Raw genomic sequence first — 235,402 nt, 5'->3', positions numbered from 1 at the left:
GTTCAGAGGAAAGGAGTGAGTGACTTCAGCACCAGCTCACTTAAACCCAGCACCCATTTTCAAATACTTGGCCACACTGCTAACTGCTTAAGTACTGCACACTTCTAACTGCTAAATTCTCGGATCCAATAAAGTAGGTTTATGTTCATTCTTCTGGTCCTTTTACAGATAAGGAAACTGAGGCACAGAGAGGGTAACCAGACCAGGACTGTGCAATTAGGAAGGGGCAGAGCTGAGATTGGAAGCCAGCACCCTGGCACCAAGGCTACCCTGTGCGCAGGGCGGGAAACGCCGCCCACCTGGGAGACACAGATGAACTGGCACCCACACCCACGGGGCGGGGGGCACCTCTCACCCGGGGGACCCCAGGATGGGCTAGTGGCTCGGTGGGCACAGGCCCTAGATTTGGGGCCAGCTAGACCTGGACTCTGTTTCCAGCTCTGCTACTCCCTGACTGCTGGCCCTGCACAGTGGACTCTGTCTGCGCCTCCGTCTGTTTCCTTACCGTGCTCTCTCACATGGTTGGGAAGAACAAACGTCTGGAAAGCCCTTCACGATGCTCGACTGCAGGGCTGGTTTTACATCCTGGAGAGCCCTTCGCTTCCAAGCCCTGGAACATCCTAACAGCTCAATAAGCACAAGCACTTAGAAATTTTTTTTCTTTTGTATGTAAATTTTAATGTGGTAACATTATAACACAGAATTTGCTGTTTTAATCATTTCTAAATATACAATTCAGTGGTATGAATTACATTTACAACGTGCCGCTGTCATCACCATCCTTTACTAACATTTTTCCATCACCCCAAATAGAAAAAAGGCAAATTTTTGAATTGCTTATTTTTTTTGTTGTGAAGTCGCTTCATGGGCGGGCTCAGAACCCTTCTGACGGTTTCCCCCACCAGCCGCAAGAACACAGGCTGCTGCTAATGAAGGCGGGGCCACCTGAACCCTTTTTGATTTCCAGAGTGCCTGGTGCTCAGTGGCTGCCTCTTCCAGCTTCCCCAGAGCCCCCACGCCCACCCCACCCCCGCACAAACCCCCCACGCATGTGCACAGATGCAAGGCCTCTTGAGAGGTCTTTTCGGGCTTCGTTTGTCCTTCTTCCCCCTCAGTAAAGGGGTGCTCAGATGTTTTCAGTTTGAAATTCTAAAAATACAGACCCAGCTCAATCTGGCCACGAGCTGTGATTTTTGGGTGGTTTGCATGGAGGGATGAGTCGTTTGAGGTAGAATCAAGTAAAGAAAGGAAGTAAGAGGCAGAGAGAGAGACAAGAGGGAAACCTAAAGCCCAAGCCCCAGTCTATTCATCCATTCCGGCATCCAACCAGCCAGCAAGTCTGTGCCAGGCCGTTCCCAAGGTGCTGGGGACAGACTCTGATCCTTTTGCTGTGAAGCTTACAGTTTAGCGGAGGTGACAGAAGTAGTTGCAGCTAAAAAATTAATCATTAAATAAAAACCAAAACGTTATTAATTATAACCCAAATATCTGCCAACAGAGGAATGGATAAACAAAATGTGCTATTTTCATACAATGGAATATTATCCATCCACAGAAGGAATGAAGTACTGATACATCCGACAACATAGGTGAATGTTGTAGACCTTATACGTAGTGAGAGAAGTCTGACACCAAAAGCCACAATTGTAGGATTCTTTTTCTATTCAGGATAGGCAAATCCATATAGAGGCAGAAAGCAGATCAGAGGCTATCAGGTATTTTCCTGTCCTTGCCTGTCAAGACAAACACCAGGCGAACGGATGGCTGCGACAATGGGAATTTATTAGCTCATGGTTTTGAGGCTAAGATAGAAGCCAAGGCATCATCAAGGTGTACTTTCTCCCCAAAGACTGGTGTTCTGGGGAGAGCCTTCGTCCTTAGCCTGTCCCATGACGAGGTGTGTGGTGGTGACTTTTGGTCTTTCCCTTCTCTTCTCGGTTCCGTGGAGGTTCAGCTTCTGGGCGCTCCCTCTGTTACTTTCTCTTTCTGTCTGAATTTAATTCTCTTATCAAGGACTCCAGTGATAGGGTTAAGACCCAGCCTGATGGAGGTGGGCCACAGCTTACCTGAAGTAACCTCGTCCAAGTGTCTTACGATGGGTTCACACCCACAGGGAGGGAGGGAGTTTAGGAACATCCACCGCACCAGGGGAATCAGGAGGACAGAATGGACAGTGGTTACTTAATGGCTTATGAGATGTTTTATGCGGCGATGAAAAAGTTTGGAAACTAGAAAGAGCTGGTGGTTGCACCAGCCTTGTAAATACAGCAGATGCCGCTGGAGTGTATACTTTTAAAATGGTTATGTGTTATATAGATTTCACCTCAATTTGAAAAGTAATTATTAAAAAGCCACCTGAAAAAGCTGTGTGGCAATTGAGAAGAAAAAAAATAGTGTGTGATGAATAACCCATTAAAGTTTGTTTTTTTTTTTTAACTGGGTCAAAAAATGGTGCTGATTCCTAAAATGAAAGCTGTAATATGTCTGACCAAATAGAAGACCACTGTAGCTGGAGCATACACACCTCATGAGCTGGGCGATGGGGAGCGATGTGCTGGAACCAGCTCGTGAGAGCCCACTGTGACATTTTTACCCATTTCGCCAGCAGCTGTCATATCACTGGTAGCATGAGATCACCCTTTGTGGACGTATCTACAAGAGGAAAATTGGCAAAGGCCACAAACTAGGGGACTCCCTCCACCCTCACCCAGGAGAGCTGGTTGTTAAACATTCAGCAGCGTGGCTCCGAGTCCAGGGCTGGTTCTTCAGTGTGAAACATGGCCTGGAGGTTCTGGCGCTGGATCTGTGGACCCTGGGGGATGCTTCACCCTGCCTTAAAAGTCATCCAAAAGCCAAACAGGCCTCAGTCTGGAAAAAAACAGGGCTCTTTAGATGATACGAGCAAAGTCTCAGACCCAAACCAAACTACCGGGTAACACTGCAGAGTGAGCTGAGACTTCCTCATTAGACTCTGAAATACATACACATGACTGCTTGTATTTTAAAAGTAAAATAAGCACCTTCATCTGCAGTTAGTTCAGCACTCTCCTTCAGTAGTGAAAGTTTTTTTTTTCACCTTTAGGATGACATGCCAACCCTTTCACCAAAGCCAAGCTCCCTGAAAATGAAGGGAACCTCTGGCCACAGCCTGAGCCGTTGGCCCTGCTGACTCCCCACTTCTCCCACTCGGGGGTTCCAGCTCCAGGCACCTTGCCTGGCACCACCTTGGGTATAGAGTGGGACTTGGCAAAAAGCAATGGCTTTCCCCATCGCTGACTGCTCCCAGTGCCTCTGGGGAGGAATGTCCCTGGAGGTGTGATGTACTCCAGTGGGGAGGACACAGGTGGACCTGCTTTTCGGAAAAGCACCTTAGCGCCAGGCTTGCTTTTCTCTTCTGACCACGGTAAGTGCCCAAAGAAACGATGACTGGGAGAGGGGCCGTCTCACAACCCCATCTGTCGAGTGGGGCAGGAACCACCGCCTCTTAGGTAGATGGTGCAGGCAAAATAAGTTTTGTGTTGTTTTTCAAATAAAGAACTTGTTCACTACAAAACATAGTTGGCATTTAATAAGGGCTTACTAGATGTCAGTAATAGAAACGTTATATTTCTCATGTAGTTCTCAAAACAATCCAATGTTTTATTAACAAGGGCCCTGAGTCTCAGACATGAGAGATTGGAGCAGAGCCGGTTGGGGAGGTGAAAGCTGAACCCAGACTCGTCTGAGTCCAAAGTCGATGTTTGTAAATCTTCTTTCTACTCTGTCGCTCACACATACATAAAGAAAAAATATCAGTGCCTTATGTATCAAATATTAACCATGTTTACTTGAGGCTGGTGAGAATAAGGGCATTTTTTTTGTCTTCAAATTTTGCTACATTTTCTTAAGTTTCTATAAGTAACACATAAGAATCACTTTTGTAATTAGAAAAGAAAACAGTGGTTTATAATAATGAACACAGAATTGAATAGAAAACAAAGTTCTGACCTGCCTTGCTGCAAACAGCATCCTGGAGTTCCTTTCCTGAGGGCTGCCATCGCCGTGCCCCCTTCCTGCCTTGCCTTTCCTTACTGAATCATCTTTGAAAGAGAGATAAAACAGACCTTGAAGTTTGTAACCGAGAGGACATCCCCAAGGCTGGTCCTCCTCCTTTTTAATTATCAGAACCGCCTACTTTTCCCAGTCATTTGATTCCGTGTACCAGGTAAAGGGGCATTTCCAACAGCATCAGTTATTTCCTTAGTGCAGTCTGAGTGAAGATGTCACAGGTTGTGCCACATAGCAGCCATATGGAAAATGGATGGGAACAGAGCGGCCCCAGCCAGGTGTGCGAGGACTTGCCTTACGTACTGGGCACGGGTCAGCGTGGCCCTTGGCCACCCCAGAGCCTCAGGTGAGGGCTCAGAGCAGCGCCCTGCTGTTAGGTGGTGGCGAGTTGGGGAGTTGCTAAGGAAGAGCCCTCTGCTGTCTGAGCAGGCAGGAAATGGACTGCAGGGTCCCAGGAGGCAGTAATAACTGAGCTAAGGCATTTAAGTGGCACCATCGCTTGGGGAATGTTGAGTACAGCTTAGCCTTTGGAAGTCTTGGTTCCTACCCAGGCTACGTAGTATTGGAACCTTTCCAGGGGCCCCACAAACATGACATTGTGGACATAGCCGAGCTCAAGGGCCTCTTGCTTCTCCAGTGTGTCCTTCAGGGAGCTCTGCATAATAGCCCCCGCCTCCCCGGCTCTTCCCAGCCTCGGCCTGGCTTCCCCAGCCTAGGTCTGCCCTTCCTTCAGCCTAGAAGGCAGCATTTACATAAAATGCACAGAACCAAAAGCCCAAGATTTCGAGAAGCTTTAAGATTAACAAATAGATGGATGGCCCTATCCTTTTCTCTGCACAGAAATACAAAAGGATGGAGTAGGGTCTGAAATCCAAAAAAATACTTGAATTAGCAAAATATGGATAATTATTGAGGCTGGGTAATGGGAACGTGGGTGTTAATCATACTATTTTGTTTACTTCTGTATAGGTTGAAATCTTCCATACTCCCAATTGAACAAATACATAAATAAGAAAAGCCCCCCCCGACACAAAAGACAATAGGACATTTATACTTTTTAAGAGAATAAATAATGTATTTCTCTGTAGACTAAGAATGCCATAGTTCTCACGACGGGTGGATCCATCTGAGAAGCATTAGCTCCTGTCATTGTTTTCCCTTATGCCATTCCTTCCAGTGGTATTTTTCTAGGAAAGCGTGATCTAAAGTAATCAAGTTTTTAGTCCTAGAATGAGGACATTAAAATATCTGTATTTGGAGGGTAAATTAAAAGCACCAGAGAGGAGAGAAGAAAGGGATCTTTAAGGGATACTTAAAAGCCTCGGATCGCTTTTCATTCATCAGGCACACAGGGAGCACCCAGCAGGCTAGGCCCTGCAGCCCCTGCCCTCTGGAAACACTGAGCTGCCCCCACGAGGTGCTCCTCCAGCTGCAGAGGCCTGGGCATGGAGGGGGTTGGCCCAGCCAGCCTGGGGTCCTCCTGCATTCTGTATTCTCCTCTTGGTGAGCCTGGGCGAGGAGGGGTATGTGTGGGGTCTCCTCTGAAGAAATCAGGCATTGCAGTCTGTAGTCATCTGGGAGCAGGACCAGGCAACTGGAAATCTCTCTCTTCTGCCTCTAAAAAACAGCCTCACCAGGTCAAGCAATTCATCATGGTGAAGCAGGATAGGATATAACAACTGCAGGTCCCTGGTTTCCTATCCAGCTCTGAAAGAGTTAATGGGCAATTGCAGGTCCCTGGTTTCTTATCCAGCTCTTAAAAGAGTTAATGGACAACTGCAAGTCCCTAGTTTCTTATCTAGCTCCAAAGGAATTAATGCAAAGCTGCAAACTTTCAGCTGCAAAGTTTCATGGAAAAAGAATTTCCCCTATAGCTCAACACCATCGAAACCTCCCCAGACTTTAAAAGCTTGTAAAATCATGGGCCTGAAGTGAACTCTTAGTTAATGACAGAAAGTACGGGTTCATAAATGATTGTTAAATATCTGCCCAAATACAAATTTTGGGTCCACAAACATCAATAGTTATCTCTTCCTGAAACAGTGTTTAGCTCTGTAAGTTCCTGGTTAATACAAACCATATAAACCCCTAGTGTTCACAGGTTACTATAGAAACCTGCCACCTGTAAAACTTTCCTATAAAACAAGTTAACCCACTCCACTCCATGCATATTTCTCCCTTGAACACATCTGCATTAACTTCCTTAACATATACTCTCTCTCTCTTTAATAAACTTTAAATAACTTTACTACTTATTCCTACTATCCCTCTCGTTTATCTGAATTCTTTAAGCGACGAGGCTCCTGAACCTGGCACAGGGCTCAGCTGGCACCAGTGGCACCTTCCATCACTTGTAAGAAAACCATAGGCTCCCTTGATAAAATCGAATCCTGGGCCTCCAAGGCTGGTTGTGCTGGGGATGGTGCTGCACAAAGGGGAGTGCCAGGCCTGCTCACCCAGCTCTCTGCCCCTGGTCTCCTTCCTTCTGCGGCCTCCGTGCTGGCCTCTAGCACACTCCCCACCTCCAGCACCCACAGTTGTGTGGAGCCCAGGCTGGAGCTGATAACCCAGCCTGCACCCAAGACTCAAGGAGAGCAAAGAAACACCAACCTCAGAGTCATAAAAGTGATGTACATGGCCTATGAACTTACCTCCACCTTGCAGGGGTGGGTGGAGTCTCCCTGCCTGGCCCACCTGCCTCCTGGCCGGGCCCTGAAGCAGGACTGCACGACTGGAAGGAAGTCCAGAGTAACCAGCTCTCCTGCGGTCAGTGGCCATAATCTGAGTTCCAGTTTCTGCCTGACAACTAGTCCCTCCCCAGCTGAGGCATCCCAGGGGTGTTTATCTCTCTCAGAGAAGAGCCCAGCATAGCCACCTTCCCTAGGGTGTGATGCCTTATCCTAAAAGGTGGGCTACCTGCATTCGCAGGCCTGATAGTCACCAAAAGACAGGCACACTGGGGAATGGGGTGGGCGAGGGCATTTCTCCAGGGGAGAAAGGAAGGGAACGGGAAGGACTCAGGCACTTACCGGGAAAAGCCACTCACAAAAGCTCACCCTTACAACTTCTAGGCAAGGCCATTGTTCCCATTTTACAGAAAAGGAAACCAAATCTTAGATAGACAAGTAGCCTATCTTGGCTTCCCAGCCAGCAACAAAGTCAGAATTCAAACTGAAATCTAATCAAAGCTAAAGGCCTTCTTCTAAAAATTTTATTTTTAAGGACCAGGCTCACAATTAAGAATAAACACTGGACAGGGCATGGGGAACCGTTTATACCAGAGATATAAAGTGTTGGGTGAATCGGAGGAAGAAGAAACTGAATTTTTTCAGCTGGGGGCAAATCCAAGGAGTCTTCATGGAGGAGGTGTCCTTTGAGCTGGGACTTGAATGGGAGGATTGGGCATCCAGAGGGTGAAAGGGAGATGGCAGAGGGAACTGTTGAGAGCAAACACAAGGAGGGAGGGAAGTGCTGAGTTTAGTTCACTTTGGCAAGAGTTCACTTCTCCTGTGTTATCAGGAGAAGGATCTTCAAAGCAGGTGAAGGGTCTTAGAGGTGGGGTTCTGTGGGCTGTGGGGAGCTGTAACAAGTTTTGTGCAGGCGTGCAAACCCATTAGAGAAAGAGGCTTTCAGGGGCAGTGTGCAAGTCTGATGATGAAAGTGGCAGGGATCGGGTGATTTTAAATATTTATTTGTATGCTCCCCCTGCCCTGGAATTAATAGGGCAGGTTAGGCAGGGAGGTAGATCCACCAGTCCCAGAGGAAGGATGAGAACTGCCAGTGGGGAAGTTGTGGGGTGGAGAAGCCGGGGAGCACGTGCAGAGGCAGGGTGACCAGCTGGTGCTTCATGGGTCCTAGCTCTGCCCTTCCAGGCTGGGGCAGTCTGGGGTACGTGGCTGGACCATAAACCTCCTGAGAGCTGGAGCATGTCCGTTTCACCCCTGTATTCCAGGTGTGTGAGGATGGTACCAATTGTTGTGGCTGACCTGTCTGTAAAATGGGGATGATTTTATCCACATCAGGGATGTCATGGGAATGAAATGAGGTCAGGTTTTATGAACCTTGGCACACAGGATGTGCCCAGAAAGTGGTGAGAGCAGTAACTGGATGAATGAACAAAGCTCAGGGTTAGGGAGAGATGAAGGGGTATAAATGACAAGGAGAAAAGCCACAGTGGTCAAAACTGGCACAATGGTACTGGCACAAAGATAGAAGTATTGACCAGTGGAATTGAACTGAGAGTGAAGAAATAGACCAAATTGATCTACAGATTCAATGCACTACCAATCAAAATTCCAACAACCTACTTTGAAGTCTTGGAAAAGCTAGTTACCAAATTCATCTGGAAGGGATAGAGGCCCCAAATAGCTAAAAGCATCTGAAAGAAGAACAAAGTGGGAGAATTATTACTTCCTGACTTTAAAATTTATTATAAAGCCACAGTGGTCAAAACTGGCACAGTGGTACTGGCACAAAGATAGAAGCATTGACCAATGGAATTGAACTGAGAGTGAAGAAATAGACCACCAAATCTATGGTCAACTGATTTTTGACAAGGCCCCCAAATCCACTGAACTGGGACAGAGTAGTCTTTTCAACAAATGGGCATGGAAGAACTGGATACCAATAGCCAAAAGAATGAAAGAGGACCCTTACTTACACCCTACACAGAAATTAACTCAAAGTGGATCAAATACCTAAATATAAAACTAACACATATAGCTTCTAGAAGAAAATGTAGGGAAACATCTTCAGGACCTAGTAATAGGAGGTAGCTTCCTAAACTTTACACCCAAAGCAAAAGCAACAAAAGAAAAAATAGACAAATGGGAACTCCTCAAAATCAAATGCTTCTACATGTCAAAAAGGTGAACAGGCAGCCAAATCAATGGGAGAAAATATTTGGAAATCACACATCGGACAAAGGTTTGATATCCTGTGTATATAAAGAAATCATACAACTCAACAACAAAAGAACAAACAACCCAATTATAAAATGAGCTAAAGATATGAATAGACATTTTTCTGAAGAGCAAATACAGATGGCTCAAAAGCACAAGAAGGGATGCTTATTTTCATTAGCTACAAGGGAAATGCAGATCAAGACTACAATGCGATACCACATCACCTATAAGATGGTTGCTATTAAACAAACAGGAAGCTATAAATGTTGGAGAGGATGTGGAGAAGTTGGGACACCTATGCACTGCTAATGGAAATGTATAATGATACAGCTGCTATGGAAGACAGTTTGGCAGTTCCTCAGAAACCTAAATGTCGAGTTGCCCTATCACCTGGCAATACCACTACGAGTATGATTGCTGATTCATTGTATTGATATTTGCTTTAGTCTCCAGTATCTTACAGTAGCTAGGAATGAAAACCTAAATTGTGGAATTGTAATGCATCCAAACTCTGAAATCTGTTCTACAGCTAATTGTTGTGCTGTGCTTTGAAATTTATTGTTCTTTAGTATGTATATTATTTTTCACAAAAAAGGAAAAAGTGATGATAAAAATATATATATATATATATTCCTTCTAGCCTCCTATATTCTGGAGCAGCTAGAAGGAAAAATCTGAGAGGATCGTGTGGTAGTCCATGACAAACTCTGGAATCTGTCCTGTAACTACTTGTTGAAGAGTGCTTTGAAAACTATTGCCTTTTTCTGTCTTTGCTTTGTATGTATTATACAATTTAAAAAGTTTAAAAATCAATAAATAATATTCAGCATCACCATCATTGTAGTTACTATCTTCGGGAGTGGTCAAGCTTCTCTAGGGAAGACGTGTGCCTGGAGGGTGGGTGTCAGGGATTTGGGAGGGTCCAATCCAGAAGTGTCCACGGGAGCCTCAGGGACGGGGACGGTTTTGCGCAGAAACTGTCTGGGCAATGCCCAGGGGTGGCAATGGTTCAGTGCCAGCCCCCAGCAAGCACGAGCGGCCCCCTTTGTGTGCCCCAGCCTCGTGAGAAGGAACAGCTGCGGTGCCGTGGCCCGGTGCCTAAAAGCGGTGGCGGGAGGATCCTAATCCGGAGGAGATTGCGGTGCATAACAGAGCTCCCGGCTAGCTGGAGGGTGAGGGGAAGAGGAGCCTGACTTTTAGGGTCAAATCACCGAAGGCATCATTCGCTTGGATCCTTTAGTTCTGGGAGCGCCTAATGGTTCCTTCTCAGGAAGCAGGATTCCGGTCGATAATCAGTGGTGATAGACGAAATCATTAAGTGCCTTGCCTGCTTCCACTGCTGAATTATTTAATGCAATGGTTCTTCTTGGGTGGGGTGGGATGGGGTAGCTGGGAGGTGGCGTGCACTGACTCTAACGCGACCCGGAGCGCGACGCGTCGGGCTCTGCGGGATCTGGAGGGCTGCGGAGGTGGGCGGAGCTGATGCAAATGTGGCGGGTCCCGAGCCTTCCCCGCGGTTTCAGGCTATCCGAAACTGTTTGGGAGGCTGAGTCGCAGAGGTGGACCCGGGAGCTTGGTCCTACCCCTGGAACACCGAGGCCGTGGACAGCGGATGTCAGAGAAGCAGGGGTGGCCAGGCCACCCGACCGCTGCAGGCCAGGGGCGCAGGCGCAGCCCGGGGAAGCAGGGAGCAGCTTCAAAGGCAAAGGTGAGGTGTTGTCGGGGGCACCCGAGGGCCTATGCTCTTGCTTCTTAGGGATTCCTTCCTTCTTCCCTGAGAGAGGAGGCGCGCCCCTCTTTTCTTCTGGTCTACGTGCCCCGTGGCCAAGTTGGTCTTGGTAACGTGGATACCTCAGGTCTGTAAGGGTAGCGAGGTTCAAAGGCGGGATGGGAGGGCAGTGTTTTGTCCCTGGGGAGTCGTGTGCTGGAGTGGAGATGGCCACTGAATGTCTCCTTCCAGGTGGTCCGGGCAACTGCGGAGAAGGGAGAGAGATAAAAGGCTCCGGAAGAGATTTCCCATCTGCTGGTGTTTTCCTGAATTTTGGGGTCAGACCACATAAGACATCCTTCACCTGCTGCTTTTATTTCTGGGCGTGGGGTAGGGGACTAATGGTGTCTGCTTTGCAAGCAGTGCGCAAATCGAGATGAGAGATGGTATAACCTAAGTGCCCTGCTGATTTCCACTCTGATAAATTATTTAATTAAATGATTATATGTGGTGTGGGAGGGGCATTAAATATTCACATTTTCCTATGGTAAGGAGGAGTGCACTTGGCAGGGGCGTGTGATTGCATTAGAAAGGCTACTGTGAACAGAGCCCAGTTTTGCAGTAAGGAGGGGTGCCCGGCTGCCAGGCGCAGCCCACTGAACCTTATGTAGTGATTTCATTGCTCTGAGTTCTGCGACTCCCTGTAGTGGCATTTCTAAGTAGAGATTCCGGAGATGGCCTTACACCTTGGCAAATGATCAGCCTTCCCTGTCTTATGCTTTGAGGCATTTTAAGAGTTTTCCGACCCACAGATCCACCCCATCCCCAGCCCCAATCCTTAACCCCCCTATTCACTGACTCTAAAAGCCCAAGAACGAGGAGTCAGGATACCCAAGGGCTAGACCCGGTTGTGCTACAATCTGCCAGGTGATGGGCAAGCTGTGTACTGCATTCAGGTCCTCAGTTTCCTTCCTGCTCTAAAGGCTTTTTTCTTGACTGAGCTGTGGAGCGAGGCCACTCTCTCTTGCTGGTCATCATACTGGTGAACAGAAGAATACCCTGAGGGGCTTGGTGCAGCTTCCCAAGACCTAACCCAGAGAATCGATTAGGAAATTCTGATTGGTCTGGCCAGAGACCGGCTGAATCTATGAAGGTGTTCTGATGCCTACACTTGGAACAATACTGTGGAGGGGACTTGGTTTAAATACGGACCCCCTAGAAATTTGGCTGAACCCACTATTAATCATACTAAAGAAGATAAGAGATGATGGTGACTAATAAGAAGAAATGTAGTTTACTTAGAATGCTAGTGTGACTTTCAATGAAGAGGTAAAAGGGACAATAGCTACTGGAATCTTATGTAGGAAATCAGTAGTAGGGAGGCTGAAAAAGTGTTGGATGAAAATTGACACCTAGATAACACCCAGAGAAACTGATTATTGTGACTATGTTGAGTCTGAGCCCTTCTGGGAACTGACTGACAGCTAGTATAGCTCATCGACACAGGATCTTTTCATTACTATTACTATGAAACCCAAGACCAGTTTTCAAAGATATGCTGAGTAAATCCTGGTAAGCAGCTGGTCTGTAGGAATTTTTTTAGCTATTTTTCTGAACATCATTCATCCTCATCATTTACTTATCCAAGTACTCCAACTGACCAGAGAATTGTTTTTAGAAATCTGATCTTGTATGTGTTTTAGAAGGTTCTCATGGGCATGTGGGCAAGGAGCAGTCAGATTCTGAGTAGTTTGGGTCTGAGGTTTTCCACGTAAAGGTTGTGAGCTGCCAGCTAGGACTAGTGAGATGAATAAAACCAGAACAGCCCGGAGCCCACCTACACCCCTCCCTTTACCACCCGAGGCTAATACACCTCAGTAATACATAGTATGTTCAGGTTCTCAAAACTTGGAATTTAACCAGGGCAAATCTCTAATCCCTGAACACCTCCTCGGATATTTGCCTGAAGGCCTAGTGACTCCCAGTTTACAGGAGGTTTAGCTGAGGGAGGGTGGGGACCAGGCAGGGACAGGTGGGAGGGATCTAGCCTCTATGATTTCAGCATTTTATTTGAACACAGTCAGAGGCTTAAGGGTTTTGAAAGCTGCATTGTTATTGGGTTTCTTGGGTCTGGCAACAGAAGATCTAAAGACCTAAAGACACCACATAGCTGGGACTTGAGATTAGAAATTGTGAATTCTCTAGCCCTGTCTGTGATCCAGAACAATGGTGGCCTCAGTCTGTGTGCTATTATTAGTTGTTGAGCTGAGAAATCTCTTTGGCCAGGTGATCTTGTTTCTTTCTCCAGTGTCTATCTATCTCCTTTACTCCCTTTCTCCAAGAAGGAAAAGTGGTTTTATTGAGAAATGTCTGAATAATTATGTTGGGAAACTTTGGTAAGATAAAATAGGATCTGGATTTTAAAATGCTTGTACTTCATACAGATAATGCTTATGTTTCAAATGGGCACAATGGGATGTTATTTATTTCTAAAGACTGAAAATAGTAAATACAGACAGTATATATATATTGCTATTCAGCCCACATCATCCCATTTTCCAAAGACCATTATAAGACAAACTTGTTGGTGAGAGATTTAAATTGGATAGAGGAAGAAAAAGATTCTGGAATAAAGCCTGACTGAAGGAGACTTCAGTAACTCTCTTCTTGGATTTTTAAAAGTAAAATACAAATCTTTCCTAGCTAAGTTATGAAAGTGTGCTTGAAAGCAGAGTTTGGGTTCGTTTTAACTACAAGGGTCAACCAGCAAGTTTAAACAACATGCAGAGGGCCTCATTTGAAAATAAAATAGTTGAGAGAAGAGTGGGGAAGGGGTAAAAAGGAGCTAGTGGTCCCTCTAGTGGAGAGTTGTGGAGTGGCACTCAGAAATTCGTTCAAGAACTCTAGGCCCTTGGAGCTGTTCTCTGCTTATAAGTATCTAACTGCTGACTAGAGCATTCCAAATAACTCCCCATTGCACCCATCCTAAAGAGAGTTAGATGATCTAACATGAACCAGTCACACAAAATAATTACCATCTTTCTAAATCCAAAATCATTTTATCTGTAAGGTCCAAACTACTTAATTTCCTTGGAGCTATTAACAATAATTAGCTGGAAAATATTCTGGAAAAAAAAGGGATAATTTTTAAAGGGCCAGAGATTCAAATAATTGGTTTATCTAAATTTGAGATGTTCACACCTTAGGTCATTACATACTTGTTGTTATTAAAAACTTGGTGTATGTGGTGTCACAAGGTTTTCAAGTTTAGCTCATCCCCATTTTGGAAAAAAATTATCTCCAGATTTCAGTCTCTCGAAACTATCCTCCACTGAAATTCCACATGCTCATAAAGATCTTCCATAGCTAGCTCACAAACATTGCTATTTCCCATAAGTTTCAAGGCATTGATTCTTTTAGATATTGGAATTATAGTGAATAAAAATCAGTAAAATCTTGGTCATCTGACTAGGCTTTCCTAATAGCAGATAAAGGTTTAAAGTTCTCAGACCAGTTCCTTGCCCCTGTGCTCTTCTCCCTGTCCCTACTCAATGGCTCCTCTTCTTACATGGCTTCTTTGGACACGTGGTAGAGGTCTCAAGGACTCTCCCTTGGTCCTTTGTAACCCAAGCAGCTGTGTTAGTGGGTCACTCCTTCCCCTGGGCTAAAGCTGCCAGGCCCTAAACACAAAACTTGCAAAGAGTGGGAATATGCTGGGTAGCTGATGGCTGGGGTAAGCTGCCGTACTGAATCAGTCACACAGACACACAGCACACGACTCAGGAGACAACCCGCAGGGGTGAGTGGAAGGTGTCTGCTTTATTGAGGAAGTGCACAGGCTTATATAGGCTGGGAGCATGCAGGGACACGTGTCGGGCTGGGATTGGTTACCGTTGTTGCTAGGGTGGAGGGCAGATTTAAGGTTAGCATTTTTGGCACGAACTACCACCAGTTCCGGGAAGAAAGCCGGTCGCGGGCTAGGCCATTTTGTGTTGCCCTGCATCAGCCACGGCAGCCATGTTTGGCAAGATCTTATGATTTCTCCATCAATTCCTCCTTTTTTGTTTTTTAGCTTTCCGGGTAACTGTGCCTGTCTTAGGTTGCCCCCTCCGGAGGTCTTACCCGTCTTTGGCTACCAGCTAAGCCACTGGAAGCGAGGGGCAGCAGCACCTGTCTTAGGTTGCCTCCCCAAGAGATCTTACCCATCATTGGCTGCCTGCGGATCACCACACGGGAGGACTGAGATGCGCGGCTTAGGCTGGCTAGTATGGAGACCGTGGATATGCAGGCGATGCAACTTTATGACAAAGCCAAAGCCCAGACAACGGGAGTGTATGTGGGAGGGGGGTTGGACCAGAAACCACCAGTGTACCACCGCCAGTTCCGGGAAGAAAGCTGGTCGCGGGCTAGGCCATTTTGTGTTGCCCTGCATCAGCCACGGCAGCCATGTTTGGCAAGATCTTATGATTTCTTCATCAGGAATAAAGCCCTAACTGTGAACATTTACCATCTAGCAAGTATTTTTTTCTCTCTGTTCTTCAAAAGCATGGGCATGCCCACTGACTACAGTGTTTGCTGTGTTGGAACTGCTTGATTAAACATTTTTGATAGCATATTTTGGGTATAGGATTGGCTGTATTGTAACCTGTTTCTATGCCTCTCTTCCTCACTGGACTGTGAACAATTTTTTCTTCACTGGAGGATCTCTGACACTCAGTAGAATCTGTATAAAAGTTTGTTGAATGAATAGGGAAGTGAAATTAAGTCAAAGTTGTTCCCTCCCTCCTTTTCCTTTCCTCCTATTTCCCTACCACCACCATAGGCTGAACTAATTAGGGGAAAGGTGGGATATGGCAAATGTGATATTTCTCTATAAATAAGGATATTAGAAGATGAACATAACCGATGGTCCTTTCAATAAGTACCACACAACAAAAAGCAAGAAAACCACAATAAAAATGTAATTAGATTTTCAAAGAACAGAAGTTTACATGCATATATACCCACATATTTAATTTGAGAACCTCAGTGCTACTTACTTTTATTATAGCTAGACACAATTAAAAATGCCCAAAGATATTTAAAACAAACAACACAAATTTTAAACATGTTACAAAGGTGAAAATATAAAGAAATGCAGACTATCGATTTATGTTTGCAAACAATTTACTTTTAATCCTATCTGATGTTTAAACCTAGAGATTTATCAGAACTTGTATTTGATACCACTGTATATCAGAATTAGGCTGGATAAAATTGATGAACTAAAAAAAAACCATTAACAGACTATACCAAATAACTACTAAATTTAAAATTAATACAAACTTCAACTATTTTCCAACATACTTCTGCTGTAATTTTATAATCATTAAGACTTTTAGGGAACAAAACTGACCATGACACTACTTTAGGAAGAGAATCAGAGATATACAGTATAATATGACAAGTTCAGGGAACTTCCTAAATAAACATTAATTAAATCTTCAATTCCAATTTTTATAAGCTTAGAGTTAGTATTTCTAACTAATCTGAAACTAATTTTTGGTTTACTACTAATTTTTAAAATATCTTAAGACCACCAATGTGATTTAGTTATTTTTTTCTGGATGGTGGCTCAGATTTTTTGTCTTTTTACCAAAACAGTAAGGCAAGTAAGATTTTCCTTTTCCAAATCAGATAAAGAGAGAATATCCATTTTTTTTTTTAATATCCATTCATTTTCAAATGCAGGGACTAGAACCACTGCAGTTAATCCATCAATAGGAAATTAAGGCTGTTGTGGTTTTCCTTTATATTTAAGCCATCATATATGATTACCAGTGTTATTGCCTGCAAATGATAGATTTTGCAACCCTTAGTGCTTAAATCACAGAAAATGGGTATCGCCAGTTCTGTCTATACTTCAATTCCAGTTAATAAAACATTGTTTTCACAATCAATACTTAAAAACAGGGAAATCCTTTGTTGAGTATTAAGATAAACTTGGAGAAAGCTATACAAAGCTGAAACTATACGACTGCCCACAAAAATGAGGACTGCTTGTGGTATTGAGAGGGTTTCCGGTATTGGGTTCATGCTGGCGTACTCTGCCACAGCCCTGTACAAGACATGCAGGTCACACTCCAGCCAGCATGACAGGTGTGGGGGCCTTTCAATACTCTGGCTCCAAAGGGCTTGGCCCTCCAAGGCCAGCAGCAAGATGCATGATTTTCCAAGAGTCCCCAGGTACCAGAAAGAGTATATCTTGTCTGTTGCAACCTTCCAGGCAAGACCTTCAAGGTATGTGAAAAGAAATATCATATAACCCAACCTCCAAAATATTTCCTAAAATCATTCTCTAGCATGAATATGGACCAGGCTTTGCAGCTGTACGTGTACCAGTGTTAGCACTATATTTTAGCCTGAAGTGAGGTAAAAACAAACTTTTCAGATAGTTTTGGATACAAATTACAGTAGCAATCTCAAATGGGATGTCTATAGCAGTGTTTTTTCCTGATCATTAAAATAAGCTTTGAAGAGCAATTTGATGCCAAGTATTAAAAAGTAGCTTCACTTAAGCTGATCTTGTGAAAGGACAAACTTGTGTTTCCTTATAACTTGGGGAGATGCATGCAGAATAACAACCCAATGGTATCTTTACCACTAAAAATATGTATTGACTTTTATTCTTTTTTGCCATTCCTCATTCTAGTTAAAGATATCTAGCAGAACTGCAGAATATATTCTGGAGGTCTGAAAGAGAACCAACGTAAGTATCTGACTCTACTTAGGGATTAATTTAGGCATAAACTGATGCCAATAAATTACAAAGCTAAGAATAAAACGGGAAATAATACAGAAAAATAGAATTCACATTTCTGAAATTCAAACTATGTCATTTCTGGGCTAATGAAGTCAAAGATTTTGACAAAATACATTAAGCCATATCACAAGGTCAGCTTATCAAATGGCAATGCCCAGAAATTCTATTTTTCAGAGTATGGTCAAGTTTACAATGACCAATAGTTAGTCAGTATTTAGTTCCTACATTAATTAGATCAGTCTACTCTTTTCCTGCTCCTTACATATTCCATTTAATAAAAAAGGTGAATAGCCTCAGTCTTCACATATATTTTAATTTGTAGAGCGAAACATCTTTGGAGCTTATACTTATTTATATAAAAGAATGGAAAGGGAAAGATCCTAACATTTGGTTAGAAATGAAAACAGAATTTAGTTAAGAGATAACTGGATAAAATAAAGCAATTCTCTAGTTTCTATAAGCTGATAAGGTGAAACAATAATGTGTAAAACAAAGGACTTAAAACTTTTCAAGTTGCTTTTCCCCTCCTTTTAACATTACTTAACATATATAGAAGAGAGAATAAATCATAGATATAGCTAATTTTTCAGGGCATAACAGAACTAATTTTTCAAAGGAAAACAATTACTGTTATTCATTGAATAAAATATAACCTTGAAGTCTGACAGACACTGTTTACAATTCAGGCAGTGTCTAGTTGACTAGACTTGGTACTGAGACAGAAGTTTATCACTTACTTTGACCAAAATTCTTCAAAAGCACTCATCAGTGTTTTCATCTGATTTGGCGTTCAGACGAAAATAAGAGTAACTTTCCCTTACAGCCCATAGAAACCTTTTAGGGAAATAGTTTAAGGTTTGTACTTAAAAATCCCAAAATTCAACTGAATACTGCAGACCATTCTTCAGAAAACTCAGGTAAAGAGTCATTCTTCTTTTGTAAATCTGGTGCTAACTGCACCTAATTGGTAATCTACATAGAAGCACAGCCTATGTGTGCAAGAATGCAAATTATTATATAAGATCTTTCAGTTCCCTGTCAGTCAGTTCATTAACCTCCATTATCTTCTCCAAGTGTTCCATATATCGACTATGGTCCTGCAGGAAGTGAGGGACCCTCATGTTTTCAGTAACTGCCAATCCTTTTAAGCGATCCACATCTTCATAAGAAACCTAAAAAAACAAAAAGGAAGATGGGTTAATTTTAAACATAACTACTAGTTATATTTTGAAGAGGAAATCTCTTCCCTGGATTATAAAGGAAACTTTAAGTTTATGGACTGATTGCCAAATTACTTTAATACCTGAAAAATAACAAAAATCAGTGCTTAGTTTTATTTACTATGTTAAATAAGAATGTATTTAACTGTCCCTTCACACGTTGACTATATGTATATGAAAACATCACAAGCCACGGTATTTTGGACCAACTCAGTTTGTCTAGAAATTAAACAACTAAATTTAATATATGTGTGAGTATGAGAGAGAGTGAGAGAAAGAGTATCAGAGAGAATATCTAAATCTGAACAAGTCTACTGACTAAATCTAAATAAAAGAATTAAGAAAATAGTTGGAAATAGTAACCATACTATCAAATTAATGAGCTCAATTATATACTGGATTCCTGTTTTTGGTTCACTGGGAAATATAATCATTTGTGATGTGTTAAATTCTCCTGCTTTTACATAAATATGTTTTTTTTTAATTTCACATCTCTTTCATTCTCTTGTATAAAAAATTTATATTAGATTTGGGGGTGGAACTTTTTATGTTTTATAAATTATCCTTGCCTCTTTAAATTTCAAAACATGACTGAGTTTAAATACTCTTGTCTTCTGATCAACACTCTTCCCAGTTCAGCAGGATAAAATATATCATGTTTGTGCTATATCTGTATTTTATTAGGTGGTAATTAAGTACTATATACACTACTAAATAAAATGGAAATAAGTTTTTTGTTGATATCAGTATGTGTCACAGTCAGGTTCCTGTGTGAACTTAGCCAGGCAGTGGCGCCTGTTTGTCTGGTTGGGCAAGTACTGTCCTGTCTGTTGCTATGAGGACATTTCATAGAATTTAATCCTGATCAAGTCAGCTGCATCCACAGCTGATTCCATTTGTAATCAGCCAAGGGAAGTGTCTTCTGCAATGAGTGATGGTTTATCTAATCATTGGGAGGCTTTTAAGGAGGATTCAGAAGAGACAGATTTTAATTCCTGCTTCTACCAGAGAGCTCTCCTGTGGAATTCCTCCAGACCCTTCATTGGAATTGTCAGCTTCACAGTCTGCCCTATGGATTTGGACTCTACATTCCCATGGATATATGAGACACTTTTATAAATTTTATATCTATAGATACTTCCTGCTGATTCTGCTTCTCTAGAGAACCATAGCTAATGCAGTATGGTTTAGTAATTGCTAAAACATTCTGTGTTTACTATAAGCAAGAATGAGTACATCTATTGATATTATTGGGAAAGACGGTTTTTATTTTAGGAGAAGGGAAGGAGATGCAAATATGGAATAGGAACTGAAATTGTGGTATTGGATTTGAACTGGAATACCTTATGATTTTAGACAACTATATATGATTTGCTCATTGATAAGGTTTAGAAGCAAAAGTACCTCAAAAACAATGAATATACCTAATGTTCTGTTTTCTAAATACTATTTCCCGCTAAAAGGTATCAGGCGTCCTTGAAAAAAATGAGTGATCCTTAGATTCGGGTCGAAAAATTACAAGATGAGCCCAGAAATTTTATATGCCAGCAAACCGAGAGATGTGTTTAAAAAACACATAGGAGCACATTTGAAAAGACTGAATAAGAAAGAATAAGTCCATAATAATACTACAAAAAAGGGGGGGGGATGACAAAATAAATAACAGAATTAGAAATCTCAACTTTGCTACTACCAATGTAATAATTTTTCAGGCAAGATCATCAATGGATATAAAAACTCATCCTTGAAAGGTTGCTGGGGAATAGTATGATCTTACGGTATGACCCCACAGATCACTATCAATATGATGAAGCAAGGGTCTCTGCACAAGGGAGAGACTGGCAGTCACTAATGTAACCAGGTGATCAGATGCAGCAGCATCAGTAATGGGACATTATGTGCATTCTGATGTGATGGATGTCATGCAGTGGGAAGGACAACAACACGTATGCAGTATTCTTACCAGAAAGGTTTAATGTGACTCTAATGAGGAAACAATCTATCAATTTGGACTGTAGTAAATTCTTTTTTTTCTTCCCAATTTAAGAATTTATTATAAAGCTACAGTAAATGAAACAACAAGTTACAGAAGGACAGTCATATAGAAAAATGGAATGAAATTGAGATTTAAAAATAAACTCAAACATCAATAGCCAATTCTTTTTTTTTTGCATGGGCAGGCACCAGAAAACAAACCCGGGTCTCCGGCATGGCAGGTGAGAAGTCTGCCTGCTGAGCCACCATTGTCTGCCTCCAGTTCATTTTTATTTATTTATTTAAATTTTTTAAATTCATTTTTTAAACATTAACAACATAGAAACACAAACATTTGTACCATATGATCATTCCATTCTTGATATACAATCAAGTTAAGAAAACTGTCCTGTACTCTCCAATGTCATGGAAAACAAAACAAAAAAATGGAGTAGAGTAGGAGGACTAGGCTATATTTAGTAAAAGAGATTAGGGAGACAAAATAACCAAATGCAATGTGTGAATCTAGACTGGATCCTGGGTGATCAGAAAGAGCTATTAAAGGACATTATGAGGGCAATTTGGAAAATTTTATATGGACTGTATTTGTTATTATTATTGAATCAATAATAAATTTCTTAAATAAGAAAAGGGTATTAGGGTCATGTCAGAGAATGTCTTGCTCTCAGCAGATACATACTTAAGTTCTGAGGTGTGAAGTATATGCCTGCAGCTTATTTCCAAATTTCCTATTCTTTTCATCTCTTATTAATCACAAAGAAATTCTGAAATTTGATTCTGTGACAGAATCATATTTCTTCCCTCCTGATATCACGTAAAAGAAATTTACTCCAATAAGTAAAAACAGTTTGAATCTCAGTCTTATTTAAATATAATATGAAACCAGCAAAGAATGCTGACCTGGTGTGTCTGGTCACAGAGTACTTTTGGTTTCACTTACCTTTCCCAGGGCAGTTAGTAGGTGAAAATCAATGGTGTCTCTGTATCGGAGGATTTGAAGGATTCCATCCAAATATACTTGGTCTTTACTGAAACACCCTGGAGGAACCAGAATAGTGTTTATTTTCTGATGTTCAAAAAAATGACAGGCTCTGAAGATGGCAGGGTGAGAAGGCTTTGGGGCTCCATAACCCCAAAGAAGCTCTGAACAAGCAATAAGAACTGGCAGAAATATCTTTGTCAAAGCTCCATAAAACAGTTAACCGACTGTGATAACAGGTTGAGTGCTGAATCAAAAAAAGAACCACTTAAAAGGGGTAGGATCTCCTTATGCCTTGGCTGGTCCTTCCCCCACCCCATACCGGCTTGGTTTGGAGTTGGCTTCCAGTGCGGATCCCTGGCCCTGGTTCCAGAGGGAGCAGTGTAACCCTTGTGTATGTACTGGGAGCATGTATGCCTGGCCCAATCTGTCTGGTGGAGCCTGAGGAACCTGCTGTCGCAGAACCTGCCCTGTTCAGAGAGCTCTCCTGTAGACTACAGTGACAAAGCTATTTCCTACGCAAGACGGGACATTCAGACCCAGGTAAATGGGGAAATTCCTAGTGTCACACATGCATGCATGAGAGAGGATGCATGTGCAGAAAGGACCAGAGAGGGCCCTAAATTGTAGCCTAGAGCTATTTTTGAATTCTTTGTATGGATAAGCCCTGCAGGAAAGTACTCAGGCAGGTTAATCTGCAAAGATTGGGAAAGGTATTAAGTTTTCTTTTTTCCCTTCTTTCTTTTTTGGTGAGTTCCTAGCATTCAAGGAAAATTCTATTGTAATAATCGGTGGATACAATTGTTAAGGAACAGATGCCTCAGAATCTAGACTCCAGCAATAACACACTTAAAAATGTCAAAATGTCCAAGTTACAACAAAAGGTTACAAAACATTGAGGAAACAGGAAATGATGGGTCAGGCAAAGGAGAAGATTAAAGCATTAGAAACTATCATTGGGAAAGATTAGACCTGCGACATTCCAGACAAAGACTTTAAAAAATGGTCCTAAATATGCTCAAAGAACTAAGGGAAGACATAGACAAAGAACTAAAGGAAATGAGGAAAATGGAAAATGAACAGAAAGAGAATATAATAGGGAGATGGATATTAGGAAAAGGAATCAAACCGAGCTGAAGACAACAGTAACAGAGGTTAAAATTCTCTAGAGAGGATCAGCAGCATACTGGAGCTTATGGGAGGAAAAAATCAGTGAACCTGAAGATAAGAGAATTGAAATCATGCAGTCTGAGGAGTAGAAAGAAGAATGAAGAAAAGTTAACAGGGCCTGAGGAACCTCTGGAATACTATCAGGTGTACCAATATACACACTGGGTTTCCAGAAACAGAAGAGAGACAGGAGCAGAGAGAATATTCAGAGAACTAATGGCTGTTGTCATGGTCGGGTTCATGTGTCACCTTGGCCAGGTGGTTTGTCTGGTTGGGCAAGTGCTGGCCTGTCTGTTGCTATGTGGATATTTCATAGAATTAAATCATGATCATGTTAGCTGCATTCACATCTGACTGCATGTGTAATCAGCCAAGGGGAGTGTCTTCTGCAATAAGTGATGCTTAATCTACTCACTGGAAGCCTTTTAAGGGGGAATCAGAAGACACAGGCTCTCTTCCTACTTCAGCCGGCAAGCCTCTCCTGTGGAGTTTGTCCACACCCTCCATCGGTGTCTTCAGCTTCACAGCCTGCCCTACAGATTTTGGACTCTAAGTTCCCCTGGTTATGTGAGAAACTTTTAAAAATTTTATATCTACAGATACTTCCTGCTGATTCTGTTTCTTCAGAGAACCCTAGCTAATACAGCTTGGTACCCCGAGTGGTTCTTAAGAAACAGAATCTTAAAAATGGGTTTTTACAATTGGTTTTCTACTCTGATTGGACTCAAAGGCACTAAGGACTCTGATTCCCATAATCAGAATGGTACTGCCAATCCATTGGTTACTTGGCAAAAGACATAGTCAAAATATCATCATTTGATTCTTCTAATCCTTCACTTGTATGAAGTCAGGCTCTGGGGGATAATGTTTTTGAAACCTTTATGGAGTTTTGTGGAAATAGGAAGTATAGAGATATTGGCTGGTTGTTCTTAGATACACTGTATACATTAATAAGTGAAAGTGATGGGCTTAAGGTTTCAAATGAGAAGTTTAGGCACCATCTGATAGATGTAAATATTTCTATGAGTGTCCTTAAAGGAAAATCTTATTTCCTGTAACCACAGACTTGAGATCTTTGAAGATCAGACTCAGAATCTTATTGTTAGAGTAGCAACTTTACAATATAAACTGAAATCTCAATCTTGCATGGTGTCTGTTGTTAAAAGGAGGGCATTGATTGGAAAGGAATGGGACCCTGAAAAATGGATGGTGACATATGGATTGATAATAATGTCGGAGGTGAGGTTGAAACTGTAGGTCATGCTGAGTCTTCTCTAGATAACCCTGTAATAGTCTGCCCTGAGGATATAGCTGCCCCACCTCCAGACCACCCTGAGGAGTTGGCCACCCAACCTCTACCTGAAGGGATTAGCCCTAGAGTGATTAATCTTGTTTCACCAGAAGAAACTGCAAATGAATGCCCTGAAGCAAATGGCTTGGAAGATACTTCTAATTCCTTTCATGACCCACACCTACCAACCCTCATTTCTTCCAGACCTATAACTAAAGTCCCAACAGACCCCAGAAAGTGAGGTACAAAGTGTCACCCATGAGGAAGTATGTTATACTCCAAAAGAACTGTGTGAGTTTTCCAATTTACATAGACAGAAATCAGGGGACTATGTGTGGTAATGGATCTTAAGGGTGTGGGATAATGGTGGGAGGAATATAAAGCTGGATCAGGCTGAATTTATTGATATGGACCCACTAAGCAGAGATTCTGCATTCAATGTTATAGCTTGAGGGGTTAGAAAAGGCATTTAACAGTTTGTTTGGATGGTTGGCTGAAACATGGATCAAAAACTGGCTGACATTACCTGAGGTTGAAATGCCAGAACTGCCCTGGTATAATGTAGATGAAGGGATCCAGAGGCTTAGAGAGATTGGAATGTTAGAGTGGATTTATCATTTAAATACTGCTCTTACATCCCAGGAATGTCCAGAGGATGCATTTTTTTTTACCAGAACAATGAGAAATAAATTTGTGAGACTAGTGCCATCATCCCTGAAGAGCTCTGTAGTTGCACTTCTCTGTAGGTCAGCTATATTGTGGAAACTGCTGTCACTGAGCTGGAATTCTTAAACACAATGAGGATGACCAGATCCTGAGTTGGCAGAAGCCAGGTGGCAGCACTTAATCTGACTTCTGTGGAAGCCACCAGAACTGCCCCTACCTAGCAAAATACTAAATCAGAAGCAATACCAGATTCCTGGAGGGAATGCAGAGATTACTGCCATTCTTAAGGACTTGAAGGATGCAGGGGTGGTGATTCCCACCACATCCCCATTCAACTCTCCTATTTGGCCTGTGCAGAAAATTGATAGGTCTTGGAGGATGACAGCAGATTATCGTAAGCTCAACCAGGTTGTAACTCCAATTGAAGCTGCTGTTCTGGATGCGGTATCATTGCTTGAGAAAATCAATACATCCCCTGGTACCTGGTATGTAGCTATTGATCTGGCAAATTCTTTATTCACAATAGCTGTTAGTAAGGGCCACCAGAAACAGTTTGATCTTTCAGCAATATACTTTCACTGTCCTACCTCAGAGGTCTATAAACTCTCCAGCCCTGTCATAATCTTGTCTGCAGGGACCTTGATCATTTCTCCCTCCCACAAGACATCACATTGGTCCATTATATTGATGATATCATGTTGACCGGACCTAGTGAGCAAGAATTAGAAACTACTCTAGAATTATTGGTAAGGCATTTACATGTCAGAGGATGGGAAATAAATCCAACAAAAATACAGGGGCCTTCCACCTCAGTGAAATTTCTAGGTGTCCAGTGGTATGGGGCATGTCGAGAGATCCTTTCTAAGGTGAAGGATAAATTGCTGCATCTGGCCTCTCCTACAACCAAAAAAGAGGCACAACGCCTAGTTGGTCTCTGGATTTTAATAACAGCATCTTCCTCATTTGGGTGTGCTACTCCGGCCCATTTATTGAGTGACCAGAAAAGCTGCTAATTTTGAGAGGGGACCTGAACAACAGGAGGCTTTGCAACAGGTCCAGGCAGCTGTACAAGCTGTTCTACCACTTGGACCATATGATCCAGCAGATCCAATAGTGTTGGAAGTGTCAGTGGCAAACAGAGATGCTGTCTGGAGCCTCTGCCAGGCCCCTATAAGAGGATCACAGTGCAGACCGTAGGATTTTAGAGCAAAGCCTTACCATCTGCTGTTTCTGATCAAGGAACATACTTCACAGCAAATGAAGTGTAGGAATGGGCACATGCTCATGGAATTCTCTGGTCTTACCATGTTCCCCATCATCTAGAGGCAGCTGAAAGAGTGTTCCCTAATTCTTATCCTTTTTTCAAAGGCATTCTTGTGTTGCTTTATAATCAGCTTTTTATCTTGTAAAAATAAAAATGTTTGTGGGCAACATGAAGTCTAAAGCTGCTAATTTTTAAGCTTTCTACTAGAGAAGCATACTTACTTAGATTAGAACTAGCCTGCTTGTGAAGATCAACATACACTACTTTAACTCCCTGCCTCTATTTTCTTTAGACAAATAATAAAAATAATTTTTTAAATGGTGCTACAAATCCTCAATGAGATAACATATTCAGGCAAGAATCATCAACAGACACTAAATCCATTGGATGAAACTCTTTTGGGGAACAGGATATACACAAGAGTATCACCTCACAGATCAGTTATTTATAAAGAGGAAAATATACCTTGACAAAGGAAAGAGCTCATACCACTTTACATGACGAGCAAACTTAGTATCAACAATGGTGGGAATACCTGTCATTAGGTGGCTCCTGAGTATTCTTGCCAAAAATGTTTACCCTACATCTAATCACAACAATCAAACACATTCAGGTGTGGGCCATTCTATAAGAATTCTGGCCCAGATGTACCTAAAAAAGGTAGGATCATGTAAAACAAAAAAGGTGGGGAAGGCTGCTCCATATTGAGAGAGACTAAAGAGATACAACCACCAAAAACAACATGTGAACTCTGATTGGATCTGGATTTTTTAAAAAAAGCTATAAAGGACATTTTGGTATAGTTAGGGAAATTTAAATATGGTCTGTATATTAGTTGATACTACTGAATTAATGTTGATTCTATTAAGCATGATAATAATATTGTTTTAGGTAGGGAAATATCCTTATTCCCTACCTAAAGATGCATGGAGATGCATGGTTAAGCTTTTAGGAATGAAATGCCATATCCACAATTTACTTTCCACAAGTCAAAGAAAACATAATCAACAACATAAAAAGATAAACCACAGAATGGAAGAAAATATGTCTAAATCATGTATTTGACAAGAGACTTGTAGGTAGACTACATAAGAAATTCTTACAACCCCATAATAAAAGGACAAATAACCCAATTAAAATGGACAAAGGATCTGGATAGATCTCCAAAGAAGATATATAAATGGTCAATAATACATGAAAAGATGTGCAACATCATTAGCCATCAAGGAAATGCAGATCAAAACCACAATGTAGAGAAATCAGAACCCTCATACACTGCTGGTGGAAATGAAAAATGGTGTGCTATTTTAGAAAACCATCTTGGCAGTTACTCAAAATGTTAAAACAGATTTACCATAGGACCTAGCAATTCCATTCCTAGGTACCCAAGATAACTAGAAATATATGTTCAGTGGCTTGGAATTATATACCCCTGAAAAACATTTTCATAATTCCTGTGGGTGTGAAGCCATTGCAAATTGGCCTTTTGATGAAGTTACTTCAGTTAAGGTGTGGCCCAATTGATTCAGGATGGGTTTTAATCCTATTACTGAGAAGGCCAGATAGAATAAAGCCACAGAGAGCAGCCAAAAGCTGGAAGTCATGGAATCCAGAAGAGAAAGGAGAAGATGCTACCACGTACATTGCCAAGTGACAGAAAAGTGAAGGACCAAGGATTGCCACCAGCTAGCCCTAAAATGCCACAGTCTCCAGGGAGAAAGTATCTCCTTGCTGACATCTTGATTTTGGACTTCTCCTGGCATCAAAACTGTGGGCCAAAAAATTCCCATTGTTAAAGCTAAGTGACAAATGTCATTTCATGGTATTTGTCTTAGTAGCTAGGAAACAAAAGCAATCTGTCCAAACAAAAACTTGTACATTGTTCATAGCAGCATTAGTCACAACAGACAAAAAGTGGAAAGAACCCAACTATCCATCAACTGGTGAACAGATAAATAAAATGTGGTACATCCATGTAATGGAATATTTTTTGACACTAAAAAGGAACAAAGTACTGATGCCTACTACAATATGGATGAACCTTGAAAACATTACACAGTGAAAAAAGCCAGTCACAAATGACCACATATTATATGACTCCATTTATATGACATATCCAGAATAGGCAAATCTTTACACAGACCATTGATTGGTAGTTACCGAGGACTGGAAGTCTGGGGGAAAATGAGGAGTGATTGCTCATGGATACAGAGTTTCTTTTTGGTGTGACGCAAATGTTCTAAAATTGTGGTAATAGTTGCAAACCTCTGAATAATCCAAAAACCACTGAACTGTACATTTTAAATGGCTGAATTATATGATATAGAATTATATTTTAATAAAGCCTTCTTTATAAAGTCAAAGAGAAAGCAAAAATGGCAAAACGTTAACAACTGGTGAATCTAAGTGAAGGGAATGTGGATGTTGTAGAAAGAAAATTCTTTCTTCATTTCTGTAGCGTTCAGATTTTTCAAAATGAGTTGGGAAAAACAATACTATGAAAATGTAATTTGGAAAAACTAGCACATGTTAACAAAGGTTAATTTTTTTTTATAAGTGAGTGAATTCTCTGATTAGGAGTTAGGGAATAATCAAAATCACTAGACAAGTACTCAATAAGTTAGAGAACCTACAGTCATAGGACACTCACCTGGTTGGGAAGTATCAGTCCATCCCCTCTTGGCTCGTACACAATAATCCCATCTTGTATTGGGATCCTTGACAAACTTTCCAATATCTTTGAAGAGTTCGCAGAAAGACAGTTGACTAGCTTGATAAACAGTGTAATAGAGGAGGGCAGCCCTCCATAAAAAGGGGTCTTTTCTAAACAGGACACTGTGAATACTTGCCAGTCCTTCCTCTGTGGGATTGTTTGGCTTTAGCTCATGTTTTTTACGGCCAGTCCAACTGTTCCATGGCTGCTGGAGGTTGTTAATACCTCGAAAATAATGTGTGCCTATGGAGAGAAAACACACAAGATAACAAGAAATACCATTTTTTTTTTTTTTTTCTCATGGGCAGGGACTGGAAATCAAACCAGGTCTCCAGCATGGCAGGCCAGAATTCTGCCAACTGAGCCACCGTTGTACCGCCCAGAAATACCATTCTTGTTTTAATTCTTCTTCAAAAAACTACTCCTTCAACAGTTCTAAAACCAAATTGATATGTGCCTCCAAATCAAAATGAAGTAGCAAATGATTTGAAGTCAAAGCCTTTCAGGTTTGAAAGAGTACTCTGTCTTTAGAAGGATTGTATGCATCATTAGAGGAGGTATAACTATTTACTTTTTTAAAGGCAAGATTCATAAGACTTGAGATTTGTAAAGGATCCTAGAGATCACTTAATTCAAATCCTTCAGTTTAGGATGGGGGAACTGAAATCCAGAGGAATTAATTGGCTTTCCAAGCTTAATACCCCTCAACAGTGCCCTAAATCTAATTTGAAATGCAATATTAATAAATTAATTTTAGTCCAGGTGAAACTTACCAAACTCATGACTTTTTGCCAACTACTACTAAGAAAATATCCATTTTTAAAGAACATTTCTTGAAGCTAATTCCTGATATTACAAATGAACACATGGAAAAGGGTTGCACCTACCTATTTCATGCCTCAGCATTCCCTCCAGCCAATGCTCACGTGCAGTGGAAACATTGATGGTCAGAGTTGGACATCCATTTACTACTGTCATTGAAGCTCGGGAAAGCAGATCCTCAGTGAGATGAACTACAATCTAAGGAATAGAGGAAAACAATATATATTGGGCCCATAAATTCATACTTTTCTTTTTGTTTACAACTATGCTGGTTTAAAAGGATGTATGCCCCCTAGAAAAGCCATGTTTTAAATCAAAATCCCATTTCATAAAGGTAGAATAATCCCTATTCAATACTGTATTGTTTGAAATTGTGATCAGATCATCTCCCTGGATGATATGATTTAGTCAAGAGTGGTTGTTAAACTGGATTAGGTGATGACATGTCTCCACCCATTTGGGTGGGTCTTGATTGGTTTATTGGAGTCCTATAAAAGAGGAAACGTTTTGGACAATGGGAGATTGAGAGAGAGCAGAGAATACTGCAGCACCACGAAGCAGAGAGTCCACAACCTAGCAACCTTTGGAGATGAAGAAGGAAAATGCCTCCCAGGGAGTTTCATGAAACCGGAAGCCAGGAGAGAAAGCTAGCAGATGATGCCTTGCTTGCCATGTGCCCTTCCAGCCGAGAGAGAAACTGTGACTGTGTTGGCCATGTGCATTCTTACTTGAGAGAGAAACCCTGAACTTCATCAGCCCTCTTGAACTAAGGCATCTTTCCCTGGATACCTTTGATGGGACATTTCTATAGACTTGTTGTAATTGGGACGTTATCTCGGCCTTAGAACTGTAAACTAGCAATTTATTAAATTCCTCTTTTAAAAGCCATTCTATTTCTGGTATATTGAATTCTGGCAGCTAGCACTCTAGAACAACAACCCTCTTGAATCTCCTAGAAACCAACAAGATAGAGGGCCAATCCCCTTTGTCACTTCTCAATTTTGAGCCTTTGAAAACCCAAGAACCTTTATTGGGTTGTAAAGAAAATAGATGGCCGTGCTGAGGAAGATATGGAGGCCTAAAAATTGTATCTCTGATGTGCTCTGAAATACAGTCTCTGGTTAAAATGATGCAAAGTAAGGTTCAGGAGCCAGAGTCCTATTCATTAAAGATGCCAATGCTTATTTTCAGGCTACTAAGAACTGACTACAACGTAGGGAAGCCATTGGGGCAAATCTCTTCATTAATAATTCTCATAAACAATTCACATAATTCCACAAGCTATACAAAAATAGCAGTTAGAAAAGAAGAAAAATGGGAAGAAATTGGATGCAACAAAACAATTCTATGCAACAGGACCTTAGACTTCTAGTATTTAGTTGGGAATCAGGATGACAAATTCAATGCGTAAATTAGAGTTGGATAATGTTTGGTTTTATGTTATGAAGCTATACCCTCAATTTAAAAGAAAAAGGAGGAGGGAAAAAATAGGGTTGGGAAAACAAAACCTGCCAAAAAAAGCATATGGCACCAACTGATAGTTAAAATGCCTCAATCACTTCCTCCTGACACCTGTAATTCTTACCTCACCCAGGCAGCCTTCTTTCATCATGTACTTCCTGACATGACTCCAGATTCGAGTTTTAGATAGCAGGCTACCACCAGTAGCCTGTTCAAATTTTTCGTAACTTCCATATTTCTGTAAAGTCAGTTCCATAATATTGACAGACTGTAAAAGAAACAAAGATAATGAGAGTAAAAACCCTCATATTGAGATGAGTAACAAGCTAGTTATGTTCTTATTTATCAAGACCTGTTCTGTGTTTATTGAGATCCAAAGTAAACTGTGACTGAACTAACACATCCCTCAATCCTAAACAGCTTTTGTCCATTTTTATAAAAACCAATGTACTTAGAAATACTCTTTCCCTCTTCTGCTTTCTCCTTCACATGTGAAGGACAGATGGTTTCAAGTTCTGTATATACTATCAACATCTGAAAGGTTGAGAACTAGGGCAGAGAGGTTCCTTGGCTTCTTTAAAATCAGTTTGTGGATTGATTGGCAGGAGGATACTCACTAGATTACAACTACCACTTGGCTAAAAACAAAACAAAAGAATTTTTAAGAACACCTAAAAGCCATGTTCCTCAGCCTGTCTGGAAAGATCATTTAAACATTCCAAACACAGGGAGTTAAGAATAAGAATGAGAGCCTTTAATCCTGTATAGCTTAATGTAATGCCTGGATACATCCCAGAGTATATTAAGCAGATAATCAATAAGTATTGGCAAAGTACCTCGAGGGATGGGAGAAAAATTATGAAATTATTAAAATTTATCACCAGAAAAACCCCAGATACTGTGCCAAACATTAAGGACACCCAAATCAATAGGCCAAACTTTTGTGAGACTTGCTCTTGTGAAGCTTATGTACGTAGCAGAGAAGCTTAGCCTACCTATAGGTATGCCTAAGAGTCACCTCCAGAGGACCTCTTTTGTTGCTCAGATATATGGCCTCTCTTTCTCTAAGCCCAACTCTGCAAGTGAAACCATTGCCCTCCCCTTTACGTGAGACATTACGTCTGAGGTGAACGTCTCCCTGGCAGTGTGGGAAATGACTTCAGGGGATGAGCCTGGCCCTGGCACTGTGGGATCAACAATGTGATCCTGACAAAAAGGGGGAAAAGAAGTATAACAAATAAGATACCAGTGGTTGAGACAGTTCAAATAGAATTGAGAAGCTACACTGGAGGTCACTCTTACACATGCTTCAGGTAGCACACTGCTATCTACCATAACTTGCCAAGCCCCAACCAAAACCATTCTTGCCAATCCTAAAGAATACCTAGGACATTATATAAGATTCTACAAAGGTTCCATGTACTAGGGTAACTTTCCAAAACCTACCACATCCAGATGGGTCCCTGGACTAGATAAATACTGAAATGCAGAGGCCAGCCTTTTCAAATCATCAACTAGTTCCATCTCCCTATCCCATATTATCAACAGTCCCTTCCAATAGGAAAAAGTTGGAATGGGCACAACCCAAATATCCCTAAGAAGTGGGAGAAAGATGAAAGGTGATAGTGAAGTTATACAGAGAAAGTCAGGTTTAACAAATGAGTACGAGTGTCGAATCATTACACTGTTATTTCTTTTAGCCTCCAGTACCTTAAAGCAGCTAGAAATAAAAACCTAAAATTGTGGAATTGTAACCCGTACCAAGTTCTGAAATCTGTTCAACAACTAATTGTTGCGATGTACTTTGAAATTTCTTGCTTTTATCTATATTTGTTATTTAAAGAGAAGGAGGAGTATAACAGAGAAGATAGGATTTAACAAATGAGTATGACTGCAGAATCATTATATTGATATTTCTGTTGGTCTCCATTGTCTTGGAGCAGCTAGAAGAAAAAACAAAATATCATGGAACTGTAACCCATACCAAACTTTAAAATCTGTTTTATAACTACTTGTTAAAATGTACTTGGAAATTTATTGCTTTTTCGTATACATATTATATTTAACAATTAAAAAAAGTTAAAAAAAAAAAAGAATTAGTCAGCCTTTTATAACAATCCCACAAAATCTGATTTTTCCTGGGTTAGTCTTTGGCAGAAAAAAAAGTCTCAGCCTTACTAAGAATACTCTTATCTTTCATTCAAGGCAGCATTCTGTCTACCTTTCATTTATCATAAATATTCACATCAAAGGAATATGAAAGTTGAAATACTTTTCTCTAAACACACTTACGCAAAATGGAAAACAAACAAACAAAAAACTGGTAATGAATTAGAGATCATCAGTGTCTTTAAGAAGGAAAGCCCCTTTTGCCTAAAAGAAATGAAAACATAAGGAGAAGAAAATGCTCTTCAAAGACCTTTGGGGAAAGAAGCTAGAAAATTCATGTAGTAAAGAGATTAAAGGTACCAGCTCTGGAATTGGACTGCTTGAGTTGAAATCATAGCTCTATCACCTTCTAGTTGTGGAGCCATGAACAAATCACTAAACTTGCTACTCAGTCCCCTCTTTTAAATGGAGATATCAATAATAATGTCTATTACATGATTTTGTTGAGAAAATTTAGTCAACCTTCATAAAGCACAGTGTCCAGGACATATTAAATAGTCAATACATGTTAACAACTACTATTATTGCAATTACTCCTACATCATCATCATCATCATCAGTATGTTACCATTCCTTATAAATACCACCACTGTACAAAACATGCATGATACAACAGCTACAGAAATGCTCACATCCTGTAAGTTATAATTCAACATATATATCCTTCATTGGAAAAATATACATTACTAATAAAATAGGCATTTATCATAAAGTTATCACAACAAGAAAAGGCTTTGCCTAGCTTCTGTTCCCAAAATTGCTATTCTGGTCAGCGGCATTACCTGGGAGTTGGTTTCAAATGCAGAATTTTAGCCCCTGACCATCCCCGGGATAAATGAATTGATATCCATTTTAACAAGATCCCCAGTTGACTGTGATTCAATACTAAAATGCGAAAAGGATTCAAGAGAATGGCAAATATACACAAGTACATGAGAGGCTGATTATTTGTATGATGATTAGAATTAAAACACAGATTAGCACATAATTAAAAACCCATTTTAACAGATTAGAAAAATGTGTTGCATATGCCTCTCTAAGGGTCACTAGGCATCCATATATCAACACAGAGTGGGAAGAATATGAAGAATTTGGCCTTAAGAACTACAGAAGAAAGAGGAGTGGTACCTTCTACACTGAACTGATATTTAGACCTACAAAGTCTAGAGAAGTTTTCTTTTTATTGTAATATCTGCTATTAAGTTTTTTAAGTATGTACTTAATTTCAGATAAAATTAGCTTTTCCAGGCATATGCTTACTCAGTAGGAAAATGTAATTACCTGGTTACTATTTGTGATAAAACAAAATAGTAACCAGGTAAAACAAACAGTAAAACAGTCTAGAGAATTAAGGAAACTCAAATACAGGTAGTCCTTGTTATCAAAGATAATTGGGACTAGTAGAAGGCTATCAGAGTGCACATATTCACAATGGTAGACAAAAAAGATTTCATTGAGAATTTATGCTTAAAAAGTACCCTATAAACATAAAATCAAAACTTACTTTGCCAAGTTAACATTTAGGAAACATTTATGCCTATGCACTAATTATTACATCCATCAGAGAATGAATAAAAATATTGTTTTTGGGGGGGAGGGATGTAATTTTTTCCATTAAAGTGATAACAACATAGCACAACATCACTTCCTTCATATGGCTTGGTTTTCATGGTACCATCTTGGTGGTGACATTGTATGGGTGCTACACTGATATTCCCAAAGACTTATCTTAATAATGAACTTTAAATAGTGTGTTACGGTTGATCATTCTTCTCTGAAGTGCGTAATCTGTCATTATGTTTATTGAATTTTTTCTTCATCAATTTTTTAACTGGCCCAAATTGGATTTGTCAGTGATCACACAGATTTCCAATATTCTTCCTCGATCTCAAGAAATCACTTCACAATCTATTTGCATTATAATACCCCAAAGCATAGAGACAGAGACTGGGGTTGGATGAGTGAGGGGATAAATTCAAACATTAAGAGAGAAGGGATGTTGAGTGGTAATGAGTTAGTTACTTCGTCAGTGAATATTTCTGTGTTACAAATTCTACTTCCTTATGAAACCTCTTAACTGCAGGGACATGAATAGTGAACAATAAGATAATGAAAACTCCTATACTCCATCAGAAAAAAAAAAAAAGAAAAGGACAGAACAGGTAACTCACAGGGAAAAAAAAATATGAAAAAATTTAAAACTCCATATACCTCAGTAATTAAGAAATGCAAGTCCAACCCGAGACTCAGAGTTAGAGCTCTGAAGCTATGAAAGCTAGCAGTACCCCATACAGGAACTGTTTAAAAAGGGATCAGACTTCAAGTAGAGATATGAATGAAGCTAATCTGGATAGGAATAAATCAGAATATAGGGTAAAGGATGATATCGTTCATATTTTAAAACTTCAACCTCTGTGTGAGAACAAAGGGAGAGATGTTTATATGATGCAGAATTTACATTTTGGATAGTGTATTTCCTAATTTAACTTGTATGGACAATTTAGTTGAACACCATAAGTACATAGAATCTTGAAAGGGTATGAGATCTGGTCGGTTTGTTCAGGTTGGTGTGATACCCCAATAAATCTCAGAGTAATTTGGGCAGTGAATAAAGAAGTATTGGGGGAATTGGGAGAAAGGAGGAATTGTTCAATTTCCCCATTTGGAGAATTACTGATATTCTCACAAATAGTGGGGACAACCAAATCAATAGGCTGAGCCCTTAATTTTGGGGCTTGCTCCTATGAAACTTATTCCTACAAAGGACAGGCTAAGTATACTTAAAATTAGGCCTAAGAGGCATGCCCAAAGAACCTCTTTTGTTGTTCAGATGTGGCCTCTTTCTCTAAGTCAACTCAGCAGGTGAACTCACTGCCCTCCCTGCTACATGGGACATGACTCCCAGGGGTGTAAATCTCCCTGGCAAAGTGGGAAGAACTCCTGGGATGAGCCATGACCCAGCATCAAGGGATTGAGAAAGACTTCTTGACCAAAAGGGGGAGGAGAGAAATGAGACAAAATAAAATTTCAGTGGCTGAGAGATTTCAAACAGAGTCAAGAGGTTATCCTGGAGGTTATTCTTACGGGTTATATAGATATCCCTTTTCAGTTTATGGTGTATTGGAATGGCTGGAGGAAAGTACCTGAAATTGTTGAGCTGTGTTCCAGTAGCCTTGATTCTTGAAGACGATTGTGTAAAGATATAACTTTTACAATGTGACTGTGGGATTGTGAAAACATTGTGTCTGTTGCTTCTTTTATCCAGAGTATGGACAGATGAGTAAAAAAAATATGGATAAAGAATAAATAATAGCAGGGACAAAGGGTAAAATAAATTGGGTAGATTGGGTAGTGGTCAATGAGAGGGAGGGGTAAAGGGTTTGGTATGTATGAATTTTTTTTTCCTTTTTATTTCTTTTTCTGGAGTGATGCAAGTATTCTTAAAAAATGGTCGTGGTGATGAATATACAACTAAGTGATGATACTGTGAGCCACTGATTGTACACCATGTATGGAGTGTATGTGAGTGAAGATTTATCAATAAAAATATTAAAAAAAAGAAGAAATACAAGTCCTATTATAAGATTCTATCCTAAGGAAAATACTAGAAAACTAAGACAAAGATTTATATTTTACCATTTGATGGCAATATTGTTTACTATATTAAAACTTTGGCAGTAACTAATTGTCCAAGAATAGAACTGTTAAAGAAAGTAGGGTAAATTCATTTAATGTTATACTATACTGTCATTAAAAGTAGTGTGATGTTTTCCTTTTAAATATAAATTATTTTTTATCCTCTTATTTAAAAAGTAAAATCAAAAACATATATTAACAATATAAAGAAGAAAACTAAACTCAGCCATAATCTCACCACCCAGAGATAATCGTAACACATCTTGGTATAGAGTCTATTTGTGTGCACACAGATAAATTGTTTTTCCCTAAAAAAAATATCAAAAATTTGGGCGGGCCACGGTGGCTCAGCAGGCAGAGTTCTCGCCTGCCATGCCAGAGACCTGGGTTTGATTCCTGGTGCCTGCCCGTGCAAAAAAAAAAATCATAAATTCATTTTAATTTTTAATCTATTTGTCACTTAATCAATCCTGGATATTTTCCATATCAAATATGGAACTACATAATCATTTTAATAGAGACCTACTATTCTATTACATATGTATCAATATTTATTTACCCAACCCTTTTGATGGGCAACAATGTGTTTTCAAATAGCATATGAGATAAGAAAATGCTCATGATATAATGTTAAATTAAAAAACCCACAAAAAGTTTGAGTACAATCTCAATTTTAGAAAAAGGAAAATTAATTTAAAAAGGGATAGAGAAGCCTGTAAGGATATTCTAAAAGGCTAATATTCATGTTTTGAAAGGAGGTGATGATGGGTCACACTGAAGTTTATTATGTGTACTTTTCAGGAGTTTAAAATGCTTTACAATGTGTATAGATCAGAAGGAAAACGTTATTTAAAAAGGGAAAAAGGGAGTTAATCTGCTTCCCCTGGAATTCAGAGAATCAAAGTCTTCACCACTAGAAGAACCAAGCTTACACAACTCCAAAGAGATAATATTTTTAGAAGCAATAAATTTCATGTCAAGCCTCTCTTTTTCATTAATATTGTCATTTATGTTAATCAGAAAACTACATCTCCCAATACAGTATACAGCTCCAAAGGAAATACAGGGAATGCAGAGATGGGTAAGGAAGGAGGAGAGATGTGATGTTCTGTGTCCTGGGATACATGGCTCCCTTACTTGAAGCCCTAGGTCAAAAGCAGAGACAAAGAGTCCAGATTGTAGTATATGCTGGGAAATGTAGGTTTTTATGAACTGCATTTTCTGGGAAATGGCCAACAGTTTAGATTCCTTAAAAGAGTAATTTTCACTTTTGTTTTTAGCAGAACTTTTTTTTTTTTTTGCAGACAGAATCTTCCATTTTAAGTTTTTATTGTCTGCTGGAAAATACTTCAGTGTTTGTGGAAGCTCTAAAACATTTGATGTCTCAGTTGAGTGGTCTGCAAACCACGAAATAAGTCAGCTTTCTTTAGCCCTCATTCCACTAAAATGTTGTACAGCATCACTACATGAGCTTAGAAAGCTCCCTAAACTTAGGAACCTGGTAGACAGGAGGCACAACAAATCAACTCATATGACTGAATCTGAGAGGGTGAATCTGCTAGTCATCCAGCAGATGGTTACATAATCCCGTCTTCAGACCAGGTTAAGCCCAATGTAAGATTGCCTCTCAAATCACAGATGAGTAATGGAAAAAAGTTAACATAAGCCCCATGTTTAAACGTGACATGCCAAAGAAATGGGTGGGAGCACCACCCTGAAAACACAGATGGAGAATAAACTCTGAAAAAAGTATTAGGTCAAGTCAATATGAAATTGCCATTTTTGTAGGTTGAAAATAATGGACTACTAACAATTGGTTCAACCTAGTAAATTCTGCAGGAAACCCAATACAATTTTTTTTAATTTTTGTTTTTTTAAAACATTATTTATTGTGAAATATAACAAATACGAAGAAAAGAAAGAAAAAGTAATAATTTTCAAAGTATACTTCAACAAGTAGTAGAATTTGTTTCAGAAATTTCAGAATTGTTATGGGTTGCCTATGCACTACTTCAAATTTTCTGCTCTAGCTGCTCCAAACACTGCAGGCTAGAAGAAACACCAATATAGTGACTCAGCAGTCATACTCTGTTTTAGTTTGTAAGCTGTCAGAATGCAATATACCAGAAATGGAACACTTTTATTGAGATACACTCACACACCTTACAGAGCATCTGAAGTATACAAACACTGGCTCACAGTATAATCATGTAGTTGTGCATATATCCCCACGATCAATTTTGGAACATTTTCATTGCTCCAGAAAGGAAATAAAAATAAAAAATAAAACTCAAATCCTCCCATACTCTTTAACCCTCCCCACCCCCACTGACTGAAAGTATTGATGTGGTACATTTGTTAACTATTAATGAAAGAATATTAATATATTACTATTAACCAAGGTCCATAGTTTGCAATAGGTACAGCTCTCCCCATGTATCAATCTATTACTTTTTTTTTTAACATTTTTTCCCCTTATAATTTATTTATTTTTAATCCATATTTTTATACATCTATCCATACCATAGATAAAGGGGCATCAGACCCAAGGTTTTCAAATCATACAGTCACACTGCAAAAGCTATATCATTATATAATCATCTTCAAGAAACATGGCTACTGGAACACAGCTCTACAGTTTCACACACATCTCTCTAGCCTCTCTAATATACCTTAGACTAAAAATGGGATATCTATATAATGCTTAAGAATAACCTCCATGATAACCTCTCAACTCTGAAGTCTCTCAGCCACTGACACTTTATTTTGTCTCATTTCTCTCTTCCCTCTTTCGGTTGAGAAGGTTTTCTCAATCCGTTGATGCTGAGTCCCAGCTCATTCTACGATTTCTGTCCCACATTGCCAAGGAGGTTTACACCCCTGGTTTACACCCTTGGGAGTCATGTCCACAGACGGGGAGGACTGTGAGTTTGCTTGTCGTATTGGCTGAGAGAGAGAGGCCACATCTGAGCAACAAAAGAGGTTCTCTGGGGGTGACTCTTAGGCCTAATTTTAGGTAGGCTTAGCCTATCCTTTGTGGGGATAAGTTTATAGGGACAAACCCCAAGACTGAGGGCTCGGCCTATTGATTTGGTCGTCCCCACTGCTTGCAAGAATATCAGGATTTCTCCAAATGGGGAAGTTAGATTTCCCTCTTTCTCACCACTCCCCCAAGGGGACTTTGCAAATACTTTTTTATTCACTGTTCAAATCCTTCTGGGATTTATTGAGGCATCACTCTGGACAAACCTACAAAATCTCATGCCCTACTCAAGGTTCCATGAACTTATGGTGTTCAATTAAGCTGTCCACACAAGTTATACTAGGAAATGCACTAGCCAAAATATAAATTTTGCACCAAATAAATATTTTTTGCTTTAGTCTCACACATATGTTAAAGTTTTAAAATATGAATGACTATTTTCAACACCCTGCAATACTGACATTCCTTTGTTCTTCCTCAAGCTAAAACATTTTTTAATTTGTACATTTAGTCACTATCATTGTACACTCCAGGCATTTCTAGATTATACCAACACAACTTTATTGTCTGTCTTTCCTTTTGGTTTCATGTGTGCCCTCAGCTCTCCTCCCTCTATCCTTACATTCAGCTTCATTCAGTGTACTTACATTATTGTGCTACAGTCAGGTAGTACTGTGCTATCTATTTCTGAATTTTTACAATCAGTCCTGTGGCACAATCTGTATCACTTCAGCTCCAATTACTCAATATCTACCCTATTTCTATCTCCTCATGACTGAAATTAACCGTAATTCTCCAAGTTCATTCTTTAATATTAGTTCATATCAATGAGACCATACAGTATTTGTCCTTTTGTTTCTGGCTAATCTCACTCAGCATAATGTCCTCAAGGTCTATCCACATTGTTACATGCTTTCATCATTTTATTCTGTCTTACAGCTGCATAATATTCCATTGCAGGTATATACCATAGCTTGTTTAGCCACTCATCTGATGATGGACACTTGGACTGTCTCCATCTCTTGGTAATTGTAAATAATACTGCTATAAACATACATGTGCAAATGTCCGTTTGTATCCTCACCCTCATGTCCTCTGAACAGATACCTAGCAGTGGTACTGCCAGATCATATGACAATTCTATACTTAGCTTCCTAAGGAACTGTCAAACTGCCTTCCATAGAAGTTGTACCATTTTACATTCCCACCAACAATGGTTAAGTGTGCCTCTTTCTCCACATTCTCTCTAGCACTTGTTTCCTATTTTATTGATAATGGTCTTTCGGTGGGTGTCAGATGATATCTTATTGTGGTTTTGATTTGCATTTCTCTAATAGCCAGGGAAGCTGAGTATCTTTTCATGTGCCTTTTAGCCATTTGTATTTCCTCTTCTGAGAAATATATGTTCATGTATTTTGCCCATTTTGTAATTGGGTTGTCTTTTTGTTGAGTTGAACAATCTCTTTATATATTCTGGATACCAGACCCTTATCTGATACGTTGTTTTCCAAATATTGTCTCCCATTGTGTAGGCTGTCTTTTTACTTTCATGACAAAGTTCTCTGATGCACAAAAGTGCTTAATTTTGAGGAGTTTCCATTTATCTATTTCTTTCTTCAATGCTCATGCTCTGGGTGTTAAGATATAGAAAACCACCCTCCTATTACAAGTTTTGTGAGATATTTCCCTACATTTTCTTCTAAAAGTTTTATGGTCTTAGATCTAATGTTTAGGTCTTGGATCCATTTTGAGTTAATTTTTGTACAGGGTGTGAGATATGGATCCTCTTTCATTCTTTTGCATGTGGATATCCAGTTCTCCAAGCAACATTTATTGAAGAGACTGTTCTGCCCCAGGTGAATTGGCTTGACGGCCTTATTGAAGATCAACTGTCCATAGATGAGAGGGGGCTATATCTGAACTCTTTATTTGATTCCATTGGTCAGTATATCTATCTTTATGCCAGTATCATGCTATTCTGTTTTGTTTTTGTATGAGTAGGAACCAGGATTCGAACCAGGGTCTCTGGCATGGGAGGTGAGAACTCTGCCTGCTGAGCCACCGTGGCCTGCCCAGTACTATGCTGTTCTGATCACTGTAGCTTCATAATACACCTTAAAGTCAGGTAGTGTGAGATCTCCAACTTCATTTTTCTTTCTCAGGATATTTTTAGTTATTCAGGGCACCATGCCCTTCCAGAGGAATTTGGTTATTGCTTTTTCTATTTCTGCAAAGTAAATTTTTCGAATTTAATTGGTATTAAATTAAATTTAATTGGTATTTAGTGTGAGACTAAAGCAAAATTACATCAATTTAGGTAGAATTGTTATCTTAACTATATTTAGTCTTCCAATCCATGAAAACAGTATGCCCTTCCATTTATTTAGGTTTTCTATGATTCCTTTTAGCAATTTCTTGTAGTTTTCTTTGTATAGGTCTTTTGTATCCTTAGGTAAATTTATTCCTAAATATTTTATTCTTTTAGTTACAATTGTAAATGGAATTTTTTTCTTGATTCCCCTTCATATTGCTCTTTACTAGTGTACAGACATTCTACAGATTTCTGAGTTTGATCTTGTAATCTGCCACTCTGCTGTACTCATTTATTATCTGTAATAGTTTTGCTGTGGATTTTTGGAGGTTTTGGTCATATAGTATCATATCATCTGCAAACAGTGAGAGTTTTACTTCTTCCTTTCCAATTTTGATGCCTTATATATTTTTCTTGTCCAATTGCTCTGGTTAGAACTTCCCACACAATGTTGAATAATAGTGGTGACAGTGGGCATCCTTGTCTTGTTCCTGAACTTAGGGAGAAAGCTTTCAGTTTTTCCCCATTGAGGATGATGCTATTCCTATCTTCTGAAGTGTTTTCAACAAGAAAGGATGTTGAATTTTGTCAAGTGCCATTTCTGCATCAATTGAGATGATCATGTGGTTTTTCTGCTTTGATTTGTTGATATGGTTTATTATATTAATTGATTTTGTTATGTTGAACCATCCTTGCATACCTGGGATGAATCCTACTTGGTCATGGTGTATAACTCTTTTAATGTGCTGCTGGATACAATCTGCAAGAAATTTGTTGAGGATTTTTACATCTATATTTATTACAGAGATTGGTCTGTAATTTTCTTTTTTTTTTTTTTTTTTTGGTAGTATCTTTGTTTGGCTTTGGTATAAGGGTGGTGTTCACATCACAGAATAAGTTAGGTAGCTTTCCCTTCTCTGCAATTTTTTTGAAGAGTTTGAGCAGGATTGGCACTAATTCTTTCTTGAATGCTTGGCAGAATTCACATGTGAAGCTATCTAGTCCTGGACTTTACTTTTTTGGGAGCTTCTTAATGACTGATTCAATTTCTTTACTTGTGATTAGTTTGTTGAGATCATCTATTACTTCCCAAGTCAATGTTGGTTGTTCATGCCTTTCTATGAAGTTGTCCATTTCATCTACGTTGTCTAGTTTATTAGCATAAAGCTGTTCATAGTATCCTCTCATTACCTCCTTTATTTTTGTGGGGTCAGTGGTTATGTCTCCTCTTCCATTACTGATTTTATTTACTTGCATCCTCTCTCTTCTTTTTGTCAACTTTGCTAAGGGTCCATCAATTTTATTGTTTTTCTCATAGAACCAACTTCTGCTTTTGTTGATTTTCTCAATTGTTTTCATGTTCTCAGTTTCATTTATTCCTGCTTTAATTTTCATTATTTCTTTCCTTTTGCTTGCTTTCAGGTTAGTTTGCTGCTCTTTCTCTAGTTCTTCCAAGTGAACAGTTAATTCCTCAAGTTTTGCCCTTTCTTCTTTTTTGATATAAGCATTTAGGGCAATAAATTTCCCTCTTAGCATGGCCTTCATTGCATCCCATAAATTTTGATATGTTGTGTTTTCATTTTCATTTGCCTAGAGATATTTACTGATTTCTCTTGTAATTTCTTCCTTGACCCACTGGTTGTTTAAGAGTGTGTTGTTGAGCCCCCGTATATTTGTGAATTTTCTGACCCTCTTCCTGTTATTGATTTCCAAATTCATTCCTTTATGATCTGAGAAAGTGTTTTGTATGACTTCAATCCTTTCAAATTTATTGAAATTTTCTTTGTGACCCAGCATATTGTCTATCCTTGAGAATGATCCATGAGTACTTGAGAAAAAGGTATATCCTGCTGTTGTGGGGTGTAATGTTATATAAATGTCTGTTAAGTCTAGTTCATCAATGTATTATTTAAGTTCTGTTTCTTTATTGATCCTCTGTCTGGATGCTCGGTCCACAGATGACAGCAGGGAATTGAAGTCTCCAGCTATTATGGTAGATGTGTCTATTTCTCTTTTCAGTATTTGCCTCATGTATTTTGGAGCACTCTGGTTCAGTGCATAAATATTTATGATTGGTATGCCTTTTTGTTGAATTGTTCTTTTTATTAATACAGGGTGTCCTTCTTTGCCTCTTAATTGTTGAAGTCTCATTTGTTGGATATTAGTACAGCTATTCCTGCTCTTTTCTGGTTGTTGTTTGCATGAAATATCTTTTCCCAATCTTTCACTTTCAACCTATGTTTGTCCTTGGGTCTAAGATGCATCTCCTGTAGACAGCATATAGATGGGTCTTGTTTTTTAATCCATTCTACCAGTCTATGTCTTTTGATTGGGGAGCTTAATCCATTAATATTTAGTGTTATTACTGTAAGGGCAGTACTTTCTTCTACCGTTTTTCCTTTGGGATTTTATATGTCATATCTAATTTTTCCTCTTTTTACCTTTCTGATAGTCTTCATTTCTATATTCTTCTTCAAACCTCTCTCTCATGTCTTTTCCTATCTGTCTCTAGTGCTCCCTTTAGTGTGTCTTGCAGAGCTGGTCTCTTGGTCACAAATTCTCTGTGATTTTTTTTGTCTGAAAATATTTTAATTTCCCCCTCAGTTTTGAAGGACAGTTTTGCTGGATATAGAATTCATGGTTGGCAGTTTTTCTCTTTTAGAATTTTAAATATATCATACCACTATCTTCTTGCCTTCATGGTTTCTGCTGAGAAATCTATGCATAGTCTTATTGGGCTTCTCTTGTATGTGATGGATTGCTTTTCTATTGCTGCTTTCAAAATTCACTTTCTCTTTGACATATGACATTCTGATTAGTAAGTGTCTTGGAGTGTGTCTATTTGAGTCTATTCTGTTTGCAGTATGTTGCACTTCTTCGATCTGTAATTTTAAATCTTTTTTTATAAGAGTTGGGAAATTTTCAGTGATAATTTCCTCCATTAGTCTTTCTCCTTCTTTTCCTTTCTCTTCTCCTTCTGGGATACCCACAACATATATATTCATGTGCTTCATGTTGTCATTCAATTACCTGAGTCCTTGCTCATATTTTCCCATTCTTCTCCCTATATTTTCTTATGCTTGTCGGATTTCAAATGTCCTGTCTTCCAGTTCACTAATCCTATCTTCTGCCTCTTGAAATGTAACATTGTAGGTTTCCATTGTTTTTTTCATCTGTTCTTCTGTGCCTTTCATTCCCATAAGTTCTGTGATTTGATTTTTCAGACTTTCAATTTCTTCTTTTCGTTTGTCCCTTGGCTTCTTTATATCCTCCTTCAGTTTGTTGATTTGATTTTTGATGACAGTCTCCATGTCTGTTCGAACATCCTGAATTGTTTCAACTCTTGTATCTCATTTGAATTGTTGGTTTATTTCTTTGACTGGGCCATATCTTCAATTTTCTTAGTATGATTCGTTATTTTTTGCTGGCACCCAGGCATTTAATTTCCTTAATAAATTTATTCTGGAGACTGTTTTCACTCTTTTACTTAGGATTTTCTTGCTGGATGGGTTTGTTCTCTATCTGTTCTTTGACATTCAGTTCAGCTTATTCTGGACCTCTAGCATAGGTTTTGTTTAATGGATCAGAATTTTTAGTTCTTGTTTTCTTGTTTTTTGCCCTGCATGTATGATGCCTTTTTTTTTTTTTTTCCTTTCCTTAGGAAGGTCTACTTAGGTATTATAGACTCCAGTCAGATTTTCCCAGACCAGACTGGCCTCCTCTCAGGGGGAAAGAGTCACCTGCATCAGTTTTCCCTGAGGATGAGACCCAGCAGATTGACAGACTTTCCTATGAAGCCTCTTTGTGTTTTACCTATCCTGCCCAGTATGTGGCACTTGTCTGCCTGAGGGTCCCAGCAATATAAAGTGATGCAGTACCTTTAACTTCAGCCGATTCTCCCTTCTGGAGCTGTGGTTGAGACAGATGAGAGGTTGTATGCTAGCTTTAATCGCTTCGGTTTTCCAGTCCCTGGGGTCTGAATTTCTTGAGGGTAGGATTCCCCCTGAGCTGGGCCCCACTCCTCTCCTGGGAAAGGCACAGCCTCCACGGAATTACCTCCTTTCACACAGTCAGCCTCTTTATCTCTTGAACAAGCTTAATTCCACCCTTGCCTGGGGCAGTTAGAGCCTGAGAGCAGTTTTAAGCGGTAGAAACAGAAAAAAAAAATCCTTTTCAGAATAGGACCCCATTCCTCAGGTTTGTTAATCAGGAGCTTAAGTTGGTACATTGCTCTACATATCTCCTAGTCCTTCCTATGTGCCCCATCTTTTTTTTTAGGGTCCAGACCTCTTCAAGTATTTTGTGCTGTCCAATCCAAAAAACCTCTGTTTTTTTTTTTTTTTCCATTAGCTCAGCCCCCTCTCAGCTGGGGCAAAAACTAGTAACTTTTGCTTTAATTTGAGGTTTAGCTGGGCCTATTTTTAGTAGTCAGAATTTATGAATTAATTCCACATTTGGAGCTTGCTTGAGTTCAGCCCCTTGCTATTAGTAAAGTCTTTTTCCTTCCCCCTCCAGGAACCAGCCCGTGGGGGAGGGGTGCCAGCCTCCCCAGCTTGGGAGACTCATGATTTGGGGTGAGATCGCAGCTGGTCCAGCTGGTCCAGACTGGTATATGCTGTGTGTGTCACTGATGTGGCCCCAGCAGTTGTTCTGTACTGTTCCTGGCTATTTACTAGCTGCTCTGGAGGAGGGACTAAATCCCACACCTCGCTAAGCCACCATCTTGGATGCTCCAATACAATTTTATAAAGTACATGATTAGTTTTACATATTAAGGAGCCCAAGGGTAACCTTCAGAAACTCTCTAAGAAAAGGGGGGTGGGGAAGGTAAGGCACATGGAGAGCAGAGGAGTGATTATTAGGTCTATTAATTATAGGAATAATTAAAGAATGGTACAGAAGCAATATTCAAAGTTGAAGAAAACATTTCTTAGCTAGAAAAAGACCTAGGTAACTGATCAAAGAGTCAGTCACTTCAGATCATTGGTTGCTTGGGGATAGGGAAATGGGAATGTAGTAACCACAATATCTATCTGAAATGAGCACATTTTACTGTGTAAAGGGGAAATGCAGCAAGGCAAAAACAAAACAAAAATGGAAAAAAGTAAATAGTAGTGAACAAAAAAAAAGAAATGACAAAATTAAGGAGAAATATAGTGGTACTGCTCATTACGATATACATGAATAAGTTAAGCACCTATTAAAAGCAGGTTTTTAGATTGGGTCAGAAAACAAAGTCTAACTATGTAATATGTTTATTATTAACCATGCAAGAGTATAAATAAACTAAATAAACAAAGAAGGTGGAAAAAGAAGTAAACCTAAAGATAGTAAGAAGAAAAGTATTTATAATGAAGATAAATGCATAAATCAACAAATCAATTTTAAAAATTAACACTGATGAACAAATTAAAGAACTGATTCATCTCAAAGATAACCAACCATCTTCTAAGACTGAGCAAGGAAAAAAAAGGAAGAAAGCATAAATATATACTAATAGGAATGAGATGAGAGACAGAGATACAGAGAAGATTTACAAATGACTTCAAGAATGCAATGTATAGCTCTGTGCTAATAAATTTAAAATACGAAATAAGGATACTAATTATGAAGCAAGGAGAAGACACTTAATAGTACTGAACCAAAATAACTAGCATAAAATACATAATGTAAGAACTCAAAGAATGGTGGGATAAAATAAAAATAATTATTGGTAGAGACATTCATATACTACTCTTTTTTTTTTTAACAGTTTTATTCACACACCATATAATCCATCCAAAGTGTACAATCACAGACTTGTGCACTCACCACCACCATCAATTTGAAAATGTTCTCACTGCTCTGCTGCACAGTTAACTGAGTAGCCCCTTCCAGTAGTCTCTGATTCTAGCAGTTTCTTGGCAAGTAGCCTCTTAGGGTGGACTAGTAACAAAACTAGCTCTCTGAAATTAAGAAATGACTGGGAACAACCTAAAAACCTCGTTTAATTGCATTACTGTATACATATACAAAACATATAGTCACTGAAAGTAACGCTGGTTAAAAAGAAATAATACTGAGGATGCTCAGAGACTTCTGGAGAAGATGGTAGAATAATTAGCTCCAGGTTTCTATCCTTCCTCCAAAACATGTTAGTAAACTAACAGGAACTGTCGTAAACAATTGTTCTGGGGCCTGGAGGACAGAAGACAGCTTTACATCATTGAAGGAAGATCAAGGAGGAAGAGGCTGATAAACAGTTGTAAAGAACCCTGAGTGGCTCTTTGCATAGCACCTGCTGGTGTCCATCCCCCACTCTTGAGGTGTGGCTGCGGTGGGATCCTGTCCTTGGCTAGCTGCTGCTGACCACAAGGACATGAAAATCCTCTTCCCCAAGAACAGGGGTGGGCATGGCTGAGAACTTATCATGGCTTTCTTTTTTTCTGCATGGGTAGGCACTGAGAATCGAACCTGGGTCTTCCAGCATGGCAGATGAGAATTCTGCCACTGAGCCACCATAGCACTACTCCTTATCATGGCTTTTGATTTTTGCATTCTAGTTGTTGGGTCTCAGCACTGACCTACTGTTCTAACCGGCCCCAGAGAAAGGCAGCAGCAGCCATTGTTTCAACCTTACCCTCAACAAGGGCAGAGGCTGGGTACGTTTAAATACACAGTGCCTCCTCAGGGCTGCAGGGAACCACTTGCTGTAGGGTGCCATCTGCTGGGCAGGCCAGGAAATCATGGCTTCAGAAAGCCATGAGAGACTGGTATCTGTTCTGATCCCCCCCAGGGCACTTTGTTGCTGGTCTATGCCCCCTTTGTGGGTCCCTGGCTCTTATCTGAATAGGTAATACTGACTTGGGACAGTCCTCTCTGGGGTAACTATCCTCCCAGAATTTGTACTCCAGGCAAAAGCAGCTAGAAACAACAAAAGGAGTGTAAAAAAACTACAGAGGCAAAGCAAAAACAAACAGATCAAGATACCTGGAGATGGAACAGAGGAAAGGAAACTTTCACCTGGGGGTGAAACAAATTGCACAAAAAGCGCAATCCTAAAAACTGTGCCACATACCCAGAGCAAGAATCAGATGAAGAAGAGCTGAAAAAAATCCATCAGTTAGCAGGCTATTCTAAATGTCTAAAATAAGTGGAACTAAGCATCAAAGAACAACATTAACCAAAAGCCAATCAACAATAGATTCTAGGCAAGAGAGAGAAATGAACCTTCACAATAAACTCACTAAGACACCAGCAAAAAATTATAAGCCATACTAAGATATTGTTTAGTCAAGGGAACAAATTAGCCTTCAGAGGAGACAGAATTTGGAACAACTAATCAAAGATGTTCAAACATATCTTCTAAATAAATTCAAGGATATGAAGAACATATGGTTAAAGAGATAAAGGATATTTTGAAAATACTGTGTAAGCATAAAAAGTAAATTAAAAGTATAAAAAGAAATATAACAGAAATTATGGGAATGAAAGGCACAACAGAAGAGATGAAATATACGCTAGAAACATACAATAGCAGATTTGAATAGGGAAGAAGAAAGGATCAGTGAATTAGAAAAAAAGACAATCGAAATCTTATAGACAGAAGAAAAGATAGAGAAAAGAATGGAAAAAACTGAGCAGGATCTCAGAGATTTGAACGACAGCATAAAGCACACAAATGTGTTGTAGGTACCCTAAAAGGGAAGAAATTGGAGGATACACACTTCCTATCTTTAAAGCATTTTACAAAGCTACAATGGTCAAAAGAGCATACTACTGGCATAAAGAGATATATATCGACCAAAGGAACTGAATTGGGCATTTAGAAATAGACCCTCACTTCTATGGCCAATTGATTTTTTTTTGATAGTATGTTCTCTCATTTTTTTTGGCATTTTAAATAAAATATAATCATTGTAATGCCTATGTTTGTACTGTAAGTTTCATAAAGCAATTCAAAATTAGGGTGAACAAGGAAAAAATCTGGAGATACAGACATCATAGTTTCCTGAATTCTCTACATCAAATCCTAACTTAAATACCATTTGATTAGCTATCAAAACTGTGTACATTCTCAAAATATCAAGTAGAAAGTTATTAGAAACATTTCCTGAGTTTTTAGCTCAGGAAAATATAAAGATACAAATGTTTTTACAATAAACATGAAAATCTTATCTCATGATATAACATTATAAAATCTATTTTATCTGATATTACTATAGCTACTTGTACTTTCCTTTGATTACAGATTGCATAGAACATCTGTTTCCATCCTTTCACTTTCAATCTGTTTCTATCATCGTATCTAAGATAAGTCTCTTGTGAGTAGCATATAGATAGATCATATTTAATTCATTCTGTCAATCTGTTTGTTTTAATTAGTGAAGTTAGTCCATTAACATTCGAAATTATTACTGTAAAAGCAGTTCTTGGGTCTCATATCTTATCCTATATCTACAAATAAAGACATCAGAGTTTCTTAAATCCTAAATAATTTAAGAATTTAATTCTTAAATTCTGAATATAGCATCTTACTTTTTATTTGTCAGACCTATGTATTATTTTCCCTCTCTCACTTTTTATCCTTTAAGTTATCCTTGCTAAAAGTCTTCAATTCTGTACTCTCCTCCAGACCTTCCTCTCTAGTCTTTTTTCAATTGCCAGAGCTCTTTAGTATTTCTTGTAGGGTAGGTCTCTTGTTGGTAAATTCTCACAGCCATTCTTTATCTGTGAAGATTTTAATCTCTCCCTCAATTTTGCAAGACAGCTTGGCAGGATAAAGAATTCTTGGCCAAAGTCTTTCTCATTTAGAATCTTAAATATATCATACCACTGTCTTCTCACTTCCATGGTGTCTGTAGTCTGAGGTCAGTAATATATAAGTTTGAGTCATATAATATATATATGTGTGTGTGTGTGTGTGTGTTTCCCTTTTAGGTAATAAATCTCTTTTTTCTTGCTGTTTTCATGACTTTTTTATTCTCTTCAAGATTTGACATTCTGATAGGTGTATGTCTTGGAATAAGCCTATTTGGATTTATTCTATTTGAGATTCATTGGCTTGTTTGGTTTGGATATATATGTGTTTTATAAGGGTTGGGAAGTTTTCCCCACTCTATCTTCAAATTAGCCTTCCCATTTCTTTACTCTTCCCTTCTCGCTCTGGACACCAATAATTCTTAAATTTGTATACTTCATGTTTACTATTTCCCTGAAATGAGACTGCATTTTCTCCCTCTTTCTTGTCATTTGTTCTTTTGAATATTCAAGTTCATTTGTCGTGTCTTCTAACTGGCTTATTCTCTTTTCTGTCTCTTGAAATCTACTGTTATGAGTCTCTAATATGTTTTTAATTTGGTCTACAATTTCTTTCATCTCTGTGATGTCTGATATTTTTCTATTTATTCTTTCAAATTCTTCTTTATGCTCCTCTAGTGTCTTCTTGATATCTTTTATATCATTATGAACAACCTTAATTAGTTCCAAATTCTGAGTCCCCTTGGATGATTTAATTTGGTCACATGGCTGAGCCATATTTGTCTCTTCTTTATGCTCCTCCAGTTTTTTCTTGATATCTTTTACCTCATTCTGAACAAGCTTAATCAGCCATTCCAAATTCTGTGTCCCCTCAGGTGATTTAATTTGGTCATTTGGCTGAGCCATATTTGCCTGGTCCTTCACGTGCTTTATGATCTTCTGTTGTGGACAGGGAATTTTAATGTCTTAATAAGGTTATTCTGCAGATATATTTCCTTCCAATGTCATAAGATCTTTTATCTACTTGTATTAGCTTTGAAGGGCCCCTTTTGGATTTGTTTTGCCAGTCTTTCCCCTTGAGACCAAGACCCTAATCTCAAGGGGAGTTGGAATTCAAGTTAAGGCTTTGAGAGCTAGGCAAGTAGGCAATTTGTCAGACTGGAATATCGTCTTCTTCCCAGAGGATGGTGCTTTTAAGCCCTCTTGTTCCTTTAGGCCCACCTGGCCCGAAATGCAGGTGCTGCCTGAATCAAGTGAAAACCTGATGGGACTCCAACCAGGGCTGCCGACCCTGACACATTCCGAAATCTGCCAAACTGGGGGCTGGGGGATAAGCAGCATGCACCCAATGGAGACTTCTCCTGCGTGGCTAATGGATCTAGAGGCCCCCAGACTGTACCCTGGGATGACACTGGGCTGCAGGGCTGGGTATTTCAGCCTCACCTACCCACAGCTAGTCCAGAAAAGTCTGGAGGTCAGTCACTCAGCTTGGTGGGCTTTCTCAGACTCAACTTCCATCTGCACATATCTGCAGTCTTAAGGGCACCATGGAGGGAGGTGAGTGGCACCAGGACCCAAACAGGTCTCTTTTGCTGGTTGGATGTTAGACTGGCACAATCCATGTCTTTCCCTCCTCCCTTGGGAAGGGGGTCCCCAGTCCTTGCCCAAAAATAAAATCCAGGCAGCAGTGCATCACAAGGATGGGCAGTAAGCACTTTACCTTGACTAAGTAGAATCTGTTCACAAGAAAAGCACATCTGTGATCTTCCAAGTTCACCATGGGCACTCCCAGCTACGAAGCCAATGGGAAAATCTTCCCAAATCAGCCATGTGGAACACATTTCTCCTTTCTTCTTTTTTTTTCCTTTTTGCCCAGGTCTTCCCTATGTGTAGAAAACCCTCCATGATCACCTGCACCCTGATACCACTGTCCCAGTCATTTTTCTGTCACGTCTCTCATTGTTGCATGGGGCGGGGTGACCTCAGCCTCTCCTACTCCACCATCTTACCGGAAGTCCCAGCCAACTGACATGTGACAAGTATGCCAAGTCCACTCAAATGGGAAAGAACAGTCTCTTCAACACATAGTACCTGGAGAACTAGATATCCATATGCAAAAGAATGAAACAGGACCCCTCTCTCAAACTATATAAATGTCTCAAAGACCTAAATATAAGAACCAAGATTATAAAACTCCTAGGAGAAAATGTAGGAAAGCATCTTCAAGATCATGTGGTACGTAATGGTTTCTTAGACGTTACATCAAAGTACAAGCAATGAAAGAAAAAACTGATAAATGGGACCTTTGTCACGAAAGTGGACAGTCTACTCAATGGGAGAAAATATTTGGAAATCACATATCTGATAAGAATTTAATATCTAGAACATATAAAGAAATCCTACAACTCAACAATAAAAAAGATGAATTTTAAAAATGGGCAAAAGACTTGAATAGGACATCTCTCCAAAGAGGAAGTACAAATGGCTAAAAAGCACGAGATGATGCTCAACATCACTAGCTACTAAGGAAATGCAAATTAAAACCACAATGATTGTAATGGAGAGGCTGGAGGGAACTGCCTGAAAATGTAGAGCTGGGTTCCAGTAACCATGTTTCTTGAGGATGACTAAATAATGATATAGCTTTCACAATGTGACTGTGTGATTGTGAAAACCTTGTGTCTGATGCTCCTTTTATCTACCTTGTCAACAAATGAGTAGAACATATGAATAAAAATAAATAATAGGGGGGACAAATGCTAAAATAAATTTTGTTTGAAATGCTAGTGATCAATGAAAGTGAGGGGTAAGGGGTATGGTAGGTATAATTTTTTTTTTCTTTTCTGTGTTCATTTTATTTCTTTTTCTATTGTCTTTTTATTTCTTTTTCTGAATTAATGCCAGTGTTCTAAGAAATGATGAATATGCAACTAAGTGATGATATTGTGAATTACTGATTATATATGTTGATGTTTTATTTGGTTTGCTAATTTTTTTAATTAATAAATTTTAAAAAAAGATTAAAAAAACCCCACAATGATTTATCATTTCACATCTACTAGAATAGCCACTATAAAAAAAAACAGAAAACTACAAGTGTTGAAGAGATTGTGGAGAAATAGGAACACTCATTCATCACGGGTGGGAATGTACATTGGTGCAGCCACTGTGGAAAACAGTTTGGTAGTTCCTCAGGAATCTAAGTATAGAATTACTATATAATCCAGCAATCACATAGAGTTAGAATCTAGAATATAGGCTATCAGGAGATAAGTTGGGGTTAGAGAATGGGGAGTTGATACTTGTACAGATTTTCTATTTAGGCTGATGGCAAAGATTTGGAAACGGATGGTGGTGATGGTAGCATATTATCTTGAGGTAATCAACAGCACTGTATAGGTGAATGTGGTTAAAAGAGGAAACTTTAGGATATACATATTACTAGAGTAAAAATTAAAAGATACAACATAGGATTCTACAACACAGTAAACTCTAAAGTATATGGTGGATTATAGTTAATATTACAAGTATAAGAATGTACTTTTGTGTATTATAACAATGTACGATAGTAATACAAGGCGGTAATAATAGGGAGGTATATGGGAAAATACACCTAATGTAAATAAAGGATGATATAAATATTACTTCATTATATGAAATGATACTACATATTTCCATGTATTAGTTTTAAAACTACTAGAGCCAAAACATCTTAATATATGTATACACATTCCTATCATACAGGTCTCCATCCCCTAGTCTGCATGAATCTTTCTTCACATCTTTCATGTGTGTCTACCTTATTATTTGGCCAACAACTCCACCACCATGTTAGAAAATGGCATACAAAAATCTAATCTTAAATTTCACAAGATACAGTACCAGGTGAGATTATATTTCTTGCCTAAATGAATTGAAATAAGCCCCCAAATATACTTGTACCATTTTGAAAAAATGTTGGACCACAATATACATTTCTTGTTAAAGTATGAAACTGCACATTATCTCTCCTCACAGATCAATTCTGAATCTTTCCTCTTTATTGAAAAGAGGATAATATTTTTAATAAAGCTTTCTATATCTTATGGCATCAAAAAATTTATTTTCAGAGAGCTGGCACTTAGAACAAAGAGGAAATAAATGCAAAAGCAGCAACTATTCTTTTTGAAGAAAATGGTTCTATCTCTCTTCTGATCTAGCAATGTAATGCTATAAATAAAATGAAATACATTCTATTACAAAATAGAAAATTATTCATAATGTTATCTAGCACTTCCATTTCATGATCTTGAAGCACTCTTATTCTCCTTTACTAAAACAAGAAAAGTAATCAAAGTCTTTTCACAGATGTGCTGAAACAACTGGATATCCACATTCAAAAGAATTAAGTTGGATCTCTCCCTTACACCATATATAAAAATCCTTAGATATGGCACCAAAAACACAAACAACAAAAGGCAAAATAGGTAATGGTGGACTTCATCAAAATTAAAAACTTCTGTGCTTCTATGATGAATAAATAAATTGTGGTATATCCATAAAATTGAATATTATTCAGCCATAAGAAGAAAAGAAGTATTGATTCCTCCTATGACATGGATAAACCTTGAAAAATATTATGCCAACTGAAAGAAGCTAACCATAAAAGACCATATGTTATATGTTTCCATTTATAATAAATGTCCAGAATATGCATATTCATATAGAAAAAAAATAGATTAGTGGTGACCTAGGGCTGGGGGGTAAGAGGAAAATGGGATGTGACTGCTAATGGGTAGGTAGAGTTTCTTTTGGGGGTGATGAAAATGTTCAGTGGTGATGGCAGCATAATTCTAAATGTATTAAAAAACCACTGAACTGTACACTTTAAGTAGGTGAACTATATGATATGTGGATTATATCTAAATAAAGCTGTTTTTAAAAATAATCAAATAGAAAAATGTTATATTTAAACCATTAGTCCAGAAAAATGAAAACTTTCTTTATATTTAACTTACAGTATTGTCTTAGAGTACATAAAAAACTTTCTCAAAAATCTCAACATTCAGCTGAATGGTCTACTTTCTGTTACTTGCTGATCTTGTTTACTACTTAGCAATCTGGAAATCTGACCATCAATCCCAAGCCACTTCAACAGTCATGTGCTAAAAAACTATCTCCCTTCTCAACTGCAGTTTTCATTTAATGAAAAACTATACACAGTGGAGATACTAATACGATGCTGTTGTGGAAAGACTAGAAGTCAGGAGACCTGGCTTTACTGTAGGGCCCTAACATCTACTGACTATGTGATCTCAGTTACGTTATTTTATCTTTTTCAGTTTAGTTTCTTCATTGGCAAAATTGAGATGAAAATCCTTGTCCTACTTACCTCACAGGGTTGATAGAAGGAAAGGGAGAGAGAGAGAGAGAGAATCTGCAATCTATTTCCCACATATGTGTATACAGTCTTTAAGGTTTAGAAGAAAGTGCTGTTTTGTTTTGTTTTTTTAACACTGCTGGGTTTTAATTTTAAAAACTAAGGTAAATGACTTTTCCTCCAATTTTTTTACTCAAGGAAATGTTTTCCTGCCTTGTTAATATATAACCAATCCCAACCCTTCACTTTTCCCTTTTCAGAAAGCGCTAAAATCTTAACGTTTTCCTCCCAAATACTTCTAGTAGAACAGACAGTCCTTTTCTTTAAGCCCATATTTTTCTAAACTGTTTCTTGTGGAAAAATGGTCAGTGAGGTATATTTTTTAAAGGGTTCCATGGCCAAATAAGTTTGGAAAATACTGGATTAAACAAAGTTAATGAAAATACTTTTGAGCCTTTATTTTAGCACTATGTGTGGTGAAATCTAGGAGATGAATATAAAATGTTGTTTTCCAACTTATATTCCCATGCAGTGATCCTCAGAACAGTTTGAAAGTGCTTACTTCAGATAAACACATTATACACATATGCACCTGCACTTATAAGGATTTATTCTGGTACTTTGAGATTCTCAGAATGAAAAGCAAAACTCTAAATTCTGAATGGATTTTTCAACAGTGGCTATTTACTTCTTAGTAGCAAATTAGTTATATAAAGATGTGTGATTACTCAATCGATCATTAGGCCTCCATTTAGGGAACTGTAACACATCCTGATGGACACTGGCAGGGGTCACACACTCAAATACCTGCAGCTGGAAGCAGTAACCACTGTGTAAAACTGCTGGATATAAGACATCTGAGGGGAAAAAGAAGAACATCTTTATATTCCAAAGTTTTAAAAAAACAATGTGCTGGCCAAACAAAACCTATATGAATTTGGATCAGTTGTTTGTAAAGTAGTTCACTGAATTTCTAGCATATACCATAAAGAAGGACCATTCATTAATATAGCCATTTATAGTCATTGACTCATTCATTCATCTCCATGGTCATCCATTATTGTTACTTTTAATCATTTTCATATTTTAGACTCTAAGTCCCTGTCCTACCATTAGACTAGCAGAGATACCATATAACAAATATAATATAGTAATACTCTAATACTCTAATGGAAGCATGAATAAAGTGTTGTGAGATTAGAAAGAAAAGTTAACAAGTGAGAGGATTCTAGGAAATAGAGGGCAGTCTGAGCAAAAGAGAATATTATTAAAAGCATAGAAACCAAAGAAAGTGAAATATAGCTTGGTTTGACAAGATTACAGGGTTCCTGGGCTAGCCAGGCCCTAGGAGAATAATTTATTCAATTCTAAAAACTGTGCTAGATCCTGGGAACAGGTGAAATAAAGAAAATATTATTTTATTTAGAATCTCAGTCTAGTGAAGTCTAGTGAAGACAAACCAGGAACTTAAGGATAACAGCATGATGAATGCTCCGACAAATGTTTGCATAAGGTGCTACGGGAGTTTACAGTTGACTTTGGAAAAGTCAGCATGAGTCAGACTGTGAAAGACGAAAGGCTTTATAGGCCATGCTAAAGATTTTGGACTTAACTCTAAACTATGGGAAGCCCTGAAGTTTCTCAGGAAGGGAAGTGACATGATCAGATTTGAACCTTAGAAAGAGCCAATGATAGCAATGTGGAGAGCAGGGGAGAGAAGGAAGGCAACAAAAATGCTTTTGCCAATAATTCAGTTTCCTTTACAATGAACTGCATACTATGATCAGATGATAATAAAAACAAAAATATTTCAAAAAAGAATTTTCTACAAATATAGGACCCAGGAAATAAACAGAACTGAGACATGTGCCCACCTTTGATGAATAAACAAGTGAAAGAACGCAGTCAGGCAAAGGATTTCACCTGCAGCTTGCTCTCTCTGCCTTGGTTCTCCCCTTCCATACTTCTGTGTTGTCAGAGTTGGGGGTAGCTTAGGTGTATACATTGGTGAGTGGGAAAACAAGAGGATAATCACTACCAGGATAAGATATGTATAAACAGTTTAGGAAGGTAGACTTGCCTTTTCCCACCTACAATGGAAAAAGCTATTCAAGTTGTTTAGTGGGAAAGCCATTGTTGAGACAAGAACCTGGAAAGAACGTGTTAGGCAAGTTTTTAAAGGCAAATCAACAAAGCATTGTTTCAATGAGTCATCAAGGTATTCCTCTTCCAAGCACCTACAATCTGATTGGGATGTTTCCATCTCTGAGCTGAAAGAAAATCTTTCTTGCTATTAGGTTAAGAAACAACCCTACTTCTCTACCCTAATATACAAAGGTAGGAAGAACTTAATGCCAGGACACCCTGCTATCAGTGAAGGCATGTGATTTCCAATAAACATTTTCTATTGAAACAGAAAATGGACATCTGTCTTGCTTTAGAAAAAAATATGTGATTTCATGTGTTTATCTATTAAGCATGTGTTTTAATTTCAAAATGAATTAACTATTTCATTTATATTATAAACTCAAAGCAAGAGAATGTTTTCAGAGGACACACATTTAAAGTCTTTGTTATGCTAATCATTGGTCCCAATAAAATGGATTTGGTGAATATACATCAGAGGTAGCAAATAGGCAACCTGAGGATGAATGGCCCACAGACAAGTTTTCTTTTGGCCTGGACAGCCTCAGTTTGTTTAATTGGACTAGTTGTCAACTTTTACTAATTGGAAGACGATGTAAAATTCAGTTTTCTCAATGAAAATTGTCCAAAATTGAGAGTGCTGCTGATTGTACAACCAAACGATGATATTGTGAGACATAGTTTGTTGATTTTGGACATTTTTCATGATGTCTAATAGATGGAGGGAGCCATAAGATACAATGACTGAGAAGTACAATGGCAAACAGTGATACATTTATATGATGAAATTTGGTACGGTGACAAAAAGGAGGGACATCTAGGTGCACATGACGAACTGAATAAACCTTGGGGACAGTGGGCTATGCAGAATAAGCCAGAAAGAAAAGAAATATGCTAAGGTCTTTTTCAGAAAATATTAAAAAATGGGAGCCTAGATTGTGGGCCCTTACAGCAGCCACATTTGGTCTGAAGTTGTGGATGTATTTCTATGTTCTTAAACATTGAGCTACATGCGTATCAGCTGGCATTTCCCTGGACCTTTGAGTAGCTTTGTGACATTTCTAGGTCCCAGAAATGGAGTACTGCAGACCTGAAAGTTAGCATGGCTATATATAATAACAGTTAAAGTAGCTGAAAAAGAGATCAGGCCTCAATTAGAGTTTAAAACAAAGGCAATCTGGCTGGGTCTATGGCAAATTTGAATGCAGGGTAAAAGATGATGTATGTATGTAGTGTATATACTCTCGACCTTCAGCTACCTATGAGATCAAGGGCAGGGAGGTTTATTATGTCTAGAACCTAAAAATTTCTGTAACACATAATCTAAATCAACCTTTCTGGAAAGCTCATTTAAACAATCCAAACTCCTGGAGTCTAGAATAGGAATGAGGCCTTGTAATTCTCTATACTTAATATAATACCAGGGTACATCTCAGACTATGGCAGACTGATAATGAAAAAGTATTGGTATACTCCCTTGAGGATCTGAAGGGGGAAATATATATATATATGGAACTATTAAACTCTCCCATCTGGAAATCCCAGGTACCCTTCCTGGCCATTGGGGATGCCCAAGAAAATAGGCCAAACCTTGGATTTTGAAGTTTACACTTATGAAACTTATTTCTGTAGAGGAGAAGCTAAGGCTACCATAAGAAGACTTCCATTCTCCAGGAAGTCTCTTTGTTGCTCAGGTGTGGCCTCTCTCTGCAAGGAAAATCTTTGCCCTCCCCTCTATGTGGTACAAGCCATTCAGGGGTAAAAATCTCCCTGACAACGTGGGGCATGATTCCTGGGGATGAGTCTGGCTTTGACTCCATGGGATCAACAACGCTTTCCTGACCAAAAGGGGAAAAGAAGTGTAGTAAAATAAGGCATGAGTGGCCAAGAGAGATCAAATGGAGTCAAGAGGCTATTCTGGAGGCTGCTCTTATGCAAACTTCAGTTAGATAATGCTAATTGCCATGGTTTGCTAAACCCTAATCAATATCACTCCTGTTGACGCTTAAGAACATCTATGGCTCAGACTAAGACTCCATAAAGGTTTCATGCACTAGGTTTGCATTCCTTGAACATATAATTCCCAGAGGGTTCCTAGGTCAGATAAATCCTGAAACTCAGAGGGACCAGCCTCTGCAGGAGTATCAATTAATTACACCCCCCTATCCTTTATTGTTGACACCCCTTCACAACACAAAGAAGTCAGAACAGGCCTTCCCTAAGATTCCTATAGATTGGGAGAAGGATTAAAGGAGGAGGAGGAGGTATAACAGCAAGAATGGGATTTAACAAACAAGTGTGGCTGCTGAATCACTATATTAATATTCTTTCTAGTCTTCAGTGTTTTAGAGCAGCTAGAAGGGAAAATCTGAGATGATGGAAGTTGCCTATGACAAACTCTGGGATTGGTTCTGTAGCTGCTTGCTGAAATGTGCTTTGAAAATTATTACTTTTTTCTTTCTCTGCTTATACATGTTATATTATACAATAAAAATTTTTTTAAAAAATTCAAGTTTCTATTTTCTCTTGAAACCCTGAAGATGTGATAACTCTAGACCTAAACTCTGGCTTAAGCTAACTAACTACAGTCTAGCTTCCAATTTGCTACTGTGCCTGGCCAGTTACCTGCAATCATTTATGATAACTGCCCAGATCCTATGGGCATTTGAGTTTGCAACCCTTGATATACTTATTAAAAATGAAAACTTATTTCCTAACACAATGGAGTTTGTCCATCTAGATGCCTGCTTTGAATATATGCACTCTATAAATGCAAATGCACTGCTGTGCATTAGAATCTTGAAGATTGTGTTTTGGTAAGGAAAAACAAGAACGCTTTACTTTTCTCTATTTTAAATACCTCTGAAATTTTACAATAACTCTACCAAGTTACATTTCATAGCATGGATCCACAACTTTCATTAAAGAGAATTTTATATAATGACACAAGAAGAACAGTTTTTTACTTAAATAGACACAAAATATATTAATATCAAATTATATCCAAACTGTTGAATTATTTTTTTTTAATGGAGGTGACTTTTTTGAGAGACATTTACTTTAAAAAAAATGAACTGTTTCTTCTGCTCCAGCAATGCATGTGGATCCTACAAATTAGAGTGCCATCATTATTTTGCAATACTTGAAATCAAAGGGTTCATATGGATAAAAATTCACAGGACATTGCTATGTTACATTTGTTAATGAAAGTTACGAAAGAATTGTTAGAATCTTTAAATAAAGTTTCAATTGTAAATATTGAAAAAAGAAATGAACTGTTCTTGTAGAGGTCTCTCTCAACCCCTATCCACAACCACATAGTTTCCCCCAGGGACATATTTTCTTACAAGAAATGGAGAATATGCTATTCTTAATGTTTTATTATTAGTAAGTCAGTATGCTTGTATGAAACCCTCCTCACTCAGTGCTCTACAGTGCTCAGCTCATTCCTGGTGGTCACTCATCCTTCCCAAAAGATGCCTTATCTATACTTGCCCCTCAAGATGCTATAGCATTTTTGGTGACAAGGATTAATTTTACAAATAAATAATGTTAATCTGTAATCTCCTTGAGTGTAAACTGTTTGTTTAAACAGTCGTTTTTGTTTTTTTTTTTTTAAGACAATGCTTTAGTACTAAATTTCTGTTTCTCACACTGAGGGAGAATACAGGTTACCAGGGAGTCATGGAAAGATGTTCCTTGTTTATTCTGAAAGTGTCAATTTTACTTGAAGACAGGCAATTTAAATTTTTCTATATCAAAATAAAGATACAATAGGAAGTATAATGCAAAATTCACATAGATTTAAGATAAAACATAGATTTGCTTCCACCCTGATTTCCTTGGTTACTCTCCTTACAGCTCAACTATTATAGTACTTTCTTGGAAGAGTTTAAAACCTATTCTCCTAAATTGTCCAGCTGATATATACTATAGAAATAATTCCATTGAGGCCCAAACACCCCTAAAGCGAGGGATGGAAAGATCAAAGGGGATGGTGGAGTTATACAGAGAAGATAGGATGGAACAAATGAATATGAATGCTGAATCATTTAATTGACATCTCTTTTAGTCTCCAGTATTTTATAGCAGCTAGAAGTAAAAACCTAAAATCGCAGAATTGTAACCCATGTCAAACTCTGAAATATGTTGTACAACTAATAGTGCTGCTGTGCTTTGAAATTTATTGCTTTTTTGTATGTATACTATTTTTCACAAAAAAGAAAAACAAGTGTTGATAAAAAATATATACATTTCTTCTAGCTTCCAATGTTCTGGAACAGCTAGAAGGAAAAATATGATAGCCCATGACAAACTCTGGGATATGTCCTGTAATTACTTGTTGAAGAGTGCTTTGGAAACTATTGCTTTTTTCTATCTTTGCTTTGTGTATATGTTATATTATACAATAAAAAAAGTTAAAAAAAAAGAATTCCATTGAAATGGTTATTTTTTTTCATTAGGTTTTGTTGCTTACAGAAACAAATGTCACTTATTTGGAAAACTAAGAGCAAACCAAACTATTTGCCAATTACGTTGCACTGTCATCTGACGTGAAAGAATTTTCAGTTAACAAAGCTAGTGGAAACTCTTAACTTTTCTGTGATTGAAGTGTGTGGAAGAAGAACTAAGCATTTTTTACAAAATAAATCCATAACCTAACATATAATGTAAGACAGAACAGAATCTTGATTTGATTAGCCACAGTATTTTGGGACCAGAGATATGCGTGGCCCTTGAAGGGGCTCTTAAGGATCATTTAGTCTATTTCCCTCAATTTATTTATGAGGAAAATGAAGCACAGACCCTCTGCAACATTTACATGAGTATGTAGCAGGGGGGCAAAAATAAAAATGCAAATATTCATTCTGTACCAGGTTAGGGAAATTTCAGAGGTCAAGTCCATCACCCTCCTATAGGGAAAGACTTACAAATCAATCACAAATCAAAGCATATTTTTAAAGGAAGGCAACCCCCAAACTTCTTGCTTATATTTAATTATCTAACAAGCTCTCATTTAAGACAGTAATTCTTATAAACAGCTAAAATGCATTTTGCTACTGGTGAGAGGAGTATATCATATGATAGTGTAAAGATTAACAAGTACATCTTAATGAAGTGCTTTCGTAATGTGAAAAGATGATATTTTATTGTATATTTTTGACTATCAGGTTTTTTTTCAAACATTTCTGTACATTTCTCCAAATAATTATAACTCTTTAATTTTTCTTCTTCATTTATACTATCATTCTCCCATACCTAATCCCTCATCTTTCCTAACAGTATCTTTTTGCCTAGAAGTTACTATACATCAAACCATTCCTGTCTGTGGCTGGGCAACAGGTCTCAAGTTCGTTAACTCCGAAATGAAAGCCTGGAACCAGAATCTGTTTTTTTACCTAACATAATTGCTTCCTGCCACAATTCTATATAATAGATTCTTTTTAGATTATCATGAGTGCAAAGGGATTTACATACAGCTATGCCACTCATGAAAATTTCTTGTCACTTATCTGCATGTTCTGGATGGGAGTTAACTATAACATAAAAGATTGGAAGTTTTTAAATGAAATGTGTCTTTTTTTCTTACAAGATTGCAAATGATTGTTTTAACCACATAAAAGTGTAAAACCACTATTGAAATGGCATTTACCTGCTTAAGGAATCGGTCAGATGCGTGGCTGTGCTTGGCTAACACACTTGGCAGAGCAGGATTAGCATATTCGAATTGAGGATTGTAGGTATAGTCAGACTTGAAGAATCTCAGTTTTTCTTTCTCCAAGTTGGTGGGCTTTATAGCAGTTAAAATACAAAATTTCTTTCCAGAAAAGTCATCTCCTTTTTCAAAACTTCTAGACAGCTGAGGCTGCTGCTTTGGCTTTGGCAGGGTGGAGAAATGACGCCGCTTGACCTTGCTTTTGGGTTTAGGTGGCAATATTATGCCGTTCCCTGTAATAGAGATATCATGTGTAAACTTTACAGGACTTGATATTGAACTAGTGACAAAAACTGCAGGCTGCCTTTCTAGGCAGTACCAACTACCACTGCTCATCAAAGGCACTGGGACTTTCATCTTGCGAAGATCTTTACTACGACCAGAGTTAGGCGATTTTATGGGTTTCCTAGATCTTTTGTAGTAGGTGGAAGATGACTGTTTTTGTGAATGATGCTTTTTCTCCTCTTTGCTCTGTAGTAGGACATTGTAACTACTGGTTCCAGTTGTGAAAATGTCCTTTAGTATTCCAGGGGATAAATGTGGAATGCCTCTTTTGTTGCCAATGAACAGTGAATCTTCTGCATTTAGAACAGACTTCTTAGTAAATTCTTGCTCAGGCCAGTGAAGCTTTTCTGCGTTGATAAAACAAAATCAAAATGAAAAAATAAAGATACCAGATGAAGTAAATTGTTTATTATAAGAAATGTATTCTGAAGATTCAGTAAAATTCATCGTTTTGCAACAATCTTTAGAAAAGACATTTTAAATATTGAAGGATATATTACTAGACTTTGTTCATGCTAGATGCTGTCACTTCTCATATGAGTATATATATGCTGAATTATCTAGAAAAATCCTCAGCTTTAAACCATTTAGAGGACCAAAGTCTAATAAAGATGTGAGATAATATACAAACACAATCATATACACAAAAATAATTAGAACGGTCAAATCTACTAAAGAACATGAATTTCACAGAAAGGATATATTTTGTAAAAGTATTAACATCAAGGTAAAACTCCAAGGTATTGGGCGGGCAATGATAGCTCAGTGGCAGAGTTCTCACCTGCCATGCCAGAGACTCGGTTTTGATGCCCATGTTAAAAAAAAAAAAATCCAAGGCATTTCCATAGCCAATACAATCTTGAAATTCAGAACTATCCAAAAACGTAGCCATCAGTAAAAGAAGAATAATCAATAGCGCCTTATCTGTCTCAAAAACCACTTTTAAGATCAAATAGATGATACATGTATACTCAAGCATATTTCAGTAATGTCACTTAGCTGATTAATTTTCTTGATTATAGGCTATAGGTTAAGATTAAAGAAATATGAGATTTTTTTTCTTGACAAGTTTGAATAATAAATCTTCATTGCTATTACACAGATATGAGCATACTGAATGGCCAGTTAAGGAAAAGTCAGTTTTGCCTTTAGATCTTGCAAATGCTATAAACAGGTAAAAATGACATGATATTCTGTTGCTTATGCACTGCTTTAAAACAATGCTGCACTGTATTCATTCGTTCATTCAGCAGATATATGGAATCTATTTAATTAGGACCATGGATCCGAGAAGCATCTGTACAAATACATCGTTCCTGCCTTCAGCAGTTTCTAACCTGATTCTGAAGGTAAGACTTTCCTCTTAGAATACTAATACAAGGTAGTATATGATAAAATGTGAGAAAAAAAGAATCATCAAGAGTTCAGAGGAAGAAAAGAGGAATGTGAAGAAGAACAGATGAGATTTCAGGTACAGGTTTAAGAGTGTTCAGATTCCATTCTAATTCAGATTCCAAAGTGAGTTTCTCTTAAATCCTGCTCATCTGAATAGGACCCCACCACAAGTCCTATCAATAAATCTGAGCTCTGACCTAGTCAGCCTGCAAACCTTTTCTAAAACCTTTCTGCAATTGTGACATATTATGATTCTCCCAACTAGTTCTCTTTTTTAAGGCTCATAGAGCCTTATGCCTCTAGCCCTCAACCTGTGGCTCCTACTGTGGAGGAAGTTTTAGTATTAGATGATCTGAGCAGCTACCTGCCTTGTCAAGAGACATTTTATTTGATTTCAATTTCTTTGAAAACCGTTTATCCACATACATCAGTCATTCATTCATTCATTTAAAAAGGGACATTCAGGGATCCTTTCTATAATAAGCAGTAATAAGTAAAAACAAGCAGTAGTAGCAGCCATTAATTGTAAATACATTTATGCAAGTATATCACATCACTTAAGCCTCAAAGATGTTAATTCATTTGCTCAAGGTTATATGACAAGAAAGTAGTAAGTTAACTGTGATTTGAATGCAGGCATGTATGATTACAGAGTTCATGTTAATTCCTTATGTGTATATGGTCATTCATTCAGTTATTAGTAAACATTCAGTATTAAGTTGCTACATGCACAGCAATGTAACATTTCTTTCTGTACTGTTGCCCCAGTAATACATAGTCATATGAATAACTGAAGTACTAAGATAAGAACCAGAACCATGTTTTATTCATCTCTATCTTCCCAACATCTAGCATATTATCTGGAAGGCATTCAATAAATGTTCACTGAATGAATAAATGACTCTAAAGATGCCATTCTGCAACCATTCCGGATAAACCGGTATTTGTAGTTCTAGGACCATTCTGTTTTTCTGTGAGAAGCTCACTGAAGAAGTGGAAATATAACAGGAAAGATCCTAAACCAGTGATTCTCAACTGGGGGTGATTTTCCCTCAGGGGACATTTGGTAATGCCTGGAGATAATTTTGGTTGTCATGGCTGGGGGTAGACAGGCTTGCAATGCTCCTTGTATATTGTACTTAGAGGCCAGAAATGATGCTGAATACCCTTCAAAGCACAGGACAGCTCCAATGACAATGAAATGTCTGTCTCAACATGTTAATAGTGTTAAGTTGAGAAATCCTGCCCTATATGTTAGTTTTGTTGTTTTTTAAATTTAATATTTTTATTGACATTTCACACACATACACAGTGGACACATGGTTTACAATCAGTGGCTCACAATATCATCACTTAGTTGTGTATTCATTACCATAATAATTTTTAGAACATCTGTATCACTTCAGAAAAAGAAATAAAAAGAAAAAAGAAAAAGCTCACACATCTTGTACCCCTTATCCCTTCTCTCTCATTGACTACTAGTATTTCAATCTACCCAATTTTTTGGGTTTTTTTTTTTTTTGTATGCTGTGTGGTAGGGTCACATTTCATTCTTTTTCCATGTGAGTATCCTGTTACTGCAGAAGCTTTTGTTGAATTTTGATTGTTTGTTTGTTTTTGTTGGTTTCTTTCATTTGTTTGTTTTGGGAAGGCATGGGCTGGGAACAATCTACCCAATTTTAAATGTTAGTTTTTAAAGTCCAGAGATCAGTTTAGGGCGAAAAACAATACCAGGTCAAAAGTAATGAAAATAAACAATTCAAATATGTAAATTACTTAAAAGTCCATCTAGACCAGCATGTGAAATATTTATTTTGGTGACTACACAGAACATTAAAGATAATCTAAAAGTATGAAAAGAAAATGTATACTATAAGTACAAGTTTAGAGTTAGGAGCTAGATTTATAGGGTCATGATGACAAGTGGGTTGCACACAGAAGTCATTCAAATAAATGTTAAAGACACAATCAGCCAAAAATACAGGATAAATAAAACTTTTATTACTAGCTGGTGGATCCCACTTCCTCAGGGGTTTCTGACTTAAGTGTTGTCAACTGATAGTCAAAACTGGGCAGGCTGGACAAACACAGGCTAAGGAACACTAGGACAGAGCCAAAATGCTCACAAACAATGTCAGCTTCCCTAAAAGGATACCACATGCTTTGGAGAGGACAGGTGGTAATGAAAAGAAGACTGAAATAGACACTGAAACAGAAAGAGCAAGAGAACTGAGATAAGAAAAAGGTTATCAGAAGGATAGAGGAGCTGGGAGAGGGACTAGGTGCAGCCAGGAAGGTAAAGGGAGGTAACTGGGTTCTTCTCTCATTTGATCTTCATAATAAAAAGGAAAAAAGTTGCACTTATTTACAATCAATGAATAACACTACTCTGAAGAATTTCTATTTTGATGATTCATTACATGTATGTTATGCTAATTTAAAAAATGAATAAGCTTTTAAATTATTCTTTGGTTCCTAAGATTCAGTAGCTCTATATAGATAAAGCTGAGTTTGCAGAGTTCTTTCGTTTTGTCATAAAGCATCAATGACCTTCAAATTTGCAATATCTCAAACAACCTATATACTTCAAGATACTAAAAGAAAAAAAAAATTAAAGAAAGGCCTAAACAATTTGCCAGAATGCTTAAGGAGGAGAGGAGGGTGGAAAAGGAATGACTATGGGCATGACAGAACCCCTTTATTCCCAGGAGTTGCAGCATTTCAGTTCACTTGATAATTATCTACTTGGTAGGTTTACCATCAGTCCTTTTTAAGCTCCACCTGCTGCTAAGTAAAGTTATGGGAGTGCCAAATGAGCATTATGTAATAAACAACAATCCTGCCAAATGCTAGGCATCCCATGAACTTCATAAAGGTGGGGCATGTGGTCCTTCACACAATGTGTACAAGATGGATATAAATGTCTCACAGTCACTCTAATCTTATTTCAGTTGTATTAAAATGTATTAGAGAACCTAAAAATATTGCTGATGTAATTTTAAATGCTACTTTTACCTTATGATAAAATAACTTTTGAACATTATAACACCACCATAAAAGACTAACATAAAGAATTCCAGTTGTCCATACAAATTTTTTAAAGAACATCCTATTCCTCTAGCTCCTGTTTCCTGAAAAATTAATTTTTTAAAAGCATAAGCACATTTCTTTGAGGGAGTTGTAACTCATTTCCCCCACTCTGAATATCAGGAAGGTAATTAAAAATCCACCTTTCTCATGTTAATGGTAGTCGTTATGTAACATAGCATTTCATATGTAATATGGCATTTTAGCCATCAGCAATTTTAGTCACTAAAACCTTGGAATGAACAAACAATAAGTTAAGGTGATCAAAGAAATCATTATCCCCAAACCTGATTACCCATTTTGAGAGAAAAAAGGGAAATAACATTACGATGTCAAAACCGACAGTTTCACAAATAGGTGGATATACTGAAATTATCAACACAATGATAATTTAATATGTATCTAGTTCAGTAGAAAAGGATGCCAGGATTCCCAGCTTCCATTTCCAGTGCTTTCAATGACCTCTCTGTAATATCAGCCTAATCACTAAACCCATCAGTCCCTCACATTCTTCATCTAAAAAAGTTGGAGGAAAACACTGCTTTCTAAACTTTCAGTGTTTCATAACTGCAAGCAGGTGAGGCTTCTGGCTGAAAGGACGGTTAGACCACCAGAAATAAAGCCTGATAAAATACTATTCAATCAAGTTTAACCTACAAAATGGCAGTTTCTTATGGTTCACTAATATTTACGAAACCTGAGAACCTGGGATCATTTTAGATCATAAAACAACAGGCTGCTTGATTTCAGTTGTATTAAAAAAGGGAAAAAAAAGGCAAAACAAAACAATCCCTGAACAAAATAAAACAATTAAATTTTATCAAGTATTTTATTCTTAAAACTCAAAATAAATAATATCCATCAACAGTTGAATGGATGACTAAATTACGGTATAGAATACAACACAGAAATGAAAAAGAACACACTGAGGTTACAAGTCATCAATATGGATGACTTTCTCAGATACAAAGTTGAGCAAACAAAGCCCTATCATGAGTACATACTGTATAATTCCATTTATATGCAGTTCAAAACAGGCAAAATGAATCTATGGTTTTAGAAGTCCTCCTTTGGGGAGGGCAGTATTATCCAGAAAAGGTTGCCAGGCAGCCTACTGAGCACTGTAAATGTTCTGTATCTGTATCTTGTTCTCGGCAATAGCTACTTATAGTGAAATTCATATTTAAGATTTGTGCACGTTACTGTATATGTTACACCTTAATTTTAAAAACGGTACATAAAAATTAGTATCCTTAATGTATTTAACATCCTAATCCTTTGCATCATAATAGATACTTTATTAATTATAATAACTTTAAATTCAATAGCCCCAACATAGCTTAGCAATCGTAAGTGAGAAAAAATGAAAAGTCACTGCTAATGTTATGCAGGAATTGAGAAACTCCACTGTAGTTCAAGATTCTTAAGAAAAGGTCACAGCATAAGTACATGGAACCTTGACTAGGGCATGAGATTTTGATGGTTTGCCAGGTTAGTGTGATGCCCCAATAAATCCCAGGGTGATTTGAACGGTGAATAAAGAAGTATTTGCAAAGTCCCCTTGGGTGAATGGGGCGAAAGGGGGAAATATTTAACTTCCCTATCTGTCGAGTCCCTGATATTCTCACAAGCAATGGGGACAACCAAATCAATAGGCTGAGCCCTCAATCTTGGGGTTCACCTATATGAAACTTATTCCCACAAAGGAAAGGGTAAGCCTACCTAAAATTAGGCCTAAGAGTCACCCCCAGAGAACCTCTTTTGTTGTTCAGATGGGCCTCTCTCTCTAAGCTGACACAGCAAGTGAACTCACTGCCCTCTATGTGGGACTTGATTCCCAGGGGTGTAAATCTCCCTGGCAACATGGGACAGAAATCCCAGGATGAGATGGGACCTGGTATTAAGGGGTTGAGAAAACCTTCTTCACCAAAAGGGGGAAGAGAGAAATGAGAAAAAATAAAGTGCCAGTGGCTGAGAGATTTCAAACAGAATTGAGAGGTTATCCTGGAGGTTATTCTTATGCATTATATACCTATCCCCTTTTTAGTTTATGGTATATTGGAGTGGCTAGAGGGGAAGTATCTGAAACTGTAGAGCTGTGTTCCAGTAGCCATGTTTCTTGAAGCCGATTGTATAATGATATAACTTTTACAATGTGACTGTGTGATTAGGAAAACCTTGTGTCTGATACCTCTTTTGTCTACCGTATGGACAGATGAGTAAAAAATATGGATTAAAAAACAAATAATAGTGGGAGCAAAGGTCAAAATAAATCGAGTAGATTGAAATACTAGTGGTCAATGAGAGAGATGGGTAAGGGGTATAGTATATATGAGTTTTGTCTTTTTTATTTCTTTTGCTGGAGAGATGCAAATGTTCAAAAAAATGATTATGGTGATGAATACACACTCTGTGATGATATTGTGAGCCACTGACTGTACACCATTTATAGAATGCTTGTATGTCAAGAATGTTTGTATGTTTGTTAAGGGTCAATAATAAAAATATTTTTTTAAAAAAGCTCACAGCCCTAGTTAGGAGCACTTCAGTGTTACTTTGTTAGCAATGATGATTCTTATATGTGACTATTTTTTTTGTCTTTCATTTTTGGTCAGAAATTGTTTCAATTCATTTACTTATTCATTTTTTACTATCAGAAATATGCAGGGTATTCTAGAAAGCCAGGAAATGACAAAAAGAAACAGCATTAAGCATCATCTAAAATGACAGTAAGCAGACCAGCAAAAAACTTTCCCATGACTGTCTACTTAAGATGAAGACAAAACTCCTAACCATGGCATCTGGAGTCACACATCGTCAGATATTGTTGCCTCTTCAGCCTGAGCTTCTACAATGCTCCCCCTTTCAATCTCTCCACACTAACTTTTTTATATTTTGTCAATCCATCATACTCAATATTTTCTCTCTAATCACAACATCTCTTCACGTGCTCTTCCCTGTGTTTGGAGAGCCCTTCCATCCTCCTCTTTGTTGGATTAATTCCTACTCATCCTTCAGTTCAAATGTCACTTCTTCAGGGAGCCTTCTGTGATCTCCTCATTTCAGGCCCTCATAACACCTTATACCTCTCCTTCAAAGCACTTGTCATGGATGCAGTTTTACATTTTTACTGATTGATGGTCTATTGATGATGGTCTCCCCAACACTGAAGTTTTAAGTTTCATTATAGCAGATATCTTTGTTTTTGTTCAATTACTGCTCTGCATATGAAAGACTGGCCAGGGAGGTGGTCGAGGGAAGGGAATAGAAAGAGTAGAGGACTTGGAAGTCTGAAGGCTGAAGGAAAAAGTCGTGTCAGGGAGGTTAAAAAAATCAAACAATTAGTGATGGTGGAGACAAATTTTAATGATAGATGCCTCCTCCTGTAGGACAAATAGGAGTTGTGTGCCTAGGTATTTCATCCTTTATGGTCAAACACAGGTCTTATGAAAATTTTTGTTTCCAGTATTTTTAAACATTCACTTTTGTTACACAGGAGCTTCATTTCCAGATTAATTAATTAAGAAATCATAAATTAATATAATTTTGTATTTATGCCTTTCACAGCATTTTGTTACTCAGTGAATGAGATGGGTGTCTTCTTTTCTATTTTAAAAACAACTGTTTCACATTCAAGTAAAAATCTGCTTTTTACAGACAAAAGTTGTTTACAGACTTGCCTCTGAGTGAGTGAATTATCAGATAACATAACCTGGATGTTAAATGGGATCTTGATGTTGAATTTCCTGGCTTCAGTCAGCCTACATCCTGGTTAGGAACATGGGCTTTGGAATGGAGCTTCTCAAGTTTGAACCTTTGGCTCTGTTTTTTAGTAGCTGTATGATCTTGACCAAGTTACTTAACTTCTTTGTGCTTTGGTTTCCTTCTCTGTAAAATGGGATGCTAATACTACATATCTCATAGTATTGTTGTGAGGATTAAAAGTTAACAATAAGTAAGGTACTAAGAACATTACTGGTCTGAGCTAAGCAGCCCGTGTCAACTATTATTCAGTTTCTATAGAAACACTCCAGAGAATAATGTAAATAGGAAAATATCGAGAATCATTAAATTTGGATTTCCAAGTAAAGTTACTATGAACATAATTAATTCTACGTTTTAGATCTAATATTTTATTACCTTTAGTATAGCAAACAATCTTCTATAAAATGCTATGAGAAGGTAGAAAGATTTTCTAGTTTGTTCCATTTTCAAACAATATATAGCATACACATCTTATTTCATTTTCCTCCTCCAATCAACTGCCCCACCTGAACATTATGTTTAGATTATACTAAATCATGACTAAGAAATCAAAAGTAGGTAAGGCATTATATGGAAATGATTTCAGAAGTGCTGAAGTATAAAACAAACAGTTCAATATTTATAGATATTTTAAGCTGAAAAAGTAAACATTCCTGTCAGTGCTAATCAAAAGAATATGAGCTTCTTGGCTATCAATATAATGGTGAAGGAAGAAGGGGGTAGGGCAGTTTAAAACCATGTTTTCAGCTAAACTCTTTTCATAGTTTCTGGCTTTCCAAGTTGGGCTCTCTGGTATATCAGCGAAATGCTGGGTGTAGGGTTCTAGAACTATCATTTTAATTAGTCCAGTACTATATAAAAGAAATGGAGAAAATATTTTAAATAATGACCTGGGTCAGTTATTTTAAAGGAACCATAACTTTGAGGGCTGAGTTGTCTCAAAAGCCTAAAATTCTATTGTAATATAGAAATTCATCGCCAAATTTCCTGTCTCACGAAATGCAATGCACAGAGTAGTACTGGTAAATGTATTATGGAAAGGGAGTTGGGGCAAGCGGAAAGAATCTTCCTCAAACTTCCAACTCTGCACATTGAAATATCAGGAGACCTATGTATCGCCAATTAGCTAGCCAGTATACCCACTTTCAACTAATATTATAACTGTATTTTCTCTTTATTTTGATTGTTATGCTTTCAGAAAATGATTTCAATCTGAACCTTTATCAAATAAGCTGCATTGTGACAGGATCCAACTATATATTTCTCCAAGTCCAGTGGTTCTCAATCAGGGGTGATTTTGCCTACTCCCACCCTCCCAATCTTTGGACATCTGGCACTGACTAGAGTCATATTTCTTTGTCACACCTGTGGGGGTAGTACTACTGGCATCTAGTGGTTAGAGGCTAGGGATGCTACTAAACATTCTACAGTGCACAATGCAGTCTCTCATTGTCTAGGATTTAATTTTATCTGGTCCAAATTGCTAATAGTGGTGAGGCTGAGAAACCCTGCTCCAAAAATATAAAGAAGACATGGTATTTTTTTAAGTAACTTTAAACATTTTCATTGTATTATAAGATGAAAGAGTAGCATTTACTTCAAATCACTTTTAAAGCATCTAATGCCTTTAAGTTGCCTCTTAGATTTTATATCCTCTAACTGTCCAGGCTTTCTGTCAACATAAATGACAATATATTAATCACAGCAAAGTCATGATTGCACAAATTCAGCTTCATATTTTATAACACTGAACATGACATAAAATAGTACAAAATTAAGACTGTGTTATATATTTTTATTGAGAAGGAATTTAGTTTTACAATAAAAATCTCACAGAAAGATGGTTTATTAGGCATTGCAATTCCTTAAAGTTAACATGTTCTGGCCTTATTTTGACAGTCTGAGGATCAGACATTTCCTTTACTCTGTTCTTACTTGTTCTTTCTCATGATATTGGACCAACATGAATATTGCCTTGCAGAAATGTTACCATACAGAATTAAATGTTGGGGGAAAAATGGCCTAGGAAATTATTCTAATACTATGTAGGGTTTTTTTTTAATGGCTAATACACATAGTTATTTAAAAAATAAAACAGGCAAGTAAACTTTCAGCCCTGACGGCTAAATACACGTTTTAGGCTTGGTATAATACATACTAAAAGTGCGCTTAACGTTCTCACCGACTTTTAAGTAAAAGCCTACATAAAAAATACACACAGTTAAATAACGATCTACAGAGATGTGTCCATTGGCTTAGCTCTGATTTTTCTGAATAGTCTAGAAAATGAGATTCTAGTACTTTATAATATCCCCTTACATACTCCATATGCTCTGAAATAAAATTTATCAGCAGTTAGACTGTACATTTTCTGTACATTTATAGAAGCAGTAACCTCTACTTATAATTTACTCCACTAGATTCCATAGCAGGTGCTTACTGATAATAAGCGACAAAAGGAAAAGGGACTCTGTTCTGTCTTCCCTCCGCATGTTTTCCCGGGCGCCTCCTGCGCGCCTCGCACTGCCCTCGGCGCGGGACTGAGTCGGCGCCCGGCGCGCGGAGCCCACGTCCTGCGGTTAGTTCGGCACCAGGGCGGCCTGGCAAGCGGAGGGTGGGGACCCGCCCCACACACACCTGACGCGAGCGGCCCAGGCCGACGCTGGCCGCCCCCCGCACGGCGGGACCCCGGCGCCCCTCAGCCAGCCCCACGGCAGGACCTTCCCCTCACTCACCCGTCACTCGAATGGACTCGAGCATCGTCCCACTGAGGCCGGAGCGGCGTGCTGCGTGGGCACGAGGGCCGAGAGCCGGGTCGCTTCTAGCCTCTGGTCGGGCTCAGTAGCGGGTCGCGGCGGGAGGTGGCTCGCGGCAATCTGAAGCAGGATAGGAAAAGGTCGGACGAGAACCGGCGGGCACAGGCTAGGATCGTTCCCTCCAGTTCGCGGTGCTGGAAGGTGCAGAAGGCGGCTCTACAGTGGGCAAACGCTCTTAGATCCCGCTGCCGTGACGTGACAGTTCCCCCGTTGCTAGGAAACGCTTTTCCTGGTCCGCTTGCCCAGAGCTTCCCCCGGTCTGCGTGCCGCTTGGGGCGCTGCACTACAAGGCCGAGTCGCGGAGAAAGAAAGATAGCCGGCCGCCTACAACTCCCGGCGTGCACCGCGCGGGCCCGCACCTGGAGGCTCACGGGCTGTGCGCCGGGATCGCTCGGGACTGGGGCTGGTTGGTTGTAGGCGGTTTGACTGATTAGACCTCATAAGACGCACAGACGTCCTTCCAGGGGACTTGACTGTCTTCACAGAAAGAGAGGGGTGATAACGACAGTGACAACTGCAAATTACAAAGCTAGCCCGCCGCCCTTTAGTTAACTTATACAGTGCGGAAAATTTAAAACAACTTTTAGTTGTCTGAGGGCATCCCTCTCCTTGGATAAGGGAGCCGGACCATTGAGCTGGTAAGAATAAAGCTACAGGAGGCTGAATACATTAATATCCTTAATATCAAAATACAGATTAGCTTGTGGTTGTGCAATTGATAGGTGCTGAATGTTACTTTTCAGTTTATTAGTCATTTTCTCAGCGAATGTGGAAATTTAATATTTTACAATATCCGTGGGAAAATGTAGAGACTTTGTCATTCAACAAACATATTTTTGAGAGCCTTATGCGTGCAAGATTCAGGGCCAGTCCTTGAGGGCAAAGGGAAATGAAATAAGCCTCACGGAGCTTACAGTCCACGCGAAGCTGGTTATGAGAGAGTTGTGGCACTGTCAATCTTCAGAGTTAAATTTCTCTTCTTCGTCAGGGTTGACGCAGAACGCAGAAATAATGGGGATTTGTTTTCGAACTCAGGAACAAAAGAAAAGTTGATGTAGAAGCCTCCTACTCTGAGACTGATGAAGAGCCTGTGAGGATTTCTTTTTCATCAATTAGGAGGGAACAGGGGACATTTAACTACTCTAATCTTTCAGAAAATTTTGTCAATTCTATCTTCATAATATAGTCAGAATTCAGCCACTTCTCACCGTTGCTTTTGGTAACCATTCTGGCCCAAGCCACCACCTTCTGTTGTCGGGATTCTAGATACGACCTCCTAAGTGATCTCCCTATCTCCACTCTGTCCTTACTCTATTCACAAGATTTAGTGACCAAGAGGATCCTGTTAAAAAGTAATCATGTCAGTTCCCTGCTCAAAGCACTTCAGTGACTTCCTTATCAGGGAAGTCCTTTGTGACCTAGACTCCTTGTCATCTCTGATATCTCCCACTCCTCTTCCTCTGTGCTCTTATGGGGTGCGAAGAGCTTCAGTCACTGGCTTCTTTGATATCCTTGACTATGCTGGGCATTGTCTCACCTCAAGGCCTTTGTGCTTCTGATGCCCACTGCCTGGAATATTCTTTCCACAGATATCCACATGACTAACTCTTTCACTTCTTTCAGGACCTTATCCAAATGCCACCTCAGTGAGGCCTTTTCTGACCACCCTATTAAAAAATTCCATTCTTCTCCCTTATATCCTGTCTCAGTTCTGTTTTTTCCCCCCACAGGATTTATCATTATCTAACTTTTATATCTGTTACCTTATTTGCTTGTCTCCATTCCTAGAAAGAAATTTGTACAAGTGCAGTGATTTTTATTTGTTCACTGCTATATTCACAACCTTTAGAACAGTGCCTGGCTCAGAGTCGGCAGTAAATAAATGAATAACTAAAGAATAGGAAGTGTGTGCATTTTCAATGATGAATGAAAGAAAATAGAATGAAAATTTTGCCTGATTTTAAATGAGCCTGTAGATGAAGAATAAATTTGTTTTGGGCTAAAGCACCTGGCTTAGCAATAATCAGTGAATTTTTTACATTCATATGAGTGGTTATTCTTGCAACATATATCCTAAGGAAAAGGCTGTATATGAACCATGTTGTTTTCTTCTGTGCCTAAAACTCTGAAACCTGCTTTCCAATATTGCTATAAATGTATCAGTTACCTTCAGATTTCTTTTTAAAGTAATTGCCGTTTAAGAACTGCTCCAGTCTGCTATTGAACTCCACCAGGGAATTTTAAATTACTGTTACTGTTGTCTTCAGCTCAGTTTAGTTGTTTTTCATAATTTCCATTCTATGCTATTTTCTTTGTATTAACTGTCATTTTCCTGATTTGTTTTAGTTCCTTGTCCATGTTTTCCTTTAGCTCTTTGAACATGTTTAGGACCATTTTTAAAAAGTCTTTGTCTGGTATGTCCTTGTCCGTTCCTTCTCACTGATGATTTCTAATGTCTTAATCTCCTTTGCCTGAGCGATTGCTTCCTGATTCTTTGTATGGTTTATAACCTTTTGTTGAAACTTGGACATATTGATGTTTTAATGCTATCACTGGAATTTGGACACCAAGGCAGTTCCTTAAGCTTGCATCCAGCTAATATTATGACAGAGCTTTTCTTAGGGTGCCAGGAGCTAACTAAAACAAGAAAAAGAGGAAGGAAAAAAATAAAACACCTTTCCAGTCTTTGAAGATTGTCCTGCCTGTGGTTCTCTGTCAGGGCTTATCCATACAATAACTTTAGAAAGTAGCTTCATGCCAAAACACAAAGATCTCCCTGACCCTTTCTGCACAGGCATCTTGTCTTGGATGTGTGGCCCTAGGAATTCTCCCATTACATGGATACAAATGCCCCCTCTTTCCTAGGAAACAGTTTCCTCACGGTCCAGGGCATTGCTGTAGTAAACAGTACAGCCAGTAATGCCTTGTCCCAGGCAGCAGGATCTGTCTGCTTTCCCATAGCATTCTGTAGAAGAGCTCTGTGGACTGCCTTCTTTACTCAGGGCAAATTCTGGTATGACGAGTCCCTCAGGCCACCAGATTGGGCTAGATATACCTGTTCCCAGTACGTGCTCTAAGGTTACTTGAGCGTTTGCACCAGAACTGGGACCAGGCATCTGCACTGAGTGGGCTGGTGAGCTCCACATTAAGCCAGTAAGGGGAACAGGAAGGGCCAGCCAGAACACCAAGTGATTCTACTGCTTTTAAGTATCTTTTTCTTAATTCAGCACTCACTTTGATACTGCAGTCTTGTAACTGATTTCTGGAACTTTGAGGCAGATGTTTCTGTCAGATCTGGCAGGTTATTCAAAGCTTTGGTTGGGGGACGGAGCTCCGAAGCTTCCTTACTCACCATCTTGATCAAGACAGACTCATTTTCATTATATTTTCCAAGATGTGCATTATTTTATTCATTCCATGGGTATTTATTTATATTCAAGGCACTGGGCTCAATGCTTTTAAAATTCATTAAAAAATATAACATCTGTCCTCAAGAATTGTACTGACTAGTAGGGAAGATGACAGAGATACAGATACATGTATATATGCACATATATACACACATGCATACACAGTGCAAGTTAGGAAATGATGCCCATTAAAGGTATACCTCCCTCATAATATTTCATGAAACTTAAGAATTCCAACAATAAACAAATTTGATGCCACTAACCTCACATAGAATATTATTTCATTTTTTACTTTTATAATTTTATTTTCACTCTAATAATATTTTCTTGTGGATCATTTTGATTTCTAAATATATTTAATGATAAGTAAAACTATGTAAAGGTGCATATCAATTTAATCAAAATAGTTTTATTGGCTATTCTTCATGTTCTGTTAGGCTCTGAAATATTCTTACAAAAACTGGAACTGTTCCCAGCAACTTTTACTGTTCCTAGCCTATGCAATTATTCACCCTAATCAAGCTTTGTACATCTGCTTTGTTATTATTGATTCGTGCTACGCCTGCTTAGTATTTCCATTGGTTACAGCATCTGCAGCTGTACACTTGGCTGCCTGTGAGACAGCATTGTTTTTATATATCAACAGAACAATGAACAATTTCATGGTTCTGAGAAATTTTCCTTTCTACCTGCTTCTACATCAACCATTAATATTGAAATGAAAGGACTGAGCTATCAGTACTACGTTTTTAAAGCACTGACTGCAAAAATAAAGCCAAGTATTTATTAAAACTGATTTTAATAAATTATGCTTACTTTTAAGCATGTCCCCTCCTTAAGTTTATTAAACTTGTTTTCTAAAATAAATAAGAACTGTATTTTAGATACTTGTTGCCATTGTAATTATCCTACTAAAACGTTGCACTTTACTTTTATGGTCATTTTTATGTTCACTACCAGCATTATATTGTGGATCATTTTGATTTCTGAATGTCCTTAATAATAATTTCCATTTAATTTTAGATACTAAGATGATAGGATAATAGGTGTTTTGAAATAAATATTTTTTTTCTACATGTGTTGGGATTTTTATGTTATGGGTAAAAAGCTTACTTTTTTCTTATTTTGTCAGTAGCTTTTGTTTACCTACTAGTATGTTAATCTCCATACTCCTTTTATGTGCTACAGGATGGACATATGGTATATGTTGTTGGTAGGCATTTACTTTTTTCCTTATTCGTAAATTAGTTCATGGCATTTTAGAATTTAAAAATGGTTAAAACTTGCCCATAACAGGGGCAGATTCACTTTCTTTCGAAGAAAAAGATCAACAACTTCCCTTTAAAACTTCAGAAAACATTGGATCATTTACTTTGGGAGGGTGGGCAACAAAGGCCCAGAAAGAGAAAGAAAAAAATGGTGACGATTGGAGAAGGCTACTAATAAGTACTGCAAGTGGAGAGAGAAATAAGTATAAAAATTTACTGTGTACAGCAAAGGTTCATTTTGTTGCGAGAAGAACAAGTACATAGTATGCTTGAAACTGAGAAAAAGTTTAATTTCTTAAAGAGGTTATTATCTTAGTAACTAAAATGAATTAGAAAGCTTAAATATCTGTTCACTTTTAAATTTCAGATGACAGTTTCAAAGAATAGGAGGAGGAGAAGTTTCTATAAACACTTTTAACTTTCCTTCCTGTCCTACTAAAAAGCAATTGATAACAATTCTATTTTGTTGAAAATATGTGGATTGAGAAAAATTAATCTGCAGTCTGCCATTATTAAAGTGACAGAGCAACTCTAGTTGCAACACACCAAATTCTCACCAGTCTTAATGGAAGCCTCAGAGCAAACTGTAAACAATATTCCTTGACTCATAAAAGAGCAAAAGAAAAATCCAGAGAATAGGTAGAATTTATTTCCTTGGCTTTGTCTCTTTTTTTTTTTTTTTGGTCCCAGGAGAATTTTTTCAGTAAAGTTAGACTGCTTTTAGGATATCTGTATCAAGAGAATGGAATGTTTTCAGTATATCGATATCAGGAGAATGAAATGCATTAAGTGGAAGCCAAATAAAATAATGCTTTGTGAGACGGCCTCCACCTTTTAACTTCAATAAAAATGGCCAGAACAGTACAAAAATCCTGGGAATCACTGCAATTTTTTTGACAGGATGTTTTGTTGTAAATAATTGGAGGAGGCTGGATACTTTTTAGTCAGCCAGAAAAATAAAATACCGCCCATCTTGGTCAGCCTCTCCAGAACATCAACGTGTTCCATCCCCCTATCCCATATTATCCACAGTCCCTTCCAACATGAAAAAAGTTATAATGGGCATAGCCCAAATACCCCTAAAGAGTGGGAGAAAGATCAAAGGTGATTGTGAATCATTATACTGATATTTCTTTTAGTCTCTAGTATCTTAAAGCAGCTAGAAGTAGAAACCTAAAATTGTGGAATTGTAACTAACCCATACCAAACTCTGAAATCTGTTGTGCAACTAATTGTTGCTCTGTGCTTTGAAATGTGCTTTCTGTGTATATACGTTATTTTTCACATAATAAAAAAAAAAGTAATATTTTTTTCCAGCCTCCAATGATCTGGAGCAGCTAGTAAGAAGAATCTAAGATGATGGAATGGTAGCCCATGACAAACTCTGGGATCTGTCCTGTAACTCCCTGTTGAAGAATGCTTTGAAACTATTGCTTTTTTCTTTCTCTGGTTTGCATATATGTTATATTATACAATTAAAAAGTTTTTAAAATACTGTCCATAATTTTTATATTTTGAAGAGGCCAAGATGTGCATAATTTACTCCTTCCATAGATATTTATTGTGTCTACTGTAAATAAGGCAAAAAAGACGAAAAACACATACCTCCCCTCATAGAACTGACTGATAGTAAGTACATAGCATTTGTAAAATGATATATACACATCAAGCAGTCCTTAGGCACAAATGATAAGGATGCTGTGGTACATTAATCAGAGTTCCAGTCCTCTTAGAACTTGTTTGTGGTGGCAGAGACCAAAACAATCAAGTTAATGAATGATGTAATTTCAAATACAGATAGGTGCTACGAAGTACAGTAAGTCAGGGAAGTATGTTAGATGATGACCTGGAGTAATGATAGTTAGGCAAGTCTCTTTGAGGAAGTGACTTGAGCTGAGACTTGAAGGATAAGAAAAAGCAGCCATAGAAAATTCTGGGGAGCAAGTATGCTAGGCAAATGAAATAGCAAATGCAAAAGCCCTTGATCTTGTCATTTTTGAGGTACTCCACAAAGGTCAGAGTGGTTAAGAGTCCAGTGAATTCAGGGAGAGTGGTAGGAAATAAGAACTAAGAGGTAGGCAGGAGCCAGGGAAAGGAGTTTGGACATTATTCTAAGTGCAGTCAGAAGCCACTGGAGGATTTTACACAGGGGGGTGACAAAATGCAGTTAATCTTTTTAAACTAGCACATTGGCTCTCGGGGACAGTGGATTAGGGGGTAAAAATGGAAGCTGGGAGACTGGTCAGGAGGCTCTTATGGTGATAATGGCTTAGAATAGAATGGAACCTATAGAGAGCGAGAGAAGCAAAGAACCAGGATATATTTTAGAGGTAGAGGTGATCAATAGGTTGGATATTTGGAGTGGGGTAGGAGGAAAGGAAAAAGGAGTTAGAGATGACCCCTAGGTTTACAGGGGTCATCTTACAGGAAATATCTTACAGGATTTCCCAACTAACCCATAGGGAGGCAACACATCACCTTAGTACTGAATTTGCACTACTTGATTTTGATGTGATTTCAGACTTACAGAAAAGTTGCAAAAAATAGAACAAAGAATTCCCAGATGCCCTTCACCAAGGGCAAGGAGAAGTGGTGCCATTTACTGAAGTAGGAAAGTTTGGGAAAGAATAGGCTGAGTGGTGGAATTTTATTTTGGATAAGCTTAATATGTGAGTTAGAAATCCAAACGAAGATTTCAAGTAGACAGTTGGATATAAAAGTTCAGATCACGAAAGATATCAGGTTAGAGAAATAAATTTGGGCGCCATCAGTTTATGGGATAGAATTTTAAGGCAACAGGACTAGTGAGATCACCTAGAGAGTGTGTGTAGTAGGCCAGAGAACTCAGGGTAGAATTTAGAATTCTCAACCCTTCAGTCATGGGGCAAAGGAAGAGGAGCCAGTAAAGTTTTATACACACACAGAGAAATATAAATGTGTGTGTGTTTAAAACTTCAGATAAGATAGACATAGATAATAGAGATAAAAAATTTTTAATGAAATGTTTAAGAATAGCTTGTATACATGATGCTCCCTTATCCCTAAATATTTCAGAGAGAGAGAGAGAGAATGTGTATGTGTGTGTGAGAGAGAGAGACTATGAGGCTAACGTAATAAAATGTTAGCATCCAATGAATCTTGGTGAAGGGCATCTGGGAATTCTTTGTTCTATTTTTTGCAACTTTTCTGTAAGTCTGAAATCACATCAAAATCAAGTAGTGCAAATTCAGTACTAAGGTGATGTGTTGCCTCCCTATGGGTTAGTTGGGAAATCCTGTAAGATATAATATTGAGCTAACTCATATTTATATGTTAAAAAGTGGCAGGTTAGGGCATTCTGGTAGGAGGATCAGGATGAGAAAGTTATGGAGGTAGCAAAGAGCAGGGTATGTTTAGGGAATAAGGATTGGTTGAGTACTGTTCTTTGAGCTCATTTTTTGGCATTGGACACTAAACAAAGTGGGTGGTAAGGTCATTTGCAGAGGTTATAGGGGTGTGATGGGAAATGTGGTAGAGATTCAAATAGGTAAGAATGAAAAGATTCTGAGAAACATGAAAGGCCCAGTTGGTTGGGATAAATTTGAAATGGAATTGTCTTTCTCTGCCAATGCTTAGCAGACTAGGAAAACAAGTAAAAAAAGGTTAGAGTATGATAGGTCAGATGCAGCAAGGCTAAGGTAAATGGTATTGAAATGGTTTCCTTTGGGTTCTAGCTGGGTATGAAGCAAGTAAGGAATAAAGCTGACTGTGCAGTGTGGAATAAAGGAGACACCTGGGGAGGGCCAATAGCAGGCTCTGGAAATCGTAGACTAGTCACAGTCTTTGTGTCTCAGTTTCCTCATTATTATTTTAAGGGACTGGATTAGGTGATCTGTAAATTGCTCAACAGCTCTAACTTTTTTTTTAACTCCTTTTTTTCTTGGCCTCCTTTTCAGAATAGATTAAGCTACTTGCCATGTGGCCTCATAGAAAAGGGAAAGGTGGGTATCAGTGCTTATACCAGTGTATGACTACAAAGCACCGGGTATCACATTTTTGATATGGCCAAAGGTTGAGAAAGAGTAAGGGTCTGAAGGATAGATAGGGTGAGGGGGCTGGCAAGGTCAATAGGAGTAGCAATGTACAGAGGTAAGGATTTAAAATTAGAATCAGGAGGGCAGTTCTGGAGTTTGAAATCCTGAAGATAGAGCAATTCCACGTGTTGACTAGATTTCAGAAATGACCATACTTGTAGATGGATGAGTAGAAGAGAGGAGGAGGTCAGTATAGTTAGAAGATTTGAGAAAACATGAGGTCAGGATATAAAAGATTGGGGTCACTGAGAATTAACCAGCAAACATTTCTTAAGTATATGTCAGGCAAAGAATGGGATTGAGGAACAGTGGTATGAGGAAGACTGTGAGAAGCCGGGGAGAAAAGAATGAACGTATTTGTCATGAACTTCAAAATTTGGAAGAGTTAATCAGAGGAGAAGAATCATTATCTAGAAGCAGTGTAGAAGGAGAAATTTTTAGTGTTTAGAAGATCAAGCAAGTTTGTCGTGATGTCAGTGTACAGAGAACAGTGACTCTGGTACATTCTCTTGTATCAAATTTAAGAAGATTTTATCTTGCTGTTCAATAAAGGGACTTTGATGTTTAAAAAACACAGGCTGCTGCTTTTATATTGTCATATTTAAGAGCTACTTTTCTTTAATATGACATTACTGAAAAATTGGGTTCTGTAAATATAGTTTTCAGAAATCCAGGTATAAAAATATAAAGTTGTCAATACATAGATTACCATGTGATAAGTACATAAAATAATTCTTCCTTTTTATGGAAGGATTTAATGGGATCCTTTAGATATTAATTGCTTTAATGCCTTTATTAACCACCTGAGAAACTAAAATGAGATTAAAGCTGTATACATTTTAAGAATAGTCTATTGAATTGAATAACTACATAGCTTTTACAATGTAACCGTGTGATTGTAAAAACCTTGTGTCTTCTGATGCTCCTTTTATCAAGGGTATGGCCAGATAAGTAAAAAAATAAGGAAAAATAAATAAATAAATAATAGGGGGTGGGGATGAGGTGTAAAAAAATTGGTAGAGAGAAATACTAGTGGTCAATGAAAGGGAGTGGTAAGGGATATAGAAAAAAATAGGGGAAACAAAGGCTAAAATATATTGGGTAGATGGAAATACTAGCAGTCAATGAGAGGGAGGGGTAAGGGGTAGGTATGTATGAGTTTTTTTCTTTTTGTGAATTGATGCAAATGTTCTAAGAAATGATCATGGTGATGAATACAAAACTGTGTGATGATATTGTGAGTTACTGATTATATACCAAGAATGGAATGATCATATGATAAGAATGTTTGTATTTGTATGCTATTATGTTTTTAAAAAATTTAAAAAAAAGAACAGTCTATTGAATAAAGAGAGATATGCCTGTAGCTGCATTGATCTTTGGAAACAATTTAATATGTTAGAAAGCTCAGTCCATTTTTCTTCCTTGTGGAATCTGAAACATTTTCACTGATTGATTAAATTAGGAAAGAAATCTATATGATACTAAGAAACACCAACAGCAATGAGATTATGACAAATAAATCAGGCTTTTTCAGTAACATGTATATAACAGTTTCTGATGGTTCTTATTGCTTCATTATTTAAAAATGTATAAAAGAAGTGGCTCTTCAGCCAGATAACCTGAGGTAGAGAACTTGAGTTTAATCCTTCTTGCTACTGCCTTATGATTAGATCTTGGCCTTTTCTCTCCCTGTAAAAATAAAAATAATATTCATATCATTATATTATCTTTGGGAATAAAATGAGAATGTTTCTGGACATATTTTGAAAAATTCACTGTAAATTTATAGCATTTGGAGGATTCTTATTGAACTCAATAAGGATTTTGTGTTTTTCAGCCCTCCCTCAATTTTTATGAGCAAAAGACATAATTATTATTTCATTTGTTGAATAGGGAAGGTCTTAGAAGGAGTAAATATTCGTTTACTAGAGCCACCTTTAAAATTAAAAAATATAACTCACCAAGTATGGAATGTTCATATGTTAAGAATGTTTGTGTTTGTATATTGTTTGGTTTTATCAATTTAAAAAAAAGTGTGATAACTGGTGCTCTTTCACCATGCCCAGATCCCTGCCCTGCCCTTTTCTATGAGGCCACTTGAGAAGTAGCTCAACTTTAGTTATCTTTACTTCAGACCCTTCATTCCTAAATTAACACGGTAAGTTGTGGTTTTTATTTAAATCATTTGAGAATTCATGGTTTTTTTCACTTAAAAAACTAGAAAAGATGCTTTTGATAACTTGTAGCAGAACATTAACATTACTTAGGCCAAACTACAGAAAAGATTTATAGATACATGAGGAGTAATTGCTAATAATACTGTGATTTTTTTTCTTTCCAAACTTAGTGGTTTGTTTTGTTTTGATTTTAGATAGCAGTTCTATAGAAAAATATAGTTTCTATTTATTCAGTACTTCTATATATAGTTTAAGGGTGCATTTACATTAGTATTATGTCTTTGGTGACAAAAATAAACTGAAATGTCAAGAGTAGAAACATGCAAGGATTTAAAACCAGATAGATCTGGTTCAAATTATTAGGTAGGCTTAAGCCAGTTTTGTAGTCTCACCTCATCTCATTTTCCCCATCTCTAAAACAGGGATAATGGCTACTTTTGATTATTGAGACATGAAATATTAATTGTATTCATGTACCCAGCAGGTGCAGAGTTCTACCTACAAACAAGATCAAGTCCCTCCCCTTTTATAGCTACTGTTTTTAATAGGAAGAGCTAGATGATTAAACAAAAATTAAAATTAAAATAATTTCAGATAGTAGTAAATGCAATGAAGAAAATAAATCAGAGCAGTAGGATGAAAAGAGATTGCGGGGCAAGCAAGAGGCTGTGGCCTCCCAATCTGTGAAGTCCTCTTTAAGGAGATAGCACATGCGAAATTAGACCCAAATAATGAGGAGCCTGCCATGGATAGATCTAGGAGAGGAGTGAGTATCCAGGTAGTGGAAAGTCTTTGAAGAGCAAGGAATTTGACATTTTTTTTAATGACAAAAAGAGAGAAAGGTTTGTGTGGCTGAAGCCTAGTGAAAAAAAAATATTGTGATATATGTGATATTAGGTTGAGAGCAAGCCAACCAGATAGTGTAGGGTCTTGGAAGCATGATAAAGAATTTGGACTTTATTCTAATTGCGATGGGAAGACACAAACAGCCTCTAAAGAAGAAAGTGACATAGTATAGTTTACAATTTAGAAAGATCCCTCTTTATAAATAAATTACTAAAATTAAGAAGGTAGTTCAATAGATGTGCAGCAACCAATTATATTACTATATACCAGCAATAGTTTAAAAATATAAAAGATACAATTTACAAAAGAAGCAATAACAACAAAAAGATAAAATAGCAGTAAATTTAACCAGAGTTTAAAGCCCTTTTTGGAAGTACATTGTAAGTATAATTGTAAGACATTAAAGAAGGCCCATGGGGCGGGCTATGATGACTCAGCAGGCAGAGTTCTCGCCTGCCATGCCAGAGACCCAGGTTCGATTCCCAGTGCCTGCCCATGTAAAAAAAAAAGAAAGCCTATGTTTAAGAATGGAAAGGATTGGGCCACGGTGGCTCAGCAGGCAAGAACGCTTGCCTGCCATGCCAGAGGACCTGGGTTCAATTGATTCTTGGTTCCTGCCCATGTTAAAAAAAAAAAAGAATGGAAAGGATTGATCAATCTCTCCAAATTATGTTGTAAAAAAAATTCAGTGCAATTCCAATTAAAAATATTAAGCAGTTTTTTTTTTTTCCTTAAGGTAACAATCTTACCCCAAGTTCATTTGGAAGAACAACGGCAAAATTAGGCGATTCCGTTTTGAAAAGGTATAGGAATTTGTTCTACTAGATATCAAGATTTATAATTAAGATATTGTGATTTTGGAAGAGAAACAGGCATATGGACCAACAGAACAGAATAAAAAGTTCCAAAATATACCTATATAGACATGACAAGTTGATATGTTACAAAAGTGACATTATAAATCAGTTGGGAAAAGGATGGACAATTTAATTACTGTTGCTAGGCCATTTGGTTATCCATATGAAAAACAAAATCCAGGTGGTTTAAAGACAAAACCATGAAAGCTATACATTAAAATATTTAGAAGAAATTTAGGGGAACATATTTATGACCTCAGTGTAAGGAAGGATTCGTGGGACATAAAAAAGACAAACCCTAAAAGAAAATATAAATATATTTAATTACATTAACATTAAAAACTTCTGTACATCTAAGACATCAAAAACATAAAGACAGGTCACAAACCGGGAAAAGATATTTACAACTCCCCAAACCAACAAAGGTTTATTTTCCCATAAAATGGTAAACAAAAAAAGCCTATTAACCAATAAGATGACAACCACACAGAAAATACAAAGGATATGAGGTTGAAATTCACAAATAGAATATTCGGCAAAAACAAGGAAGTTGTAGAAAGTGAAACTAAAGTTTATATAAATCACTATATATTGTTTATAGATGTATATATGCAAAATGTTATATATGTTTACAGATGTACATATGTGGTATAGTAAAAGTATAGACACATCAAGGGAAATATTATCATCAAAGTCAGGGTAAACATAAAAATCAGGATAATTTTACCCTTGGTAAGTAGGTGAGTGAATGGAATCAGGAGGGACATACACGAGACTTCAATTTATTTGTTTGTTTTTTTAAACTAGGTGATGGGTATATTGTTATCTGTTTTATTATTCTCTACTTATTATTTTGTAAACCAGAGATATTTCATAATACCTTTTTTTAAAATGAGAAAGTCTAGACTGGAGAATGAACTACAGGGATTAAGAATAGAAAGAGAGTTTTCCCATCTTGCACGATAGCTGGTGAAAAGGTTGAGAAGCTGGCTACTATGGAGAAAAAATCTGAAGCCAAGAAGGCTGATGCCGGTGGCAAGGTTAAGAAGGGTAACCCCAAGAAGGTAACCCCAAAAAGCCCAAGAAGGGGAGCCTCAAACAGCCGAAACCCAGGCCCCATCAGAGGAATTGGGAGATATTCCTGATCTGCAGTGCATTCCAGAAAGACCATGTACAAGTATATTCAGCAAAGAAAACGGAGAAAGGTTCTTGCTACTGTCACAAAACCCATTGGTGGTGACAAAAATGGAGGTATCAGAATGGTTAAGGTTCGCAAAATGCCTAGATATTCTCCTCTTGAAGATGTGCCTAGGAAACTGTTGCACCATGGCAAGAAACCCTTCTGTCAGCATGTGAGAAAGCTGCGATCTAGCATCACTCCAGGATCGCTGATCATCCTCACTGGTCGCCACAGGGGCAATAGGGTGGTTTTCCTGAAGCATCTAAGCAGTGGCTTGCTGCTTGTAACTGGACCCTAGCCCTCAATCAAGTTCCTCTACGTAGGACACACCAGAAGTTTGTCTTGGCCACCTCCACCAAAATGGACGTAAGTGGTGTGAAAATCCCAAAACATCTCACTCATGCTTACTTCCAGGAAGAAGCAGCTGCATAAACCCAGACATCAGGAAGGTGAGATCTTTGACACAGAGAAAGAGGATTATGAGCTTACAGAGCAGCTCATGGTTGATCAAAAAATCAAAATCAAAACTGTTCCTCAGCTCCAAGGCTACCTGTCTTCTGTGTTCTCTTTCACAAATGGAGTTTATCCTCACTAAACTTGCAAAGAACCTAATTAAATAACTGATAAATTAAAAAAAAAAAGGAATGGAAGGAGACAGGAGGCAAATGCAGTCTTCCAGGAAAGCAACTTGAGTATCCAAGGCTGTTTCTGACACATAATAGATGTTCAAGCAATAGTAGCTATTTCTATTTTGGTGGTGGTGGTGGTTATTATTATTATTTATTATAATCAGGGTAAAGACTGAAGATATAGGAGGATGGTGAAGAAAGATAAACTCTGAAGATCAGAGTTTATCTGAAGATCAGGGTAAAGACCTAAGATACAGGAGGATGGTGAAGAAAGATAAACAGAAAGATTAACTGTTTTGACTGGCTTTCTGTACTAGGTGCTTTTTCTCATTTAGTCTTGTCTAGAACCTATGAGATAGTTATTATAAAGAAACTAAACTTCACAGAGGTGAAAGCCAGAAGACACAAGGGCTACATAAATTTCTAATGACTCATTTTCCCATGTTGTTTAAACCACATACACAGACACATACCCCTTTGATGTCTAGTACTTGAAGAAAATTCAGCTCTTCCCTTTGATTCATATGTGGCATATTTTGAATTAAATATTAATAATTCTATATCACTTATTATGAAATGCCTTTAGAGCTCTCTCAATTTTTCATCTGAATTTCCTAACAGCTCTAAGAAAGGTAGGGCAGTTGATGATTCCTGTTTACAGATGATTAAACTAAAATCCAAAGAGAACCCCCAGCAATGTCTTCCTATCCTACAGCCAGAATTTTTTTCTGTGATGGTTAGTTTTATATATTAATTTGTCTAGGCTAAAGTACTCAGTTATTCAATCAAACACTTATCTAGGTGTTGTTGTGAAGGTATTTTATAGATGAGGTTAATAGCTATAATCCATTGAGTTTAAATAAAAGATTTATTTGAGGTTGGTCTATGCAGGTTCTGGTGAGTAATGCTCAGAAAACTCCTTACTGATGTCAGTTTGGAATCAGACATGGCCATGGAAAAACTGGAGACACAATGAAAGCAAACTCAGAAGAAAGATAAAAAAGAGATGCCAAAATCTCATAAGACTGAAGGGTCAGTAGAAAAAAAGTAGGGGACTGTTTGTTCCAAAAATAAAAAAATAACAAGGTAGGACCTTATGAAGATGACATGAATTCTCCTAAATTAAAAAAAGTAAAAAAGAAAAAAGAGAATCCATCTCAAAAAGACATTATTTCTCCTAAAACTAACAACCTGAAAAAGAAAAAGGGAGGCACCTGAAAACAAAGTTATTTCTCCTAAAATCAAAAAAGTAATAAGTGAGGAACCTTCTGAAGAATAAATAGGTGTTCCTAAGACTAAGAGGATGAAAAAAGAAAAGGAAATGGAGAAATTGGGGAGAAAAATTCTAAGCTGAAAAATGGATTCCCCCATTCTGAGCCTGACTTGAACTCCAATTAACTGCAAGTGAAAAAAAGTAACAATGAGTTAGAATAGAAAATACTTTTCTCTTATTTTCCCACATTTGACGTGACTATTAAACTTTTCAAAGCTTGTGGGGTGACCTTCCTGTTTCCTAAACAAGCAAAGTTGTTTCACCCTATCTATAGTGGAAAGGATTTCATTGCACAGACATGAGCAGGAACTAGAAGACATTATTCTTTGCCATTCCCTGGATTGAGAAACTTCCTACAGTACAGAAAGAGAGGTCATTCCCCTCAGGTACTGGTTGTTGCATTACAAGGGAGTTGGCAAATCAAGTAAGCAGACACTTTAGTGACATGACAGAAGCTGGTAGTGACTTGTTTTTATGGTGAAATTCCCTTTGGAGGTCAAACTGAACACATGCAGAATGGGATTGATATCCTGGTTGGGATACCAGGTTGCATCAAAGACCACCTACAGAATGGCAAGCTAGATCTCACCTGGATGAAGTTGACCAGATGCTGGTTATGGGTTTTGCTGATCAAGTGGAAGAGATTTTAAGTGTGGCATACAAGAAAGACTCAGAATACAATCCCCAATCATTGCTTTTTTCTGCAGTTTGCCATCACTGGGTGTATAGGGTTGCTAAGAAATACATGAAATCTACATATGAACAAGTGGACCTGATTGGTAAAGACTCAGAAAACTGCAATAACTGTGGAGCACCTGGCTATCATATGCCACCAGATTCACAGGACAGCAGTCACTGGGGATGTGATCAGGGTATATAGTGGTTATCATGGGCATACTATCACCTTCTGTGAAACTAAGAAGCCCTGGAGCTGTCACAGAATGGCTCCATAAAGCAGTATGCCCAGTCATTGCATGTAGACATTCCACAGAAGCAAAGGGAAATCACTTTGAAAGGTTTTAGAAATGGTGATTTTGGAGTTTTGGTGACAACCAATGTTGCTTTGTATGGGTTAGACATTTTTAAAGTTAATCTGTACAAAGCTCTCCACCAAAGGATGTGGAATTCTATATTCATCATTCTAGGTGAACAAGTAGAGCTGGAAAGACGGGAATTTGCATCTGCTTTTATCAGCACAAGAAAGAATATCAGCACAAGTGAAGCAAAAAAGTAGGAATTAAATTTAAACAAATAGGTGTACCTTCTGCAACAGAAGTAATAAAAGCTTCTAGCTAAGTTGACGTCAAGTATTTGGATTCTGTGCCTTCTGATGCCATTCATTAGTTACTTCAAGCAGTCAGCTGAGAAACTGATAGTGGAGAAGAGAGCTGTGGAAGCTCTGGCAGCAGCACTGGCCTATATTTTAAGTGCCATATTGGTAGAACTCCTTGATCAACTTAGATGTGGGCTTTGTCAACATGATCTTGCAGTGCTCAACTGAAATGCCAAACATTAGCTATGCTTGGAATGAGCTTGAAGAGCAGCTGGGCAAGGATATTGATTCCAAAGTAAAGGGAATGGTCTTTCTCAAAGGAAAGCTTGGTGGTTGCTTTGATGTCCCCACTGCAGAAATAACAGGAAAAATGGCCTGATTAACACCACTGGCAGCTCTCTGTAGCCACAGAGCTAGGATGACCATGGGAAGGATTTCAAGGTTTCAGAGAACAGCAGGAAGGAGACAACTTTTAGAGGGCAACAATCAGGAGTTGGAAGAAGAATTAATAGATTCCAAAACAAAGGCCAGAAGTGGAGTTAAGCATATGGCCATTAATTTGAAGTACAGGATTTATATGGCAAAAACAGATTTGTGTTTGACAACATGGAACTGAACAGTATTTTTCATACAAAGTTAAAAGCACATTGTGAGGATGCATGGTGGTTCAGTTGTAGAATGCTCATGTTTCATGAGGGAGACCCAGGTTCAATTCCTGGATCATGCACCCCCCCCCCCAAAAAAAAAACCACATTGTGCTTCCTTTGGACCACTTGCCCAGTCCCCATCTCTCCCTGAGAAATAAATTTTATGTAAATTATTTCTTTTAACATTGCTACTTCTGTATCAGGTTTTCCTGAGACACCTAAAAAAGTGTATGAATTCTTTATATTTTATTTTTAATAGATCATCTGTAGATTACAAGATAAAATAAACTCTGCCTTTACTTTGTAACTTGAACTGTCTTTATACTCAAAAGTGTCTCTTGATAATGTCTTTCCCTAAAGTAAATACCTAAAGGAATGCAATATTCTATGAAGAACCTCTGAGCAGTCAAAGCTTTGTTCTACAATTGGCATTCCTAGGCCACCTGCTTAACAGTTACACATGTAATCCTATGTCTTCTGAATATTAATACTGAGCATTGTTTTGAAGCAAGATTTCATATTTAGCAGGATTATAATACAGTTTATGCTCTGTATGTTCTAAATTTGGAGGACCATTCAATGAGACAATACACAGATTAGCCATAGCTTTTATATGCATTTTGATAATTTTTAGCTTCTCAGTATAAGGTGATTTATGTTACTTCAGTCAATTCTTCTTCTACAATTCTTTACAATTCTTCTTTACAGATAAATATATCTGTAAATATATATATATATTATATATATTATATATATATAATATATATATATGTAAAGAAGTAAATTTTAATAAAAAGCAAGTATCTTTTAGGAACTTTAGATGTATAAGATGGCTCCATAACTTTTTTCATATGAAGGAGGCTGGATAGATGATGCGAGAATGGTAACGTAACCCACTTCTTCCAATTGGAATTTAATGTTGTTTACCAAGAAGGAATTAAGGAGGGAGGGCACACAGGTATGCATTGCTGCTGTTAGAGGCTTCCTTTTTAAAACAAATTGTATGGTTATTTCTAAATTGTTGATTTGAGGTAACTGAGACATTTAATATAGCCCCTGGCCAAATAACACTCTGATTCTTGCATATTATTTCTCTAGAAATATTTGTGTTCCATGGCCCAGGAATGCCATTTGTCTTCCTCGCTAATTCTTAGAATTCTGTAGTGGAGGACTCTCAGGGAACAAACTATAATGATAGAATTAAAAATATATGATTGGTTTCATTTTCATTTAATTATTTCAAACAAATGAAAACAACTAAAATACTTCTGGGCCTCTGTTTCTCTCACTTAATTGGGTCTTTATACCTAACTACCTCTTATTACCTTGCAATAAAGCCAACTTGATAGCCAACTTGACTCTTGATCCTTGAGATAGCGTTCTTTTTCTGTTTGAACTTGAGTTTTATCCTTGAATAGTGACTAATTGTTTCTTGCACTCTTTTCTCAAAAATTCTCTGCTTCTTTTTCTTGATCTACTTGTCAGTTTTATCATTTGTACTCCTATTCCTCATGGTCTCCCAATCAAACCACAGGGATTTAGAAGAAGATGTTTGATCAGTCCACATAAATGTGTCTTGTGGATTAAACCTTATTAGATTATGTTTTTACCCAAATATTGGGCATGCTTTAAGGACAACCAGAACATGTCATGACTTGGATAGGGATAGTTGCCTTACCAAGAGGGTATGGTACCTGCTCTTTAGGAAGGGGAGCTAAAATCTTGATGTGGATTATCAAATAATCAGACATAAATCAAGAAAGGGAAGATTAAAGTTTTTTTCTGGACCCTAGAACTCAAACCATGTTTATAAATGTATAATTTAATTACTATTTGGCTTAAATGGGCTTGTTGGGCTAGACTGGTGTGCCTGTTTGAAACTATTATGTACTCCAGAAAAGCTATGTTTTAATCTTGATCCTATCTTGTGAGATCAGCCATTTCTTTTAATTCTGATTCAATATTGTAGGGTGAAAACTGTTGGTTAGATTATTTCCATAGAGATGTGGCATGCCCAACTGTGGGTGTAGCCTTTTGATTACCTAGAGATGTGACTCCACCCATTCAAGGTGGGTTTTGATTAGTTTACTAGGGTCCTTTAAAAGGGGAAACATTTTAGAGAAACCTCAGATGCAGATGCTTGGAGAACAGTTGCTTTAGAGCTAACAGAGACATAGATGTCTAGAGATGCATGGAGTGCCAACAGAGAGAGCACATGCCTAGACATAGGCAGAGCCTAGCAGATGTTGCCATGTGTCTTCCCATGAGATCCTAAGCAAGCCAGAACCCAGAGTTGTGTCTCAGAGGAACTAGGTGAAGGCCCACAGCACAGGGGTTGTGGGTATTGGGGTGTGGAGTTTGGGGCACAGTGGGGGTGGGGCACAGGTGCACAGGGGTCAGGGGTGCTAGGGCTAGGTGGGCAGGGTGTGGGTGTGTGGGGGTGGGATATGTGTCTGCATGGGGCGGGTGGTAGGGCTCAGGGCAGAGGCCACACCCTACCCTCACACCCGCCCCTGCACACCCACACAGACGCCCCCCCCAATCTGCTTCCCACTGCACCCCCTCCTCTGAGTACCCCACAGTGAGACCTGTCCCTGTGCTCTGAGGCCTGCCCGAGCTGTACACTGCTCCCATGGCCCATGCACCGCCTCCCCACAACCCTAAACCCCATACTCCAAGCTCCTGGCACCAGCATAGTGCCCCCACCATGTGCCTAGCTCCGTTCCACAATCCACCACAGCACTGCTGTGCCCCACCCCATGCCCTACATCCTGCTGCACACCCATCATGCAAATACAAACTTTAGACTACTGAAGGAAATCACCTTCTAAGGTAACCCCATCAAATTAATTACAATCCTTGAAGGCAACAGAAAAATCATAAAGTATATGAAGATGCAGATGGATATAGCCCAGCCTAATGAGCATATTAAAACACCAGAGGAGACACAGTCTTTGGAACAACTAATCAAAGATGTTCAGACAACTCTACTAAATAAATTCAATGGCTTGGCTAATGACATAAAGGAGATCTAGAAGAAACTAGAGTTGCATAAAGAAGAATTTGAAAAAATAAATAGAAAAATAGCAGATATCACAGAAATGAAAGATGCTGTGAAAAAAAAGAAAAAAAACAAAAAAAAAAAAAGAAAAATAACAAAAGATGCTGTCGACCACATAAAAAATATACTAGAAACACACAACAGTAGAAGAGGCAGAAGGAAAAATAAGTGGACTAGAGGATGGGACAATTGATTTCAAATGCACAAAAGAACAAATGGCAAAGAAGATGGAAAAATTTGAATCAGATCTCAAGGAAATGATAGACAATACAAAGCACATGAATATAAGAATTATCAGTACCCCAGAAGGAGAAGAGAAGAGTAAAGGGCTAGGAAGATTAGTTGAGGAGATAATGGGGGAAACTTTCTAACCCTTATAAAAGATATAAATATGCAAATCGAAGAAGCCCAATGACCCCAAATAGAATAAATACAAATGGGCCTACTCCAACACACACTAATCAGTCTGTCAAAATGTTGATGAGAAGCAGAAAATCTGAAAGTGGAAGAGAAAAGCAATCTGCTGTATACAAGGGAAACCACATAAGACTGAATTCAGACTACTTAACAGGCACCATGATGTCAAGAAGGCAGTAGTATGATATATTTATTTAATATCCTGAAAAAGAAAGACTTCCAGCCAAGAATTGAGTAACCAGCCAAACTGTCCTTCAAAAATGAGGGTGAGATAAAATTTTCACAGACAAACAAATGCTGAGAGAATCTGTCAACAAGAGACTAGCCCTATAAGAAATACTAAGGGAGTCCTATTGGCTGAAAAAAACATCAGGAAATGGAGGTCTGGAGGGAGGCACAGAATTGAAGAATACCAGTAAGGGTAAGTTAAAGGATAAAAAAAGAAAGGGGAAAGAATATATAGATCTGAAAAATAAAATCCAAAGGATAAGATGGTAGATTCAAGAAATGCTTTTACAGTAATAACTTTGAATGTTAACAGACTAAACTTACCAATTAAAAGATACAGATTGGTAGAATGTATTAAGAAATATGACCCAGCTATATGCCGCTTAAAGAGATTCATCTTAGACCCAAGGATACAAACAGACTAAAAGTGAAAGGATAGAAAAAAATGTTCCATTCAAGGTGTAACCAAGAGACAGCAGGAGTAGCTATACTAATATCAGACAAAATAGATTTTAAATTTAAAGATATCATAAGAGACAAAGATGGACACTACATATTAATCAAATGGACAACTCAACAAAAAGAAATAACAATCATAAATGTTTAAACTCCCAATTAAGGAGTGCCAAAGTACATGAGGCACACATTGGGAAAACTGAAGGCAGCTATAGATGTTTCAATAATAATAGTGGTAGACTTCAGTACACCACTTTCCTTTATAGATAGAACAACCAGTCAGAGGATCAACAAGGAAACAGAAAACTTAGACAATTTGATAAATGAATTAGACTGAACAGACATATATTGATTGTTACACCTCAAAACACAGGATACACAATCTTCTCTAGTGCTCATGGAACGTTTTCCAGGATAGATCTTATGCTGGGACACAAAACAGGTCTTTAAAATTTAAAAAGACTAAAATTATTCAAAGCACTTTCTCTGATCAAAATGGGATGAGGCTAGAAATAAATAACCACCAAAGAACCAGAACTTTCAAAAATATATGGAGATTAAACAAAGTATTCTTAAACAATCAATGGGTCAAAGAAGAATTTGCTAGAGAAAATGGTAAATATCTGGAGACAAATGAAAATGAGAATATAGCATATCACAACATATGATATGCAGCAAAGAAGATGCTAAGGGAGATTATTGCCCTAAATACCTATATTAAAAAGAAGAAAAAGCAAAGATTGAGGACTTAACCGCTCACCTAGAGGAACTAGAGAAAGAACAGCAAACTAACCCCAAAGCAAACAGAAGAATATTAAAGCTATATTAAATGCACTGGAGAACAAAAAAACAATAGAAAGATGAAAGGTTGGTTCTTTGAGAAAAATCAATAAAATTGATGGACCTCTATTTGTGAAGCTTATCACAAAGAAGTCTAAGCAGAGAAGCTTAGTCTACCTATAGGTATGTGTAAGAGTTACTTCTTGAGGACCTCTTTTGTTGCTCAGATGTAGCCTTAGTCTCTCTAAGTCCAACTCTGCAGGTGAAATCATTGCCCTCCCCTCTCTGTGGGACATGACATCCAGGGGTGAAAGTCTCCCTGGCGATGTGGGGATGAATTCGGCCCTGGCACCGTGGGGTGAATAATCCCATCCTGGCCAAAACGGGGAAAAGAAGTGTAACTAATAAAATGTCAGTGGCAGAGAGAGTTCAAATAGAGTCAAGAGGCTACTCTGGAGGTTGCTGTAACGTAAGCTTCAGTTAGACATTGCTACCTATCATAACCTGCCAAACTCCAACCAGGACCATTCCAGCCAATCCTAAAGAACATCTAGAGCAATATATAAGATTCTACAAGGGTTCCATGCACTAGAGTAACTTTCCAGAAACCTACAACCTCCAGATGGGTCCCTGGACAAGATAAGTCCTGAAACCTAGAGGGCCCAGCCTCACGAGAACATCAGATAGTTCCATCTCCCTACCCTATATTAGTGACAAGACCCTTCCAGTATGAAAAAGTTAGAATGGCCATAGCCCAAACACCCCTAAAGAGAGGGATAGAAAGATCAAAGGTTATGGTGGATTATACAGTGAAGATAGGATTTAACAAATGAATATGATTGCTGAATCATTAAATTAATATCTCTTTTAGTCTCCAGTATCTTAGAGCAGCTAGAAGTAAAAACCTAAAATTGTGTAATTGTAACCCATGTCAAACTCTGAAATATGTTCTACAACTAATTGTGGTACTGAGCTTTGAAATTTAAAGCTTTTTTGTATATATGTTATTTTTCACAAGAAAAAGGATAAAAAGTCTATTGTGATGATAAAAAAAATATGTAAGCCTTCTAGCCTCCTATATCCTGGAGCAGCTAGAAGGAAAAATCTGAGAGGATAGTATGGTAGCCCATGACAAACTCTGAGATCTGTCCTGTAACTACTTGTTGAAGAGTGCTTTCAAACTATTGCTTTTATTTCTTTGCTTTATATATATGTTATACTATACAATAAAAAAGTTAAAAAAAATTGATGGACCTCTAGCTAGGCTGGCAAAGATAAAGAGGATGCAAGTAAACAAAATCAGAAAAGTGAGGGTGGTCATTACCATGGACCCAAAAGAAATAAAAAAAGTCATAAGAGAATACTATGAACAACTATATGCCAACAAATGAGATAAGTTCGATGAAATAGACAAATTCCTGAAACACATGACGAAGCTGCAGTGACTGAAGAAGAAATAGATTTCAACAAGACAATGACAAGTAAAGAGATTCAGTCAGTCATCAAAAATCTTCCTACAATGAAGAGCCCAGAGCCAGATGGCTTCATAGGGGCATTTTATCAAACATTCTAAAAAAAAAACTAATACCAATCCTGTTCACACTTTTCCAAAAAAACTGAGGAAAAAGGAACACTACCTAACTCATTTTATGAAGAACATCACTCTAATACCAAAAATGGGTAAAGATGCTACAAGAAAGGAAAACTATAGTCCAATCTTTCTAATAAATAATTTGCAAAAATCCTCAACAAGATTCCAGCAAATTGAATCCAACAACACATGTATAAAAGAATTATACATTATGATCAAGTGGGGTTTATTCCAGGCATGCAAGGGTGGCTCAAGAAAATCAATCACAATATAGTGCATTAACAAGTCAAAAGGGAAAACTCACATGATCATATCAATTGATGCTGAAAAAATATTTGACAAAATTCAGCATCCTTTTCTGATAAAAACATTTCAAAAGGTAGGAATCAAAGGAAATTTCCCCAATATCATAAAGGACATGTATGAAAAACCCATATCTAGCATCATACTTAATGGTGAGACACTGAAAGCATTCCCCTTAAGATCAGGACTGAGACAGGGATGCCCTCTGTCACTGCTATTATTCAACATTGTACGTGAAATTCTATCTAGAGCAATCAGGCAGGGAAAAGATATAAAAGGCATCCAAATTGGAAAGAAAGAGGTAAAACTTTTATTATTTGCTGATGACATGATACCAGAAAAATCCTGAGAACTCTATTATAAAGCTTATTGAGCTAAAAACCAAATTTAGAAGGTGGCAGGAAATAAGATATGCAAAAATCAGTTATGCTTCTATATACAAGCAATGATCTAACTGAAAAGTCAGTTAAGGAAAAAAAAAACCCATTAAAATAGCAACTGAAAGAATCAAGTATCTAGGAATAAACTTAACTAGAATATAAATGATATGTACAATGACAACTAGATAACATTGTTAAAAGAAATCAAAGAAGATCTAAATAGGTAGGAAGAAATTCCCTGTTCATGGATAGGAAGGTTAAATGTAGTTAAGATGTCAATTCTACCCAAATTATTCTACAGATTCAATGCAATAACAATAAAAATTCCAACAGCCTACTTTGAAGACCTGGAAAAACTAGTCATCAAATTCATTTAGAAGGGGAAGAGCCCTAGAATAACTAAAAATATCCTAAAAAAGAAGAACGAAGTGTGAGGATTAACACTTCCTGATTTCAAAGCTTATTATAAAGTTATAGTGGTCCAAAAAAGGATGGTACCAGTGCAAAGTAGAAGTATTGACCGATGGAATTGTATTGAGAATGTGGAAATAGACCACCAAATCTATGGTCAACTGACCTTCAACAAGGCCCCCAAATAGTCTTCTCAGTAAATGGGCATGGGAGAATGGGACATCGCTAGACAAAAGAATGAAAATGTACCTGTATCTTACACCCTCTACAAAAATTAACTCAAAGTGGATCAATGACCTAAATATAAGAACCAGTACTAGAAAACTCCTAGAAGAAAATATAGGGAAATATCTTCAAGACCTAGTAATAGGGGTAGCTTCTTATACTTTACACCCAAAGCACAAACAATGAAAGAGAAAAATAGATAAATGGAAGCTCCTCAAAATCAAATGCCTTTGTGCCTTAGAAGACTGTCAAAAGGGTGAAGAGGCAGCCAACTCAATGGGAGAAAATGTTTTGAAATCACCTATGGGATAAAGGTTTGATATCCTGTATACATTTAAAAAAATCATACAACTCAACAACAAAAGAACAAAAAATCTAATTATAAAATGGGCCAATGATACAAATAGGCATTTTTTCTAAAAAGCAAATGCACATGGCTAAAAAGCACATGAAGACAAAATATTTTCATTAGCTATGAGGGAAATGCAGATCAAGACTACAATAAGATACTACCTCACACGTATTAGAATGGCTTCTACTAAAAAAACAGGAAACTACAACTGTTGTAGAGGATGTCAAGAAATTGGGACACTTAAGCATGGCTGGTGGGAATGTATAATGGTACAGTCACTATGGAAAACTGTCTGGCAGTTCCTTAGAAAACTAAATATCATTTTGCCCCATCACCTGGCAATACCACTACTCGGTATATACCCAGAAGAGCTGAAAGCAGTGACACAGACACACGTTTGTACAAAGATGTTTGTTGTGAATTTGGCATTATTCACAATCGCCAAAAGATGGAAACAATCTGAGTGCCTATCATCAGATGACTAGATAAACAAAATGTATAAAGATTCGATGGAATATTATACAGCAGTAAGACACAATGACGTCCTGAAGCACATGACAAGATGGATGATCCTTGAGGACATAATCCTGAGTGGAATAAGCCAGACACAAAATGATAGATACTGTATGATTTTGCTTTTATGACCATGGTAAAGGGAAACTCAGAGGGTTATAATGTAGAATATAGGGAAGCTAGAGATGCACAGAAGCTAGAGATGGCTGAATGGTTAGGTAATGAGGTTGAACTTAAATGTAAAGGAATGAATAGAAGTGAAGGCAGTTCATTTGTGGGTCTGTAAGCAATATTGCCATATTGAAGGTAAACATGATTGAAAGGGGTCATATAGAGACATGTATCCCACTGATTAACACCACAAATATAAATAAATTCTTCATAAACTACTTCAAAGGTATGAATCTTGTCAAAAGGGTTTATAATATCAGGGTATGGGTGCAAAACTACTATTGTATGCTAGGGACTATATTTAATAGGAAGACATCAACAGTACCACAGCAATACCAGGTGTAAATAATGGGGGTGGGGTGGTATAAAACTTAAAGGGAGATGTGGATTTTCTATTTGGTGAGGGTGTATTTATCACTTATTTTCCTCCTGGGAGTAATGAAAATCATCTAAAATTCAGAGTGTTGATGGACCGTTGACTTTGGATATTATACATAATGCCCAATGGATGAAGGTGGCTGAAGGATATACTGAGAAATAGAATGGGGAACTGTAGTGTATAGGTATGATAGGATATTGTGCTGCTACAGAAATGAACGAAGTGAAGCATGCAATGTTGTGAAGGAACCCGTGGGGCATTATGTGATGCAAAATAAGGCAGAAACAAAAAAGCAAATATTATATGCTCTCATTTAGAAAACAGTTATAAGATATTTGGGACCTGGTAAGCTCTTATAGTCACATTTAGTCCAGAACAGTAAGAGTTATTTCTAGATATTGAGAGCTGTGCTTTATATGTATAACCTGGCATTTCCCTGGAACTTTGGGTACCTGTGTGACATCTAGACTCAAAGTAGGAGTCAGCATTGCCACATACAACAACTGTTAAATGGAAAAAGAGATCAGGCTTCAATTAGAGATAAGCATGAAGCTGAGCACGTCAGGACTAAAGTAAATCAAAATACAGGGGTGTGGGAGACATCGACTGTATTTTAGAACTCCACCTACTCTATGAGACCAAAAGAAGAGAGGTTTATTTTGCCCAGAACCTAAATTTTTGGTAGCACATAATCTAACTTAACCTGTACGGATAGATCATGTAATAACCCAAACACAGGGAGCCCAGAATGGGAATGAGGGCTTGTAATTCTGCATTAATGTAATGTTTGGATACATCCCAGGGTATGTTGAACATCCCCTTGAGAGATGACAGAAAAACATGGAAGTATAAAACTTTGCCAGTGGGGAAACCCCTGATACTGTCTCAAACATGAAGGACTCCCAAGTCTATAGGCCAAGCCCTTGAGGCTTACTCCTGTGAAATTTATTTATGTAGCAGAGAGGCTTAGTCTACTTATAGGTATGTTGAAGAGTTACTCCCAGAGAACTTTTGTTGTTTAAATCCAACTCTGCAAGTGAAATCATTACCGTCTCCCCTATATGGGACATGAGACCCAGTGGTGAAAGTCTCCCTGGCAATGTGGGATATAACTCGGAAGGGATGAGCCTGACCCTGGCACCCTGGGAATAATGCTTTCCTGACCAAAAGGGGGAAAAGAATTGTAACAAATAAGGTATCCTGTCAGTGGCTGAGAAAATCAGATAGAGTCAAGAGGCTACTCTGGTTGCTACTCTTATGCAGGCTTCAGCTAGACACTGCTACTTACGGTTTGGCAAACCCCAACCAAATCCATTCCTGCTGACCCTAAAGAACACGTAGGACTTTATCAGATTTTACAAAGGTCCCATGCACTATGATTACTTTCCAGAAACCTACAACCTCCAGTTGGTTCTTTGGCCACATAAGTCCTGAAACCTACAGGTTTCAGAACATCAACTAGTTCCATTCCCCTAATCCCATATTATCAACAGCCCTTTCCAAAATGAAAAATTTAGAATGAGCATAGCCCAAATATCCATAAGATTGTGAGAAAGACCAAAGTAGAAGGTGGAGTTATATTAGAGAAGATAGGATTTAACAAATGAGTATGATTGATGAATCATTATATTGATACTTCTTTTAGTCTCCAGTGTCTTGGAGCAGCTAGAAGTAAAAACCTAAAATTGTGGAACTGTAACCTGTACCAAACTCTGAAATCCGTTCTATAATTAATTGTTGCGGCATGCTTTGAAATTTATTGCTTCTTTTATATATTTTATTTTTTTACAATAAAAAATTGAAAAAAAATCGAGACCTAGAAAAATAAATAAATAAAAGCTGTTCCATTTCTGGTATATTGCAGTCCAGCAGCTTTACAAACTAAAATACCTGGGAAATGTTATTTTTACTATTTTCTACAGGGAAAATACTTTTCAATTTACTTATCAAACAATTCAATGGACTGTTAAATATTGGTAGAAGACAAGTTATAGGACTTTATGTTGGAGGCTATCTGTATAGTAGTTTCTCTAGTTATATAAAAAATATTTTAACTATGAAACTAAGTTAATGTATAAAATACAGCTTTACGCCATGATAAAAATATTGGTGCTAAATTTAAAAAGGTTTACTTGATATTGTGATGTAATCCAACCACCTGAAAGGCCTTAGGCACAAAACTGAAGATTCCCTGAGGAAAAAGAAATTCTGCCTCAATAACGCAGCATTAGCTCCTCCCCACAGGCTGCCCTAAATGTTTCTGACGGCCCTGAAAAAAATGCCCTCAATCACCCTTTATCCTACTGGTTGTTTCTTTGGAGAATCCTAACTGATACACAACGCATAGCATCAAAACTATGGTGAAATACCCTTTGTAATGTTGTATGTTAAAATGAAAAGGTTATTAAATCTATGGAAACTAAGATTTTACGGGGAACAAATGAGTTGTTCAAGTGGTGGACTGTTCACTCTAATCTACAAGGGTGTTACTTTTGCCCTAACAAGTCAAAAACTGCCGTCTTTACAACAATCTCTAGCACAGACTTGATAATCAAGAAATGAATCTGATGCACTAACTTTGGAATGTTTCGTAATTTTGAGCAATCTATCAAGAATCATGATATAGACATAGTTTGATGTAGTGGTGTAAAGCGGACCATGGGCTGCGAACAGGGCTTTTCAGTTTTCTTGGATCAGTTACCTAATGTCTCAGGGTCTCCCTTCTTTCAGCTGTTAAAAAGAAAGATAAAACTAGTCATGTTCTCAACATCTTTCCACCCCTTAACATCGAATGCAGCTGGGCGGAATTTAAAATAAGCACGGTGAGAGGGTTTTGAGTATAAACCCTTCACACACGTTGGCCTTATTTTTCAGATGAGAAAAGCTCCAGCGCCTAAGGAATATTACGGGTCTTTAGCTCCAAGTGTCCGGCCCCACCAGACGCCTGCTAAGAGGGATAAACCTGCAATCTCTCTTCTAGTGAAGTAGGGGCGGGGGTGGTGAGCGGGGAAAGATATGGAAAGCCAAAAGGCCAGCGGGACTTCAAGCACAAGGGAACTTAATCCCCTATTTAGGAATGAAGGAAGGTGGGAACGCCCAAGCGCAGACGGTACGAAGGGACCCGCTTAAACAGGTTTGGATGTGTGCACGCTGGGTGGGGTTTCGGGCCCTGAGTCGGTAGGCCCGCGTGGGCCGGTATCGGCGGATGACGGGCAGGAGGTCGCAAGGGTTTGGAGGTGACCGAAGGGAGGAAACGCAGCCCTTGAGACTACAACAGCTAATGCGCGATCACGTGACTGAGCATCGGGGCGGGGAGAGGCGCCCCGCCCTGCCCATTGCGCATGCGTGTGATTCCCGGCGCTGAAATTCAAATTTGAACGGCTGCGGGAGGCCGAGTCTGACACTGGAGGGTGAAGGGAAGAGGCGAGTTGGTTGAGAGGGTCTCCCCGCCTCGAGTTGCTTATTTTCTTCGAGACACACTGGGCTGAGACTCACTTCTATTCTTTTCCTGAACTTGAACCACCGTCTCCGTAGTATCGTAGCCGACACGCGGCGCCTTGGGCGATGGACCCGTTTACCGAGGTGAGAGAGCTTGGGGGTACAGCCAGCCATGACCGCTCTCAGCTCCTACCCTCCTCTTCCGCCTTCGGTCAACCTCTGGGACCACCGGCGGCAGAGCGCGTGCGCGCGCGTGCGCGGTGTGAGTGAGTGGGGGGCAGTGCGGCTTCTCAGGAAGCCCGGCGCGGGCAGGCTGTGGAAGCGGAGAGGGGCGCCAGGTTGCAGTATTCCCTGCTCCTGGAGTTTAGTCTGCGATTTGTTTGTTGTTATTCCTGTCCTGCAGGTGAAGCTCTGGGAAGGTTTTGAGTCTGTCCTAAAAGACGTAGTAAAAAAACTGTTAGCCCCAGTTATTATAACGTCCCTCTTAGAGTCCTGCCCGCGAGAGTGAGGCTTATAGCAGGACGCATCATGTCCTGCCTGAAGTAGAAGCTGGACTAACTTGTAGGGTGGAGTCGGGTTCCCGAGTGACTCAGACCCGTGTGAGCAACCGCCACCTGGAAATGGAATGGGATGTGATTTGCGGAATTGATGCGTCCCGCAGAGATTATGCCTCGCATTTAAGGCTGCTGTTAACGAAATGACAGCAAAACGTTAAAATAAGCTGGTGCTTGAAACCATTGCATAAAGCCGATAGTTCTTTCAGATCCCATTTGTCAGCTAACTAGCGAAGAAGTTACTTACGTACCTGGGATTGACCCTTTAATTGAAAGGAAACAGAGCTAGCCTAATAATGTTCAAACCAACAATATTTCCGCAGTTTAGAAAACCCGAGTAAAGGGATAAACTTTTTTCGGAAGTTTACCGGGCATATCATTATAGCAAAACTTAACTCATCTTTAGTTTTTGGAAATTGAATATGGATTACATGGTCATTGTGTGATTGCCTTGTTTTCTCTAGCTTTAGTTTCTCGTTGAGAATGTGGAGTTTCGTGTTGCCACTTGGCAACGCCCTTTAATTTCAAAACAGTTCCTCTTTCTTTAGTTATGCAAGTTCGAAGCTGTTATTTTTTGACTTTTTGCAAAGTGGGCCTTAAAGTTTCTCTACACTGTATTCAAAAACTTAAATGCTATGGAGAATAGTAAACTTTATTTTGAGAGGATGTAGTTACAATTTCATATGTCAAATCTAAGATATTAATGAAAGGTTTCACCAGTTAGAATTCATTTATATTGCAACACTACGGCATCCTTTTATTTTTCTGCTTCGAATTCTCAATCATCTAAGGGAAAACATCAATTTGTTTAACTTATAAAATGATTCTAACAGAAAATTCCAGAATGTATTTTTGTGTTAATATTAAAGAATAGGGCTGGTCAGGTACCATATCTTTCACTTAAAATAAGAGGACATCTTATTTTATGGAACTAACCTAGGATTCTTTAAAACATTAGCGCTAAGTGTTCTGACTATTCTATTATCTGAGTTCCCAACAGGAGCAAAGCTTTTTCAAAGTTGGCTGAAAATTGTACTTCATTTTCCTTAGAAATGTTATTCTGAAGCTAATACAAATCTCAGTGCAAAGAAACTTTTCCTGCTTAGAGTGTGTTCAGAAATATATATGGTATATATTATGAAAAATTAGATCAACTGCTGTTAGCAGAAGCAGATTTAACATATTTTCCTTAATTGGTAATGAGTGAACTATTTGAAATGGTTCCGCCTATTGGGTGCTTAGTGATCACATTCATAACATTTTTGCCCAGTGAAACAGAACTTTGGGACAGTCTCTTGCCTTGTTGGTTGGCAAACTACTTTTCATTTCTCTTGTCTAATGCTCTCTGAAAGCTTGGGAGATTTTTTCCTGCTTATGAATTTTGGTATCATAATCTTAGTGGTAAAATTTTGTGTAGTATAAAACTGTAAAAACTAAGTTATTAGGCTAAGTGTCAGTAGCAACTTAAAAATCTTTTTCTCTGATGGGTCAGTGTGAAACAACTTTCTCAAGTAGGTTTCCTTATCGGAACCATAGAATATAGAAAATGATTTGAGAGACTATTTTCTCAGTTCATTCAAGGGTGATTCATAACCAATGCCATTCTACAAAGCATAGGAAAGAAGTTGATTACGTTAATGGCAGAACATTAGTGCTTAATTTTCTTGGTATCAGTGAGAGTTAAGACTGCAACCATCCTAAACATCTCTCTTTTCCTCAAAAAAAGACTTCTGCGTTGGTTCTCTTCTTTGCTATCACCGATACAGTCTGGCACACACTGCCTCTTTCTGCCTCTTCTACTTGGCAAACTGTTATTTAACCTCCTGGTCACAGTTTGAGATCCCTTTTTCAGAGGCACCTTACCTGAGTAGATGGACAGGTATGGCTCCTGCTGTACCTCACCTTTTTTTTACAGTGCTCAGCTTACCTTTCACAGTGCTCAGCTACTCTTCAGAACTCAACTCACTTGCGCTTACCTGTTGAATGTCCATGTTTCCTGCTAGAATGTGAGCTACATGAAGGTAGGGACTGTTCTTTCCAGTTTAGAGATAGATGTTTTCTTCAGCCTCTAGGAAACCCAGTAACATTTTGCTGATTAGTATAGAAATACTACTTGCTTGGAAGAGAACTAATAAGTGCAAAGTATTTTACAAGTAAAACATAACAGTAACTGTTAGAATATTTTAGCAATGTTCTTCTTATTTAATTGCAGAAAATTTCAAGATATTCATAAGTAGAATAGTGTAATAATCCTTCCTACTTATCACACAGCTTTAGCAATTACAACACATCGTCATAATGTTTCACTGTAAACGCTTCTTACCAGTGACTTGTTTGAGGCAAATCGAAGACATGTAATTTCACGCATGAATACCTAGTATTTATCACTAGAAGGTAGACTTTAAAAAAAATATTGCCATTAACAAACCTAAAAATTGACAATAATTTCTTTTAACTTTTTAATTGTATAATATAACATACATACAAAGCAAAGAAAGAAAAAACCAATAGTTTTCAAAGCACTCTTCAACAAGTATTTACAGGACAGATCCCAGAGTTTGTCATGGGCTACCTTACTATCCTCTCAGATTTTTCCTTCTAGCTGCCCCGGAATATAGGAGGCTAGAAGCCTTACATATTTTTTTAATCATCACAATTGACTTTTTTTTCTTTTTTGTGAAAAATAGTATATATACAAAAAAACAATAAATTTCAAAGCATAGCACCACAATTCGTTGTGGAGCATAAGAGTTTGGCATGGGTTCAAATTCCCGAATTTTAGGTTTTTACCTCTATCTGCTGTAAGATACTGGAGATTGAAAAAGGTATCAATTTAATAATTCAGCATTCATATTCATTTGTTAAATCCTATCTTCACTGTATAACTCCACCATAACCTTTGCTCTTTCTATCCCTCTCTTTAGGGGTGTTTGGGCTATGGCCGTTCTAACTTTTTCATACTGGAAGGGTCTGTCACTAATACAGGGTAGGGAGATGGAACTATCTGATGTTCTCGTGAGGCTGGGCCCTCTAGGTTTCAGGACTTATCTTGTCCAGGGACCCATCTGGAGGTTGTAGGTTTCTGGAAAGTTACTCTAGTGCATTGAACCCTTATGGATTCTTATATATTGCCCTAGGTGTTCTTTAGGATTGGCTGGAATGGTCCTGGTTGGGGGTTGGCAGGTTATGATAGGTAGCAAGGTCTAACTGAAGCTTGCATAAGAGCAACCTCCAGAGTAGCCTCTTGACTCTATTTGAACTCTCTCTGCCACTGATACTTTACTAATTACACTTCTTTCCCCCCTTTTGGTCAGGATGGGATTGTTCACCCCGTGGTGCCAGGGCTGGGCTCATCCCTGGGAATTATCTCCCACATTGTCAGGGAACCTTTCACCCCTGGATGTCATGTCCCGCATAGTTGGGAGGGCAGTGATTTCACTTGCAGAGTTGGGCTTGAAGAGAGTGAGGCCACATGTCAGCAACAAAAGAGGTCCTCCAGAAGTAATTCTTAGGCATACTTATTGGTAGGCTAAGCTTCTCCACTACCTACATAAGCTTCACAAGAGTAAACCTTAAGATCAAGGTCTTGGCCTCTTCATTTGGGTGTCCCCAAAATTTGACACAGTATCAGGGCATTCCCTGATGGTAAGAATAGTTCCACAGCTTTTCCTCCCATCCCTCAAGGGACTTTGCCACTACTTTTAGATTATCTGCTTAATATACTCTAGGATGTATCCAGGCATTACATTAAGCTATGCAGGATCAAAGGGCCTCCTTATTCTGGGCTCCCTGTGTTTCAGTTGTTCAAACGAGCTATACAGATAGATTGAGTTAGATTAGGTACTACAGGAAATTTAGGCTCCAGAGCAAATAAACCTTTCTTTCTTTGGTCTCAAAGAAATATGTGTGGTTCTAAAATATATACAATGTCTTCCTTACTCCTGTGTTCTGAATTACTTTAACCCCGACCTGATTGGCTTTGTTCTTATCTCTAAATATCAGGTTATATGCATATATATATAAAACAGCCTCTCGAAATCCAGAAATAATAATTACCACTCTGGATCAAATGTGCCTGCTCTGAAAGTTTACATTTTAGACCCCTGTTTTCTTATGAGCATTTTCTAAAGGAGACCATACCATAATTGTTCTTTCATTTCTGGCTTATTTTGCTCACTGGATGTCCTTCACGTTCATTCACATCGTTGTATGCCTCATGATTGACAATGATTTCTTAATGTCACCAAATAGTCTGTCAGTGTTCAGGTTTCCCCATATATTTCATATTTTTTTGTTGATGGTTGTTTGTATCAGGATCCAAGGTATACAGGACAATGTCTTTCTAATGTCATTTGTGGATCATCCAGGAATAGAGAAAAGAGCCCATCTTCTGTTGATTCATAGTCCCATAACAAGTGCTATAGGTTTGGCAGAAGGTAAAGGCAGACTTCTATTATTATGAGAAGTTTGTTGATGATACTAAGATATGCTGAAAACAGGTCCTTAAAAAGAGCAACTGGATTTAGTCAAAAGATTTTATAACAAATTGGTTAGGAACCCAAAGAGCCTGGGTTTGAATCTTGCCTTGCCATGTCTTCGCTGTGTGATCTGTGGCTAGTTACTTAACCTCTGTCCCCATTTCTTCCTCTATAAAGCAGTGGTTAAAATGCAAATAAGGTTTTGAGGATGTAAGGAGTTAATATGTGCCAGACACAGAAATCATTTTATATTCAGTTCTGTGCAATTGTTGGTGATTGTCATTATTACCTGAATTTAAAATCTTAAGCTTGTAACTCATTGCATTGGTTTTAGCCTTTTAATTTAAAGATTTATTGGTAGATAATGGTCATCCCAGTCTAAGAATAGCACAGGGATGCCCAGAGCTAGGTGTAACAAGTCAGAACTTTCTATACAGTCATAGCCTTAAAAGAAAAAGCTGCAATTAAAATACTTTACTTTACAGTCATAGCTTTAAGAGAGAAAGCTACAATTAAAATATTTGACAATGTACAGAGTATCTTTTACTGTGTTACCTCAAATCCTTCTGTGCATGTAGGCTAGGCTGGTAGTGAACGAATGAATAATAAGCATGCTGCTACTATTTTGAATGGAGTATCTCTTATTTTCCAGAATGAAAAGAAAATCCCTGTATTGACCCGGGAAAGAATTCTGTTAGAACTGGCATATTGAAATAGCAATAAATTAATTTATGTTGCATGAAATTGGTAGCATAGCCTAGAAAATGTTGGCAGAAAGGATATGGGTGTGTGTGTGGTAGAAATTGTTTAGGGACTATAAGCTTCAGTTATCTGAAGAACATCTCAATTCCTACTTAATGTTCAAAAAGTACTCCTAAATTCCTAATATAAGGAAGGGCTGTTTCTACTTATTGAGCTGTTGAGTTTGTGTACTTTAGATGCATCATTTCTTTTAAATTAACTTTTTGGTGCTTATTATTTTTTACAGGTTAGGTAACTTTATTTTTGCTTATCTACTGCAATTTTTTTTAAATCTTGGAACTTTTGAATCTAAAGTAAACAATAGAACACTTGTCTATGTCTGAATGGCATAGCCACATTCTTTTGTAAGCCATTGCTCATAGTAACTGAAGATACATTGACTCACAAATATCTAACTGACCAGAATGGAATGTGGGCATGTCTATGAATGAAAATAATTGGACTAGTTTTATATCTGGGACTGGTATATTTTAGCAAAGGATAAATTATTGGACGTATGTGAAATTGTGTAACAAATATCACTTTTGAGTTTGTTGAAGCAGACTTATTTAGACAACGAATGTCTTTATATTATGAAAGACATTTGTTCATAAATAACTTCAGTGACACAACATTTAAATTTAGTGTCACAGGTACAACTCTCTACTCTTAAAAGTGATTTCTAATTTAAAGTTCATTGAAAGAGATGACACTAAATTTCTAATTGTAGGCAATACTTTTTCATACTAAGAGAAATTAAAAAAAATTATCCATTTTTACAAAATGTAGGTCTAATGCAGTAAATTCCTTAGTCTGTACTTTATTTGCAGGGGCAGTATATAAATTCCAACCAATAATCTATATCCTTCCCTTAGTTGCATACGTTTGAAAGAATAAATTGTTTTATAGTTCTTATGTTATGTTACCACACTGATTCAAATAGGGACATTCAGTTGATTCAGGCTAAGAAAAGAGGAGTATTTGTGATTTTAGGGAATGGTTAAGATTTCAACTTGAAAATTTTAATTTTGGTAATGAAATAAAACATAAGATTGTTAGCTTTTATTTTTCTCATAGGAAGTGTCTTATGTTTTCAAAGGACTAATATATCAGTTATCTTTTGCAGCTTACTACCACCCCAAATCTTAATGGCTGTATTAGTTTTGTCTTGTTGCTGTAACAAATTACAAATTTAGTGGCTTAAAACAACGCAAATTTATCATCTTAAAGTTCTATAGGTCAGAAATCTGAAATGGGTTTTACTGAGCTAAAATCAAAGTGTTGGCAGGATTGTATGCCTTCTGGAAGCTTTGGGGGAGATTCTATTTCCTTGTCTTTGCCAGCATCTACAGGCCCCTTCATTACTTGGCTGTGGCCCCTTCCTCAATCCTCAAAGACTCCAATCACATCACTCTAACCTTGGATTCTGTCACAGGTTCTCTGACTCCTGCCTTCCGCTTTTCCCTTATAGGGACAGTTATAATTATATTGGGCCCATCCAGATAAACCCATAGAATCCTCCCATCTCAGGATTCCTTACTTAATCACACCAGGAAAGTCCCTTTGGCCATGTAAGGTAATTTATTCACAGGTTCAAGGATTAGGACATGGATATCTTTGGGGGAATCATTATTCTGCTTCCCATAATGACTTAAGACAACAACCACTTTATTAGGTCATGATTCAGTAGGTCAGCAATTTGTGCTGGGCCTAGCTGGGCTGACCTTCTGTGGGGCCATGCAGGAGTGTGCCATGATCTGGCAGATTATCTGGGTCTGGATGGGCTAAGGTGGCCTTACTCACATGTTTGGTGGTTGATACTGTCAGCTGGTCCATGTGTCTCTAGAAGGCTAACCTGGGCTTCTTCACATGTTGGCATTATTCTAAGGGAAGGAGAGCAGGATGTGAAAGGCCTTTTGAGGTGAAGGAATGGGAGTCACAGTATCATTCCTGTCACACTTGATTGGTCAAAACCAATTACTTGGCCATTCCAGATTCAAGGGTGGGAAATAGATTCCAACTCTTGATGGGAGCAGAAAGAATTTGTGACCATTTTATAACTTACGCAACTAGCTTTACCCATTTTAGATCTTCTTTAATGTTCATATTGCATCTGATAATTTTGACATCGAAGTGCTCATTTGGTGTTGTATCATGACTTAATTAAATTACTTAGGATTTAACTTTTGAAATATATTTAATGCTTATCCTACGTGGCAATTGGTGATTTTAGAAGATATTTGGAATTCTTTGAACCTCTAACTAAACTTACTGTGTTTTATGCACTGGTATATTATATGTGTAGAAACTGCTTGAACGAACCCGTGCCAGGCGAGAGAATCTTCAGAGAAAAATGGCTGAGAGGCCCACAGCAGCAGCAAGGTCTGCGACTCATGCTAAACGAGCGAGAGAGCCACTTTCAGAAGCAAGTAACCAGCAGCCCCTATCTGGTGGTGAAGGTAAAAGACTTTGTGGGGAAAAGTAAAATTTGCGTTTTTTTAAAATGAGATAAGCCCCAAACATTTCATTATGCATACAGATATTGGAAGATAAATGTCATGGCTTCTAGAAGAAAAATGGGCCTTCTATTTCAGGGTTATTATATTAGGGCTAGAACCTGTAGGACTGTAACAATTTCTTTTAACAAATATTTTATATTAATTGATTGAACTTTATTTTTCTTCGTCCAGAATTATCCTTAAAACCCTCAAGGGTTAAAAATAAAGGAGCATGATAACACTTACGCTGGTGTTATGTTAATTCTTCTGGCCACAGTTGACCACCAAGTTCAGATGCTGTCTTCTGGCATCAGCAGTGCAACAAAAGGCAGGCTGCTTGCAAGTGCTTGAAATTTGATGAATCTTTTTCATGCTCTGTTTGCTGGGTCAACTCTCTAGGGTTGGGGTGATGTTTAAGTTTTAATTTACATTACTGGTAGAATTAACCAAATACAAACAAACATACACACATGCACAAACGCACTTAGAATCTAATCTTATTCTTTCCTAAATCCTGAAATCCCCAACTAACATTAGCCAGCTGCCTTATCCCTTTCTTGGAGTGCTGATTAATCTGTAGATAATAATTTTCTTTAGTACAAATTTAAAATACTTGTATATAGAAAAAGAAAGAGTATTACAGACAGCAAAACCAACATTATAGAAAAGCAGAGAAGTGGGCATGGGGATGACTCTCATTTACTTGGGGAGCTAACCATAGAAAGAGAATTTATTTTTGTATATTTATACATTTTAAAGGGAGAGAGAAAATATGTGACAAATATGTTATTCAACCAAGAAAACAGAGGCTTGACCCTAGACCAGGATCTTCTGCTTTCACTCTGACACATGTTTATACAATCAAATATTGAGTACAGTGTACTTGAAAAGTAGAGGTTGGAACTACATTATGATGCTTAAATGAAAGTATTTACTGTTTTCTATAGGAACTATAAACTTAAAGAATTTTGTAATTATGGTTGGTGCTGCATTGTTAAAATATGAACTGTTCTAAAAGTTGTTTACATAAGTTCATAGAAGTTAGATGCATGAATGAATTATGGAATATGAGAAAATTTTTATGTGTATTCAATCAGGACTTATGTTGATGAAGTCATTCGTTACTTTCTGCTAATATTTTTTCTGTCACTGCTAGAACAAGAGCACTTGGTTAGATAGCCAATGATGTGACCTGGAAATTTACATTCTTAATGTTTTTAATATTTATTTTCTAGGAGATACATTGAAATTCCTTCCTGATAGAAATACAATGTTTTATATTTGGATAGCTCCTTTTTAAAAAAAGTTTAAAAAACTTTTACTTATCATTTTATCAGTGTTCACAGAAGCTTAGAATATGAAATGTTCTTAATCATTTTTACTGATGAATTTGTTTGGTGTTGACTAGATAATTCAATCACAGTTTTTATATCCTGCCTCTCTCTTAGGCTAGGTGTTCTTCTATACTTGCTCAGTAGTTATTGTCCATGAAAGATTGTTTTAATACCAGAAAACCTGTTTTCTACCATTAGGTCAGCTGTGACATTAGGCAGGTAATTTACTTTCTCTGGGCCTGATTTTTCTTCTTTAAAAATAAAGTAATTGCGCTGTATGATTTTTTAAATCTCTTAGAATATTGGTTTATTCAATGTATGTATGCAATTTTTATTACCTTTTGTCTTATGATTACATATTGTGTGTACACCTTGGGAATGTTATGTAATTTGCCTTTTGGGCATTTTTAAAATCATAAATTACGTGTTTGCTTTAAATAGAAAACTCTTGTATTAGATTTCTGTGTTACTGAAAGAGTGGGATTTTGTATACTTGTTGTCACTAAAATCACTTAAAGAAATAGAGAAACATAATTATGATATTTGATTTATTTGTTAAATACCTACAGCAAGTTTTTCGTGCTATTAGAAATTACTGAATTTTGAGGCTTTTTTTTAAAATCTTTTTAATTTAGGGAAGTCTGGTACAAAACCATCACCATCCAAAAAACGCTGTTCTGACAACACTGAAGTCGCAGTTTCTAACTTGGAAAATAAACAACCAGCTGACTCAGTATCTGCAAAATCTTGTTCTCCACATCCTGTGTCTCCTCAGGCACAGCCACCAGCACTGGCTCCTGGCAATGATCCTATGGCTGTGTCCGGGTCTCTGCTGGGTGGGAAGAAAGGGCTGAACTCAAGACTAGAAGCAACTGCACCCTCCTCCGTTAAAACACGCATGCAAAAACTTGCAGATCAACGGCGTCATTGGGATAATAACAATGTGACAGGTATAAATTGTATGGATGCTATAGCAAAAATTGGTTTCATTAAGATTCAAATCAGTATGTTGAAAATTCTATTTATCATTAGTACATGAAATGTAAATTATTTTTATCTATAGACTGATATACAATAAATATTTATCTATAGACTGATAAACTACTGATACACATTTGCTTTGTATGTCAGTAGTTACAAGCTGGTTGTGTTCCCATTGAAATAGATGAGGTTCTCAGACTAGTTCACCAAACGCCTTATCTTATGAGTGAATTACCTTATGCTTACAATGACGAACAGTAGAGAACAAAATATACTCTTGGTATTGTTACCAGTAATGATCCTCAGCTTTATCTTCAAAAAATCCTATTTCATGGGTTAACTAATAAAACTTGAATGTCTAAAGGATGCAGTGCTGTTCAGTAGGGAGAGAGAAAACTTCAAAAAACATTTACTGGGAAAATGAAGTGAACTGATTCTTGCCTTTCTTGAGCCCATAATCTGATGGGGATCCTGAGAAGAAAATCAGTCATTATGCAACAGTTTTATTTGTCCTATGATAAATTTTATTTTTCTAATTTCCTTATTACAGAAAAGCTTTGAGATGAAACACTTCCAGTGGGTACAGAGTTTCTGTTTAAGGTGATGACAAGGTTTTAGTAATAGATGGTGGTGGTGATAGTTCAATATTGTGAATGTAATTAGTATCACTGAGTTGTACACATGAAGTGCTTAAAATTGGAAATTTTGTGTTGTGTATATGTTACCACAATAAAAATAATTTTAATCCCCTATATTACAAAATAAGAAAAATAAGAAAATCAGAGTAAAGAAAAAATATGGGGAGAAAAAGAAGCTAAGGATAAAATTAGTTCATTAAATACTGGCCTTAAGGTCCTACTTACTTGCTAGAGATAGTTCTGAACTTCTTAGCAGCCAGTGGATAAAGGTGAAACATTATTAGTTACATGATGACTGTTTATAACATAAAATCAGAACCATTTTTGGCATTAAGACCTAAAGAGAACTTTCTTCTCTGTGTCCCCAAAGATGAGTTTGTGAGTGTTAGTAAATCTATAAGGCTTAGATGGTTTGGTTCCAAACTTAGGTCATTAAAAGCCATTCTACGGTGGCCAGTTCAGTATAGGTAGACAGCTCTGTGATGACTGGGCCTTACTCAAAGAAGCCTTTCATAAGCTGTTTATTAAGCTGATGGCTGCTGTGTATCAGAATCACTTAGACCATCGGAATCTCAAGAATGCAGTAGAGCTCAAGGGTGTGTTTTTGCTTTATTTCTTTTAAAGCTCTGGGGTAATTCTGATGCATATCCAGAATTGAGAACCACTTATCTGAAAAAATGTATGGATTACATGCTCTTCAGGCAGTCTTCCATAAATATTAATTTTTTTAACTGAACTTTTGATGAATATTGGGCAATATTAAGATTATGCTTTCTGGCAGTGAAGACATTAACAATATCAAGAGCAAATACTTAGGGTATAATGCGCCAGGCATTCTAAGAGTCTTTGTTCTAATATAGTAAAACATTTAATTCTTATTACAATCCTTTGAGATATATACTACTATTATTTTCATTTTATAGAATCAAAAATTGAGGCTTAGAGAGGCTAAGAAACCTGTCCACATTCAGACAACTAAAATTCAGACCCCCCCCCCCCCCAGTAGTTTCATTCTAGGGCTCCTATTCCTTTTTTTCTTAAAAAATGTTTTTTTTATTGTTAAATATAACATATATACAAAGAAAATAAAGATAAAACAATAGTTTTCAAAGTACACTTCAACGAGTAGTTGCAGAACAGATTTCAGAGTTATTATGGGTTACCATTCCACTATTTCAGATTTTTTTCTTCTAGCTGCTCCAAAACACTGGAGGCTAGAAGAAATATTTTTTTTTCTTTTTTGTGAAAAATAACATATATATGAAAAAACCAATAAACTTCAAAGCACATCACAACACTTAGTTGTAGAACAGATTTCAGAGTTTGTATGGGTTACAATTCCACAATTTTAGGTTGTTCTAGTTGCTCTAAGATACTTGAGACTAAAAAAAATCAATATAATGATTCAGCAATCATATTCATTTGTCAAACCCTCCTTTCTCTGTACAACTGCACCATTACTTTTGATCTTTCTCCCATTCTTTAGGGATATTTGGACTATGCCCATTCTAACTTTTTCATGTTGGAAGAGACTGTCAATAATATGGGATAGGGAGATGAAACAAGCTGATATTCTAAAGAGGCTGGCCCCTTTGCATTTCAGGACTTGGTCCAGGGATCCACTGGTGGTATAGGTATCTGGAAAGTTATTCTAGTGTGTGGAACCTTTGTAGAATCTTTTATAATGCCCTAGGTGTTCTTTAGGATTGGTAGGAATGGTTTTGGTTGGGGTTTGGCAAATTAGAATAGATAGCGATATCTAACAGAAACTTGTTTAAGAGTGACCTCCAGAGTAACCTTGTGAACTGTCAGCCACTGATACCTTATTTGTTATACTTCTTTTCCCTCTTTTGGTCAGGATGGCATTGTGGATCCCGTGGTGCCAGGGCCAGACTCAACCCTGGAAGTCATCTCCCACGCCACCAGGGTGACTTTCATCCCTGGATGTCATGTCCCACGTCGTGGCGGGAGGAGGGCAATGATTACTGGCAGAGTTGGGTTTAGAGAGAGAGAGGCCACATCAGAGCAAAACAAAAGAGGTCCTCTGGAAGTAACTCTTAGGCATAACTATAGGTTGGCTGAGCTTTTCCACTACATGCATAAGCTTCACAAGAGCAAGCATCGAGATCAAGGGCTTATTGATTTGGCCTATTGATTTGGGTGCCTCTAATGTTGACACAGTATCCGGGGTTTCTCCAGTGGTAAAGTTTAGTAGTTCCATATTTTTTCTGCAGTCCCTCAAGGGACTTTGCCAATATTTTTTGATTATCTGCTTAATACACTCTGGGATTTACCCAGGCATTTCATTAAGCTATACAGGATTAAAGACCCTTGTTTTTATTCTGGGCTCCCTGTGTTTGGATTGTTTAAATGATCTGTTCAAACAGATTGAGTTAGATTATGTTACAGAAAATTTAGGTTCTGAACAAAATAAACCCTTCTTCCTTTGGTCTCAAAGAGTAGATGAGGTTCTAAAATAGGGTTCCTGTTCTTAACGTCTGTGACTTACCTGAAGCTTTTTAGACCTCTAACAGGGTGCAGATATTCCATGCTGTCAGTTGATACCTATTCATTTTAGTAGCAGATGGAGTTGACTATGTTTCTTTATAAAGCGTAAGTGACTAACCAAGAAATGTACCTGAGTAGTGGGATGTCCCATATCCAATTTGAAAATTTTACTTGAAGAAAAAAAAGGGTCCTGATTTAACACATGATCAAAAGAGCATCCAAGGCCCTAAACATTCTAGAACATAAAACATTGCAGCAGTGATTTTGAACATTTTGAAAGCAAATGTTAACAAATGTCTTTCTTAGCCTGAAAATGAATCTCATTAAGGCATTATAGCCTGTCTGATTTTAAGCAATGAAACTTGTGAATAAAGTGTTTATAATGAATGGTTCTGGGAATACTACACAGAGCTGTGGCTTTAAACCAGCTAAATATTTGAGGGCTTGTAATAAAATATATATCTGAAGCCATTCTTCCTGACAGAGAATAGTTAGAAAAGCTAGAGGTCTATTAAGACCATTCCTAGAACATGAAAACAAGTGTTCTGCTTAGAGAAGAGTACTTATTTTAAGGACAATGATGGAGGAATGCAAAAGGGTTTTGTGGGGAGGGTGGCAGTCAGGAAAGTTTTTCTGGAAGAGGTAGAAGCAATTAAGCTGGACAGCAGAGAAGTTCTAGGTAGAAGCAACTGTGTGTGTGTATATGTGTTTTTGTGTGTCTCAGGTAACAAGAACATGGTATGCAAATAAAGAGTCATTATTATGGTATATATTTGGGAGAAAAGCAAGAGCTAAATTTGAAGAAAGTGGCAGGGTCTAGATTGTTTGGAATTTAACCCAGTGATGGAGAGTACTGGGAGAGTTTAACCAGGCCAGTATTTTAGAAAGATCACTCTGGCATCAGAATTGAGGAGGGATTGGAGAAATTAGAAGTAGGAAAACCAGAAACATTAGGTGCATTAGCTAGTTTGAAGGCTAATGTTATTATAATCTTGGTGTATAATGATGAAGGCTTGTAGAAGTGATGAGGAAAAGCTGGATTTGCAAGATTTAGAAAAAAAGTATAGGGTTGATGACTACTAGGCAGAGAATGAAGGGGAAGGGAGGAAGAGGCCAGATTTCTGGCCTGAATGTCAGGGTTAGTTGGCGATGTCATTCACTAAGATGAGGAGGAATGTGTTTGGGAAGGTTTCAACTTCAGATGTGGTATTTGGGTGTTTGTTTGATAGTCAAATAGAGATTATTTAGTTAACAGTTGTAAGGAGACCACGAAGAATAGGCCATGTGGAAGCAGAAGAACTAGGAGAGAATGATGTCACAAATGCAAAGGGAGTGATATGTTTTAGAGAGGTCAAGAAAACAAGGCCTGGAGAGAATGTACTGGCACACAGTTGCTATAGTAAAGCCTACGCAGGGTGATGATGTAGGCAGAAGGTTGATTGCAGTGGATTGAGTGGTAAGTAAATATTGTGTAGAGAAAGAAAGGTAGCAGCTTTAGTGGATATATGTTGATGGGAGAATCTTTGATTTAAAGATGAGAGGGACTTGAGCGTATTTATGTGCAGAGTAAAAGAAGCTTGGAGAGAGTGAGAGGAGTTATCTAGAGCAAGATCCCTGAAAAGGTTTTGGAGGGAATAAATTAAAAAATTCAGGCAGAGGTATAATAAGCCTTGGACAGAAAGAGGCGTACTTTTTCCTTTGACTGAATTTGTAGAATAGAATGTGCTGTGAACTTTTAATTTTGTATATACTCATTATGCATACACAAGTAGACCCTTCATAAATTAAATATTGTTGTATAGGAATTTATCTCCAAATGAAGTAACTGCAGAAAAATGTTTGATTTAGTCTAGCTTTGTGCTGTTTAATGCAGTAGCCCCAAGCCATATGTGGTTATTTGAATTTAAATGAAAATGAAATGAAATTCAGTTCCTCAGTGCCACATGTGTCTAGTGGTTACTAAATTGGACAACAGATAGAAAACATTTCCATGTTGTGAAAATCTGTATTGTACAGCACTGCTGTTATCCATTCTTAAAACAAAATGTTCCTGTGGAATACATAATCTAAAATTGTGCAGTGTTATAACAGCATTAATTAATTCCAGAAAGATAACCTAAATATAATTCATCAAAAACATGGAAAAATTGATGTCATAAAGTATTTATTTTTTTAGATTTGGATTAAGTTTTATCTGCTTTGAAGAGATATTGTCAAATTTATATGTCTTAGTGCTTTCATGCATATTAAAACTTTGTACTAGTGCTTAAATTATAACCTTATTTTGGAACCCTTTGGAGTGATCCTGGTATTATCCCTAAGTATAATAACTCTTGAACAGGGCTTTTAACTCTTTTTCTGAAAACATTTTCAGATGATATGCCTGAAAGCTCACTCTTTTCACCAATGCCATCAGAGGAAAAGGTTCACTCCCCTCCCAAACCATCCCCTTCGGATGCTTCAGCAATACCCGTTGGGAGAAGAGGCCGTCTGGCCAACCTTGCTGCAGCAATTTGCTCTTGGGAAGATGATGTAAATTACTCATCTGCAAAGCAAAACAGTGTACAAGAACAGCCTGGTACCACTTGTTTATCCAAATTTTCCTCTGCAAGTGGAGCATCTGCTAGGATCAATAGCAGCAGTGTTAAGCAGGAAGCTACATGCTGTTCCCACAGGGATGGTGATGCCTCCTTGAATAAAGCCCCATCCTCCAGTCTTGCAGATGCATCTGCGATTAATTCCTCAATTTCCAACTCTGTGGTAAGTAAATGAAATTTCGATCTTTAGAAAGCTTTTTTTTTTTAATCAATGGTAATGTATTTATATGCGTACGTACAGAAATATATTTTATAATACATAACATGTCTATATGATTATTTTTAGTATATTGGTTCTACGAAAAGTAAAAATCTTAACTTGATACCCTATTCCAAGATAAATTAGCAGCTGAGATTTAGAATTACACTAATTTAATGCAAGTCAAAAGTATATAATAATAGAATAATGGACATCAGGGAGAACACTGAAAATTAATTGCTTCATTAGAATGCTTTATGTGGGTGTATAAATATATTGAATTCCTTAAAAGAAATATAACAATCAAAAAGAAAAAGTATTGATTGTGATGACAAATGCTCAGCTATATGATAATATTGTGAACCATTGATTGTATACATATGTATCAATTAAAGCCATTTTGTAATCTAGTAGCTATAGTTACTAGATAAATTGTCAAGCATAGGTAGAGCACTTTTCATTGTATATCCTTTTAAAGTGTTTGTAATACATGTATTACCTGAACAGTTTTAAAAACAATCTTCTTATTAAAAAAGAGAGAACAGTAAGGGACGGAAGCGAAAAAAAAAAGAGAGAGAGAGAGAAAGAATATTGTGGTCCTGAGCATTGTTTTTTAGAGAGTGCAGAGCTAGGCTTTGGGTTTCAGCAGACCTGTGTTCAGGTCCCAGCTCTGTTACATACTTGGAAAAAGTATGACTATGGACAAGGAACTTAGTCTTGCAAAGTCCTATTTTTACCATCTATAACATGGGAAGGCTAAATGAATTAAGTGCATAAGTTACTCAGGATAGTGCCTGAAACATAGTTAGTGTTTAATAATTTATTATTATTAGCCATCAAGTACATGATACTATTTTGACAAATTGATACTGACTTGAATTCAGTTAAGAATTTAATAAAGTGGAATAATAAGAAAATAATCATTTTTAAAATCAGGGATGAACTTGCCCCTCATACTAAATTACCCATCAATATATTATACCTACTAAGCCACATATTCTAACTGAAATAGTAGCATTTTCTAAGTTGATATTTTTCCAAACCTTTCAAATTTGTTTGATGACCTCTGTTAGAGAGAATTTTTTTCTAAATCAGCATAAGTCTACAGAGTAAGTTGAATTTGATTATTTTGCTATAGGAATACCTGAAGATATTGTAAATGTTGTTTACCATAATTATTATCATATTTTAGAAAGCTACTTCCTCTCCAGTGAAATCTACTACATCTATCACCAATACTAAAAAATGTGAGGTACAAGATTCTGAGCCTCTTCCAAAAAATCCTGCTAGTCCTCTGAAAACAGAAGCATTGAAACCAGTTGTGAAGTCAGCTTTGTCCCAAACCAATTGTGAAGTCAGCTTTGTTCAATCCAAGGAAGGACTAAGTGGAGAAGTTTATCTACAATCTCAATCTAAAGACAAATCTACAATAGCAGGTTATGTATTTTTAAAAAGTCTAAATATTCTGTTGACTGTTTTTAGAATATCTATTCTCAGCCTTTTAAATATCCAGTTGTGAATGGTACAATGTTGGTTTGCCAGGGCAAATGCACAAATGTTCCCAATGAAACTTCTTCAGTTTCAGCTTTACTGTACTGAATGAACATTCATCAGTATAGACTAGCCCATTTATTGGTCCAAGCATTTAACCTGTTACATTTTAACATGCTTTTTCTAGGATGACCATGCTAGATACTTTTCTCTATCCTCTTTGATACAGACAAAGCATATACAACTGGAAATCACATTTTAGGGACATAATGGAGAAGCGTTCTTGTAACTGGTATGCAGAGCAGTGCATCTCAAACTTCACTATAAGGACATCCCTCATAGCAAAGATTAGTGAATGCATGCACAAATGACTCCACTTCCAGTTATATTTATATATGTGTATATTGTTTGTATAAATGTATGTGTGTGTGTGTGTTTGTGTATACATATGAAAGTTCAAAATATTTTACCATAATAGATTGCTTCAGGATATACTATATTTATCTTGTGATAATTTTTATCTTTTGACGCATCCTCACTTACTATTGGTTGAGAAACACAAGACTAAAAAATATAGTTCAAACATATGGTAATAGAGTTTATTTTAAATTGTATTTTTTTTCTTTAGAATTGTTTTTGGAAATGTTGTTTAAATTCTAAGTTTCACCTTCTTGAAATTACAATTTCTCCAGAAACAATAGTTTATCATAAAGAGGAAGTAGAGAGATGGGAGTGGGGAAGGCAATATGGAGTGAGTAGAAATCAGCAGTCGGCTCCCAAATGAGCCAGCATGATAACTGGAGACAGTAGCAAGATCTCCACATGGAATAGGGCTAGTTACTTATAATTTTCTAAACATTTAAGACATACATAAGAATCATTCTTTTTTATTATTTTTGGCTAGGATCACTGACAGGTCCTCAGAGATACTTAGTTTAAATTCTTCTTTGTATTCTTAACAACCTTTAGTTTGGCATGCGAGATGAAGTGGTAATAAATGACAAGTAACATCTTCAAATTATGCCCAAGGATCAAATCTTGCCCTTTGCCTGTTTTTATAAATGAAGGTTTTTCTTTTGGCCCACAGCCATGTCCATTTATTTATGTATTGTCTGTGGTCACTTTTAACCTATAACACAGGGTTGTGTAGTTGCAACATAGTTTGTATGATCTACAAAGCCCAAATATTTATCATCTGAATTTTTACAGAAAAAAGAGCTCTTTTTACATTATACAACCACAGCATCTTAATGAGGGAGGTTACATAAATTTCATTTTTCTTACTTTATGTGTGTGTCATACTATTTCAAATGAATATTTTTTCAAGATTTTGTAAATCGAGATCTCTCTTTGATATAAAGTGAATAATCCTTCATTTTTCTTTTGAGAGAAATAAAATTTAAAAAAATCCCTGGATATTAGGAAGTTAAATTCCTAAATTTATGCTATCAAATTTTATTATATATTTGAATGTAGTTAAAAGAGGAAATTTCCGGTTGTGTATATGTCACCAGAATAAAAATTTAAAAAAATCAAATTATACAACACAAGCAATGAACCCTAATGCAAACTATGGATTATAGTTAATAGTATAATTATAGTAATATTGTTTTGTCAGTTGTAACCAAGCTAACACGCTAATGCAAAATGTTAATAATAGGGAAAACTGTGTATTTGTGTAAGGTGCTATATGAGAACTCTACTTCTGCATCATTGTTCTGTAAACCTACAAATTCTCTAATTAAAAAGAAATGCAATATAAAAGACCAGATAAAATAAATTGGGTGGTAGAAATATGTAGCTTGAAGTTATGGGCAGGATATTAGGTAGTTAGGGTAGATTTATTAATTCACATACAGTCAGTTTCTGATCATTTGGACTTTGTTTATTCAATTTGAGGGTTATCTAATCTCCATTGCCATCTCACCCTACCTTTTCTAAACTTTAAAAAAAAATCTCTAAATTTTAGGTTGTGGCATTAAATGGGATAGTATTGTATCAAAATGTTTTTGCTTTTGAGCGGTTTTCATACTGCTAACTTTCTGAATGAATATTCCTAGTATGAGTATCTTTAAAATTTCCCCAAATCAAAGCATTTTAGGGCTGTATTTCAGAATTTTCTTCTTAGAATTTAGAATTTTCTTCTTAGAATTTAGAGCTGGATTTCAGAATTTTCTTCTTAGAAATCATAATTAAGAGTGTGAATGACCTCCAAAAAAGTATGTGTATTTTCTGTAGGAGGAGCAGGAATTAAGCCTTTCCTGGAACGCTTTGGAGAGCATTGTCAAGAACGCAGCAAAGAAAGTCCAGCTCGTGGCACACCCCATAAAACCCCCATTATCACTCCAAATACTAAGGCCATCCGGGAAAGATTGTTCAAGCAAAACACATCTTCATCTACTACCCATTTAGCTCAACAGCTCAAGCAGGTATGCATACTGCAATTAACATATTCATTACATGGTTTCAACACAGAACCTAAAAATCAAAATGTGAATTTTGATACCAGTCTTTTTGATTGAGAAAAATAGCATCTTGATTCTCTGTATCACTTATTTCAATTTGGAAATATTATTGACCTTTATTCTACATGTATTTGAACTTTACCTTAAAATTGAAGATAAGCACTGTTTTAGTAGTGTTTGGATAATATTCTAAAACATACAACTGGCTCTTGTATAAAACACAGCTTTTGATGGGTTTAGGAACGTGAAAAAGAACTAGCATGTCTCCGTGGGCGATTTGACAAGGGCAATTTATGGAGTGCAGAAAAAGGCGAAAACTCAAGAAGCAAACAACCAGAAAACAAAAAGGTAAAATAAACAAGAAAAACAGAAGTCAGTTTGGCATCAAATAGTGGTGAGATCTAACTTGTAGATCTGTATTGTAAATAATTCTTTATGCAGTTTCTGTTCCAATTGATATGCTTCTTTGCATGCACATAAACTCCTTTGTTTGCACCATTTCTGCTTTTCCCTTGTGATACGTTCATTTCAATGGACTGTGTTCATTTATGGCATTCTTAAAGTCAAATTTTAAAGAATTATTCCCATCATTCAATTGAGATGCTAGTTCTAAAATATTTCTCAGAATCCACTTTGCTCATTGATGATTGGATACCTCTTCCCACATCCCATACATTTAGACTATCCGTATTCCTTTCAGTCACCAAGTACCTCCCACATTTCTCTTCACCTGTGTAATATTTCCTGTCAAATTTCACTCATCAGCCTTCAACAGGATCCCTACTTGTAACTGTAAATTATGTTTTATTTATTTAGCAAATAGTTATTTGCCTACTGTGTACAAAGTATGGGTTAGGATGGTTGTTAAGCTAAATAATAGAATTACATTCATAGTGGATATGTAGAAAGTAGTTGAACCATCAATTTAACTGGTATTCTTTGAGAAAAACCTACTTGATTTGTTTGTTTAAATTAATTCTCTTGTCTGCCTCTTAACAAACTTAGGTTTCCTAGTGTTTTGACCTCAACCATTTTTACTTCCACTTGCCCTGGAATATCTCTCTCCTCCCCATATCTCTAGATTTAGCCAAGATGAGAAATGCTAGTGGTGTGCAGATCTGCTGTGCAGATCTCTTTCCTGAACTGGAGGCTTGGTTGGCTAAAGCACTGTTTGCTTTACTGTAACTTCCCCTGTGGTCTCTATCTCTGTCTGTGGCTGTTCTTTATATCCAGTCATCTGAAACATTCCAGGAGTTCTTCTTTGGATCTTTCCTCTTATTTCCAGTGTCTGCTCACCTCCCTGCTCCTAGCATACATACATAAACACACACACAAGAGATCCAGTGAAAAGTGTCTACAGCTGTCACCAAGCTGACTCGTTCTCTACTTTCCTCCCTGCCTTTACCTTAGTCATTACCATAGCTTTTTAAAATTTTTAGTATTTTAACATTTTTAATTGTGAAATACAACATCTATACAAAAAAAGAAAAAGCAATAATTTTCAAAGTACATTTTAACAAGTAGTTACAGAAGAGATTTCAAATTTTGTTGTGGGTTACCATTCCACAATTTCAGGTTTTCCTTCTCAGTTAGAGCCCCAGGTGTTCTTTAGGGTTAGCAGGAATGATATTGATGGGGATTTGGCAATCTATGGCAATTAGCAGTATCTAGCTGAAGCTTGCATGAGAGTAGCCTCCAGAATAACCTCTTGATTCTATTTGAACTCTCTTAGTTTCTGATATTTTATTACATTTCTTTTCCTCCTTTGGTCCATAACATATGTTGATCCCATGGGACCAGGACCAGGCTCATCCCTGGGAGTTATGTCCCACATTGTCAGGGAGATTTTCATCCTTGTATATCATATCCCATGTAGGGAGGAGGGTAATTGTTTTACTTTTAGAGTTGGATTTAGAGAGAGAGAGGCCACATCTGAACAACAAAAGAGGTCCTCTGAAAGTAATGCTTAGGCATAACTATAAGTAGGCTGAGCTTCTCCGCTACATAAATAAGCTTTGCCAGAGCAAGCCTCAAGAACAAGGGCTTGGCCTATTGACTTGGGGTCCCTAATGTTTTTAGACAGTATCAGATATTTCCCCAGTGGTAAAGTTTTATACTTCCATATTCTTTCTTCCATTGCTCAAGGCACTTTGTCAATACTTTTTTTTTTTGCATGGGCAGGCACCAGGAGTTGAACCTAGGTCTCCAGCACGGCAGGTGAGAACTCTGCCACTGAACCACTGTTGCCTACCTGCCAATACTTTTTAACTATCTGCTCAGCACACTCTGGGATGTATCAGGCATTACATTAAGCTATCTAGAATTACAAACTCTCATTCCTATTCTGGGCTTCCTGTGTTGGGGTTGTTTAAATGATCTATCCAGACAGGTTGAATTAGATTATGTGCTACAGAAAATTTAGGTTCTGAAAAAAATAAACCTTTTTTCCTCTGGTCTCAGTGTAGGTGAAGTTCTAAAATACAGTCAATGTCTTCCTTACTCCAGTATTCCGATTTACCTTAGTCCCAGTGTGATTGGCTTCCTTGTTATCTTTAATTGAAGCCTGATCTCTTTTTCTGTTACTTTAACAGTTGTTGTACGGGGTAGTGCTTACCTTGAGAATTACCATATTCCTTCTCTGAGTCTAGGTGTCACGCAGGTACCCAACATTTGAAGGAAATACCAGGTTATACATATATAGCACAGCCTTTCAAAATCTAGAAATAACAATTAGGCTCTGGGCTAAATGTGACTGCTATAAGAGCTTATAATCTAGGCCTCAGTTATCTTTTTTCTTTTTTATTATAAACAAGAAACATACAAACATTCTTGACATACAAGCATTCTTGACATGGTTATAATCAGTGGCTCACAATATCATCACACAGTTGTGTATTCATCACCATGATCATTTTTTTGAACATTTGCATCTCTCTAGCAAAAGAAAGAAAAAAAAAAAGAAAAAACTCATGCATGTCATACCCCTTACCGTCTCTTTAATTGACCACAGTATTTCAGTCTAATCAATTTATTTTAACCTTTGTTCCCCCTATTATTTGTTTATTTCTTATATCCATATTTTTCACTCATCTGTCCATACCATAGATAAAAGGAGCATCAGACACAAGGTTTTCACAATCACACAGTTCTATTGTGAAAGCTATATCTTTATACAATCATCTTTGAGAAGCATGGCTACTGGAGCACATCTGTACAGTTTCAGGTACTTCCTTCTAGCCCCTCTAATACACCATGAGCTAAAAATGGGATATCTGTATAATGCGTAAGAATAACCACCAGGATAACCTCTTGACTCTGAAATCTCTCAGCCACTGACACTTTATTTTTTCTCATTTCTCTCTTTCCCCTTTTGGTCGAGAAGGGTTTCTCAATCCCTTGATGCTGTGTCCCAGCTCATTCTAGGATTTCTGACCCACATTGCCAGGGAGGTTTACATCCCTGGGAGTCATGTCCCACGCAGAGAAGGGGAGGGCAGTGCATTTGCTCGCCGTGTAGGTTAAGAGAAAGGGGGCCTCAATGTTCTATAAGTATTTTCTAATGGTCATATATTATTTGTTATTCTGTTTCTGTCCTATTTTGCATCACATAATACCCCATGGGTTCATTCACAATGTTGCAAGCCACACGACTTCATTCCTTTCTGAGGAATGAAGCACGCTATTCGATCATATGTATACACCACAGTTTGCCATTCTACTTCTCAGTCAGTGATCTCCATCCTTTGGCCATCATGTATAATGTCCAAAGTCAACAGTCCACCAACACTCTCAATTTTAAATGATTTTCATTGTTTCCAAGAGAAAAATAACAGATAAACACACCCTCACCAAATAGAAAATCCAAACCTCCCTTGTTTTTTGTCCCCCCTGCTTTTATGCCTCAAAAAAGCAGGGAGGACAAAAAATTATTTATCCCCATATTATTTATCCCTAGTATTGCTGTGGTACTGTTGATGTCTTTTTGTTAAACATAGCCCATAGCATGCAATAGTAGTTTTCCACTTATACCCTGATATTGTACAACAACCATTTGTACAAGATTCATACCTTTGAAGTAGTTCATGCAAGAGCTTGTTCATATTTGTAGTGTTAATCAGTGGGATACATGGCTCTATTCAACCTCTTTTCAATCAGATTTACCTTCAATATGTAAATATTACTTATAGACCCATTAATGAACTGCTTTCACATCTATCCATTCTCTTACATTTAAGTTCAACCTCTTTAGCTAACTGTTTACCCTTCTCTAGCTTCCGTGTCACTTTAGGTTCCCTATATCCTGTATTGTAAGCCTCTGAGTTTACCTTTCCCATGTTCATAAAAGCGAAATCATACAGTGTCTATCTGTCCTTTTTGATGTCTGGCTTATTTCAGTCAGCATTATGTCCTCAAGTTTCATCCATCTTGTTATGTGCTTCAGGATGTCATTTTGTCTTACTGCTTATAATATTCCATAATATGTATATACCACATTTTGTTTATCTCCTCATCTGTTGATGGGCACTTGGATTGTTTCCATCTTTTGGCAATTGTGAATTATGCTACTATGAACATCAGTATGCAAATGTCTGTTTGTGTCACTCCTTTCAGCTCTTCTAGGTATGTACTGAGTAGTAGTATTGCCAGGTCATAGGGCAACTCTATATTTAATTTTCTAAGGAGCTGGCAGACTGTGTTCCATAGTGGCTGTACCATTATATATTCCCACCAGCAATGTATAAGTGTTCCAGTTACTCTACAACCTCTCCAACATTTGTAGTTTCCTGTTTAATAGCAGCCATTTTTACAGGTGTGAGATGGTATCTCATTGTAGTCTTGATCTGCATTTCCCTTTTATCTTATGAAAATGGGCATGTCTTCATATGCTTTTTAGTCATCTGTATTTGCTCTTTGGAAAAATGCCTATTCATATCGTTATCCCATTTTATAATTAGATTGTTTGTTCTTTTGTTGTTGAGTTGTATGATTTCTTTATGTATACAGAATACCAAGCCTTAATCTGATATGTGATTTCCAAATATTTTCCCCCATTGAGTTGGCTGCCTCTTCACCTTTTTGACGAAGTCTTTTGAGGCATAAAAGCATATGATTTGAGGAGTTCCCATTTATCTATTTTTTCTTTTGTTGTTTGTGCTTTGGGTGTAACATTTAAGAAGCTACTTATTATTACTAGGTCTTGAAGATGTTTCCCTGTATTTTCTTCTTGGAGTTTTATGGTACTGATTCATATATTTAGATCTTTGATCCACTTTGAGTTAATTTTTGTATAGGGTGTAAAGTAAAGTTCCTCTTTAATTCTTTTGTCTATTAATATCCAGTTTTCCCATGCCCATTTATTGAAAAGGCTGTTCTCTCCCAGGTCAGTGGATTTGCGGGGCCCTGTTGAAGATCATTTGACCCTAGATTTGTTAGTCTATCTTTGCACTCTCAGTTCGATTCCATTGGTTGATATTTCTATCTTTGTGCCAGTACTGTGCTGTTTTGACCACTGTGACTATAATGAGCTTTAAAGTCAGGAAATGTTTGTCCTCCCTCTTTCCTCTTGTTTTTTAGGATATTTTTGGCTGTTAGAGGTCTCTTTCTCTTCTAAATAAATTTGATAACTACCTTTTCCAGCTGTTCAAAGTGGGTTGTTGGAATTTTTATTGGTGTTACATTGAATCTGTATCAGTTTGTCTAGAATTGACATCTCAATGACATTTGGCCTTTGTATCCATATGCCCAGATTAGGTCTTCTTTTAGTTTTTTTTAAGCAATTTTTATAGTTTTCTGTGTACAGGTCCTTAACATCCGTAGTTAAACTTATTCCTAGATATTTGATTCTTTTAATTGCTATTTTGAATTTTTTTTTTATTCTTAATTGTCTCAGGTCATTGCTTGTGTACAGAAGCATTACTGGTTTTTGTACATTAATCTTGAGTCCTGCCACTTGGCTGAATTTACTAGCTCAGGTAGCTTTGTCCTAAATTTCTCAGTGTTTTCCAAGTTTAGGATATTGCCATCTGCAAATAATGAAAGTTTTACTTCATCCTTTCCTGTTTGGATGCCTTTTATTCCTTTCTCCTGCCTAATTGCTGTAGCTGAAACTTCTAGTATGATGTTGAATAATAGTGGTGACAGTGGGCTGTCTTCATCTTACAGGGAATGCTTTCAATCTCTCACCACTAAGTATGATGCTGGCTATGGGTTTTTCATATATGTCCTTTATGATATTGTGGAACTTTCTTCGATTCCTGCCTTTTGAGATGTTTTTATAAGAAAAGGATACTGAATTTTGTTGAATGCTTTTTCCACATCAGTTGATATATGTGAGTTTTCCCTTTTGATTTGTTAATGTTCTGTATTACAATGATTAATTTTCTTGTGTTGAGCCACCCTTGCATGCCTGGAATAAACCCCACTTGGTCATGCTGTATAATTCTTTTAAAGTGTCGTTTAATTCAATTTGCTGGTATTTTGTTGAGTATTTGTTGCCTCTGTGATCATTAGGGAGATTGGTGTTTAGTTTGCCTTTCTTGTGATGTTTTTATCCCATTTTGGTTTTAGAGTGATGTTAGCTTCTTAAAATGAGTTAGGTGATGTTCCTTTTTTCTCACTTTTTTGGAAGAGTTTGAGCAGAAATGATATTAGTTCTTTTTGGGATATTTGGTAAAATTCCCCTGTGAAGCCGTCTGGCTCTGGACCTTTCTTTGTAGGAAGATTTTTGATAACTGATTAAACCTCTTCACTTGTAATTGGCTTGTAGAGACTTCTGTTTGTGTATTTCTTTTCAATTTGATATAGATTGTTTGTGTGTTTCTAGGAACTTGTCCATTTCATCTTGTCTAGTTTGTTGGTGTATCATTGTTCAAAGTATCCTCTTAGATTTTTAAAATTTCTTCAGAATTCATGTAACAACCACCCCCCGTCTCATTTCTGATTTTATTTGCAGTCTGTCTCTTTTTTTCTATGTCAGCCTAGCTAGTGGTCCATCAATTTTATTGATTTTCTCAAAGAACCAAGTTTTGGTTTTGTTGATTCTATTGTTTTATTTTTCCCCAGTTTGCTTATTTCTACTCTAATCTTTGTTATTTCTCTTCTGTTATTTGCTTCGGGGTTAGTTTGCTGTTCTTTCTCTAAATTCTCCATGTGAACAGTCAGTTAAGTACTTGATTTTTGCTCATTTTTCTTTTCTTTTTTTTTTTTTATAGTATTTAGGGCAATAAATTTCCTTCTTAGCATTTCCTTTACTGCATCCCATAAGTTCTGATATGCTGTATTCTCATTTACATTCATCTCCAGATATTTACCAATGTCTCTAACAATTTCTTCTTTGATCCACGGATTGTTTAAGAGTATATTGTTTTATCTTCATTTATTTGTGTAAGTTCTGATTCTTTGGTGGTTATTAATTTCCAGCTTCAATCCACTGTGGTCAGAGAAAGTGCTTTGAATAATTTCAGTCTCATTAAATTTATAAATACCTGTTCTGTGACCCAGCATATAATCTATCCTGAAGAACATTCTGTGAGTACTTGAGAAGAATGTATATCCTGGTATTTTGGGGTGTAACGATCAATATATGTCTGTTAGATGTAACTCATTTATCACATTCAGTTCTCTGTTTCCTTGTTGATCCTCTGTCTGGTTGTTCTATCTATAGTGGAGAGTAGTGTATTGAAGTCCCACAATTACTGTTGAAACATCTATCACTTCCTTCAGTTTTGCCAGTGTTTGCCTCATGTGCTTTGGAACTCCTTGATTGGGAGCGTAAACATTTATGATTGCTTTTTCATCTTGGTGAATTGTTTTTTGTTAATATGTGGTGTCTTTCCTTGTCTCTTATGACATCTTTACATTTTAAGTCTGTTTTATCAGATATTAGTATAGCTACTCCTGCTTTCTTTTGATTACAGCTTCCATATAATGTCTTATTCCATCCTTTCACTTTCTTTCTTTTTTTAACTCAGACGGTTAAAAACCTTTTATTGCTTCTCACTAAGAACAGAGAAATGATCCAATAAACATTGTCATTTTAACAGATTGAAAACCAAATTCTTGTTTTGTATGAAAATACATCTAATAGGAAAACTATTAAAAATCTTATAAAACTATAAAATCTATATCCACCCATTTTGTCCTACACATTCTTGTTTCTCAGTCTGCAACAGTCAGTTATTTTACTTTAGGGAAAAAAGTACTTTTTCCTTATAAAAAAAAACAACAACACTTCCTGCATACTTTACATATTTAGTTTGCCCAAAAATATCTTGAAATCAATCTTCAACCAAACATCCTACAAAACACAATTCTTTTTTTTTTTTTTGCGTGAAAAATAACATGTATACAAAACAACAATAGGGCAGGCCACTGTGACTCAGCAGGAAGAGTTCTCGCCTGCAGTACCGGAGACTGGGGTTCGATTCCCAGTGCCCACCCATGCAAAAAAAGCAGTATATTTCAAAGCAAATCATACCAATCAAATGGAGTACAGATTTCACAGCTTGGTATGGGTTACAATTCCACGATTTTAGGTTTTTACTTCTAGCTGCTCTAAATACTGGAGACCAAAAGAAATATCAATATAATGATTCAGCAGTCATACTCATTTGTTAAACCCTACCTTCTTTGTATAACTCCACCATCACCTTTGATCTTTTTCCCATCCATCCTTTCACTTTCAATCTAATTGTGTCCTTGGGTCTAAAATGCATCTCTTGTAAGCAGCATATCAATGGATCTTTTTTTTTTAATTATTATTTTCAACTCTTTTTGTTGTGTAGTGTAACATATACACAAAGCAAAGAAATAAAAATGCAATAGTTTTCAAAGCACTCTTCAACAAGTAGTTGCAGGACAGATCGCAGGGTTTGTCATGAGCTGCCATACGATCCTCTCATATTTTTCCTTCTAGCTGCTCTGGAATATAGGAGGCTAGAGGGCTTAAATATTTTTTTATCATCACAATAAACTTTTTTCCTTTTTTTTTGTGAAAAATAACATATATACAAAAAAGCTATAAATTTCAAAGCACAGCACCACATTAATTGTAGAACATATTTCAGAGATTGACATGGGTTACAATTCTGTGCTTTTAGGTTTTTACTTCTAGCTGCTCTAAAATACTGGAGGCCAAAAGAGATATTAATTTAATGATTCAGCAATCATATTCATTTGTTAAATCCTATCTTCTCTGTATAAATAACTCCACCATCACCTTTGATCTTTCCATCCCTCTTTTTAGGGGTATTTGGGCTATGGCAATTTAAAATTTTTCATTTTGGAAGGGTCTGTCACTAACAAGGGGTAGGAAGATGGAACTATCTGATGTTCTAATAGGCTGGGCTAGGTTTCAGGACTTATTTGGACCAGGGACCCATCTGGAGGTTGTAGGTTTCTGGAAAGTTACTCTAGTGCATGGAACCCTTAATGGACTCTTACATCTTGCGCTAGGTGTCCTTTAGGATTGGCTGGAATGGTCCTGGTTGGGGGTTGGCAGGTTATGATAGGTAGCAAGGTCTAACTGAAGCTTGCATAAGAGCGACCTCCAGAGTAGCCTCTCAACTCTATTTGAACTCTTTCTGCCACTGATACTTTATTATTTACACTTCTTTTCCCCCTTTTGGTCAGGATGGAATTGTTGATCCCATGGTGCCAGGTCTGGATTCATCCATGGGAGTCATCTCCCATGTCGCCAGGGAGACTTTCACCCTTGGATGTCATGTCCCAAGTAGGGGGGCAATGATTTCACTTGTAGAGTTAGGCTTAGAGAGAGTGAGACTACATTTGAGCAACAAAAGAGGTCCTCAGAAGTAACTCTTAGGCATGCCTGTAGGTAGTCTAAGCTTCTTTGCTACCTACATAAGCTTCACAAGAATAAGCCTCATGATCGAGGATATGGCCTATTGATTTGGGTATTCCTAAAGTTTGACATAGTATCAGGGGATTCCCTGATGGTAAGTTTTAATAGTTCCATATTCTTTCTCCCATCCCTCAGAGGACTTTGCCAATACTTTTTGATTATCTGCTTAATATACTCTAGAATATATCTAGGCGTTACAATAATCAATACAGGATTAAAGGACCTCTTTCTTATTCTGGGCTCCCTGTGTTTCAGTTCAAATGAGCTGCACAGATAGGTTGAGTTAGATTATGTGCTACAATAAATTTCAGTTCCAGACCAAATAAACCTTTCTTCCTTCTTCCATTGGTCTCAAAGAGTATATGTGGTTCTAAAATATAGACAGTCTTCCTTACCTCTGTGTTCTGAATTACTTTAACTCCAACCTGTTTGGCTTCATTCTTATCTCTAAATATCAGGTTATATATATAAAGCAGCCTCTCAAAATCCAGAAATAATAATCACCACTCCAGACTTAATGTGTCTGCTTTAAAAACTTACAATCTAGGCCCCTGTTTTCTTATAAGCATTTTCTCAAGGTGACCATAGCATTCTTGTTCTTTTGTTTCTGGCTTATTTTGTCTCACCCAATGTCCCTCATGTTCATTAACATCGTTGCATGCCTCATGACTGTTCTGTTTTGTAGGAGCATAACCTTCGTTCTTGAGTTACCATTGTTCACCAATCTACTTCTCTTTCAGTGCATCTTTTAGCCACCTGCATTCATTGGGCATCATGTATAGGACCCAAAGTCCACAGTCTATCAACACTCTCAATTTTAGATAATTTCATTGTTCCCAAGAGAAAGAAAACCAATAAACACACCCTCACCAAACAGGAAATCTAAACCTCCTCTTAACTCTTGTCCTTCTCCCCATTGTTTACCTCTGCTGTTGTTGTGATAGTGCTGATGGTTTCCTTTTGAACATAGCTCATAGCATGCAATAGCAGTTTTCCCCCTGTACCCTGGACTTAAACACACTTTGTACAAGAATCATATCTTTGAAGTAATTCTTGCGAGAACTAATTCATATTTCTAAAATATTAGAAATAATATTAATCGGTGGGACACTTAGGTCTATATTCCATCATGTGTTTGGTCCACTCGTCTGTTGATGGGCATTTGGTTGCGATTTGATGACGATTGTGAATAATGCTACTATGAACATCAGTGTGCAAATATCTGTTTGTGTCATTACTTTCAGCTCTTCTGGGTATATACCAAGTAGTACTATTGCTGGGTCATAGGGCAACTCGATATTTAGTTTCCAAAGGAACTGCCGAACAGTCTTCCATAGTGGCTGCACCATTATACATTCCCACCAGCAGTGCATAAGTGTCCCAGTTTCTCCACATCCTTTCCGGCATTTATAGTTTCCTCTTTAATAGTAGTCATTCTTATAGGTATGAGGTGGTATCTCATTGTAGTCTTGATCTGCATTTCCCTTATAGCCAATGAAAATGAGTATCTCTTCATGTGCTTTTGAGCCATCTGTATTTGTTCTTCAGGAAAATGTCTATTCATATCTTTACCCCATTTTATAATTGGATTGTTTGTTCTTTTGTTGTTGAGTTGTATGATTTCTTTGTATATACAGTAAGTCAAACCTTTGTCCGATATGTGATTTCCACATATTTTCTCCCATTGAATTGGCTGCCTCTTCACCTTTTTGACAAAGTCTTTTGATGTGCAGAAGCGTTTGATTTTGAGGAGTTCCCATTTATCTATTTTTTCTTTTGTTACTTGTGCCTTAGGTGTTAAGTTTAGGAAACTACCTCCTATTACTAGGTCTTGAAGATGTTTCTCTACATTTTCTTGTAGAAGCATTATGGTGCTAGTTCTTTTATTTTGGTGTTTGATCCACTTTGAATTAATTTTTGTGTAGTTTGTAAGAAAGGGATCCTCTTTCATTCTTCTGGCTATTGATATTCAATCCTTCCATGCTCAATTATTGAAAAGACTATTTTGTCCCAGTTCAGAGGTTTTGGGGCCTTGTCAGAATCAGTTTACCATAGATTTGGTGGTCTGTTTGTGCACTCTCAGTTCCATTCTATTTGTCAATGCTCCTATCTTTGTGCCAGTACCATGCTGTTTTGAATACTGTGGCTTTATAATAGGTTTTAAAGTCAGGGAGTGTTAATCCTCCCACTTCTTTCTTCTTTTTTAGGATGCTTTTAGCTGTCCCTTCCAGATGAATTTGGTAATTAGCTTTTCCAAATCTTCAAAGTAGGTTGGAATTTTGGAATTGGTACTGTGTTGAATCTGTAGATCAATTTGGGGAGAATTGACATTTTAACTATGTTTAACCTGCCTATCCATTAGCCGGGAATGTCTTTCCACCCATTTAGATCTCCTTTGATTTCTTTTAGCAATGTTTTTGTTGCTTTCTTTGTACCAGTCCTTTACATCCCTAGTTAAGTTCATTCCTAAGTACTTCATTCAATTGTCCTGTCTTCTAACTTGTTCATTCTTTTTTCTGCCTATTCTAATCTGCTGTTGTGTGTCTCTAATATATTTTTTATTTGAACTATGGCATCTTTCATCTCTGAGATCTCCTATTTTCTACTTTTTCTAATTCTTCATGCTCTTCCATTGTCTTCTTGATATCCTTTATGTCATTATGAACATCCTCAATTATTTGTTCCAATTTCCATGTCCCCTCTGATGTTTTAATTTGGTCGTTTAGCTGAACCACATCTGCATGAATCTTCATGTGCTTTGTGTTTTTTTGTGTTTGGAACATTAGATTATCTTGATAAGTTTATTTTGCAAGTTGATTTCCTTCACTTGTCTGAGATTTATTTGCTTGGATTTGCATTGAATGTCCCTTTTGGACTTGATTTGTCAGTACTTCCCCATCTACACAGGGGTCTGTTAAAAGCTAGTTAGACACACAGTTTGCCAGACTGCACTTTCTGCTTCTATCTAGCAGATGTTGCCTTTGAGATTCCTCCTCCCCTCGGGCTTGTTTCTCCCAACCTGCAGCGGCCAGCAGAAGATCCAGTGAAATTCCAGTCAGAGCTGGTGGTCCTTATTCACGCTGAGAGCTGTCAACCTCAGGTCTGGGGGGGTTGAACATTGTGTACATCAGTGGAGGTTCTACTTATGGGCCTGAAGGACCTGGTCACCTCTGGCTCCTGCTTGAGATGACCTTGGTTTGGGGCACTTGGTATTTCGGCTAGGCTGGTCCCAGTGCCTAGTGGTGCAGCCGGTCATGGTAGGTTGTTAGGCATGCTTTTGGATTCCCCATGGGAGCTCCCAGCTGCTGAGGTGCACAGGTAGATCTTCCAAACTAGCTGTTGGGGTAGGTTGGAATGGAGGGATTGTCCATTCCTTCAGACCCACACTTCCCAGCATGCTGCCTCCCGCCCCCAGTGGAGTCATGGCCAGAAGTACTCACCCTGTTTTTTCCGTTTCAGTTTCTCTGCTTTTTCATCCAGGAACCTCCCTTTGTAGGGTAGAAGACTCCCTGATTACTCACACCCTGGAACTGCAGTCCTGGTCTTTTTTCTGTCCCTTCTCTCATTGTTCTATGAAGCAGGGATTACTTAGCCTATCCTGTTCTGCCATCTTCCTGGAAGTTGCTCTCTCATTGCTTTTTATTGTATATCGTGCTTCTAGTCTGGGTACTCTCCCATCCTTCACACCCACTCGGTCCAAAAAATAGTTTTCAAAGAAAATCCTGGAGAGGGGAGTGTAAGGATAGTTTGATGGTGGAATTCTCCACCTGCTGTGTGGGAGACCTGGGTTAGATTCTCAGTCCTTGCACTTCCCCAAAATAAGCAAGCAAAACAAATAGAACCAAAGAAACAAAAATTCAACAAATGGTGCTGTAATAACAGAATACTCACATGGAAAAATAATGAAATGTGACCCCGCCATATGGCATACAAAAAAAAAAAATCCTGTAGAGATTCCCATAGTCCTTACCAGAAAAAAAAAATTGTCTTAACTTTTCTTTCCCCTACCATCAATGAAAGCCTTATCCATTTCTGTCTCTTTTCTTAGTTCTTGGTTCTTAGTAGAAGTTCAGTGAATTTGTGTTTGAGGTAAGTGTGATCCTTTCCATCAGCAAATAAGCTGTTATCTCTCCTAAAAACACCTCTCTTGGCCCCTTATTTCTCCTCCTTTGTCTCCTTTTCATCTAAACTCTTTTAGAAATGTTGTCTCTACTTGCTACTTCTAATTTTTCTCCCTTCTTCTGTCTTGAGCTCTCTCCATTCAGGCTTTCTACTACTCCTCCTCTGACCCCTCTCCTTTTAAGTTCACCAGTAATCTTTATTGATTGATTTTCTTTTGTTTAACTTGACCTATTTGACATTATTGATCACTCTCTCCTGTTTGAAACGACTTCTTCAATTGATTGTCAGTATATCATGTTATGATTTTCTTACTAACTCTCTTGAGCATGTAAGGCAGTGATTTTAAGCTATTTTGTGGTAACTGATCTCCAATAGTCCTGTGTAATTCCTCATCAGACAGTTGTACATAGGCATTTGAACAGAATCCTGAGTACAATAACTGGGAATTCTGGGTTTCCACCCCTCTCCAAGTCCCTAAATTATCTATGGTTCCCCACAGAGGGATTAGCCAAAGAGGTGGGAGGAACATGCAGTTCAGTACAGTATAATTAAAGTCAAGGAAAGAGCAAGCCTTTCAAGAAGGAAGGAATGGTTGGTATTGGTGAGTTCTTTTTGTAGACTGAACTGAATCTGCTGGGTTTTGAAAGAAGGAGCTTATTGTGACTTGGCTAGCTGTTTTAGTGAAATGGAGAGGGTAGAATGGGGTTTTTGGTGGGTTGGGGAGGGAATAGAGGTGAAGTATAGAGTTTGTGAGTATAGGCAATCTTAGAAATTTGCTTCTAAAGGGGAGGGAGAGAGCTGATGTGGCTGAGGGGAATGAGGACCTGAAGTGTGATTTGTGTTTGTTTTGTTCTTTATGAGGAGATGTAAGTCACTTTTTAGTATCAATGGGAAGGAGTTAGTAGGAAACAAAAGTTTGAAGATATAGAAAAGAGAGGTGGTAACTGATGGGATGGGGGTAAATCATTGAAGAAGTGAGAGAATGAAATCCAGTGCACAGTAAAGGAAACAGTTTTGGACAATCTTCCAGTGTGATAAGAAGAAAGAAGGAAAGCAGTGTGTGGAGCCTGGCACTTTTAGAGCTGTGGTGGCAGAAGACTGATAGGCTTCTGTCAGATAGCTTCTGCTTCGTTCATCCTTAGGAAAAGGAAAGTGGTGGGTGTAATACTTTTTGCAGGATGGAAAAGAAAGCTGACTTGGAAACTGGGGTTTAGGGAGTAGTGTTGCTACTCAGATGGACATGAAACCATACATTTATAGTGGACCCAATCAACACAATAGTGAAGTTTTTATCTAGGTCTATTCAAATAGCCCGGATATAAACACGGAGACGACGGGTTAATCCAGGGTTGGGGTTTTGCCAGACAAGAGAATTGGAAGTACGGTTGAGGTGAGGGTGTTAAAAGATATTGCTAAGATACTTAGATGTGAAGGGTCATGAGGTCTAACCTGGATGGAGTTGTAAGAAAACAGGTGGGGATGGATAGAAAGAAAAACGTCAGATTACCAGTGGTCCCCATGAGGCCAAAGATCAGGGTTTGGTAGGAATTCTTGAGTAGGAGGGCTAAAGAGTTTGGAGGTATGATTAGAGTGGGATGTTTCAGTTTAGGATTTCAAAGATGAAATAGATTTCAAGTAATGGCTGAACTGGAGTAGTGGCTAAGGTCTTTGGAGTTGAAATGTTCCTACAACTTGTTTTTATGTTTCTTGCCTTGCCTGTATGAAGCCTTCTTTTTTTTTTGAGGAGGGTTTCCTCAGATATTATAGACACCAGTCAGATTTTCCCCAACCAGACAGGCCCATGTCTCAGGAGAAAATTATAGCCAGCATCAGTTTTCCATAAGGGTGAGACTCAGCAGATTGACAGACTTTCCTATGAAGCCTGTAGACTGTTTTCCTATCCAGCCCAGCATATGGCATTTGTCTGTCAGTGGCTTCCCATCAGCGTGATGTGGTACCTTTAACTTCAGCAGACTCTCACTGCTGGAGGTCATGGTTGAGACACAGGGGAGGTAATATGATGGTTTTAATTGCTTCAGTTTTCCAGTTCCTGGGGCCTGAATTCCTTGAAGGAGGGATTCCACTTGAACAAGTTCCTACCTTTCTCTAGGGAAGATACGCTTTTCACCTGACTAGTTACTTTGTCTCTCAGACAAACTTAATTCTGCCCTTGTCTGGGTCAGTGCTGGAGCCTGAGAGGGCTTCCAGCTCTATCTAATGAGCTATTAAGGAGCAGTGAAAAAGCAAAAGAGAAGCCTTTTTAGGGCAGGACCCCTGCAGCTCAAGTTGGTTAGTGAAGAGCTTAAGTTGGCTCTTTGTGCCCCCTTTTCTTGGGGTCCAGCCCTTTTCCTGTAGTTTTTGCTATCTGACTCAAAAAGACTCTCAATTTTTTTGTGTTTTCTGTCAGCCCTGCCTCCTCTGAGGGAACAAAAACTCCTTGTACATTTAGTGCTTATTCTAGGTTTATCTGTTCTGGGTGCCTGTTTCAGCAATTGGAGCTAGATTAAGCTAAGTCCTTGCTGCTAATAAAGTCTCTTTCCTTTCCTCTCAGGGAAGCAGCCTGCCATGCCCATAGGGAAGGGGTGCCAGCATCCGCGGCTTGGAGGACTCAGAGTTCTGTGTGGGGTTTTAGGTGTTCCACCAGGTCCAGACTGGTATACACTGGGTGTCCAGTCACTGATGTTTCCCCAGCAGTTGTCACAGTTGTCACTGATGTTTCCCCAGCAGTTGTTCTGTACTGTTCTGGTTATTTATTAGCTACTATGGAGGATGAACTAAATTCCAGACCTCACTAAGTTGCCTTCTTGCCTGCCTCCAGTTATTCTTATTCTTACTGTTATTCTTATTATAGCTACTATTACTTTAACCCATATAATCTTTTGTAAAAGAAATAAACATTTTTATTCCAAAGACTTGCAAATAATTCTTAAAAAGACTCAAAAGGGAGATTTTTTTCTCTCCTTTCCTTTTTTCTTCTCTTTTGTCCTCTCATCTGTTTTTGACCTTTGTTTACTTTAGATTTTACCTACTGAGTAAATAATAATGAAATGGTATCCCGATGTACAAATTATTGCCAGATTGTATAGGTGTCAGTTGAGATAAGTGACATAGAGGGAATTGTTTGTCCCCTTCACTTTAATTGGCTTACATAATGAACTCTGAGAATTTTCATTCTCTCTTGCCTTCTAGTCTCTAGAAAAGATTTTACTTACTGGAAATTAGTAAGAATGTGAACTAATACTGGGGTCTGTGATGTTCTAAATATGTTTGGCCTCTTTCACATAATGAAATCTATAATTTAGAGAAATTTATCTCCTTTCATTTTATTTTTGTAGGACATTCACTGTCAAAACACTCCCCTCAAAAAACATCAAGTGGCTTCAAATACCCCATCGCTTCCAATAACAGAAAAGGTGACAGAAAATCAAACACAGGACAAAACTTCCAGTAGAGAACCTGCAGGTCAGTATTTTCTCTTTCTACTTCACTTTGCATGTAGCTCTGTCTTAATCTATCCTAGTTTCCTTTGAAATTGGAAAGCCGAAATGCTGCTTTGGTGTAAAAAGATCTTTTTCTTCATTTATAGCTATGCAATATGATTTTTCCTCAATTTTGTTTCCAGAGAACTCATATACTATGAAAAAGGGTACAAATTACTACTTTTTTTTTTGGAGAAAAATTTGATATTATCTCTTGAAATGTAAAATGTGCATGCCCTTTCATTCAACTTTTTGAGTATTTCTATAAGTGAATCCCTAGAACTAATGTGCACAGGTATATGTATAAGGAGAGTCATTGTAGCTCTGTTTGCAGTAATAATAAGGTTAAAATGACCTACATGTCCATCAGTAGAAGACTCCTTAAATAAATTGTGGTAAATCATGTATTTAAATATCATGTAGCTGCTTAAAAAGCTTTGTATGCAATGACATAATATATCATGGACACTATTTTTAAATGAAAAACAAATTGTGCAACAATATGTTTGATCATCTTCTGATCAAACAAGCAAAAAAAGTCATATATATACATGCATACATAGGAAGAAAACTGAAAGAACAAACAATAACCTTATAATATTGGTGTCCCCTTTGTCTTGGTGAGAAGGAAGAGAATGGTGGGCTAGTTGAGAGAGGTTTTTGGATTCTCTGCATTATGCATTTTTAAATTTGAGTATTTTAAAACAAACGTATTATTTTATAATCAGAGAAAAAGAAATATAAGATTTCTTAACTGACAAATATGGTCTTAAATACTTTTTAGGTTTCACTGAATGTGAAATGACGAAGTCTAGCCCTCTGAGAATAACACTGTTTTTAGAAGAGGATAAGACCTTAAAAGTAACATCAGAACCACAGGTTGAGCAGCAGACTGGTTGGTTTTTATTCTTTATTTCTTATTAATTTTGGACACGCTTTAAGACATGATATTGGTAAAAGCACATATTTAAATATGCTGCATTCCTTTACTTTGGAATGTCTTATGATTTTGTAATACTCTTTTTTTAAATGAGGATATACTGTAGCAGCCACAAGATGCAGTACAGTTAACAGTTACTTTTAGATCACAGACCCTTCTGAAAATCTAAGACTGTCATTCACTCTCATGGATATTGCCCTCCTATAATCTGCATATACTGTTAAAGCCCTTTCAGGCCCTTGATGCCTATCTGAACTCTAGGTTAACAACCCCTGCCCCAGATGACATTACTATTTTCCCATTATTGACTGCCATGTAAAAAAAGCTGCTTCCAACAACAGAGAAAGTGATTTGAAAGAATATTTTTCCTAACTCTGATGATTTTGGCTCTTATCCTATAATTTGAGTTCTGAATTAATTTTCTTTCTTTAATCCGAAAGATTGAATCAGCTTTTGGTGAACCCAAACTTCATTGCTTAGAAAATGTTATTGGAACTTGGAAAATTACTTTGGTTTCATATATATTAGAATTAATTTAATTTTGTTTGTTTGTTTAGGAGGTGCTTTCCCATAGGGTGTTTTCTGTGTTTATTTAGTAAGCATGTGAATGTTAGGTCTTCTCTGCTACCCCTTCCATTCTTAAAGGTCTGAATCATACTACTACCTATTGCGATATTTTTCAGAATTAGTACGTGAAATTGTGATGAGTGTGGATGATGATGATATCAATAGTTCAAAAGTGATTAATGACATCTTCAGTGATGTCCTGGTGGCAGGTGAACTGGATGTGGAAAAGAGTCAAGAGGAGGTGGATCAATTAGAAGCAGAAAGCAGTGAGGAACAGGAAGATGCACTGAATATCTCGTCAATGTCATTACTTACTCCATTAGCACAGACAGTTGGTGTGGTAAGTCCAGAGGTAAGAAAAGACCAGATGTAGACAGTTCTGTGCTATGAAGAAACCAAACAGTTTTGGAACCCCTCTTTTTTGTTGTTGCTAGATAGGGATTTGGCATTCTGTAGCCAGGGGCATTTTTCAAACCAGACCTCAGTTCTCTGCTTGAAATTCTTCAGTGTTTTTCTTTTGTCCTTAGATAAAATTCAGACTCTATAAGATGATTTATAAGGCTAGACATTTGGGCTCAAACCCTGGCTCTGTCATTTATTATCTATTTGTTAGGTTATTTAGCCTCATTCTGTTACAGTTCCTCATCTGTTAAATAAGACTAGTAATAGTACCTGCAACATAGGGTTGTGAATTTTAAATCAGTATATTAGTGCCAGTCATATAACTAACATTAAATGAAAACTAGCTACTATTGTCAGCTATCATCTTAAATTGAGAAATTGCAGCTCTGCTTAGAAATTGAATGGAATAACATTGTTAGAAAGTTACAAATGTAGGTTTCAGCTGTCTTGGTATTTTTATTTATTCGTTTACTTTTCAGGAACTTATTTAATTTGCTTGATTTTGTGATAAATCAATTAGCTTATCAGGAAGGATTATTTCTTAATAGTGAGAAAAATTCATTCAGCTTAAAGTCAGTGTTAATTATCTATAGGCTCTACTAATACCTGGTATGCTTCTTTGCAGAGTTTAGTTTCCTCACCTAGATTGGAATTGAAAGACACTAGCCTAAGTGATGAAAATCCAAAGCCAGGAAAATTCCAGAGAACTCGTGTCCCTCGAGCTGAATCTGGTGATAGCATTGGTTCTGAAGATCGTGATCTTCCTTATAGGTACAAATATTTTTGGAAGACATTCACTCACTAAGGATCATAGTTTAGATTCTTGACATAACAAATTATGTCACAATTATTAATTATTCATCTTTTTTAAAGTTTGAAATAATGGTTGTTAGCTTCTCTTTCAACGAATGGCACTTTCCATTTTTGTGGCATTCTAATATACTCACTAAAGAATAGTGTTTAGTTTGTGTTGCTGGATTTCTAATAGAGTGTAACTTGTTTCCTGAAGCATTGATGCATACAGATCTCAACGATTCAAAGAAACAGACCGTCCTTCAATAAAACAGGTGATTGTTCGGAAGGAAGATGTTTCAAAATTGGAAGAAAAAAAGAATGCCTTTCCTTGTCAAGTTAATATTAAACAGAAAATACAGGTATGTACTTCTGTGGGAAAGGGTTTAAAATGTTTCCTACACTTTGAGGACAAAAGCAAGACTTATTCATTTCTTTGCCTTAAGTGACTGGAACAGGGTCTGACTTGTAGGAGTTCAGTAAACCTCTTTTATATTTACTTGAATTTCTGAAAGCTCCTCTTTATTTGAAAAGTTGGAAGCTTATTGGTTGCTGAAATATTGATTTTTAAACATGTTTGTCATAAGTATATCTATTAGTTGAGTAATGGTAGTTTTTCTCTGAGAGGTTCTTTCATACTAAGAAAAGCATTTAGAGAAATACAACATACATGTAATTTAAAATTAATCTTATTATTCTAAATTAGCCCCAATAATTTTAGTAAGTATAAATTTGAAGTCTTTTCTAAGGAAGAATATTTATAGTGTAAGTATTATCTTTATAGCATGTTAAATGTTTTTGGTGTATTGTCTCAAAATTTGAGCAGTGAAACTAACATTTTGACTTTATTCTCTGGAAACTTTGGAGCTTATCTGATCAGATTAGTTAGACTTAAAGTTTAAATAAAGTGAAAAATGGTAATTCAGAGTGTGTGTTTTTTCCGCTCTCTCATTGGTTTCACTAGGAACTCAATAACGAAATCAATTTACAGCAGACAGTGATCTACCAAGCTAGCCAGGCTCTTAACTGCTGTGTTGATGGAGAGCATGGGAAAGGGTCATTAGAAGAAGCTGAAGCAGAAAGACTTCTTCTAATTGCAAGTATGTGCACTGTACCTATAGAAATTCCAATAAAATTTCAAACCACTGGAAAGCTCATTTTGTCCAGTGTATGCAAAAATCTCTAATTTTAAAGAATCGGCTTTCTCTGATAAATCTATATCAATTGATCTATCATTTGTTTCTTGTATTTAAACATTTAAAAAACATAAAGTTTGCATGAAAGATGAAAGAAACTGGAATATAGTTGAAGAAATTGTAATTGTGAAAGTATCCTAAGAATAAATAAATGTATAATATTCTTTATATATACTTTATATATACGTACTCTGTATGTATATCTTTAAAAACTGAATTTTGTTTATGTGTGGGGGTGATGGCAGGAGATACTGGAGTTGGAGAGATTATACTTCAAAACTGACAAAAGTTGAAGTATTAAATTATAAGAACTTGATAAATAGATGAGCAATCAAGGTTTTAACTATCTGTATGAAGAAACAGGCAGTGATTTTTGTCTTTGGTCTTAGTTACAATTGTTTCAAGAGTGTTTTTGCTTGAATTGGCTCTCATTTATAAGCAGTTGCAATTTTAGCATTTGGAGTATTAACTTGTTTACTTTTAAACAGCTGAGAAGAGAACACTTTTGCTTGATGAACTGAATAAACTGAAGAATGAAGGGCCTCAGAGGAAGAATAATGCTGATACCATGTCCCAAAGTGAATTCGTCCCATCCAAAGGATCAGTTACTTTGTCAGAAATCCGCTTGCCACTAAAAGCAGATTTTGTCTGCAGTACAGCTCAGAAACCAGGTATAGTGATTTTTATTCACATCATATATAGATCAAATGTTAATTTCTGAACCTCACCTGAATTGGAATTGTACAAGATAGAAACAGGTAGAGAGCATGCATCAAGATAGATATATAAAATTAGCCAGGGAAAATTTCATATTTAGGGTCCCCAATCCACACAATGATGGACACAGCTCTGAGAGTAAGGCTAGTTAAGAATAATTTTGAATGAAAAATATTTTTCAGATGCTGGTGCTTAATTTCTGTTTTACGTACTTTGCTTAAATGTTTTTATAACAAAGCAGACCTTTTGACTTTCATTAATGGATTTTATTATGAAATGTACTGGGGTGTCTAAAATAACTTATTTACTTTGTTACACTTAAAATTCACCCCATTATAAAATATGTTCTACAAATCCTGAAATGTGGGAATGAGGCGCAGGGTGATGAAAGTATTCTATTTAATTTTTATTTCTTTTGCCCCTCTAGATTGAGTAATCATGGTAACTTTTTCTCCTAAGCAATGTATTCTGTTAAAAATTGTATGTAATGACTCCCAGGGGTATAAATCTCCCTGGCAATGTGGAATATGACTCCTGGGGATGAGTCTCACCCTGACGTCATGGGATTGAGAAAGACTTCTTGATCAAAAAGGGGAAGAGAAATGAAACAAAGTACAGTTTCAGTGGCTGAGAGATTTCAAAAAGAGTCAAGAGGTCACTCTGGAGGTTATTCTTATGAATTATATAGATATTCCTTTTTAGGTTTTAGTGGATTAGAATAGCTAGAAGGAAATACTTGAAACTGTTAAACTGAATTCCAGTAGCCTTAATTCTTAAAGACGATTGTATAACTATACAGCTTTTACAGAGGGACTGTGTAATGGTGGAAATCTGTGGCTGACATTCCTTTTAACCAGTGTATGGACAGCTGAGTAAAAAAATTAAGGACAAAAAATAGATAATAGTCAGGGAGTAAGAGGTATGGGAAGTTCTGGGTTTTCTTTTTCATTTATATATATATATACACACACACACACACATATATACATATATATATGTATTTGGAGGAATGAAAATGTTCAAAAATTGATTGTGGTGATGAATGCACAACTATATGATGATTCTGTGAATCATTGATTGTACACTTTGGATCATTATAGGGTATATGTATATATTTCAGTAAAATTGCATTTAAAAAGGAGCCTGCCCATCCCCTCCTCCCAAAAGATGATAATTTAAGCAAAGTAAATGAAAGAGAAATTCAGCACCAGCATCTGGAAAACAGGGCAGGATAATTATAGCAAGGTTGACAGAATTGTTTTTCTTAAATGTCAGATAAGTTTTTAAAGGTCCTTTTAAAATTTATTTTTATTCAAACATTCCCTTTGAGGGAAAGGTATCATGGGAATTAGATAACTGGTTCTAATTAATGCTGTTGTCTGATTTGGGAAGGGTGCAGACAGAAACTTATTGGCAGTTTAATATGTACCTTGAAATATGTGGATATTTAATGACAACTAGTGAAGAAATAGTTTGTATTTTTATTAGAATTGATCTCAGATTAGCCTTCATAGAAATAGAGTATTTTAATCCCAGTTTTGAAAGGACAAACCATAATTTAACTTTTGAGTTATATCCTATTAGCTAAAGAATTATGGGTCAAAAGATAAAATTCAAAGTTGGCAGAAATTGTGGGATGTAGAGTGAAATAATATGATGTGGCAGAATTTAAGTTATTTCAACTCATATAATAGGGAGAGACCTTTATGATGCTCATTCCAGGAATATGGCTCTTTGCTTCTAACTTACTTAGCTTTTTTTTGTGTCTGGACAGTTGATTTTGGTAATTTTAATAATCAATTTTGTATTAATTAGTTGCAGTATTACTTTATTCCTTTTTTCCCCCAGAATGCTGATTAACTAAATCTGATTTTGCTTGTACTAATTATATAATGTGATTTTACTTTTTGCAGATGCAGCAAATTACTACTACTTAATTATACTAAAAGCAGGAGCTGAAAATATGGTAGCCACCCCATTAGCAAGTACTTCAAACTCTCTTAATGGTGATGCTCTGACATTCACTACTACATTTACTCTGTAAGTGAATTAGGCTTTTGATGATTAAAACACATTTTTTAATAGAGTTAATACAGTCTGAGTATACAGGTGAAATTTATAACCCTTAAAATGTATTATGCTTGTCCTTTTTATATGGACAAGCAACCGACTTTTCGATGTCTTGGTTTAACTCTTTTACATATCTCTGCTCTTTCCCTCCATTGTATAGCACATTTCTTCCATGTATAGATATTTAATATTTTGAAGTTATGTTTTATTTAATATTTTGAAGTTATATGTAATATTAACTATTATAGTTATGATATTAATTAAAATATATGTAACCTGGACCATGAGTCTCTTCCTTTATGCTTTCAATCTCATAATGAAGTTAATCATCAATCTTAATGGAAAGATGTATTTAGCATCACAGATTTATTTTGAAACTACAGAGTTAAATATAACTTGAAAAAATTACTTTTATTACTGATGATCTTGAGTTGTAAATTATAAGGAAACTATTTCTGACTTGTATGATAGGAACAGATAGACTATCATGAGTAATCATGATCCTGAGAATAAGTTATTGATATAATTAGGCCTGATAATTCCATTTTCTCTATGCTTACTTGACAACTACCATTTCTAGCATCTTAAAACTTCCCTCAAGGCATGAATTTTTATATTCCTTAAAGGTTTATAATGATGTCATTAGTTAAAACAGAGTAAATTTACTTTAAGAGCTTTGTAACAATAGTCATGGTATAATTTTTTCTTCAAGGTTTTTCTTACAACTTTATTCAATGCTTTATTTTTCTAGGCAGGATGTGTCCAATGACTTTGAAATAAATATTGAAGTTTACAGTTTGGTAAGTAGTTAATGCTTCCTAAAGTAACCAGTAGTTTATTTTTCTTGAAGATAATAACATTTTAAAACTAATCATGCTTTTGGTTTATGCATAGGTACAAAAGAAAGATACCTTAGGCCCTGATAAAAAGAAAAAAGCATATAAATCCAAGGTGAGAATTAAAAAGAACCCTAGTAAAATTATTCTAATCATAAAAAATAGATATCATTATACTGATTTTCTTAAGTATAATTTCTAATGAATATGACATTTTTAGATTAACTTTATGCCCCCAGATTCTACATCTTGCAATTAATAGGTATGAATAATGAAAGTAAACTTATAATGAGTAATCATGATCCTGAGAATAAGTTCTTGATATAATTAGGCCTGATAATTCCATTTTCTCTATGCTTACTTGACAACTACCATTTCTAGCATCTTAAAACTTCCCTCAAGGCATGAGTCCTATATTAGTAGGGAAGAATGATATGGTCACTATGCAGGCAGAGGAGATAGAACCTCTGGCTTGGCTTTTAACATTCCCAGTCCTTGCTGTTGTCCTTATTCTAAGTCATCATTAAAAAAATTTTTTTCTGGCATTAACAAAAAAGTAATAAGCAATATCAGTAAATCCTTAATACTGCATTCATATCTAAGAATTATTTTATATGTGGGAGTATCTCAAGGTTGGTTTTAAGCTCTGAATCATAATGTTTAACAGAAAATATTACCGAGCTATTTTTCTTTCGAGGCTATTACTCCAAAGCGACTCCTGACATCTATAACCACGGTAAGTAGAGCTTTAAAAAAATTGAACCTTCCTTGAGAAGTCTTCACTTTGTACAGATGATTGTAAATTGGTTACATTAGCATTCTGGAAATCTTTAAAATATATTAAGGGTGAGATGGGTATATGTAAATCCTGATATTTATATAGGAAAATGTTTTCTAAAATATAGTCTTTGTAGTATTAAAGAGTTTTGTATCTAATATTTGAATCTTTGCATCAGATAACTCAAATAACTTGTTCTTCACACCTTTTTCAGAAAAGCAATCTTCATTCTTCAGGTGAGTGATCTTGAACCATTTGAAACTCTGGAATAAGGAAAATAACTACGTTTTTCAATTGCATACTTATATATGGAAGTCATCTTGACTTATTAGTGTTTACTTTAGTCTCCCCTGGAATAGTAGTATTTTCCTATATGTGTTTTTTAGTAACACTTAAGAGTACTGGCTAGAAGAGCATCCTGTCTTGTTGCTCCTATGTCACATGGCACTGTAAATCATCAGCCACCACACTATTCAGGCTCTAGCAGGCAGTTGCGTGTCTGATACCTGGTCATTCAAAAATTGCATCAGGTAGCATCATTCTTCATACCAACTTCTATTTTTTGCAGATTTATTTTGTGCTATCCGTACTGTGGAGTTTACTTCTTTAACCTTCTCAGGTCATGGCTGGCATTGCATCAATTCAGAAAAGCATCTTTGTAATTCACTGAGAACTGGGGTGACAATAAAACAGGAAAGGCCTTCTCTAGAATGGCCTTAGCCCTAAGTTTTCAAAAGAGGTTGGGACAGAGCTAGTTTTACTCACTTTCTTTTAAGCTCTTCGTCTCTTCTCCACTAAACAGAGTAACTAAGCGGAACTATGCAGTGATAGTCTCTGCTGCTGATTCTGTCACCCTAGACTATAAATAGAATGACATCTTTTCCATGTCTCTTATGGGAAAATTTTATTAAGTGCACACATTTTAGCTTCTCTGTTTTTAAAAAACACATTTGTCTCAAATGTTAAGGTGTGCTGGTACTTTATTTAAGTTAAATATAAAGTACTTTACAGTTTTCTTTCATTAGCAAACATGTTGAGATTTTCCTTTATTTCTCCCTATTCAAAAGATGTAAGGAAATGAGGCAGCTTTCACCATGGCAATTTAATTTCTTTCTACTAGGCCAGGGGAAAGGAATTATTTACGCTTGCAAAAGTCATCCTGAGCTAAACTTCATTTCTTTTTTCTTTGCAGTTGTGGCCAGTCCAGGTGGTCTCAGTGCTGTGCGCACCAGCAACTTTGTCCTTGTTGGATCTCACACACTGTCGTTATCCTCAGTAGGAAACACTAAGTTTGCTCTTGACAAGGTAATCCAACTTTATTTATAAGGGTGTGTAAATGTGTGTATGTATGTTTTTAATCTTAGAAAAATTAGATCAACAAAATGCCACAGTGCTTTGAAGTATTTGAAATTTTTGGCGGAAAATTCATTGTCTTAGAATTATTCATTTTAGCTCTGCCGGGGTTACCTAAATGGTATATTTTTTGATATTGAAAATCTTTCTCCCTTGTATTTTAATAGTTAAATCTTCAGGATCGTTTGTGCTGGTGTATTCTTTTAAATGTCCCTTCCGACTGTAGAAATATTACTTCTGTTTCGATACTAAGTTTAGCTTTAAAACATATCTTGTCTATTTGAAGTGATATTTTGAAATAATATTTTGAAATGAGCAATATTTTGTGGATTTAGTTTTGCAAGATAGAAAAAAGTAGATAACTTAACTACTCCCATACTCCCCTCCTAAATTAAAAAACCTCGAAATTCAAATTTGCATGATATCATAATTGAGTGCTTTTTCACCATTATGTGATCTATAAGTAAACTGTTAAATAGCTAACTAGAACATTTTAAGGAGTAATAGAACTGGAAGCAAACTGTTCTTTTGGTTGACTTCTGCTGTATATAAAACAATGGTATTTTAAAACATTGCAAGAGATTTCTGTAGTCAGAATGTAGAGATAAAGAAGTATAGAAATCAGGAGACCTAGCTTCTCGTATTTGCTCACTCTAGTTAGTAATTTAATCTTTAAGTTTGTGTGAAGTTACTTCACTTCTCTAGGGTCTTGTTTTTCTGGTGTAGAATATTAGATTAGATTAAAACAATCTAGCTTTAAAATTCCATAAAATATTTTTCTGTTAGTTGATGGACGAAATTTATAAAATGTATGTTAACATGTTAATTTTAAATTCCATGTAGCTTTTTATTTAGTAATTCAACTAGTTTAACAAATAGAGTGACCCTGGGTCTTTTTTTCTCTTTTGTCTTTTATTTTGTTTGTTGTTTTGTTTGTTTTAGATAAATTATGATGTAAAAGAGCGAGAGCTACTGAGCTATTTGTTCCAGGAAAAGGTTGCCATATTTTCTTTGCTTGAAACTAATGAGCTTAAAAATAAATCATTAATTTTTATCCCATTTATTTGTTTCACTAACCACTTTCATATCTTCTTGGTAATTTTAATAATTAATTACATTCTGTATGTTATTCATTCTTTAGACTCTTGGAGATGGGCATCTTTAAAAGTTCTCTATTTTTTTCCATGCATGTTTGGTATTTGGACTTCTCTCCTATGTTCTTTCTTCGCTATTATGATTTTTAAATATTCAATAGTCACTTCAATATTTATTTTCTGGGTACTAGAATATCAATTTAGTAACTACATTTAAAACCAGAAATTATTCAGTATCTTTGACATCTCACATATTGGAAAAGCAATCGGTAATACTTTAAAATAAAAGAAGAGGGTGCATGGGTAGTTTAGTGGTTAGAATGCCCGCCTTCTATGCGGGAGACCTGGGTTCGATTCCCGGACCATGCACCCAAAAATAAATAAATAAAAGTAGAAAACTCTTTGGTCTCAATTGACTAATAAGGTATAGATGGTACATTGCTTATTGATTTTGAAATTAAAATGCATTTAATACTAACGCTATACTGAGTATAATCTTATATTTTAGAAGATTTTTTTGGAATTTTTAATAACTTTGTGAAGATCAATTGCAAACATTCTGTGAGTATGAAGAAATGCTAATTTAAAAAATGCTGGAGATGGTATTTTAAATTTTATTATAAGAAAGATTAATTAAGAACTGGGATTCTGTGAATTGTATTCCTTACCCAGTTTGTCACATAGCTAATTTCTATTTATGTAAAGGATTTCATTTACCTCTAAAGTGAAAGAGATTTTGATGACAAATTTTAAATATGAACTATTTGCTCTTCAAACTTTTTTGGCTGCCATTTTAATTCAAAATGTCACACTTACATTTTAAATTAAAATTAAAGTATGATCTTTCCATTCTCTTAATAATCCCTTTGAAATTATAACTTAAATAGCCAACTAACTATTTGAGTTGAATCACTCAGTTTAATTGATTTTGTCCTGTCTAATACTATACAGTATCTTTCTGTATCAATTGTAATATAATTTGAACATAAAATTTGCCCCAAATGTGCTTTTGTGAGTGGTAGGGGGAACAAATATTTGTTCTAATTGCTTGTAGTTGTTGTAGAAGAATTTTTAAAATAGTTACATTTAGATGTCCTTTAAGTTGGTGGAAAAAATTTTAAGAACTTCTATACTCATAATAATCCTGCTTAATTGGCTTAGTAGACAAATTTCCTATGTCCTACCTGATACCATTGGTATAAGGGAGCGTTTGCTTATTTTACCAGTGCCTGTTGACCAACAATACTATAGTCATGGGTTATCTCTGGGCTCCCCTGGAGAATGGAATTTTCTGCTCAAGTTTACCCAGACTGTTTGCTCTACAGATTTAGGACACCATTATCAGCACAATCTTATTTGAGGTTATGGACATCTGACATAAAGCTGGGGGGTCCTGGAATTTGATTATCAGTTTTCTGAATCAGAGACTTTCAAATCCTTTATTTGACTAGAAAATCCAAATACAGTCATAGGTTTTATTATGCTTTTATGCATAAAGGGAAAAGGACATTCCAAAGCTCATCTTCTGACTTAAAGAAGAAACCACATATATATTTATACCTCCCAGGAAATAGAAATATCAATTTAAATATTGTTAGGACAAACAACTATAACATAAAACAGCCAATCAGAATTATAGAATTTTGTGGTTATAGGTAGAATAGATTAGGTGTTCTGGCATGTCTAAAGCTACCCAGGTTTATGCCTATTGTCCTGATGTAATTATTAATTACACGGGTATAAGGAAATGCTAATTAACAAAATGCTGGAGATAGTATTTTTAAATTTTACTCTAAAAGGATATGCATAAGAACTGGAGTTCTATGAGCTGTTTTCCTTACCCAGTTTGTCACAAAGCTAATGTCTACATATGTAAGAGATTTTATTTATATCTAAAGTGAAAGAGATTTTGATGACATATCTTAAACTTGAACTATTTGCTCTTCTGAAAACCTTTTTTGGCTGCCATTTTAATTCAAAATGTGGAAAAGTAGACAATATTCTTGATTTAAAGCTACTCCTGATAAAATAGTGAATTGAGAATATTCATAAAAGGGTCAATTTTATGATTTCCTGCTGAGTGTGAAAACTTGTGTCTGATAAATGTAACCTCTAACCAGGGTGACCATGATATGATCGTTTTTTGTAAAAAAAATATTTCTTATGTGAACATTTTCATACTAGGTAGAAAGCATGTTTTTATTTGAGAGAAGCTATCACCCAGACTCTCATCTAGGAAGAACAAGCAGTCTCAATTTTTGTTTCATCAGTTTTTTTCTTTATATATTTTAAAGCTGTGCTATTAGATGCGTAAACATTTGGAATTATTTTATCTTCCTGTGGAATTGTTCATTTTATGTCTGGAAATTCTCTTTATTGTTAATTCTGCTTTTTCTGATATTGATAGAGTCACACCAGCTTTCTTATGTTTAGTGTTTTTAATACCATATGTTGTTCCATCCTTTACTTTCAACCCATGTCCATATCAAATTTATGCCTTGTAACCACCATATTTTATGGTCATTTTTTTAAATCCTCTCTGATAATCTTTGATTTTTTCCCCATTAAATTGTTTAGTCCATTTGCATTTAAGATAACTACTGATACGATTGGATTTAAAACTATTCCATACAGGCCTTATATGGCATGTGGGCTGTTTTTCATTTTGTTTTGTTTTTTTTTAATTATCATCTATATTGGTATGGTACATTTGTCACAATGTAATGACAGATATTGACACATTGTTATTAAAGTCTGGTGCCTGTTTTTGTAGCTAATGTACTATTGAAACATGACTGTGCCCATTTATTTATGTTGTTTTCATGCTGCAGTGATGGAGGTGAATAGTTGTGACAGAGACTGTATGGCCTACCAAATCTAAACTATCTACTCTTTGGTCTTTTAGGAAAAAGGTCACCAACCCCTGGTCTACCGTCTTGTTCTGTTTTCTCTTTGTCCCATTTGTTCTCTGTTCCTTTGTCTGTCCTTTCCTACCATCTCCAAATAGTTTAGTAATCCTTTTTCTCTTTTCTGTTGACTCCTTGTATTTTTGTTTTAGTAATTACTAGGGAGTATAATATGCATCCTTTGCCTATTAAAGTCCACCCTTAAATACTTTTACATCACTTCCTGTTCTTTGCAACAGTAAGAACCTTGCAAAATATAATTTCATTTACCCTCCCAATTGTATTTTACTTCTGCCTTTGTTATGAACTCCACAATGCACTGTTATTTTTTCTTTAATCAATTTTTAGAAGAAATTTTAAAATACACTTAAAGGAATTATCTTTTGCAGTTACTCTTTCTGGTGTTCTTCATTCCTTCCTGTAGAGTCACACTTCCATCTGGGATTATATCCTTCTTAGAAAGATCTTCCTTTAGTGTTTCTTGTGGGTCCACTGACAATGAATTCTCTAGTTTTGGTCCAAATTTGTCTTTACATTACCTTCCTTTCCAAAGAATACTTTTACTAGGTATAGGTTTTCTTTGTATTTGTCCTGCTGGGTTTCACTGAACTTTTTGGATATGCATTTGATGTGTATCATCATTTTTGGCAAATTCTCACCTATTATTTTGTCAAATATTTCTTCTGCCCTGTTGTCTCTTCTTTCTGGGACTCAAGTTAAATATATGTTAGTCTGTCAGCTATTTTCCAGTAGTTTTGACATTCTTTTTTATTCTGTTTTTATTTTATTTCATTTTGGATCATTTCTATTGACTAGGTTTGAATTCATCTGTCTTTTTTTCCTGAGGTTCCGTATGCAGTCTAATGTTAAGTCCATCCAATGAATTTTTCAATTCAGTTTATATTAGTTCTAAAATTTCCATTTGGATGTTTTTTTAAAGCTTCCATTCCTCTGCTGAAATCTCCATCTTTTCACCCGTTTTTGTCCTAATTCTACTCTACATCGTTTAACATATAAATTTCCTTGTCTTCTAATTCTAACATCTAGGTAATCTGTGGACCTGCTAGTGATTTTTTTCCTTCTTGATAAAAGGTCACATTTTTATCAATGCATAGCATGTAAGATAATATCTTCCAGATAACTTTTGGTTTTCTTGGGGATAGATTATATGTGTATATTTGTAAATGTGTACATATATGTGTGTACATATATAAAATTGCTAAGATGTCTTCCTTAAAATATTTTTTTTTGTTGCAGTAAAAATTACATGCAGTGAGGAAGACTCTTATGGTAGAAAGCAGATTAGTGTTTGCCTATGGTTGGAGGTAGAAAAAGGAAGAATTGCAAACAGACAGGAGGAAACTTTTAGGGGTGATGGAAATACTTGTTATTATGATAATGGTCATAGTTTTATGAGCTATGTATATATGTGAATACTCATCAAACTGTAATATGTGCAGTTTATTGTACATTCAATAAAGTTGTAAAAAATATATTCAGTGAAATATGGACACATTTAGTGTAGAATTCAATCATTCTGTCAGATGTATCCATCTGTGTAACCAATATCCAAGATACAGAACATTTCCATCATTCCTTTTTAGTCACTTCCCCATAGACAACCATTGTTCTGATCGCTGTCACCACAGATTTGTTGTGCCTGATTCTGAACTTCATTTAAATAGTCATAGCACATATACTTTAGAGTCTAGCTTCTTTTAATCAACATGATGTATTTGAAATTTATTCATGTCATTGTGTGTACCGCTGGTTCATTGTTTTGTATTACTGAGCAGTATTGCACTGTATGAATAAATCTGTTAGTTTATCCATTCTCCCATTGAGCAATGCATTGCATGAATAAACCAGTTGGTATATTTTCTTGTTATGGAGAATGGATAAACAAATGCATTCTCTTCTTAGACCTGTGATTTCTTTATCATATCAACTTGGAACTTAGGGTTTTTGTTTATGTCAAACTATACATTGGATGAATTTATTCTTCAGAAGTGTTTGTTGCTAGGCACCAGCAGCTTTTTTGGCCACCTGTTCTACCTTCCAGCTTTAGAACATGTGTGTTTTCAAGGCATTATGTGCTCTGTTCATGGTTTATACATATTTTATCAAGAAAATCACACTTTGAAACAGTTTTGCAAAAAATATACCTTCTTTCTTCACAGGTGCCCTTTTTATCTTCTTTGGAAGGCCATATTTATTTGAAAATAAAGTGTCAAGTGAATTCAAGGGTTGAAGAAAAAGGTTTTCTGGTAAGTAAAATTACTTGTCCTTTATTTTCTGATTTCCATTTTTTGAAGTACAGACTTGGTTTCCCAAGGGGATGAACATCTATGTGATTAATTAATAAATTGGCTCAGTAAAGATATGTCACACATGTCTACCATATACTGATCACTGTGCTGTTGGTGGTGGGAATATAACTGGGCACAGAAAAAGTCCTTCCATTCAGAAGCTTTTAGTTTAGTAGGGGAAAATGCAAGTGAACAAGGAAGTACAATACGGTACTATAAGAGAAGAAAGCATAGGGCTCAGGGGGTGTAACTTGATAGGACACCAAGTCATAAGAGTGGGTGGGGAGAATTATAGATGGAGACTGGAAAAAGTAAATTCTCAACTCATAACTATGTTAACCAGGGGGAAAGGGGAATGGGAAATAGACAAAATGTTTCAGATAAAGGGAAGAACATATACCATAACCTGGTGGACCCTTCTCCTCACCCCTACCCCTCAAAAAACGATGACACATTTAGTTGCTGGCAGGTATTTCAGGATGGCTAGAATGTTGAGTTCCTGGGATGGGTGGTGTGGAGACGGTAAGGAGAATGATTACAGAGGATAGTGTGGTTAAGGGAAATGGGGCCAAGATTTCAAGGGCCTTGTAAAGAATTTGGATTTTATCCTGAAGTCAGTAGGGTGCTCTTGCAGGGTTTTAGACAGGAGAATAAGATGATCAAATTCGAGGTTTAGATAAATCCTTTGAACTGACATGTGCAGAGTAGATTGGATCATTGTAACCCTGAGGAAGACTAGTTAGGAAACTGCACTACTCTGCTTGAGAGGTGATGGGGCTGCGGAGCAGAACCCATCGTGGAGACATCAGGAAGGAAGTGCAGAACCTAGTGATTTGACTCTAGAAGGTGGAAGAGCAAGAGTCAGGATGAAGCCCAGATTCCTGCCTTGCTCAGCTTGCAGGGATGCTACTAAAGTAAGATACCGTGGAGGATCAACTAGTGTGTGGGTTTCGTGTGAGAAGTATTTTTCTTCCCCACATTTTATTATGAAAAATTTCAAACATTCACCAATGTTGAAAGAGTTTTATAATGAACACCTATATACCCACCACCTACATTTTACCCATAAGATTCTATACTAGATTTTTGCCCTAGACTAAGATTTGGTTTTATCACATATCTACTATCTAGCCTTACTTCTGGCCCCCTGGCCATTTTCTCAACCTCTTACTTTTAGGAAAGAATTTCCAACTATATTGAGGATCTCACTAGATTTCCCCTTAAATATTTTAGTATTTGTATCATTAACTAGAGTTCAAAATTTGTTTATAGATTTATTCTGTTGAAATAAAATTTACATGCAATGAAATGCATAAATTTGAGGTGTCCATTGTAAGTTTTGACAAATGCATGCTCCTCTGTAATGCAAACTTCTAATAAGATATAGAACATTACTGTCTATATTTCCTCTGCCCTTTCCCAGTCAGTTCCACCTGAGGTAGGGAGGTTTTTTGTTTTTTTGTAGGTGTTCCTGTTTTTTTTTTTTTTTTTTTTTTTCTTGGGCTAGCATTTTATTTTTTTCCACTTTACACTGGGGGTGCCTACTCTGTAGATTTAGCACTTTTATTTTTTTAATGGCTGCGTGATTATGCCCTTATTTGGTTGTGCCAGTGTAGTCCAGCGTTTCGCTGCTGTAGACAAGGCCACGATGACTGTCTTCACACTTAGATGTCTACATGTGGGACTGAGAGACAGTCTTTGGAATGGCATTTCTGCAGTGGAGGGTTTGTGCATTTTACATTTTGATTTGCGTTGCCAGATTGCCTTGTGAAGAGTTACAGCGCCAGCTGCAGAGGGGAGGCCTGTGTGGGTCCCCCCTGGCCCTGGCTGCCAGGGAAGACATGCGCTCTGCTTGCCGTCTTATTTTGCACGTCTTTTTGAGGGGCTGGTCTTTTCAGATGTCCTAAGTTCTGGTGAGCTGCTTTTCTTTCTGTCCCTGGCGTGCTGTCTTCAGTTGGGTTGTTCATCCTTTTCTCATCACGTTTCCTCCTTTTTCTTTTTTTTGAAAGAGTTCTTGGCACATCGAGGGGGTGACTCGTTCTCCTATCTGGTGCAAGAGCTCTTTCCCAGTTGTTGACTTTTAATTTTATTTATGATGTGTTCTTCCAAACAGAAAGTCTTAATACTTATGCCATCAAGTTCATTCTTTTTTTCTTTTAGCTTTTGAAATTTGTGTCTTGCTTAGCCACCTTCTGCATTCCAAAATTATGGAAAAGAATTTCGTCCATGTTTTCTTCAAGTACTGTTTTGGGTTCATTTTTCTGCACTGAAATCATGAATGCGTTGGAATTTTTCTTGGTTTAAGCAGGGACATGAAGTTTTTGCACTGATGTACGAAAGTGAGCTTGATCTAGAGCGTGGGGGATGTGTCCGTGTGTGCTGTGTGCTATTTTTATCAGATGTCAGTGTTGTGCTGACTTAGCAAAAATAATTTGGATGCATTTTTTTTCTCTCTCTTTGTTCTGGAACATTTTAAACAGCAACACAATCATCTCTTTGTTAAAACTTTTAGAGAATTCACTAGTGAAATCATGTGAGTCTGTTAATTTTATGGGAAACTCTTTAAAAGCTTTAAAAACTTTTTTTGATGGAATTTTTTTCTTCATCCTTATATTTTACATTTTTTGTAGAAACTCACCCCTTACCGAATTTAACACCCCTCTGATTGTTCAAAGGTAGCTGCTTAGCCACTGAAGGGGGATGGTGTGCAGGGGGGAAGGCCTGGGGCCTGGCCCGGGAGGATTTGAACTGCTGGTTGAGGAACGCATGTTCAGCCTCTACGTGGTGCCTGCCCGTCCTGAGAGGGAGGATCCAAGACGAACTGGACACGGCCAGTGTCTCGGGGTGGCTCTGTGTGCAGACACGTGCATGCAGGGCCACGGGTCATGTGCCCTGAGAGGTGAGTCCTGAGGGCCACACCCTGGACACAGAGCCCTGGTGGGCAGTGATGTGGGAATCCCCTCCCGAAGGGGGTGGCTGAGCTCTCCATGCAGTGACAAGCCACTGGGAAGTCGGGTGCTGCCCGGGGAGTGGCTTTCAACCTCTTCTGGACTGCAGCCCCACCTGAGACCCCTTCACACCGCAGCCCTGGACACGGGCACAGATGTGTTTGTGTCCAAATGTGGATCCCCAGCATGATTCCTACCCCTACACTGTGCCCACCCTCTGATATTTCCTCCTTTTGGGGGGGTGAAGAGGGTTTTTTTTTTTTTTTTTTTATTATCGGAAAGAACGAAAAAAAAAATTAACACAACATTTAGAAATCATACCATTCTACATATGCACTCAGTAATTCTTAACATCATCACATAGATGCATGATCATTGTTTCTTAGTACATTTGCATCGGTTTAGAGGAACTAGCAACACAACAGAAAAAGATATAAAATGTTAATATGGAGAAAAGAAATAAAAATAGTAATAATAGTAAAGAAACAAAAACAAAAACAAAAACAAAAAAAACTCTATAGCTCAGATGCAGCTTCATTCAGTGTTTTAACATGATTACTTTACAATTAGGTATTATTGTGCTGTTCATTTTTGAGTTTTTGTATCTAGTCCTGTTGCACAGTCTGTATCCCTTCAGCTTCAATTACCCATTATCTTACCCTGTTTCTAACTACTGCTGGACTCTGTTACCAATGACATATTTCAAGTTTATTCTCGAGTGTCCGTTCACATCAGTGGGACCATACAATATTTGTCCTTTAGTTTTTGGCTGGATTCACTCAGCATAATATTCTCTAGGTCCATCCATGTTACTACATGCTTCATAAGTTTATCTTGTCTTAAAGCTGCATAATATTCCATCGTATGTATATACCACAGTTTGTTTAGCCATTCTTCTGTTGATGGACATTTTGGCTGTTTCCATCTCTTTGCGATTGTAAATAACGCTGCTATAAACACTGGTGTGCAAATGTCCGTTTGTGTCTTTGCCCTTAAGTCCTTTGAGTAGATACCTAGCAATGGTATTGCTGGGTCGTATGGCAATTCTATATTCAGCTTTTTGAGGAACCGCCAAACTGCCTTCCACAGTGGTTGCACCCTTTGACATTCCCACCAACAGTGGATAAGTGTGCCTCTTTCTCCACATCCTCTCCAGCATTTGTCATTTTCTGTTTTGTTGATAATGGCCATTCTGGTGGGTGTGAGATGATATCTCATTGTGGTTTTGATTTGCATTTCTCTAATGGCCAGGGACATTGAGCATCTCTTCATGTGCCTTTTGGCCATTTGTATTTCCTCTTCGGATAGGTGTCTGTTCAAGTCTTTTTCCCATTTTGTAATTGGGTTGGCTGTCTTTTTGTTGTTGAGTTGAACAATCTCTTTATAAATTCTGGATACTAGACCTATATCTGATATGTCATTTCCAAATATTGTCTCCCATTGTGTAGGCTGTCTTTCTACTTTCTTGATGAAGTTCTTTGATGCACAAAAGTGTTTAATTTTGAGGAGCTCCCATTTATTTATTTCTTTTCTTCAGTGCTCTTGCTTTAGGTTTAAGGTCCATAAAACCGCCTCCAGTTGTAAGATTCATAAGATATCTCCCTACATTTTCCTCTAACTGTTTTATGGTCTTAGGCCTAACGTTTAGTTCTTTGATCCATTTTGAGTTAACTTTTGTGTAGGGTGTGAGATACAGGTCTTCTTTCATTCTTTTACATATGGATATCCAGTTCTCTAGGCACCATTTATTGAAGAGACTGTTCTGTCCCAGGTGAGTTGGCTTGACTGCCTTATCAAAGATCAAATGTCCATAGATGAGAGGGTCTATATCTGAGCACTCTATTCGATTCCATTGGTCGATATATCTATCTTTATGCCAATACCATGCTGTTTTGACCACTGTGGCTTCATAATATGCCTTAAAGTCCGGCATCGCGAGACCTCCAGCTTCGTTTTTTTTCCTCAAGATGTTTTTAGCAATTCGGGGCAACCTGCCCTTCCAGATAAATTTGCTTATTGGTTTTTCTAATTCTGAAAAATAAGTTGTTGGGATTTTGATTGGTATTTCATTGAATCTGTAGATCAGTTTAGGTAGGATTGACATCTTAATTATATTTAGTCTTCCAATCCATGAACACGGTATGCCCTTCCATCTATTTAGGTCTTCAGTGATTTCTTTTAGCAGTTTTTTGTAGTTTTCTTTATATAGGTTTTTTGTCTCTTTGGTTAAATTTATTCCTAGGTATTTTATTCTTTTAGTTGCGATTGTAAATGGGATTCGTTTCTTGATTTCCGCCTCAGCTTGTTCATTACTAGTGTATAGAAAAGCTACAGATTTTTGAATGTTGCTCTTGTAGCCTGCTACTTTGCTGTACTCATTTATTAGCTCTATTAATTTTGTTGTGGATTTTTCTGGGTTTTCTATGTATAGTATCATATCGTCTGCAAACAGTGATAGTGTTACTTCTTCCTTTCCAATTTTGATGCCTTGTTTTTCTTTTTCTTGCCTAATTGCTCTGGCTAGAACTTCCAACACAATGTTGAATAATAGTGGTGATAGTGGACATCCTTGTCTTGTTCCTGATCTTAGGGGGAAAGTTTTCAGTTTTTCCCCATTGAGGATGATATTAGCTGTGGGTTTTTCATATATTCCCTCTATCATTTTAAGGAAGTTCCCTTGTATTCCTATCTTTTGAAGTGTTTTCAGCACGAAAGGATGTTGAATCTTGTCATATGCCTTCTCTGCATCAATTGAGATGATCATGTGATTTTTCTGCTTTGATTTGTTGATATGGTATATTACATTAATTGATTTTCTTATGTTGAACCATCCTTGCATACCTGGGATGAATCCTACTCGGTCATGATGTATAGTTCTTTTACTGTGTTGTTGGATACGATTTGCTAGAATTTTATTGAGGATTTTTGCATCTGTATTCATTAGAGAGATTGGTCTGTAGTTTTCTTTTTTTGTAATATCTTTACCTGGTTTTGGTATGAGGGTGATGTTGGCTTCATAGAATGAATTAGGTAGTTTTCCCTCCACTTCGATTATGTTGAAGAGTTTGAGAAAAGTAGGTACTAATTCTTTCTGGAATGTTTGATAGAATTCACATGTGAAGCCGTCTAGTCCTGGACTTTTCTTTTTAGGGAGCTTTTGAATAACTAATTCAATCTCTTTACTTGTGATTGGTTTGTTGAGGTCGTCTATTTCTTCTTGAGTCAAAGTTGGTTCTTCATGTCTTTCCAGGAACCTGTCCATTTCATCTAAATTGTTGTATTTATTAGCGTAAAGTTGTTCATAGTATCCTGTTATTACCTCCTTTATTTCTGTGAGGTCAGTAGTTATGTCTCCTCTTCCATTTCTAATCTTATTTATTTGCATCCTCTCTCTTCTTCTTTTTGTCAGTCTTGCTAAGGGCCCATCAATCTTGTTGATTTTCTCATAGAACCAACTTCTGGTCTTATTGATTTTCTCTATTGTTTTCATGTTTTCAATTTCATTTATTTCTGCTCTAATCTTTGTTATTTCTTTCCTTTTGCTTGCTTTGGGATTAGTTTGCTGTTCTTTCTCCAGTTCTTCCAAGTGGACAGTTAATTCCTGAATTTTTGCCTTTTCTTCTTTTCTAATAAAGGCATTTAGGGCAATAAATTTCCCTCTTAACACTGCCTTTGCTGTGTCCCATAGGTTTTGATATGTTGTGTTTTCATTTTCCTTCGCCTCTAGGTATTTACTAATTTCTCTTGCAATTTCTTTCTTTGACCCACTTGTTGTTTAAGAGTGTGTTGTTGAGCCTCCATGTATTTGTGAATTTTCTGGCACTCCTCCTATTATTGATTTCCAACTTCATTCCTTTATGATCTGAGAAAATGTTGTGTATGATTTCAATCTTTTTAAATTTGTTAAGACTTGCTTTGTGACCCAGCATATGGTCTATCTTTGAGAATGATCCATGAGCACTTGATAAAAAGGTGTATCCTGCTGTTGTGGGATGTAATGTCCTATAAATGTCTGTTAAGTCTAGCTCATTTATTGTAATATTCAAATTCTCTGTTTCATTATTGATCCTCTGTCTAGATGTTCTGTCCATTGATGAGAGTGGGGAATTGAAGTCTCCAACTATTATGGTATATGTGTCTATTTCCCTTTTCAGTGTTTGCAGTGTATTCCTCACATATTTTGGGGCATTCTGGTTCGGTGCATAGTATTTATGATTGTTATGTCTTCTTGTTTAATTGTTCCTTTTATTAGTATATAGTGTCCTTCTTTGTCTCTTTTAACTGTTTTACATTTGAAGTCTAATTTGTTGGATATTAGGATAGCCACTCCTGCTCTTTTCTGGTTGTTATTTGCATGAAATATCTTTTCCCAACCTTTCACTTTCAACCTATATTTATCTTTGGGTCTAAGATGTGTTTCCTGTAGACAGCATATAGAAGGATCCTGTTTTTTTAATCCATTCTGCCAGTCTATGTCTTTTGATTGGGGAATTCAGTCCATTAACATTTAGAGTTATTACTGTTTGGATAATATTTTCCTCTACCATTTTGCCTTTTGTATTATATATATCATATCTGACTTTCCTTCTTTCTACACTCTTCTCCATGCCTCTCTCTTCTGTCTTTTTGTATCTGACTCTAGTGCTCCCTTTAGTATTTCTTGCAGAGCTGGTCTCTTGGTCACAATTCTCTCAGTGACTTTTTGTCTGAGAATGTTTTAATTTCTCCCTCATTTTTGAAGGATAATTTTGCTGGATATAGGAGTCTTGGTTGGCAGTTTTTCTCTTTTAGTAATTTAAATATATCATCCCACTGTCTTCTAGCTTCCATGGTTTCTGCTGAGAAATCTACACATAGTCTTATTGGGTTTCCCTTGTATGTGATGGATTGCTTCTCTCTCGCTGCTTTCAAGATCCTCTCTTTCTCTTTGACCTCTGATATTCTAACTAGTAAGTGTCTTGGAGAACGCCTATTTGGGTCTAATCTCTTTCGGGTGCGCTGCACTTCTTGGATCTGAAATTTTAGGTCTTTCATAAGAGTTGGGAAATTTTCAGTGATAATTTCTTCCATTAGTTTTTCTCCTCCTTTTCCCTTCTCTTCTCCTTCTGGGACACCCACAACACGTATATTTGTGTGATTCACATTGTCCTTGAGTTCCCTGATACCCTGTTCAAATTTTTCCATTCTTTTCCGGATAGTTTCTGTTTGTTTTTGGAATTCAGATGTTCCATCCTCCAAATCACTAATTCTATCTTCTGTCTCTTTAAATCTATCATTGTAGGTATCCATTGTTTTTTCCATCTTTTCTACTTTACCCTTCACTTCCATAAACTCTGTGATTTGTTTTTTCAGTTTTTCTATTTCTTCTTTTTGATCAGCCCATGTCTTCTTCATGTCCTCCCTCAATTTATCGATTTCGTTTTTGAAGAGGTTTTCTATTTCCGTTCATATATTCAGCATTAGTTGTTTCAGCTCCTGTATCTCATTTGAACTATTGGTTTGTTCATTTGACTGGGCCATATTTTCAATTTTCTGAGCGTGATCCGTTATCTTCTGCTGGCGTCTGGGCATTTAGTCAGATTTCCCTGGGTGTTGGACCCCACAGGTTGAAAGATTTTTCTGTGAAATCTCTGGGTTCTGTTTTTCTTATCCTGCCTAGTAGGTGGCGCTCATGGCACACGCTTGTCTACGGGTTCCACCAGTGAAAGTTGCTGTGAGTCCTTTAACTCTGGAAAACTCTCGCCGTAGGGGAGGTTCGGCATCCGAAGCGTCTTGGAAGAGTGCAAGCCGGCCCGGGGGTCTGAACACGGGGAGGGTCGCCGGCCGCCGCAGCACGGGAGAGCGCCCGACCAAGTTTCCTAGTCGGCCCGGGGCGCCAAGTGTGGCAGGAGGGCTCCAACTGTCGCAGCCTGGGAGAGTGCACTGTTCCCAGGCGGACCTGGGAGTCACGTGTTTGGAAGGGACCCCCCGGTCACCGTTCTCCGCAGTCTGGGGATTTCCGACCCAACTCTCTCAGTTGGTCCGGGAGGCCTTGTGTGGTGGGGGCGCCAGCCGCCGTGGCCCAAGGGGACCACCTGCCCAATTCTACCAGCTGGCCTGGGAAGGAGGAAGGGAGGAACTCTGGCCGCTTACCGTCCCGCCCAGGAAAGCCCGCGCCCCTCGGTGATCTCACCGGAGCTGGTTCTCCCAGACAGTCAGCCGTTCCAGGATTGGGTACGCCGTCCCTTTGATCTCCGTTGTGGCTCCGGGAGCTGCTCTGTATTGTCTCCACTCCCCCAGTAGCTGTTCTGGAGGAGGAAAGGTGAGAGTGGCAAGGTTGTCGAGGCCGGTGGCCGAGGAGCTGGTGAAAGCGGAAGAGGGCACGGTGGTGGTTGGAGAGCCGCCGGAGCAGGAGGGGCCCTGTTTGTTTTCTTAAAACATTTTTTATTGTGAAATATATGTACATAAAAGCAATACTTTTCAGAGTGCATAGAACAAATTTCAAAGTTTCGTATGGGTTACAATTCCACTATTTCAGGTTTGTCTAAAACACTGGAGCTAAAAAGAAATATCAGTATAATGATTCGGTAGTCGTACTCATTTGTTAAATCCTATCTTATCTGCTATAACTCCTCCTTCTCCTTTAATCCTTCTCCCAGTCTTTAGGGATATTTGGGTTATGCCCATTCTAACTTTTCTTATGTTGAAAAGGGGTATCAACAATATGGGATGGGGGATAGAACTGGTTGATGTTCTTGGAGAGATTGGCACTTCTGGATTTCAGGACTTATCTGGCCTAGGAACCATCTGAAGATTTTAGATTTCTGAAAGGTCAACTTAGTGCTTGCAACTTTTAAGGGATCTCAGAGTCCTGGGTGTTCTTTAGGGTTAACAGGTATGATGTTGGCTGGGAGGGGGGGGATTGGCAAACCATGCCAATTAGCAGTATCTATCTGACGCTTGTGTAAAAGTAGACTCCAGAATAGCTTCTGACTCTATTTGAGCTCTCCTAGCCACTGATAGCTTATTTTGTTACATTTCTTTTCCCCTTTTGGACAAGAACTCATTGTTGATCCCATAATGTCAGGGCTAGGCTCATCCCTGGGAGTCATGTCCCACATTGTCAGGGTGACTTTTATCCCTGAGTGTCAGGTCCCAAGGGCCTGGAGAGAGAAAAGCCACAACTGAGCAACTAAAGAGGTTCTCTGGAAGTAACTTGTAGGCATAATTATAGATAGGCTTAGATTCTTTGCTACAGGAATAAGTTTGATAAGAGCAAGCCTAAGATTGAGAGCTTGGCCTATTGACTTGAGAGTCCCTAATGTTTAAGAGATTATCAGGGGTTTCCCAAGTGGGAAAGTTTAATACTGCCATATTTTTTTCTCCATTCCCTCAAAGTACTTTGCCAGTACCTTTAAATTATCTGCCCAAGATATTTTGGGGTGTATCCGGGTATTGTATTAAGCTACACAGAATTATAAGGCATTGCTCCCATTCTGGGCTCCATGTGTTTAGTTTGTTTAAGTGAACTGTTCAGACAGGTTGAGTTAGATCGTGTGCTACGGAAAATGTAGGTTTTGGATAAAATAAAGGTCTCTTCCTTTGGTCTCATAGTAGGTGAAGTTCTAAAATACAAAAAATGTCATCCTTTACCCTGTATTCTGATTTACCTTAATCCCAACCAGATTGGCTTCATTCTTTTCTCTAATTGAAGCCTGATTTCTTTTGTGGTTACTTTAACAATTATTGTATGTAGCAACGGTGACTTTCAGAACTGTAGAACTCCTCCTCTGAGTCTTAGGTGTCACACAGATACCCAAAGTTCCAGGTAAATACCAGGTTATACACATATAGCATAGTATCTCAGTATCTGGAAATAATACTTAAAGTTCAGGAATAAATGTGACTCCTATAAGAGCTTATAACCTAGGTCCCAATTTTCTTACAAATATTCTTTAAAAGAGATCATACAATATTTGTCCTTTTGTTTTTTCACTTACTTTGCACAATGTAATGTCCTCAAGATTCATTCACCTTGTTGCATGCCTCACAGCTTTGTTCTTCTCTGTAGTTGCACAATATTCCATCGTGTGTATACACCGCAGGCCATCTTTCTGCTTCTCATTCATTGTACCCTTCAGCCACCTGCATCTGTTGGGCAAAATGGATAATGTCCAAAATAAACAATCCATGTCTCACAATACCCTCACTTATTGTATAATCATCATCACTCTCAATTATAGACAATTTTCATTGCTTTACCAGGGTCATATTATTGAAATCATACAGTATCTATCCTTTTTTTTTCACATGGGCAGGCACCAGGAATCAAACCCAGGTCTCCAGCATGGCAGGCAAGAATTCTTCCTGCTGAGCCACTGTGGCCCACCCATATCTATCCTTTTATGTCTGGTTTATTTTACTCAGCATTATGTCCTCAAGGTTCATCCATGTTGTCATATGCTTCAGGACCTGATTGCATCTTACTACTGCATAATATTCTATTGTATGTCTATGTCACATTTTGTTTATCCACTCTTCTGTTGATGGGCACTTGAATTGTTTCTGTCATTTGGCAATTATGAATAATGCTGCTAGGGACACTAGTGTGCAAATGTTTGTTTGTGTCACTGTTTTCAGCTCTTCTGGGTATAGACTGAGTGGTAGTATCCCAGTCGTAAGGCAACTCGACATTTAGTTTTCTAAGGAATAGCAAACCATCTTCTACCATGGCTGAACCATTATACATTCTCATCAACAGTGCATAAGTGTTCCAATTCTCCATATCCTCTCCAGCGTTTGTAGTTTTCTATTTGTTTATAGTTGCCATTCTTATGGGTGTGAAGTGATATATCATTGTCATCTTGATTTGCATTTCCCTTATAGCTAATGAAGATAAACATCTCTTCATGTGCTTTGTAGCCATCTGCATTTGCTCTTTGGAAAAATGTCTATTCTTGTCTTTAGCCCATTTTATAATTGGGTGATTTGTTCTTTTGTTGTTGATATCAAACCTTTATCTAATATGTCATTTCCACATATTTTCTCCCATTGAGTTGATTGCCTCTTTGTCCTTTTTCATATATGCCTGTCATCATGTTGAGGGAGTTTCCTTTGATTCCTACCTTTTAAAGTGTGTGCTTTTTTTGGTTTTGTTTTTGCATTCTTTATACTGGAGGTCACATTTCATTCTTTTTCCATTGAGTGCCCCCTGATTGCAGCACCATTTCTTGAATTTTTTTGTTTGTCAGGTTTTCATTTGTTTGCTTGGGAAGTTCATGGGCTGAGAATCAAACCTGGGTCTCCCGCATGGCCAGCAAGAATTCTACCACTGAGCTACCCTTGCACCACCCCTCTTTTGAAGTGTTTTTATCAGAAAAAGATGCTGAATTTCATCAAATGCTTTTCAGCGTCAATCAGTATGAGCATATGATTTTTCCCTTTCGATTTGTTGATGTGTTGTATTACATTGATTTATTTTTTTATGGCAAACCACCCTTGCATGCCTGGTATAAATCCCACTTATTTGTGGTATACAATTCTATTAATGTGTTGGATTTGATTTGCAAGTGAAGTGGGTTGTTTTTGTTTTTGTTTTTTTAATATTTTTATTGAGAATTGTCCACACATATACAGTCCAATCATATTATACAATCAATGGCTTACAGTATCATTACATAGTTGTATATTCTTCACTGTGATAATTTTTTAGAGCATTTGCATCACTCACAAAAAAGAAATAAAGAGAAGAAAAATAACTCATACATCCCATACTCCTTAGCCCTCCCTTTCGTTGACCCACAGTATTTCAATCTGTCCAATTTTTGTACATTATCTCCCCTTATTATTTATTTATTTATCCTTTTTTTTTTGTGCTCATCTGTCTATGCCCTGGATGAAAGGAGCATCAGACACAAGATTTTCACAATCACATAGTCACATTGTAAAAGCTATATAGTTATACAGCCTTCTTTAAGAATCAAGGCTACTGGAACCCAGTTCAACAGTTTCAGGTACTTTCCTCTAGCCACTCCAATGCATTATAAACTAAAAAGGATTATCTATATAATGTGTAATAATAACCTCCAGGATAACCTCTCAACTCGTTGAAATCTCTCAGCCACTGAGACTTTCTTTTGTCTCACTTCTCTCTTCCCCCTTTTGGTCAAGAAGTCTTTCTCATTTCCATGATGCCAGGTTCCTCAGAGTCCTGTCCCCCGTTTCCGGGGAGATTTATACACCTGGGAGTTATGTCTCACATGGGGCGAGGACAGTAAGTTCACCTGCCAAGTTGGCTTAGAGAGAGAGAGGCCACATCTGAGCAACAGAAGAGGTTCTGGAGTGACTCTTAGGCATAATTATAAGTAGGCTTAGCTTATCCTTTGCAGAAATAAGCATCATAAGGTCAAGCCCCAAGATTGAGGGCTCAGCCTATTGAATATGTTGGCCCCCACTGCTTGCGAGAATATCAGGAATTCCCCAGGTGGGGAAGTTTAATATTTCCTCCTTTCTCCCCAGTCTACCAAGGGGACTTTGCAAATACTTTTTTATTTTCTGCCGAAATTGCTCTGAGATATATTGGGGCATTATACTAACCTGTTCAAGCCAACAAGATCTCATGCCCTATTCAAGATTCCACATAATTATGGTGTTCAAGTAAACTGACCATACAAATTAAATTAGGTAATATGCTGCACAAAATATAAATTTTGCTCCAAATGCGCATCTCTCCCTTTGGTTTTGCACAGAGGTTGAAGTTTGAAAATGTGGAGCGTATCATCCTTTACCCTGTATTCTGATTTACCTTAGTCATATCCAGATCAGTTTCATAACTCTAGATGAAGTCTGATCACTTTTTCAGTTTTTTTAAGAGTTGCTGAACGGTATAATGCTGACTTTCATAGGTTAAGTGCTCTAACTCAGAGTCTCAGGTATTACATAAGTACCCGAAGTTTCAGGAAACCACCAGGTTATATACAAATAGCTCAGTATCTCAGAATTTAGAAATATCAGTTACAACTCCAGAATAGATGTGACTGTTTTAAGAGCTTACAATCTAGGGGCCTTTACAATAGATCCCAAACTGATAACCCATGCTCTCGACTTCAATTCTGAGAATTTGTATAACGTGGTTAATACATATGAGTGAGGTATGATAATATTTGTCTTTTGTTTCTGACATTTTATTCAACATACTGTTCTTAAGGTTCCTTCACCTAATTGTATGTCTCACAACTTCATTCCTTCCTGCAGCTGTTCAGTAGTCCCTTGTTATATAGGGTACCACAGATCCCCCTTCCATTCTCAGTCACTGTACCCTTAGGCTCCCTCCATCAGTTGTGAGGGAACACTGCTGCCATAAACACCATTATGCAAATGTTCATTCATGTCCTCACTCTCAATTCCTCCAGGTATATACCTAGCACTGGGGTTGCAGGATCATGTCACAACCCCACTGAGATGGGGAATTTTAATGAGTTGAATTTTAACCAGTTTTGAATTTTAGCTGCCTAGAGACATGTTTCAAAGATCTGGGTTGGAGGTCAAGATAAACATTTGACATGAGATTAAGTTTTGGAATTCTACAGCATAGAGATAGTAATCGAAGGCCAGGAGAAGTGAGTAGGGCAGAACTGGGAGGAAGACTGACATTAGAAGACAGACCAAGGAAGAGAAGCCCTCCAAAGAGGAAAACAGAGAATTTAGTGTCATGGTTGCCAAGGAAAAGAGAATTTGAAGGTGGATAGTCGAGTTAGATAAGAATCTATAGCTGACTGGTGGACTTATTTACAAGGCAGTCATTGGTGGCCTTAATGAGAGCAGAAGCTAGACTACAAATGGTTATAGAGTGGGTGGGAGGTGAGGGGTACGAGCATGGACAACTCTCAGTGTTTAGCTGGGAAGAGATAGGTGGTACTTGCAGAGTTATGTAGAGTGAAAGTTTTGGTTGACATTTTAAGATGGGAGAGAACTGAGCATCTTTAAAGGCTTATGCTAGTTCTACTTTGACCAGAGAGGTTGAAGATAGGCGTGGGGAGCCTGAACTAGGTTTAATGGGATAAGTGATGAGGCAAAGTCATGACAGTGGGAAGAAATGGGAGTGGGATTCAAGCTACGGTCATGGGATTGATTTTATACAGAATTATACTTTTCCCATTGTCAGGGGAGAAAAGCATGTGTGTAGAATACGTAGAAGATTGCAGGTGTGATGCAAGTAGAGAGAATCTAATAGTTTTGGTTTACTCTGTGATGCAAAAATTTGAGTTATTCAAGGGATGTTACAGTTTTAAATTGTTGTTGAAGGGTGCGGAGCAGAAGAGCTAGATTGTAGGGAAACTCCACAATCTATGTGGGTGTGAATGCGTAAGCTTGTAAATTGGACTTGAAGGATACCTGCCACAGCAGCAGTTAGTAGAATTTTTTATTTCTTGTTAAATTTTTTCAAATATAAATCCACCAGGTGGCACTAGATACTGTTGGGAAAGTGTTTTTATAACTTTCTGACCTAAAAGCAGTGTTTACCTACTGACTTTTTTTTAATGTAAATATTTTCATATTTTATTGTAGGAATCCTTAGTACCTGATAGGCTGTCTTATGTTAGCTGGCTCATTTGAGTTATTGTCTGACCTATTTAATTTTTGAGCTGAGCTCTTAACTAGTTTGTTAGATTTCTTTACGATTACTCTGTCTTAAAGCTTATAGAAAAACTTTAAGAAAATCTATTCTTATCACATGTACACTTAGAGAAATATAGTAAGAAAGAGCTCAGAACCCCCCAGGAGAACTTGGCTGTCTCCCCTCTAAACAACACATTGTTGATTACCTTTTTCCTCTATCAAAAAAATAGAAGTTTGGTTTTCCTTCCTGCTGTACTAAGGACAACTAGAAGGAAGGAGACTACCAACCAAAGAAATTTGTTAAGTGGTTCTAAAATGGTGCTACTCTAGCTCTGGACTGATGAACAGCGAGAGAAGAAAATTCAGGATTGACAGTCAGAGCTCTGGGTTCTAGTTCTGCTTTTGATTGTTCCCAGGGCCTCAGTTTTCTCAGCTAATAAAAATGAGGAAGTTGTTTTATTCCTTTCTGATTATATTAGGATGTAATAATAACTTGTTATTCTTCTCCATCAAAATTTTCCTTGTGTATTTATTAACTTTATGATATAAAGGTGAACATAAACACATGAGGAAGGTACTAAGTTTGTGCTTGAGATGGAAATTAAAAGATTCCTTTCTCTTTTCGTTGAATGACCGTGAGCAGTATTGCCTAGAGGTAGAGTAGGCTTGCCCTGGGGAGGAAAGAGGATGGTGTTGGGGAGGAGAAAGGGAAGTAGAACATGAGGGAATACCATAGGGATAAGGGCTAATAAGTTTGAGGTTTCAGTCTATCATAGAAACTGTTTTTCACACGAAGCAAGTTTTCTCCATGGCTAGAGATTACTCTTTTAATTCACCTATTTGGCAAATTCACACAAATTAAGATGAGTGTATATCCTACCATCAAAGGGTTGATGTAAAGATTAGTTAATATAAAAAATGTACTTAGAATAGTGTCCGGAAAGCAAGAACCCAATAAATACTAGTTTAAAAAAAAATTATTATTAGCTACGAATAATAATTGGGAGGTGAGGGGAGCTGTAATCAAATATAAAGATGTCTTTGGTTTATCAGAGGTGAGCAAGATATGGCCCACCACCTGTTTTTGTAAAATTTTATTGGAACATAGGCTCATTTGACTATATATTGTCTATGATTGTTTTTGAGGCACAATGTCAGAGCTGAGTAGTTGTCACAGAAACCCAAATGATCCACAGAAGTCTAAAATATTTACTATTTAACCTGTTGTAAAAGAAACATTGCCTATCCTGTTCTATATCATTGTTACATTTTTACATTGTTTTATTCTTTAACATAACAGTTCCTAAATGAATTCTCTTCTTAAAAATTAAAAGTGACAATCTTTATATAAATTAAGGCTACATTTCAACTGCATCTAAAAAATAGCTGGGAAAAAAAAGCTCCACCTTCTTTATCCTACTTATATTGGTTTAAGTACTTCCATGGAAAAAATTCAAATGTTATTAAGTTACCCACTCCAGAGTCCTATCCTTAATCAACAGCTCTGTTTTATCAACCCTTAGAAATAAATTGCATTCTTAAAACAGGGTCACTGGCCAGCCAACCCCTGACTTCAGAGTGATGCTACTTTACTTCCAAGCATGCTTGATGGTTCAGCAGGTGATTTTGTACTTCTGATTTTATCAGAGTAATCCATCAAGACCTATAATCAAGAGTTGACTCTTTTCTAATCTTGTTTTGTTTTCCTGAATAAAAATAAAATTTAAAATTTGTAAGCTGTCAGTTTTTTCAATATGTAAAATATAATGGTCTCAAATTGTGGAACTGTAGCCCATTTGCTAGGGATTTTTATTTGTGGTTAATGTCTACAAGTTCTTAAACGCTTTATGTTTGTAAATGTTAAAAATCTGGATAAATTTCTGGATATGAGCAATCAGTGATTTCTTGATACTAGGGTAAAAAACTTGGTGAAAATCATGTCAGGAGAGTTTGAAGTATGAAATATGTCAACATATTGAAGCTTAACATATAAATTCAGCATTTCATTACTAGGGCATTTTCTTCAAGTTTCTAAAGTCAATATTTCATTTACTTTTCCAGACCATATTTGAAGATGTTAGTGGTTTTGGTGCCTGGCATCGAAGATGGTGTGTGCTTTCTGGAAATTGTATCTCTTATTGGACTTATCCAGATGATGAGAAACGAAAGGTAATTTAAATTGTACTGGTCAATGATGAGCCCTGATTGACTTCCATTTACTGTTGGTGCAAGTCTTTCCCACTCCTGCAATCCCCTTTGAATATACTTCCTAAGCCATTAACAGTTTTCTTGTTGCAAGATGTGTATGTGTGTGCGTGTGTTATATTTGTGTTAAGAATTTTATAATCTACCCATTTCCTGTGATTTGACCATCCATTGTTAAAATTCGTAAAATACCTTATGGTGTATGTTTGTCGTTCTCCTCCTGAAATGTTCCATAATCTTCTCTTAGTTGACAGTTTTAGTTCGATATATGTTCAAATTGAATTTTGACCTTTATTAGTTACTTGATATACATAAATCTGGAATAAAATAATAATGAAAGCCACTCACAGGAATGCAGTGCTTTTGGTTTTATTTGAAAAATTTGATAATAAGATTTTATGTAATAAATTGCATCTCATTTTTTACAAATTTAATGTTATTGCCCAAGTAAGATAATTTATTATCCAAAAACTAGAAGGTAGAATAAAGCAGTATGTAAAAGTAAAATCACACATAACAGAGATAACTACAGTTCATATTTTGATTATATATCCTTCTAAACTTTTCAACTGTATAATATAAAATAATATATTCCATTTATGAATGTTTTAAATGAACAGCATCATACTTTTCATACCTTATTTTTTAACTTGACAATATGTCCTGACTCCACATCATTAAAGATAAATCTGTAATGTTATATGTAATAGCTATAAGCATTCCATTGTAGCTATTAAACTTAATATTTTAAAAGTTTATTGTGAAGACATTCAGAAAAATAAAAAATAATTTCAATCAATTTGTGTGTTATCAGTCCAGTTGAAGTTCCCCATGTAATTCTCTCTCCCTCACAGAAATAACCTCTATCTTGAAATTATTATTTATTGTCCCTATACATTTCTTTAAATTTTTCTTAATTGAGTATATATTTCGAAGCAATGTGTTGTTGCAATTACATGTTTTAAATGTATAGAAAGCATCAAACTGTATGTACTGTTCTGCAACTTGCCTTTTTTGGATCAACATTGTTTATTTATGAAATCGATCCAGGTTGATAGGTATTGCTTCATTTGTTCATTTTTCTCTGTAGTATAGTATTCCATTATAAGAAGAATATGTCACAATTAATGTATCCTCTTATTTATGGAGCATTGTTTGTACTATTAACAATTTGAAAACAAAAGGTGGTTCAATATATTTCTAATTGTTGAAACTGGGTGATGGGTACATAAGGATTCATTGCACTATACTCTTTACTTTGTATGTTTGAAATTTTCCATAATGAGCTTTTTTTTTTTAAGTCTATAAGATAATTGGCTGAGAGCTATCAGTTGACTGTTTTAGCTTCTACTTTTATTTCCAGCAAGAAAGAATAATAAATATTGAATATGTTTATAAATCCAGTATAACTAAATTTTAACTTTTAAATTTGTGGCATTTTAATCTTAGTATATCTCGACTTAGATATGGCATAATGCTTGCTGCCTTAAACAGTCTTGTTTCTTTTCTAGTAATGTTTTGTTTTTTTAAAATTTGTTTTTAAAGACTCCTATTGGAAGAATAAATTTGGCCAATTGTACCAGTCGTCACATAGAACCAGCCAATAGGGAATTTTGTGCAAGACGCAACACTTTTGAATTAATTACCGTTCGACCACAAAGAGAAGATGACCGAGAGACTCTTGTCAGCCAATGCAGGGACACACTTTGTGTCACCAAGTATGTATGGGGTTATAAGTATTTCTATCAACTGCGTAATTGCCCACTATTTAGTTAGCACAGTAAGAAATACCAGATATGGAGCTTGTCTTTGAAGAGGGTATGTACTCCATGAGAAGACAAAACATATACATTCAGTAAGAGAACAGTCTATAATAACTAAATATAGTCAATAGAAGTATAATAGTCAGATTATATCTAAGCTAATCATATTTTCCAATATACTCAAAGGGTAGACATTTTCACGGCAGTTAGCTAATGAATTTTGGGATTCATTACAAAATGAGAAGTTTTGAGAAGTTAAGAGTGATTTCACATAGTTGAGAAGTTAAGAGTGATTTCAAGAGACTTCACACAACTCTTCCTTTCATTTCCCAAAATACTCTTAATCAGATGACCTACAAAATAATACATCCCATTCTACTCTGCAAATTTCTGGTTGGAGATTAAAAATATATAAAACAGAATAAACTATTGAGAGTGTCACTTTTTTTGTTAATCCTGAACTGTAATAGAATTTGAGATGCAAAATCTTGTTCCTAGTTCGAGATGGGATTTTCCTAGTTCAAGATGCCCAAGGGAAGCTTGAGCGCCTAATCACAAAGTTGTGGTTAGAGACATAAGTTAGAATTTGACAAAATCTTTCTTTAATTAGTTGTTGGATATTCCACTCTGAGAGATAGGTGGAGCATGCTCCATGAAGTTTTGATGTGGAAACCTTAGAAAGCTCCAGTCAAGATACACTATACTGAAATAGAACAAAGTTGTCCGATACTGCCAATTTTTTTTAAATAGCTAAAAAGGAACCCATTATTTGGAAAATCTCACTGTCTACGTCCCTTCCAGACAAATTCATTTTAATTCATCTACTCATTTCATTTGGGGTCTTTATGCAGCAGTTACATCAGACAGGATGGGTGAGGCAAAGTAGGCTTTCAGTCAGTTTCTTATGTACCCTGTCCATGGCACAGTCAGTGGGGAACCAGCTCAATGTAGTACCTAAGAAGTTTCTGACCACAGCAGCCTATTTTGAGTGCTTGTAAACAGTATTCAGATTTTGTTTCATATAACTATCTTTTACCTGCCTCATAAACTCTCCAAGACTTTTCTTTAGACCTTCCCCTGTGGTAAGGGTAGCTAGATCACATATTACTCTGTCTCTGATTACTGTGTATTTCAGTTGCATGTAGTTTTTCTCATTATAATATCATCATAATTTGGGTGGAGGCTCCTTTGCCCAAGAACTGCAGAGTGGCACATACTCAGTTAAGTCTTGGCTGAGTCCTTAGCTTCGCTTGGTAACTTAAAACTTATTTCACTTTTTTGGTTGTAAGGACACAAACATACAGTTCTGCATTCTCCTTTGCCTTATTTTATCTGTTTCTCCACAGAGTCTTTTTGACCTATCTCTTTTATCTAAATTTAATATATGTCATTTTTACTTCTAATCAACTTTCCTGTCTTTCTCTCCTTTAATAACATTTCTTTTCTGATCAGTAATGCCTACTTCAAAATATTAGACTGCACATTTAAACTAGAAATACATCATCACATGGGGAGATATTTATTATGTAGTGGAGTTTTGAAGTCAACAGACTTAGGTTTTAATACTGACTCAGTGACTTGCCAAATGTAACTATGGTTATATAATGCCAAAAGATAAAAATCAACTCCATAGAGTAACAATAAAGATTAATGAGCTAATCAGTATAAAATATTTGGCATAGTGTCTAGCACATGGAATGAGTTCAACAAATGGCCACTGTTAGTACTGTGAGTGTTGATTTCTCCTTATCTCTCTGTTGAGCCATTAACTAATAGGAAATGATAAATTCATCTGTTTATCCATGCTTATACATTTCTGTACCAGTAGGGAGAAATTTTAAAGATGCAAAATGAGTACAATGTAAAAATTTCTAGCAACTAGCTCTTCTCCAGAAGACTGGTCTGGTTTGTAAGTTAGGGAATTTTCCTCTCTCCCTCTACCCATATTTGCCCATAGCTAAATATAAATGCAAAGAAATTCTTGACATAGTTGGGGAGGTTAGAGACTGTACAAAATAATGAGAGACAGTGCAAAATAGTGTTACCTATAAAGCCAGGTGAAGGTCCTTGAGCCAACAATTCCAAGCCTGAAGAGCCCGAGTCTGACAGATATTAGGAGCTCCCAGATTCGGGCCTGTGTTGCTCATGTTAGGGAGAGGCCCACATTGATTGGGCATCCCATGCCATCAAATTACCCAGATCAGATTACCTGAGTACAACAGTGTCTTCGGTTATGGAGAATTCTATCATTTACCAATGTAATGAGTGAATTATGAGTCAACTAACCAAACCGTGAGGATAATTTTACCTTGTCAAACATAGAGAAGTGCCTCACTGTGGCTTTGATCTTTGTTCATTAAAAGATGATAAAGCTGGTTCATTTTACTGGTTTGTTAAGGCCAAATTTTTCTTTTTCTAGCAAGAGGTATGGAATGGCAGGAAAGAATCCTGACCTTTTTTCCCCTCCTATAGGAACTGGCTGTCTGCAGACACTAAGGAAGAACGTGATCTCTGGATGCAAAAACTCAATCAAGTTCTTGTTGATATTCGCCTCTGGCAACCTGATGCTTGCTACAAACCTATTGGAAAACCTTAAACTTAAGGCTATTGGAAGGCATGACACAGAGTTTTTGAGCTATGTCATAAAGGTATCTTAAGGAAATACTTAAGAGCATGGGTTTGCTGTTTGCATTTTATGCTTTAAAAACTAAAGGGTATGTGCCAATATTCACTACATATTATGCAGTATTTATATCTTTTGTATGTAAGACTTTATGATTTATCTCCTATCATTCATAAATGACTAGAAGTAAATACATTATTACTCATTTTGCTAAATATTAATTTAAAAGCCTCATTTTCCTAATTATTCAGTTATTCAAGGCAATTTTTTTTTTTTTTTTTTTGCTTGGCAGGCACTGGGAATCGAACCTGGGTCTCTGGCATGGCAGGTGAGAACTCTGCCTGCTGAGCCACAGTGACCTGCCCAAAATATTTTTTTTTTAAGCAAGAAATTTTGAGTTGTCTTTTTGGAGCTGTGGCTCCTGAAGTAGAATGGCTTCCCAAGGATTGAAGATGGAAACCTCACTCAGACTTTTGTGGTATCTTTTCAGTAATTTTTTCTAAAAGTTGTGATCACTTATTGGTCATGATATGTCTTGTTACTAGAGTACTGAAAAAAATTTCCATGGAATTTCACACAAACATTTTTAGTAATGGAGTTAAACTTTTAAAAATAGCAAATATATATTAGTTTAAAGCTTGCAGCTGCCTTCAACAAAGAAATGTAGATATAGGGGATATTGTGAGATTTGGGGTTAAATATTTTATAGAGAGGAGTTAATAAATAATCATATGGTTTACATTTGTTCTGTTATTATATATGCAGTATGGTGCACATTTTCATAGAATTCAAGCTTTTTGAACAATTATTTTCATTACATAGCTCATAGACTCCTCAGATATACTTGGCATATTAGTATTAGTTCTTTCTGCTTCTGTAATAAGAACAAATTTAAATGGAAGAATCTTTATATAAAAAAGTAAACTTTTGCCAAGCTGCCATGGACTAATACTTTACTTGCCAAAGTTCTTTTCTTTTTTTGTTATATTCGTATTCGACACTGTCTAGAAACCCATTTTGAAATCATTTGAAAAACTTTTAAGTCATATATTGCTTTTAAAGCCTAATTCCTTTTTTCATATAAAATATTGTAAAGCATGGTCTCAAGTAAATCCACTTTATATTTCTTCTCTGAATTTTTAAAGTTGATGATCTCATTTATAAACACTAAATTCTGTCAGCTCCTGTCATTTTATTTTTTATTCATTCAAAGGTGTTTTTCTTATATGTATTATAAAAATATATTTTATGGCCTCTTACCCAAATAAATATTTGTAAATGCCTTAAGGAATCAGTTATTTAAGGAATGCTATTTAAATGCTCAGTGTGACTGCAACTCTAGACTATGGGCTTCCTGGGGAAACTTACTAAAAACATCCCATTCATCTTTTTAGGTCTAGCCAAGTGCTCGGTTTATTTCAAGTTCTTGGGATTGCTGTTGAGTGTGTAGACAGATAAAGTAGCCATTTCTGAGGCATCTCAACAGGATATAGTAATTGGATATGCATAGACAAGATGGCGATAATTCCGAAGTGTTTAGTCAGAGACTGAGCTGGCAAGTGACATCACCAGCCAAAACAGGGAATGGTTTGATAGAATTGATAAGAAGTACCTTTTACTTATCTATAGACTTGTATTTGTTTTTTTTTTTTTGATTCCTAAAATTTCTCTCTTTATTAGCATAATTGTTGAGGAATAAATAGTGAAAGCCTCAAGAGACAAAGAAAGGGTGTTTAATCTTGTCCAGAGCCTTTCCCATGGCAATGTGTGATCGGCTTCTTGAAAGTACTTGTTTTCCAAACTGTTCTCAGCTTTATCTGCAGTAGACTCCAGGAGTCAAATCCTGCTCCTCTGATAAAAGTACAAATGGCAGAACTTTGGAAGTAAAGCTCATTTCTTGGGACTGAAGAAAAATTTCCAACCAAAAGGTAGTTTTGCAGAGTCAACGGCCTCAGTTAAGCTGGATCCAATCTCCTTTTCTTTGGATCTTGGCTCTTATAAGAATCACAGTTATCTGGTAAATGTTGGTTAGTGTCATGAGTCGCAGGGTGCCAAGGTCCAGATTTTGATTGTGGCTTCTGGAGACAAAGTCTCTGTGGAGTCTTCTTCCGGGTCATCATGTGGTTCTTCAGGACTAGTGTGGCAGGCGTCTGGAGTGGTTCTGGTCTAGACAAGGGTTTGACAACACTGTCCGCTGCATCTGGAGTCATCTCCCACATTTTAAGGTTGTCTGCAAGGAAGTCTTTCTCAGAGAAGGGTTCTGGAATAGGAGTGATAGGAGTGCTGTGCTTCAGAGGTGGGGCCGGCAGTGCTTCCTGATTTCTTTTTGTCAACTGACCGGACCGATAGTTGAACTTGCTGCTATTTCTCCATTTGCTCCCAGAACTGCTGCTGCAACTGCTTTTGCCGGAGTTTCCGCTGGTATGTGGCCTCACTCTCCACAGCAGAGGCCAGGCTTCCAGAGCTGCTGTCTTTATCCCCCCGTATTCCAATGTGGGGATTATCTGGGTGGCCTGGTCTGCAAGGGGAGGTTGCCTCCTGTGGTTTGGAGGGTACCAGAGCCACATTCTGCCGGCAGCTGCTATATCTCGCCTGCTCCACAGATGGTTCAAAATCTTGTCTCTTTGCTTTAGTTAAATCCACGTCAGGAGGCAACTGGCGTGGAAGCTTATTTAGTGACCTCAGATAGTCTTTGTCCAGGATACAATTTCCAAGTGCATTCCCAAAACTCCTGAGTGCTCGTTTTAGCCCATCGTCACCGCCTCCTTCCTTGTCTTCTCCAAAGACAAGGCCTTTGACTTGAGACCCTCGCTAACACCATAACCCACGTCTTCATGATATGACCCGTCCTTCAACTGGACCCTCACGAACACACAGACGCCTACATAGAACTTGCCATTGTTGAGGTCGACAAAATCTGCCCAAAGCATAACACAGAGTTGCCACCAGCAGATGAAGGAAGGCTGTTGCGGCCTCCAATCACTTCCTCAATTCCAGACATGGTGATTCTGGATGATGTCTCAGGAAGCACGCGGTGCATGCAGTGAGCTGAGTCTGGGCCCTGTATTTGTTTTTGAATAAGCATTACATGTCATGGTACAAAATTTAAAATGCAGAACAGAGTCAAAGTGAAAAGTAAGTCTTCTCCTCTTGTCCCCCAGCTTCTTATTTCCCACCCAAGAGATAACAACCTCTTTTACCAATTTTTGCTTTTCCTTGCAATGAGATTCTGTGCATATTCAAAGGTAGCTATATTTATATTCTTTTGTTCATGCAAAAATATTCCATATATACTATTTGTGGTAAATTAAAAAAAAATGGTAGCATAGTATCCCTTAAAAATCACTCCATTTCAGTATATATATAATGTGTATATAGAGTTGTTTTATAAGCAATTTAGTTTAAGATGCTCATGGAATATCAAGTTAGAGATATCCCCTAAACAGTGGGGAATCCTGCTTTGAAGATTTCAGTGTCATCTGTATACTGGAGATTGTTAAAACCATTAGAGTAAATAAGTAGGTGGAAAGAGAAGCAAGAATAAAAGGAATCTAGGGAAAAGTAGAAGAGTAATGGCTATTGTTTGTCTTCAATGAAAAAGAATCAGAAGTGATGTCTGGCAAAACCGAAGGAAAATCTTAAGATTCTCATTACACAATCATAAGGCACATTGAAGAAAAGGTAGACTGAAATTTGGAGAGGCCAATTCAGTAAAATGATTCAGATAAAAAATTAGGTTACAACAAAAGCCACAGAGGAAAAGAATGACATATGATTGCATAAAATTCCTCCATGATAAAATGTCTATAAACAAAGTTAAAGCACAAACAATGGACTGGGAGAAAATATTCATATTATATTTAATCAAAGGGTTAATGTGAAAATCTATCAAGAGAACCTGTTACTGTCTATCACATTACTGTGGAAATCAGTCCTCGTGTTTTACATGGATTATATCTCATTTCATTTTCACATGACTTTATAAAGTAGACATAGAATGAGAAAACTGAAATCGAGACACCTTTGAGGCCACACATTCAGCAAGTGGCAGACCAGGCATGAACCATACACTGTATACCAGATTACATATACTTTATCATTGTACTATAATGTTTTTCAGATTAGTCAGAAAAAGAAAATTCAACCTTAAAAATGGGACAAGTGATCTTAGGAGGAAATCCATACATCCAAACACAAATCCAAAGAGCCAATAATACATAAAAGTACTAATAAAAAAAAAGAGAAATTTAAATGACAGTGGATTATTGGCCTTCAGATTAGTGAAACTGGCCAATGTTGCTGAGGACTTAAAGAAACATACTCTCACATGTTCTCAGGGAAAGTAGAAATTGATCCAGTCTTCTTGGCTGGCAATTTGGCAATTTTCAGGAATCTTTTGTGCTGACACACAGGATCAGATTGTCAAATTAGACTCCATTCCTTAGAACTCTTACCTGTTTTGAGTTTTACTTACAATTTCAAGGATACAGACAAGGGGCACTGGCAAAGCAAGGAGAAGTCTTAAACATCTCTTGTGGTTCCCAGGTCTGTCATTCCCATATTTCATGTGTACTCTCTGGCCTAGAGTAATTAATGGGATCTCAAATGAGATTTGTGAGATCTCTCACATAGCAGGGAGGCTTTTGGTGATGAAATAGCTCCATTTTATACCCAGATAGCTGTATAGCTTATATGACTTTCCCAGGAGCCTTGTGTCACAAATCCATAAATTGTAGGTTTATTTACCACAAGCAGCTTTAACCAGCCACATATTGCTGGGAGCATTCCATTGATAGATAACAGTTCTAGCAAATACCATTAGTTTGTCTACCAGAAGGACCAGTTTTCCACATGTTTATAAGACAACCTCCCAGAGTCACCTGCCTTCCCCCACTTTGTGCAGATTACCAACTCCTCAACTCCTTCCTCCCCACTCTCCTCAACTCCTTCCTCCCCACTCTCCTCAAATGAACTTACATGTAAACAAAGATGTACATAAAAGGTAAAAAAGATGTACATAAAAAATATTTAAAAAAAATTTTTTTTTAATATTTTTATTATAAACAATGAACAAACCTACAAACTTGCTTGTCATGGTTATAGTCAGTGGCTCACAGTATCATCACATAGTTGTATATTCATCAGCATGATCATTTTTTTGAACATTTGCGTCTCAAGCAAAAGAAAGAAAAAAGAAAAAACTCATACATGCCAAACCCCTTACCACTCCCTTTCATTGACCACTAGTATTTTAATCTACTCAATTTATTTTAACCTTTGTTCCCCCTATTATTTGTTTATTTCTTGTCCATATTTTTTATTCATCTGTCCCTACCATAGATAAAAGGAGCATCAGACACAAGGTTTTCACAATCACACAGTCCCATTGTGAAAGCTATATCACTATACAATCATCTTCAAGAAACATGGCTACTGGAACACAGCTCTGCAGTTTCAGGTACTTCCCTCTGGCCACTCTAATACACCATAAACTAAAAAGGGGATGTCTATATAATGTATAAGAATAAATTCTCCAAGTTCACTCATTAATGTTAGTTCATATCTGTGAAATCATACAGATTTGTCCTTTTGTTTCTGGCTAATTTCACTCAGAATGTCCTCAAGGTCCATCCATCCATGTTGTTACATGCTTCATGACTTTATCCTATCTTAAAGCTGCATAATATGCCATCATATGTATATACCACAGCTTGTTTAGCCACTTACCTGTTCATGGACATTTGAGCTGTTTCCATCTCTTGGCAATTGTAAATAATGCTGCTATAAATATTGGTGTGCAAATGTCCATTTGTGTCCTTGCCTTATGTCCTCTGAATAGATACCTAGCAATGGTATTGCCAGATCATATGGCAATTCTATACTTAGCTTCCTGGGGATCCACCAAACTGCCTTCCACAGTGGTTGTACAGTACTATTTTTAAAGGGAAAAAATAGAAATAACCTGAAAGTCTCTCAAAGGGAAAGAAAATTAGAAATAATACGAAAGTTCATTAATAGGAAATTATTGTATATTCTTTCTATGAAATACTATGCAGTGTTCAAAAAGATTGAAGTAACTCTTTATGTATATAATGACTTGGAAAATTTTTCAGAGCAACTTATGACAAAAAGGGATATGCCATCCAACATGAAACTATATGTGTCACATATATGCACATAAATACCTAGATAAAAGCCTGGAAGGGACTACACCAAACAGTATATGGGAAATGGCAGTGGAAAGAGGTTGGCAGTGTTGGATAAAGGAATGCTTCTTGACTTTTGATTGTATTTTTAGAATATTTGACATATTTACAATGAGAATATTTTCATGTATTATTTGTGTTCATGGACTTCTGAACATTAAAAAACTTAAAGCCAGGTTGAGTAGAAGACTGCATAGAGACTACAGGATGAGGAAAAGGGTAATTGAGGCAGTAGTTTGGTGGGCCTCTTAGTTTTCTGACTGCTAAGACAAATACTGTACAATGGGTTGGCTTAAACAACAGGGATTTATTGGCTCATGGTTTTGAAGCTAGGAGAAGTCCATAATTGAGGTATCAGCAAGGTGATACTTTCTCCCAGAAGACTGGTATTCAGGGGGCTGGCTGGCAGTGATCCTTAGTCATACATAGCAATGCACATGGTGATGTATTCTCTTTTCTCCCCTGGGTTCCTTTGACTTCCGGCTGCTTCCCATGGCTTTTTCCTCTGTGACCTCTATAAGGCCTCCAGAAATAGGGCTAAGACCCACCTTAATTCAGCTGGCCACAACTCAACTGAAAATAACATCTTCAAAAGGTCTTATTTATAATAGGTTCACATCCACAGGAATGGATTAAGATTAAGAACATGTTTTTCTGGGGTATATAACGCAATCCACCACAGTGGGAAAGATTGAGGGAAGAATATTTTTAGACTGAGGGAATGAAACTGTCACTATGCTGAGAGAGGAAAACCAAAGGTGAGGAGAACCTCAGGATCGTGGAGAAGAAGGACACTAAGTGATGAAGAATCGATGAATTTGTGGAGCATGATGAAGGCTGATAGGACACAGAAGATGAAGTCTAGAACCCCCTACTAGCAGTCAGCATTTGTCCTTGCAACTTTGTGAGTAGTGTGGAAGAAATGTCATTGAAACAATATAGTCATGCAGGACTAGGAAGTTTGAAGTGATCTGCTGGCCTTGATCCTCACTCATGAAATATGTTGGCAAATGGCACCTACAAGCAGGCAGGGGCAACTGTAGTGGGGAACAATCGCATGACTGTTTCAAAGTAAGAGTTCAGGGCACAACCAACTGTATCTTATAACGAGACTGTACACAAGGATCTATGTCAGCCGTCTCTAAACCCTAAAAGAGTTTTGAAACAAAGTAACACACCCCGCCCTCCATTTTTATCAAAACTTCAAAAAGGTCAAAGAATACACTTCTATAATAGTTACAATATTAACATATGAAATTAAAATGTTTACATTATTCCTTTAATCAAATCAATAGAATCTAAATACAAGTACAATTTGATTTGCCCATCCGTTTAAAAATAGACAAGTTCTTTTTGGAGATTTCATAGCGTTCCTTTTTCTTCAGTTCTCTCTCATAATCTTGTGTAATCTCACATAATTTCATGCTACTGTAATATTTTTATGCTTGAATAAAATACGTATATAAAATGAAAAGGAACAGTTACCATGTTCTGCTATCATAAGGTTTTAAATGTTAAAAATTATTCTGGATTGAATTAACATTAACATATCTTATTAATTTACAATTGATCAAAACAATATCTTACACATTTGGAAATTTTTAAACATAAAGAATAAAATTTCATAGGAAGCTATGTAATTATACCAGGAGCCATTGATTTTTTTACTTAGGTTGGATTGTTTGATGTGGGAATAAAACTTTAAAAATGAACAAAGAGAAACAAATACTAGAAAAAAATGTGGAGAAAGAGATGGATGTATCTATTCACTGTTGTGAATGTAGGGAAGCTGAGAGGTGCAGCCCCTCTGGAGGGCAGTGTGGCGGTTCCACAGAAGGCTAGGGGTGGGGTTGCCATATGATCCTGCAACCCTGTTTCTAGGTATAAACATGGAGGAACTAAGAATGGGGACACGAACAGACATTTGCACACTGGTGTTTATGGTAGCAGAGTTGACGATTCGCAATGGATGGGGGTAACTCATGTATACATGCAATGGACTACTGAGTGGCTGCAAGAAGAAAGGAAGTTGTGAGGTATGCAACTAAGTGAATGAAACTTGTGGACAGTATGTTGAATGAAATGGCAGAAGCAAAGATAAATATCATGCCTCACTCGTGGATTAACTATAATATACAAACTTGCAGAGTTGAAGTCGAGAGCATGGATTATCGGGTTAGGACATATTGTAAGGGGTCCTACATTGTAAGCTCTTACAGCAGTCACATATATTACAGAGTTGTAGCTGCCATTTCTAAATTCTGAGATACTGAGCTATCTGTGTATAACCTGAAACTTCAGGTATTTATGTGACACCTGAGACTCAGAGCACTCTGAGGCTATGAAAGTCAGCATTACCCTATACAGCAAAAAAGTTGAAAAGGGGCTCAGACTTCGGCTAGCAATGTGAATAAAGTTGATCTGGATACAACTAAGATAAATCAGAATACAGTGTAAAGGATGATATGGTCTATATTTTAAAACTTCAACCTCTGGTCAAGACCAAAGGGAGAGATGCTTATTTGGTACAAAATTTATATTTTGGGTAGTGCACTATCTAATTTAACTTGTATGGTCAGTTTATTTGAACACCATAAGTACATGGAATCTTGAATAGGGTGTGAGATCTTGTTGGTTTAAACAATTTAATGTGATGCCCTAATATTTCCCAGAGTTATTTGAGCAGAGAATAAAAAAGTATTTGCAAAGTCCCCATGGTGGACTGGGGAAAAAGGAGGAAGTATTAAACTTTCCCACCTGGGAAATTCCTGATAGTCTCACAAGTAGTGGGGGCAACCAATTCAACAGACTAAGCCCTTGATCTTGGGATTCACCCCTATTAAACTTATTCCTGCAAAGGATAGGCTAAGTCTACTGATAATTATGCCTAAGAATCACCCCAGAGAACCTCTTTTGCTGCGCAGATGTGGCCTCTCTAGGCCAACTCAGTAGGCGAACTCACTGCCTTTCTCCCTACCTGGGACGTGACAGGGGTATAAATCTCCCTGGCAACATGGGACAGGACTCCTGGGATGAACCAGGACCCAGCATCATGGGAATGTGAAAGCCTTTTTGACCAAAAGGGGGAAGAGATAAATGAGACAAAGTTTCAGTGGCTGAAAAATTTCAGAGTTGAGAGGTTATCCTGGAGGTTATTCTCATGCATTATGCATTATATAGATATCCCTTTGTAGTATATGGTATATTGGAGTGGGTGAAACTGTTGAACTGTATTCCAATAGCCTTGATTCTAGAAGACGGTCATATAACTATATAGCATTTACACTGTGACCATGTGATTGTAAAAACCTTGTGTCTGATGCTCCTTTTATCCAGGGTATAGACAGATGAGTTAAAAAAAAAGACAAGAAAATAAATAAATGATAGGGGAGGGATAAGGGGTAAAATAATTGAGTAGATTGAAATACTAATGGGCAATGAAAGGGATGGTAAGGGGTATGGGATATATGAGTTTTTTCTTTTTTCTTTTTATTTTTCTCGAGAAAAACACAAATGTTCTAAAAATGATCATGGTGATGAATACACAACTATGTAATGATATTGTGAGCCATTGATTGTATACTTTGGATGGACTGTATATGTGTGAAGACATCTCAATAAAAATATTTTTTAAAATTTCATAGGAAATGTATCTCTTAATGAGATGTATGGTGCATTGAATTATGTACCTCAATTTAGACTCATTCTTTGTCTTGATCTGCATTCTTGTGGGTGTGAACCCATTATATATAAGATCTCTTGAAGATGTTTAGTTAATGTGTGGCCCAATTGAATGAGTTTGGATCTTAATCTGGATTACTAGAGTCTTTATAAGCAGAAGAAATTCATATATAGAGAGAAAGCCTTGAGGAAGAGTTAGAAACCGAAGTCAACGGAACCTGGAAGAGGAAGGAGAGGACATCATGTGACAGGAAAGTCAAGTAACCCAAAGGATTACCAGCAGTCAGCACCAAAATGCTGCAGACTCTGAGTTTTGAACTTTTAGCTTCAAAACCATGAGCTAATAAATTCCTGTTGTTTAAGCCAATCCATGTTGTGGGATTTGTAATAGTTGTTAAGAAAACTAAGACCAGGTGAGTGGGCATTTTAATTGATTTTGGATGCATCTGTGGATGGATATTATTGATTTTTAGAATGAGAATGGCTTTAGCTTCAATTCTATTCCTTTTTTCATTTCTTTTGATGCCTGAAGTAGATAGAAATGGAAGGAGCTTTGTTATAGAAATGTAGCACAACTCTTTGAACTTTCAAATGATCTATCAAAAGTTATTTTTAATGATAAACTCAATTATTTTTAGCTGATATGGTAGACAGGGTATAGCTTATGCTACTATAATAACAACAACAACAAAAAATAAAGTGTTTCAAGTGAGAAAAGAGTTTATATGTCTCTCACATGACAGTCCAGAGAGAAGGGAGCAGTCCAGGACAGAGAAGTAATTCTAAACCTTGAGGATGTCCAGTCTCCAAGGTCCATGACATAGCCTACCAAGTGGTGCTTGTCCTTGTGGTCAAAGTCAGCTTTTCAGCACCACATCTACTGTCCAGTTTTCAGGAATGGGCATAGAGGAAAGCTCAACCCCAGTAATTTCAAGATCAAGACCCAGAATTTGCACATCTCACTTTTCACATCCCATTGACTGAACTTATTTGCATAGCCATGCCTTATTGTTGGAAAATGTAGTCTTGTTGAATGACCATAAACACAACTGAAACTGAGGAGGTTTTACTATAAAGGAAAAAAGGGGGCATATTGGTGTACTTCAGCAGGTCCTACCATTGCTTCTGCTGATGTGATGACTACCTTAAAAAAAGGATATGTTATTCTGCTTTTAGAGTCCAAGGAAACATTATTATTTTGAATTTTTCTTTTTCATGTAATATTGGAAGGTTTTCACATCCCAGGAAAATGACCAGAAAGATAAGCATGAAGTATGCTTCATGTGAAAGGGGATGAGAGTGGGACAGCAAAACAACATTTCTGGTAGTTGCATCCTCTATTGGACCCATTTTAGGGATGAGTACATAGTGAAGATGAGGATGGGGAAATGGTTTTCCTAAAACTCTTAAAGGGTACGCACTCTTTGGGAAGTCTTCATGGACTCACAGGTATGTACATGCCCAAATTTGAAGCCCACTGATCTAGGGATTACCAGTTCAAAAATGTTTACCAGAGAGGAAGTCAGGAATCTTAAGGATACATAGCAATACTTCAAAGGAGCTATGGTTCATTATCACTTTGTTGTCATGACATCCTTGAGAAGGAGAATTCTTGGAGGAAATAGTGAGTTAGGGGATGTGTTGTCTCCTCAGACAGCATGGTATTCATGCTCTCCTATGGCTTAGTCTTTTGCTCACCACTCTTTACTTCCTCAGAGAACTCTTATTTTCTCATGTCTTTAACTATTATGTCTCCAGTGATCAATTTGCCAAATGTATTTTGAAACTTTATTTTTGCTTATTACTTTTTCTCCTGTGGATTTGTAGGTTCTTCCACTTTTTTCTTAATTAGCTCTGCTAAAGGCTTATTAGTTATCAAGCTTTTTAATGAACTTATGCTAAGACATATTCATCGATTGTACTGCTTTTCAGTTTCTAACCCATTACATTTTTTTTCTTTGATCTGTATTTGGTCCTTTTTCTTCTCCTTCCTTCCTTGGATTTAATTTCTTGTTCTCTTTCTCAATTACTGAATGCACAATTCAAAATTTCATCACTTCTTATTTAATAATGAAAGCATTTAATCTAGGAAAAGATAACACTATGGCATTTATTGAAGCTTTGTCACAGAGAAAATAACAATACAACACTTTTAGAATTGCTTGCTTTCAATATAACATCTTTTTCTTGCATTCAAAAGTGCCTTGAAAAGTTATAACAACTTTTACTGTGTAAAAGTCTGTGTAAAATAGATTTAATCTGCTTTCTTCCAAAAGTTAATTTTTATCCAATTTATGTAATTAAAAAAAATAACTGTACTTCATAAGGTTTAGAGGCTTAGGCATATTATATGAAATTTAATAAAACATGACACTCCAGGCTAGAAAGGTGAAGATTTAGAGGGCATAGAAAATTTATTGTTATGGGCATATTGCAATTGCTCCATTAACATCTACTATTTTTCTTGGTTCCTAGAAATGTTATGTGTGTATATATATATATATTTTTTTATACACTGGCAGGCACCGTGAGTTGAACCCGGGTCTCCAGCATGGCAGGCGAGAACTCTGCCACTGAGCCACTGTGGCCCACCCTGTTATGTATATTTTGGAACTGATAACCAAGGCCCCAGTTTGCTTTATTTCACTTCCCACAGTGCATTTGAATGCAGACATTATCATAGAGTCATCTTCCAGTCTTCTGGTTACAAGTTGAAGTGGAATGTTATAATAAAATTAAAGAGCAATATGAAACCCAAAACAGTCAAACAACAAAAATAATTCAAAGTGCAGGAAATCTTGTATTTTATAAGAAATCTGAGAACAAAAACAAAGGAAAAAGGCAAACTGAACAAATTATTTGTCCACCTTTTATGGAGCTGGTTGAGACAGGGACAATATAATGAAGGAGAACATCTTGGCAGCTAGGAATGAAGAGACTTATAATCTCCTTGTTCACAACTTATTCTTGGCTTAATTTTTTTGAACTGCTTTATTGCTCTGAACCTCTGGCTTCCTAATTTGTAAAATGAAAACAAACTCCAAGGATTTTTGTGATGTGAAAAATATGTTATGCAGATTACCATAAAGATCATATGGTAAGAATGTTCATGTTTGTATGCTGTTATGTTTAAAAAAATTTTTTTTATTTTGAAAAAAAAAGATCAATTGTCCATAGATTAGAGGGTCTTTATCTGAACACTATTCAATTCCATTGGTAGTATGTCTGTCTTTATGCCAGTACCATGCTGTTTTGACCATTGTAGCTTCATAATATGCCTTAAAATCAGGTAGTGTGAGACCTCTGACTTCATTTTTCTTTCTCAGGATATTTTTAGCTATTTGGGGCACCCTGCCCTTCCAGATAAATTTGGTTACTGATTTTCTACTCCTGAAAAGTAAGATCTTGAGATTTTAATTGGTATTGCATTGAATCTACAAATAAATTTAAGTAGAATTGACATCTTAACTGTTGTGCTGGTTTGAAAGGATGCATTGAACATGTAAATCACTTTTCATAGAATTTACATCTTGACATATTTAGTCCTCCAATTCATGAACACAGAATATCCTTCCAGTTAGTTAGGTCTTCTTTAATTTCTTTCAGCAATGTTTTATGGTTTTCTATGTATAAGTCCTTTATATATCTGATTAAATTCATTCTAGATATTTGATTCTTTTAGTTGCTATTATAAATGGATTTTCCCCCTGATTTCCTCTAAAGATTATTCATCTCTAGTGCATAGAAACATCACTGATTTCTGCCTGTTGATCTTGTACCCTGCCACATTACAGAATTCATTTATTAGCCCTAGGTAGCTTTGTTGTGCAAGGTAGCAAGGAATAGGTGGGGTATGTGTCCGAAGTGGCAAATGATGGCTGGTAAAAGGTGGATGATTTGGCATTAGTACAAAGAGCTTTGGGGACTCTGAATAGACTATCCATAAGAATGGTGCAAAAGTACAAAAGGTATTTAAAGAAGTAGGAAGGAAAGGAGTAGAAAGGAAAAGGAATTCTCCAGCCCCCAGGCAGAACTGGAACAGAGGTAGCTGGAGTAACAATAATTGATGAATGTTTTTTAGGACCCAAGAGTTCCAGCGTTACTGTCAAAGTAACCATTTTAAGTAGGGTGTCATGGCTTCATAAAATGAAACAAGCAACTGAAACCATATGAAAACCCACAGTCCTAATATCAAGGAGTCACCCAAGCTACAGACAAAGCTCATCTCCCAGCATTCTCTGAGCAATCATGCACTTTGTAGGAAGGTGTTTAGGTTGCTGCAAGCTTTGTGTAAAGTAATCAAGCAATAGCTATTCAAATTAAAAATGCATGTGTCTTCTGACCAAGGAGGGCACATTTTGGGCACATGATTTTTCTGGGGTATACACACTTTCAAACCAGCACATGGGTTTAAAGAAACCATGCATAAAATACAGGATTCCCATAATACCACCCCACTGACACCCTGCATTGGTGTGGAACATTTGTTACAATTGATAACAGTACAATTATAAAAATATGCTATCAACTATCATCTAGGGTTTAATTTCTACTTCACGGGTTGGGTAGTTCCATGGATTTTTTTTTTAATTTTTAATTTTTATTCTTTTATCATATATACAGTTGAACATTTCCCCTTTTAACCATTCAGCTATATATTTCAGTGCTGTTAATGATGTTGAAAATGTTGTGCTACCATCACCCTCATACCAAGGCCAGGCAGAGTCACCACAAGAAAAGAAAACCACAGACCATTATCTCCCATGAACATAGATGCAAAAATCCCCAACAAAACATCAGCAAACTGAATCCAACAGCATTCCAAAAGAATTAGACCTCATAATCAAGTGGGATCCATCCCTGGTATGCAAGGTGGCTCAAAATAATAAAATCAATGAATGCAAATACACGACAATTACAGAATGAAGGACAAAAACCACATGGTATTCCCAATTGATGCAAAAAAGGCAAAATCCAGTACCCCTTCCTGACAAAAACACCCAGAACACTAGGAATAGAAGGAAACTTCCCCAACAGGAAAAAGGGCACATCTGAAAAAACTAACGGGCAACATCCTACTCAATGGTGAAAGACTGGAAGTTTCCTCTAAAATAAGGAAAAAACAAGGATGCCAACCGCCACCACTGCCATTTGACATTGCACTGGAATTTGTTACCAGAGCAGGTAAGCAAAGAAAAAGAAATAAAAGGCATCTAAATTGGAAAAGAAGAAGCAAAACTTAACCTATTCGCAGATTATATGTTTCTTTATACAGGAAAGTCCTGGAAAATACACAATAAAGCTCCTAGTGCTAACAATTGAATTCTGCCAATGTTTTAATACCCATATCTGGAGTTCTTTATCTAGACCTAAGGATTCCAGTTAATCTGGGGCCGGATCACATTTCTATCTTAATTTCACTATCCTATATTGCATATGCATTTGTTATTCTAATCAGTATAGAGCCCTTTTGTTTTTCATGACTCAGTTTAAATGCAACTTCTTCCACTGAATGGAGATTGAAAGTCAGAGGAGTGCAAATGCTCTTGGGTATTGAACTGGGTTCCAACCCAAATGCAAAATGTCCTTTATAGAAATGCTTTCACAAAATCATGCTTTTAACTTCCTGGCCTCTCTTGGCCTTGGATTTCACACTAAGGAAGATTGAGGGTTAACAGTAACACCACAAGAAAGAGTCTGAGCGGTACAAATGGTGAGGCAGTCTGAATAAATGCTTTCATTTGGGATACAAAGAAAATATAGGCCTGAGAACTTGGAAGTTTGGATAAGAGAAATTGTAAATGAGAGCTCTCTCTGTCACATTGTAGAATGATATTTGCCCATATTCATAGTCTAGGAAAACTCCAACTTTGTGCATTTGTTCTCTCAGAGAAACCCTTTTTAAAGGAGTAAAGACCCAGAAGGTAAAATCACTCCCCATAATGGATCCGCTGAGTAAGAATTTATCTCTGGAAGCTTTGGGTCTGTCACCCTTTTGGCTTGCAGAGTCCTTGTATATGCCCAACTGCCACTTTGTACCCTTTTCAGCATCTACCTCCCAGTAATGCCTCCCTGAGGTGAAGATCTCCACTGAACTTAGTGGCGCTGAAGTCAAATCTGAAATCAAATCAAAACCCAAATCAAATTGGGTTATCAGGTACATCCTGGAGGACATTTCCAAATCTCATACTTCTCAGATCCTCAGATAAAACTAGAAAGGGATGAGCTGTTTCAGGATCCAAAGTTATATGTCTTTGGAATACTCTTAGCATTTCACTCATTCCTATTATTTGGCCAAAACTCGGGTTTGTGATATGGGCAGGCTCTAGACACTGAAGCAGTGGTGACTCACTCCTTTCTAAAGAATTTCTTGCATTCTGGAGCAGTGCTAAGGCAGATTCCCCACACTTCTTCTCTAGCTCAGTGATGAGACTTTGGAGGCTGTTGATTTGTGCAGAGTCTGACTTCACTCTCCTTCAGGGTATTCATGTTCTCTCTTTCCAAACTGTTTACTCTCTGTAGTGTCTCCTGGTACTTCTCCTCTAGCTATCTGGTAAAACTGATCAGGTGACGCAGACTGGCTTCTCTGGTATTCAGGTTGAATACACATCCTTGCAGTCTCTAGAAGTTTATCACATTATTTTCCTTCAACAACTAGAACCTTAACCTATATTCAGACTTAATCATCTCTTTGAAATTCTGCTCCTCTCCCTGAATCACCATTCTTTCTTGTACATCAGCTAATATACTTTTAGCCACTTCCAGTTTCTCCTCCAATGTGTACAGTATTTCCTGGAATAACTTCCTGTAATTCACTGCAGCCTCTTCTAATCCATGCAGCATGTGATTCTTGTGCTCTTGGGACAGGAAACATTTGACACAAAGTGTGATTTGGTCATCATCACAGAATAGCTGTGGTGGTTCCAGGTGTTTCATGCAGTAGTAATCTGGGATTTTTTTGCTGAAATTTGGGACTGAGCCCTTTGGAAACCCTGGCATGTGCTGCTAGTTGAAGATAGGATTATTTGTTTTTGGTATGGACAGGAAAAAGATTGGCAGGCTTCTTCCATGTGCAGACACAGTTGGCAACTGCTATACTCACATCAAGCTCCAGTGTTCCAAGCAAACAGTTCATACAGGCACAGTGGTTTGGCTCATTCTAGACTCTTCAAATCAAACAAACCTTTGGGAGACCTTGTGCTTCTTTCTTTGTAATTCTGAATATTTCCTTTAGGGAAAACAGCAGGAACAAGGAGACTGGAGGGCTTTTATCTGCTCAGTTGTTTCCTCAGCCTCTCTCTCTCTCTCTCTCTCTCTCTCTCTATCTCTATCAGGTAGGCAACTCTCCCATTGCCTTCTTGCTTCTTTGGTTTCTGGTGAGAAATTGGCACTAAATGTTACTGGGGCTCCCCTTACGTGACATGTTTCTCTAATTGTGGCAGTAGTCTTTTAAATGCAACCTTAAAACTATAAGCAAGCAGTGAATTTGAGCTTTAGTCTCACAGAGGAGCAATATGTAAAGTGTGCAGATATGAATAGGCTTTCATCTATCACCACAGACTTTGGGGCACCATGCCCCAGGTATTACAGAGATGTAAATCCTACAGGAAATAGTAAATAACTGAAACAAGGAATTACTGAAGTTCTCCAGACCCCTGTTAGTTTTTATTCAAGATGATTATCTTTCTTTTTCTCAACATGTATAAAAGCCAATTGAAAAATCACTACAGGGAGGCATATTTGGAAAGTTTCCTCTGCCCTCCCGCCAACATAAAGTAAACCTCCTTCTCCTCCATAGTCCATTTGTTGTGTCTGTACATTAAGCTGCACCCAGTGATGAACCCAGATTTGTGGGGTGAGGTGAGATGGGTGGACATCTTCCTTCTCTTGTAGATTTCAGACCTCTTTCCTTTCCCTTGGCATTTGACAGTTTGACTAAATGGCATAGTTTTCTTTTGGGGGTTTGTTGATATTCTTGGATGTGTATATTCATGTCTTTCATTAAATTTGGGAAGTTTTCTGCCATTATTTCATTATTTCTTTGAATATTCCTTCTGCCCCTATCTTTCTTTTACCTCTGGGACTCTCATAATGGATATGTTCTTTTGCTTGATGGTGTCTGTTTTAGTTTGCTAAGGCTGCCAGAATGCAATGTACCAGAAATGGAATGGCTTTTTTTAAAAAAATCTTTTTTTAAAAATATTTTTATTGAGATATCTTCACACACCATACAATCCATCCAAAGTATAAAATCAATGGCTCATAATATCATCACATAGTTATATATTGATTACCATGATCATTTTTAGAGCATTTGCATCACTCTTGAAAAAGAAATAAAAAGAAAAACCCCACGCATCCCATATCCCTTACCCTTCCCTCTCATTGACCACTAATATTGCAATCTACCCAATTTTTTTTTACCCCTTATACCCCCATTATTTATTTGTTCTTTGTCCTTATTTTTTATTCATCTGTCCATACTATGGATAAAAAGAGCATCAGACACGAGGTTTTCACTTCACACGGTCACATTATAAAAGCTCTATTGTTATACAGTTGTCTTCAGGAATCAAGACTAGTGGAATACAGTTTAACAGTTTCAGGTTTTTCCTTCTACCTATTCTAATACACTAAAAATTAAAAACGGATATCTTTATAATGCATAAAAATAACGTCCAGGATAAACTTTTGACTGTTTGGAATCTCTCAGCCACTGAAACTTTGTTTTCATTTCTCTTCCCCCTTTTGGTCCAGATGGAATTCTGAATCCCATGATGCTGGTTCCTCACTCATCCCGGAGTCCTGTCCCACATTGCCAGAGAGATTTACACCCCTAGGAGTCATGTCCCCTGTAGAGGGAAGGGCAGTGAGTTCACCTGTAAAGTTGGTTTAGAGAGGCCACATCTGAGCAACAAAAGAGATTCTCTGGGGGTGACTCTTGGGCATAATTATAACTACGTTTAGCCTTTCCTTTGCTGGAATAAATTTCACAGGGGCAAACTCCAAGATCAAGGGCTTGGCCTATTAAGTTGGTTGTCCCTGATGCTTGCGAGAGTATCAGGAATACCCAGGTGGGCTAGTTTAATATTTCCTCCTTTCTCCCCAGTCCCTCAACAGGACTTCGCAAATATTTTTTTCTTCTCTGCCCAAATTATACTGGAATGTATCAGGGCATCACGTTAACCTGTTCAAACCAACAAGATCTTATGCCCTATTCAAGATTCCATTTAACTATGGTGTTTGAATAAACTGACCATACAAGTTAAATTAGATAGTGGTGATACCAAAAATGAAAGTATTGCACCAAACAATCATCTCTTCCTTTAGTCTCACACAGAAGTTGATGTTTTAAATGCAGACTATATCCTTTCCCTGTTCTGATTTACTTAGTACTCTCCAATTCAGCTTCATTCATATCTCTAGTTGAAGTCTGATCCCTTTTTCAACTTTTTGAACAGTTGCTCTATTGGGTAATGCTGACTTTCATAGCTTTAGGGCTCTAACTCTGAGTCTCAGGTGTCACAAAAATACCTGAAGTTCCCGGAAATGACCAGGTTATACACAAATAGCTCAAAATTTCCCTCTGATTACCTTGATGGGTCTAGTCTGAAGGTCAGTTTCTCTAGCCTAGGATTTAGTTGTTGCCTGGGTTTGTATTAGGGCACTGCTTGCCAGTTGGGCTGTCAGTATTTCTTAGCCAAAACAGGACTGGTTGCCTATGCAGTGGGTGTAATCCAGCTCCGATGGTTGGGATAGGGTCTGAAGAGGTGCTGCAAAGCCCTGCAGTTTTCATCTGCACTTTCCAGCCTGTCCTGCAGATGATGTTGTTCAGTGACTTAATTGTCCTCTTATCCTCCTGGGTCCTGGCCCTGTCAGGCTGGGTGGGGCTGAAATTGTAGGGCTCCTGTGTCTTCACTTCAGCCAAAGACTGGCTCAGTGTGGGGCTGTGTCCCCCACTTTACTTGCAGAGGAGGGTTCCTCCAGTTGCTCCAGTCTGCAGCCATGCCCCAGGCAAAGATCCAACTACTCACTGCTTTTTTCCTCAAGGGTGGGGGATGGGCACCAGGACCCATGCCTGGAAACACAGACTCTGTCCATATTTTCTCACTCTTTGACCCTCATTGACCTGGGCTCTGAAATGTCCTCCCCTGGCTCCTGTATCCCCAAACTGTTGATTCAGACAACTTCTTCCTGGCTAATTGCTCCTTTGGGAAAAATTCTGCTGTTCCCTCCCTAAACCTCCATTTTGGAAACTCCTTCTTGTAGCCCTTTTATATTCTGCAGTCCTCAGGGGCTTAAGTTCTGCCATGGGTCCCTGTGAATTTGGATTCTCTATGTCCGGATATAGGTGAGGATCTCTCTCATTATTGTGAGAGATTTTATAGTGTCCCCAGTGGAAGGTGGGAGGATCCTAGCTATTGCCTCTGGGACCTGGCTGCATGGGAACAAAGGAGAGGGTGGGGAGAGGGCTGGTTAGTCCAAAACGGAAGTTCCTACCTGCTATATTTCTTTTCTGGTTCGGCATTTGGAGGATCCTTCTCCAGTCTATACCTTCCTCCAGAGTCCTGAACAAGAAAGAATTGACGTTTTTTCACTGAATCTCTGGGGAGAGATTTTCAGTAGCTGTTTACATCACTATGTTGATGATGTCACTGGAATGGCTTTTAAAAGGATTTATTTAGTGCCGCTGATAGCTTCAGCCGGGCCGCGCGACCGGTACACTGGGTGGGTTTGGGGCGAGCTCGCGGGAATTAACCTGGGTAAGCTGGAGCCAGCGCTTTCCCCAGCCGGCGGTCGCGAGAAGTCGTCACTCAGGCCAGATGCGGGTTTTAAGCTTTTATTGTTACACTCCGGGATGGGCCACCCGGGAACCCGAGGAGTGAGACGTCTGGGGTCCGAAGACCCCGGGGCTCGGACGACCCAGAGCGGGGTAAGCGTGGGGCTTAAGTACTCTCGGGGAGGGGTGGAGTCTTGGGCGCACACGTCAGGAAGGGACAGCCAATCACACAAGGCAGGAGGCAGTTGCTAGGCTGAGGGCTTAGGTTAGGTATAGAGGAGTGAAGAGAATAACAGGAAGGCTTGCGGTTTAGTGGTGAGCTACGGAAATGGGCGGTCTACAACAAGAGGGGGAAGGGGGGAACAGAGAGGGGGGTTACAGGTACGGAGGGCAGAGAGTGAATGTAGAGAGGGAGAGAAGGATTAAAAAATTTTAACCATGGCTAGGCTCCAGTCCCTGAGAAATATGCCACAATTCCTCTCCTTTTTCTTTTAAAGGCTCACCTGTGTGACAGGTGGTGGGCATTAACCTTTGCTGGGAGGGGTAGGGATGAGATTCCCCTTGCACTTGAGGCTCAGAATTTCAGGGGAAGGGTATGTGCTGAGCCGACCCTTATGCAAATCTCATGTGCCCCAGAAGAGCCAGAGGAGGCCTGTTAGAATGGCCCTCTTCTGCGGCTACTTTGTGCCGCACCCAGCGGTACCCATCTGGTAGCCGTGCGGCGGCCCCAGATGCACGTACTCTGGTGACGTGCAGCCCCCGTAGGGGAATGGAGAGGACAGAGGAGTGGCAGAGGCACACAGCTTGCTGGGCCAGTATTACAGCAGTATGGGGCAGGCTCCTCAAGGTGATCAGTCTTGAGGGCAAGACCCAGGCCCCAGGGTGATCAGTCCTGGGGGTGAGCGACACTAGTTAGCCAAACCTGTGTTTGCCGACGATTGTTTGTACTGGCAAAGGGATTTTGGAGCTTAAGAGCAGCTAGGGCTAGGAGTCGAGTTTGTCGTTTATGGTGAGATATTTTTGAGAAAAGGCACTAGAATAGGAAGAAGATGCAGATGAGGATTATTAGTATAATGCCGTAGAAGATGAGATTAGAGAGTTGAAAGAAGGAAGAACACTTGCGGATGGCCTGGAGAGTAAGGGTGTTGAGTCCGGTCTGCACGGCACTTCAGCGGTGGTAAATGTTTGGGTGAGGGCGACGGCTGCGGTGACGGCTGCTGCTACAGAGGTGATGATGGCTGCAGAGATGGCGGTGGTGATTCCAAAGTCTCGCTTTGCGTGTGGGCTGAGCTGAGTGACGGAGCTGTCCATGGGCAGTGCAGGAGCGACCCACCTGGTCGCGTTGAGCGGGATCCACAGGAGTCTAGGTTGAAGTACTATGAAAACTACTGAGAAAGAGGTATTAAGGTAGTTAAGTAGGTGGCATGTGTTAGGGTGACTATAGTTTGAGCAGGTAAAGAAATAGAATGGAGGACTTAAAAAGACCGTGGAAGTGAGGTTTTCGCCACCTAAAGCATTAAACGCATAGTAGCCCGGACCGGTAACCCTGTTACCCTCAGTTGGGGGCTGCTGGGTGCTGTTGAAGGTGACCAGGCGCCATTGGGATTCGGTTGTTCCGAGGAAGGGGCGTAGGTCTAGGCAGCTGAGGTTTCCACAGAGAGAGAGATGCGTGAAGCCGCTGGTACCATAAAGAAAGGGGGGGTTATAGGGAACGAAGAAGTTATATTTGGAGGAGTTGTGAGTTCGAGGGGGAGTATGACACGGGAGCCATGGGATTTCTGTGAAGGAGGTTGAGGGTGCAAAGCTGCTAGGCGAGCAGAGGGGAACTGGGGGCCGTGCCGGTGGGTGTGGGCGAGTTTGGTTATATCCGGGTGCAGTTCCTCTAGCTGGCCAAGGTCCTGTGAAAAGGAGGGCTTTTGGCTTTTTCATGCTGAGTACTCCGGCGCTTATGGTTCGGGAGTAGATAAGGTGGATGCAATTAGGCCATGAGGAGAACACGGGAGCCCGTCTTCTGCTTGTCCTGAAAGATTAGCGAACGTGAGGTTTAGTAGTTTGTTGTTTGGCTGGGAGACTTCGGGGATGGCTTGCATTGACGAATTCTGCAAAAAGGTAAGGTTAATCGCTAGGGCTTCAGGAGGGGGGGAGAAATTAGGGAATGATGATAGGTTGAGAGACGCACTAGCGGGGAGGACATTGGGATCGCACAGGAGATCTAGTAAGCAATCATTAACAAAAAGTTGTGGGAATGTGGGGGAATCGGGGGTGAGGAACAGTAATCCTGGGGGATATTGGACTGCGGCCCACACTTCGCTTTCAGGAGGTTTTGCAGAAGTGGCTGTGGAGAAAATTAGAAGTGTTACAGGGAGGAGTCGCCAGGTGGGAATTCTGGAGGGGCGTGCTAGGGAGAACATTTTTACTGAAAATAATAAGCAGGTTAGCACCTAGAGGAAGAAAATGAGCAGGTTAAAACACGCGATGATGCACAGGAAAATTATGGCAAGTAGGATTCTTTCGAAGAGGCTCCAATCCTTTGGAGCAACTGTTGCTGGGTAGCGTAGGGACCGGTAAGCCCATCTTCTTTGACTGCTTTGCGCAGTCACTTTATATTTTCCTCACTGTGGGGAACTTATGGGAATGGGCACTGCGGGGATGGGGTGAGATTAATGGGGAAGAGCACTGCCTGTGTCGGAGGCAGCGGTCGGACCGAGGGCCAGAGCTGTCCAGGTCCCGGGGAGGGGTTATTGTTAGTGGGATTGTAGCAGGGCGGCCGGGGTGGGCAAGATGGCGGTTGCCTCGGGCACGGCCCTGTGTAAGATGGCGGTGGGGGAACATAAGATGGCGGCTGCGCCTCCGGGACAAAAGGGTTAGTGCAGCTAAAGGAAGAAGGGGGGGGTAGCGGAGGGAGGGCCTGAAGGGGCAGGGGAGGGCTTAGGATGTTTTGCCTCCGCGCTCTTAGGGAGGGCGGGGTAAAGGTTGTGGCTGTCTTCCGGTTTGGGTAGTGGAGAAGAAGGCGGAAGGGTGGAATTTGTTTGTCCGCCATTAGTATGTTTGCCATGGTCCCGCAAGGGCGGGGGCCTCTCGAGTTGCTCCTCTAACTGTTATGCAAGAGTGCGGCTAGGGCGCGCACCTGGGGGACCTGGCTTTTAGAGAGAGATTGACCCATAATAAAATTTAGAGGGGACTACTCACTGCTTGTAGAACCTAGGACTGCGTTTATTTAGCAGGAGAGTCTAGTAGGCTTACCTTGGTTCAGAAGAGAGGTCCTAGGATCTCCAGTGTCCAGTCAGCGACGGAAGTGTAGAGGGTCCCTGTTTGGGCGCCACTTGCCGCTGATAGCTTCAGCCGGGCCGTGCGACCGGTACACTGGGTGGGTTTGGGGCGAGCTCGCGGGAATTAACCTGGGTAAGCTGGAGCCGGCGCTTTCCCCAGCCGGCGGTCGTGAGAAGTCGTCACTCAGGCCAGATGCGGGTTTTAAGCTTTTATTGTTACACTCCGGGATGGGCCACCCGGGAACCCGAGGAGTGAGACGTCTGGGGTCCGAAGACCCCGGGGCTCGGACGACCCAGAGCGGGGTAAGCGTGGGGCTTAAGTACTCTCGGGGAGGGGTGGAGTCTTGGGCGCACACGTCAGGAAGGGACAGCCAATCACACAAGGCAGGAGGCAGTTGCTAGGCTGAGGGCTTAGGTTAGGTATAGAGGAGTGAAGAGAATAACAGGAAGGCTTGCGGTTTAGTGGTGAGCTACGGAAATGGGCGGTCTACAACAAGAGGGGGAAGGGGGGAACAGAGAGGGGGGTTACAGGTACAGAGGGCAGAGAGTGAATGTAGAGAGGGAGAGAAGGATTAAAAAATTTTAACCATGGCTAGGCTCCAGTCCCTGAGAAATATGCCACAATTTAGTAACAAATTTTCTAACTTGGGAAGGCACACAGTGACATCTGCTGGGCTTCTCTCTCGGTTTCTGAGTTCAAACGGCTTATCCCCAGGGTGTGTCCGAACTATATCTCCAAACATCTGGGTCTGACCTGCTGAGCTCTCTTTTGACCTCTCTTTTTAAGCCTCACTCATTGGGGAAGGCTTTCCCCTTAGCTGACCTAGATGTAGTCAGCCAGATGAAATTCACATGCTGATGATTTAAGTCCTCAGCAACATAACAACAGGGCATCCTCACCTGGCCAAGCTGACATCTGAACATAACTACTACAGTGACCCACAAGTCTTTGTGCTCATTCACTTTTCTTTATTCTTTTTCCTTTCTGTTCCCCAGCCTGAACTATTTCTACTGTTTTATTTTCTATCCGTTCCAATCTGCTATCGAAGACTTTTAAAGAAGTTTTATTTTAGTTATTGTGGTCTTCCACTCCAGTATTTGTTTGGTTCCTTTCTAAAATTTGTATCTCTTTATTGAGATTCTCATTTTGTTCATTTATCATTTTCTGGATCTCCCTTAGTTCTTTTTGTTTCCCTTTAGCTGTTTGAACATATAACCTTAATTCTATCTACAGAATTCCTTCACAATAGTACCTACTTTAGGGTTTGAATAACCAGGGATCAGAGATCTTGAGGGTACACCTTGAGAATTCGGCCTACCATACTTCTCAACTTTATCGTCCAACTCTCTTGTTTCTAGAATGTTCCTGTTAATGACATCTTGTTCTTAGGGTGTGTGTTCAATATCTCTTCTTACTTTGAGGAGCCTAATGGTATTTTCTTTTTAAGTTTTCTTTTCCCTGCATTTTCTGTTTCCTCCAAGTTTCTTCTGTTTGTTTTGGCCACTCTTTTTCCATTTTGGAGGCTTTCTTGAAGTGTCTGGTGCCAATCTTGGCCCTCTGTCCATATTTATGAGTGAGAGGCTGAAAGCTGACTGTAAATACCATATATGGGCTTATTGACTGGGGAATAATCCAGGAGGACATTCCATTGGGGCACCTTTCAATATGTGGGATATTTTTTTAGGGCTGGTTAGAATGCCTAAAGAAGAATATACCAGTCTCTGGCCTGGAGGAGTGTTTATAGTGGGGAAAGGGGACGTGGGAAGTTCCAAGATTCAGTAGATGGCCTTCCTACATTTTCCTGTTTTCAGTTCAGTGCCTCAAACCTCAGCTCTGCCTGGTGTTCAAGGGCCAGAGTTCCCTGGACTTACCATTTTCTGGGGTGGGTTGGGAGGGGAGGGGATCCAGATGGTCTGCTGCTTCTTTTTTTGTTTGTTTTTTTTTATATTTTAAAATTATGAAATACATATATACAAAAAAGCAATAGATTTCAAAGTACATTTTAACAAGTAGTTATAGAACAAATTTCAAAGTTTGGTATGGGTTACAGTTCTGTAATTTCAGATTTTTCCTTCTAGCTGCTCTAAGACCTTGGAGACTACAATGAAATATCAATATAATGATTCAGTAGTCATACTCATTTGTTAAATCCTATCTTCTCGGTTATAACTCCTCCTTCTTCTTTGATCCTTCTCCCAGTCTTTAGGGATATTTGACTTATGCCCATTCTAGCTTTTACATGCTCAAAAGGGGTGTCGACCATATGGGATGGGGGATGGAACTGTTTGATGTTCTTAAAGAGAATGGCAATTCTAGATTTCAGGACTTATCTATGAACCATCTGAAGGTTTTAGGCTTCTGAAAAGTAAATTTTTTGCGTGCAACTTTTGTAGGATCTCAGATAGAGTCCTGGGTGTTCTTTAAGGTTAACAGGAGTGATGTTGGTTGGGGTTTGTCAAACCATGGCAATTAGCAATCCAGCTGAAGCTTGCATAAAAGTAGCCTCCAGAATAGCCTCTTATTCTATTTGAACTCTCTTAGCCATTGATACCTTATTTTCTTACATCCATTTTCTCCCTTTTGGTCAAGAAAGTATTATTTATCCCATGGTGCCAGGGCCAAGCTCATCCCTGGGAGTCATGTCCTACATTGCAGGGAGACTCAGATCCTTGGACATCATGCCCCATGTAGGAAGGAGGGTAATAATTTTACTTGGCCAGCTGCTGCTTAAAAGATTTTCACGGCTCCCTCCTGTTTTCAGCTCAAATTTTACCCTCATTTGCTGGATCCCTGCTGCTGCCTATTTCTGAGGTTTTATAAAGTTCTGGGAGGCCAACCAGGCTGGTTCTGGGCTTCCCCCTCTGCCTGCTTGGCTCTTCCCTCCTCCTGCTTAGCTTTTAGATGTCTTGGGTATGTAAACTGAGTTACTATTTACCACTTTCCACAATATTATTGCTGCTGTGTCATTCACATTCCCTTGGTCCTGGTAATGTAATGTAATTTTTCAATGTTTTTATGGTAAAATATAATTAGATATAAAACAAAGAAAGAAAAAGCACTAATTTTCAAAGCACACTTCAATAAGTAGTTACAGAACAGATGCCAGAGTCTGTCATGTGCAACCATTCTACCATTTCAAATTTTTCCTTCTGGCTTCTCCCAAACACTGGAGGCTAGAGGGAATATTAATATAGGGATTCAGCAGTCATACTCATTTGTTAAATCCTGTTTCCTCTGTTATACCTCCTCTTTCTCCTCCGATTCCTCTCCCAATCTATAGGGATCTTTGCACAATGCTTGTTCTGACTTTTTCATATTGAGAAGGGGTGTTGACACTAAATTATAAGGAGATATAATCAATTGATAATCTTGAGGAGGCTGGTCTCTCTGGGTTTCAGGATTTAACTGACCTAGGAACCCTCCAGGACTTATAGGTTCCAGGGAAGCATACGTAGTGCATGAAGCCTTTAGAGAGTCTCAGTTCAAGCCCTTTATGATATTGAGCAAGTTTCCTTCAATTCCTAACTTTCGAAGTGCTTTTATCAGAAAAAGATGCTGGATTTTGTCAAATGATTCTTCTGCACCAATCGATAAAATCGTGATTTTTCCCTTTCAACTTGTTAATGTGCTGTTCTACACTGGTTGATTTTCTTGTGCTAAACTGCCCTTGTATTCCTGGTATAACCCCACTTGGTCATGGTGTATAATTCTTTTAATGTGCTGTTGGATTCGATCAGTTAGTATTTTGTTGAGAATTTTTGCCTCTATGTTCATTAAGGAGATTGGTCTGTAGGTTTCCTTTCTTGCTATTTACCACTTTCCACAGTGTTATTGCTGCTGTGTCGTTCACATCCCCTCTGTCCTAGTAATGTCTGTATCCAGTTTTGATATGTAGAGGGTTAAAACCTTCATAAAGTGAGTTAGGTAGTGTTCCTTTTTCCTCAAATTTTTTGGAAAAGTTTGAGCAGGATTTGTGTTAGTTCTTTTTGGAATGTTTGATAAAATCCCCTTGTGAAGCCATTTAGTCCTGGGCTTTTCTCTGTAGGAAGAATTTTGTTGACTGGCTGAATCTCTTTACTTGTAATTGGCTTGTTGAGCTCTTCTGTTTCTTCTGGAGTCAGTATAGGTAGTCCTCGTGTTTCTAGGAATTGTCCATTTTATCTAAGTTGTCTAGCTTGTTGGCATATATTATTCATAGGTTCTCTTATGCTTTTTAAAATGTCTTCAGCATCCATGCTGTCATGGTCAGGTTCATGTGTCAACTTGGCCAAGTGGTGGTACCTGTTTGTCTGGTTGGGCAAGTGCTGGCCTGTCTGCTGCGAGGGGAACATTTCATAGAATTAAAGCATGATCGTGTCAGCTACATCCACAGCTCATTCCATTTGTAATCAGCCAAGGGGCATGTCTTCTGCAATGAGTGATGCTTAATCTAAACACTGGAAGCCTTTTAAGGAGGATTCAGAAGAGACAGGCTCTCTTCCTGCTTAGGCTGGTGAGCCTCTCCTGTGGAGTTCGTCCAGACCCTCCATCGGAATCATTGGCTTCACAGCCTGCCCTGTGGATTTTGGACTCTGCGTTCCCACGGTTATGTGAGACACTTTTATAAATTTTATAAAATTTATAAAATTTGTGAGTGTTTCCTGTTGATTCTGTTTCTCTTGCGAACCCTAACTTATACACATGGTAATGACACCCCCTCTCATTTCTGATTTTATTTGCATCCTCTCTTTTCCTCTTTGTTAGTCCAGCTTTGGTCCATCCATTTTATTGATTTTCTGAAAGAACCAACTTTTGGTTTTGTTAATTCTTTCTATTGTTCTCCAGTTTGTTTATTTCTGCTTTAATTTTTGCTATTTCTTGTCTTTTATTTGTTTTGGGGTTAATTTGCTGTTCTTTCTCCAAATTCCCCAGATGAGCAGTTAAGTCTTTGATTTTTCGCTCATACCTGTTTTTAATATAGGCATTTTGCACAATAAATTTCCTTCTCAGCACTGCCTTAGATGCATCCTATAACTTCTGATATGTTGTATTCTCATTATCATTCGTCTCCAGATATTTACTGATTTCTCTAGTAATTTCTTCTTTGACCCACTGATTATTTAAGAGTGTATTTTTTAATCTTCATATATTTATGAATGTTCTGGCTCCTTGGTGATTATTAACATCCAGCTTCATTTAGTTGTGGTCAGAGAATATGCTCTGAATAATTTCAATCTTATTAAATTTATAAAGACTCATTTTGTGTCCCAGTATTTGCTGTATCCTGGAGAATGTTCTATATGCACTAGGGAAGAATGCATCTCCTCATGTTTTGAGGTGTAATGATCTATATATGTCTGTTAGGTCTAATTTAAGTTCCCAGTTTCCTTGTTGAGCCTCTGTGTGATTCTTCTATCTATAGTGGAGAGTGGTATATTGAAGTACTGTTGCTGAAATGTCTCTATCTCCCTTCAGTTTTGCCAATGTTTCCCTCATGTACCTTGGAGCTCCTTGATTGGCAGCATAAACATTTATGATTGTTATTTCTTCTTGATGAATTGTCCCTTTTACTAATATATAGTGTCCTTTGTCTCTCATAACATGTTTACATTTAAAGTCTGTTTCATCTGATATTAGTATAGCTACTTCTGCTTTTTTTTGGTTACATCTCGTAAAGAACATCTTTTCCTGTCCTTTCACTTTCAATCTTTGTGTCCTTGGGTCTAAGATATATCTCTTGTAAACAGCATGTACATTGTGACAATCTGTATCTTTTAATTGGTGAGTTTAGTCCATTACTGTTCAAAGTTAATACTGTAAAAGCAGTTCTTCACTCTACCATCATGTGCGTTAGTTTTTATTTGTCAGGTCTATGTATTCCTTCCCCCCTCTCTTTTTTTTTTTTTATGATTTAAATTTTTTTTTTATTGATTAAAAAAATAAACTAACACAACATTTAGAAATCATTCCATTCTACATATGCAATCAGTAATTCTTAATATCATCACATAGATGTATGATCATCATTTCTTAGTACATATGCATCGATTTAGAAAAAAAAATAGCAAGACAACAGAAAAAGAAATAAAATGATAATATAGAGAAAAAATAAAAATAAAAATAAAAAATACAAAAATATATAAGAAAAAAATTAAATACAAAAATTAAAAAAAAAAAAACTATAGCTCAAATGCAGCTTCATTCAGTGTTTTAACATAATTACATTACAATTAGGTAGTATTGTGCTGTCCATTTTTTTTTTTTTTAGAAATCATACCATTCTACATATGCAATCAGTAATTCTTAACATCATCACATAGATGCATGATCATCGTTTCTTAGTACATTTGCATCGGTTTAGAAGAACTAGCAATATAACTGAAAAAGATATAGAATGTTAATATAGAGAAAAAAATAAAAGTAATAATAGTAAGAGCAAAACAAAACAAAACAAAACAAAACAAAAACCTATAGCTCGGATGCAGCTTCATTCAGTGTTTTAACATGATTACTTTACAATTAGGCATTATTGTGCTGTCCATTTTTGAGTTTTTGTATCTAGTCCTATTGCACAGTCTGTATCCCATCAGCTCCAATTACCCATTATCTTACCCTGTTTCTAACTCCTGCTGAACTCTGTTACCAATGACATATTCCAAGTTTATTCTTGAGTGTCGATTCACATCATTGGGACCATACAGTATTTGTCCTTTAGTTTTTGGATAGACTCACTCAGCATAATGTTCTCTAGGTCCATCCATGTTATTACATGCTTCATAAGTTTATCCTGCCTTAAAGCTGCATAATATTCCATCGTATGTATATACCACAGTTTGTTTAGCCACTCATCTGTTCATGGACATTTTGGCTGTTTCCATCTCTTTGCAATTGTAAATAACGCTGCTATAAACATTGGTGTGCAAATGTCCGTTTGAGTTTTTGCCCTTAATTCCTTTGAGTAGATTCCCAGCAATGGTATTGCTGGGTCGTATGGCAATTCTATATTCAGCTTTTTGAGGAACCGCCACACTGCCTTCCACAGTGGTTGCACCATTTGACATTCCCACCAACAGTGGATAAGTGTGCCTCTTTCTTCGCATCCTCTCCAGCACTTGTCATTTTCTGTTTTGTTGATAATGGCCATTCTGGTGGGTGTGAGATGATATCTCATTGTGGTTTTGATTTGCATTTCTCTAATGGCCAGGGACATTGCGCATCTCTTCATGTGCCTTTTGGCCATTTGTATTTCCTCCTCTGAGAGGTGTCTATTCAAGTCTTTTTCCCATTTTGTAATTGGGTTGGCTGTCTTTTTGTTGTTGAGTTGAACAATCTCATTATAAATTCTGGATACTAGACCTTTATCTGATATGTCATTTCCAAATATTATCTCCCATTGTGTAGGCTGTCTTTCTACTTTCTTGATGAAGTTCTTCGATGCACAAAAGTGTTTAATTTTGAGGAGCTCCCATTTATTTATTTCTTTCTTCAGTGCTCTTGCTTTAGGTTTAAGGTCCATAAAACTGCCTCCAGTTGTAAGATCCATAAGATATCTCCCTACATTTTCCTCTAACTGTTTTATTGTCTTAGACCTAATGTTTAGATCTTTGATCCATTTTGAGTTAACTTTTGTATAAGGTGTGAGATACGGGTCTTCTTTCATTCTTTTGCATATGGATATCCAGTTCTCTAGGCACCATTTATTGAAGAGACTGTTCTGTCCCAGGTGAGTTGGCTTGACTGCCTTATCAAAGATCAAATGACCATAGATGAGAGGGTCTATATCTGAGCACTCTATTCGATTCCATTGGTCGATATATCTATCTTTATGCCAATACCATGCTGTTTTGACCACTGTGGCTTCATAATATGCCTTAAAGTCAGGCAGTGCAAGACCTCCAGCTTCGTTTTTTTTCCTCAAGATGTTTTTAGCAATTCGGGGCACCCTGCCCTTCCAGATAAATTTGCTTATTGGTTTTTCTATTTCTGAAAAATAAGTTGTTGGGATTTTGATTGGTATTGCATTGAATCTGTAAATCAATTTAGGTAGGATTGACATCTTAACTATATTTAGTCTTCCAATCCATGAACACGGTATGCCGTTCCATCTATTTAGGTCTTCTGTGATTTCCTTTAGCAGTTTTTTGTAGTTTTCTTTATATAGGTTTTTTGTCTCTTTAGTTAAATTTATTCCTAGGTATTTTATTCTTTTAGTTGCAGTTGTAAATGGGATTCGTTTCTTGATTTCCACCTCTGCTTGTTCATTGCTAGTGTATAGAAATGCTACAGATTTTTGAATGTTGATCTTGTAACCTGCTACTTTGCTGTACTCATTTATTAGCTCTAGTAGTTTTGTTGTGGATTTTTCCGGGTTTTCGACATAGAGTATCATATCGTCTGCAAACAGTGATAGTTTTACTTCTTCCTTTCCAATTTTGATGCCTTGTATTTCTTTTTCTTGTCTAATTGCTCTGGCTAGAACCTCCAACACAATGTTGAATAATAGTAGTGATAGTGGACATCCTTGTCTTGTTCCTGATCTTAGGGGGAAAGTTTTCAATTTTTCCCCATTGAGGATGATATTAGCTGTGGGTTTTTCATATATTCCCTCTATCATTTTAAGGAAGTTCCCTTGTATTCCTATCTTTTGAAGTGTTTTCAACAGGAAAGGATGTTGAATCTTGTCAAATGCCTTCTCTGCATCAATTGAGATGATCATGTGATTTTTCTGCTTTGATTTGTTGATATGGTGTATTACATTAATTGATTTTCTTATGTTGAACCATCCTTGCATACCTGGGATGAATCCTACTTGGTCATGATGTATAATTCTTTTAATGTGTTGTTGGATACGATTTGCTAGAATTTTATTGAGGATTTTTGCATCTGTATTCATTAGAGAGATTGGTCTGTAGTTTTCTTTTTTTGTAATATCTTTGCCTGGTTTTGGTATGAGGGTGATGTTGGCTTCATAGAATGAATTAGGTAGTTTTCCCTCCACTTCGATTATTTTGAAGAGTTTGAGGAGAGTTGGTACTAATTCCTTCTGGAATGTTTGATAGAATTCACATGTGAAGCCGTCTGGTCCTGGACTTTTCTTTTTTTTTTTTTTTTTTATTAACGGAAAGAAAAAAAAAAGAAATTAACACAACATTTAGAAATCATACCATTCTACATATGCAATCAGTAATTCTTAACATCATCACATAGATGCATGATCATCGTTTCTTAGTACATTTGCATCGGTTTAGAGGAACTAGCAACACAACAGAAAAAGATATAAAATGTTAATATAGAGAAAAGAAATAAAAGTAGTAATAATAGTAAAAAACAAACAAACAAACAAACAAAAAACAAACAAACAAAAAAAACCCTATAGCTCAGATGCAGCTTCATTCAGTGTTTTAACATGATTAATTTACAATTAGGTATTATTGTGCTGTCCATTTTTGAGTTTTTGTATCTAGTCCTGTTGCACAGTCTGTATCCCTTCAGCTTCAATTACCCATTGTCTTACCCTGTTTCTAACTCCTGCTGAACTCTGTTACCAATGACATATTTCAAGTTTATTCTCAAATGTCCGTTCACATCAGTGGGACCATACAGTATTTGTCCTTTAGTTTTTGGCTGGACTCACTCAGCATAATGTTCTCTAGGTCCATCCATGTTATTACATGTTTCATAAGTTTATCTTGTCTTAAAGCTGCATAATATTCCATCGTATGTATATACCACAGTTTGTTTAGCCATTCTTCTGTTGATGGACATTTTGGCTGTTTCCATCTCTTTGCAATTGTAAATAACGCTGCTATAAACATTGGTGTGCAAATGTCCATTTGTGTCTTTGCCCTTAAGTCCTTTGAGTAGATACCTAGCAATGGTATTGCTGGGTCGTATGGCAATTCTATATTCAGCTTTTTGAGGAACCGCCACACTGCCTTCCACAGTGGTTGCACCATTTGACATTCCCACCAACAGTGGATAAGTATGCCTCTTTCTCCGCATCCTCTCCAGCACTTGTCATTTTCTGTTTTGTTGATAATGGCCATTCTGGTGGGTGTGAGATGATATCTCATTGTGGTTTTGATTTGCATTTCTCTAATGGCCAGGGACATTGCGCATCTCTTCATGCGCCTTTTGGCCATTTGTATTTCCTCCTCTGAGAGGTGTCTATTCAAGTCTTTTTCCCATTTTGTAATTGGGTTGGCTGTCTTTTTGTTGTTGAGTTGAACAATCTCATTATAAATTCTGGATACTAGACCTTTATCTGATGTCATTTCCAAATATTATCTCCCATTGTGTAGGCTGTCTTTCTACTTTCTTGATGAAGTTATTCAATGCACAAAAGTGTTTAATTTTGAGGAGCTCCCATTTATTTATTTCTTTCTTCAGTGCTCTTGCTTTAGGTTTAAGGTCCATAAAACTGCCTCCAGTTGTAAGATTCATAAGATATCTCCCTATATTTTCCTCTAACTGTTTTATGGTCTTAGACCTAATGTTTAGATCTTTGATCCATTTTGAGTTAACTTTTGTATAAGGTGTGAGATACGGGTCTTCTTTCATTCTTTTGCATATGGATATCCAGTTCTCTAGGCACCATTTATTGAAGAGACTGTTCTGTCCCAGGTGAGTTGGCTTGACTGCCTTATCAAAGATCAAATGTCCATAGATGAGAGGGACTATATCTGAGCACTCTATTCGATTCCATTGGTCGATATATCTATCTTTATGCCAATACCATGCTGTTTTGACCACTGTGGCTTCATAATGTGCCTTAAAGTCAGGCAGTGCAAGACCTCCAGCTTTGTTTTTTTTCCTCAAGATGTTTTTAGCAATTCGGGGCACCCTGCCCTTCCAGATAAATTTGCTTATTGGTTTTTCTATTTCTGAAAAATAAGTTGTTGGGATTTTGATTGGTATTGCATTGAATCTGTAAATCAATTTAGGTAGGATTGACATCTTAACTATATTTAGTCTTCCAATCCATGAACACGGTATGCCGTTCCATCTATTTAGGTCTTCTGTGATTTCCTTTAGCAGTTTTTTGTAGTTTTCTTTATATAGGTTTTTTGTCTCTTTAGTTAAATTTATTCCTAGGTATTTTATTCTTTTAGTTGCAGTTGTAAATGGGATTCGTTTCTTCATTTCCACCTCCGCTTGTTCATTGCTAGTGTATAGAAATGCTACAGATTTTTGAATGTTGATCTTGTAACCTGCTACTTTGCTGTACTCATTTATTAGCTCTAGTAGTTTTGTTGTGGATTTTTCCGGGTTTTCGACATAGAGTATCATATCGTCTGCAAACAGTGATAGTTTTACTTCTTCCTTTCCAATTTTGATGCCTTGTATTTCTTTTTCTTGTCTAATTGCTCTGGCTAGAACCTCCAACACAATGTTGAATAATAGTGGTGATAGTGGACATCCTTGTCTTGTTCCTGATCTTAGGGGGAAGGTTTTCAATTTTTCCCCATTGAGGATGATATTAGCTGTGGGTTTTTCATATATTCCCTCTATCATTTTAAGGAAGTTCCCTTGTATTCCTATCTTTTGAAGTGTTTTCAACAGGAAAGGATGTTGAATCTTGTCAAATGCCTTCTCTGCATCAATTGAGATGATCATGTGATTTTTCTGCTTTGATTTGTTGATGTGGTGTATTACATTAATTGATTTTCTTATGTTGAACCATCCTTGCATACCTGGGATGAATCCTACTTGGTCATGAGGTATAATTCTTTTAATGTGTTGTTGGATACAGTTTGCTAGAATTTTTTTGAGGATTTTTGCATCTGTATTCATTAGAGAGATTGGTCTGTAGTTTTCTTTTTTTGTAATATCTTTGCCTGGTTTTGGTATGAGGGTGATGTTGGCTTCATAGAATGAATTAGGTAGTTTTCCCTCCACTTCGATTATGTTGAAGAGTTTGAGGAGAGTTGGTACTAATTCTTTCTGGAATGTTTGATAGAATTCACATGTGAAGCTGTCTGGTCCTGGACTTTTCTTTTTAGGGAGCTTCTGAATGACTAATTCAATCTCTTTACTTGTGATTTGTTTGTTGAGGTCATCTATTTCTTCTTGAGTCAAAGTTGGTTGTTCATGTCTTTCCAGGAACCCGTCCATTTCATCTAAATTGTTGTATTTATTAGCGTAAAGTTGTTCATAGTATCCTGTTATTACCTCCTTTATTTCTGTGAGGTCAGTAGTTATGTCTCCTCTTCCATTTCTGATCTTATTTATTTGCATCCTCTCTCTTCTTCTTTTTGTCAATCTTGCTAAGGGCCCATCAATCTTTTTGATTTTCTCATAGAACCAACTTCTGGCCTTATTGATTTTCTCTATTGTTTTCATGTTTTCAATTTCATTTATTTCTGCTCTAATCTTTGTTATTTCTGTCCTTTTGCTTGCTTTGGGATTAGTTTGCTGTTCTTTCTCCAGTTCTTCCAAGTGGACAGTTAATTCCTGAATTTTTGCCTTTTCTTCTTTTCTGATATAGGCATTTAGGGCAATAAATTTCCCTCTTAGCTCTGCCTTTGCTGCATCCCATAAGTTTTGATATGTTGTGTTTTCATTTTCATTCGCCTCAAGGTATTTGCTAATTTCTCTAGCAATTTCTTCTTTGACCCACTCGTTTTTTAGGAGTGTGTTGTTGAGCCTCCACGTATTTGTGAATTTTCTGGCACTCCACCTATTATTGATTTCCAACTTCATTCCTTTATGATCCGAGAAAGTGTTGTGTATGATTTCAATCTTTTTAAATTTGTTAAGACTTGCTTTGTGACCCAGCATATGGTCTATCTTTGAGAATGATCGATGAGCACTTGATAAAAAGGTGTATCCTGCTGTTGTGGGATGTAATGTCCTATAAATGTCTGTTAAGTCTAGCTCATTTATAGTAATATTCAGATTATCTATTTCTTTATTGATCCTCTGTCTAGATGTTCTGTCCATTGATGAGAGTGGTGAATTGAAGTCTCCAACTATTATGGTATATGAGTCTATTTCCCTTTTCAGTGTTTGCAGTGTATTCCTCACGTATTTTGGGGCATTCTGGTTTGGTGCGTAAATATTTATGATTGTTATGTCTTCTTGTTTAATTGTTCCTTTTATTAGTAGATAGTGTCCTTCTTTGTCTCTTTTAACCGTTTTACATTTGAAGTCTAATTTGTTGGATATTAGGATAGCCACTCCTGCTCTTTTCTGGTTGTTATTTGCATGAAATATCTTTTCCCAACCTTTCACTTTCAACCTATGTTTATCTTTGGGTCTAAGATGTGTTTCCTGTAGACAGCATATAGAAGGATCCTGTTTTTTAATCCATTCTGCCAATCTATGTCTTTTGATTGGGGAATTCAGTCCATTGACATTTAGTGTTATTACTGTTTGGATAATATTTTCCTCTAACATTTTGCCTTTTGTATTATATATATCAAATCTGACTTTCCTTCTTTCTCCACTCTTCTCCATACCTCTCTCTTCTGTCTTTTTGTATCTGACTCTAGTGCTCCCTTTAGTATTTCTTGCAGAGCTGGTCTCTTGGTCACAAATTCTCTCAGTGACTTTTTGTCTGAGAATGTTTTAATTTCTCCCTCATTTTTGAAGGATAATTTTGCTGGATATAGGAGTCTTGGTTGGCAGTTTTTCTCTTTTAGTAATTTAAATATATCATCCCACTGTCTTCCAGCTTCCATGGTTTCTGCTGAGAAATCTATACATAGTCTTATTGGGTTTCCCTTGTATGTGATGGATTGTTTTTCTCTTGCTGCTTTCAAGATCCTCTCTTTCTCTTTGACCTCTGACATTCTAACTAGTAAGTGTCTTGGAGAACGCCTATTTGGGTCTAATCTCTTTGGGGTGCGCTGTACTTCTTGGATCTGTAATTTTAGGTCTTTCATAAGAGTTGGGAAATTTTCAGTGATAATTTCTTCCATTAGTTTTTCTCCTCCTTTTCCCTTCTCTTCTCCTTCTGGGACACCCACAACACGTATATTTGTGCGGTTCATATTGTCCTTGAGTTCCCTTATACCCTGTTCAAATTTTTCCATTCTTTTCCCAATAGATTCTGTTTGTTTTTGGAATTCAGATGTTCCATCCTCCAAATCACTAATTCTGTCTTCTGTGTCTTTAAATCTATCATTGTAGGTGTCGATTGTTTTTTCCATCTTTTCTACTTTATCCTTCAGTTCCATAAGTTCTGTGATTTGTTTTTTCAGTTTTTCTATTTCTTCTTTATGTTCAGCCCATGTCCTCTTCATGTCCTCCCTCAATTTATCGGTTTCATTTTTGAAGAGGTTTTCCATTTCTGTTCGTATATTCAGCATTAGTTGTCTCAGCTCTTGTATCTTATTTGAACTATTGGTTTGTTCCTTTGACTGGGCCATATTCTCAATCTTCTGAGCATGGAATCTGCTGCTGGCGTCTGGGCATTTAGTCAGATTTCCCTGGGTGTCGGACCCAACAAGGTTGTAAGATTTTTCTGTGAAATCTCTGGGTTCTGTTTTTCTTATCCTGCCCAGTAGGTGGCGCTGGTGGCACACGTTTGTCTCAAGTGTTTGGAATGGATCCCCCCGGTTACCGATCTCCGTGGCCTGGGGATTTCCGATCCAATTCTCTCCGTTGGTTCAGGGGCCGCGTGTGGTGGGGGTGTCAGCCACTGCGGCTTGAGGGGACCCTGTGGCTGGTCTCTGGCCGCAGCGGGCCCGGGGAATTCGCCACCGGACCAGGATGTCGCCCGCGGGGGAGGGGCGTCGGTCACCGGCCGCCGCGGCCTGGGGAATTCCCCACCGGACCAGGAATCCGCCCGCCGGGGGGGGCCACCGCGGCTTGGATAGCCCTCTGATCCGAGACTCGTAGCCGCAGACTTGAAGCCGAGACTCGAAGCTGCCCGCAAAAGAGGGGCGCTGGCCGCCTCAGCTTGGGAAACTTGCCTCTCCGAGACTCTCAGCCGGCCCAGGAAGGGGGGAGCCCCCCCTCTCTTTTTATCCTTTAAATTACTGTTACTGGTGTTCTTCAATTCTGTACCCTCCTCCAGACCTCTCTCTCCTGTCTTTTTTGCCAGCTGGCAGGACTCCCTGAGAGAAACCTCTCTGGCTGAGAGATTTCAAACGGAGTCGAGAGGTTATCCTGGAGGTTATTCTTACGCATCTTATAAGGCAGGTCTCTTTTTGATTAGTTCTCTTAGTCTTTGTCTTTGAAAATTTTAATTTCTCCTGCAATTTTGAAGGACAACTTGGCTGGATAAAGAATTCTTGGCTGAGAATATATAAAGAGATTGTTCAACTCAACAACAAAAAAGACAAACAATCCGATTACAAAATAGGCAAAAGACATGAACAGACACTTCTCAGAAAAGGAAATACAAATGGCTAAAAGGCACATGAAAAGATGCTCAACTTCCCTGGCTATTAGGGAAATTCAAATAAAAACCACAATGAGATATCATCTCACACCCAAATGACCATTATCAATAAAACAGAAAACAAGTGCTGGAGAGGATGTGGAGAAAGAGGCACACTTACCCACTGTTTGTGGGTGTGCTGGTTTGAAAGGATGTATGTCCCCTAGAAAAGCCATGTTTTAATCTAAATCTCATTTCATAAAGGCAGAATAATTCCTATTCAATACTGTATGTTTGAAACTGTAATCAGATCATCTCCCTGGAGATGTGATTTAATCAAGAGTGGTTATTAAGCTGGATTAGGTGATGACATGTCTCCACCCTTTGGGCAGGTCTTGACAAGTTTCTGGAGTCCTATAAAAGAAAAAACATTTTGGAGAACAAGAGATTCAGAGAGCGCAGAGCAGAACGACATAACCATGAGAAGCAGAGTCCACCAGCCAGCGACCTTTGGAGATGAAGAAGGAACATACCTCCCGGGGAGCTTCATGAAACAGGAAGCCAGGAGAAGAAGCTGGCAGATGATGCCGTGCTCGCCATGTGCCTTTCCAGATGAGAGAGAAACTCTGACTGTGCTCGCCATGTGTTAAAAATAGATGGTCATTCACATTTTAAAACTTCAACTTCTATGTGAGACTGAAGCAAAAAATGTTTATTTTGTAAAAAATTTATGTTTTAACTAGTGCATTTCCTAACATAACTTATATGGACAGGTTAATTGAATACCTTAAGTACATGGAACCTTGAATAGGGCATGAGATTTTGTAGGTTTGTCCAGTGTTATGCCCTGATAAGTCCCAGAGTGATTTGAACAGTGAATAAAGAAGTATTCGCAAAGTCCCTTTGGGGAAGTGGTGAGAAAAGGGGAAATTTAACTTCTCCATTTGGAGAAATCCTGATATTCTTGCAAGCAGTGGGGACAACCAAATCAATAGGCTGAGCCCTCAGTCTTGAGGTTTGTCCCTATAAACTTATCCCCACAAAGGATAGGCTAAGCCTACTTAAAATTCGGCCTAAAAGTCACCCCCAGAGAACCTTTTTTGTTGCTCAGATGTGGCCACTCTCTCTCTCTCTCGGCCAATATGGCAAGCAAACTCACAGTCCTCCCCGTCTCTATGTGGGACATGACTCCTAGGGGTGTAAACCTTCCTGGCAATGTGGGACAGAATTCCTAGAATGAGCTGGGACTCAGCATCAACGGATTGAGAAAACCTTCTCAACCAAAAGGGGGAAAAGAGAAATGAGACAAAATAAAGTGTCAGTGGCTGAGAGATTTCAGAGTCGAGAGGTTATCCTGGAGGTTATTCTTAAGCATTATATAGATATCGCATATTTAGTCTAAGGTGTATTAGAGAGGCTAGAGGGAAGTGCCTGAAACTGTAGAGCTGTGTTCCAGTAGCCATGTTTCTTGAAAATGACTGTATAATGATATAGCTTTCACAATGTGACTGTGTGATTGTGAATACCTCGTGTCTGATGCTCCTTTTATCTATGGTATGGACCATAGATAAAATGAGTAAAACATATGGATTGAAAAGGAATAAATAATAGGGGGAACAAATGTTAAAAAGAATAATAGATGGATACATGGGGGGAAATGTACCTATTGCAAACTATGGACTATGGTTAACAGTAATATTTTAATATTCTTTAATTAACAGTTAACAAATGTACCACAACAATACTATGGGTCAATGGGTGGGTGCTGGAGGGAGGGATAAGGGGTATGGGAGGATTTGGGTTTTATTTTCTATTTTTATTTCCTTTCTGGAGTAATGAAAATGTTCCAAAATTGATCGTGGGGATGTATGCACAACTATGTAATGATACTGTGAGCCAGTGATTGTATACTTCAGATGGTTTGTATGATGTGTGAGTGTATCTTAATAAAATTGTTTAAAAAAAGAAGAATTCTTGGCTGGAAGACTTTCTCATTCAGAATCTTAAATATATTGTTACACTGCCTTCTTGCTTTCATAGTACCTGTTGAGTAGTCCAAATTCAGTCTTATATGTTTTCCCTTGTATGTAGTAGATTGCTTTTCTCATATTGCTCTCAGGACTTTCTGTGTCTCTTCAACATTTGACAATTTGATTAGTATGTGTTCTGGAAAAGGCCTATTTAGATTTATTCTATTTGAAGTTCTTTGGGCCTCTTTGATTTGCATATTTATGTCTTTTATAAAGGTTGGGAAGTTTTCCCAGATTTTATCTTCAACTAACTTTCCCAGCCCTTTAGTCTTCTCTTTTCCTTCTAAGGCACCAATTATTCTTATATTTGTACACCTCTTGCTAGCCATCATTTCCCTAAGATCCAGTTTCATTTTTTCCGTCTTCGTTTTCGTTTGTTCCTTTGTGCACTCTAGTTCAATTGTTCTGTCTTCTAGCTCATTTATTCCTTCTGCTTCTTCAAATCTGCTATCATGTGTCTCTAGTATATTTCTAATTTGGTGTACTGCATTTTTAATCTCTGAGAGACCTGCCATTTTTCTATTTAATCCTTTGAATTCTTCTTTATGCTCTTCTAATGTTTTTCTGATATCCTTTATTTCTTTATAAATATTCTTGAGTAGTTGTTCCATATTCTGTGTCTCTTCCAGAGTTTTGATTTGGTCATTTGGCTGGGCCATTCTATTTGGAACTTCATGTGCTTTATGATTTTCTGTTGTGTTCAGGGCATTGGATTATCTTAGTAAGATTATTTTGAAAGCTCAGTTTCTTCACCTGCCTAAAGTTTCATATTTACTTGGTTTTGCATTGAAGGTTTCCTTTTGTGCTTGGTTTGTCAGTAATTCCCTGCCAAACCAAGGCCTGGATCTCATGTAAGGGTTATAATTCTACTTGAGGGTCTATTAAAGGCAAGGTGGTGGTGCATGGGTATTTCAGTAGCAGAATACCACCTGGCATACAGAGGACCCGGGCTTGATTCCCAGCTCATGAGCCCCACCCTTCCCCCCAATATATATATATATAACAAAAATATGAAGAAACCCACACCTCAACAGTGGTAGGCCCCAAAGTCAGAAGGAAAACACCCCAATATATAATGGAAACGAACTCTGAATGGTGCCCACAAAAAATAACATAAAATTAAAAATAAATAAAAAATTAGATATTCAATAAGAATATAAATATATAAAATATATAAATAAAAATTAAAATAACAATAATAGTACTTAGAAAAAATGTATTTAAAAAGCAGAAAAAAAGTAGATAAAAAGAAAAAAAAAAAGAAACCCTAGGGAGTTTGCAAGCTTGCACTTACTGCTTCTCATAAGCAGGTGACACTCCCAAAGCATTTCCTCCCCTCAGGCCCATCCCTCCCCAACTGCAGTGGTCAGCTGGGAAGCCAGCTTGCATGGTGATGGGTGGGGGGTCTGCTGCTGGCTCACTGCAGTGGGATGGCTGATCCTGGTATGGGATAGGGGAGCAGACAGCAGCACCTGGGGAAACTTCTGACCTGTAGCACCTGGCAAATCCAGCACACACCATACCTAGGGGTGGCTCTTAGTGGTGGATAGCCAGGCTCCCCATGGGTGCCACTGGCTGTAGAGCCGCCGGGGGAGTTTTCCCCAGCCAGCAGCTGGGCAGATGGTAGCCAGGGGACATCAGTTCCCTCAGATCTGCACCTCCCCATGTGCTGCCATCTGCCCCTGGCAGTGATCAATCCAATCCATCTGACTCTCCCCATTCTGATCCTCCCACCTCTCTCCTCCCCAAGAATCAGTGAAGATCTTGTATGAGCACTCACACTCTGGGACCAGAGTCCCAGTCATTCTCTCCCTGTCTCATATCTTGCCCACGGAGCAGGAGTGAATTCAATCCACCCCACTCTGACATGTTCCCGGAAATCACTGTAATGTCATTTTAAAACAATTCCCCTGGGATGCATGGGTAGTTTAGTGGTTAGAATGTCTACCTTCCATGCAAGACACCCGGGTTCGATTCCTGGACCATGCACACACACCCCCCAGAAAACAAACAAACAACAGTTCCCCTGCCTTCATTTGATCTGGGCTTCAGGAGAGAGCAGAAGTTGAAACAGTGTCCAATACATACGTGGTTAATCAGAAGCTGCCTGCATTACATATAATGTTTATTTTTAAAATACTTTTTGTTCTGTAGTGAGCAAAAAAACTAATTGGTCAATAAATTAATAAATTAATATGGTATCTGTGGTTCTGTGATTAATTGAATACACTAATGAAGAAATTAATTAATATTTTGTTTGTGATTCTGGGAAATTAGCTTCTGAAATGAATCTCTCTTTTTAATCTGTAAACATCTTGATAAGTTTGCTGTAAAGATACAATGTGGCAATTTTTGAAAGTGCTTAGGACAGTACCCTACACACAGTAGGCATCCAATATACGCTTGTTGCATGAAGGAATAAAAAGCATTCACTAGAAACTAAAAGAAAAAAACTGTTGGGAAGTTTGTCTCCTAAGCCGGACTAGACCCAGACCTGCGGTGCAGTAGGCAGCTAGGAATTTGGCACTCATCCAAACCAACAGTCCTTATTTTCACATTTGGTCAACATTTATGTAGTTGGCCGTTCAAGGAAAAAAATGGATTTTCTCTTTAAAAAGCTGTGTATCGATTTCCTTACTTCAAATTAAGGGTTTATGACTTAGGCTAAATATGCCATGATATTTTTACTTTCCTGGACATGTCATTCATTTTTTCCATCACTCACAACACTGTAGCACTACTCATGTTTCACAATGAATATGATTGTGAAGTTTTATTGATATGTATTAAAAGATCTCTCTTTTATTTTCCCTGACCCTCACAATGGCAAGATGTTTTTATGGTTTGGTCAATCTTGTTTTCCTTCAGTTTTATTTTTTTCCCAAGCCAGATAACTTTTGGGGAGGCCTAGTAAAGGGTGACAATTTGTACAGAAGGGTGGAGCCCTCATTCCTAATTGATGGCGCTGAGTGAAGTATTGCACGTGTCAGAACTTCAGGTGACTTTGTCCTCCTCATGGGATTTGTCAGCGGCTCATCTCATCATAGGTATAGATGGAGAGGCCAGAAGTGGACTGTGTTAGGGAGGTGCAGTTTTCAAATCTCCGCTTCTACTTTGGGGGAACTGTGAGATCAGAACTGATTACAGTTTCCCAGAAAAGTAAGAACAACAGATTGGAATCTGGGTTAACCGGCACCACTGTTTCTCCTAGTCCAGTGGTATCAGTGGTGGCCCCTAGAGTTGGTACCCTGGACAGGTACCAGGCTGGATTGCCCTTTGAGTGAGCTCTTTCTGCAGCTCTGCATTTGTACCCTTCCTCTCTGGTGTTCAGTGTCCTGATAGTCTCTTTCCTGCAGCTGCAAAACAGCTCTCAGTGACTTCATTCACACTCAGGTATAAATGTTTGATAATAGCTTCAAGGCTTATGTTTCTTTGGAAAGTTTGGACTTTAGCAAAGATACAAACTTTCAGCTATAAGACGGTATTTATAGGATGGATAAATGCTCAGAAAGGAGCATTGAGACCATAGTAATTATTTCCTATCATTGCTGAAATGCACCCCCTTCTGTAAGTCCCACCTCTCCCAAATTTCAGGTTCTGAATGGCCACTTTAAGTGGCAACACTTGCTTGAGAAATATCTTAACTACACCCAAGCTCCAGGATTCATTGGTCATTTAACAGGATGAACTACTTTTTTGACCACTTCCTATGAACTACTTTTTTGACCGCTTCCTAACTCCTTATTCTGCCCTGCAGCCAACCTTCCGAAATGCTGAATTTACTGCTTTTCCTTCCATTTGCATCTTGGCCCCTCTTTCATTTAATACTCCATTCTATTTTGGCTTCTGTTGACAGTCATTCTAACTCGCCTGGTCATCTGATTATCTTGATGGGTCTATTCTGAAGGTTGATTTCTCACTCTTGTCTAGGATTTAGTTGTTGCCTAGATTTTTATTAGGGTACTGCTTTGACAGTTGGGTCATCAGTATTTCTCAGCCAAATTAGGGCCAGGTTCCTGTGCAGGGATGTAGACTAGTTCTCATGGGCCTGGGATCAGATTGGAGGGGGTCTGAAAAGCCCTGTAATTTTCCCATGCATTTTCTGGCCTGTCCAGTAGATGGCAGTCTTCAGTGACTTAATCATCCCCAGAAGCTGTTTACCTCCTGGAGCCCAGGCTGCAAATCACTGGGCAGGGCTGAAACTGCAAGGTTCTTGTGTCCTCACTTTGCCAGCTAAGATCGGGCTCAATATGGGGCTGTGTCCCCACTTTACTTGTGGCAGAAGGTCCCCCAGCTGCCCCAGTCTACAGCCATGCTACAGGCAAGGATCAGGCTGCCCACTGCTGTTTCCCTCAGGTCATGAATGGGCACCAGGTGTTATAGTCTCTGTAAACATTTTCTTAGGTTCTTTGTCCCTCACTGACCTAGTCCTTGAAATGTCCTCCCCTGTCCCCTGGGACCCCCCAGAGCTGATTTGGGCAGTTTATCCCTGGTTACTTGTTGCTTTTGGGAAAGATTCTGCTTCCCTCCCCACCCCCATTACTCCATTTTGGAAACTCCTCCTTGCTGCCCTTTTGTATTTTGCTCTCTCCCACAGCTGAAGTCCTGCTGTGGGTCCCTGCGGGCTTGGGTCTCTGAGTCTGGATACACGTGGTGATCTGTCTCACTGCTGTGAGAGATTTTTCAATCTGTGTCCATGGTGGGAGATGGAAGGGATCTTGGCTGCTGCCTCTGGAACTTCCCAAGCTGCATGGGACCAAGTGAGGGGGAGGGGAGAAGACAGGCCAATCTGGGATGGAAGTTTCCTGTCTGATATTTTTCTCTTTCTTTGATTTAGTGTTTGCAGGATCCTTCTCCAGTCTTAACCTTCCTCCACAGTTCTGAACAAGTAAGAATTGCACTTGCTTTTGCTGAATCTCTGGGGAGAAGTTTTTAGTAGCTGTTTACATTGTGATGTTGATGACATCACTCTGTAATATATATATGTATATATATATATATATACACATATAATTTTTTGACCATCCATTTGAAAATGAGTTGCTGACATCATTTTTTCACTCTTAACAAATCCTTAATTTCCAAATTGTGTATCACATCTATCAAGAGAGAACCAAAGGCTGATTTTCTAAGTGTTTCCAGCCCAACAGTTCATGCTTCTCAGAAGGAGCCCTTCAGCCTCAGTGTGGATCATGTAATGAAGAAAGATTCAAAGGTGTTATAAAGTGAAAACCTGAATTTGGTGCAATGTAGGGAAATGATTAATTTATTCCTAAAATACCTAAAATTCAACTAAATTCCACCAAATCAGTTAAAAAACATCTGAGCCATAATGTTGACTGCTGGATATTTCTGGAAAGCCTTCAACAAGGATATCAACTCATCCTAGTCTTCTCAGGACTTGCCAAGTTTTAGCACTGAAAAGTCACGGGAAACCCTTCAGTCCTGGGTAAAATGGGATGGTCGGTCACCCTACTTTAAAATTGTTCTCTGTATTAACATCACTCCAAAAGAAAGCTGACAGTTCTTCATTATTCACTTAACAAACCCTTGTTAAGCAGCTGTTAGGTGTGGATCCCTAGCAAGAGCTGATGATGTCCAATTGATTATGATATCATTGATCATAAGAAGTTCATATAATATTCTATATCTGACATGGATGGGTAGAGACAAATGACTATCTTCTAAAATAGAAATTTTTTTCTCTTCAGATCACATGTAGAAGAAGGAATGAGAATGGCTTTATAGAGAGAATAATCTGGACACTTTAACTTTCCAACAATGGTACTTTAATGCAAAGAAGCTAGTGAAGAAGTTTAGATATGGCCACAATCACTCAATGTTTCCTGAGAGCCTCAGGGTTTTGTGTTGCTTAGTGCCTTTTGAAATAAAAGCTGAAGGCTTGTCACGACCTTATGGTCCATTTGTGAAAGTAAGTTGATAACAGATTCTTGGCAGGTTGTGCTTGTGACTTAGAATCTGCATCTCTGTTCCTGAAGAAGGTAATAGCATCCCAGGTTCCACATTCTGGACTTTGTAGCTTGGTCGCTTTGAATTTCTTTATAAAGCAGTAGTACTTTTGAGGTAGAAAAGTATTTACTTTTAAAATGTATATATAAAACCATACTAACTATATATATATATGTAAATATGTTTATAAATTATATATATATATATAAAGCCACAAAAACAAAATTTGCCATTTTGGCCATTTTAAATGTACAGTTCAGTGACATTAACTATGCTTGTGATGTACTACAAACACCATTATCTGTTGCCAGAGCTTTTTCATCACCTGACACAGAAACACTGTACCCAGTAAACAGTACCTCCTATTCTTCCTTACTCCCCAGACTCTGGTAACCTGTAATCTACTTTGTGTCTATTTGCCTATTCTAGATATTCCATATAAGTGGACCATGCAATAACTGTCCTTTGTGTCTGGTTTCTTTCACTTAGCATAATGTTTTCAAGTTTCATCCATTTTGTAGCATATAGCAATACCTCATTCCTTTTTTTATGGCTTAATCATATTCCCTTGTATGGATACACTACATTTTGTTTATCCATTCCTCTACAGATGGACACTTGGGTTGTTTCCACCTTTTGGCTATTGTGAATAATGCTGCTATGACTATTTCCATACAACTATCTGTTTGAGTTCCTGTTTTCAGTTCTTCAGGGTATATACTTGGGAGTGGAATTGCCGGGTCATATGATTATTTTTTTGTTTAGAAAGGTTTTTTGAAGCCACTGTCTTTGTTTTCTATAATACTGAGCAATGCCTGACTGTAGACTGCCTGTTTCTTAAGGGAGTGCTGGGCTCCTCTAGCTCTGCATTTCCAGCGCCAGTACAGCACCTGCAGGGAGGAGATTCTCATTTCAGTTGTTGTATTGAATACATTTGAATTGAAAACAAAAAAACTTCCAATTCTTTTCATAAGTGCAAAGTACGATTTTAAAAATTTAATTAAAGAATAGTTCCAGGCTGGAGAGATTATAGGAAGCACGTTGTGATTCCTATTGAACTTATCTTGCTCCCATTTGATGAAATTTGAGATTTTGGTTGAAGTTACTTAAGTAAAGATACAAAGATTACTCTTCTCTTGTTGAAGCTGAAAAACAGTGCCTAGAGAGAAATGTAAAGAGCTCAAGTTTGCACAGCTTTGTCTCGGTGCAATTGTACATCTCGATTCTCGATGGGATTTACTCCTGAAGGTGAACAAATGCCATTTCTAAGCTTCAGTTCTCAAAATCAAAGCTGCTGAGGAATCCTATTACTGGTTCCCCTTCACTCAAATCAGCAGCTTTTTTAAAAGAAAGTTTAAGAGTGTTAGTAGACTCTCATTTGAAGGACAAGAGACTCACTTATTGAGTCTGTATGGTGTACCTATTTGGTCCTTTCAACAACCCTACAAAATAAACATCACTACTCTTCTCTTTTAACACCTGAGGAAGCTGAATCTCAAGGATGTTAAATGATTTGCTTAAGATCATGCAGCTAGTAAGTGATAGAACTGGGAGTTTAGTTCCAAAATCAGTGATTATCCCATAAGGTTTCTCCTTCTCTCATGCAAATATAAAATGAACTGTGTCAAAAAATTTCTTTAACTTACTAAATAATGAGGGAACCAGTAAGATGTTATAATCAGTTTGTGCTGCTTTGAAAGGATGTTTATGTCCCCTAGAAAAGCCATGTTTTAATCCTATTCCCATTTTGTAAAGGCAGCCATTTCTTCTAATCCTTATTGAGCATTGTATGTTTGAAACTGTTATTAGATCATCTTCCTGGAGATGTGATGTAATTGAGAGTGGTTGCTAAACTGGATTAAGTGACGACATGTCTCCACTCATTCAGGTGGGTCTTGATTAGATTCTGATGTCCTATAAAAGAGGAAACATTTTGGAGAAAGAGATTCAGAGAGCAGAGCAGAATGACATAGCCACAAGAAGCAGAGTCCACCAGCCAGTAACCTTTGGAGATGAAGAAGGAAAATGCCTGCTGGGGAGCTTCATGAAACAGGAAGCCAGGAGAAGAAGCTAGCAGATGACGCCATGTTCACCTTGTGCCCTTCCAGATGAGAGAGGAACCCTGACCATGTTCACCATGTGCCTTTCCAGATAAGAGAGAAACTCTGACTGTGTTTGCCATGTGCCTTCTCACTTGAGAGAGAAACCCTGAACTTCACTGGCCTTCTTAAACAAGGTATCTTTTCCTGGATGCCTTAGATTGGGTATTTCTATAGACTTGTTTTAATTGGGACCCATTTTCTTGGCCTTGGAACTGTAACTAGCATCTGATTACATTCCCTTTTTTAAAAGCCATTCTGTTTCTGGTATATTGCATTCTGGCAGCTAGCAAACTAGAACACGGTTCAAAGAGTACTTGGAAGTTTGGTATTTATAGGCAATGTTTGGATGGCTCATTAGATACAAAACTGATAAATGTCCAACAGGTAGAGAAACCATAACCTTTGGGGTCATCTCTTTTATTGAACAAAAATTACTTACATCTCTACTGGATAAAAATCTACAAATTAAACTCTGCTTTAAAATATTTGTAAAATAGCTGTCAATAGAAAGTCAAACCCCTCTCAGTACTGAAAAAACACCCAATATGTCTTTCACCTATCTCCAAGTTTCAGATCATTTCAGATAATTTTTCTGATATAACTTTTAGATGAATTTGGCAGGCATATAGGAGAAAGCTAATTTTTTCTTTCATCAAGGAAGAATATACAGATCCCAATGCAATTCTCTTTAAAAACTACAGTTTCATTCCTTATGTCTTATGTGATACATTATTATTGTTGACAAGTAAATCCTCAGTAGCACACATGCTAGTGCAAAACCTTCAAGGAATCTATCATCATTTTTTTTGTGCGTGTAAAAACAAAGCTGTGAAAAAAACATTCAAATTTGGTAAGAAAAAGGACTTTATGGAAATGCTATATGATTGCTACCCCAAAAGTCTTATCTTCTTGTAGTAACTCACTAAATTTCTAATTGATTGAAATTCCAAGGACAGAAAGTAGGCATTTTGCCAGTATTAGACAAAGACTATATACCTATGATTACTTTTCTCTACTATAGAGGAAAGACAGATCTGAATTGGGATTTCTGACTATTACCACTTATGTTAACTTACTTAGACTTCAACTTATTTATTGTGTAAGTTTGCAAGCTGCTGGATACAACATACCAGAACTGCAATGGCTTTTAAAAGGGGAATTTAATACATTACAAGTTTACAGTTCTAAGACAGTGGAAGTGTCCAAATTAAGGCACCCACAAGAGGTTTCCCTTCACTCAAGAAAGTGAGTGAAGAAAGGCTGATGGGTCAGGAACACCCATGTCAGCCGGGAAGTCACGTGGCTGGCATCTGCTGGTCCCTTGTTCTGGGCTCTGTTTCTTTCAGCCCCTGTCCCTGTGAGGGTTCCTCATTTTGCTTCTCTGGGGCTGGCTCTCATCTCTTGACTTCCCTTGGCTCTCTCCAGTTTCTGGTTTGCTTAACATCTCATGGTGATGTCTACTGGGTTCCAAGCATCTGTGTCAGCTCTCTCTCTCTGTTGCTCTGTCGTTTTTGTAGGCACTCTCTCTGTTGCCTCTGAGGTTTCAGTCACTTCTGGCTCTTCCCAACATATTTCCTCTTCTAAAGGACTCCAATAAATTAATCAAGACCTACCTGAGTGGGTGGAGTCACATCTCCATCTGATCAAAGTTAATACCTACAATTGGGTGTGTCACATCTCTCTCTGTGGAGATAATCCAATAGAAAGATTCCAACCTGCAGTATTGAATCATTATTAAAACAAATGGCTGCCCCCTCAAAGTTGAATCAGGATTAAAACATGGCTCTTCTATGGTACATAATATTTTCAAACCAGCCCATCTTTAAACAGGTAATAATATTAAAGTACATATATTCTTCAATTTAAAAGCAACATGAAGTTTCTCTTAATTTATGTGCCATATGTAAAGCAAAATATTTAACCTAAATATATCTGGGCTATTTTTTTCATTGCCTTAAAATCGGTGCAGCATCTTCAGTAATCTACCATCTGTCCAAGAATAAATATCCATATTTGGAAATAGTGAAAAATGATGGTTGTGTGGCTTTTTAAATATCAGGCTGTTTTCTGATAACTCTCTTGGGTTTCTTTACTACCCCATAAAGTTAGAGGTTAGCATTTAGAAAGCTGACATAGTGTTTGTTTGTTTGTTTGTTTGTTTACCTCATAGAAAAAAACCCTCAAAGATTATGGTTTTGTTGCTTTTAGAAAATTAATCAGTAATATATCTATGACATTTTCATTTCTGTATTCATTTCCCCATCGACTCTTATTCCCTTTCTGCTAATGTTCTTCTTACGAGCTCTTTTCCCTCAGTGTCATGGTTAGGGACATGTGTCAACTTGGCCAAGTTGTGGTACTGTTTATCTGGTTGTGCAAGTGCTGGCCGGTCTGTTGCAATGAGGACATTTCATAGAATTAGATTATGATTACGTCAGCTGCATCCACAGCTGATTCCATTTGTAATCAGCCAAAGGGGAGTGTCTTCTACAATGAGTGATGCTTAATCTAATCATGGGAAGCCTTTTAAGGAGGATTCAGAGGAGAGGTTCTATTCCTGCTTCCGCTGGTGAGCCTCTCCTGTGGAGTTCATCCAGACCCTCCATCGGAGTCGTCGGCTTCACAGCCTGCCCTGCAGATTTTGGACTCTGCATTCCTGCGGTCATGTGAGACACTTTTATAAATTTTATATTTGCAAGTGTTCCCTGTTGATTCTGTTTCTCTAGAGAACCCTAACTAATACACTCAGTAAATGGTTAAATGAAAAATTGACTTGTGTTCTCTATTTGCATTAGAAATAGATTTTTATCAGTTTGAGAATAAACCTACTAAGAAACAAAAAAGAAACAAAGAGAAACTATAACCCAAACCTGATTACAAAATCTTTGAAGAACAGTGTAGATTTCTATGGAATATTCCCAAGAACTCACTGGAAGGGGTTACCATGCCAAACTGCCAAAATATCCCCTGTAAATTTCTGACTCCCCAAAGTCCCAGACTCTTTGACAGCTGCTTAAATTTTCTCTTTCCCATTTCACTGCCTCTCAGCCCTTCCAGTCCCCCGAGTCTGCTCCTGTCCCTTCCCTCGCTCCTGTGGCAGACACATCCCAAGGTGATTCCCAGTGAAGTGCACTTATGTGTAAGTCCCTCCCAGTTAGTGACTCTAATGTGAATTGCCCAAGGAGAGGGCCACATGGCAGAGATTGCAAAAGTCTTCTAGCTGCTGAGGGCCTAAGAAACTGAATTCTGTCAGCCAACAGGTGAGCTCCAGACATGGACACAGTCCCACTAAAATCTTGATCGCATCCTTGTGAGACTGATCAGAGGACCCAGCTAAGCCATACCAGGACTTTCCTCTCACAGAAACAGTGAAACAATAAATGAGTGTTGTGTTAAGCCATTTAGTTCGGGGTTATTTGTTATACAGCAATAGTGACCAAATATGCACCACCCTTTATCTGATAGAACCCTCTAACGTTCTTGGTTTCTCTTATTTGCATTCCTATTAATCACCTCCTCTCAGCAAAACTAAAGGATCTTCCTTATAATCCACACTCCTGAGAAATCAAGGAGTGTGTGTGCATGTCTGAGTGTGTGTGTGCATCATAAACACACCAGAAGTTTCGCTTAACAATCTGTGTTAATTTGCTTGTCCCTTAGTAAAACCTACTGTGTTGGTTTGAAATTGTTATATCCCAGAAAAGCCTTGGTCTTCTAATCCTGATCAATATTGTATGGTGGAAACCTTTGATTAGACTGTTGCCATGGAAAATGACCCACTCAACTGTGGATGTGAGCTTTTGATTAGATTTCTCCGTGGAGATATGACACACCCAATTGTGGATGTGTCTTTTGATTAGATGGAGATGTGTCTCCACCCATTCAAGGTGGGTCTTGATTAGTTTACTGGGATCCTTTAAAAGGTGAAACATTTTGGAGTTGCTTTAGAGATGCAGAAGTAGACACAGACGTTTAGAAATGGAGAAGCTCCAGGAGATGCCAGGACCTGAGAGAGCTGACAGAAGCTAGAGAGGAACCAGAAGGAACGTAATGATGTTTGGAGTGTGGAAGGAGATGCTTGGAGTGCCTGGACTCCAAGCATCTGGACACAGATGTTTGGAGATGCAGATACCTGGACACAGACGTTTGGAGATGCAGAGCCCAGCGGATATCATCATATGCTTTCCCATGAGATGCAAGTCAGAAGCCAGAAGGATCCACAGGG

The 235,402-nt window shown here is 37.8% G+C and overlaps 2 protein-coding genes, 1 non-coding gene and 4 pseudogenes across 20 annotated transcripts; 4 read left to right on the top strand and 3 right to left on the bottom strand.

Moving 5' to 3' along the window:
• Positions 1-15,610: 15,610 nt before the first annotated feature.
• MATCAP2 (microtubule associated tyrosine carboxypeptidase 2) lies at positions 15,611-113,158 on the bottom strand. 8 transcript variants are annotated; one of them, XM_077119799.1, is made up of 12 exons: positions 113,103-113,126; positions 110,484-110,761; positions 108,320-108,411; positions 105,847-106,222; positions 85,822-85,891; positions 64,038-64,732; positions 31,167-31,310; positions 29,647-29,779; positions 28,697-29,002; positions 21,617-21,714; positions 18,517-18,633; positions 15,611-16,931 (listed from the first exon to the last, which is right to left on the bottom strand). In XM_077119799.1, exons 4-12 carry the CDS (start codon positions 105,961-105,963, stop codon positions 16,731-16,733), a joined length of 1,881 nt encoding a protein of 626 aa, XP_076975914.1. In that variant the 5' UTR covers positions 105,964-106,222; positions 108,320-108,411; positions 110,484-110,761; positions 113,103-113,126; the 3' UTR covers positions 15,611-16,730. The 8 variants fall into 8 exon arrangements, with proteins under 8 accessions (XP_076975914.1, XP_076975928.1, XP_076975922.1 ...); XM_077119843.1 differs by having other exon boundaries at positions 16,813-18,633; positions 113,103-113,122; XM_077119813.1 differs by lacking the exons at positions 105,847-106,222; positions 110,484-110,761 and having other exon boundaries at positions 15,612-16,931; positions 113,103-113,158.
• ANLN (anillin, actin binding protein) lies at positions 75,286-221,485 on the top strand. Of its 11 annotated transcripts, none has more exons than XM_077119773.1 (25): positions 75,286-76,086; positions 76,437-76,538; positions 113,868-114,021; positions 116,030-116,344; positions 121,896-122,281; positions 123,510-123,753; positions 126,047-126,237; positions 126,514-126,621; positions 143,592-143,718; positions 144,520-144,630; positions 145,359-145,594; positions 146,270-146,415; positions 146,654-146,798; positions 147,401-147,536; positions 148,121-148,303; positions 150,263-150,389; positions 151,171-151,219; positions 151,314-151,370; positions 151,953-151,991; positions 152,248-152,269; positions 153,226-153,338; positions 159,567-159,653; positions 177,302-177,409; positions 178,991-179,163; positions 181,681-182,110. In XM_077119773.1, the coding sequence occupies exons 3-25, from the start codon at positions 113,916-113,918 to the stop codon at positions 181,802-181,804; spliced, it is 3,333 nt and encodes a 1,110-aa protein (XP_076975888.1). In that variant the 5' UTR covers positions 75,286-76,086; positions 76,437-76,538; positions 113,868-113,915; the 3' UTR covers positions 181,805-182,110. The 11 variants fall into 11 exon arrangements, 9 of the variants coding, with proteins under 9 accessions (XP_076975888.1, XP_076975872.1, XP_076975856.1 ...); XR_013159173.1 differs by lacking the exons at positions 75,286-76,086; positions 76,437-76,538 and adding exons at positions 105,947-106,192; positions 221,468-221,485 and having other exon boundaries at positions 181,681-181,856; XR_013159172.1 differs by lacking the exons at positions 75,286-76,086; positions 76,437-76,538 and adding exons at positions 105,947-106,192; positions 182,124-182,967 and having other exon boundaries at positions 181,681-181,856.
• Positions 89,360-89,954, top strand: LOC143685059 (large ribosomal subunit protein eL6 pseudogene; annotated as a pseudogene).
• LOC143678585 (nucleolar RNA helicase 2 pseudogene) lies at positions 90,777-93,000 on the top strand (annotated as a pseudogene).
• On the top strand, positions 154,778-154,849 carry TRNAR-UCU (transfer RNA arginine (anticodon UCU)). The gene has a single exon. It is a non-coding gene; the product is annotated as a tRNA-Arg (tRNA).
• LOC143649843 (DNA repair protein RAD52 homolog pseudogene) lies at positions 183,573-184,885 on the bottom strand (annotated as a pseudogene).
• Positions 197,368-198,657, bottom strand: LOC143680988 (putative E3 ubiquitin-protein ligase TRIML2 pseudogene; annotated as a pseudogene).
• Positions 221,486-235,402: the final 13,917 nt, after the last annotated feature.

This window comes from Tamandua tetradactyla, chromosome 1 (genome assembly GCF_023851605.1).
Source record: "Tamandua tetradactyla isolate mTamTet1 chromosome 1, mTamTet1.pri, whole genome shotgun sequence".
NCBI classification, from domain to species: domain Eukaryota; kingdom Metazoa; phylum Chordata; class Mammalia; order Pilosa; family Myrmecophagidae; genus Tamandua; species Tamandua tetradactyla.
The sequence above is the reverse complement of the archived record's forward strand: the minus strand, read 5'-3'. Positions and strand labels throughout refer to the sequence as shown.

Bases quoted from the DNA above. Each gene is read 5' to 3' on its own strand.
- ANLN (XM_077119720.1), top strand. From the start codon at position 105,962: ATGACCGCTCTCAGCTCCTACCCTCCTCTTCCGCCTTCGGTCAACCTC. The intron at 106,193-113,867 runs GTGAAGCTCTGG...TTATATGTGTAG, and splicing joins TTGTTATTCCTGTCCTGCAG to AAACTGCTTGAACGAACCCG. The intron at 126,622-143,591 runs GTAAAATAAACA...TTATTTTTGTAG, and splicing joins AACAACCAGAAAACAAAAAG to GACATTCACTGTCAAAACAC.
- MATCAP2 (XM_077119799.1), bottom strand. From the start codon at position 105,963: ATGGCTGGCTGTACCCCCAAGCTCTCTCACCTCGGTAAACGGGTCCAT. The intron at 31,311-64,037 runs GTAAATGCCATT...TTTCTTTTACAG, and splicing joins CTGACCGATTCCTTAAGCAG to TCTGTCAATATTATGGAACT. The intron at 29,003-29,646 runs GTAGGTGCAACC...TTCTCTCCATAG, and splicing joins AATGCTGAGGCATGAAATAG to GCACACATTATTTTCGAGGT.